The sequence below is a fragment of the Pseudopodoces humilis genome, chromosome 7, assembly GCF_049639895.1.
Source record: "Pseudopodoces humilis isolate 2021_Gansu_Grassland_sample_001 chromosome 7, ASM4963989v1, whole genome shotgun sequence".
Classification (NCBI taxonomy): domain Eukaryota; kingdom Metazoa; phylum Chordata; class Aves; order Passeriformes; family Paridae; genus Pseudopodoces; species Pseudopodoces humilis.
Window position 1 is genome coordinate 48,012,680 of NC_142206.1, and position 272,515 is coordinate 48,285,194.

Genomic DNA, 272,515 nt, shown 5'->3' on the forward strand with positions numbered 1-272,515 from the left:
GGATAAGTTTCCATCCCAGGCTGGGGCAAGGCTCTAAGCCAGTTTGGGATCCTTGGGATTTTGGGTGCCATCAGTACCACACCACCTTTCTCCTTCATCCCTCTCCCCTCTACACACTTTGAAGGTCAGACTAGATGGAGAGAGATTCATTTTATCCTGTTACCTGATTTCCCTTCTCATTTACAGACAATGACATTTTTCCTTGTGACAGAAATTCCTGCTATCAGTTCCTGAGGTGTGTGGCTCAAAGATACTGCAATCCTTTGCATTCACCTTTAAGGTCACCCAGTTCTTGCAGTATGATGCTAAGTAACATCTTCAATTTTTATGCCATCAGTGTATCATTAACATCTTCTCACTTCAGTCTCTGTCAACATACAATCTAAAATCAGGGTCTCCAAGGAAGAGTTTAGTGGTCTTCCTCCATTCCAATACTACTCTTCTCCAGGCCAGTACTTTTGGTTTCACCATGAATCATCACCTCCCCTCAGGCCCTTGGCTCTCCTTTTCAAGTGTGAAGACAAAGCAGAGGCTTAGGATGCAGCAGGTGAGTGAAAACAGATCACACAACTGAATTATCTTTGCTTTTAACTGCCCATAGTGGACTGGACAAAGAAAAGGGACAATTCACATTTGCCCATCTAAGATGTTCCAGTTAACTGTCTAACATTTCAGAATAGTTGGAGCCCTATTTTCTCTTTGCTTCAAAGTCCACATCCATTAGGCTCAGCAAGGAGTAACAGGACTGTCACCCAAATGGGGAAAAATAGTTTAAAAAATTTATAAAACAATGGAAATTTATTTTTCCTTCTCTCCTCCTCTGTATAATCTCTGTACTGCTCAGTTGTTCACTGAGGTGACTTTTGCTTTACCAGCATGATTTAGGTGTTCCTGCTATTTGAAATGCTCATGGCACTTATGGGGGAGGGATCCCTGCCTCAGGTAATGGTGTGCATTTTGGTTAGTGGGTGTGCTCACATGGTCCAGGATAACCTAATGCTGGAATACCTCTGCTGAATGGGCCCCTGAGCCTGGAAATAAACTTTGTGAGATTTTGGTGTAGACGTGACTAAAAGTTGACATGGCTTACAATTAGTGACACTTTCAAAAAAATTGCAGGCATTTTTTTGCAAGAAAATCTTCTTTTCTCTCTTCTTCATTTAGTCTCATAGGAAATACTTCATTTTAGGAGAGGCCCGACTGCAATTTTCAAGTGAATAGATTTATTCTTGTTCTTTACTTAAAAAAAGGAGTTAGAAAACTTTACATACCAAAAATTCCCAAGAAGACAGCTGTCAGGAGGTGACATGTCGGATATGAAGTAGCTCTCCAGCTGGTCCCTGTCTGCATGCTGGGAAGGCATGTGGAGACATTTTTTCAATTGCTGTACTAGTTTGACATGCTCACAGTGGAAAATGATGTATCATTCTTGAGCCTTTGCTTGGTGGACACTTCAAAGTGTATTGGATCCTCATAGAGGAGTGCCCTATTGTTAATTGTTCCTTTCACATGTACATTGGGATGAACATGGTGAGAGCAGCGAGGAACAAAAGGGCTCCGGTGGCCTCTTAGAGAAAACCCTGTGCAGCTCAACCTGAGTCTGACCTTGAGAGGGTGGGTTGCTCTGGTTTTTAAATCCTGCTTGCTGGTTCATTCCCCTCTGGCACCCCACTGTTACCAGCTGCAGGGGAACAGGATGGTGGAGCAGCGAGCATACCAAGGCATGGGGAGCTCCTCCACCTCTGCCATGTGATGCCCAAGGAGCCACATCCTGTATGAGCATCCTTCCGGGAGAAGATGAGCATGGCTGTAGTGCAGGAGCTTGGAAAGGGCTTCTGCAGTGAGTGTGTTGGAGGTGTGCGAGTCTGGTATCCCCCAGTAAGCAGGCAAGTCACATCCACCCTCCTCAATGCAACCAACCCACTAGCCTCAGGCCCAGAGCACAGCCCAGGGCTCTGGAGCCCTATGAATGGATGTAGATCTCATAATATATGGCACAAGTTTTCTGGGCCTCTGAGGACATAGTTCATTAATATACTGAGGTAATATTTGACTCCCAGGCACCTGTCACATATCTATCTCTCCCTTTTTCTGCCTTGGGAAACCAACTACCTCTAGTGGGAGACTGCACCATGAAATGTGGTGTTCCAGGCTGAGTTTGAAAGCTCAAGCACAGGACACAATTTATTCCTGCAAAGAGGGACATGATGCCTTGGAGTGCATCTCGTTGAACAAACTAGACAAAACCTCTCCCTGAAGCCTCAGCTACACAGAAGTGTCTGTGCAGGCCACACAGAAACTAACTAGGAGGAAAGAGGCACACCTGCAAGTGTAACACACCGTGTTACAGCCCACAGTGATGCCAACAGCTCTGCAGCACATTCTCTTGCAGGATGTCCTGACCCCAGGGTCTCCCTAGACCAAAAACACCTCAGCCTGGGCACCGCCATATGTGGCTCAGGCTAGACTGAGAGAAAAGGTGTGAATAGGGATAAGAGCACCAATACAGGGATCCTGAAGAGACATCTGATGGGCCTCTGCCCAGACTTTCATATAATGGCAAAGTCTCAGTCTTGGCTTCCTCTGATGAAAATTGGATAAATAGAAATAAAGTAAAACAACGGTCAGTAAAATAGTTGTAAAATGTGGCTGTTTTCATCCCTCAGTGCTCAGGTCTTTGATGCTTCATGTCAGTAAAGTAGATTTTACTTGCAAAGTGTCTTGGACTTCAGTCCCTGCTTTCCCCAGCACACATCTGTGTTTGGTTCAGAGCTGGCAGTATCTCCCTGTTGATGGTGCACAGCTCCTGTGTCCCTATCCAGTCTTCCCATGCCCAGGGTACTGGGGACTGGAAAGCAGGAGAAAAGCTTCTTCAGCTGTGGGAGGCAGTGGGTGCTGGCTGGCACACAGGCTGCTGCCAGCTCTGTGTCATCAGTGCACAGCAAGGGCAGCTCTTCTGCTCTCCTTTTCCTCCAGCTCTAGGTTTTACTGTGCTTTTAAGTAATTGTCACCCCTTAGGGACAAGCCTTCGAGAAGGCAGAGGGCTCGCATAACTCTGGATCAATAAAGGAAGCAGCTCAATTAGCATTTCACACGCCTTTTCTTCCCTCTCTTCTTACCTTCCCTGCAGCGGGCATGCTTTCCCCTTAAAGGATTGTCCTGTTTCTGCTCCTTGCCAGCGTTGGCAGGGTGACAGTAGTCGAGTGTGCAAACTTGTGCTATTGTCCCCAGGCCAGGGGGAGTCATGGAGACCCACTAATATGACACAGGAAAATGTTTGCTGATGGCAATTCTATGGGCTTTGTCTAACTCTTTCTCCATCATGACGACTCGATTTAAGTCTCTAACTGTTTGACTACAGATGCAAGAGTACTATCCAACTCCATCCTTTTGTTCGGGTAGTTTGAATGGGTAATTCAGCTTTTGTGTAACTCAATTGAGGGGGCAAACATAAAGACAAGATTCTTGAGCGCTCAAGCTCCCTTTCCATGGATATCTGCACATCTCTTTAGAGATTTGTTCCTTTCCTACCTTTTTCTGACATCATCCTCCCCTTAAAAAAAAAAAAAAAAAAAAAAAAGCTGTGATGGGGAACGGTTAAAAGTAGGCTAGTCCAGACCCCATATTATATTGTCCTGTGCCAATGAAGCATGTTTAGTATCAGCCCCCAGACAGCTTTGGAGAATGAAGAGGAAAGGGTGTCTAAACTTTCCTGACTGATCTTCAGCATTTTTGCTTTGGATTGTGTAATTTTTAAATGAAAGGTTTCCATCGGGGTGAAGAGGATAGGGAGAATGGTAGAAATCATGGGGAAATGATTGTATTTATTAGCTGTCTTTCTGCGGCTGTCCCCATGGAGACAATTTGTGATGGCAAAGAATGCAAGGAGGGGAGGCTGATGCCTGATTGGGATGCTTTGTATTTGGCAAAGTGGCTTCTGATTGGCCTGGGAGAGCCCCGAACTCGCTGGAGTCGATATTCATTCAGCTTGCTCAAGTGCTTGCTAAACTACATCCAAACACTGGCGGGCCCTGGCTGCCTCCGCCGAGGTTGGCGGTGTGTAACCTGCCTAACGAGATTAGCGGGGAAGGGGCTCTCTCTCCTCCGCAGCGACGCAGCCGGCAGCACCGGTGAGAAAAGCTGCCGCACGCCGGGTGAGTGTCGGTGCTCGCTCCCAGGGCGGCCACCCCGGCTCCTGTCCACCTGAGCGCTCTCTAACAGGATTAGGAGCTGAGCCGGCCCCCGTGAGCCGCTCCCCGTGCCGGTGTGTGCGGGGGCAGCAGTGCGGGGCGGTAGGCTGCGGGCACAGACAGCAGCTTCCCTGCGAGGAAGCGAGCTGACCAACAACTTGTTTGCGTGGTTGAGAAGTTTGACGTGTCCCCCTACCCTCCCTCCATTTGCTTAGTGCCGTTTGAACCAAAGCTTCTTGCTCAAAAGTCTGCCTGTCGTGTTTCGCAGGTTTGCCAAGGTTTGTCTGAAGAAGGATTAGAAACTTTTCATGGGAAACTCTGCACGGTGCATTCAGTGAGATGGCATCGGACAGCGAGGTAAAAACTCTACTGAACTTCGTTAACCTGGCTTCGAGCGACATCAAAGCGGCTCTGGATAAATCAGCTCCTTGCCGCCGGTCAGTTGACCACAGGAAATATTTGCAGAAGCAGCTCAAGCGGTTTTCTCAGAAGTACTCACGGATCCCACGGTGTCACCACCCCAGCAAACCCGCTGAGTGCGGCTGGCGCAGGGGCGCAGAGGACCGGGCCCGCGGCCCCCTGCCCGAGGCACCCGAGCCCAGCTCCCACGGCGGGGCTACCGCCGAGAAGGTGATGCAGACAGCCGAGGCAGAGGAGAGCCTCACCGGGGACCGGGTTTTGCAGGAACAAAAGCCCGAGGCTGCCCGACCGGACCAGGTGCCCATGAGGAAGCGACAGCTCCCCGCCTCCTTCTGGGAAGAGCCGCGGCCGGCCCAGAGCCTGACAGCCAGAGCCTTTCCTGCCAGCCCTGAGGGGCTCCAAGCCCCCAGAGACCCTCCTCCCTATGAGGGGAAGAAAAGCAAGAGGAGCCCGGACGCTGCGGGCCCGGAGAGCCCCCCTGACACTGCGCCACATGCCGGGGAGAAGGACCCCGCCGGGCCGCTCTCGGGCCGAGTGGGTACTTGGACCTGCTGCCCCTTCCCCTGCCCCGGGCCAGGCGTGTTCCAGCCCCCGGGAGCGCTGCCCCCGTCGCCCTTCCCGGGGCTGGGGCTGTGGCGGAAGAGTGCGGCCCCGCTGCCGGCCGAGGTGCCGCGCTTCTGCAAGGAGGCCGATGGGCCGGGACAGAAACTCTACAGGCCCATGGTTCTGAAACCCATCCCCACCAAGCCCGCCATCCCCCCACCCATCTTCAATGTTTTTGGCTATCTTTAGCGGGGCGGGTGCCGGAGTCATGCCGAACACGACAGCTCCTGAGGGGGATTTGAAACGCCCGGTCAGCCTTCGGGCATGAGCCGCTGGCAGGGGAAGGAGGCCGGCGATCACACCCTCAGCCTCGTGGGCGGGCTGGAGGGAATAAATAACTGCTGGGAAGGTACTTGGGCTGCGCTCTCCCCTCCGTACATGGGGGCAAATCGGCAATAAACCTTGCGAAGCCGGTGGCATGCAGCATGAGGCACACCAGGTCTCTTTCATCGATGGGCATTGTCTGAGCCGCGGCGAGCGGGGCTGCGGGCCATTCATAGCCGCACTTGTAACACCTACGAGACCTCCTCCACGTGGGAACATCTTTCTGGGGCTGCCCTGCGGCAGCAGCAGCGAAATGGAATAAATTAAATGCATTCAAAGAGTTTTTTGTACTTTAAAGTAATTCCAGAGAAGTCAAGATATTCAGGTCATTTCGTTTTGCATGCAAGAGACTGGAAGGATGGTATTTGATATAGAAACCACTTGTGATTGATTTAAACTCTTGTTGTATGTAAATACTGAGAGAATTAAAAGAAAAAAATAAGGGAAGAAAGAAGGTAATTTTATTTTGGTGATTCTGCAAGTACACTCTGTTTAGTTTTGCCCCACTGGTGGGGAGATACGAGGGCTGAAATCTGCCTATTTGGACTGATATAAATCAGAAGTAATTCTTCTGGGGCTAGGATGTTAGCTAGTGCTAAGCTGGTGCAAATGGAAGCAGGATGCATTTCCACATCAGGCACTGACCTGCATCAACATAATAAATGAGGAATTGTATTAGTTTAATTCAAAACCATTAGGTATGATGGAAGAAAAAGGAAAGAATGGACTACCTTGATTTCTGATTGAGAGACATCTTTTATTTTGCCTGATTTTAAGATGATATCACAAGACCTGGCTGTAAATGTCTTGCCTAGTATTTTCCTAATTTTTTTAACAAATTGGCATTGAAAAATTTATTAAGAAGTGTTTTAAAGTTAGGTTTCTCTAAACCCATGGAGAAAGTGGTACTAAGGCACAGAACATGAGATATGAGATGTTTAAGGTTGCAGGTGTTTGTATCTATTTGGTTATACTGCAGTAAATCACTGAGGTCAAGAGCAGTATATTTTGGGAGGAAAGAGGGACAAAGAAAGGACATCCATGACCTCCCAGGGCTTGAACCTGCTGTTGCTGAAGCTAATGGGAACTTCTCCCAGGACTCAGTAGAAAGTGGCCTTGATTGGTTTGGTCTCTGACTGCCATAGCTCTCTATGACTCCTGGTATGTCTACAAGGGGAAAACCAGAAAACACTTCATTTGAGTGCATTGCAGTCATTAAAAAGAATATAATCTGAAGCAGTTGTAGAGTATCATTTTGTATCTTCTGATGGCCTTGGAACTATATAACCTCGTTGCAACTTTTATTTGGATATGAACTACCACTGGCATTAGGTCAGTTGGTTAGAGCCTGGTGCTAATAATGCCAAGGTTGTGGATTTGATCCCTGTATGCCATTCACTTAAGAGTTGGATTTGATGATCCTTGTGAGTCCCTCCCAACTTAAAATATTCTGTGATTCTACTCCCAGGCTAGAAGTTATTTACTCTTTCCCCAAACCTCACATATCCCACCAATGTTCACTTTTATGGAAACAATGTCTGTAATGTGTTTGTAGTCCAGGTGAACTGTAGAAATAGAGATGGATTTCATTGCTTTCTCCCTGCAATGGCACTTGATATGTATCAAGCTAGTATAGACTATACATGTAGGAGAGAGAGCAGGCAATGTCTCTGGTAGCACATACCCGTAGCTACATGCAAGGCATGAGGTGCTTAAGAGCTAATCTAGGGGCTAAAGATATCAGGTTAGCTCTTGATCCAGAACTGAAGATAGGAACATACTTAAATGCCTTTCCCTTTTTTGGAAAAAAATCAATGAGGAAACTCCAGAAGAAGAATAACAGAAACCAGATCCATTGAAGTTAAAGGTAGGAGAACAAGGGCTTTTCATTTACAGACCTGTAGGCAAGGAATTTTTTCACATGGAAATGTTTTTTTTTCCTCACATAAGTAGCTCTGCTGTAATCCAGATGTAGCCAGATGCTGAAATCTGTTTCAGTACTATCAATGCAGAGCCGCCTCCTTGGCATTGGTCTGGATTTGCATCTGGGTGGCCAGACCAGGTCATGGAATGAACTACTGGCATTGCAGTAGTTGCTGTGCTCAAGTGTTGCTCCTTGAGTTCTTTAGGGAAATTTCATAGTGCTGTGGATCACACCAGAATAAGGATTTCTATAAAAATTCAGAATACTTGGCAAAGTGGATAGCCTCTGTATAAATTTTATTTCTGAAGAAATCCAGAGAAAGATGAGAGTTACAACCTATCTTTTGAATATTTAATTCTTAATTTTATTTTTTCCCTTCTTTAAAACTCTTTATTATTTGAATGTATATTGCTGCATATTTTCCATGTAGTAGAATAGTGTTTTAAAGTTATGATGAAGGATTGAAACAGTCCATTCTAAATGACCTCAGACTCAAATACTTATGCTCCTACACTCAGATTTAAACTAATATTACTTTTTCAAAATCCTTTGTGACATGGAAGTTCCCCCCCACCCCAGCCCAAGGCAAGCAGTGGCCCTTGCTGGGGCTTTGAACTGAAGCAGCAGTGAAGTAAAACACAAATGAACAGAAGACAATTGTTAAGTATATTCAAAATCCCTGAATGGGGATGTGTGAGACTTTCCAAAAGGTTTGCAAATAATAGCAACTCTGCCTCCTCTCTAGCAATATTTACTGTTCTCTCATCCCTGAGATTAACAACAGAATGATTAATTGTTCAAGCTTGGATTGATTCAAATTTTCCTGGATATTTTTGTGTTTGGCTGGTCAGTGGTTGATGTTGCTATTCGGGACAGCTGATAGTCCTTAAGAATCTACTTGTTTATTCATACTTTGTTTGAAAGATGGAAACATAACATTTGAGAGCTGCTATTTACTAAAACAGTGCAGATTTAAACTTTAAAAAACACAATAGCTTTTATAAATAATGGGAAGGGAGAGGTAAATGAAAAAAACTTTTATACAAAATGAAATTTAAAAAAAATCAAAAAAGTGCAGAAGAACATCAAGTGAATTGCACATGTTGCAGTAAAAAAAATGTACAGTAACCTGGTCATGAAATATTCCTCGAACATTTCACATAAAGTCATCATCTCTGAAGGAGTCTAACTATCACACTCAGTAAAACAAGCCACTTTACCTTGAATTAGAATTACTGATCTGCTTACAAAGCCTGGCTTGCCTGGGTTCTGGAAGATTTTTCTTTTCACAGTAACTTCTAGGTAGATGCATTAAAGGCACATTGAATTCATGCAGATTCAGTATTGTGCACAAAATAGTATGTCAGTGACTGGAGTGGAGAGGTAGTGAGCTCCATTTCAGTGAAAATAAATGTAAACTGAGTGTGTGAAGGTATGCTTTAAAGATGAAGCAGAAAGGATTTAATAACATTGTAATTACTAGACTCCCCCTCTAACAGACTCTTCTCACCTCAGTTTCTGTGCAGGGCATGCACTTATCCTTCCCACAGCTGTGTTATGTTCCCATCAGACCAGTGCTCTCTGCCTCAGTGACTTCTGCTCAGGACAGATCCTTGACAGCAACCAGGACACGGGTCTCCCAATAGAAGTGAAAGTCTCTTGGTTGAAAGAAGAAATGGGCTTTCCTTATTTATCCCATTCAAACACAGTTCCAGGTTCTCCTAGGATATAAAAAGAAATTGCTACTTGCTAGACTTGCTAGACACAAAAATGTTGGCTCAGGGGAAATTCCCAGTTTGGGACAGTTATGAAATCCCACTTCTGGAGTTATACATGTACTTGGTGATTGTGAACCCTTCTACCCTGTCCACCCTTCTACCTTCTTCAGGGCTGTCACTGCACACCAAACTCTGGAGTGGTCTCCACCAAGCTCCATCTGTATCCATCACCCCCTACAACTCTGCTTTGTTACACTTGCTTGATTTCAAGAACTTTTGATTTCTATCAGTGTGAGACCCAGACCTTTGTTTTTCAGCCCCAGAAAGTGAGAGATGCATGAACTCCACGGTGATTTTCTGTCTCTCCAGAGACTGCTTACCAATACAGGATCTTCACTGGCAGAACTGATAGAGCAATTTCTTGTTCCCCATCCTTTTCTATCCATCCAATATTTTTCTAACCTGAACCAATTCCCTGTCCGCACTGCAGAAGAGTGTGCGGAGAGATCCTAAACTGATAGTAAAGGAAGTTAATGGATGAAACTTCACCAGTGGAGGAATCTCGCCTGACTTTCCAAAGCTTTTCAAGATCACTGTTCAGTGTGAATTGAAACTCTGTTGGTTTTTCAATTTTTGCATTTATAAAGGGAACAGCAATGTAGACATGACAATGACAGAGTAAGCAATCCTGTAAGCAATCCTTTTTCTGCTCACATCCTGTCCCACAAGTGATGAACACATTTCACACAAAGCCATCACAGTCTGTGTGCCCAGACAGATTGTATTACTTGTATTTGTGCAACACACTTTAGTCCTGTGCTTAGGTATAAAACTCCACACAAATAAAACTCAGTGCAGTGTGTTTTCCCTACTTAGATTTCTATCATATTCCATAGATGCTATACAAACAAAACCAGATCTGTAAGGTCCCTGATAGGGACTCTCAGCAGACCCCACCAGACACACTAGGCACAGCTCCTCTGTCACCTAAGGTGAGGAATGTGCTGCTAGCTTAAGATCTGAAAAGATGTAGTTCCAAATTTAGTTTCTTCTATTCTTTCTTAGGTGCCTAGTGAGGAATAAAGCACTCATCAAAGCAGTTCAGCAAGTCACACCTGTCAAGTCATCTGTAGTCACTGCCAATAACTGTTCATGGGCTCCCTGGCCTCCCCAGCTGTGAGGGAATGTGACTTGTTAAAAACTTCAATAAAAGAATTTCACGGACAATTATAGTGGTTCAGCAGATAGATGGTGACTTGTTAAGTTGCCATAAATCAGTTGTGGATCTGAACTGTAAATAGGTGACCTTATTTTCAAAGAAGCTGAGATAATAACTTTCATCAGTGTCAAAGGAAGCTAATAGATATTTCAAACTTCCAAAATCAGAAATTTCAGGGCTAAATTCTGAGATATTTATTCTGCCTCAGTAATATCTGATACTGAATATGATTCCCCTGGTTTAAGTGGAACAACACCTGGTCAAGCAACTTGGCAATGTTTAGGCAGCTGAATAAAGATTTGGAAACCTAATTCTGGGTATTCATTTCCATAAATTTTGCAGTTTGAATTCAATAATTTTGAAATAATTTCTTTTACTTTCAATCATAGTATTGTTACAGCCATAAAGGTCCAAGGAGGTTGGAGAGGCTGGGTTTTGTAGAGATAAGATCTTCTGGGGGAGGAAGAGAATAAGTTGGTTCAGCAGTGTTGCCTCTCTCCTTCACATCACTCTCTGTTCCAGCTCCTCTAGGGCTTTGTTCTGTTCTGACACCAGCTTTATGAAAATATAAACCTACTGTTTACAGTACAGCTACTTCTAATTTACACCAAAAAAAAGAGCTTAGGGTTGCTTTCAAATCCCCAGTCTAGGAAATTCTCTCAAGCAAAATTTCACTTACTTCCTATTGCAAATAAAATACAAAATGAACTGTATTCACTGTGGGCAAATATAATTCTTCCACCTCCTTAAATAAACCTTTCCTTGACTTTTAAAGGATTCAGCATTTCTGGATTTTAGTCTATTAAATCTTCTGAGATTTGAAGGTTCAGAAATCAAGTACTCAAAATGAAAAGTACAAAAAAAGAAGTGCTAGCAAGGTGGTGTCAAAATATCTGAGAATTAGCAACCAACACACTTCACATAAATCCAGATAATAGAATAGAAACTACAATATAAATCTCAGTCAGTGAAGGCAATGTGATTGTTTTCCCAAATACATTGATTCTTGACAAGTTCTGAGTTGTGACCACAGCAAGGGTGCTATGCTCCACCACAGGTTCAGGACACTTTTGAATTCCTCACTGATACTTGCTTCAGCACTACTCATTTGTCAGTGTTGGCTCTCATTTCTTCTTCTTCTCAGACTGAGGTCTGAGCTGAATCGTGTTTTCTCTTGAAAAACCTAACAGCAGTCTCTTGTGTTAACTGTCTCCTCCATTTTCTTCTCACTCATGCTTCAAAAGGACATTTCTCTTGGATTAGTCATGGGAGGGTGCTTGACCAAGCCTGCAGCAATTCCTCCCCGGTGTGCACCTGTGCCACGGTGGTGGTGCCGGGTGCCACGCCAGGACGCTGCTGCATATGCAGTGTGCTTGGGGTCACTGTGAGTAGTCGTGCTGTAAATATCGGATCAGTCTGTCTGGGAGAGGCAGGGTGTTAAGGAGTTTGATGCGGTTTCTTCCAACCAGGCTCCGTACCTTGATGCGGCAAAGATGGGAAAGAGGTCGTGGAGGTTCTGAAAGATAGGTGGGTCAGAAACATGACCAGAATAGATTTTAACTTGAGGGACTTGAGCTCAGCTTGGGCAGGAGGAAAATGGGAGAAGGAAGAATAAAAAAAGGGTTTTTTTTTCAGTAATGAAGGGATAATATGTCTGGGATTGGAATAGAACATCTATTCTGAGGCATGACATGGCGAAGGATGTGGGGCTGGAGGATGGGGTGCTGTACCCATCTCAGCCATAACAATAGGCTTTCTAGGAGGATTTAAACAAGCCACTTCAAAGTGTTCAGCCTTCCCACTGAAAATAATGCAATAGATACCAAATTTATCTTGGTGCCAGAAAACTGATTCTGGTCTATTAAAGACTTTTTCCTGGGGGAATGGATATTAGGAGAGTGGAATATTCATGATGGTTTTAAAGGCCACTGGTGCCTGCTAGGCTGCTGTGGAGATGGCTGTGCTGCCTACCTGTCCTGATCTGACAGAACCCCAGCTACATCCAAATGGGCCTTTCTGCAATGCTATGCTCATTCCCAGTGGGTCAGATAAATGGCTGGTGTGCACTTCACACCACAGGGCCAGTGACACCCCAGAAATTTCTGACCCTCATACCTGGCCAGTCACAGCAGGGAAATCCTTTCAAGTTTATGGGATGAATACTAAGAGGAGATGGTGACTGAGGTTTTGAATCCAACAGTGGGACTATTTGTGCCATATTCTCTTCTGGGAGAGCATACCTGCTTTTTCTTTAATGACAGCCCAGTCCTCATAGCTGTCAATATGCTCCTTGAGCCGGGAACAGAGCTGCACGTTACCCACATAATCCAGAAGAACGTCAATGATCGGCCCAGCCCAGCGACTTATCTCTGGAGTAGACACCATTTCACAAAACTTCAAGGAAAAACAGATTGACTGCAATCAGTGGGACATAAATGCATTTGTGGAAACAGCAATTGCAATAGCCCTGACAGCTCTGATGGTACCCCCCTTCTACCAGCTGTGAGGGCAATTGCCACTTTCCTTTCAGAAAACTTCAACTGAAGCCTGTTCTTTTCCAGCTGAGGGTAGAACCTCTCTTTGCAGTCACTTTGACACAAATCCCTGGTAAAGTCCTAGCTCTGGAGCATGGAATAACGCTGAATTGTTTACAAGTCCTAGGATCCAACTTCCACAGAAATGCAAGGGCAGAGAAACTTTGCCCCAAGCTAGTCAGCGGCTGCTGAAAGATCCCTGCAGTCTAGGGCCTTGTGACCTAGAATGCTGGGTCCTTTCCCTTCTTGGGTGGAGTTTTGAGAGGCAAAAAGGAATCTTAGGGAAAGAGGGAGATTCAGAAGAATGCAGCACCTCCTGCTTCTTGTGAACCTGCTAGTATCTGCAGCTTTGGGGGAGCAAACATCTTACTAGAAATAAGTCTGGAGAAATCTGCTCAGATGAATTCCAGGCCATTTTACTTACTCATGTGAGAACTATCCTGGCCCTAATAGAGGGGCACCTTCCGTCCTCAGTCCTAGATCATGCAAATTTTCTACTGTCTCCAGTGTACGCTGCAGAGTACCCAAATCCATTGCATGGAGGGCTTCTTATGAAGATAGTGAAGAATAAACTTAAGGACCTGGCTTTAAGCTGACTAATTTAAAAAAAAAAAAATCTGCCCACTTTAACATAAATATGTATATTATACCAGTCAGTTTCATTTGTCTCTTTTAGGGTTCTGCATATGATGAAGATATCTGTGGATGTAATCTGCATGCAAGCAGTCAGGAAATTTAACATGAATTAAATCATGCTGAGTGGGTAAGAACTCAGGCACATGGCTGAACCCTATTGAATGATGGTGGCTGAAGCACCATCCATCAGCTTAGTCACTCAGACTGTCTGCAAACACCTTCTAAGCCCACACCAAATAGGAAAGAAAATGTGCCATCTTAAAGCTCTCTCAGTTTAAATTCCTGTAACTAGATAAAATTTGATTATTCATGCATGAGTCCTAACTCAACTCCTAATCATTATACTCTTGTGTGGATACTCTTATTCAGAAGTGAAATTATATTAGTTCACCTAGTAAAATAGAGCAGTGGAAAATAAGGTTATTTTCTTCAAGGTGAGAACATTCACAGAGGTGTTCACTACACTTCTGACTCTTATTTTTCACTGAACATCACCATGTAAAGTTTCCTAGGACAACTGGAGACAGTAATGTCAGAAGGATGGTGGTGGACAGCCACAGTTTCCTACCTGGGCTGCTTATAGAAAGTGCAGTTTTGTATGTCTGGCTGTCACTCCCCAGTGCGTGTGTCACTGCCATGCACTCGCCCGTGGGCAGCACAGACTGGGCACCAGCTCTACCACCTCCTTGCAGCTGAAATGAAGACATGTGTAGGGCCATAAAACACTGGATCTTGCTCTCTTCTCTCTGCCAGAGATCATGCCTGCCTTTTTCTCTCCCTGTTCACAAGCTCAGCTTACAAAAACCTCTTCTGGAATAAACATGTTTCAAAACACATTGCAGGAAAAGAAGGAAAATAAAGAAAAACGATGCAACCTGCAAGACCAGGCAGTGGGATTGACTCAGGGACAAGGTCGCTCTGAGCCTGTGTTCTCGGCAGAAACCCGAATGCCCTCTCGTGGCAGTACGGTACTGCTGTCTGTCCCCACCTTCCTGGGATCAACAGTTCTGGAAACAGGAAGGGAGTCAGCAACCATTTTTCTGTGTTCACTTTCTCCAGGACACACTAATTTAGTAGCATCAGTGATGATTTATATTTGTGCATTTTCCAAATCCAGTTACAGTAGTTTGTAGCCTTTATAGAGACCAATAATTCAGATTTATTATCCTTATGTGATCTTACGGAAGAATATAGAAAAAAACATCCTTCGTGTGGAGAAGGCTGTAGTTTCATAAGGTCCTCTGTATTTCAGAATATAAACCATAACTACATGTCATGAAGCTACCACACAAGCCTCACTTTTATTAGCCAAAATCCTAGCAGTAAAAGCAAATAAAAAACAATATTAGAGGGAAGGGATTACTTTTTTTTTTTTTTCCTGTGCATATCTGTCCTTACTGCTTTCTCTCTGGGCACAGATGAAATTTTATAGAGTTTTTTCTATCTCTGCCTCATGTGATGTGACCTTTGAGGCAATGATTCTTTGTGAGTGACCTGATAACCTGATATCTTCTTAGGCAATAGTTCCAGGTGAGATCCAGAAGGAACTGGTTTTGAATGGCCAGGATACCATAGAGGGCCACAGACAAACCCTCTCTGTTTGCCTTGGAATTCCATCTCTTTACTCACTCAGTGTGCTACCATATCACAGATCGAGAACTAGAGATTATATAGTTTATAAATTTTTCTTTGACAAAAAATACGGTATCCTGGAAGAGTTTTGTTGTGACAAAGACTCTTGAAGATAAAGCCCTGTTTAGGATGAGAGATTATTGTAATGAACACTTAAAATTCTCTCTGTAAGATTTTAATTTTGCTTGGTTTTTTTCCCCAGATATGTTACTGCAGAGTAAAGTCTTTTGGAAGACAGGACTGATAAAAAGGTCAATATTTCCTTGGATTTTTTTATTTTTTCTTTTTTCTTTCCACCACCAAAGAACATATATTGGTAACTATACCTTCGGGATCCCTCAAACCTTCACTTAAACTAGATAGAAGCTGATTGATTTCTTTCCCAATTCTTTGCAAAATAGAAAAACTTCCATGTTGAGATTTCATTTCTGTGTAGTGTATTGAAAGACAGCATAATTTGAGTGGAGCATTAGGTTTTGAGATACATTGGAAGGAGAGAACATACAGAAATCAGAAAAGAAGTATAATCTGAGATTCTACAAAGTCCTTTAAGGGACTGAGAGTCTCATTTTAGCCCAGTGGAAGCTAAGCCCAGCTGCATTTTAGAAAGGACTGCAAAGATACATGTATAAAGTGTAGCTATCTAAAGCCTTGTAAGTGGCTTTGAAAATACGAAATCATGGACCTAAATCTCCTAATCTCTTGTGAAAACTTCAAATATAACTCAGTCACACAGCTAATGTAATAATTTATGTTCTCTCTCCATGACTACTTTTCTAGTAGACGCAGAAGTTGTAGCTGCTCACATTCAATAGTTTGCCCTCACAGAGTGAAGCACTAGACTGTTTTCATGTAACCAGTAGCTAACCTTCTGTATCAGACAAAACAAATCCTACAGGGCAAGTTAAAAAAGGTTTCTACCGCCCATATTCTATCATCCATATGTTTGTCAGGAAAACATGCCTCAGTCCTGGCACCTCAGGTCCAGAAGAAAAGAGTATTGTAGAACTGTTGGTAAGACTGTCAAGATGGCTACAATTCACTGTAAATTCAAGCTATGTCCATAGTGCCTGTTGCCTACCTTCCTGCAGTCATTGAACACCACCTTGGAATGTTTGAAGACTCATATTGAACCTTTTTTTTTTTTTTTTCCTGTAAATAAAGTAGGGATCATGGCATTTTATTTCACAAAAAAGTTGGAAGAAAAAATACATTAATGTTGTCAAAACCCAGTGGTAGGACATATCCTCAGAAGTCCTGTAGGTAGACTAGGCTGTGCTTACCTGTACTACAGTTGGCTCTCTGGTCACCTGAGGATCATTAAGTCTTTCCCGCCTGTAATTTAATGCAGGGTGTGGGCCATTTCCGTACTGACACTCAAAACAGGAACCTGCATCACAGCCCAGATCCAGGAGATACTTCAGCACGGAAAGGTACTTCATTGAAAACATGATGGTAGCTGGAAATGTGGTGGGATGACTTGATATATAGGCATCAATGTTTGCCCCATGGTCAAGAAGCAGTTTCATGGTCTTCAGGCAGCCGTGGCGGATGGAGATGAGTAATGGGTTAATGAGGTCAACATTGGGGTTGGCTCCAGCTTGCAGCAGCAGCTCTGTGGCGTAGATATTATTGTTAAAAACAGCAAAATAGAGTGGGGTGGTGCGTCTGTCCTCATAAAGGCAGGACCGTTCATCAGAGAGGGCAGTGTTGACCTCGTAGCCAGCGTCTATCAGCTCTTCCAAGATATCGTCATTGTTGCGTTCGGCCGCTAAGTGCAGGGGGCTGATGCCACTACGCTTGACACGGGTGCGGCTGGTGACAGGGATCAGCATGGAGACAATCCTGCCGGAGCAGACTCAGTGAGCAGCAGTGAACTCCAGGGGATCTACAGCACTACAGCACATCATAGCTTTATGATTGTACTCGTAAGGCAGAGCCTGCTAACTTGGACACAGGAGCAGCTCATAGGAACCAGAGTGCAAACCTCAAACCTGTCAGCAACTCCCTGTGCACCTACCTTGCCAAAAATGTGAGATGTGTGACCTTCCCCTTTCATGGAGGAACACATTTTTTTGAGATTATCACCCAGTTTCTGTGACATAATGGCAGCTACAGGGGCAGTTACAGTGGAAGAGACGACATGCTGGCACTCACCCACCCTGTTGTTATTTCTCTTAGGTTCCAAAGCCCAAAGGGCAACAACCAGCCAGGAACTACCAGATATTCTGCACCTTCATCATCATGCTGTGGGTAGGACTGGAGGAAGAGGTGCACAACCTCCAGCCTGAGGTGCCAGCAGAGAGAATACATCTCCCCTTCACAGGGTTTGCTTTACTGCTCAGCAGAGAAGGGTGCCAACACAAAGTGCTGGCAGGTCTTGTGGGTCACAGCCACAGTAATGGGCTTGACACCAGTAAGGGGGTGAAACCCCATGTCTACAGGTCTGAGCTAGGATGAACTACAGATTTGGTTCCCAAGCTTTCCTTATTAGATTTTACAATTCACTTATTACCCTGCATGGATCCCTATCCTGTAGGCCTTCACTGTGCGGCTTTTGACTACAGCAAATTCATGGGGCTATCAATGTCCTTCCCAAATCATGGGGAGCCAAAAAGACAATTAGTAAAAGGGAGAAAAAGAAGTAAAATACTTTTCAGGCTGGTTTCCATGTTTCAGCTGAGGGAGAAAAAATGTGCAGCCAAGTCCTAAACCCCAGTAATAAGGGGTTGCTATTGGAAAGCGTGATGTGGCCTTAAACACAACAACATAAATAAAGCTGATCTAATATGTAACATGAATTTCAAATATATGATGCACAGGAGCCCTGCAGTCACAAATCCATGATCATTTTTCATCTGCACAGGTGTCAGTGGAGCTGCATGACCAACCTTAAGGGTTAGACCTTCATTTCCTGCTCATAAAGAGGGGTGATATAGCCAAGGCCCTAGGTTGATTCTGTAGATATGGACAAGTCACCTCAAGCTACTTTCAGAAAGAGCCTGGGGATCATCCAGCCCGAATCTGCCTGCTGTGCCAGGAGCTGCCCAGACTTCCTTTGTAGTATCTGTGTAGAGGGGGGATGTCTTGAATAGGAACTTGTGTAAGCTGGGAGGCCAAGCACACCCTCTCTGCCTCTTTTCCTCCCATGCAGACTGCTCTACCTAGCAGTCAACAGCCCTGGTGGCACACAAACATGCAAAGCTCAGTTTCCTACCATGTAGTGTGTCTCCTTTAAAATGCTGCATATCTTCAGCTTGACTGCAATAGCTGGGCCCAACACTGGGCCCTCAAACATATATTTACATAATGAACTAAGCCAGTAAAACCTTTGTCTGTGATGATCTTGTGATCCTGTGAAAGATCCAACACTCCCAGGAGCTGAAATTAGAGTTGAAGATGCATAGCATTTTACAGGATTATGTTCCTATTTACATGATGGACTGTTGATGTCTCCAAGTTACTTCTACACCTCATTTTTAAACAAAAAGGCTTTTTAAATTATGTAAATATCTTGGGAAATTAAGCACTTTTTTTTTCTCCAAGAGGCCACACTAATTTTCCAGCCCTGTGACACTTGCCAGGGAGCAGGAGGTTTGGGTGCTGGTGAGCTGGCAGCTTCCCACCCTCAGCAAATGTTCTGTAAGAGTCTAATAACAAAAAGGGCACAGAGCACTGTGAGGACACAACGCCAAGTACCAGCATTACTCATCCCATGATCAAATGTTTTGAAGATTTAAGGGTCTGTTTTGTTCTTTCCCTCCAGCATATGTGCTTCAGCCAGCTCGTCACATCTGAGTTAAAGAGGCACTGCATCATTTCTGTCTGCAAGGGGAACCTGAACCTCGCTGCACGGGTGCCGGGCTGAGGCTCTGCATCCCAATGCTGCAGTGTCCTGGAGCACAGTACCTACAGTCCCTGTACCCCACATTTATTTTGGTATGACAAGCAGGAAGCATCAAATTTTCATTGGTTTAATTGTGTAGCTTGAACCTGTGTCTCTTTCTCACCCTGCTAAGTGGGTCAAATCAGTAATATGGTGACTGGAACATTCCCTGTTTCTCTAGAGGGAGAATGCAACTCAAGGCAGCCAAGGCCAGAGAAGTCAGACCACATCCCATGTCTGTCACAGGGATGAGCTTCATGTACAGTTTTTAACTAGTACCAAGATTTCCCTAATCCCTGACACCTGCTTCTGTGTTTTCTATTTGTTAGAGGTTATATGGAGGAAGAGGCAGAGCATCCTTAGTGTGAGCATGCCAGGAGTTTACTGACTTGTGCTCACTTAGTAAATCTGCCCATGCTTCATAGTCTTCCCTTCTCAACATCTCAGTTCTAAGGGGGAAAGAGTTAAATGATTGCTTGTGACTGTACTACAGCTTATGAGATGACCTTTATGAATTTCAGGTCAGTATTGACAAGGTGTCATTTAAAATAAACAAACACCAAGCAACAAGAGTTGACGGCTGAGCCCTGGGACCACATTCTTGGCTTTTTGATGGTAGGGAGCCTTCGTGCTCTGGCAAAAAAGTTGAAATGCGGAATTCCTGCAGAATTACGTATTAAATCTGCAGGAATACAGAGGTCACCATGAAGGGTGTTATTTTACTAAATACCAGAGGAATTAAGAATGATCAGCCAAATAGGCTAAAGTTTTGTCATTTAGATAAATATTTATAAGAGAATATATTTTTCTTTTGTCTTTTTTTTCTACTTTGTTTGCAGCAGTTGTGCACAAAATTTGTGCTCAGTCTTTTACAAGTGAAGGAATGCAGAGTTTTAACTAAATTCTGGTCTCCTTTGTGCTGCTGGTTGTTGGGAATAATAGACACAAGCCCTGAATCAGACCCTTGCTTTCATAACCCATGGGTGAACTCAGGTTGTGGAGTGTCCATGTAAATTTATTCTCAGGTCAGAGTGTGAGACTACTGAGGGGAGGGAAAGATTCAGAGACCTGGCCCATAATCTATAAACAAATTGGATTCAGATCAATTTACTGTACTTTCAAATAAACTTTTTAGAAAGTGAACAGCTCAAGCTAAATTCTGTCTCTCACACAAGAAAATTACTTTATAACTCAAACCCTGGAGAAGATTTTGAATCATACTTATGTTAGTAAATACAGGGTATGGATGCACATGATGTAAGTGTATAAACCCATGTATGTTACATAAGTTGACACTGCCCTCTAGAATACACAGCTTGTACAAGGAACCAGGCCTACTCCAACTACAGAAGATTAATATCCTCAGGTCTATCAAAGTGACTTGAGAAGCTTAACTGACATTCCCAAGCAAATCTAAATGCTAGAATGAAAAACATTATGGGAAGGTGTAGTGAAGTTAAAAGCTTTTGTTCCTCAGATGCTGTGAAATATGCAGGAATCCACTTGAGCAGTTCTATGCAAAGATAGCTGTCCTGTCCAGAAACAGTCACTGCAGTTGGACTCTCATTTCCCTGTTGTAGAAATATTTTTGTAGAAACTGTGATAGTCAGAAGAGTCCTCTACAGTCACCAAGGGGGTCTGTTACTGCAATGAAAAATTAGCTGTGGGTCACTCACTCTTCCAGCAGTGAGGGATTGAAAGCAGGAACTAAAACTTGCTCTAGGATCAGAAGTAAATGCTATGGAGTTCAGGATCAGAAGCATGCTGCAGTGTTCCAGGTTATTACTTACATGACAGTGCAACATCCGATCCCCAGACAGCATCTTCTAAACTGATATTCTTTGTCACAGACTATAGTTTGTCACTTTCCTAGAAAAATCTGTTTCAGAGGACTGGTAATTCTACCTGATTTCTGCTTATTTTTTCCACTACTTTTCTCCCTGTTTAAAAAATATGCTCAGCTCTATCTCAAACACATTTAATTTCAGAAGGAAAGCAGTGGGTCTTTTTATGAATTTGTCTGTTACAATTAAGAGTTATTTAATCACTCACTACTAAAATATATTTTCCAGACCATGAGAAATTCTTGTCCTTCTTTTCTGAAGCCTTTACAATTTCCTGAAAGGTTTCTGAGAGGAAGGATATCAGAACTGAACACCATATTCTAGCGACAATCTCACTAATGCCCTAGAGATTCACTTAACCACTTCTTGCTGTCAGGAACTGAATTATTGTTATGAAAACCTGAGCACACCAGAGACAAATCCACCATCTTCTGCTTTTGCAAAAGAATCACAGCAGGTCTAAACCAGGACATTCATGTAGGAAAATGATTGCAAACCATGCTGGAAAAGCTATTAGGGACTAATACTCCCCACCAATACTTTTTCTGTTATATTTCAAGAATATTTTGAGGACTGCAGTTTAATCCACTTCCAAGATACATTATATTATTTAGCTGTAATAAGTGATGTCTTGTTAAAATAAAAGGAATCTTTCACCCCACATTCCTGCTCACCCCATCCCATCCCAACCTCTAAACACACTCTCCAGTGTACAGTTTCTAGCCTGAGCTCTGCATGCAGAAAGCCCACCTCTCAGCTGGTATCTGCCCTGCTCACATTGCTCAGAATGAGTTCTGGGACATTACATTCTCTTTTTGCAAGGACTCTGGATCCTTTTAAAAAAAAATAACACTATAAAACTAACTAAAACTTACTCGCAAATCCCTTTTTTGGCTGCTATGTGAAGAGGTAACAGGCCATCCTTATTGGCTTTGTTAGCATCTGCTCCTTGGGACAAAAGAAACTCCACAATAGGAATATGTCCATTTTTGCAGGCTTCATAAAGAGCAGAGGCGTTATCACTGGCTTGTGTATTTATATCAGCACCTAGGAAGGAAGAAAACCTTTTAGCACCTAAAGTTTAAAATGAGATGTGAGGAGCATACTTTGAATGAACACTTATATTTCCATGACTGGAGCTATGAAATGTGGTGGATGGAGATGTGAACACTGACATATCAGAGGTGGCACAGTCATATCACCCTTATATCATAGATTTACATTGGTTTATAATATGATGGGAATTTTATGAGGGGCAGTTTATCATGGGTGGCAACTATTAGGTCCCAATCATGAGTCCAGGCTCCATTCAGCTGTAGCTCAAAGGTAAAAAAAAATCCAATGGGCTGTTCTTTATATGGCATGGTCTTTCCTTCAAACACACTAATTTTTATGTGTTTATACTATGTATATATACTATTCCTGAGCAGGAGTTTGGACTAGATTATCCCAATAGGTGCTTTCTAAAATTCTATGGATATCTATGCTATATATTTATTTAAATTTATCATTTATACTCTATATAGTCACACTGTAATTATTATAAATACATATTTATAGTATTTATACTCCAATTTGATTTGAATATGTATCCAGGATAAAAGAGTACTGTTAAAAATGACATTTGGATGATGCTGATCAACAGTTCTAAACAGGTTTTATTTGGGAGTGCCTTAATCAATGAATATTGCATTTCAAAACTTAACACCTGAGGCCATATCTCTTCACTTCATGAGGGTTGGAGTTAGGCTTCAAAAGTTAAGTTCTACTATAAAAATTAGATAAATATTATCAATGAGCTACTGGACTATATGGGAATTTCTTTCTTGAGCTCTAATATATGCTTTGTTTAATAAATAACATGCAAGTATAAACTAAGACAATGCTTTTTTGCCATAAACAATATGGAATCTAGTTTTTTCTGTTGTAGATATTTAAGACCTTTAAGCCTGGGTTTTGGCTGTCATATACTGTACCATGGTGCTCTCAGGAAGGCTGCTCTATGTGTATCCTAAATGGGAATGACAGTTCACTGGAGTTTTGCTTCTAAACTACAATAAAGAAACCAGTCAGTCTTCTGTTTGATCATGAAAACTCTCTGCCAATGAGGACATTTCCCTGGGCTCTCACCCTAAGCTGAAACATCTGTGTTGTATTTGGCCCTTTGAAGATGTTGTAGCTGGAAACATCAGGACAACTACAGTGACAAAAACATAACACAGGACTATGTTCCTAATGAGAAAGAAACCCTTTTCATTATGAAAATTGCTCATCATAAACAAATGAATGATATCATTCCTGGGATGCTCAGAAGAGCTTTCAGGGCTTGAAATAATTGGACAGTTTTCTTGGCGTTTTGTGCATTTTTCTCAAAATTGAACTTTAAGGAAATCTTAATATCTATCTAATTTGAAACACAAATCACATCCTGGCTTTGTTTCTTAAGTCATAGGCAGCATGATGGACTAACTGGTTACGCAAAACTCTCTTGACAAGACTAGCTGGGCAGCAGAACAAAATTTTTTTGTTTCCCAACTCTCATATCTTTCTTAATCTTTCTAATTTTTTCGAAAGTTTTTCTTATCTTCATCACTGGTAAGCTCTTGTTTTGCAAGTGCAGGACCCAAGTCTTATTGAAGATATTAGTCCATTGTGAAAATAAAGTATGCCTCAGTGAAGTGTATTGTGCTTATTGTAAAGCTGTTTTAAATGAGTGGAGCAATAAAAGATAGTTTTAGTGTAAATTAGATTCAAATTCATTATGTTTATATGTTTGAACACTTATAGGGACAGTGAATCTGCTTCTATTTGATATAAACCCATAAACTCTACTTTATCTATTTTCAGAGGATACATTACGAGGACAGCTAACCTTGTTCATCACTGCACATTCTTGAGCAGATGGGGTAGGCTGAAGTTCAACTTCTGCCATCTATTACCACCTACAGCTGTCTTTTATGACTGACTGGATTTTAGGCTACATGTGTGCAGCAGTATGGATTTAGAAAGCTGTAAGGAAATGCAGTCAGACAGCACCACATTACTTCCCAGAGCAGGTGACCTTGAATGAATGCTGAAGAAGCATGTGTTTCTAGGCCATGTATTTCATGCTCTGTGAAAAACCCTGCCCAGTCCCATCATCAGGAGCAACAGTGTTTTAATGTCTCTGCAGGCTAGGCCTTGCCTCCAGAGGCAGAAAAAATGAGCCAGGCAGAATTACTGGGAAACTCTGAATTATTAAATGAATAGATGCATGTAAGCTGTACTCACCACATCTTGCAAGGTATCTCAAAGCTTCCAGCTGCCCACTCTCAGCTGCCACAAATAAAGAAGTGATCCCATAGGCATTTGCAGACTCAATCTTGGCACCTCCTTTCACAAGGATATCAATGATCTCCAGGTCATTTCGGGAGACAGCCTCATGGAGAGCAGTCCAGCCTCGGTTGCAGCGATGGTTGGTATCTGCATTGTACTGCACCAGGAGCCTTGCAGCCTCTGCATTTTTGCGCTCACAAGCTGTTTTAGAAAAAAGGGAAGAGGCTAGGACAGGCTTTTGAAAGTATTCTGGGTGTTTGGTATCCATTTCAGGTAGCCTGAGGCAATATAATACAAATAGGCCACAGTAAGACCAAAGACCCATTTAAGCCTGTATGAGAGCAAAGGTTGCTGCCAAGTGACACTGTCTGAGGCTCAGAAAGGATGTGGCAGTGAAGCCAGTCTTCAGCTGGACCCGGATAAGTGTCCTGTGCAGGGATTGTGCCAAGTCTGCTACTGGGGGTAATCTGGCCCAGCACATTTTTACCAACAAGAAACCAAAGGGACACAGTGAGGTGATAAGGTGCACGAAGTAATTTATGAAGAACAAATATGTTACAGAAATCACGCGACCTGAACACTTTCTTTCCAAATTCTGTGCAAACTGACTCCTTATCTTATTGCCATGGACTGCAGATAAAGATCCATGTAGAGAAGAAAATAAAAAAAGCTCAAATCAACGGTTGCGTAGCTCAGTAGCACTTTCTCAATTTATAGTTCGATTTATAGCTCAGGACCATCCTGAGCTAAAGACAGTTTCTTAATAATTAATAGCATTTTGTTGATTTTTATTCTTCCAATTTGTCCCATAGCTTTTTGAATCCCAAATCATGAGGCTCCCCATGCACCTTAATAGTGGGACTCTAACCTAGAAGTACATAGGATGAGCAGCTACATTGAAAAACCCCAATCAGCATTTGTTGTGCAAGGTACAGAAGAGAAGCACATTTCATAACAATTAGTTTTTTCTTTGAAATAATAGTGTATTTTTTCTCACAGAGGTCCCACTGATTCTTCCTTTGCAATAGCTCCATGGTGCTCTCCCCCATAAACAGGTGTCATTTGTATACTGAAACCAACCGTGTAATTAGACATTTCTGTAATTATCGATCCATAGCTCTGCAGAGTTTAATTTGCTTACATATGAGGGATGACTATTTTGTTATGACAGTTTTTTAAACTCTTGTTTGCTGTTCTTGTTATTGTAGGATAATGTAGAAGATACTGCATCAAGGATAATCCATTCTTACTAACTTCTTCTCTGTCTAAAGGGTGTTTTCATATCATTGTTGTTGTGATTATTATTACTATGACCTCTACTACTACTACTACTACTACTACTACTGCTACTATTACTACTACTGCTACCACTACTGTGTGTTTAATGCACAGCTGAACAGCTTTTCCCTGGTCAACTAAAAGCCAGAATTTTAAAACAATAACATTTTAAATGTAGCTCTAATGCTAGGCATCTAAATTTGGAGGCAAGATTGTTGTTTTAACCTGTAATATGTGTTTTTAATATTTTAGAGTGCTAAAAACTCATGGCAGGAGCAAAGGACGTTGGACATGAAGGTGTGAGAAGTCTTCAGTGAATGTGATATCATGGATATATTGCTAGTCTGCTAAAAGAAAAAAGTGTTCTCTCCAACCAGCAGCAAAGTAATATGTCTGCGTTAAATACTTTATCTGCCTCACTGAACTGTTTTTAATTTGAAGATTGTCCCATAGCACACAGCCTGGCCTGACCCACACAGTATGTGAGTCACTGGCATGTCTAGTTACTGTACTTGCCCGTCCAACAGCTATTTAGGTCCTACCGTTTAGCAAAGCATATGTAGTCCTTCACTACCCAGCTTTCTGTAAGTTTGGGACATTGTGCAGACAGCCTGTGCTTAGGGTCCCAGTGACAATTTCACCCCTCACCCTCAGCACCTCATCACAGCCTGCACCCTGCAGTACAGCTGCTATTCCTATCTCTGTCCATGAGATAAAAGGCCATGGCATGGCAGGTGAGGCATAGGAGATGGAGGACTACCACAGGGAAGGAGAAAACAAGAGCTAATCACTGCCCTTCAGCCCCTCATCACAAGTGGTCCTGCAGTTCTGCCTTGGTGGTGCCAGAAGAGCTCAGCATCCCTGGAAAAGCAGCTACTCACCTTTGTAGAGCGGCGTTTCTCTGGCCTTGTTGGAGATGTCGGGCTCAGCCCCAGCCTGCAGCAGGGTGAGCAGGCAGTCCAGGTTGCCCCGGCTGGTGGCCAGGTAGAGAGCTGTCTCCTCATTGAGGGTGCGCTGGTCGATGGTGCCTGGGTATGCTGTGAAGGAATGGTGAGCCCAAAGTCATTGTGGCATGTAGTGCACAATTATCTGCAGCACCACCACCCTTCTAAATCCTTGGGGGTTTAAGTTTTTATTGTTTATTCATTTCCATAAGCAATGTAAATTAGGAATATACCATAATGTTACTGTAACTCAGGTTGACTATGGAAACCTGTCTTCAGTTTAGATTAAAATGTTCAGCTTTGGCCACTAGTGATGCAGAAGGTTGTTGAGTAACTGTTCTTCAGCCGCAGTTTGAAAACAAACTACAGTAATTTACTTCAAGCACCAGCTAAGAGATGCTGGGTTGGATGTCCCCCCAGGGGAAACTGTGGTTATTCCTGTCAGCTTGCAGCAGCCAAGCAGCTCATAGCAGGAGAGAGCTCAGCTTCAAGGCCTGAGCATGAGAATCCCAGGGCTTGGAAGAATCTATCCTGTATCACTTTCTCCCAAATATCCTAGCTTTTAGAGGCTTCAGTCTGGAAACCTACTTTCCAAGAGAAGGTGGAATTAATATACAGGCAGGGAGGTTGGAAAGAAGCTTCATACACAGCCCCAGGCTAGGACTGAAACACTGCTAATTTGGCCTTTTAGTTTATCCATGTTCTTTTTCCTTTTGTAATTAGTTGTAACTTCACTGACCTTTTTGCAACAGGCTGAGGCAGCCCACTTGGCCATAGTATGCAGCTTCGTGGAGGGGTATCCAGCCATCCTTATTAGGTACAGAAAGGTTTTTTCCTGATTTCATCATGTTGCATACTGCTTTTTCATCTCCATCCCTGATTGCTGCCACTACAGGGTCAATTTCTCTTTAAAACAAGATTAAAACTTGGTTATTGCTTCCTTCATTACTGAGAAGCTTTCTGCAGCAACATCACTGTTATATTTTCCCAAAATAGTGAACCCCTGCAGCCTATATAGCACGTAATTGTACAGTGAGACACCATAGGGCCTGTAAAGATAAAATTTGTCTTCTCTAATCTTGTCACTGCCAGCAGATCAGAGGAATCACTGTCTGGAGCTACTGATCACTCTCCTCAGAATGTAAGGAAACTAGGTAGGTGTAATTAATGTCTGACACAAACACTTGTATTTTAGATGTTGGGAGTTGTGCAAGACTGACTCTGACATTGCTGTTAGCACTGCAGAGTGTCCATGACTCTGATAATTGCATCACCTCACTGTCCCTTGTGGCATGGTGCTTCCACATGAGATCTTTTAAATAAGCACAACTCTGAAGAGAATTACCCCTGTATATCCTTGAAGAAATTTTTAGATTTGATTTGCAGGTGGTTTTAACAGAAATTATCAATAAATCTTACTCTTGTATTTTTAAGATACTTCTTGTTTCCATGCATAATCCTGTTTTCAGAATTTAGCCAGTCCACTGAAGAAGGGAGAGCTCTGGTTAGAGTATGTCAACACTGGGGTGTTGGTCTTGGCTCTCCTTTCTTCATCCAGGCAGGAATGAAAAAATCTACCTACTCAAATCCCTCTGCCAAGTGTGTGTTCAGCACACTCTGGGCAGCAACCCATTTACCTGAGCTCTCTGTGTGTTTGCAGAGCAAACCTGACCTGGGCACACCAATCCTGCTGCAGAGCAACACTGACAGCTCCTGTGAGTCTCCCCACACAGTGGGAGTCCCAGCACTGCCTGGCAGCCACTTTCCCCAGGTCAGCAGCACCTGGTTCCTTCCACTCCTTCCACCCCTTCTGAGGCTGCTGGTAGCATGGCAGAGGTAGGGAGCTGGAGAGCTCATACCTGCAGCCAAGGCAGTGGGACCCTTGCCCGTGGTGGGCAGCAGCTCTGTGCATGCTGGTGGGCTGTGCCTTCCAGTGTTGGCATCTGCTTGTGCTCCAGCTGAGCTGTGCTGGGACAAGGCAGTCACAGCTTTGTTATTGCCATGCACTTAATGACTAAGATTCAGCATGGCCAACACTGTGAAGGAAGAAGCACTTTACCAGTTCAAATGGGGACTTGCAAAAAATGAATGTGGGCTGTAGTTTCAGAGCCAGAAAACAAGAAGTTGCAGAAAGCACTGGAGCATTTGTGGTTTGAACTAGCTCTACAGAGAAAATCTTGCAGTTCTGAAGACAGCGAGATGCGGGAGAGAGGTGTGTGTCTCAGACTATTGGTCTTGCCAGGGCAGGAATACAGCACGTGGTGGAGGTCATGCAGGCTAGTGGTGATGGGAACAACCAGAAACTCCAGTTATGACAAGAAGTCTAAAATACCACAACAGAGTGAGAACAGAGACATAAAAATATGGGCAGGTCAGCACAGGAGTCCTCACAAAGCAGCATACTGGTGCAACCTCTGCAATTTGTGGGAGTTACAGGAGCAGCACTGAACTTCACTGCCTTGTAGGGGCTGGACAGACCAACAGGCTGAAACTCACACAGGCCTCACTAATTTCAGTTTGCCCAAAGGCACACAATCTATGCCATAGACACTGATATTAACATCGAAAGAAGTCACCAAGCTGGTTTTCTGAGGATAAATTCAGGGCCAGGAGTGGACAGGTGATCTCAACCTTTGTGCCTGAGAATGGGAAAAGACACCATTTCCCAGGTGAAATAGTATTTGGTGCCACTTGCTCCTTCTCTATAGCTGGAAGCAGTGTTTTCAAGACAGTAGCGTCACAAAAATAGCAACACTGGAATGAGGAGAGATATGAGACACAAGGCCAGGCATTTTGCCTGAGAAGATAACAGCTAGAACATGCAGCTGCTGTCCTGGCCACAGCCCTCCTGGGAAGAATCGACTGACCTTCTGATAACTGCTGGCTGGATGTCCCAGGGACACTGCTGTATCTCCATACTGATTACAGTACCCTGGGGACTAAACCTAACATTCCAAATTGTGTACATATAATAGATTTTTATACAGGTGTTTGAAATTGAGCATTTTTTTGGAGTCTGCTGACAGCAACTATTGGCATTTTTGGCTGGGAGAGGAGGCGGAGGTGGGGGATCTTCATCTTTCAACACCTCTGGCACAAGGCTGCTGAAACCATCTGTTGTTCTGTACAAAGGCTCATGTTACACTTGTAGGGCTGTGACCTCAGGATTTGGGCACATGATATAATTACTGGTGCTTAATGAATTACTGCATGCCAGGTGGGCCATGGCAGGCGTCTGCGCATGGGCCGGCACACAGCAAATGCAAGGTAAATCACATTATCTGAGACCTCAGGGAAAGCAGGAGGTACCTTGGATCTGGGCTGGGGTTAAAAATGTGTGAAGAATCAGTTATTATTCTGCTTAAGCCCTCAGATGTTGAATGAAGCAAACTTCTGTTGGGTTCCTTGACCTTAAATGATTCCTGAGTAAGATGAGGGGGTTTGCTGGACCAGGCTGCTGATGCTTTAGCCAAGAAAATTCCAGATCAGAACAGGAGGTTTAATGAATCTCCATGTGAAATCCTTGTTTTCTGCCTGACTTATAGTTTGCTGTTATAAAAACCCACCACATTCTGCTGCCTGGATTTCATCAGATATAGAAAATACAAGTATTAAAACATGGAGGTAGCCTGAAGATGAAATCTTAACCTTATAGGCAACTCAAAAGAATTACAGCATTTCAAAGACCAGTAGGCAAGATAATAAATACCCCTTGCAGATGAGATGTCTGGTGAAGTCAATTCTGAATGCTGAAGAAGAGGTTCAGTGGAACATGGAATGGTTCAAGAAGCTCCTTCTTTTCCTGACAGCCTGGAGAGATGCAGGCAGGATGAAGGAACACCACTTCCCCAGGTGAAGCCAAATATTATCCCTGCCTAGCTCTGAGACTAAGACTATAAAAATGCCAGCCATACTATCATCTTCTCCTAGGATTTCCCAGCTATGCTCCCATGCTCTACATGGCAGCAGAGGAGGGATAATTTATCAGCCTTCTTATATATTGAACTCTATGCAGCTACCTGGTGGAGAAGAGCAGCCTGCCCTCAAGTTTTCTATTGCATCAAAGAGGCATGCAAGAAGTGCAGAGCACCTAGTGAGCGGATGTGATTACAGTGTGGCCAAGGGAAGCTGGCAGGTGACAGGGATAAGGCAGCTTTCATGTTGTAGCAGGAAGAGGTTTTCACAATGTCAGGGAGGGCAATGCCAGTGGTGGGCCTGGAACAGTCTGAATCAGCCAGGATGCAGGGGGAGGTGGGGGAGATTGTAGAGCTGGGTGAGAGGTGAAAGAAGAGAGGTAAAAGGGTAATCACTGTGCCTGTGCATCCAGGGAGGGACGTGTAAGATGGATCAAACAAAATTTGAACTAGGTAGATAGAAAAGGTGGGGAGTTTCTTTTCTGCAGAATACAGGGAAGTGCTGGCTGTAACACTTTCCTCTTGTCATCTGATAGCTAAGGGCAGGTGCATGTCTCTATTCTGCACTGCAGAGAGCTGTAATAAACCCATCATGGTTCACACATTTTCACTACACACAGGGACTGGGACAGAGCTTGGGCCACTGTCTGCTTTTCTCATCCATGACTGTGTTCAGCTAAGCTTATTTGCAGCCTCTGCCAACAGCAAAACAGGAGGATCAGTCAGTCAAGGCAGTTTCCTCCTTGGACAAGTAAGCCCTCCTTAGTGTGACTGGACAGCACAGGTATGGCTGGGAGCAGGCATGGCATCTTGGGAGCATTTATAAAATACTTACTTGAAGGATTGGACTTTCTCACGTGGTTTATGTGCTGTGATACATTTCCCCCCCACTTTTCCCTGTTCCTGAACACTGAACTTAATACCAATGCAGTTACTTTCAGCACCTGCCTGCCTCATCTATCCTGCTGATAAGTGAGCCAGCCTATATAAATTAACCACAGTGCAGTCATCCCTGCCCTGTCGTCCTTGTCACCTCAGAGCTTGTGACTGGACCCAGAGTCCCCAGGACATGAGCACTGGGGAGATGGAGAGAGATGAAGAGGGAGAAGAGAAAAAGGGTATTTGAGGTGGGTCACTTGCAAGAACACAGGCTTGGGGCAGTGGGGAGGTTGGAACAAGAACAGGAGTGCAGCGAGGGTGAGGTGCAGGTGTCAGTGAGACCTCCTCCAGATGAACACCGCATTTCCCCCCACCAGGCACCATCACCACCCAGAAGACATGTCTCAGGGAGAGAGTGGGTAGCAAGGCTTGTTTTGGGGAAAGCAGGAGAGGGAGAGGGAGACACTTACACGGACTGGGATGTGCTGAACAGGCTGCTGTCGTACCTTCGCCTGACCCCCCAGGCTGCCCCCGAGCTGGATGGCTGAGCATGGCCTGTCTGCTGGGCCGCCAATCTGGAGTGGCGATGACATGAATGAAATAAGGAGAAATACTCCGAATAGGAGAAACAGGTCATGCTGAGGCAGAAACAGAGACACACATCCACAGAGACGGAGCGAGCGAGCCTGCCGGTCAGGGCTTTGAATAAAAGCAGATGGCCAGGGCTTGCTCTGCACTGGATTCAGCTGCTCACTCGGCTCGAGTTTATTTTTGGCCCTCTGAGGAAGCGTCAGGGGATTCAAATGACCATATAAGACAACAGTGTGGTTAACCCTACCACCACCACACAGGAAACAGGCACAGAGCGAGGTGAGGTGACGTTCATCACCTCCAAAGTGCCATGCAAACAGGTCAGAAGAGGGGGCAGAGGAGGACCCAGAGCTACTGGATGTCAGCTTCCTTTCCATCTCTGCTTTCCCAGCTCAGCAATGCGACAGATTTGGTGCTACAACCTCCAAAGATTTTCTCTCTGGTGAGAGGTCTAACACTGCTGGGCTGAGGTGAGGCAGATTAATGCACAGAACTGCTAATGCTGCTTTTTGCCAAAATAGCAGGTGTTGAAGGACCTTCAACAAGGACAGGACCAAATGGCCAGGGAAGCCCTTATTGTCCTCTGCATTGGGTCACTACAGGAGAGCTGACTGCGTAGGTGCACGGTAACCACACCAAGAAACCAGTCTTTGGTGGGAGCAGGACTGCTGCCTGCACAGCATCCTGATTCCACAGCTATGCACATGCTTGCTGCTCATCAAATTCTCCCCAGTTTCCCAGCCTTGGAAGCCAAACAACCACAGGTGGTAATGAGCAAGGCATCAAAGGGCGGTGGAGTTATGAAAAAGGAGGAGGAACAGAACTTCAGTAATGGTCAGTTTATTAAAAAAGGGAAAACTAAAGTAACTTGAAAGAGTAAAAGGATATTTTTCCTTGCTTTGGAGGTGACTTTGGAATCTATTCCCATCCCCCTTGAGACATCTGCCTTTTTTAAAGTGAAAGGGGAACAATATCTGGGTTTGAAACTGTCAGCAGGCCTCTGTGACCACAGCTCAGAATTTCAGGGGAGGGGGATGTTGCCACGATTTGGTGTCTGGAGTTGCTCTTGGTTAAGAGTGGTGTGCTTGAAGTCAGACTGATCTGAAATAAACACATCCTTTAAAAACTGAAGTGTTTAACAGGTAGTCAGGTACCACTGTTTTATACACCTGTTTTTTCTGCCTCACTTATGTTTTCCCATAACAAATGCTTTGCTCCCACTCTGGCAAAACCTAAGCTTGGCATACAGTGGGCAAAAGGAGCAGCTGGCCTTGGGAGGGTTTCTTTTGCTCAAGAAAGCTTGGCTGTGCCCCTTTTTTCATTATATTTGTTGCTTAAAACAGACAACAGCAGGGAAATCCTCCTCTCGCTATGAGCACGTAAATTGTTGACCTCACTGGATTTATAGCAGACTCCAGCTTTGACACTAATGACAGACTCGCCGAGGAGCTGCCTGGCAGAGCTAATTAGAGAGCAGGGGCACTGACAAGGGAGCCTGTTTTCCCCTCCTGGGCAGGGCTCTCTGGGGGGAACAGCCCAGGCTGGCACTCACTTACCTTTGCCAGGGGTAGATGCGGTAGGGAGGGTTGTGGGGGCTGGCACGGCTCGGAGCGCCCACCTCACCAGCACGGGCCACCAGCGACTTCTGGGGGCTCTGGGCCGCTGGCTGACCCGCCGGGTCCTCTTCCAAGCTCTGCTGGATGGCCATCTTTATAAGCTCATCTTCACTCAGGCTACTGTACAGGCTGTACTCCTCACAGCCTATCGTTTGTCTTTGAGTATTTGCTGCCGTCGTAGCCATTTTTATAATTCTTTGCTTTCCTGTAAAAGGAAATTGTGATCATCAAAATCTGGAAAATGGAAAAAACCTCAACTATCTTGTACTGCTGTTCGGGTCTGCCTCTTAATCAGGCTGACCAGAAAACCCTTCAGAAATCCTTCACCATGGAGAGAACATTATCAGCTAAAATATGCATGTAAACTGAATGAACGAACTCCTTTCAATTACACAGAAATAACTGGTTTAGCAGGTGTTTAAAAAAGGGGGAGTTGTTGCAAGCAAGGCAAGTTTTTATCTGCTTATTCTGGTTACCACTCCTCAAGAGAAAAACAGTTAAAGGAAATCCCCTTAAGATTAAAGAGACAAATTTTTGAATTTTATTTAGGAGAAGACCAATGGATGTCTCTTTTTGTTGGTTTTATTTCTTGCTGTATTTGCAGGAAATTAAGGGAAGAGGTTTGTCTCTTTTCTGGTTTTCTGCAAGGACAGGTTCCTTTGCACCATAAAGTGCAAAGAGGCTTTGTAATTTTTTCCACCTTATCTGGAGATCTCTCAAGCAACATGCAAAGCTATGCTCTGAAGTGACTGTTTCACTCAGCGAGGAAAGCAACACCACACTGTTCTGTTTCACTTCTGATTTTTTGCTTTTTCACAGAACAAAGTTCAAGGTCACGAGTGAGACAGAAATGAGAGAAGGGGGAAACATTTGGCACACTCAGCAATCACTGAATGACTGAACCACCACTGCAGGGCTCTAAAAGGCAAAGACAATTCAAAATACTGCAGAATTTCCAGCATTGATAGGGAAAGTACTGATACCATGAATGGTATAATGCTCTAACAGGATGTCATTCGGATGCCAGAGAGCACTCTGGCCATCAGTGTTCAAGAACCAAGGGTTTATTTTATGGCAAGAGGTGGAAAATATCTTCCTCTTTTAGGAAGATATTAGCCAATGCAGAATAGGTCTGACTTTATAAGCACTGAGCAAGAACTGTGTAAAATAATGGGGAGCACTGGGGTGAGGAGCAATGGGAACAAGCTGCTCAGGAGGACATGGATGTGACAGGAGAAGAACATGGGGACATGTCCAGGTGCAGAGAAGTGAGGGGCTGCTGGACTTACCGAGAAAGCTGCCTGCCCCCACCCTGTGGCTGCCAGTCGCTGTCCCATCAGTGCCACAGCAGGGCTGGTCTCCAGCTCCAGGCAGCCCTGCTCTGCCCAAGATCAGGTCCTACTGATCTGGGCCAGCCAGCAGAGCCATCAGCCTGGGGACAGCAGTGCCACCCAGCTTCCCACTGCTCAGGAGCTGCCTCAGCAGGAGCCTCTGGGGAGCTGTCAGCTCCCTTTCCCTGTACAGCTGCTCTCTCCACCAAGCACCCAGCTCAGCCTGGTTTCCTGGACACTCACACTGACACCAATGGCAGAGGAGTCCAGCAGGCCACAAGCCTGACACCAGGAAAGTGCCCTGCTGCAGCAGCCCTTGCTGCTATGTGCACAGCCAAAAGACAGTCCTGACCCAGAGGAAATGACAGCTCCCCAAATACAGTTTGAAGAAAGACTTGAATCAATCAATGCAAGAGCTTGAATCAATCAAGTAACTTAAAATCTTGGATTTAGGCTTTTCTCTTCAGACATGGTGATATCTCCCACATCAACAGTCATCTTAGGCTCTAAGCCCCCTCCAGAAGAAGTGGGAGGTCTTCAGGGTAAAGGGAAGCTGAGCAGATTTCAGATTGACATCATAACTTTTACCAATAAAAGATACATTTTACAGGCACGAAAAATGCCAGAATAAAACCTTCAATTACTGTAAATAATGTGACCCAATTTTGGTGGTTTTTCTTATCTTTTTTTTTTTCTTCCTTTATTTTCAGCCAGATATCTCATGGCTGCTGTTGTTTCCCTTCTCCAGTCAGTGCCTCAGCTCAGCTATGACCCTTGTTGTCCTGAAGATCCAAGCCCAGGCGTCACACCGCTGATAGCCTCCCTGTGCCCCCGCTGCTCCGGTACCTGCCTTTGGCTGCTCTCCAGCCAGCAGCTGGCTAGGAACCATGACACAGCTTTGTTTGTCCAGCAGCTTCTGCTGCTCTTTGGCTTGCTCAGCCCCTGGCACACTGGGCAGTACTTACATAGTCGCTCAGCCTAGGAACTCACGTAGTGACTGGTGAGCTGCAGATGTGTGGAACCCACCGGCTGGAGTTGGAGGGAACATCCAGCAGTCGTCTGCAGCATCCAGCACTGCAATGCCTGAATGTAGGGACCTGGCCCCAGTGGTGACTCAGAAATCTAAATCAAGCTGTTAGCAGGAAGGGCAGGATCTGATTGTAAGCTCCTAATGAAGGTGATGCACAATGAATCCTTGAAGAAGGCAAGAATGGAGATGAAACTGCTCCTCTCTGAGGGCAACCTGCACCAGTGCAGGCTGGGACACAGATTCCTCCTCTGTATCCTCCCCAGTCCCTTTGCCAGCATCCTCATGGCAGTGAATCCACCACTGTTGTGCTTCTGAGCTGAGTGTTGCAGTGCCTTCTTTGGGAGCCTGGGCTTTAAGGATTGTATGGGAAACTTCTGCCAACATGACTCCACACCCTGGCACAGAGGAGCTGACTGATAAAGCTGCTTCACCACATCCCAAATGGATCCAGGTATAAAGGCCACTTCTGGACCTTCTTCCCCTCCCTCCTTTTCTTTTTTTTTTTCACACATTCTTAAGGCAAAAGGAGCTAAAGAGAAGATTTTAAATTTGTGGGGATCACTCCTATTTCATCCTCTTATCGTTTGTAGGGGTTAACTGCAGAAAAAAGGGAGAACCTCTCCTGCATGTTGGTGAGCCTCACTAATCTAAATATTTTGATAGGAGTTCCACAGAGTTCAGAATTAACAGTGTTGGCTGCAGCTCCCATCACTGATCCATCCTGCAAGGAGAAACTTGATAGGGTTCAAAACAGAGAAAACTTTTCAGTTCTACTCATTGCAGTGCACAAACACGATGAAGGTGTGGGGTCACATCCTGGGCTGCAGGAGCTTTTGGGTCCTTATTGAGAGCCAGGGACAGTCTTGGCTGCCTTGAACCCTGCAGAGAGTGTTCTAGTTGGCCTTGAAGCTGTCCCTGCACCCCCCTGCTGTCTCCACTTGCTCAGACAAGTGTGTGTGTGCAGTTTGCCTGTGTGCTGTGACTGAGTCTGGCAGGAGGCAGGGCACATGCCTTCTTCCCTACAGCTCCCTGCAGAGTGGTGTGCAGCAGAGCCACCGCCCTCCCCTTCCACCTGCCGATGCTTTTGTTTGAAGCTGCAGGACCACAGGCCAGGGGCACTGCTCTGAGTTGTGTCTGTAAGAAGCTGCAGTGAGACAGCTGAGCTGCGATGACAGGCTGAGCACATGCCTTTGACTGGAGGCTAATGCACCACAGCCTGATTCAGTTTACCCTTCTTTCCCTGAGGCCAAACTCCGTGGCATCACCTGGCAGTGCCCTGGCTCAGCTGACAGCAAGGCTAAGCTTACCCCATCTGAGGCCATCAGTGAACTGCCAACCACAGGCTTATAAAAGCTCACTAAGCTAATGCACTACAAGCTAAATATTTTCCACCTTCTGTAATGAAGGTGTGAAAAAAAAAAAAAAATGTTGCTAGAAATATTTGAACAAGTCTGGATTAGTAAGATCTGGCCAAAGTGGTCTTTCTAAATGTAGCTTGAATCTATTTCCTTGCTCTAAGCTGGCTTACTGTAGGTTTAAAGTATTGGAATTAGATTTCAAAGTTAAATGCTGCAGGTTTTGGGGGAATGTTTTAACATTTGACTGTACTGTGCATTCTTCTGGCAGCCCAAGAGCCCATCCTCACATGCAGGCAGCACACAGCCTCTACTGGGACAGCAGAACCTGATTTTTAAAGCTGTGGGTATAGGGCCCATATTATTTCTTAGAGAATGCTTTGCTTTGGGGTCTGAATGCTCCACTAGTGATCTCTCTTGGCAGAGACATGTCTTGGAAGTCTGCTGCCTGTGCTGCCATTTAGTAGGTCAATCTGACAAGATCTTCTGGAATCTAAATTTACCACCATTTCCACATAGAGTCTTGTCCTGATTTTAATTTTACCATCCTGATTTCAGTGAGAGTTTGTTAATTCAGATGTGTAATCAGGCCTGTGTCATACAGAGGCAACTTAGATGCATCCAGTGACCAGAAGGTAAGGCTGGAAATAAAATATTTGTGCAAGTATGCTTGTGACCTTCTAACCTGTGTTGATGAACAGCTGTACCTGCTAGATCTCTGAAACCAAAGGTACTACTCACAAGGGGGACTACTAGTAATCACCTACATGATGGCAAAAGCCAGAGACAAACACAATTAGGTTGCTATTATATTCAGACTACGAGCTCTGTCAACATACTGTGCTTAGGAGAATGGGCCTCTGATCCCTGATGCAACATAAATAAACAAGGATTATGGCTGGCTTTGAACTTGCAGAACCATGCAATTCAATACCATTAGCATCTGAAACAACTGGTCCCTGTTGATAGCACTTTTTTAAAGGAAAGCTTAGCGAGGCTGCCTGTCCCCCCTCAATAGATCCTAGGCAGCAGAATTAGCAGAATTACTTATTTCTGTCAGAGAAAGATGGCAGATGAGTGACAAGGTCATTAAGGGAACAGAGCCAGACTCTGCCTGCCTTTGCACCGAGTTTATTCCAGTCAGCTTGTAACTGAATACAGAACCTTGTTATTTATGGCTCAGAGTGCAATAAACCACATTTGTGACAACATAACCAAGTCTTTGTAGGCTACAAAAGAGAGTAGACGAGCAGCTTCATCATTTTGCCTTTTTTAAGGAATGGTTGAGCTCCTGCTTCTGCAGATCTGTGTTTGCATTTTCACATGTTTGTCTTTACTTCTGAAAGCAGCAGGAGCACACATGAGGGAAGGCAAACACGGCTGGATGTCTTCACAACAAACTGAGCCTCTACATCAGTTCTTACTGTTGCACCTTTCAGGACAGATCCTCCATGGGCAATGGAAACCAGACCAACTTGCAGCGCTTAAAGCACTCACGTTTTTGCTACATTTTAGGTCAGTTTCCTGATAAACTTTGCAGTTTTACAAGGGTATTATATTGGATAACTACTACAAGGAAGCAGGTAATTTTTTAAAAAACAGAAATATTTCAGTGCCTGTTATATCTGCCAGAGCTGAGACATCAGAAGGATGACACCTCATGCTGTCCTGCTGCAGCAACGGGCAAGGATTCTTTGTAGTGACAGCTTATGCAAGCCACTCAAACCACCAGCCCAGTGCTGAAGGAGCAAAGCCAGGCTTCCCAAAGGAATCCTCTGAGCAAACAAATCCCCTTGTTCAGCCTCAGCTGTCAAAACAGGTCACCTATCAGCATGGCATATGCCCTGATGCCACCAAATCATGATTCCGTGCAAATTCTTTGTGGGAAATCATACACCTGCAAGCTTTTATTTCTTCTCAGAACATATTATTCCACACAGAAATCAGTGCAATATTAGCTTCATGTCAAACCAACTAGAAATTAAAAAAATTATTTATTGATGTAATTTTTCTCATTCACACTGTGCCTTGCATACTACATTCTACCTGAGTATGTTGTAGCTACAGCATTGATTTCTGAGTAAGATATTCTAGAGACAAAGATACAGGCACCACCTACGAGTAAAAGAAAAATAAGGAAATGACAGAGCTACTGTTCTGTTTAACACCAGACAGTGTTTTATGGCATATTTGAAAAAAAAAAAAAACAAAGCCCAAAACAAACAAAAGCAAATCACAAAGCTCCCAAGACTGTTAGGGTGTTAGGTTACAAACTGCTGTAGGAATAAATATTTGCATAGACATAATTAATTGAGAGATTGAAAGTACTAAATAAGTTCAAAACATGCATGTTTGCATTACCTTTTTGTTCTGAAATAAAAGGGTAATAATGGCGTTGAAACGGGTTATCTCCTTGGTTAAGTCTTAATTCAGAAAATCCTCTCTGGTATTTGTCTCTCTGCTTTGCCTGGATGTTTCGATCAACTGCAGGACAGCTTTGAAACACGCTCACTTTGAAGCCTGGAGTTTATTTCTGGATCACCCCATGATCAGCGAATACAAGCCAAAATATAAGTTGTTCCCAATCTCAGATTTCCTGTTTGAAGATGCACCGCAGAAACTTGTACCAATCCTAAAGTTCTTCTTTGTTGCATTATCTGAAGAACTTCACTTCATCAACATCCTGCAGCTAAATGACACAAAGCTGACCTTTCTATTACATCATTATTTATCGTCCCTGACAAGTAGACCATATATGGATATGTTTCTGGAACTTAAAGAAGAAAAAAAAAAATTGCCATAAAATTTTGCAGTAAAATATGCTGTCCTGGAGAGTTTTATTTGCTTGGGGAGAAGTGACCTCCATTTACTTTTGTTTTAGCTGATGCTTATTAAACAAAGCAACCAAACATTACATGGGTATTTACTGATGTCTTGGAGTTGTTCATACATTTTTCAGGCTGCAAGTTGGAGACTTCAGGATTCCAAAAAGTGACAACAGCACTTTGTGAACCTGTTCCAAGTAGTATTTGTAAGAGCTTACTAGTGGAAAAGGACTGCTCTCATACCACCTAAATGTGAACAACAGACTCTCCCTCAGACTCCTCAAGGCCATAAATGTGAAGTGGTACCCATTTTCCCTATATCTGGGCGAGGGCAAGCTGGCCAAGGAGGAGATAGCACTGATCCAGGGATAAGTTAGAACAGTCAGGCACACATAGGAGAACTGACACTTGGATCGTCTGGATCGTAGGGATAATAATGCTCCTTTTGGGAAGATTTCCATGTGTTTGTCCAGCTAATACAATGAATGGAGGAAAACTATAATAGAATATTAAACTTATGCCTGTGCTTTTTCCTTCAGCTCCTGTTGCACTCATTCCCATGGCAAAACATTACGTTGCATATACCAAGAATAAAGCCTAGATGGAAGTGGATCTGGAATCCTTTCTGAGTACCTTGTAGAGGCTCAGGTTCGCTTGTAGGCACTCTGTCAATGCATGAACACCCATCATCTCTTAGCAAGAGCATTCTTGGAGGAAAGAAACATAGCAAGACCATATCACCCACTAATATATGATTCCTTTCAACTCATCTGCTTTGTTTTCAGTCTTTAGACCAGCATCATTCTCTCCATGCTTGCTCCTGAATCCATCTTGCTCCAGCATGACATCATGGTGAATACCTGGCACACCTTCCTTCCCTGCTGTCTGCAAAATTATCTGCCAGTCATAACCAGTGCTGGGACTGTTTTGTTCAAAGTTAAAGTCATCCAGCAGTTACTGTGACAGACAAAGGAGCTCTGGATGTCATCACCAAGTGTGAGAAACTCTTATGCCCTTGACAAGATGTCAGCCAACCCTCTGTGACTTTTAAACAGCACCCAGTGTTTTTTTCCCTTGATACTATTTCAAGATTGTAATTAGCCTTGGCTTAGAACCAAGGGTATCTCCCACATTTAACCCTTCTGCTTCCTTTTTGGCAATCTCTCACCCTTAATCACTGAACTCAAGAAAAATTGCTGATACTGTGATGCAGGTTCATGCTTCGCAAAGGCAAAGGTATCTGAGTTTTCCAGGATGGCCTGTGTGATTATGAAAAGACACTGGGGCTCAAGGTCCCATGGGCTATGAAGATTGCAGGTGGCTCCCCATGCCATTCACAGCAAGCACACTGCAGTTCCCTTCCCTCCCACGTTTCTGGGCTTCCTTGCAAAAATCTGTGCACCCTTGAAGTATTTGAAGCTGCTGTGAATGTTGATGCACTATTTTCCAATAAAAGCACGGGACTCTGCTTCAGAAGATCTATTTTCAGATACCATTAACTCTCTCTTTTGTCTTGAGTAAATCATTTAACTCCTCTGTGTATCATTTTCTACATTAGTGGAAGTGGAAATAATCAAATGCATTAACTTCAGAGAACAGTCCAAAATTCCTTGCAGATGGGAAGCCAACAGGATTACTTATATGGATAGAGACTGCTGAATAAGACCTTATTTAATTAGTATCTGTGAAATCCTCAGAGGACAGCCTCATATAAATTTGAATTTTAATTACAGAAATAATACTATACAGAAATGAAATCATACATTAGGGGGTTGATTTTTTTTTCCCACTGCAACGATATTGTGACTTTATTACAACACAACCAAAGCATAATAATAACAATCATGATTTATTAGCATTGCATCAGATTGGCTAATATTTCCCCTGGGGCATGCAAAGTTACAGATCTGCATTTTCAGCTTGACCCTGAGACATTTCAATAGATTACAAATGTCACCTGCAAAAATGATTATGTAAATTTACGCTGTTTTCTGGAACAGATTTCAAACTCAGACACTGCATATTAGATCTGTTCACTTCCTTTAAATAGAAATGATGGAAATGGCCAACTCATGCTGATGGGGGAGAGTCAGCTAGGGTCTCAAAAACAAGACACAGTAGAAGAGATTTGAATCTGGGAGGAGAAAAGAAGTATGACCATGTGGAAACAAATGGCAAAATAATCAAAAAGATGGTTTTCTCCTTCATATTTCTTCAAAATAGCCAGAAGAAGCCAGGTTAGGACAGCACATTTAAAATTTCTTTCCTTTGTCTCTACTTCCATTAGTTGAATTAATTAGCCTGTCATCACTATTAAGCCCTTCAGCTCTACCAAGTTACACAGCTGAATCTGGCAGCTGAGGCTAGAGGGAAAAATAAAGTTTGTGCCTCCCAGGAGACCAGTGAGCTTGTTACTTCCTCATTCTGTGTGCAGAGCTGCTACAGATGTGCCTTCCTGTGATGAAGTGCAGGTGAGAATGGACATCAGCACAAACTGTCTTCCACAGCCTGTATCTACCAGTCACGACTAATTCTACTGCATCCAAACACTTGGCAAATGTGTGGCTGTTCTGAAAGGAAGAAAGTACTGACTAGTTCTGACAGTAACAGTTCTTGGACAGAAAATCTTCATAACACTTTACCTCAGGACAGCATATCTTTTTGTGCACCAATTACCTGTAACTGTTGTCTTGTTACTTAGATTTGGTCTGAATTTTTTACTGTAGAAAGACAGCAAGGTATTTTGAGTGGCACCTTTCCATAGAGAGCATAGATCTAGAGTACACATCCTTTACCATATATCCAGTGAGCAGAGCTTTGCATTCAGTGTTGCCATGCTGTGCTTCCATCAGACAGTCCCAAAGATTAAATGCGAACACCAGAACCACAAGTACCTCTCCTGTGCCTCCTGCTACACAACCCACATTCAAATAACGAGAATATAGGAACTTCCACAAGAAAAGATGGTTTCAATTTCCTTTGCAAGAACTAATGATTTCTTTGGCCACAATACCCTGAGAGAGGCAAGGAGCCAGAGGAACTTGTATAGGAAAAGGTGCAGGATGTCACGCATGCCCAGGGGTAATGAATATGATATACATTATTCCATACTAACTTTGCTGCCTAAATACTGCTTTGCTGGAAAGATGTAGCTGTTTTGAGATCATTCTACCAAGATTATAATTCCCCTTTCAGGAGGAATTTAACCAACTTCAATGGTTGCTGACACACACCCTGAATCAGGGTGGACTTCGGCTCAGTGGATGACTCACACCTCTGTACAGTGGCTCCTCACAGAAAATTTTTCCCTTTGAAACCTAATCAAAATTAAGTCCTCACTCCTCTGGAAATGTGACGTGACCACAAAGGGGAACACCCAGTGTCCAGGTCCTAAGACCACTTTCAGGTGTCTGATGACTCAGCCCTGCCAGAGAGTTTTGTAAGAGTGTACAACTATCACAGTCAATGCCACTCTGCAAATGTCACCATAAGGTCACATCCACTGACTCAACCTGAAAGAAGAATCAGTCAGAGGGAACATGAAAATCTAATAGGAAGTGAACACAACCCAAAGACTGTATAAACAAATACATGTTCCTTGGAGGAAGAGGGAAATCACAAACATTATCATTTAGTTCTCTTTGCTGTGCAAATATCATTTATCTTATGTTATAATGTATGTTAGTAAGAATTCTAATGAAAGACCTGCCTTTACTTTGACCTTTACAAAATCCACAAAATTCAGAGATATTGCTGAAGTCCCAGGGCTCTGAGGCTCCTGCAGGGGAGCAGGAGGATGGAAATGGCAACCTGAGACACAAACTTCTGTGAATAGCAAAGGTCTTGGGAAAAACAGTGTCTCCTAATTGATGGGAAAATGAAAACAATTTTTATGGAAAACAACTTTTTCATAGGTTTTTAAAAGGAATCCTTGGATATATGCCATGGCTGTTTACCTCTCCATTCAGTCTCTTAGGATAGTTTATTAACAAAGTCTCTTTTGAAGCTTCTCTGTGGTACCCTCTAATTCCTTTCAGACTGATTTGTTTCTAGCTACTGTGCCTCCTGTATGCAATAAGACCTATCGCATTGCTCCCCTTCCTGCAAAAACAAGAGAGGCTTTCTGCATATGGATCTGTCCTTGCTTTACTCTTGCCACAGATAAACAGACCTCAAAAACAAACAAAAAAAATGTTCCTGCCTAAATTCAGCAGCTTGCAGTAATGTCCATAACTTTTACCACAATGACGTCCAAGGAGTTACAGCTCCCTATAGGCTTGCAGTGAAGGCAGGTACTAGCAGAGCAAGGCAGAGCAGGACCCTCCTGTGCACAGCCCCACAGGAGAGGTGCCTGGGCTCTAGAAAGGTGAGATCCAGCCTGGCTTGGGATGGATGCTGGAGGTTGCTTCTGACCAAGTCAGCGGGAAGTGACTGCTGCCATGGCACTCAGAGACTGAAACCAAGGGGGCAAGCTGTCTTTCACATTGCTCCTGCTATGCTGGTCCACTCCCCTGATGAGGTGGCAAGGCCTGGTACATGGATGGTTGTGTGCAGACAAGAGCAGCAGAGGCTCCAGAACAGGCTGTGCTAAAGCACACTGCACCATCCCCTCTATTTACCCAGTCCTGGTTTTGTGTGCTGAAAATTTTGTATGTAATAAATACAATCCCTGAAGTCCTGGTCAAATGAGCTGTCCTTTATATTGCTATGGAGAAAGCTTCTTTGTCCTGCACTGACTGAGCATGCAACCAGAGAGGAGCAGGGGTTTATGCTTCCTTTAAGTTCAAATCACAAAGCAACAGATTTGATTTATAAGGCTGACATTTAATTATTTGCCCTACATCTCAGGTTAAATTTAGAGCTAAATTTAGAATAAGTGTCTGGACAGAATGTCAGGACACCAGTGTATATCTGTTGCACAACATGCCATATGAACATGTAATGTTCAACTTGGTTAAAAATAACTGGTACACTTACCTAACTCAGCAGACTTCTGTACTCTGTCTACTGAGCTGGTAAGCAGACAGTGCAATAGTAAGAGTCAAGTAAATTCTGGAAAAAGCTATTACTAAAAGTAAGAAGTCAGAAAAAATATTTTCCTGTTTCTGTTCTTGCTTAGCTTTTTTTTTTTTAATCAAGTACTAAGTGCTGTTTCATTGTAATATGACAGTCCAGATAATCTTAAAAATTCAAGTGAATAAGTAAATTAGAGTGAAATAATGAAGAGTTTTTTTGCCACTGAAGTGAGAGATCACTCATTCCTTCAGAGCAGAGTTAAATGTTAAAACTCCCACCTTAAGCCTAAAAGAGGAATGATTTTTTCACAGTAAAAAAATAGCTTGCTACATACAAACAGGGCTACACAACTCCTATCAATGTGGCTGAGTCAGGTAGACCCAGATCTCCAAACTAAGCATTATCTTCTTGAGCTGTGTTTGGAGATCATAGCTCCAGGAAAAACCACACGTGTTTTACAAGCGTCAAGAGATGGAAAATCTGTTTAACACCTTTATAGATAAGATGAGAACAGCACAAAAGCACAGATGAGATCTGGAGTAAAGAGCTGAGCTTCAGCCAAGCTGCTTTGATGTCACTGAGAGCTGTAACAATAAGCAGAATGTAATTTCTGTACTTGAGCTGGCCACGCTTCTGTTCTTTGGCATTTATCTAGACCCACCCTGCTGATAAGGACAGGTTAGGGTGTTTTCACCAGGCATTGTTTGGTGGGGCTGCAGGTGCTTCAGCCATGTGTGGGTGATGGCCATGATGCTGTCCTCTGGTTACAGGAACTGGCAGCCTCCGTGGCTCCTTGCTGAGGAAAACATCATTACCCGTGGGCCCCAGCTCCACCCTGGAGCTACAGCCTGGCAGAGGGCAGGGCACCAGGGTAAGACAGAATCCTGAATGCTGCTGACCATCAAATGGAGAGGCCAACAGCTGTGCAAGTCAGCTGGGTATCAGGGTGCACTGAGGAGAGCACGTGGGCAGCATGCAGGGCTGCTGAGCAAGCACTGGGGGAGTGCCTGTGGTAGCTGAGAAGGGAGAGAGTTTTGTTCCATGGCACTACAAGTGGGATACAGACAGTTCCCTGGGTCATGAGGCTAAAGCTGGTCCAGCCCAAATGAAGGGGGCCAGTACTTGAGAGTTGCCCAGGAGCTGATGAGAGCTTGTGCAGGCTCAGTCAGGAAACAGGATGATCTATCACATCCTGGGCTGTGGTGGGTACTGTCTGGTCTCCTCAGGTGGGACAATCCTTTGGGACCAGAGCAAGGAACAACACCATGTCAGTGTAGGGAAATGTATCCATCTACTTTGTACTTGCTTCTCTGGATACCAAAGCACAGGCATGCCAACACCGTACCTTTCAAAAGTGCTTAAATCAAGTTCATCATATTTTCCTTTAATGAGTGATTCCCTTTTGACCTGAGATTGTGAGACTAGATAAGGTGTCTTAAGCTATTCACATTGTATATATGAGTGAAATGGGTGCGTGCAGGATGCCAAAGATATTTTCTCTGAAATGCTGCAAAGTCTGAGTCATTTCTTGGTTGACACGTTCTATTTTTCAATAAAATGGTTTTGCTTTCTCTGCTGCAATTGTACATCGTGTCTGTCACATCAGTTGTGGTCACTACTATGTGTCATGGATTAACCTCTGATATAATCTTATTTTCTGTGGTTTGGCACCTGAAAATCAATCAGGCCAGTGGTCAGCTTAAGTGGACCCTGTAGACTGACCCTAACAGTGGTAGTTTGGGAGCATTTGCAAGAAACTTTGGTCAGGATAAACAGTTCCCCTCAGAGACATCCTGCCAGTTCATGATGATTGGCTTAAATCTTAAAAACTTGTCACTTTGCAACCTTTCCAATATTTTTTTGATTGTTTAGTCGTCAATAGTCTTGTGTTCAGATAACACTGAACCCAAATATGAATCTTGCTAAATTATTTATCTCCTTGACATTTTGAAGCAATGAGTCCCAGGGCCTCAAGCAGCACATTCCTGTGCGATTGTAGTCAAGCTTTGACAAGCTCTTGCTGTGTACCAGTGAAGACCTGCACATGGTTGGAACACCAGGAGCAGGGACCTCACTCCCTGGTGTGTGCTGGCCCTGTGGGTCAGGCCTGAGGAGAACGCCAGGCTGCAAACACCAGCCCAGATCTGAGTCACTCGGAAATGACACTGGGGTATGCTGGAAACACAGAGTTCAGTTTGCACAGGAAGCTGTGGTTAGCTTTAAAACATACCCAAGGGGAAAAAACCTCATGCATGCACCTTCACTTTTTCAGGCAGCAGGTCACAATGAATATTCCAGATGATTCACTGGGGCAGCCTGTGGAGTACATGGCAGCAGCAGATCTTGGGACATTTGTATCTGGCAAAAGCCAAAACACTCCTTCCTATCTCAAAAAAAAGGTGATTGATTGTGTAAATTTTCACCAGTTCTATGAAACATCTGTGGTTATTGGTTCACTGCTTAGGATATGAAGAGGAATGAGTGGTTTAATAGTATTTTCATTTTTTACAGAGGAAGAAAAAGGAGGATTTATCAGAAACCACTGGAGTAACTGAAGGGTGTTGTCCTCATTACTGATCTTTGTAATCACAATCCATACCACATGTTTGGCCTGAGGATCAGTTTGTTTCTGCTCTGCATCACATCTGTGTAACAAAGCATGGAAATTAATATTTGTTCAGTGGTATGTTCAGGTGTATTGGTTAAGTACCAAGGAAGCTGATGGAGTCACACTGGAGTAGGTGAGGACAAAACCATCAGCCAAAACCCCTGAAGGTCTCATAATATGCTAGAAATAACACACATAAATATGTAAAGAAATAATAGATCAACCAGGCATCACCAAACTTTCTTTCCCCAGGGTAATTAGGTTTTGTAATTTATGTAAAACTATTATTGTCTCCTGACCCTCTGTCAGGAGGCACATGAATAAGGACTCTCTCTCTTTGTATGTGCATGTGCATATGAACAGATATTTTACTACAAATCTGCTGTACTTGGGTAAAGACTGAAGTCCTTTACCTGAGATATCTATTACAGGTATTTATTGTGTTTTTAATTAATGTGGCAAGAGAATAGCTGGGGAAAATAGTGCAGAAGATATGGGCTTTCTCCAGCTTTCTTCATATAAGAAATTGTTCATATAGTTAAAACTCTACTTCCAGACAATTTCCATCTGTCCTTGCTGGAAAACTGACAAATAAGGACAGAGAGCACAGATTTTTGCATTTATTTATGTAAAGAACAAGCAGACCCCTAGGTACTATAAATCAGTACCTTCCTGATATTTTTAGTGGAACTGTACTTGCTTCCAAGTGGTGCTGAGGCCTAAGAGCATAACAATTACTTCAGGGAGAGGCAGATGTTCCATCATGAGATTTTTAAAACTGTGCTTCAGATCTGTGAAATAACACACAAATGGTGCACACTGCCTTGCAATATGAATTTCTCATGACACATTAACAGTTTTTTCTTTTTGAGCTCCAGATCAATATCCTGTGTTGAATAAGAAACAGGCAAAAAGAATTCCAACTCTTTTGAGGTGAGTAAATAAGTAACTTTGCTGATCCCATATGGTTCAGGGTAATATACTGACATCCACAATTGCAAATACACCTGGAAAGGACCTGATGCACAGAGCCTATCACTTTCTCTGAGCCAGGCACCAATGAAATATAAGAAACAGGTGTGCATTCTGCAGGTGGTTAGGCTAAATTGCAGTAAGCAGGAAAAAGTTTATTGTAGGGAGGATATGTTTCTGCTTCTCTACCACCTTGAGTGCATAGATCAAAATTCTGTACTGGCTAAGCCTCCTAAGGAAAAGATCATCAGGAAGGTTAGCAGCACAATCTGCATATTATCAGAGAACCAAATGAAATTACATTAAAATAAAGCTATTATTCCATATAACTAAAATGGCATAAACCATACATAAGCATGGGGCTCTGCACCTCTGACTTGTTTCATGCAGGAAAAACACATTTTGCTGTGCAAATTAAACAAAATACTGCTGAGACAACTTCCATTGGGAGGAAGATTTTAAAAAGAAATATAATTTTTGTACCTCTGCACATGCTGCAGTAAATATGCACAATTGCACCACAGATGCAAAGAGAGGACTAGGAACAGTGTGAAAAAAAGGACAGCATCAAGAAAGCCAAACACCTTCTGAAAAATCAAAGAAATCTAACCCAAATCCTCCAGTTCTATTTGTGGCATTTTTATTTTGAAGCTGTCCTTGGAACTGATTATATTGCATTTTTTGCTGTTGATTTAGAAGCTTTCAGGCTGAAAATTCCCCGAAGGTCTTGCACTCAGCAAGGAAGGGACATTTTCCCAGATAAGAGTGTTAGCATGACTTGGTAGGTCATGCAGAAGAAATATTTGCCATGGTAGGCCTTGAGGTTTGTGATCACCTGGCCACCATCTCTGCCTGGCCATGGCTGAGGCTGCTGGGGGAACAGGGTCTGTGGCTGTGGCCAGGAATGTGTGTCTCTGCAGCCCCTTTCTGCTCAACAGAGTGACTGAGTAGCAACTTTCCTGTGCACATAAAGACCGCTGTACACGCTGCATGCCTAGTGTTGTACATTTATGAGTGGCATCCCAGAACATTAAAGCAAACTGGAATGATGTCAGTAGGCACTGACTGAAGTTAAGTCTGTTTTGCAATATGGGGAAGGGAGATTGTAGAAGACAGTGAGGTGATCATCATTGAAAAATCAGAATTTATAGAGAATAATACAGATTGAATAAAAATAAAAAGAGAGAACATCATGCATAATAGGACACATATGTGCACAGCTGGTTGACTCAGCCCCAGAGAAGCTTAGGCCAGACCTGGGAAACTGAGTATGTGCAGCTGCTGCTCATGCACTGAGTCCATCTAATCCATCCCTCAGACACAGTGTGCCCACCACTGTGGTATCTATTTACATAGCACTGAGCTGTGACAAATATATGCATTGATCTGCTCTAAGTTGCTTCACAAACCTACCTCCTTACTGCTTACATTGAGCTGACTTGTCCATCAGCCTTCTCAAAATGGTGCAAAAGGTTCAAGAGGCACAGTCCTTCCCACGTGTTTGCAGCAGTACTTTCCAACAGAGTATCTCTCCAAAAGGATCAGCGACATACCAGACATGCCCAATAGTTTTGCACATTTCAAGACCATTGTCTTGCAGTTTGCCTTCAAAGACACTCATCCCCAGTAATAAAACACTCCAGACTTCCAACCTTTATAACTGTGAAAAGTATGAAGTGCATAAGATCACCTAAGACATTTTGTACAGCAGCAATCCTGGTATAGATTCTGTGTCCAGTGGAAAATCTGTAGCTGGGCCCCTGTCTCATTTTCCTTTTCATAAACCCTATGAGACCAGGTACTTTCTCAGATATTCCAACCATCATGCCCAAAGAATAAATCTCTGCAGAGGTGGTAGAACAAACATTTCATTTGAAGAAAATCTTCAGGAGCTGTTCAGCATCCATCCATACTGAAAGATCTATTCCAAAGACCATCACGCACGACTACACTAATAAATACATGTCAGTCTTGCCTATCAGGACCTGGGCTTGCAGATTTATAAAATTTCAAATCTTTGGAGTTCAACAGTGATGTTAAAGCAAAGTTCAATACCAAGGTTTTCATGCTGGTAATTTCTGTGTTGAATCCTCCTGTTGGAAACCTCACTTTTCTTCATTGTGCAATATCATGTCATGTATTGGCTGCCTGGCACCTGTGTGCAATCCTAAAGTATAATCTTTGCACCAGCTTGTCAGGAAGCTGGACAGGTGTGTTTTATATTCTCTCAGTCTGTATTTAGTCCATTTTGTCTTCGTAAGGAGCCCTGCCCGCATGGATAGAAATTCTTATAAAAACACCCATTCATTTTATATGCAGAACATCTCAAAGTAGAGCCATCTTTGTAAACGCTCAGACCAAAACCCCTTTGGCATCGAAACTGCTGATGCCAGAGCAATAGAAGAGACTCCTTTCTTTGCCTCAGCACAATCCTTCCTCACCTTTGCTATCATGCACTATCAGGCAGAGCTGTGTGGTTGTATGCCATGACAATACACCATGTATCATTGCTTTCTATCAGGATCACAGAATCAAGAATCACAAAATATTCTGAGTTAGAAAGGACCCACAAGGGTCATCAAGTCCAACTGTTAAGTCAATGGCCCATACAGAACCCAAAATCTTGCCATTATTTAGCACCATGCTATGACCAACTGAGCTGATCTGTATTAGGGAAAAAAATCTTACCACTGCAAGCTGGTGTTTTTCATGCAAGGTCTGATTCCAAAGCAAATTCTTGAGCTGTTTCCAAACATGCAGTGTAATATTTATTTTAAAAACAAAATCTAATAAAATACATCAGATTTAATGCTACATTTCCATTTAACTTAATATTGAACCTAAAAGATATGTTGAAATAACAAAAAATACTGAAATGACCTTGCCCGGTAAGATTTTCAAATCTGTAGCTGCTTCTGAAACCAATCAATCTATATAAAAATCAGAATATTAAACTTCCCTATTATCAATCCAGAATTGTTTTAAGATCTTTTCAAGCCATCACTGCATTGAGTAGGCTCAGGAAAAATGTCCTAGAGACAAGTAGATGCATCCTGCCCTCTTCTAACTAACCTGATTATAACACCAACAAATACAGCTGATTCCCTTTGAGTTTGCATTGGCATCACTGAACTTATGACTTGTCCAAATAATTAAATCAGGATGTCTCAACAGAAAGTCTGTAACTAGGAATATCATTGAAAGAAAAGATGGGTTCCTCATTCACCTGTTAAATGCAGCATTTAATTTGTCTTGCACCAGAATCAAACTTTTATTTTTTAAGTTTTTTAAGACAGTGGGAAAAGGAAATTAGGCAGCACAAACTACAGAGCAGAAACATAATTTAATGAAATGACAGAGGGAGAGAAAAATAAACTGGTAGCAGAGCTTGAAAATTGAGAATCAGGTAGGGCTAAGCTCATTCTGCCACAATATCAGACTGTAACACAGGGCTGTGTCTGACTGCACACGGTCTCGTCTGACCTCCTGCATGGTCGTTGTTTCATCCATTCTGTTAGTAAAATAAATTACCATGATGTTGCAGTATTGGTAATAGGAGCAAGGTACTAAAAAGGACTCGTTGCATTTTTAGGTTTTGTCCCCTGCTGTAAATAAACATTAGGCACAATCCTCATACAGAATATAATGAGACCCATCAAAAAGGAATGAGGAAATCTGGGTGAAACACAAAAAGAGGCTTCAAGAACAGCTGAGCTGGACAAGAAAAATGCTGATTTCAACCAAAAGAGAGCTTGAAATTTGGGGGCTCAGGTTCCTTTTGCAGTCAGCAGGAATTAAACTGTTATTTATCCTATTTATCAATAAAACAGCTGCCTAAAAAATGTGGGTGGTGGAGCACTTTCTTCCCCTCCTCTAGTCTTGATTTAAGTACAGTAGTGGCTCCTGACCATGATGAGAAGCCCTCCAGGTTTAACCCCCAGGATATCAGCTGGTGATCAACCACCTTTGATGGGGCTCAGGGATGAGCAATGAATGTAGCTGCTCATCCTGAGCAGTGCTGGGCATGTGGTGACACAGGGCCTGCAGCTCCCCAGAGGCTCCTGATGCCTGTGGGGGAGTGCTGAGTGATTTAGGCACACCCAGCATTACAGGGCTTTCAAGAGGCTGTAACTTGCAAGGACGGGATGCAAAGGGATGGTGTCCAACATGACTCTAACCCAAGCTCCTGTTACACCCAGTAACATGTTCAAAACCTCTTTCCACTGATTACAAGTGTTTTTTTAATTGACTCATGGTCCTTTATTTCTTTTGCTGCTAACTCTATCCTTTAGCTCAGCTGGCTCTCCATTCTCCCTGATGTGATGCCCTTGCTTTATTTATAGAAAGCAATGGTATCCACTCTGGGATATTTTCTCAGGAGTGGTGAGCCAGCCAAGTTCCCGTTGTTCCAGGCTCTCTGCTCAGACCTCCCTACTGCACCTGTGTGTTCCGGGGCAGCCTTTTGGGCACACTGCATGTAGTATTTGGGAGGAGGTCTTGTAAATGTCTAGTACCACAGAACATTAATACTTGCTATTATTAAGTATTATGGTTATTGAAATTACTGTTTTTCAGACCATGGGGAGACTGAACTGTCAGAACTGACTGATTTTCCCCCTCAAAGGATAGTTGTTTTATATACTCCTTCAACATCACAGAAATTGTCTTCATGAGGCATAACGTGATTAAAAGCTTCTTTGACACTAAAAGGTCCCTTTAACAACACCTTTCATTCTTACTGTTTGAACTGACTTCTAGAATTGTCTTGTGTGTTTCTCCATTTTCTTTGCAGACTGCAACAGCTAGAGAGCAAAATTGCTAAATACAAAGTATATGAAGGATTTCCTGCTGAAAAACAGTGTCAAATTGCCTGACAGTGTTACTCTAAGGCACCTGCTGTCTCCTTTACTGTAACAACAGCAACTGGCACTGCTCGGTTTGCTCCTGAGCTGGGTCTGGTTACCAGCAATCAGCTGTGCAGTGCTGTGGTGCACCTGGCAGCTGATGGCAGGAACAGCAGGGAGCGAGTCAGACCTGCTTTATGGGCTGAGCCTCTGTGCCTGGTCAGCACAGCCAAGGGGCGGGTAGGGGGTGAGAGAGACATATCCCTTCAATAATAGCAGCAACCCAATTTGACCCTGGGATCTGCATTGCCTCATGGCTGGGAACTAGGAACACAAACGCCTCCAGCTGATACCAGCATAAGGGGCAGAATTCTTCAGCTTACCAATACAACTGTGCTTGGGGAGAAAGTAAGACAGGACTGCATAGAGCAGCTCAGCAGCATTACCACAATTAATTGATGATGTCCACTGAGGAATTGGGTTGGACCCAAGATGACATGAAGTTGCTGAAAGGATTCACAAAGAGTCTGTTTCATTTCTGCCTTGTTGAGCTTGCTTTTGAAAGTGGGCTCTACAGCATACCTCTTGCACAGGAAGCCCTTAGACCTGCAACTCCAACCATTTACAACAGGCAGCAGGTCTGCTGAGCCTGCAGAAGTGGGCAGTGGTGCTTGGACGACTATACCACATTATCCCTGCAAGCACAGACTGGACTCAAAGTGACTATAAGCATCCTGAACCGCCTGACCTCCTTGTTGCCCATTTCCATTGTTAGTTCTGTTTTGTTCCTGGCTCCACACAACCATACACACTCAGGTGGGCCAGCCTGAAGAAAACTGTCTGGACAAATTGCAACCTATATATGGCCTTGCTCAGCACTTTTCTCAGACCACGCAGACACATCCTCAGGCCCCAGGACTTGGGTTTTGACTATGGTTGGACTCCCTTGCTCCGGGTGTCTGTGAATCTTGCCCTGAAATGGCTCTGCAGCACATGCTTGGATGGGAGCAATGAGGATGTGAGACAGCCCTGAAATTCTACTTCTGCCCTTTTGTGAATGACACAGTCTGATTATCTCCACTTCTTTATTAGGAGATTAGAGCTGCAGTAAAAGAGGCTCCAGACTGTTTTATTGTTGAGTGTTTTTCAGCAAATTGGTTGTGACCCCTGTAGCCCCATGCAAGAGGGTTGTCATATGTTGAAACTTTTATTACACTATAAAATGAAAACAGTCCTGCTCCCTGACCCCCTTCCCACCATGTCTAAGGTCAACTATGCTCTGTCAGCTTCTCCAAACAAGCAAACCAGTCCAACAAGCTTTGATATTTTTTTCACTTGCTTTTATAACAAACATACTAGGGTCAGGGGAATATTTATTTTAGAATGAGGGGGCCACCATCCAGTGGAGGCTGTTAAACACAGATCCAGCTTGCAGAAGGCTCCTTGGGTGTAGATAAACCCATTTGTGTTTTAATGCCATATTAAAACACTTAGGTGATTTTCTTTCAAATAAATTCCCTGTTGTGTTGTTTACATACAGGTAAAAGACTTGTTTATCATTATCAAACTCTATAATCCTGCTGAATTACACAACCTTAGAGAAGATACAGTAAATACACCTTTTTAAATGCATCTTAAATCCTACCTGAATCCTTTCTAGCACTCCAGGTCTTTGGGTTTCCAGTCTTAATCTGGAGTGATAATTTTGCACCAAAAGCTCTATCAGCTGGAGCTATTTAGCACCTAGTCAGGTGTTAAGCTTATAAACAGTTTATCTGTTGGCAACATTTAGAACTTGAGCTAAGAAAAGTCACTGGCTTGCTTTCACTGTCAGGTCAAGTCTGTTTGAAGGAGTGGCCTTTTTAAAGGACACAGAAGTACCCATGCAGACATTAAAAAAATTCAAAACAACAAAACCCCCCAACCTACAAATAAAGCCAAATTCCAAATCCAACAGAAAAATCCATTTTACTCATTGGTATGAAGTCTCACAATGGATTGATTTCCTTGTTGGATCCCACTGTATTCGTTATCTATTGACGGAGGAACATTTTACTTGGGGGAGAATTCTCCTTCTTTATGTCCTTATCACCATGCTTAACAGAAACTAAAATTTCTGAGATTAGAAGTTTAAATCCCTCTGTAGGAGAAGTATGAAGTCCCATTCATTTCCCTGACAAAACTTTGACATGAAATCACTTCATCTGCCTTGTTTTCTTACCTTTCACATTCTCTCAGTAGAACAGGGTTGTTTCCTTTTGTCAGACTTTCACCAGCACAAGCACTTTACATAATTTTCTCACCTCTCAATCTAGCTCATGCTTTGGACTCAGCAGGTTAAGCAACATTCCCCCAGTTCAGGTAGGGGTGGGAAAGAGGACAGTGTAGTTTTTTTTTTCCTCGGGAGTCCATTTCAAGCCTCTTCAAAGTAGCAGGGAAACCTGCAGTTGCACCTGAAAATGTGAAACTCCCACATTTAGAAACTCGCAAGCACAAATCACTCCCAATTTCCATTTTTGGAATTCTTCACTGTTGAGATGACCTTCAGATGCGGTAGAGGAGAGCAAACTGAGAGCTGAGATGCAAGTGCTCCTCCTAGTCACCTTGAATCACTTGCCCACTACTAGTTGCACTCCCCAAAAGTGAGATTAGGCTGTTATGCAGAGGTCCTGGTCCTTTGTGGACTTTGTAAAGTGCAGTCAGTTCCTGAGATGAGATGAGAATCCTGCAGGATGAAGTCTGTACATCAGTAGGGTTTGGTGCCTACCGTGCCATGAAAGGACCATAATGTGTATGTGATAGATAGTAGGTGGCACCTTTATCCACTTTGTGTTTCATTTCTCCCTGCCCTTTACTGATTATTTGGAACATTTGGGAACCCAGGGTAAGAGCTACCACCAGGAAACACAAGACTCTCCTACAAACCAGATCTTGACAAAGAATTTAGTCATCCTGTCAGATGACCACAAAAATAAACCTGCATGACCCTGAAGACACGCCATAGGAACATGATACCACGAAATTTGTAATGTTATTAAACAGGTTATTTATGGTTTATAAGGTGGTATTTAGGTCAAGTCACACCACCTAAAAATCAAATGCTTCATGGTGCTGAATTTCATCTTGCAAGAATTCTTTAGACTCGCATAGAACAGCTGAACAGGGGAGCATTTCTTCAGCTATTGCTGACCATAAATATAAACTATATCTCCCTCATTTGAACAGGGAAGAAAAAAATCCCTGTTGTCAAATGAGTGGTGTCAGTGGCCACTGCACAGTCTGGATACCCTCCCTGCTAGAATCTCTCATGGATATCAAGTGGATTCCTGGAAGGAGGCCAAGTGCAATCCAGGCCATGGTGATACACAAACATGGTGACTGAAGCCTATTTTTGACACATGTTTACAAAATGTTGCTGCTGAGGCTTATTTCTATGATTAAAATAATACAATATTTTTTATTTTAATATTTTAATCATCCTTATTTATTATTTTAATTGGGATAAATTGAGAAACTATGTGCTCACTGGGAGAGAAAGCAGCCCCAAAAAGCCTGTCTCATCCTATCATCCTGGATCTGATCAATACCCAAGGCCAGGTCCCCAGGAGGCTCCAGTGGTGCCCAGTGGGCATGGGATGTGTCCAGGTGGCACTAATCTCATCACTGACCTTTCTGCTCAGCAATGGCTGAGTGCCGATGCCAGAGCTGCTCGAGGTTTACCTCAGTACTGACAGTGAGAGAAGGAGCTGGTCCTGCCAGCAAGGACAGAGCTGCACCACCCTGTGCAGAGCCCTGCTGCTTGTGGAACAGCCCAGACTATGCTTGTCCCTGCCCAGGCCCAGAGCAGGATTGGCAAATTTGCAAAGACACTTGGAGTCACTAAGAAAGCCACTTAGTAACTGGAAGCCACCAGACACAGCAGTCACTCTGCAAATGAGAGGCGTAACAGTGGGTCAGCTTGCTGCTCTCTTCATCCAGGTGCTGATGAGTGAGTTCCCACTCCAGAAAAAGGGCAGCATCTTGCAGAAAAAACCCAGAAAGCAGGAGTTACACACCACCCAGGAGAAAAGTCATTTTAGACAGCAGGTGAGCAGGTTGCACGAGGCCAGCCAGAGTCACAGGGAGGAAATGGGGACAGGGACAAAGGCATAAGTGTCATTGGCTAGCTGCCAGAAGAAAGAGAGGATCTCCCAAAGGGATCTCTACTAGGATGAAGCCCTGCTCTGTCAGTATGGTTAGAATGTCCTTTTCTGGGAACTTGGCAATCCTCAACTCTCTGCAGGGTGCAGAAATTCACACAGGGCTTTTGTGTCAGGGCAGAACCGGGAGAAAGTCAGGCTGCTGTCAGGCACCCCATCATAAGCAGCCCTGGCAAGGAGGTGGGATTTTCATCAAGCCTCAACATGAGTCAGGTAAGTAACAAACTTTGAGTATGGCACATCTGTGGTACTCCTTCATGAGGACCACACACACCCCCCAATGTCAGCTAAACCTCTGGGGAATTGCCCTGCTCACCAAAGCACTCTGGCAACTGCAGTACCCCTCAGATTAGCAGCATTGCTGATGACAGCAGGAGTACAAACAGCCAGGAACAAGGAGCTCCAAACTGTCTCTGTGCTCTACCAGCAAAGCTATGAAGAGATTGGGAAAAGGTGACATAATGCCATGCTTCTATTTCCTCACAAAGAGCAAAATTTCTCCAGCTCTCACTTTTTCTCTGAAAATTAACAGATACATTAAACAACAGAAATACTGGGAGAAATGTGCAAAAAAGGGCTACGTATCACCAGCAGCACATACACCTATGTGTGGCATGCCTATTGCACAAAGCACATTGCTACTTTCATCTTGCTGCCAGTGCAACACTTACCGTGGTGGTGGATTCAGATCCTTTTAGGTGATCTGACAACAGACAGGCCATAAAGCCAGGACAGGGAGACTTGCACTTTTTGGCCAAGATATGTCACAAAATGTTCTTCAAAACTGATTTTTCAGGATTCAGCCCCTAGGAATGTAAACCTGGGGAGCAGAGTAGTGTTGGAGAAAGCCATGGACCATGCAATCTGCTAGAATAAATAAATCCACTTGGAGACTGCCTAAATTTAGCTATATATGGACATTTCTAGAAAGTGAGAAGTGCCATGGTTTTTCCATCAGTATTTCAAGAGTTTTCTCCAGCCTTTTCCAAAGCCCGGTAATAAAGGAGTTTAGCAGAATAATCCTGTTTTAACAGAGATAACGGAGACATGGAGACATGTTTGGTCAGAGGAAAGGGCAAAGAATAGTATCCAGACAGTTCCCAAGATGTTACCCCTTTGGGTACTCTGAACCTTGCATTGGGTCTCTCAATCTTCAGTTGAAATCCTGGCCCTATGGAGACAAGACCAATTATTTTACCTAGCAAAAATAAAAAGGAAGGAGGAAATCAGTTCACCTTTATCATAATCTCAGATTAGGGACCTAGTCTGTTGTCTACATGCATTTCATAGCAAGGGCAAGAGATCGTAAGAGTAGGATATGCTAATAACAGTTATTAATCCCGGTACTGGCCAGGAATAGCTAATAGCGTACATAAAGAGACCCCTTCACTTACTGTGATTCACTCTGCCTGCATTCCTGGCTACAGCATGTGCCTGCAAGGGACAGCACAGCCCCATGACAATAGTTTGGTGAAGGCACAGGCTGAGAAGAGCAGATCCATAACTCAAATCCTGTAGATTAGGAGGGTACTTAAAGAAAGTAATGGTTTCCTGCAGAGGAATCCTTTCCATCACTAGAATTTACTTCTGAAAAAAATTCCTATCATACACTTAGTGTGACACAGATGAATCTGGAATGTTACCATTTGGTGTTGGAGACCAGACTCTGTGCAAGATGTTATGAAGAAGACACAAAACAAGTTACCTGTGAGTAGTGATGGAATACTACAACGTGGTAAGAAAAAGTGTAAAGCATCCACATGGCACTATTTTGGATGAATGTACTGCTGCTTTTAAAACTGAGAACCTCAGCATTAGGCTAACTGTTTTCTTAACTAGTTCTTCTTCTAATGGTCTTTTAATTTTTCCCTGCACATCCAACTTGGTAAAAGTAGATTTTACTTCTGCAGAACGGAAACACACTGCTAATAGAAAATATTAACTTTAAACTGATCACAATGGGAATCAGTGGGACTAATACATTTTGGTGCACTCTGATTCAGGGCATCCACTTTGAAATTAGTGCAGGATCCCTCATTTTATTTCCTTCTTCTCTGGGAAAAAGAAGGTGTTACTGGAGTCACTCATAGAGTCAAGACCATATCATGGTACTTCAGAATCTTTTCAGGCTGAGGCCAGTGGGGTTCAGAGGTTTTTGGCCTCTGTTTCTGCACACTAGCTCCTCACTAGCTCACTTTGCCCATTGGATTTACACAAGTCCCTTGGAACTTCCCCTGAACCTGCAGCTGAACAAGCTTGTGCTGACAGTGGCCCTCACACCTCCCCACAGTGCACACAGTGCCCTTCCCAGCCAAAGGCTGAGACAAGACTGGAGCTTCAAGAGCACCAGAAGCCACAAAAGGAGAGTGGGGTGCAATTCTCTTTTGCTCATCCTCCTTCCTACACTCCCTGCTTGATGACACTATCACTCTGGGGGGCTCCTCAGCTCAGGGCAGGGAAAGAGAGAGGAGGGGAGCAGGACTACAGGCTCTCCAGGGCTAGAAGATATGAACAGCAATGGAGGAACAAGAAATGGAAAGACGCAAACCCAGAATCACTGATCTCATAACAGTACTTTGGTACTGGCCAGTAACACACGCTGCATTGTATTATCTATCACAGCATCCATCACTATGTTTGAGAAATTATTCACTATCTATGAAATACAGGGGCTAACTGACTTATGCTTGGTGGATACCTTATCCAGGATTTCCAGTGGCATAACAGCATGTTCCATTCTGTTTTTCTGCAAGCTTCCAAATCTCTACACTAGGGCAAGCTTGCTAGAAAACCCTACGAAATTGGAAAGGAAGCATCTGACCCTGTTTTGCACCAGGCTGCAGGGAACCAAGCCCTTGAATTCTCCCTCACACCATTCTAAACAGAAGAGCTGGTTGGTGAAGTTTTGTTTCCTAAGAGTCATGGAATTAGACACTCCTAAGTGACTCACCAGCAGATGAAGCTGGAGGCACTCATTGCAGGCAGCATAAAGTTCTTTCAGATCTAGCATCAAACCCCTTGTCTTGCATTTCAGTCCAAAGGCAGCATCAGCTTTAATAGCTTTGGCATCAAACCACTTGTCAAGACCAGCCCTCCCTGAGTCACAAAAAATTATCCCTAGCTAGTAAAAGCCCTGTGGGACAGCAGCTGAGAACAGTTCATGCTCCATGCTTGTTGTCAAACTCAAGAGTGGTTCTGGTGCCAAGGATGCCAACTTTTAGGACAGGTAGACAAGTGGTGGTAAGGGCTTGCACTGGTGCCTTGGCTGGCAGGTGTGGAGCTGTGTGCAGAGCAGAGTGCAGATTTACACATGCTCTCAAAATGTTCCTCCAAGTGTGCTGCAGATCCTGCTGCCCTCCTGAATCCTGTGCTGCTCCCTGGGTAGCTGCAGAAGCAAGCTCCACCTTGCTCTTGCCCAGACACTGACATTTGGCCTCTCAGCCTGATTATGGGGACCCGGCTGAGTAGGTACTTGTGGTGAGAGGCTTGTCTCTGGTCCCCCCATGCTCTCCAGCTGGGGCATGGGAAAGATGGCTCTTCATCCAAAGCATGGAATAGTAGGCTGGGCGGACCTGGGCAGCCCACTGGACTGCACTGAATGGTGTGTGGAATAAAATTTCTTCTGATCACACAGAGGATGAAAGTAACACCTTTTCTCCAATTGTACCACAGCCCTGCACCCAGAGACTTCACTGGTAAATTAGTAACAACTGCTTCTTTCAAAAAAGTGTGATGTAGCAGTTTACTCATATAAATAAATGGAGTGACATGGAACTAGTTGGAAGGGACCTTAAATGTCATCTAGTGCTGACGCTGCCCGCCACGGCCCGTCACGCCTGGGCTAGCTCTGCTCACTGGCCGCTGGCAGCACCAGGAGTGGGGAACGGTCTGGGAGCTGTTTTCCCCAGACCGAACCTTCAGAGCCTTTCTGCTACGCAAGGCTCTGCGGATCTCGGTGTCGTGGGCTTCAGCAAAGAGATGGAGGAGACCCAGAGTCCAAGCAGCTTTCCAGTAACAGGATTTATTGAGGGAAAGGAGCGGTGACAGGACGAGGGCCGAACAGCTACACAGGAACCCAGAGGACTCTGAGCACTGAGCACTTCTGTGCAACACAATTTAAAGGAAGAGAGGGTACAAACTCAGGAACCAATGAAAACACAGCTTGGGAGGAGTCAAAGGAGGGGTTTACAACATCTGGGACCAATGGGAGGAATACATGGGAGGGATGGCAGCTGTAACACCAATGGGGCTTCGAGGAAGGGATGAATGGCAGGGAACATGCTGGAACAGAGGGCTGGGTTTACATTGACCGACAGGGACTAGGGGCAGGCTAAAAGTGATGGACAAGGAAGGTTCAGGAAAAAGGGGAGGGGTTTACAAAACTGACAAGTGGGTAAAACCATTACAAAACCATAGGGGGATAACAGGAACAAACCATTAAATTTAACAATGAAATAAACTGGCTGCAACATCGTTTTAACTCCCTGTGCCATAGGCAGGGACACCTTCCACTTCACCTTCAGGTTGCTCAAAGCCCCATCCAATCAGGCCTTGAACCCTTCCTGGGATAGGGCATCCACAGCTTCTTTGGGCAACCTGTGCCAGTGCCTCACCATCCTCACAGGGATGAATTCCCTCTGTACATCTAATCTAATCCTGACCTCTTTCAGTTTAAAGCCATTGTCCTATCCTTACATGCCCTTTTATAAAGCTCCCCTCTAGCTTTCTTGAGCTCCTTTGGGTACTGGAAGGTGCTATAGCATCTCCTTGGATCCTTCTCTTCTCCAGGCTGAACAACCCTCAGCCTGAACTCTCTCGGCCTGTCTTCATAGAAGAGGTGATCCAGCCCTCTTGATCAGCTTTGTGTCTCTCCTCTGGACTTGCTCCAACAGGTCTATGTCCTTCTGATGCTGCAACCCCAGAGGTGGTTGCAGTACTCCAGGTAGAGTCACTTCCCTCAACCCGACTCAGTCGCCCCAGATTCTGTTAAGTTCCACATTTTAGATTTTTGTATGATTTTAAATTAACCAGTGCTCCTATGGTTTGTACAGATATAAATAAACCCCCCCAAAAATCAGTGAAACCATATCACCTGTGCTCATTTGGAGAAGGACATGGATTTTTCTTTGCTGTCAAAGGCTCAGTTCAATAGTATTTGGAGGCTGATATTATTTGATAAGTAGAAATTATCAAAGCTCAGTTCACAGTTTAGAAACCTTTAAAAGACATCCCCTCTATAACAAATGTCTGTACAACCAACCAGGACCAAGTGAGGAGATCAACCAGCTGCAAATTAAGTTGTACAGTAAAATAAAGAAGAAAATAAGAATTCGTTTAAGGACCTGAGGAAGACAAATGTTCCTGTTGCTGATGTGTTAAGACAAGTGATTGAAGAACAGTTTGTGCATATGAAACATGACCCCAGTAACTCTGTCCAGTTCAGTCAGCTGATTTGCTGGGAAGGGACAAGCAGTGCCACAGAGTTCTGCAAGACTTCATTTAGCAGGGAGAGCACATCTTATGTGATCAGCTTAATTAGGACTTAAAAAGTAAGATTTAAAAGTGACTGCATGTTTCCTATGCTTTCTGGCTGCCTCTGTGCTTTTCTTGGCCCCCTCTCTTTACTTGTGGTGTCCTTACCCAAAACTGCTTCATGGGTCTCTCCTCTCATGTTTATCAGTGTGCAGAAAAGAGGACAAAGCATCAGGCACATGGAAAAGGCTGTTGTGCACCAGTCCTGGAGTGCATCTCATTAACTCATTAACTGTTAACAGGCACTGTTAATGCTGAAACTGCTTCTGAATGTAAACAGGACTTTCTGAAACTGTGGAGTTTAATAGAAAATGAAACTGACCCTTGAAATACTACAACAGTTACATAAATACCTGTAAAATGAAAGTCATGGGGTCTACAGACTAGGGCTGTACTTTACTCCTTGTATCCTTCAGCTTTCCTGGAGGCCAGGCTCACCCTCTCTCTGGCAAGTAGCAAGGCCAGCACCTCCCAGGGAAAGGAAGCTGAGCAGTCCCCTCAGGATCTCAGCCCTCAGACAAGAATGACAGCTGCAAATGTAAAATATGACTTTTCAGTGGCATGACAGCTTCTGTTTTGACCGCAGTCTTTCATGTTTTCAGAAATTAAATCAGAATTTTCCACTGAATCAAACATTGTATTTCAGCAACATTTTCCCTGGCTTTCCCTTTTCCACCAAAATGCTTGGAAGGATTTCAATTAAAACTGTATTACAGTTTTAACTATGAAACTATATAAACACATAAACATTTTTGATTTCTTGTTTTTTTCTTTAAGCCGCATTGAGTCATTTTCCTATAAGAAAACCAAATATTTGGAGCTGCTGTGGTCTTCCTTTCTGTCACAGGCCCACAAAGGCAGAATGGTGCCCATGCCCATTCCAACATGACATAGCTCCTCTGGTGGAAATCAGAGACTCTGACAATTAAAAGAACAAAACTCAGAAATGTCTTGCTCCTCCTCCTTGCACCTTTGTTTAACCTGTGCAATGTAAAATGCAATGGAATTGCACTGGCCCCAGGCAGCTCTGGGTGGCCAGTGGCAGCCAGGTGCTCCTATTCCTCACCTACAGTTCCCCATCATCTTCTTCCAGCTCCCATCAAGATTCCTGCCTTCAGTTGCTCACTGATGCCCACTGCAGGGACATGATTTAATCTAGCACAGGTCATTACCCACTTGAGCAAATTGGAATTTAGCTGCTCCAGCCTCTTGGGGGGAAGTCCAGCAGAGGGTAGCAATGTTGCCTCAGGGTCGTGCTGTGGATTGCTACACTGCACCCCATTGCATGCACCCAGACTCCCATGGCCCTGCTGCTGCCCTGCAAAGGTCTACACACACTAACCAGTTCAAATGGAGAGCTGGTCTCACACTGTGAGACTACCACAATTAGGAGTCTACAGAGTGTAAGTACTAATGATTGAAGCATTTGAGTGAGATTTTCAAAAGAGAAACCCATAAGTAGTGTCTGCTGAGACTATTTATGAACAGAAGTGAGGAGTTAAACAGTCCTTTTCTCAGGCAGGAGGCAAATGGGGAAAACAATCCAGAATTTCTGTGTCTTGACAGCTTTGGGACAGTGTTTGTCCATTTGATTACAAAATGGCAGTCTTTGCTGTCTCAGCCCTCATCTGCTTGCTTCACACCGCTGTTTTTCTCAGAAGTTTTCCGGTTTCCCCCAGCCTGCCTCACTGGGGAGGATATAAGGAAGAACTGTGATCAACATCATCATCCTTGAGAGTAAACATACCCAGATCAACACGAGGGCTCAAGAAGAAAATGGCTGAAAGATTCTGAGAACCTACAAGAGATAAAGTCTAGTCTGCTTAATCTTTGTTGCTGAGACAAATGATTTACCAAAAATAGGCAGATTTGGGCCAAGTAAAAGGGGCAGTGAAAATACCCAATGCTCCTCATTTCACTCGTGAACCGAAAGCAGGAAGATTTATAGATACGTAAACTTGGCCAAGAACACCTCTCTCAGAGGCTGACGGAGCAGAGGGAATTATGCTGGTGGCTTGCAATGACTCTGGTCACAGCCCCTCACACTGCTTTGGCTGCAGAGGCCCAGGTTTGGCTGGGAGGATGCAGGAGGTATAGCCCGGCCTGCCTCCTGTATTCCCATCCCGGCCTGTCTCCCGCATTCCCATCCCGGCCTGTCTCCCGCATTCCCATGCCGGCCTGTCTCCCGCATTCCCATCCCGGCCTGTCTCCTGTATTCCCATCCCGGCCTGTCTCCCGCATTCCCATCCCGGCCTGTCTCCCGCATTCCCATGCCGGCCTATCTCCCGCATTCCCATCCCGGCCTGTCTCCCGCTTTCCCGGCGCACCGGGGCCGCCCAGAGCCCGCTCGGCAGCGCTGCCGCGTCCCACAGGGCAGCCCCTGCTGAGGTGAGGACAGGCTGGAGTAAGCTGACTATCTGCTAATGAGTTTAGCTGGGTGAAGATGTATCTGAGACAGAAGCAGCACAAGCTCTATTGCATCCACAGACACACGACCATCGTGGCATTAAACACCAGGGATGAATGCTGGCCAGTTATTCCATAGACTCATGGAACAGTTTGGGTCAGAAGAGACCTTAAAGATCATCTTGTTTCTGCCCACCCACCATGGGCAAGTACTCATCCCATTAGACCAGGTTGCTCAAAGCCATGTCCAGTCTTGCCTTGGACCCTTCCAGGAATTCACCATTCCACATAGGAAAGAATTTCTTCCTAATAGCTAACCTAAAATTTCTTGTAGGGCCATTTAGGTACTGGTCTAGTAGAAGGTGCAGTCCTCCATGGCAGGAGGGCAGGAACTAGATGATCTTTAAGGTCCCTTCCAACCCGAGTAATTTTGTGATCCTACATTTTCACCTAAAGGCAATCGTACTCCACAACACAGAAAATAAAAGAAACAAACCAAAAAAAACTCCCTGAATAATTCATCCCCCCAATCCATCAATTTCATTTAGCCTAAATTATACTTTTAACTGTTTAAACAAGGCATCAGAGTTTTTAATGCTTTTTCCAATCCAATAGAATAGAGCATTTTATCAGACATCACATCTGTATGGCTTCAGAAGACACAAAAAAGCTTAAGGCTTACAGAACAGTCCTTTGAGGCTTGCAGAGGATCAGTACACTGAAATATGGAGCCTGCTGCCTCCTGGAGGAGAAAGAAAGTCTCTGTGACGTGGCCAGAGAAGCCATCAGTGAACACTGCCTGACACAGGCAGAAACAGAGTCACCTTCCAAGTAAAACTGCAAACAGTGCTGATGTTTTGATGTGAACCTAAAGAGCATGCCAAAGCTAATACTTTGAGAAATCAGTAAGACTTCAGGAGACTCTCCTACTTGTGCTACTGCTGGTGGACCCATGTTGTAGATCTGAAACAAACTCAACTGTCCTGTGAAAACCTCTTCTTTCTCTTTATCTGTCAATGCTTTGATCTGTCCCAAGTCCTGCTACATTTTGGTTCTCTTTGCTGTGGGAGGCACAGGTGGGTGCTGGCCTAGGGCAGCAGCCACCAGCACAAACACAGCCATTGCCAGTGGGAGGATGATGAGAACAGCAGTGTTTCAAGGTATGCCAGATGTCCAGGAGATAAAATGTGGGAGGTTCCAGCGATATAGATAGCTATTGCATTAGTGCTGGATTAACAGGAGAAAGGCCAAGCTTAATCCCTCTCTTAGTGTGCTCCTCCACACTTGGTAATAGCTAGGGAAGAGATTCTTTTCAGAGATGGGCTGGCAGACAGCTACAGAGCATTTTGCTTGAAAGGGAGACACTGAAGGAAAATACATCACCTGGAGTAGGAATTCCCTAGCTGCAGTCACTTAAATTTAAACAACACTGTCCTATTACAATTTTTGTTTTAAATCATATTAATAAGAGATAACAGATGTTTTTGCTATGAGTACTTACAATCTTTCAGGACCTCTCCTTGTATTCTCCATCAATATGGAGAATATTACATTGATATTGTTGCACTTGGCAAGATTTGGTTTTAGTGCAATAACTGAACAAATAAATAATTATAAGGAAGGCTAAGAATATAAAAAGAGAAGGATTTCTATAGTGATAATTCCCAGGGAAGCAAGGCAGAAAGGTGTATGGTAACTACAGCAGTGGTGAGGGACTTTGACATGCAAGATGCTGAAGCAAGAACTTAGAGGAGAGTAAGGCTCTTCTCCTCTTATTGGATTTCATTTCCCTCTTGCAAGGAGGAGGCAGGATTCCACAATGAGGATAATCATTGCTTGTTAAGTCTGGTTATCTTATCACTCTGGTTATCTGGTTAAGTTTTGTACATGGGACAAAAAACAGTATGTCCACAGAACACCTCTGTGTGAAACTAGCACAAGAGTTAATCACTGTACCAGCTTTACCTCTCGCTGTATCCACTGCTGCAATGTGCTATGCTCTTTATAATTCAACACCAAAGGGGATTTGTTTACTTTATTCCATGCTGGGTAGGGAAAAATGTACTGTCAGATTTGCCAGGATGGATAAAACCAGTGGATAAAGCAGAGAGACCTGTCCACTACTCGCAGCAGCAGCCTGTTGAATTTGTTGGTTTCTTTCAAAACTTGAGAATTGATTGAAATCAATTGATTGATTGAAAGATTTGAAGAATCATGGAATTTTTCTGCAAAGGGCACATAGACACAATGCCTGATATTCACCAGATATTAACAGAGGAAGATACTCTCTATCTCCTAGACACCATGTAGACAGCTGAACAAATAGGGGTTTAAAGTGACAAATGATTTGGCACCCAAACAGGTTCTGAATTAGGGGGTGTGAACAACCTTTTGATCAATGCTTGTTAAGCACACAGGAACCTGGTCTGCAGCTGGTGGGTCTGCCTGTATTAATAGTACTGGATCGGTAACTAATGAGAGCTGTCAGGAATTAGCAAGCATCACTTATAAAGCTGTCACTCAAATCTAGTTCCCTCCACACACTCTAAGGTATTTAATAAATTTTTCTAAATAAGTCTTTACTTTTCACATTAACTCATCTGAAAAGTTATGCTAATAGCTTAAAAATAAAGCAGAGAAGAACATGAAGTTCTAGTAATTGCAAGGTCACAGGAATTTTTTTCTTGAACTGCTTCCTCCTAAGTCCTCTGCTTTGGCTGTTGTGTAGGGCAAGGCACATTCACCAGCCCTGTCCATTAGTCCTCTGCTAGGGAAATAGTGCCGTGTATACAAGTGCCTGACTTGCTTTTCAGAGCATATGAAATAGTCATAAATATAAGTACACCAAGGAGTAGAAATATTAATTTATTGCATTGATTGCCCAGCAGTGAAATCAATGTCTGGCTGTTTGCTCTTGCACCCTAACTCAGCTCTCGGAGGCCATAATTCATCATGAACTGAATTCTGGTTCCACCATCTGTGTAAGGAACAGTTTAATTAAAATACATGAATAACAAAGACAGCTTCCAGTTATATATGATAGATAAACCTTTCCCAGTCTAGGCTTTTAGTTTGTTATTTGGTTTGGTTGTTTTGTTTTTAGACAACAAGGCATTGCAGTAAAGTGTGAATGTCATATAATGGAAACTGCAAACATTTTCTTTATTCGAAGGAGGAAGTTGTCCCTGGTTATGGGTTTTGTGTACAGAAAAGGGCTTTTGTGTACAGAAATGGTGGTACCTTTTTTTAGCTAAACAGTTCCTATAAATTTACTCTGTTTATTTTTGTGCTCACAATGATAATATTTTAAAAAGAGGAAAACAACATTAAATTTCAACTTCATAGACCTTTCCTAGGGTTTTTATACCCCAAATATCAAGTCTTCATTCATGGTTTTTTGTTGGGGTTTTTTGGGTTTTTTTGTTTTGTTTTGTTTTTTTTTGCCAATAAATCAATGTAATTTTTCTTGTCTTTGTATGGAAAATAGGAAGAAAAAAAGGTAAGACAATATCAGGAATCCTGTTTCAAGGCTTAAAGAAAGCTGCATTTTTTTTGGCTCAGATTTAGTTGAGATAGAACATTGACATTTTCTTGTTACTTTTTAAATCTGTGATGGCAACACTTTTTCCAGTTCAGTTTCATTTACCATTTGGTAAACATATACTTCATTTTTTTTTTAATGAATGAAACAAACAACTCTTGGGGGAATGAAGATAATGATAATACTTTTTCTTATATAAAAATACGTAGTTTAATTAGCTAAAAAGTCACACTGTGTGCATGTATATACACATATATAGTTGAATGATGTACTAGAAAATAGACTTTTGAAAACTTGTATTATGAAAGGGATGTTACTTCCAGTCATGTTCATACATGCATATATGTGCAATAATAAACCTTTTTCCCAGCTGGAACTTAGGAGGTTTTGAGAACCTAGGAAAAGAAAGAAAATTAGCAAGAAATATTTCAGCAAATCAATTCTCACAATATTTTTAACTTGCCAACAAAACCACACTGACATCATCTCAGAACTTAGACAGTGGAAATGGCCTCACTTGGGCCAGCTTAGAAGTTACTTGACAAGAAAGAGCAGTGACTGCACTTTATACCTTATTCATGTGTTACAGAAGACATTTAACTGTTCTTTCTGAATAGATTCATTTAGCATTAATTGCTTAGCACTAGTAACTAAAGCGCGTGTAGCTCTAGGCTGCAAGGGCTGACCAAGAGCAAAGTTTTTGAGAAAACAAGTGCTGCTAACACAGAACTAGCAGAATCCAGCAGGTGTGAGTGAAATGAAGGACAAGGAGGAAGGAGACAATTCCAAGAGAACAATTCCAAGGTCAGAGGAAGGCCAGCCCAGCAAGAGTGAAAAATAATAAGAAATCGAAAGACCACTGACCAGAATTGACTGGATTGAGTGGTGGGTGGTACAGGTATAACTTGAGGGGCTTGATCTGGGTTAGGGGTTCCTCCAGGGACATACTAGGTTTTGTCATTCCTGCAGCAGAAGGCAGCCAGCTTCTGTTTGCATTTATATGGAAAAATCAACAACTAACATGGACCCTCCTGCCCCAAGAGTTCACTGGCTCTCGTACTGTATTCTCCAGTTTGTTTTGAGATGGCTTGAAAGATATTGTTTGACTTTTTAGGCACAGTAGCCTACTGCAGACCCTGGATATTGGGGGAGAAGCTACAAAGGCAGAGAGAGGGCGGCCTATACAAGGGGGCCCAGAGAGAGAAAAGGATTTCCACAGTATATAAGAGGCTTCTGCTCCTGCGCTGGAATCGCTGAATTATTCCGAATCCTTGGAACTGTGTGGGAGCTCCTCCAGAGCGTGGCCACACCGCCGCCCCGTGGCGCAGCGCCGAGCGGAGCTGGGAACGGGGCAGGGAGAAAGGTGCAAACGCAGCCTCGGGAGCGGCGGCTGGCACGGACAGCAGCAGAGCATCACCCCCGACTCACCCCTCAACCCTGAATGTCCCGCATGAAGTAAAGCTGGCGTCGAAGCAACTTGCTACGAAAGCACTGTCCCCGCAAACGGCACAGCACTATGATTTAAAATAATTTAATTCTCTTAAATGAGAATAATATTATTTTCAAGAGATGTAGTTTTGAATCCAGCAACTTTCCTGTCTGCTCCTTATGATGATGAGCCCAGTCATGATTGTGCTAAGGCTGTGTTTCACTCCAGCTGCACACGGGAAGATCTGCTGGATCAGCCTCTAGAGAACTCAAATCTAACCCTTATCACTGACAGATCTTTATGCTACATGAATGAAAAATTATAAGTAGCCTATGCAGTGGTGAAAAAGCCAGAGGTACTTGAAGCAGAACCTCTACAAGCCTTGATGAATTAACTGTGTTGGCAAGAGCAGCCTGGTGGGGAGATCAGCAGTGTTTATGTTTATTCTAAGTAAATTTTTGAAATGTGATATGCAATGGGTATGCTATGGGAAGAGTGAAGGTTCTTTACCTCAGCAAGAAAGTATATTTCAAATGGAACTGAAATCTGAAGGCTGTTCAGCCTCCAAGAGAAATTACTGTAGTGTGCTGTCCAGCCCAAATCAAAGGGTCCAGCAAAAGCAGTACCAATAATGATCTGGCAGATAAAACTAAAACTGCTGTCCAACAACCTATAAGGAGTGTGCCATCAGTAACTTCCTCTGCTGACGGTTGACTAGAGATCAGTAATCCAGCCCAAATATATGCAGAGATTACTCAGGAAGAATGGGGTCAATGGGAAAGTTGGGAGACTGTGAAAGATGAAACTGGAATTTGGACTATCAGGAGATAACCTATTCTACCAAGAAAGTATTTCATGAGCTTGGTTAAGTGGTTTCATGATAAAATACATTATACATAAAATAGCAATTGTTAACCAGATTGAAAATATGTGGGCAGTCCCCAGAATATATATATATAAATATATAAATATATAGCAATTAAAAGTATTGTGATTTCTTGTCCCACATGTTGAAAGTTTTCCAACACAAAACACAAACAAGAGGTTGAAGTATGATCATATTAGTCTTTCCCCATTTTCAAAGTGGTTATGCTGACATGCCTCTTATGAGCACTGGTAATCATGGATCAGCTCTCAGAATGGATAGAAGCTTTTCCCACCAGGAAAATTATTACTGTTGGAGTGATTAAAACATCCTTACCAGATATGGAATACCTGAAAATATAGAACCTGCTAGAAGATTTCACTTTCCAGCAGGAATATTAAACAACATCTGTAAAATTTTAGGAACACTGTGACAACTATACATTATCATTCACAGTCCTCAGAAGAGGGAAAAGAATATTCGAGTAAGACTCTCAAAAATGAATTTGTAGTCCGGTAGCTTTGAAAAGGCCTTTAGGAATCAAATGGCTATTAGAAATACTTCATGACACCAGCAGAAATAGTGTTTGGCAGGCATTTAGCTGTATCTGCCACCTCTGTCCCTGCTATGACCAGCCTCTTAGCTGGAGAAGAATGAATTACCAAATTTATACCAGGGACACAAAAACATCTACAAGAAAAAAAAGGCACAAGACAGAGGGTTTCAACCACTTTTATTATTGGGATATTATTGCATATTGCCCATATGTATTTTGTAGTTCTCCTTTTCCAAGCCAGGTTTTGTGTTTATGTTCTGTAAGTGCAGCTCTCACCTACAGAAATTTGGCAATTTATACCATCTAAAGGTGGTTGCTTTGGAAACTGGCTACAATTTCTTCCAGTTCCACAGCAAGAGCTGCTGAACTCCAAGGCAAAGAAGCACAGCAGCTATTACTCACTTGCTTCCCCAGGCCAATAAACTTGCCACAGGAGTGACAGATAATTTTCCTCTTTCTTACTCACTCTGGGAGGCCAACCCCAGGAGGAGCTTATGACTGAGTTGAGAAAACACTGAAGCCTTGTGATACCTTTCACAAAAAGAAGCTAAAATAGAAAATCTCTTAGAGGCCAGAGCAGTATCAAGACAACATCTTCCTGAGTGTCAGAAGGGGGCTATAGAGGGGATCTATAGAGGGTTACAGAACCAGGAAAATTTTCCTAAAGAGAGCCCTTGTGTCTTGTGCCTCCCTTCTACTTCCCAAACCTATGACCACTGACAACATCCTGCTTTTCTGCAATGACTGCTGGATATTACAGATTGTTGCTTGTTATATTATCAGTCATTCATTTCATGGTCTTTGAGCTCCTTTCTTCACCAAGCCATTCATCAACAAGTCTGGAATATCTCAGGCACCCAAAAAACTCATCCTGCTAGCACAGGACAAAGCAGTAGGCGTTTCAACACACAGGAAAGTACAGTGTTTCTTACCATATTTTCCTTCTTGTATCAGGCTGTGTGAGGTGAGGCTGTCAAAAAGTGTCCGTTTCCTATCTCCTCTGCCCTCAGGAACCTGATGCAGACTAATTGCAGTAAGTGTGTGGTACCCAGCTCTCTCTCAGGAAGGTGTGAATTACCTCCCCTGTGCCACATGGCCAGCCCTGTGCCTGGGCTGCTGGCATATGGCAAGGCACCACTCCAGCTTCTGCTCTGCTAATTTGCTGTTTTATTAACATACAGGGGATGAGAGCAAAGGCATGGGGAATGTCAGGAAACTCTCTTGTCTAATATGTGAGATCCTGTCCAAACTATCTCCTCAGCATATGCCTTAAACTGCAGGGACTCTTCCTTTTCTTTATAGAGATGACAGAGCAGGAACTCTGTGGCAGGGATGAGGTCAACTGGCCTCATGCATTCAGAAAATAAAAATGAAGGTTCAGAAGCTATTGTTTCACTTTTCTGTTAGGTACTGGTTAGTACTGGTTGCTCTGTATCAGCTTGTACCCTACCACCACTCTGCTGAAGTCATGCTTTTATTAAACTACTTGGAAGTTGCTTTGACAGCTTAAATAGACTTAATAAGTCCTTTAATTATGGGTATTTCAGCAGACATAAGCTGCCAGATTACTGGTTTGAGGCCTCAGTATAACTGCTGTGCCAGCAGAGCATTAGAGAAAACATTAGATTTGATACTATGTATTTGATAAACACTAAGATTACACTGCCCATATGGACTTGAAGTAAAATTCTTCGTGTCTAATTTGCACTAGTAATACACATGCAAATCAGAGACAGAGAAAACATTCTGCTTTACTGTCCTCTCCTTCTGCAGTAACTTCATTCACATAGGAGTGAGGCAGCTAAATGCTAATCTTTCTTTGTTATTGGTTTAACCATTTTTTAAATTACCTGAAGAAAATATAAGGTTTTTCCTCTAGCTAGAAAACTCAGGGTATCCTGGTAAGATAATGACGAGGCAAAACAGGCAGTCACAAGAGAGCTTTCAGAGCTCTAGATAAGTATTCTTTTTAAGACATTGAGATATTTTTAGGGTCCAAGCTCTGCTTTAGTTCCTGTGGGGGTGCAGTATCAGTAGATTTAAGCATTGAGAGTTCATGCAGAGCACATGTGACTGCAGAAGAAAACCAGCCCCAGAGCATGTCCCACAGACAAACATGAACAAGCATGAGAACAGGCTCTCCAGGGAAGTGATGGAGTCACCATCCCTGGAGTGTTCAGAAAACAAGAGGATGTGGCTGTTTGCTATATGGGCACAGTGATGTTAGGTTTTATGATTCTGTGAAGACAGCAAGGAGGGCACAAGTGCCATGCTCCATCCTGGGGAGACTTGGCAAGACAGTAGGCTGGGAATGTGTTCTGGGAGTGTAAGAGCTGGGTTCTTAAACACAGGGAAACAAAAGCAGCTGAAAAACTTCATAGCAATGATAGAAATTAAATAACAATACTCTCACTGTCCCCCAATTCAGTTCTCCTCATGATCTCATGGAATTAGAAATTGCCAAAACTCATGCAGATTCAGATAGGGAGATGTTGAATTCTGTTGTCAGGGTCCTGCCTTGATTTTGTTAATGAAATGGAAACAGAAATGCATAATAAAATGCAGAAAAGGCCTACCTGGTCTTCAAACCCTTCAGGATGCAATACCAATATAAGTTTCCTTTTTGTAATGTAAGAGTCTGATTAAATTGGCACAGGACAGAAATGAGGGCATGCTTACCTTTGTTCAGTTCCTTTTTTCAGCTTTCTTTACAAAGAACTGTCATAAAATTGTTTTTATTTTTCTGATGTCACATTAACTCCAAAAATGTGTCTCCTCACATGAGAGGAAGAGAACCTTACCATCTCTTCTCTCCAAAACTTTCCCCTCTGCTCCCAAGGGCATGAGACAGTGCATTGCAAGGAAAGTCTCATACATAATTGACAAGCTCTGTATGCATATGATTACATTGTCACAGCTCTCCTTCAGTAATGCATGAAAACAAGAGAAAAGAGATAGAAGGCTTCAATTATTTACACAGATGAAAGAATGAGGAGTTTGTTATTCTCACATAACTAGCAAGTGGTTAGACACAGACAAATTTCCCTGAGTAGCTGAGTAAATTGGTGCTTCTTGTCATGGCAGTGACACAGTTCATTCCATACTGTTTGAGACACAGAAATGCGACCTCATCCAGAGCCAGCAGGTGAAGGTTACATGTCCTCCCACCAACACAGATTCCCGTCTTATCTTTTGGGTGCTTTTCCCCTCTCCTCGTCTGCTAAGTGTAAACAGCATCAGCTATAAGGGATTAAGAAATCTCAAGTAACTGAAAACAGACACAGGCTTTTGAGTTTATGGCAGATATAATTTAACAAAAATTCAAAATATATTTTTCTGACATATTTTTAAAAACAGTTTTAAAAAATATTTTCCCAGATCAGGTTAAAGTTATTTAAAAGCATAATCACCAAGGAGCAATCTTCAAAAGTGACATTTCAAAACATGACCTCTTCCATTACAGCAAAGATCATAGTTCTAACATGTTTTCAAATACCACCTTAACTTCAAAAATTAATCAAGAAAACACTGAGTAGCAACACTTATTCCTCAGAAATCTACATTTGACTGACATACAAGGTCAGTCCTGGCCCATTGCCACCTTAACTTTTTTTTTGCACATTCAAAAGGTATTAACACAGGACTAAGAGAATTAAACTTGGTGGAGAACAGAGCAGAGAACTATTATCAGAGGAGAATGAAAACTGGGACATTTCCATAACCAGAACTGTGGACTTACTGGTAACATTATCTGTATTTTCTGCCTTTCACACTGAGCTGGAGGCAGTAAAAGCCAAACCTCCCACTACCACCAGCTCAGACTGTACTCGCACTGTATATAGCTGACCTTCCCCTGTCCTTCAAAGACATTAAAATTCAAATCAAGTTTTATCAGTAGAGTATGTCCACAGTGAATTCCACCCAGTAACTCTTACCCATCTCACAAAATGGAGTAATTATCAGAACTATGCGAAAACTAATTAACTTCTATTAATATAGAGATTTAAGAAAAAAAAATAAGACGATAAAAACCAAGATCCAAGACAAGATTCAACTGTAACTAGCCAGATGTTAATTGTGCCCTTTAAATCACCATTTTGTTTTGTGTCTGCACAACCAATATACAGGCAACATCTTTATATAGTCTGTCTTCTAGCTGGGTTCCTCCATAAGCACTGAGAGCCTTGATGAGGATAGTCCTTGCTTTTGTCACACTCAATGATCTGGCTGTTATCTGATTTATTTTATTGATTTCTTCTTCTTGGCTTGCTTTTTGGACATGGCACCTAGAGCTGAAATACCCACTGATGTCTGAGGCAAGAGTAGTTTTCCAGACTGTGTTGGGTACTTGGTTTTCATAAGGACTTTAAACAATGGCTGGGACAACATATGTTTCAGTTGTTTTTTCATCCCCTTTAGCATCTTTTGCTTCTGGCTTTCTTCTTGCTCACTAGCTTTTCTTCCTTGGGGCAGAAATCAAAGAAACAGAATGTTACAACCTGAAAAAAACTTGCACTGCAGGCCTTTCTAGTGATAGGGGCAGATATTGACCCAAGCTTTCTCTCTCCAACAAGGTCACTCAACTAACCGCCAGTCACCTGTGACATTTTCAAATCACCCAGGCTGTTCACAAGGTAATGAGATTGAGAAGAATCCTGACTACTGAGTAACCATAGTTAAGGCCTGAACTGAGGAGAAAAATGAACTGAAGGTTGCTGTAAGGTAAAATTGAAAGCACATTACTAAATCTTTTGTAACTGTGTAAAAGGCACTTCACTTACAGCAGGAATGATTGGGAGTTTAATTTGACTCCAAGAAGCTACACAAGAATTAAATAATAAGTACACTTTAAAGCATAAACCTGGCAAGTTTCTGAGTTGCAATTACAAAATGTTTCACTTGAGAGTCACAACTTACTTGGATTGGATGTGCTGTTTGGAAACTCATTCCAAAGCACAGCATACTCAGATTATGTCAAAACAAGACAGCAGAGTGCTAATTATCTGAAAGCACTCCTGAACAATTTAGACAGAGATGGTTAGTGTTTGCTTGCAAAGTGGTTGAGAACCAGCTAGTCCAGGCATGAATAAAGAAAGACATTAATCTAAACATCTTTGAAAATTAAGGCATTGACATATTTAGCAGCTAACAGGTTAGAGCCAGACTAATCTGAATTGACCTCTGCAGCTATTCAGCCTGCCTTCAAAGAACTTCAGCTCCCAAAATATGAACACAATGGGGCATTTTACAGTGCACCTAAGCTTTGCAAAACTTCATGACATTGAACTAATAGCCACTCGCAGTTGTACAGTCCTAGACATTCTCTCAGCTACAGCTTGCAAAATATTTAATTTTAAAAATGTAATAAATTATTTACTTCTAACAAGCCACCAAAAACCTCATCAACTTCAATATATGTATTGGCCATTTAGCCCACACAGCTCAACCTACTTAAGGCTCACATAATATCTGGTGTTCCCTAGCACTTCCTGGGTGTTCCCACACAGAGCTGTCAGGCTCCTGTCCTGATGCCTGACTACAAGAGAGTGGGAGAGAGAAGCAAAAGTGTGGAAACAGCCTTCTCTGTGACAAGAGGGGACAAGGCTCAATCAGGACATACTGGGCTGCTTAGATTACTCTGAAATGCTTGCCAGAAGCTCAACAGTTCTTGTCCTACATGTAGACTTGTCTGTGACTTGCCAGAACTGTCACACCTCACTCCCTCAGCTCCAGCACTCTCTGCTGCACGATCATGCTGAAAACACCACTAACACCACGCATCAGCAGCACTTCTTTCCTTCCCCTCCACCCCTGCCCTGCAGCTGTTGAAGCTTCTCTGCCATGGTGAAGATTCTTCTGGCCACCAGCACTATGGGCCCTACTGAGCATATCCATGAAAAAAACATTTTCTACTTGCCCATCAACATGTCATCATCAAGATCAATCTCAAGAGCCTCTGCAGCTTGCTGGAGCCAGGAGTTGTGTTGCTTTTCCCGACTGTTGAAAAATTCTGCCTTCTCAATCTGCCTTGCCAAATTCATCCGTTCCTGCAGTGAAAGTACATTCAGACATTATGATCAGGTTTAAATGTGGGGTACTTTAGCAGGGTGTTTGAAAGCATGCACTACAATGCAACTGGGGTGCAGAGACACTTCTGTTCCCTACCCATGTCCCATGAGATGCCCCACCTAATAAACACATCATCATTCACTAGTGGTCTCCTTCCTTAGATCCATGATAGAATCTGGCTATTAAGCATATCTGAACGTTAACATTCTATGAATGAATCACTATAAACACTTGAGAGACATCATACCAATCATTTCCAAGTTACATACTTATATAGTACAGCTTGATCTCAGTTATTAATCTCAGCAGTAAGGAGCAGCCACTACTTTCATTTTACTCTGAAGAAAGTAAACTCTTGCAGGCCATATGGAAGGAACAGATCATATTTTCAGGAATGCACCTGGTTCTTGTTTAGGCACAGGACAGAATGTCCTGTCCTTCTTCCCAGCAGCACACAGGTGGAACAAACATGTCCAGCAAACAACCTGACCTGCAGGCTTCCAGCTGGGACAAACAAATAACTAATTCACTGTGGAAAGGAAATCTGCATTTACAGTAAATGCGAACCAACCAGAAGCAAATTCTGCTCTTTGGAATATGCCTGCAGTTGCATAAAACAAAGCCGTGCAGGAATCTGAATAGTCAGGTGCTACACAGCAGTAACAGCAGCAGCCAGGACTGCCGGGGTAATTACTACAGAGAGATACAAGTAGTAGCACTTGCAGTGGACTACTAAGTCAGTCACTTCTTAGATCATTGCAAGAAATTTAAAGAAAGCTTTTCCATCTCTGTAAAATTTAAGTCCTATTTAAGTCTATCCTGGTTCAACAGTTCTATTCCTCTCAAGTGTTAAAGCCCTTCAGACTTTTCCTGAACTTGAATGAAAGCATGCAAAAGGAGGGAAGAAGTGTGCCAACGGGACAGACATAAAGAACCAGCAGTACTATTAGTTCCAACTACAATGATTTTGTGATTAAACCCAGGCCAAAGCGTAAATAAGACCTGACTGTTGCAAGGGCTTATGAGGCTGGAGTCCTGCAACAACAATTACAAAGATCTCTTCTGGGGAGAGGAGCACTATTACAGATAGGTGAGATCATAGTGACAAGAAAAGTGAAGTGTAGAAACGGTATTTATTTGCCCATTAATTGATGGAGAATGATAAAAGCCAAGAACAACTCCTCATGAAAAGGAACCTCTGAAGCAACACTCTTCAAAACAAGAGTTTTCTTTCAGTTAACTAGAAACATTCAGTGAGTGGAAGGGGGCAGTGGGGGAGATAGGGATGGAAGTCAGATTCTCTTCATTACCAAGAGGAGGAAAAAAATCAATCAGTGAAAGCATTTATTTGATTTTCTTTCCTCTTTCAGAAAGCTTCATCTCCTGAAAGAAATACCCTATTTGCAGCAAGCCTGGGTTTTGAAACTTGCTGTCATTATTCCCAAGGTGAGGATACTGCTGTTGCCACTGGGACAGACCCTGGGCTCAGTCCAATGCAATTAGGTAATCCAGAATCAGAATATCATGAGGAAGATACCTGCTGCATTATCTGACTGCCTGCACTCTTCCTTGTTCTCAGTGACTGTGCAATATTCAGACATTTCTACCCCATCTGGAGTCCTTCAAAATCTAGTATTTAAATATGTCCCATTTGTATATGACTGACCATCCAAACTGTTAAGAGAATGCTGAGACATGAAATAGTCTCTTATTCAAGAAGTAGACAATCTGCAGTGTCTAGACACTTTGTTGTGTCTACAGTGTTTTGTAAATTCTAACCATTGTCTATCTTGTGAGTCAGTGAATGGCTGAATCCTCTTTAAAATGGGTAATAACCTAGAAAAGGGAAACACACTCAGTTTGATAGGGTTCAGTGGCAGCTGTGGCCTCACAGAACAGGAACTTTTAGAAAAGCGGACAACTCACAACTTCAGATGTGAAGAGGCAGGTGAAGACCACTGAATATCCCTGGACCTGCTACTGTTCTCTAGTCTGTAACAGACTTTAGATGGAAGAGGCTTTAAACAATGTACTTAGCAGAGCCATTCCAGCTCCACAGCCACAAAAGATATTCACCTCCCTATACTGTTTCTGGAAAAACATAAGTGATGTTTATGTTTGAACACCTTTCTTGGGTCAGTTATTGAGGAGATATCAAAGATATTGCTTAAAAAAATATAAAGTGTAATTAACTTAATTTTTAAATCCAGATCCTCAAGTGTAAATTTCATCTGAAACCTGGAAAGAACATGACAGGCAGTATCATATCTGTAATATAAACAAACAAGCAACTACCCAGGCTGCAAAAAACCTGTTATTTCTTTACCTTAATAGAAGTCATGCACTTGGCATCAACTGGGAAAAATGGCAGCTCTTCACTCTTCTCCAATGTTTTATAGATTTTCCGAAAATTGATCAAGTCTTCAGGACCAATCAGCAACAGGCTGAGGCCTTCATTGGCAGCTCGGGCTGTTCGGCCACTTCTGTGCACGTAGAGCTCAGAAGTACGAGGGACCTGCAAGAATTCAGAGAAGCATGCAGCTGGCCATGAACAGCTGCCAGCAGCCTGGTATGCTTTGGATAAGATGCTGCAGAAGAACATCAAGTTTTACACAGACAGCACATTGCATGAAAACGGGTGAAAGTATGTAAAAGATGATGTCTTGACACCCTTTGTGTTCTCTGATCCAGAATTTTTCCTTGTATCTTCTTTTGTGAACCTATCCTAACTTCTGACCCTCTGTCATTTCATTTGCAAAGAAGGAAAATATTTTATGTGTCCTCAGAGAAGAGTTATAAGGCTGAGTAACTGGATATCAATGGTAAGCAAAATGCAAGGAGGATCATAACTATATTATATAATTTCTGATACATAATCACACATTCAAAAAGTGTGATTAACTACCTATTGCAGTTAGTCACTGCAGAAATGAGATCTTTAAGTATAAAGCACTAAGGACAGTTAAATGATTTAATCTCAATACTTGGGACCATGCAATATATGGGACCAAGAATTACAGTTTTACAGCGTTCAGGATCAGCAAAAACTTATATCAAACCAAAATAGTAAAAGGAAAGACATTAAAAATGCTTAACCTGGTAGTGGATGACATGCTGGACATTAGGAATATCAAGACCACGAGCTGCAACATCTGTTGTCAGGAGGACACAGCTGAGAAATTGACAAAATTTAACGATCATGAAATTGATGAATAAATAATTTGCCAAGGAACATAAAATACAGCAACCTAGAATTCTACCAAAGCAGTTTAACAAACAAGTTTATACTGTATTATCAGGATATATGCAGTCTGTTTGCCCTTACAGTTATCCAATTTACTACAAGAACAGTCTTGAAATAATAATTCTTAAAGTAAAATTTAAAAATGCAAATGTTGCCTTCAGCAAGTCTATTGTTTTTAATAAATAAATGCACTACCTTGCTGGATCCTGTTTTCCTATGTTTTTCTTCTCTCAGTTCACAAGAATGCTAGAAAAAAATGCTATTCAGTGAGGAAGGGGGGTTATGTGTCCCTGCATTACACTTTTAAGTACACTGTCCAGGTTTTAAATAATTTCTTTACCTTGCTATGACCACACCATTAACAACACAGTTGGTCCTCTGGCAGTACAGACATGTTATTAAAAGCTTTACCAGTTGAGAAAAATCACATTATTAACATTAACATGTTATTTAAGTAACATTTTTTGGGGGTGAAGTATCTTCTACCAACTTGCATTCAAACTCTCAGTAAATAAAGTAAATAAACCCTAGAAATAAAGGGGGAAGTTCTGTTCTAACAATTACTATTTCTCCGTATCCCTAGACAATATCAACTACTCACAAAAGTTGCTCTTTTATACAAGCAGTCTCTACAGAAACAGAAGTCTCCCTAGGATATAGAACAGTTTGTTTTAAAAACATCTTCCAGTAACTGAAATGACTTTGGAATGACAAATGGAAATTTGTTACGATTTTATGGTATCTGACTGCATACTCTATTGCTACAAGGTTCAAAGCAGAAATAACAACAGAAAAATCTGCAGTTTGCAATCAGCAGAAGGCCATGAGAGATGGTCTCATAGATTTCTTTCCTGCCTTGAAAATTTGCAGTCTCTTAAAACACCTCACCTGACCTATGCAAATGCTATCAATACATTTGCCAAGGGATGCTGCAGCTCCTTCACAGCAATTCAACCTCTGTTCTCCATGCCTGAATCTATTAACAAGAGAGTTGATCTATTAACAACTCCCAGACAGTACTCAGCAGCTCACAGCAGGACTAAACTGTGAGGCTTCTGGACTATGGAAGTAATGACACTAAAAATCTCCTCCCAAAGGCCATGCCAAAGACAACCCAAAACAATGTTTCCTAAAATGGCAGGACAGGTCTCCCTGGGTAAGACCTGGATGCCCACTAATGCTGAAAGGCACAACTGCCCTTTCTTTTGCATTGCTCAAAGATATGACCCCTCGGATACTGATTTATGTAACTAAACTTGCAAATGACTAATAAGTGATTAGTTTTCTGATGGTTTAGGGAGATTCAATAACTTACAGAGGATCAAATGAGCTGCAGAGCCAGGACACGGACAGAGCTGTGCAGGACAGTTCTAAAAACATGCCTGAAAACAGGCCAAGTGACAGCTCCTTCAGCAGCAACAAGCTCCAGGACCACAGGCTATTTCAAGCTCCAGTGTACCTCAGGAGGTCCCCAAGCAGGATGAGCTGCAAGACTGGACCAGGTTGCTCAGGGCTTTTATCCAACTGAGCCTCAGAAAACTTGAGGACAAGCAGCCTGCTCCCATGCTTGACTCTCCTCACAGAGAAAAAGCCCTTTCTCATATCCAGCCTGAACCTATTATTTCAACTTGTACCCATTACCCCTCATCCTCCCATCAAGCACCACTCTGAAAAGCCTGGCTCCATCTTCTGAATAACCCTCTTTTATGGTGTCAGAGGGTTGCCTTTAGCTCCCCACAAAATACTTTTCCCAGGTAATACAAACACCCAGCCCCTTCAGACTCTTCTCTTGCAGAGCCAGTGCTTTTTGAATATCTTGATAGCCTTCCACTGAACTTGCTCCAGTTCACCACTTTAACTGTGAAACCTCATCCTGAATCGTTAATATCTTGGGCTTATGAACAGGGGACTCACATGCTCAGCTAACTTCCCTGACCTGCTCCTACTCTAACAGATTTGTTTCCTCTCCCCATGACCCTTTATGGAATTTCTTTTTTTCTCTGCTAGGAAGTTGAAAATGAACTCACCTCTCTCGCTCAGCAAACCTTTCCAGGTTTTTCAGCCTTTGCTTTTGGTGCATATTGGCGTGCAAAGGAAGAGGATCACAATTTAAGATTGTGAGGAGAGAACTGAGGCGTTTTACACAGTCTATGCTGTTTGCAAAGACCATGGTTCTTCCTGGATACTGGAGAAGAAAGTAATAGAGGTAATAGTCCTTCTCATTTGTGTTACAGTGGATTTTGGTTTCTGTCAGAGTCTCAACAGTAGCCTCTTTCCTTGTTAAGTCTATTACTTTGGGTTTGCCCTTTATTCCCACTTTTTCCATTAACAATTCCAGTTTGGTCTTCTTGTCCATCTTTTTAGCATTCTTTTTTTGTAAAACTCTTGTGGGAATCTGATGGACTAAAGTCAAAGTGGCAGAAAAAACAAAAGTCTGTCGTCGAGGGTTATACTGTGAATCATTTAAGATTTCCAGCAACTGAGACAGCTCTAAGAAGTGACCTTTCTCAACCATTCTGTCTGCTTCATCAATCACAAGGCATCTGTCAAGTAGAGAACACAGTGAAAATACACTTGTGCAGCTAAATACCAACCTGATACATTTAAGAACAACTTTTCTTGCTAAACACATAAAGGATGTTATGCATATAAAGCCAAAAGGAACACCAGGTATGCTGGGGCAGCTACAGTAGTCTTCTACATTTCTTTTTGAAAAACCAGGTTTTTACTACTGCCTTTAACTGACATTTCCCTCCATCAAAATAACCAATGTGCATTTAAATGAAACACTGAAACAGAAATAGGTGATCTTGTGTAGTCTAAATTATTTAATCTGATAGTAAACCTAATAAGTATGCAGGACTGCCCAGTTCAGTATCCAGCAGTTATCTGAAAAGGCACCTTTACCTGAGCTGACGAAGATTTGAAAGATGTGGGTGTCTCTCTTTAACTAACTCCCACAGACGGCCTGGGGTTGCAATTACAATTTCTGGCTTTCGATTCAGTACACGTTCTTGCTTCTGTGCAGCCATGCCTCCTACTAGTATTGCAGTCTTAATGCCTAGAACGTAAAAATAACAGATTTTATTTCGCTAATTACCAGTGAATGTTTTTATATATATCTAGATTTTGAAGTGTTTTAAAGAGTCTACATTGCATCTTTCAACAAGCATTTTGGCCAGGAAACTTCAGGGTTTTTATGTAACACTGAGCATACAGAAATGCACTCAATTTTACATAAAAATCCTCATTATAGTTAGATGCTAAGAATTAGTGGACCTGTCTTTCAACAGCATGAAGAATCACATCCATAGCTGTTAGTTTTGTTTACACATATTTCAGAGTCTTGTGTTTTCTCAATTATATTTGCATGAACAAACACATTCCTGTTAAGAATAACCAGAAGATCCTTTCAAGAATAAGACTGAGAAATACTTGTCTTGCTAAATAACTGCTCATTTGCTATAGAATAATCCTACCAAGTATGCTCCCATCCGATTAATGATTCTGGCACAGTAGCACAGACCTTGTTAGCTTTAAGTAGTCTGCAGAGGTACTAAAAGGAGTTTATCTTTGGAAGCAGACTCCACACATGGCTTATTTCACCCTACTTCTTCAAAGAATACACTGGTCCATGATAAACTCAATGCTACTGTGCAAGACCCTGCCAGTATCCAAGCTTCCTCTGATCTCTCTTCTGGACTACTTGGGAAACACCACTGCAGTGTTTTTTCCCAAAGCGAGTTCAAGGCAATAAAGTCCACATCAAATTATCTCCTCTCCTACTGCAGCAACTGTATTATCACTTGGGCAGCAGATTTTTATATATAAATAGCTCTGCTTCTATCAGAACTGTATGACATAAATTGATTATTTCAGCCTAGAAGTTAAAATAAGCCTTGTAATCAGACGCAGACTGATGAGCACAGCAGGACATACAAACACCAAAGAAAGATGGAGTTAAAAGTAGTGTGTTGCACTACATATCCTCTTTAATAAAAAAACATTACTGGTACTGGAGAAGTGGAGAGAATTGGGAAAAACTCGCCATCTTCAACAGCTTCATGTCCTCACTCATTCACCTAACAGATGTACTGATTTCTGGTTTGGAAAGGAGAGGAAGAGGCGGGGTAATTGCTTTTGTCAGGCATGTTACTCAGTAACACTTCTGTGGCTTGACTGCTGCAGGAGGTAAGTCAGACAAAACAGCAATGCCATCTACCCTAAATATTTATGGCCATAACTTCTTTTTTTATTATTAGATAGAACAAAGTTATACATTATATACAAAGTTGATATAATTGTTAAAAATTAAATTATTATACATAATCAAAATGTTGTATATAATGAAATTATTAATTAGATATAACCTGTATTATCCAAAACTAGAACAAAGTTAGCTGTCGCCAGGTATCTAGTACTGACTCTGTGTTGTGAGAACATGAATCAATATCTATTTGAAGGAAGACACATTTTAAAGCAAAACAGCTCACATTAACTACTCACTTCCACATGCATCTCACTGAAGAATTGACGTGCATTTCTTACACATCAGTGGCTATAAACTCTAACCCCTCAAAATCTACACCAATTTCATGATTTTATGGAAGAAAGTGCGGCACACATTCTGACTCAACACGAATGCCAAGATCCAAAACCAGTCTAATCTGGCTGTGGAACATGGCCTGTGGGATTTACATACCTGTAAACTTCGCAACTGCATCAATGTGATGCTTTACTTGTACAGCTAATTCTCTTGTAGGAGTAAGTACCAGTCCTAAAAGAGGTCTGTTTTTATGGGAGTCAACAGAATGTGTCTTGTTATCGGAATCAAATTCAACGTTTTCCAGCACCTTCACACAGCCTGTTGTGAAAGATTCATCATCTTCATCTCTGCTATCTTCAGCCTGCTGATGGGTTACTTTTTCTACTTCATCCTCATTTTCCCATCTTGTTTCATCATGATGCTGATGGGACTCTTTAGAAACACTGTCATTTCTAGTTGTTGAGTTATTTGATTTTTGCCACTGCAGCACAGAGTGAATCATTGGAATTGCAAATGCAAGCGTTTTGCCGCTTCCTAAAAAAACAAACAAGAATAATAACACAGACTGACAACTCATTTATTTGAAAAGATGAGAAAAGCAACAGCCAATCACACACTGTTCTTAAAACACAGCATTGTAACAGATGCAAAGTCATTATCTTTAGGAGACCAGAAACTTGCAGCAGTAGCATCTTTTCTCCTGTTCCCTTTATACATCTCCTGTTCTATGTTCCTGGGGAACAGGTATTTTTCCAATCTCTAGCAGGTCAGACATATTTATTTGTTCTAAAACTGTTTTTTAAAAGCTGCAGTTGCAGTCAAGATATTTTTAAATAACTGTATGCCCATAAGGAGAATACCATGCCCTAATTGAAAGTTCTAATCAACATTCTCCAAATAAAGGAATAGCAAATGAGGCCAAGGACAAACTGGAAAGCACTTGAAGGATTAGCTTCTATCTTCAATTTATAGTCCTGTATTTACAACTTTCTAAGATACTGTATTTTTAAATACTCCACTGTCTAATTTCCTGATCTAGCACTGGGTCACATTTTTATAATCAGAACACATACATCTAATTTAAAAGAGAGAGTCCATTTTGGAGACACAGGGCTTGTCAAAAGCAAGTTCAATTGCAAAGGTTTACTGTACCAACTGCAAGTTGCATCTCTGCCACATATTCCCTTCTGAACTATGTCAGTAATAAAGACATTAGGAAAAGCCTGGTAGCACATCCACCCCAGTCAAGCTTTTCAGATGTAGCAGTTTGCTAATCATGAAAGCAGCATCCAGAGTACAAGACACTATTACACAATTCCTGTAATAGGCCACTGCTGGAAAGCAATCCTCTGGAAATCTCAATTCCTGTCCATATCAAAAAAGCTGTAAAGGTTTGCCAATTCAGCAACACAGAATTTTGGCTATTTAAGGGGAGAACCTTAATATGAGTTAATACAGATAAGCCCAGTGTCATCATCCTGACCAGTGCTGCTGCAAAGTCTCATATCCACTTATCCACCTTCCAGCATGGCTGGGAGGCATTTTATGATTTCAGTCTGCACTTGAAACAGGAAATGTTTATAACCTGTATTTAGAGCACTTATACAATAATGTTCTGGTAATACAGAATATCTGTTTTTAAGGTGAAGAACACTGCTGATTTTGAATTAAATGCAATGCAGTTTGCTGGTGCAAATGTCAGTAATGCACCCAGACAGATTATGGCTCTGATAATCAGGACTATTGGGCAGGCACTAGATTCACCCACAAATTAAACCAATTATCACCTCACAGGACGTTATCTTTATAACATACAAACCATGTACCATAGACAGGCATGCAAAACCAGGAGGAAAGAATGTCTTGGTACTACAGGTCACACCAATTCATGCTCTTTTGAAATGTTTCGTATTGTATAATTTCACATAGATTTAGATCCTTAACCAGAAACTTCACTAGTTCTACAAAGTAATAAACAGGAAGGGTTGTCAAGCAAGCCTTGACATTTCCTTAGTCTGATCTGCACAAGGATCTACTGCCATATCAAAATCTTGCTGGATTTCCCAATGTTACTACCAAAACAGATTAATAGTTCTTTAATTTCACACATTCCTCCTTCAGGCACACTGCTAAGAGGTGCTGCAGGATGCAGAAAAAAGAATTGAGTTTCAGCCTCTCCCAGCTGCAGCACCTCAAGACAGGCAGTTGTTCACATCTCCCAAGTTTCTATAGAAGCATGACGACCGATGGACTCTCTGGAGTGAATCTGGATTTCACTCATGAAAGAATAAATGAGCAAAACACATTCCTACTACCTCAGGCTTATACAAGATTATAAAGCAACAACACAGCCTGCCACCAACCACTCTTTCCATCCTGCAGCTAGAGAGGAATTTGCTTACCAGCACTGCCAAAATGGCACTTTTTTGCAGTACAAAAACACCACCTAAATTTTCAGTTCCATTTTTAAAAACACTCCCTGCGGGGCTTTTTAATCTCACTAAAGCTAATAGCATCAACACAGTTTCTAATTAAAATAAATATGCAAATGACTGCATATCTTATTAGTTACTATACCTTCTTGCTCAAGAGCAGTAAATGACTTTACAGAGAAGCAGTGAGATAAAGCAACTGGAACAGATGAAAACAGTATAAAGAAAGCTTTTCAAGCAAGGCAGCTTCCAACGGTGCTTCCTGTCTCTAGGTGTTCAAGGGAAAAAACGGTTGCTAAAGACAAAACTTCAAAGGTACGAACCACAAAGTTTGAGGGAACATAATGTTCTGAGACTTCGTAGCATTAAGTAAACAAAGAGCTATTACAAATGTCATAAAGGCTAGCAATGCTCAATGAATCTCAATGCTCATGAATCTACCTCTCAAACCATAAACATAATAACTCACTTTAAGCACAAGCAGGAAGAAGGGCTGGTGACAACATACAGGCAAAGCCAGGGGACAGAGCACAGGGTGGGCCTGTTTTACTCCAGGACCTGGGTCATATTCACACTTAACATTGTGCTCAGTGTTCATTCACTGCTCCACACTAGTATGAATTATCTCCACAGGAACCTGGTTCTCTGCTTTGCCTCATTTCTCATGCATTTGCCTCACAGGGTCTGCAAACAGACCCTGCTTGCTTCATTAATTCTGCCTTTTGCAGAGTATGACCTTACCATTCCCAAAACAGGAAGCAGTTTGAGAAACAGGAAAGGAGACATTGACACTTCGAAGCTTTGCATTCTTTTAAAGATGGGTCATTCCCATGTTGTAAGTTAAAAAGTTTTAAAATTTTACTAATATGCTGGATATACAAAAGACAAAAGCTCTTCTAATACATAAAAGCTGCTTCTTCTGCATATAAAAGCTTGAAACCATGGGCTAAATTTTCAGAAGAGAAATGGGATGCTCCAAGCATACACGATCAGATTAACAGATTTGTACCTGTTTCAGCAGCACCAAGAACGTCCATATTATCCCGAATGGCAGAAGGCAAGGCTAAGGCTTGAATAGGAGTTGGAGCACTAAACCCCAGGTAGCTCAAGGCCTGCAACACTGGCTCAGGTACAAACAGGTCTTTCCATGCAGACACATCAGCTTTTTGATCATTTGTGGCAGATAAAACTTCTGTTGTCCAGTTTTTGACTTTTTTAGAAGTAACTACTGATGGAAGGTCTTCCTGTGCTTGAGAAGCCTTGTTTTTAGGTACCTTCTTTTTTTTCTTCTTTGGAGTGTCTTTTCTGCTTGATATGCTCACAGTCACATGTCCATGGTCTTCAGAATTAACATCTTGAATCATTTCATTACACTTTATCACTTTATCAACCAGCACATCATTTTCTGCTGTATTAGAAGAATTGCCTTTATCTGTTTGGCTTCTCAAATCTTTTTTTTTCTTTTTCTTTTTTGGAGGGACAGCAGATTCTTCCACCTCTTCATTGCCTTCTTCAGAAGCACTCTCAGCTTTTCTCTTCTCTTTCACTTTCCCCACACTGGAAGAACTTACTAGCTTGTACTCTGTGAGCTCCTCCAAGCACACTATATCTCGAAACTCCTCCTCAGCAAACAGATTGGGGTCGATCTGCACGCTTTTCCATTCTCCTACTACTTCAATGCCTTTTCGTTTCAATTTAAAGGAAGAGTTAAATCTCCCTCCTTTTTTGGCCTTCATTTTTTACCTAAAAAGGAAACCGAGGAAATAAAAAAGGTCTTCAAATCCAAGTAATGGAGACTACCTTGATATTCAAGCAAACGGGGAATTAATGGAATAATTATTTTACTTCTTTTTTAAATACATCAATAACACAACTTAAATATAACTTCGAGCATACATATATACATATATAGCTAAAAATAACTTCATAAGCTATAATATAACTAAACACAACAGGCAGGCCAGGCCTACTGCGTCCTCCTGGAACACGTGCGGAGATAAAAGCAGAATCGCTGGATAAATCCCCGCAGGCCGCGCAGTGCTTCCTCCCGGGAACCACCCGCCAGAGCCGCGGCAGGGCCCAGCACGGCCTCCGCTGCCACGCGCGGGAGCTCCGGCCACTGCTCTCCCCGCCCTGCCCAGCGCTTACCACACTCGGGAGCCCGGGGCCGGAGAGGGCCGGAGAGAGGCGGAGAGAGGCGGAGAGGACCGGAGGGGACCGGAGGGGACCGGAGGGGACCGGAGGGGAAGCGAGCGGGGCCTGCCCGGGCCCGGCCTGCCGCTACCGCCGCTGCCCCCCGCGTGCGCGCCTGGGCGCCGCCATGCCGCGTGACGTCACCCGCCGCGTGACGTCACTGCGCGGGGACGGGCAGGATGGGAGCTCGCGCGCAGTGTCCCGTGAGGAGTGCGGGAGAGGCCTCTGGAATGGCAGCCCCAAATTAACACCTAGGGCTGCGCATCGCCGGCAGGGCGCATTCAGGAACAAAGATCTGTTAGTCACGCTTGCTTGTGTGTTCGTGTGGGCCTTTTTGTTACGGGTAAAGAGAGAAGATGCAAATAGCTACAGAAAAGGAGCAAACACCACCGAGGTCACAGCAAGGTTCTTTTTGCCTCTTGTGTGATCCATGCTTTTCGCAGCCGTATCCTGCCGTAGGAAGAGGGCGTCATAAATTACAATGGAAGATTTTTTTTTTCTTCTGAAAAAATCGGCTGATGTTCAGAAGAGCGTCTTGCTATGAGACGGGGAGAGTGAGTTAAAAACTTTGTCGGTGATAGAAACTAGGACAGTCGGTTCAAGTCCGGTTGTACAATTAAGTACATTCAAGTACAATTGCAACAACAGTTGCAATTATTTCTTCCTCTTGGTATTTACAGGTTTTTCCTAGTTCTGTGAGAAGATGGGAAAACAGGTTGTTTTCTCTACTTTCTTTTTAATGTTTTAAGGGCAAGTGCATAAATAAGCATATTAAAGGTTTTCAATGACAGTTTAAGTTCCAGGTAATCATCATTTATTACTTATCAATGCACAGTATGAGGAGTTTCTTCCAATGCATATTCCACGAGCAAGGCTAAAGAGCATCTGATGTTCCGTACGAGATGAGTTTAAATCACTGACAGTCAAGAAGTGAGTTCAAGGAGCAAGTTTTACCTTGAACACTACAGCCATCAACCCTTATTTACATAGTACTGAGCTGGAGGCAGCAGTGGCCGGCAGGACTGTCTCACTGATAGGACCTGGGACTGGATCCTAATGCCAGCCTTAATGAAGGGTCTCAGCAGTTTCCTGCGTTCCTTCATTGAAAGTACCTTTCCTTACGGGTTGTTTAGAGTCAAATTTGTAAGCGACAAAAGAGCTTGTTTACAATTTTTCCATTTTCTCTCTTCTTATTTACTGCATGCTAGCAAAAGTAAATTTGCAGAAGCAGAAGATTATTCTGAAATTCTGGTGTGATTGCCTTAACAGTGATGCTGAATAAAAATAATGAAAAAAACTTGGACAGAAGAGTTCTTAGCTGTTACTCCTAGGTGTAATTATATGTCCTTTCATAGTTGTAGAGTTTCCAGCTTTGTCCTGAAAGAAAGATTTAATATGGAAACACCTTGCCAAATTATGTTGAATTACACTTTTTAATGTAATTGTGGACATGTTTTTACAGCAGATAGAGTATTCTGATTTTTTCAGTAAGAATTCATGTGAGGGGTCAGCTGATTTTTCTTCTTGATCAGTATTGAGCTCTATATTCCAGACTGAGGGACTGAATTACAAGCCCTAAATCTCAATTTGAAAGAAGGGACGTGCCTGTTTGTAACAAGCAGTGAGCTTCAGAACAGCCTACAAAGACATGGTAACTTTCTGACTGCCACGCTGTGAACTGGTTGTACAAGAGGCCTTCAGTTATTTGAGTTGCTTTGAAATGGGATAACCAAGGGAACTAAACATTTGCTTAGTATTAAAGCAACAATAATCTTTCTAAGCCTTTGTAATGTTAATCCTTCTGAGCCTTTATGACCTGAAAGTGGTGAAGCTTTGATATGTTGTGACAAGGCTTTGTCAATGAGAAGTTCACCTTCATGTCCTAACAGAGAGTCAGCTGTTAAACTCCTGGTAAATACAATTCCATTATCAACAGTGCCAAGTGAGCTCTTAGTAAAAATATCAATGACAAATGAAACAGGTCTGCTTTACCCCCCTAGGCTTCTTTAGATCAACAGTTATTTAAATACCAGGAAATTGTGAATTGTGTATTAATAAGTTAATGTATTATGTCATTTGCTTGCATAACTCATGTCAGTACATGCATATTTTAGTATTTTATGAATAGTTTTCAAGCTATTTAAGCCAGTATGTCTAAGACCCCAAGAAAACTTGCAGTGTTTGATATCCTCATGACAGAACTTTACCTGGTAACAGATCCTGTTCTTCCCAGCTGTAAATGTACATTCCTGCAGATCAGGTGTTGTGGTGTGGTCCCACTGTGCAGTATTACATAATAGATATTATGTATTTTCTCAATATTTTTATTTTTTTTTTTAAATATGGAAGACTTCTAAGGAAAGTTAAGCCAGAGATTGTTTTGACCAATGCCTTTAATTTTTGGGATTCATGTAGCTGAATTCAGAACCAGTAACAGTTGAATGTGCATGTCAGCAACTGATGTAGGCTTTCACTTAGTAACCAAATTCTTTGGTTTCTCTCTTCTTGATTTTTGGTTTGGTTTCTTTTAATCTCTTGCAGGTATGTGCCTAATTACTGATTTCGATAGCTATTTTTGCTAACAAAAGAATGTCACCATACTGTGATTTATATTAATACTCATAGTGCACTGTGCACCTGAAAAACATGCAGCTGCTGGCCAGTGGGAGACCTGATGCCTCCTGTGCTTTGCAGACTGTAAAATTCTCTCTTCTCTCTTTTCTGGCATGCAGCCAGATGAGGCTTGTTGTCCTGGTCCTGAAGTGGCAAGGTGAAGCCTTGGTTCTCGGGCTTAAGGCCTTTATTGACATTTTCAGAAGTTCTGGAATGCCATTCTAGGGCTGACAAGATCATATCACCAAGATCATAGCACCATGGAAATAATAACTCTCTATTGTTAAACCTCCTTTGGAAATTTATACCCTTTTGCCTGTGCTGCCTTTTTTTTTTTTTTACTTTTTCTCTGTTCGTTCTTCCAGCTTCACAAATGCATTTCTTACCTCTGTGAAGCCTTTTGTCAGACATCATGCTCCTCTTTCAGCAAATGTGTTCAAAATGTGTAAAACCAGGAGAACAAGATAATCTGTAAGCATGAGATTTAAGGGTATTGGCACGTTTAACTAGTTACAGTAGCAAGGACTTCAAGTACAGGTTTATCAAGGTGAAGATTTTTCTGTGTGATTGAAGAATAGCAAAGACAACTCCATTTAGTATGAGAAAAACATTTTAAATGGTTGCAAATACAGTCAGATTCAGTAGATACTTCAGAATGTATTTTCAAGGGAAGAATACAAAAGGAAACTTCCTGAAGATAACAGGAAATTAAATAAAAGTCAATATTGGTGAACCAAGGGGAAATGGGAAATCAAGTCCTGTCCCTTAAGAGGGTAACTGGTTTTCTGGGCAGAAAAATAAAGGTGCATGTAATCTATCTGGACAGCCTCAAAGTATTTTTCATAGGAGAAGAAGGAATAGGACAGAACTTCAAGGGGAAAGAAGTTGGCTAAAGAGGAAGGGAAATGCATGTGTCTTCTGGGGGAACACATTGGTGTGTATATTAATAGATTAACCTTTCAGCTATTTGGGGTTTACTTGAGTTTCTTAAAGTCTTGTGGACTAATCTTATTTAATGAATAATTGCAATACAATATTAAATTTGCTGATGACACAGTTTTTAATACAGAGGGGAATTATGATATCAAGGCCGATTGAAAGGACCTTGAGGACCAGAATAATTGGATGAATTGTAATATACAAAGTACAGCACTATTCAGCTAAAGCTAATACTGAGAATGTATACCATTAAGATTGGACTTAATTAATTTTAGGTCACTGTGGATAACAATAGTAATTGATCACAAGATTAAGTGTAAGCTGCCAGTGTAGTATATTTGGTACGCTAACTCCTGTACAGATATTCATTCTTTGCAAGAGGCATTATTTCCCAGATATTTTTGTTTTCAGTACTATATTCTGATCACCTTAATTCAAGAGAGGTGAAATCAAACTGCAGCAGATGCCAAGGGAAGTGTTGGGGTGGTCAGGAGAATGAACAGCCTGTTTTAGGAGTTAAAATTAACTTCTGAGCATAGCTTGTTTAATCCAGGATTAGAGCAGATATGACTGCAGTCTTTAAATACCAGGAAAGGAAGAATAAAGGACACTAGAGCAAGAAGAAATTTGGTAAACTCGCCAACAGTAATATTAGGTAGGAAATCTTAAGTTTCTATGGCAACTAATGAGTAAAGAATACTTGAAGGCAAAAAGTTGTTAGTTATAATATTTGACATGAGTATGACAGACAATGCTCATGGTTGTCATAGCAAGGAACTGGACTTGCCAGCTTCCTGTTATGAATATAGCAGAGCCAGTTTTTACAACAGAAAATCATTCACTTAAACTTTGTAAAGCATTGTGTATTAGGTCCTGCAGCCAGGTAAGAAAATCATAGAAATAGCTGGAAGATTTAAAGAAAAACAATACTTTCTGTTTTCTCTATTGTTATTCTATCTTTTTGCATGTGTTTTTAACTACTTTTGGACAGAGGGCAGCAGATTAGACACATTAGGAGAACATTTCTAGTTCTTAGAGAAAGGGTGAACATAATGACTGTGATCTTACAGATTTTATACGTTACATAAAAATAAATTTATTTTCTGTGTTCTCGTAAAATAATCAATTTGATTTTTAGATCGTATTGGAGGGAACCAAGTTACAGGAAAGAGGCTGGGAGATCAGGCTACAGATGAAAGCACATTGAATATAATCCAGTGCTTTTCTCTTTGTAACCCATTTATACATTAAATATTTATATTATACAGCTGTTACAATGAGATGACCAAAATGGCAAAAGAACAATCAAAATTTTTCTGCAAATGACAATAGTGAGATGAAGCAACAGTTTCTAAGCAACAAACTGGAAAATATGCTAAATAATATCTTTTTCCTGCTGAGGTTTGTGTGTGCTACATTCCAAGCATTGTTCTGAGGTAGATTCCTATTTTTGAGCATGTTTCTTTTATATTAATCTTGTTACAGGTTTGTCTTGACATGGAGATTTTCTGCAGAACCACTGTTCATGGCTACATTTTTATTTGGAGTACAAATGGAATAAAAACAATCTTGTTTTGTGAGGTTAAGGGATTACATTGAACATCAAAATTGCATTTTTTAAGAGTCTGGTGGACTGTAAAAAGCAATTCCAGTCAGAGGTCGCTCATTTGGAAATGGTGAGCGACAGCTGCTGCAGCTTTGGCTGTCTTTCAGTGGTGGGGAGCAGACAAAATTCTGGATTGAATTTCTGCACAGTTCAGGTGCTGAGTCCTGAGCAGAACAGTAATTACACAGTGCATAACCTACACTGTGTATGTTATGAAATGGTATTTATTTTTCTTTGGACTGTTAAGTTAGGGAAAATGGGAAATGAAGAATGATTTTGGTTTTTTGGTTTGTTGGTTTTTTTTTCCCAACATAATTAAAAAATACTTCACTGAATTTTTCCTTCTTTTTTTTTGGTTTGGCTATTGCATATCAAATTCTGGCTCTTAATCAGGAGCACACACATTTTGCCTGAAAGCATTTCTTGGCATGTCCTTCTGTATTCCCCAAATCCCAAACCAGTTCCTTCCTTCAGCTGATTCAGGCATTGCAATACATTCTGAGACCTCACAAGTTTTCACTTTCTGTGCAAATAGCTTAATTTACAGGTAGATGCTTTTGGCATGTGTAACAGGTACAGTAAGAAACATGACTTTTTCAGAGCAGTTTCCAGAAGGCAGACACCTAACTGCTAGGTGGCAAAGGAGAACTGTGCATCTGTCCAACCTGACAAATCACCCCAGAATGTTTAGGTAGAGTCAGAGTACCTGAAGAATCCTTCAGGTACAAAGTCCTTCCATCTACATTGTGTTTTATTTTCTTCTGTGTTCACCTGCATTGAATTTAGAGCTCTTTGCTTCAGAAGGCATGAATAACACTCTCTTCTTCTGCTAGGTATGGGTGCCACTTTCCCGGGTGCTCTGCAGCTGTCTTCATCAAGGAAGGATTATTTGCAATCAGCCTGGTACTGTCTTTTCAAGGTTACACAGCTCCTGTTTTCAAATGAAGGTTCCAATTCACTCTGGATTTCACTAAAGCAGCATGAAATAGCTCTTGATTCTAATACAATAGCTATAACAAGGTTAGAATGAAGCTGAGTAGAGCTTTATTTGAGAGAAGAGAGGAGTGGAAAAGGGAGGAGCTGAAAGCAGCAGCAGTGGAAGACAAGTCATATGTGACTTTAATCACAGATGAGAATGAGAGACCACTTGTCTGCAGGTTTATTATCAGAGGGGATTCATTTTTTTATATGTGGTTTTAGAACAAAATATGAAAGCTTTATTTTTTCTGTCAAATGTACGGGTCAAAATGAGATATATTTAATCTAATTCCTTCTGTGATCTTTATTCTAGTCCAAAAATATATTTATTGAAAAAAAAATACTTTTTTTATTCTGCTTTTCACATTTCCAGGATATTTGTAGATCTCTTTGACATATCTATGAATTTTAAAGTTAATGAGAATCATGTCTGCTCAGTTTCCTGGACTGAGTTAGAAGGACAGTTTTTTAAAGGCAGTAAGAAAGAGATGTTTTTCTAAATGTTTACAGATTTATAAAAACTCTCTTCCTTAGTGGCTTACAAAATTTATGTAAAATATAACATGAGAAATCAACCTAATTGCATATTTAAACTCCGTATTTTTCAGTCTTTAAAACTGAATTCTGAAATTCCTTGTTTGAAAACAGCATTGAGTTCCTATTCAAGGCATGCAAAAGAAAATACCTGTGATCTCAGAAGATTTCTAAGATTCGTGAGAACTTCTTGCAAGGTGAAATAACCACAGCTTGGCTGCGAAAGAACTTGCGAAAGGATTTTCCTAACTGTGTTTGGGATTGAGTATATTTTCCTTATACTTACCATTAGCAGAAACCTGCACGTCAGGATTCTAAATTTGAGGAGGGAGCATTGTCTAAAACTTTTTTTATTTCTTCTTGTAGAGCTAGTTCCTTACCTACTCTGAGAGAACTTAGGTTCAGTAACAGCTATTTATTATATTTGCTGTCTAATGATGCTCAAAAAGATTTTGCAAAGGAGATGTTCAAAAAAGTGTTTCTCATTTTAATTCATCATCATGCCTTGAAAATTCCAAATGGTTTTAGTTTTCTATTACATAACACTTTCATTATTTATATGTATATTGGATTAGATTTTCCTGCTAATAATTCTGTTTTACATTTGAAATTAATGGAGATGCTCTAATTCTTTAATGTTTTACTGGTTTATCTGAGCACAGGATTTGGTCTAACTGGAAGACAGAGAAGTAACACATAGGGGACCATGTTTATTTTTTGCTAGATGAAAGCTGAGGTACTTGTCAGTCATAGAAAAAAAATTAATAAAATTCTGGGCAATATACTATATAGTATCATGTAATCTTTAGGATTTCTGGAATTACTTTTAATCTTTTATCAACAAAACTTACTCGGTCACATGGGCATCTCACAAGGATAAAAAAACATTGCACCTCCTCAGATAAGCCCTCGTGAAATATTTTCAGGTTTTTTGATTCCTGGTCTGAGTGTGATGTGTTCATATAACCATTGCAAAGGCCACTGTCTAGAAGTCCAGTGAATAACATATATCAGTAAATGCTGCATCTAGCTTTGTGTGATGATTCTTGTCCTGTATGTATTTTGCATCACTAACCCACCCCAAAAGGAGCTCTCTTACTTTTTAAAGATTATCTGCGCTTATTTGTACACGGATCAGGTAATTAGCATACTTTTGTTTTGAAAAAACCACTCTCCCTTCAACCCCCAAGTCAATCCACATTTGTCAGCCTAAATGGTAAAGGCATCGAAGGCCTACCCGCATGTATCAGGACAACTATCCGTATGGAAATCTGTGCTGCTGCTGTATGAGTGATGTGTAACCTGGGTTTACAATGCAAAAGGTGAAGAATAAGAATTTATCAAGAATGTTAAGTGATGACGTGGTCAGAGTTGCACAATTTACTGCCAAAGAACTAATTTATTTTTTTAAAAGCATTAATATAAAAGCGTTCACTGGGGGGAGCAGCCTGCTTTGGACTTTTCATTAAAAACAGCACTTGTTATCAGTTTCTCTGGTGTAATTGTGCTTTGACGCAGCTGTGAGACGGGCGACGCTGGTTTGGGGTCCCAGCGCCGCTGGCACGCGTTGCCCCACCGGGGCGCGGAGGTGCCGCAGCTGCGCGAGGGAAGCTCCCGGAGCGCCGCAGGCCGGGGCAGCCCCCGCGCGGGGCCGGCCGCTGAGGGGGCCGCGCCTCCGCGCCTCCCGCGCCGCCGCTGCCCTGCCCCGCGGAGGCCGCGGCAGCGCCGCGTTGCCGCGGAAACCGGCTCGGCTGTCTGGGGCTGCCCCGGCCGGGGGCTGTGGCGCTCACCCGGGGAGGGAGCCGAGGGGCTGCGCCGCGGGACGGGGGCGGGGAGCGTCACTGCACCGCAGCGACCGTCCCTCCTCCCGGGGCGGGCGGGGAGGCGGCACCCGGGCGCCGAGGCGGGGCTGCTCCGCTCCGCGCCTTGCCCCCCGTCCCCCGCCGGCGAGGAGCGAGCCCGCAGCCCAGGGCTCCGCCTTGCCCCTCTGGCGCCCGGGGACACCCCGGTCCCCGCGCCCTCGCTGCGAACAGGACTGGCCGGCGACGAGGGCAAACTTGGTTAGAAACTCCCGCCCGCCGAGGCACCGGCGGCTGCCGCGGGCTCTCGGGGCTCCGGGCGCCGGCCCCGTCGCCTGCCCGGCCGGGCGGAGCGGAGAAAGTTTGCCGGCAGGAGGCTGGGCGGGGGCGGCGGCCGGCGGGCGCTGCCGCAGTGTGTGCGCCGAGCCGCGGCTGCTGCCGGCCGCGGGAGCGCCCCGGGGCTTCGGTCCTGCCGCCCTCGCTGCGATGTGAGGCTCGGGGACAGCGTCGGCTGCCGAAGGCTTTAGTTGCTACATGCGCCCAATAATCTTCTCCAAAATGGATTTTAGTCATAGCAGTCTTTTTGGATACATAGAAGACCTGCAGGAACTAACTATTATAGAGAGGCCAGTACGCAGGAGCCTGAAGGTATATACCTCGAAAAAGAACGCTGCTTTAAAATCCATTTTAAATTGTATCTGTTTTAATTATGCACAAATAAGTGAATAGATAGTTTTTCTGGTTGTTTTTCTTGGTGGGTTTTTTTTTAGTTCGGTTTTTTTTTTTTACAGCATCAGGATACAAAACGCCAGCTGTTCTATAATAAACAGTCTCGAATTCTATAGAGCAGAGATTTCATGTTTTCAGCATGAGAATATTAAGTTGGGAACAAATAAACTAACTTGGGTGTTCAGATTAATTTATATGCTACTTGTTTAATAGTGATAGTGTCTGACTTGAAACTGTACTTCTCTGACATTCCATCTTTTCCTAGTGAAAGATTTACTTGATTGAATTTGAAATGTTGGCTAGAGGTTTCATGAATAAATTCAAATTACTCGTGAAGCCAGCCCTGTACGTGTAGGGAGAAAGGGATTGTTTTATGATTTAAACAGTGAAATAGTAAGGCATTGTAAACTCATAATCTCTATTTCACACTTGACAGACAGCAGAAGAAATAGAAAGATTGACAGTTGATGAAGAACTCAGTGATATTGAAAGGGCTCTTTTTCTACTCAGGTATTTCCTAAAATGTTGCTGTGAAACATTGCTGACCATTCTGTTTACATACAGCTTTTTTAGTGTTTTACTCTTCACTCCTTTAATTTTCTCTCTATTAGTTCTTTTACCTTCAACTATGTTAAGCATGTAGGCAAGATAGGTACTGTAATTTTTAAAAAAATCACCCTATAATGGGATGTCTGTGTACATGTATAAGAATTTCTGAGCTTTTAATATGCTCCTCACCAGCACAGAGTTGTACTTAATCATCTGTTCCCCTACAGCTGATTTTGCAAGATTCACTGAATGTTAATGTTATTAACACAAATAATTCAGGGAGTTCATACTCACTCTAAGCAAATATTCACTCATGGGCTGTTAACACAGGCTGGTAACAGAGCTGTTCTAGCATCCTGTGTATGCTTGGACTTTCAGAAGAGAAAACTTGAGAGATTAATTCTATAGTCCTTAGAAATTACTGTAGAAGATACTGTGTTAATACTTCCCTCTGTTCTGTTTTTCTTCATTTTACTTCCTTCTTCTTGTTGAAAGAAGATTTATTTGCAGCTACTTGAATAACTTAAATTTGGTAATTTAAAATAATGGATCTTTCAACTACTGTGTAAGTCGTCTTTAAGAGTACAAATGTTCTGGGGGATTTTGAGTTGAATATGCAATTTTAAACAATACCTAGTAATTGGAGAACCAGCTGCAGCTCCCTCTCACTTTGCTTATTCTGCTATTTTAAGTGCTTTTCTAATCAATGCCTGTGCTCAGTATTTAGAATAGATTTTCTTGGTGATATAATTTTCTCTTTTCGGGGTTCATGGCATTATTTTTAAGTTACCATTTTTGTCCACAGATACTGCTTTTGATACTGACTTCTGTTTATGGTTTGGGTATTTTTTTTTGTGCTGAAATTTATTAAATAGAGGATTTTAAAACTTGCTTTGCTCTTAGTTGTTGTAATCAAAGCAGTCTCTTGACTGTAGGGAAATTCAGAGGAAACAGTTTGCATGTGGTACTTATCTCTGAAAGAATGCATATCCATTCTGGGTTTTACTCACAACAACCAGCATAGGTGAATTTTATTTTTTTTTTTTCTTTTCCAGTGTGGTAGCAAATTTCTTCGCTCTATTTCCAGTTAGAGATCACGTTTCCAGCATATATGTTCTTACCAGATGATTGCCTTTTTAAGTGGCAAAAGGTTCCACTTCATATCTTTCATCTTAATTGCTTTTCAACTTGACCTTCTCCTGACATCTTTATCTGATTTTCTCAAGCAGCTGTTCTTGAGACATAACATTCTTTTTCTTTTAATGGCACTTTCATTTTTTCCTCTGCGTTGTTCTCATTGCTGAAAGATATATTCAACTCTGCTTGATAGGCTTTTTGTAAGGTAGTCTCACTGTGCAGGTATGTTAATACAATAATCCAGTGGAAGCTTGTGCTGTTGAATAACATATTGCTGTCCTTGTACTGAGTGAAAAGCAGAGTTGAAAAGCTGCCTGCAACTCAGTAGCACTTTTTATATAATGTACAAGAATATGCACTTTTGGCTTGTCAGGAATATTTAATCTATTTTAATACAATATCCCTGCCTGTGGCTGTTTGATGGTAATGACAGTCCAGTCTTTCCATGCCTCATTTTCTCACAGATGCATTGTTCACTGTCCTTCAGGTTGTTCCTTATTTGGGACTCTTCTTGATCTTACCCAAAAAGCCACTGCCTTTTCTGAAAATCTTCTATAGAGACAGCTTTGCTAAGACTGAAACAAATTGTTAATGACACCTTTGTTGTATCCCATTTGGAAAGGACGGTGTTACCTCCACATACACTGAAAATATACAAAAACAATAATGGAATGCAAATCTCTCCCCTTAAATATCTACAGAAAACATCAAAATACTACTTTTTGTCACAATGTCTTTTGTACCGTAATTTGCTTGTTGCACTCTAATCTGCAAGTTGAAGCTTTTAAATGTACTGAGGTATTTCAGTGTTGCTTGTACAGTGTAATGGAGTTGATTAATACTGACTGAAACCTTTGTGTGCTACAGCAAAGCTAATGTTTACTAATGATCTTCTGGGAAAGTTCAGATCTGGAGTCTTCACATTTTTAAAGACTTTCATTCTGAACAAAAAAGCTCACCCACTTTTTTCTCTTATCACATCCTTTTCTTCTAAAACCTCCCCCAACTTCTTCTCCCCACCCTTGAACTTGGATTTGCTTATATGCAGAGTTGTTGTATGTTTACTTGATACTTGTTTTTAAAAGATTTTTGCTCCTGAAGTCTTTTACTATAGTAGTCTGAAAATGGGTACATTGAGATCCAAGTTGGAGAGGATAGATTTTCTTTTTTTTCCCTTGTGACTGGTTCTTGCTTACTGTATATATGAGAAAGTATTAATTTCCCAATTCTCAGAGTTTCATCAGTTACTCTCTTTTTACTTCTGTTCTTTGCTTCTGATTTGTCACTAGTACTGCAGAGTTTGTGGCATGGTCTTCTACTTCTTGATATTGTACAGTGAATTGTTTTGCTCATCTGGTATGTATTTGTAACCATCTAATGATTATTTTGTATTTCCACAGTGTCTTGTCTGTGTCTAGCCATGATGTATGGTCACAGATTTTGTAAATTTCTGTTCACTGTGTTCTCTTAAGTATGGTGTAATTATATACCTGCAAATGTTTTTAGCACATGGTAAGTACATTGATACATTGAACTTGTGTGAGATCTCAGTTCCATTGGGATAATTTCATTGTAATTGTTTTTTTGTTGCTACCTATCATAATTTGGTTTCACATTCTGAAGTGATAATTGTAATTTTGATAATCCTGAAAAGTTAATCTCTCTCATAATTTCTAGTGAATGTCTTTGCTTTCAGTCCCCCCTTTTCTGCTAGTACTATTTTTCAGATAACTATGTAATGAGGTAGATTGATAAGAAGATCTAGCTAAAGCTGATAATTTCTAATCACACTGATTTTCAGATAAATCAGCTCTTTGATTTGCTACATCATGTGGATATCTAAACAGTTCTGCAAGCAAAGGGAGAGGATACAGCAGCTCTTCTGGTGGCTGGGGTTACTTTAATATGACTTGAGCATAAGTGAGCTTCTGCTTTAAATCACTGATGCCCAGAATACGTGGTTTTAATTAGGTAACACTCTGCAATTAGAATGAGCAAGTTCTTATTTAATAAGAATGTGGTAACAAAGTGGATTGTAATTTATTTTAATCTCATTTAACCTTGATTCTGGTAGAGGAGCGGGGCTTCCTTAGACCAGACTGTCAGAGATGCTTTTGAATTTCTCATTGAAACCAAATGGGTTTAGGGACTTAGGGAGGGAGAGGCATTTGAGTGTCTCAGATCCATGTTTTAGAGCTTCAGCTTGTGTCTTTGGTGGTTTCTGGAGCCTCTAACAGGAGTCACTGAATAGTTGTATTCTGTCTGTGCTTTGCATAATGCTGGCCTAACAGAAGAACAAGGACAGCGAAATAGCTGTGTGTCTCAACCAAGTCATTGTCAAGATTGATGGCTTATCATAAAACTATCAGCAGATCAGAGGAGCTGCCAGAACACATTGAAGCAACTGAATAATTTGCATTCCATTTCAGCACAACCTTACCTCTACTAGGACAGTGGCAATAAGCAACCTCAGGGACGCTAATTTTTATTTTTATTTTTGCTGTGAACTTTTGCCTGTAATCTTAGTTTCTATGTTTTCTGATGCTTGATTCATGTTATTACTTACATTAATTTGTCTTACTGTAGCTCACTCTTATGGTATACAGCCCAAAGTAGGTATTCTTTGCCTGATGAGAATATGGTTCTGGATGCTTACTGACATGTGCACTGCAGGGTAGTTTGTTTCCTGAGGACTTTTCTGATAGATTTCCCTAAGGGCTTTTACATTGTTGTGTGTACTGTATGATTTTGTATTCAGCTACTTTTTTTTTATTTTTTTCATTTGTGCCTGCTTAGTGTTAAAGCTTCCAGACCTTGACATTTGTGTCTTACTCAAAATAACAGGGTAATAATGAGTTATCAAGGTGGAAGATTGAATTATTTACCCTCTTGGGAACAAAACCTTTGTTTTTGGAAAGATCCTATCAGTGTAGAAAACTACACAATCCCTTTCTAAAACATTTAACACAGTTTTTGAAGACAAAATAGATGCTCTGTCTAGATTGGAAAGAATTCAGTGCCTCTAAACTTACAATAACTTGAAAAGACCACAGCAACAAGAAAAGTGGTATTTCATTGTACAAGCTGTCCTTGATGAGCTAGTGCATTCTCAAATTCTAAGCATCTTTTGATACATTATATGTTGTTGATTGTGAATGCCAAGACCTCTACTACGTAAAAGTTTGTGGGTTTTTATTTTTTTTGTCTAGTTTTTAGTGTTGGTGTTAATTTTGGAAAATTTAATTTTTCTGTAGGTGCAGGCAAATCACTTAATTTGATTTTAAATGAAAGCTTTCATTTACATGTAACTTTAGGAGTTGATTTTCTGCATTGTATCAATTTTTTTTTTTGTGTTACATAATCATGAAAACTGGCCACTCTATTCCAATTAAACAGTTTATGGTCCTAATGCATACATGGTATACTGAACAGTCCAGCTGTAATGCTCAGCATATTGGAAAATAGTTCTTCCATCTGTCCTGCCAAGCTGTTAATATCAACGTAAAAGGTATTTCTTCATTTTCCCCATCTTTTAATTTTCAAATTGCAACTTAAGTTTTATAAGTTTCATTCTGATTCACTTAGTTGGACAGATTAACTATTTGTTTGACCTTGAATGTGTTATGCAAATAAACTAATGAGTATAAAATTGATTCTTTCACCTTAAAGTAAAAGGTGTGCCTGTAGACTCCAAAAGTGTTGCTAAGTCACATACTTTTATTTAAATTTAGATTTGTGTAAATACTTCTGTTAATCATATTTGTTGAGTTGAAACTGCAGCTGAGGAACCAGCTGTGAATATACAGAGCAGAGTTAATATAGTGCATTGAGAAACATTAAAAAAAAAAGAGAGAAAAATCTACATTTCAGTTTTCTTTCTCAGCCTACAGTGCAGGAAGATGGCAGTGCCAGTCCTCTCCCTATTCTAGTGTTTGTGCTATGTTTGCCCTTTTGCCTGCATAGTACATTGGGGACTTTACCTGAGGCAAACCCTGAAAATGATGGTTAGTTTTAAAACTGATCGACTATGTGGTCCAGGACTTTGTATACATTAAAAAAGACCTATGCCAGCACAAAGGAATTGAATAGCAGAATGGGAACAATGCTTGGGAGGGGGTGAAATGTCTGAGACTTTGGCTGGTTTATGGTGTTGTTGAAGTTACAGCTTCCTGGTGTCTTGTTTCACAGTCAAGCTAAGCTGAAAGAAGCTTTCCTGATATCAGAGAGGAGCTCTCCTCTCCTTTCATTATGTGACTGCATGTTACTGATAAATTTTGTGTACCTGCACTGATGCTACTGCAGCCACACAGTCTCAGTCAGATTAGCATGCTAATTCAAACAAATTTTTTAGAGGCTTGCTTCCAAAGAAGTGTGAAACAAAATGCAGCTGCTGATAGCTGGTAGATGACTCTTCTGTCAATAGCAAACCAGATTTAGTTCTTGTTTTAGTTCTTTGTCTAATTTTGAATGTATACTTTGAATCTGTAAAGTAAATTACTGGTTGAAATGACCAGAGAATAGAAAGTATCAGCTGTTGTTTATATAACATGGCTTTTGACATAAATGGTCTTAAAGAATCATTAAAGATGGAAAAGACCTCTAAGGTTATTGAGTCCAACCTCTGGATAAATACCACCATGTCAAATAAACTGTAACACTAAGTGCCATGCCCAGTCTTCCAGGGATGGAGAATCCACCACTGCTCTGGGCAGCCTTAACTACCCCTTCAGTGAAGAAATTCTTCCTGATCTTCAACTTGAACCTCCCCTGACACAGCTTGATGTCATTTCCTCTCATCCTGTCACTTATTGCCTGAGAGCAGAGGCTGATCCCCCACCTGGCTCCCAACCCCTTTCAGGGGGCTATGGAGAGTAATAAAGTCACCCCTATGCCTCCTCTTCTCCAGGCTAATCACCCTTAGCTCTCTCAGCTGTTTCTCACAAGGCTTGTGCTCCAGACCCTTCCCCATCTCTGTTGCCCTCAATGCTCCAGCCCCTCGGTGTCTTTTTTGTCATGAGGGGCCCAGAACGGAACACAGGATTTGAGGTGTGACCTCACCAGTGCTGGGTACAGGGGAACAATCCCTGCCCTGCTCCTGCTGGCCACACTACTGCTGGCACAGGCCAGGATGCCATTGGCCTTCCTGGCCACAGCTGGGCACAGCTGGCTCATGTTCAGCTGCTGTCAAATGGCACCCCCAGGTCCTTTTCCATCACACAGCTTCCCAGCCACTCTGCCCTGTGGGTTTGCTATGACTCCAGAGCAGAATCCGACACTTGGACTTGTTGAACCCCTCATACCACTAGCCTCAGCCCATGGATCCAGTCTGTCCAGATCTCCCTGCAGACCCTTCCTACCCTCCGGCACAGTGACATTCCCACCAAGCTTGGTGGCAAACTGACCTTGATTGCCTTGTACAGATCATCGATGAAGATAACAGGGCTGTCTCCAATACTAAACTCTGAACACCAGTAGTGACTGTCTGCCAACTGCATGGAGCACCATTCACCACCTTTCTCTGCATCCAGCCTTCCAGACAGTTTTTAACCCAGCTGAATAGAACCCAGAACCCAGAACAGTACACCCATCCAAGCGGTTAGCTGTCAACTTCTCCAGGAGAAAGATGTGAGAAACGGTGTCAAAGGCTTTGCTGAAGTCCGTATAGCCTATAGCCACACCCTACAACACCCCTACATGGTTCACTTGGTCATAGAAGGGAGATCTGGTCAGCGTGAGATTTGGAAGTCTGCCTGAGCTGTGATGTGTGAGACCAGGTAGCTCTTCCTTATATGTTGTCAGATTCTTCTCTGGAGATGTCAAATATATTTGTGTTTCAGAGCATCTTTGCTCATGGCATAATAAAGAGAAACTAAGTGTTTGTAATTCAAAAAATATATTTTTGAATATCAAGCACAGTTGAAAAATCTGTGGGTTTCTTAACTTCTAAACATTGTTCTGTTGTCCTGGGAAAACCTTTATCATCCTCTCCTAGAAATGTTTGACATGGGAAATATTTAGCTAGATATTCCTATATTCCTTTCTTTCTGCATGATGGATCCCATACGTAAATAGCATGTTGCCCAGTAGGAGAATGAGTTTCTTTTGTTATTGTTTGGATGAGCACTGGCATTTAATAAATAAGTTTAACAGTTGCAGTTCATTTTAGATGTCACATAATTAATATATAAATATAATAATTCTTTATTTCACCTTCCTTAGAAAGTTCCATGTGTTTATAAAAATATTTTCTGCACATAAGGAGCTTTTATTTGTATTGTTCAATATTACTAATTTAAATTTCATCATTTGCCTCATTTGGCAAGAGATGATAGTATTGGAGTAGTTTTTTTCAAGACCTGGAAATGCTTCCAGTGGAAATTCTATGAAGATGTAGATGGGAAAATGTAGTGCTTTGTGTTAGAATACATCAAAAGTACAGACTCTTCAAAGAGTAGATCAAGCTGTCTATTATGGCTAGTCTGAATATGCTTTCACATGATGGTACCCTGTAAAATAATGACTGTTGTATGCCAGTGACCAAAACACAAATCTCTAGCCAGTTTTTATAGAATCATTGAATGGCTGGGGTCAGAAGGGATCAAAGGTCATCTAATTCCAACCCCCTGCCATGGGCAGAGAGACACCTTCAACTTGCCTACTTTGCTCAGGGCCCCATTCAACTTGGCTGTGGATGCTTCCATTGTTGGGAACTCTGGGCAACCTCTTCCAGTGCCTCTCCACAGTAAATAATTTCTTCCTAAAACTCGATTTAAACTTACTCTCAGTTTGAAGCCATTTCTGGTTGTCCTATCACTGCATGCCCTTGTAAAAAGTCTTTTTTCAACTTTCCCGTAGGGTCCCTTTAGGTATTGTTAGGCTTCTGTAAGAGGCTGCTCTCTTCTCCAGGCTGAACAACCCCAGCTCTCTCAACCTTTCCTCACAGGAGAGGCGCTCTATCCCTCTAGTTGTCTTTGTGACCCTCCTCTTGTCTCCTTCAAACACACTGATGTCCATTCTCTGCTGAGGAGCCCTGACCCAGCACTCCCGGTTGGGTCTCATGACAGCAAGGTGAAGGGACAGAGTGGCATTGCCTTCCTGGCCACGCTGCTTTGGATGCACCCAGGATACAGCTGGCTTTCTGGGGTATTGCACAGTGCACATTGCCAGCTCACTCTCCCACAAACACCCCCAAGTCCTTCCTAGCAGGGCTGCTCTGATCTGTTCATCCCCTGGCCTGTGTTGATACCAGGGGTTGCCGCAGCCCAGGTGCAGCACCTTGCACTTGTTAAACCTGATGTTCCAGCAATGATCAGCTTGGTGTTGGTAGCAGATTTGCTAAGGCTGCACTCAATCCTTTTGTCTGTATCATTAATGAAGATACTAAATGACACTAGTCCCAGTACAGACCTCTCAGGGGCACCACTCACTACTGATGTCCATCAAGACTCTGAGCCAATGACAACTGTCCTCTTAATGTGAACATCCAACCAATTCCTTATTTACTGAACATGTTTTTCTTGCAAATTCCTTCTGGTGTTTTGAGGACTACATTGTTGTAGGCATGGGGAGCCCTTTATGTGTCATGATATGATGCTTCCATGGCCTTTCACTCTGACTCTGTATTTTGCTAGCACAAAGAAGAAACAGAAGTTAGTACTGATTCAGCTACTCTTTCCATAAAAGCAGTTTAGTAGCATGCACCACTACCTGTCCCAAAAGTCAGGGTACTCTGAGACTCTTCAGAAGAGTGACTCAGTGCTGATATGCTGATACACCCGGTATTTTTGCATTCAGGGCTGTTTAAAAGCTTTTCTGTATCTCCACAAAGCAAAGTAGACAGAACTCCATTATATATTGGTTCATATTGCTACACTGTAAACTTTATGTGAATGGAAGTTGTTTTACTGAGGTTAAATTCTGACTATAATTTTGGGACTTCAGGAACTAGGACTGCAGTCTTGGGCCTGTGTATGTGCCTTAGAAGATATGCTATGACAGAAGAATTTGGAATGAGACAAGAAATAGCTTTGTTGAGATTTAAAATTAATCCTGCTCTCTAGGGTAAACTTGTATAATAGCTCATTTAGCTATTTTTAGAGTTAACTTTAGTAATATTAATGTTTTTGTACTTGTTCCACCAGCTGGTACTCTAAATGCCAGCACTGAGTTAACCTGGATTTTGTCAAGCTTTGGAGCCCAGAGCTTTATGTCACAGGAAACAAAACCAGGGTCATTTAATCACTTATACAGATTTTTTTTTTCACCGTGAAAATAGAATGGGAATATAGACAGTCCTTGAGACTAAGCATCTCAAAGAGGTCTACATTATTCATTGAGAAGTTCTCCAGTGTTGGTAGGAGCATCTTATTTAGTCTTTTAGGGATGGCTTTTTTTGTAAAAGAGAAGTTCTGTTTAGTTCTTGAGGACAAACAGAAAAGGAAATTGGAGTGATTTCTATAGCAAAGGCTTACATTGACATAGTCTGGAAAAATCCATATTACTGCTAAAGAACCAACTGTTTTAATTATACACAATTATAGGACTCTGTACCTGAATAAGAAGGTCACTTTAGATATGAAAACTGAGGCCAGAAGTAGCATCTCTAGCCAAAGACAGTCATGTCCTCGGGCAAAGATTTTTAAAAAAAGACCAGTAATACAAAAGCACATCGATGGGAATTTTTCATAACTGAGTTGTTCTTGAAATTCACCCTTTGAGTATTAATGTATTACTGGCATTCTTAATATCTTGATTCTCCTCTCCTTCCCTGCAATATATCTTTATCTTCCTAGATCAGGTCATGGATGTGTCTGCAGTCTGAGCAGTAAGAGTATCATTTGCAAACTTTGAAAACCAGGGCTCTCCTAACTCCTAGGCCTAAGTCTGTTAAAACCAGTTTTACATGGCCATCACTTTTACTGCAGTTTGAAGTTGCTCCTCTCTCCATGAATAGCCTTGCTGTCTCATGGAGACTCTTTGACAAGATGGAATCCTTGCCTTTGAATGCTAATTCCCTATGGCCTATCCATCTTTGTAAATGGAAGAAAAATGTCTGTCTGGTTTAAGAGTGATAATTAAACAGAATGAAGAAAGGGACAAAGAACCACTTGAAAACTTCCGCTAGATCTCCTGGATACATCTGTCTGAGGCTTTTTTTGCTGCTGCCTGATACTTTCACATAAGCAGAAGGTAACAGGTGTTTCACATCCATGTTATTATTTGAATGGACTCTTGATGATGCAGGTATTCTTACTTAAATTACTCTATTTAGCTTCTTTTACATTTATAAAAATGTTTCTGCATATTTTTCTTTGTAAGACATCACCCTATAAGGGGTTAATGTTAAGAAATAAAAATATCAGGCTCTGAATATGTCCCTGTATCTTGGTAGCGGTTGTTCCAGCAGCAGTTTTGTTTATTCCATGTTACGTGACTGTGGGTTCTGAGAATGTGTGCAACTGTCATGTACAGAGTAGCTGAGTCATTCCTTGTCAGTTGTATCAATTCAGAGCAGGACCAAGTATAATTGTGTGCTTTACTGAACTCATTAACTGTTGTTGGAAATGTCTTGCCCTTCTATCCCTTATATATTACCTTTCCTAACAGACTACACATAGGCAGTACTTCTTAGTCATTGCAAAATGCCAAAATTGCAGTTGCTTTGTTTGCAGAAACATATTACAGTGTGAATTTAGCCTCAGTGTTTCTATGTAATGCTTACTTTCACATTATTCCACTTGTTCTTGAATTTACTATAAGAAAGTCAGATTTAGGCAGTATATAAGCAGGGATAGATGAACTGGCATGAATGGAATTGCAGCATTTTAAGTGTGTCTGAGTCCAAGTTTATGTAGTAACAGAGGCTTGTTGTAAGACTTCAGATTTTTTTTTTAAACTGACAATGTTTGTAAGATTATATAAATGAAGGTGACACACATTGCTAAATCAATATAATGTATAGTGGTGAAGAAACGCTGCAGTCTTAGAGAGCATAGTCTTACATTGTTTCTAATTGAGAAAAAAGTAATTTATGCATTCTTCTTGTCCTTACTATTTTTAAAGAATCATCCAGTTTAAGAGAATACATCTGACTTTGGAAACAGACCAATACAGTATTTTTTCCTAGGACATTTTTCTTGTAAGTTTTTAGAGTTAAATCTCCTATTTGATTGTGAGGGAAAAAAAAACCACCCAGAATTTTTTTCTTTCCCCAGTCTATCTTAAATCAGAATGATAGAATATGTTTTTAGTTTTTTAAATGGTAAAGCAATGTAACTTTAAATAAAATTACGTAAGTTTCTACAGGGTTTTATGTGACAGTCCAAGAGAAAATGTATAAATGGAAAACCTTGGAGGACTTGGGGTTTCTTTTGTTTATCTAGGTAGCTTTGTGTCCAAATTGTCAATTATACCTCTAGTAAAAATTCCACATTTTTTGAAGTAAAACCAGTAAATTAATTTGGGTAGGTATCAATTAGCTTCTCCCTCTCCCCACCTCTGCTCTTGTTGAACAACAAAGAATAACATTAAGCACTGCAGCCACAAATTTATGCTATGATTAAATAAAGTTTGTTCAAAGCTCCTTGTTTAATTCCAAAGCATTTCTCTTTACCAGTTGGAACAGACCAGGAAAGTTGGATTCAAGGTGCATCAAAGCATTTGATAACACAATTAATATTAACAAGCTGCACAGCAGAAGTGATATTGCACTCAATAATACCATTGCATTTTGCTTGCAGTAGTTTATGCCTACAAAATGGGATGAATTACTGTTTATCTGTGCTGTATGAGAAGTGCAGCTGACCAGCTTGTGGTCAGATTTTCTAAAGTAGTATGTACTGGGATTTTTTTCCCTCCTCCTCAGTGAAATTGCTTGGTAACTTCTGTTACCAAGAATGTATTGAGAAGGCTCAACTAGGGACAGAAAGAAAATGCTTTAAACATGCTAATTTTATTTTTGTTGTAAGCAGGGATTGATTGTATTATTTCTGGCAGAATAAACATTTGTAGAAGAGAAATGTGAAAGGCATCTGCTTTAATACACTTTTTTACATCATAATATTACTTACATTCTTGGGCAGGCTTGGAGATAAAAATCCTGTCTTTAAAGGGAAAAACAGAAAAGATGCCATTTTCACTGCTGAAATTGTAATTGAGCTTTTTGAGGGGGAGGATTTATGTCCATATTAAATAGCAAAACATGAGTCATTGCCTGATTGCCGCTTGCACCAAAATTATTCTGTTACAAACAGTTAATCTCTTTTATGTAATTTTATTTCAAAGCTCAGGATTAGAACATCTATTTCTCTGCCATTTTGGAACTAGAAGTTAGTTAGATTATAGTTATATAGATTATGTTAGATTCAGGGTAAGATTTAATTTTATTTTTGTTCTTTCCAACTGCAGCAATTGATAGCCACTAAATTAATGGAGAAAATAATGATAGCTAAAATAATGATAGCTAAAAATAAAATTAAACTGCTTCTTTACTACAGGTTTTAACCCAAGAGTATGTCTATTTCTTCTTGTTTTTTTCACCATGTAAAGCAAACGTAAGTGTATTTTAAGGGTTACTTGTAAATTCTTTTGAACCCTGCATGCTTATTGTATTGCAAGAAAATACTTGCACCATGAGTTTGTAATAATTCATTAGATGCATACTGGTATGTAAAAATCAACTCTTATTGCAGATAAATACACTTGTGATTTGATCACTTAAACTGTCCCACCTATTTGAGAGTGATGCATTAGAGGGTAGATAGATCAATAAAATTAATATACAGATTTTTGTATCTTATGTATTTATGGAAAATTTGAGGGCATTAAGTAAAAACTTCTTCAGTGTCTCTTCTTACTTCCTCATTAAATGAAGAAGTTGGTTTTCATCTTTTTAAATGAACAGTTAGAACATGGCAGCTTTTGGTTCTATTTGGTATAATGTCCCACACCTGTAAAACCCATGAGCTGAAAATGATTCTAACTAGAGTTTAGTACTTGATAGGTAATTTGAGATTTTCATGATTGAGTTTACTGCTTTTTGGTAAAGGATGTGAGTATTTTTCTCCAAATGTTATTCCTTCCCCTTTCTTACTTATGTTTTCTTTGCCCTCATTGCTGTGACCGAGAGTTTGCCTTAAGCTCATTGTTTTCAGGGGACTGCATGCTGAATACCAACTGAGATGGTTTGTGTGATGTTTGTAAAGATCATGTTGGCCCAATGAACGTTGTATAGAACTTCAGAGTTCTTTATGCACTAGAATAACATTGATAGCTTAAGCATGGTGGGCTGTGTTTATGGTAAATTCTGCCAGTCAATATTCATTTGCATGGATGTCTCTTCAGATAGCTAATAAAAGTATTGTTCATGCAAATAATATATTGTGTTAATATTACACCATAAGCTTAGACTAAAAATTTATTGTCCCAAACCTTTTAGTGATCAGTTAATAAAGTTATTTTTTAGAGGAGGGCAGGGGAATGGCATGCAAATATTATTATATCAGTGGATGTTTTTTAATGTATTTTTTTTTTTCTGTGTTACATTTTCTTCTGTAGAATGATATCAATGTAGTAAATAGATAAGCCAGAAATTCTGGAGGTTAACAGTGGATATAGGCTGAGAAGGATCTATACAGCTGAGCATATTTGAAATACATTCAAAGGAAAGATATTCTTTTCTTCAAAGATGATTCTGGACTAATTTTAGTAAATGTGGGTGGAATTACTGGTAAATGCTTTTGTTTATTTTTTCTATTGCAGAATGTTGAACTCTTTCTGGGATAACTGTACCACTAGAAATAAGTTAGTATGACTATGTGAGGAAAAAAATAGTGTAATAAAATGCTATTTAAGATTATTGTTATGATTTTGAAGATAGGGAGTGCTACTAGGACTACAGTTATCTAAACATAGTGGAGTAGTGTTGTGGATTAACCCCAGGCAGCTGCCAAGCTCCATCCAGCCACTCACTCACTGGAGGAGAATCAGAAGGGTAAAAGCTGGAAAACTTGTGGGCTGAGATAAAAACAACTTAATAGGGAAAAAAAAAGCCATGCACACAAGCAAAGCAAAGCAAATTCACTGCTTCCCACAGGCAGGCAGGTGTTCAGCCATCTCCAGGAGAGCATGGCCCCGTCATGCATAATGTGACTTGGAAAGTGAAACACCACCGCTCCAAATGTTCCCCCCTTCCTCCTTTTCCCCCACACTTTGTAAACTGAGCATGATTCCATGTGCTCTGGAATATCCCTTTGGTCAGTTTGGGTTTCCTGTCCTGTCTGTGTCTTCCCCCAGTCTACCATTCATCCCCAGTCTCCTCCCTAGCATGGAGCAGAAAAGGCTTTGGCTCTGTGTAAGCCCTGTGTAAGTAACACAAATATTTCTTTAATATTAACCCTGTCTTCAGCACAAATCCAAAACACCAGCCCCTGGAAAGAAAATTAACCCAACCCAAACCAGCACAGATAGGCAGGAGGATTCTGATGGTGTGCTGATAATAGTTTTATGAAGAATGCAGATGTAGATTAATTACCTATGTAATGCTCATTTTTATCTAGTATTTGAAATTATTCTGTCAGCTGGAAATTTGAAAGACTTGTGTCATCACTTCAATTTATTTATTGTGTTAATCGTATGACCCGGTTTGGTTGTCCATTCCAACATGGAACAAATCTTATGTTTGTTTGAGAGACATGACTCTAACTCTTGTATTTAATTAAATAGCTGAATTTTATCCTACTTTCCAAAGTGAACATAAAGCAAGTAAAACACTTTTTTGTTTGACAGAACATGAATCAGGAACAGCTTGAAATTGAAGCAGTTTTTAGTTATTTGTGTATTTACCTCAGAAAGCTACCTTTGATCTGTGGTTGCTTTTGTTATGTGAGAAAGCAGCATGAGAGTCAGCTGGCTGACGTTGTATGCTGATGCGTGGAATTGCATCGGTCTGAAGTAGCTGTCCAATATACTTGAAAATATGAATATTACTGTGATGTATACTCCTTGATTAATAAATAGGATGTGAACCAGCAAAGCTTTTCCACTTCTAACTTGTCTAAAACCTAGCTCTTATGAGGAGTAAGTTCACTGTTCTGTGTTAATTTTCTGATTATTTTTTTATTTTGAGTCATCAGGTCCTTTGAGTATAGCAGCAGTAATTTGGAAGAAATTTAATATGAACTGTTGGAAGTCACTCAGAGCCCACAGTTAGAACATAACCTTAGCTTGTATTATTAGATCTGATGCCTATTTACTTAACAATATCTATATAAAATATATCTAAGATATCTAGTTATGATTTTCTTGCATATGAGGAAAATGCTGTGGTCAAAAGCTTCAAACCCTCTCTTTATCCTTTTTTATTTTTACTTTGTTGTGGCTTTTCATTCAGTCACTCTGCTAATACTTCCATTCTGTTCTCAGCATCATTTATAGTGTCTCTATAGGTCTTTTACATTTGCATTTTCTTTTGATCCAGTCTCTGTGATTTTGGTAAAAAGGGCTGGTCAACTCATGTACAAAATATGTTTTGTTTACCATTTATCTGTCTTTTACTGTTAGTATGATTTTGTTATGGGGATTATAAGCCTATTCTAAAAAGTTTGAATTTTTTTGAAGATTCATAAGAAGTTCTACTTGTACTTTACTTCTACTTGTACTTTAATTCTTAAAAGGCTAGGATTATTCAGGCTTTTATTAGTATTCTGGTCTTCAATTCTTACTTACACAGGAAGGTCGTTTTTACAAAGCCAAGCAGATATAGGCAGAAAGACCAGTTAACAGTTGCTTTCCTAACATTTAATGTGCTTTTCTTAATAGCATGCAGAGGAATTGCAAGTGGATTTAGCATAGCATAATTTGTTTTTACATGATTGAAAAGACTCATAGCAAGGGTTGAGGTGAAGTGGCAGTTTCTGTTAGAGCTGTCAATAAATCTTGAAAAAAATAAACAAGTTTTTTAGACCTGTGAGTCAGTTTAGAAAGGAGAGGTTGAAATGTACAGCTACAGCTTTCCTTTTTTTTAGAAATTCTCATCAGCTTCTACAACTATTAGATTAGAGCTGCTATGAAAAAAAAAAAAGTATGGAATTGATACAAGATGGAATATGCTATAGTCAGAAAGGCTGAGAAGATGTGCTAGAAATACATGTAGTAATAAAGTGGGAGTTTTGGTATTTGTTGTTTATAGTGCTCCACATAGGTCAGACCCACAAACTGAAGAAGACTCTTAAGTAGATTTTACTACTTACTGGTCATTTAAAGTTTTTCTCTCTGTGTGTATGAAGTATACCAATAGAAAAAATAAGACTGGAGAATGAAAAGACATCCTGTGTCTAAATTAGACTATAAGAAAAATTTAGGTCAATAGAAGTAATTTACCCTTCTAGAATTCAGTTAGCATCTGTGGTTTTGTTTGTTTTTTCTTTTCACTTTTAGTATAGAAAAATTACAGGTCTTGTACTTTTTCTGAAGACTTCTTATAGCATGTAATGCATGTTGTGAACATGACAAATCTTGCTGAATGTGAAAATTATAAATTCTGGGTCAGTGAATGAAGACTGGCAGAATGAAAGATAGTACCAGCTCCTAGTAAATTTTTGCTATATCACCTAGGAATGGGAAATGGCATTATCTCAATCTTGAAGTAAAAAGACTGGCTTTATTTTCACATTCAGACTCAAAATAAAAAATTCCAAAATGAATTCTACCCAGAAACCATACAAAATGCAATATGTGTTATAAGCCCTCGAAGGAAGAAAAAACATCTGTCTTCTAGGAGATTGTAATGTTGATATTGGGATAATATTTGAGAGGAAAAATGTGTTCCTTTGAGGCACTTCTCACATTCTTGAAACTTTTCTTAAAATTCAAGGGAGAAAAGCTCAATGTTTACTCATAAGAATTAATGTATAAACTCATAGAAACTGATGATATTAGGAAGAAATTATTGTGTCATCATAATGCATTTATTTTGGTTCAGAAACAGAAAGGGCTATCTGTATGAGTTAGACATTCTCCTTTCTCTCTTTGACAGATATTCAACAAGGAAACAGAAATAAGAGACTTCAGTTGACCAAACCTATGGTAAACAAAGTTGCTGTGAATATAGATCTACTATGCAGCTAAATCTCAAGTTTCAGTTCTCACTTTAATTACAGTAGAAGTTTCACTTGTAGTGGTACAAGTTCAGATTATACTAAAATCAGATTAGTTTCTTCTTAATTAATATATAGACCATGTAGATTTTATTCAGATATGCTCTTAAATGATCACATATATCCTAAGTAGAAGATCAAAATGAGAAAGTGGTTTTGAAAACTGGATTTTACTTTGAAAGGACTACAATGTCAATTACAAGATGTTCAGCCTGTGATATTATTAGGACTTCTGATATCTTGAACATTGCTATTATTATGGAGTTAAATTTTCAGATTAATTTTATTCTTTCTTATTTTCAGCAAAGTTATAGAAGCCTACAAAGTTTCTTCACTTAAAGAACTTAAAGAAGTATCTCTAAGTATCTTCTCCTAATTTACTCTGGATTTACTGCAGGTTTACTCCTTTGTAATATATAGATTCAAGACTGTGCTAATAATTATATTGCTCACAACTCTGTGTTCAAATGAGGATCTTAGAGAAAGTTACTTTAAAAAAATGACAAATCTTACCATGGGACAGAGTATATTTATAATGTACTTGCTACAATAAATGTCAAAGAGATGTTCAGACACTCCTGTTACATAATTGCTGTTTAAAGAAGTATAATTGAAATGTAAGCATACCTCACATGAAATAAAAGGAAAGTTACTGATTTACACCAGTGTAAAGAAAGACTTGTACTTTTAAAGAAAATACTAGATTGTATTTTGTCCAAGGAATATTCCCTTCAGAATAAAATGAAAACTAGTCATAAAATGACACATCAATATTTGTGTTTTCAACACATTTTTGTAATTTCTAGATTTCCTCCTTTTTTTTCAAAAAAACTAAAATTATTCAAAGAAAAAATTTAAACCCAAAAACCCCTCAAAAAATCAAAAATCTTATAAAAGTGTTAGTTTTTATTAGCAAGAGCTAGTACCTAGAAAGAGGTGTAAAAGGTTTAAGTCTGTGTCTACCCGTCTGCATAGGAAATATTGCTATGTAAAAGTCTTCACAATAAATTAAAGGTGATTCTCAAAGGAAGTCTTGTGAGCCACACAGTTTTATGTTATTTACAAAAATACTTATCTGAATTTCTAATTTGCCTTGGCAGCAGTAGATTGTACAGGAAAACAGAAATCCTGGAGGGAGAATTGAAATCGGATAATTCTGAAAAGGCTAAATCCTGTCAGATACTGAGCTTTTATACAAATAGGAAATTAATTCTAGGATTTATGAATCCTAGTCACAGAATATTTTAGGTGGTTTGGGACCCCTGGAAGTTATTTAGTACAATGCCCCACTTAAAGCAGAGCCAGCTTCCAAGTCTGATGCCGTTTGATGTTAGATCACATTACTCAAGACATTGTCCAGATGAGTTATGAATGTGTCCAAAGATTCCCACAGCTGTGGACACCCTTTTTCAAGTTTGAGTGTTTGTGAATTTCATTTTCCTAATACTCAGTAACTGAATACTTCAATATTTTTTTTTTTTTAACTGTGCTATTCTAATCCCTCACTCATTGAGGTTGCTAAATTTTTACTTCTGTCTTAAAAAAGTTCAGATTTGGACCAACACAGAACATGATATTTGCACTGAAAATAGTGTCACTTAAGGGGTGTTAACACTGTAATTCCCTGCAGCCATTCATCAGAACTTCTGTTTACACAGAGCACAGTCTTCAGTGGTTAATTCCACAATGGCTATTTAACAAATCAGTTTTGCCAAACTGGTGCAGTTAGCCACAGAAAAGCCTCTACACATATGGAGCTCCAGTTAGAGCTCGGGTAAACATTGTACCTCAGTCTTCCTTTCAATACTGTATTCTGCTCCTGCTGTTGTGTTTTATAGGCTAGTGTGAATGAAGGAGAGAGAAATGTAAATCTGTCTTCTCTTTTTCAAAATCCTTTGTGGTAATATTGTCTTGCAGTACATCCTGTGACTAATGTTCATGCTGCAGAAGTTGTAGTTCTTCCATCCGTTTCCAGATAGAAATGTTTCTAATTGAGTATGCAGGGACTTTTAAAATTTTCTTTGTTCTTATCTTGTAGAATCAGTTGTTAAAAATGCTGTAAAAATTAATGTAAGAAATGAGCTTCATGAAAGTTTTGGAAATTGGCAACACATACCTTGAACATAATCGTAGTATAGTTGTCGGAAGAGACCTCTGGAGATCATCTAGTCCACCTCCCTGCTCAAAGTAGTGTCAGTTAGAGCAATATATTCAGAGTCTTGTCCTGAACTCAGGATTTTGAATCCTTGTGGATGGAGACTGCACCATCTGTGTGGGCAACTCATTCCAATATTTGAATACTCTGATACAGAAGAATTTGTGGGTGTTTTAAGGTTTAAGTTGAATTTCCTGTGTATTGAATTTGTTCCCATTGTTTTGCATCCTATCACTGGGCACCACTGGGAAGAATCTTTCTCTGTCTTCTTTACTGTCTCACATCAGAGTTTATACATGTCAAATAAGGCCCCCAAGCTTTCTCTTCTGAAGATTAAAGATCCCTGTTGTCTAAGCTTCTGCACAAATTCTGTGATGAACTCACTGCTGCCTGTCTGTGAGATTCTTGTATTGAATAGAGAACAATCATGTGTCTTGAGCTGCTGGTGATGCTCTTGAGTGCAGCCCAGGATACTGTCAGCTACCCTTCCCACAAGAATGCATTGTTGGCTCTGGGTCAGTTTTGTGTCCACTGGGACCTCCAGGTCCTTTCCTGCCAAGATGTTTCCCCGTTGGCTTGCCCCCAGCCTCTACTGGTGCATGGGCCTGTTCTGCTGCAGCTACAGAACTTGCATTTCCTGCTGCTGGTCTTCCTAAGATCTCTGTTGGTTTGTTTCTCCAGCCTGTTGAGTGACCATAGTATTCTGGTCTGTCAGCCCCTGCTCCTGGTTTTGTGTCATCTGCATACTGAGACATGGCATTCTGATGGCACTCTGTCCCATCACCCAGGCCATTAAAGAAAACTTTATTGCCCTCTGTAAGGTAAACCACCTGTGGCTGGCTTCCTTGCCACTAATCACAACCTTTTAGGCACAATAGTTCACTCAGTTTTCAGTCCACATCACTTTCTGTTTGTCCAGCTTGTACTTCATCAATTTATTTATGGAGATAAGATGGCAGACAGTGTCAACCGTCTTGCTAAAATAAGCTAAACAACTTTCATCATCTCAACCAGTCATCATGACGTCAAGTTGGCTGGTCAGGATTGATTTCACCTTCGCAAATCCTGGCTGACTACTTGCAGGCATGTTTTTGTCCTTCCTATGTTTGTAAATGGTTGCTAGGAGGATTTGCTTCTGTCTCAAGACATCACAAATATTATGTGGAGTTCATTTTACTATGGCAGAAGAAACAAGTAAAAGCAAATCCAGGGGCTAGAGGGAGAAGGCTTAGTGCTGTGCTTGTGCTTTAGAAGTGTTTGAAAAGTGCTTTGCAATGGGTCCTGCATTTAGACCAGGTCTGGGACCCCCTGGCCAGCAGCAAGCAGCTGCTGTCACGGAGGAAGGAAATATTAGGACTGCTGGGGCCCAAGAACTTCCCTCCCTGCAGAAGGATTCCCAGCATTGCTAAGTCACTGGATCTCCTGTAGGATGAACTCAGAAGATGAGTCCTGAAGTTTTATATTTAAATGGTATGTGGATTTTGCTAGCACAAAAGAGGCTGAGCTAAATTGCTTCTAAGTATAGGGCTCTGTTGTGTTCTTCTATAGTTAGCACTGTTAATAAAGGAATAGTGCCTTCATAACACTGAGCTTACTATGACTCTGAAGAAAAGATTTAGCATTTATTTTAATTTGTTTATTAGTACAAAAATGTGTACATCTGAGCATTTAGCAATAATTCTCTGTAATTCTGAAGTCTTCTGAATTTAAAGAAAATCTATGGTGCAGCTAATTTGGTAGAAATAGAAGAAAAATCTGCAGTTGGAAAATTACAGTGTGTAGGTGTTGAAATGCCTCCTGCTTCACATTCTTAATTGGCAGTAAGCCAGAAACTAAGAATTTCTGGTTTAAAGGGAAATGCTTCCCTTTTCTTTACATTTTGATGGATAAAAGTAGCATTTTGTTTGCATTTTTTTAGCACTTAGGGTTTCTTTCATCTTGATACAAAATGAATAAAATTTTAATTAAATAGCTTCTCCAAGTTACCTTGGCTTTTTGCATTACTACTGGATAACACAAAGATATGTATGCCTTGCCAAAGGAAAAGGATGTGTTGATGTTTAGTTTTAGTTTTAATTTTGGCATCCAGACCCTTTTGCTTTCTGATTCTATTCTGGGAGTTGATCCAGTTGAGTAATTTTTATTTTCACCTCATACTTTTTTTCATTGCTGCCTACCATTTCCTTCCCATCCTGCTTTTGTTTTGTTACCTTTTTCAATTGTGGGATACCATTGAGAGAGACAGAATGAGGAGAAAGGTACAAGATCTGTAATTTAACCAAGTTTTTATATCCATTTTTAATCATGTTTGTGTGCATATGACTATATGTCTGTCTGCTTTCCCTACAAAAGGAAATAATGGTAGATTTCTGTTAAAATGTTGTATATTGTGTGTTGTTTTCATCTTGTACAAGTTTACATCTTGTGTGTATATCTTCTATTTGCCCACTTCCTATGGTTTATCCCTTGTGTTGCTGTAAGGCAAAAGATTCCATGAAACCAATGCCTTGGTCATTTGGTTTGAAAAGATCTTTCAAAAGTTTCATATTTTTATGCAAAGCTACACTAAAAATTAAAGCATTCCATGTAGGAAATGATATATAATAGCTTGACAGGATGATATTTTAAAATGTGGTCTTCTACCGCATATTATATAAAAAAAAATAATGCCTCTCTTTGCTTGCATGAAAAGCCTGAATAGTATATGTTTAATTTTCTTGGTTTTGTTTTTTTAATGAAAGTCGTGAACTTGTAATCATCACAGTGAGTAATGTATTGTATATTTATGTTTTTGTAAGTTCTGGCCAGGATATCCAAGGAACAAGTGTGGTGGCAAATCTTCCAGTCCTTATGAGACAGAATCCTGCAGAAACACTTCGTCGGGTTTTACCAAAAATCAGGGTAAGTTTTGCGTATTGAGGTTTGGATGTATCTATTTCTGACAGTTTAAGTATTTTAACAAAGGAATAAAAAATCCCACTTTTATTGCAAGCTCAGTCTCTAGGAGGTGTATATCCAGTAGGTCTTCCACATTAATCCACTGAATTTAAGAAGTATTACAGGTATGGTTTTTAAAAAATTGTTACAACAGGGGGAAAAAGAAAGTAGAATTAATACTACTTAAGTGTTCTTAAGATTTTACCAGTGTTTTGACAGCTTTTTGAAAATTCTTTCTGAGGACTATCCAGGCATAATGGTTGATTCTGATGTTCTCAATCGCCTTTCATCCAAACATTAAGGTCTTGATGGTGCTGTCCAGAAGAGCATAGTTTCCTTTTAGCTGTCTATGCAATTTCACATTCTGCCCTCCACATTTTTAGTAAGTCGCTGCTAGTTGTGATAAATGCATGCTGACCATGTAATTTTATACAGTAATTTTATATAGAGATATGTTTTTATAAAAGATATTTGAGTTGTTTAACCTGGAGAAGAGAAGGCTCTGGGTACACCTTATTTTGACTTTTCAGTTCTTAAAAGGGGCTTATAAAAAGATAAGGACAAACTTCTCGGCAGTGCTTTTTCAGATATGACAAGGAGCAATGGGGTTAAACTAAAGAGGTAGAGATTCAGACTAGATGTAAGGAGGAAGTTTTTTAACATGAGGATGGTAAAGCACTGGAACAGATTTCCCAGAGAAGTTATGGATGCTCTATCCCTGGAAATGTTCAAAGTCAGACTGGATGGGACTCTGAGCAACCTGGTCTAGTGGAAGGTGTCCCTGCTGTTTGCTGTGGGGGAGGACTAGCTGACTTTTAAGGGTCCCTTCCAACCCAAACCATTCTATGATTCTGTGATTGTGGAGAAGATACCTGTCTCTGTATTTCCACTCTGTCCCAGATAATGAACCCTTGCCCACAAGAAGTGTACAAGTTCATTTAAAGTGTGGTTTAAGGAGCAGCATTGGCCAAATAAGAACAAACTAAATTGCAAATGCAAAACTTAAAATGCTAAAGACCCCTAAGACCCCTGCAGAAGAAGAGGGTTGGAGAGGTCCTTATCAATGTATACAAATACCTAACAAAGCAAAGACAGAGACAGGCTCTCTGCAGTGGTATCCAGTGACAGAACTGCAACTCTTGTTGGAGTGTGCGCAAACAGAAACACAGGAGGTTTCTTCTGAACATCAGGAATAATTTTTTCACTGTGAGGGTGACTGAGAAGTGGCACAAGTTGCTTAGGGATGTTATTGTCTTCCTCCTTGGAGGTATTGAAAAGCAGTCTGGGCATGTCTTAGCTGTAACATGCCCTGCTTGAGCAGGGGGATTGGAGAAAATGCCCTCCAGAAGACCCTTCCAGCCTCAAGCATTCTGTGAATATCAGACATCACCTCTCAACTTCATGTTATCTCCTGAAACATCTGTGATCTCAGGAGACTTCTGTTCCTTAAGAGGAGCTGTTCCTACTTTTGTCTGATTATTTAGATCCAGCAAATATCAAGTCAAGAAATAGCTCTCCTCAGGACTAAGGATTGGTGTAGACTGACAGATTGTTTAGAAAATGGTAAACTGCTTCTGGTTGCATTCTGTGCTGTAAGATACAGGCCAATAGACATTTTGCTTAAATATGTGTAAGTGTAAAAGTGCTTTGAGAAAAACGACTTGAAATTTCAAAGTAATTGGTAACCCTTCAACTTGCACCAAATATCTGCAGTTACAATGACATTATTCTGACATATGTAATGCAGTCTTTCTAAACCAATCTACTGGCTTCAAGAAAAGTTGGTTTGTTTTTTTATGCTTTACCATACATCAATCTATTTTTGCCTCTGGTTTTCTACTTTGAGAGCAGAATTCTTCCTGAAATTAAGGGGGAATAAGAAACAATGTGGATTTTCTACCGTTATTTTTCAAGCTGTAGAGAAGTGCTGGTCTTGGCCTGTCCTCAATAAAAAGTCTAGTATGGGAATACAGTTTTTGATTCTAGTTTTTAGTTGGTTTTTTTTTATATAGGGATGAAGAAAATATTTGAAAGTATGATCATTTGCATGAATAGGGCCTAGAGCCTGGAAAGTATTTGTACAGTGGGATCTGGATCTCAGTGTGATCTTTGATCAGGCTGTACTTAGTTACTTTGTAAAAGTATCTTCCTGTATATTAAAGACATTCAACTGAAAACAGTGTACGGAGAAAGAAGCATTAGGAACTGAAGACAGAAATATTTGAAATGAAGCAGAGAACTTTAATAATAAATAAAATCAATCTTTGAGCAAATTACTGAGAAAAGTAGTGTGGCTTTCATCTTACAGTGTCATTTAAACCCAAACTGGATGACTTCCTAGATGACAAATTAAATGAAACCTAAGTTAATGGGCTCCCGACAGGGGTATAAAAGTAAAATATAATGAGGTCAGTCTAAATCCAAGCATTCCTTTTAAGTTTAAACTTTATAAACTGAAACTTTGTGGAATGTATATGAATTAAGTTCCTTTCTGTGGGAATGCTCTTATAAAGACAGTTCTTCAATGGTGTTCTGTTATCTAGTGTTAATGGTGTTACTAGTTATCTAGTAGTAGAAGTGATGTTTTACCCATGTGCACTGCACTTTTAACTGCAAAACAGCATTTGACATCATAAACTTGACCTATTTTTTTTCTTAACCTTGTTTTTATTGAAGGAATCATCTTGACCATTAATTGGAAACTTTTATAGTCTGTAAAGGCATAATTGAACTCAGCTGTGATTAGAGTCTTGCAGATGTAATCTTCCATTGCAGGGAAATAAACTGATTTAAATTATTGCACTTGGTTCTACTTCTTTAGGTTGGGAATAATAATTTGTGAAATCAAATTGGCACATGAAAAATGAGTTATGTAGTAGTTTCAGAAGGCTGTTCGTTTGAAAGTATTGTCACCATACAATTGCATAAAGAAACCAGTGTACTTATTTAGCATACTTGCGGACACCCAAAGCAAAATTAATGTTTTTATTAGAGCTGAGGGTAAAGCAGATAAAGAAAGAAATAAATGCAAGGAATGTTCAGTCTGAATACCTTGCAAATTTGTATTTCATTTGTGAAAATTTGATAAATCCAGTTACTTCTAGAAGTATAGAAATGGGTGGATGCATATTGCTTATCATTCTGTGAAATCTAATTAAAATAAAATTATATCAAAGACACTATAACATAAGTGTTTTAGGTCTGAGATTAATAAAATCAATACATCAATAAATGTGACATATTGAATTAAGTGTCAGTACTTCGGTTATGCTGTTTAAACAAGCATACAGTATATCATTTAGATGTTAATGTAATGAGATTAGGAAGTTGTATTTTTTTAATTCTGCCATTAAAATGAAATTGCATCCTTGTATGTGTTCTTCTGCATAGAGAACTCCACTCTGGATTTCTGCATGCACCTCCTCATGAACCTTGGAAGTCATTGAAATGCAGATTTAGGGAAAGCTTAGACATTCTTACAAGCATTTCTCTTTGTCCACAAAATAGCTTTTTTCAAATGATGTTAATTGTATTTTTCCTGCTTTCCATCTTTGGGCTCTGCAACTTAAAGTGATGGAGGGAGATTGCAGGTGTCTATCTGAATGACTAATAAGACATTTTTCCAAATGCTGTGATTGCAGCAAACTATGCTTATTCTTGTTGTTGTATATACATCAAGCTTTATTCAGTGTTGTCTGATTAGTTCCAAACTCATTTTCATACTTACTTATTTTCCTAATTTATCAGCCTCCTCTTGAAACCTTTTCTTTTCCATAGCTGATTTTATAGTTTAAGAAAAGCTGGGATGATTTTCATCCTTCCTTATACCTAACATTAATGTTAAGATCCATTCTCATTGTATCCTTGAGCTTCTGTATTCTCCATTATTTCTGTGTCTTTTAATCTTAAATGAAAATTTCTATCATACCAATCCAATTACTTAAATGATTTGACTATGTCAAATGCATGCAGCATTCTTTCAAGAGAATTCTGTTGTTGCAGGACAAAATGTGCATTTAAACTAGAGGTGAATTTTCTTTTTTCCAATTAATAGAATAAACCAGGCTTTCTAATTTTAAGTTTTGATGCCTGAGTTGAACTTGTAGACATTAGAATAGTTAAGTACATGCTAATACCCTTAAATTCCATTAAATACGCTTGTCTGAATAAGACAGGGAGAGGTTTTTTAGTCTGGAGTAAAAATTTGTGGAGTATCCATGTATAGAAAAATACATTACTTTCTAAATAAATAAATTTATATTAAGTAAATTTAAGGTACTCAGCTTGGATTGTATGAAAATGGAAAGAGGAGACCCATACATTTCCAAATGCAGAACTGTACAGTTCTGAGTGTAAACATCAGTTCAGGCAGGTGTGTAAGCAATCTAGAAATTTATATTTCAATGTCTCCCGAGGTCCATGAGGAGGCACATCCAGAGAATGTGTTCTCACACATGACTATCCAGAGTTATGTGGATCAGTGGAGGAGACTATTTGGGAACTTTGTTTGTTGGTAAGTAACCCTGTTTGTATTGCGTACAAAGTGAATATGTACGGAAAACGGAATTCATAGAATCACAGAATTATTTAGGTTGGAAAAGACCTTTAAGTTCATCAAGTTCAACGGTTAACTAGGCATTGCTTCATGATTTTCTGGTCTGTGCTGCTGTGTTAGCATCCAGTGTGTAGATAGTGCTCTTGGTTCTCTTGGTGATGTTTTTTTGAAAAAGTGTAAGCCAGAATTCCTGAAAAGTATGAACAGGTATTCTGATCCAAAAATCTTCAAAATACAAAATTGGTGGGTGTCCTTATTTTTTCTTGGATGTGGCTGTAAGAGCAATAGTGGAACAAGGACAAAGTTTGTGGAAAGAAGGGGGCAGGAGGTTTCATTGGTATTGAAGGCAAATGTTTTGTTGGAAAGCAGCATAGTGCTGTTTCTCTTTTTCATTTCCGGGAGCAAAGACGCAGAGAATCCTTTTAGAAAGAAACATGGTTGTAAAGTGAGACAGGTCTTGAGAGATAAGTTATGGTTCTCCTTGAAGTAAGATAAGCTAATAATTGTACATTTGCGTGTACAAATCGTTTGACATTTGTAGAATGAAAACTTCTTGGTTTTTACTAAGTCAAAAATTTCTCAGATGTTCTCTACAAGCTATTTTCTCAGCAAAATTCCTCTGATATGCAATGCTTAGAGTCATAGAAATGTTAAATTTGGAAAAGCCCTAAGATTATCGAGTCCAATTGTTTACCCAGCACCACCATTTCCATCATGTCTCTGAGTTCCATATCCACATGCCTTTTGAACACTTCCAGGAAAGGTGGTTCTACCACGTCCCTGGCAGCCTGTTCCAATGCCTGACCACCTTTTCAGTGAGGAAAGCAACTCTGCACCCACTCTGTCCCCAGCCTTTAGCACTGCATGGGGTTTGTGTCCCCCAGGTGGAGCACCCAGAACTTGCCTTTGTTGAACCTCAGACCATTGGCCTTGGCCTTGATCTTAATTAAGATATTAAACAGGACTGGCCCCAGCACTGAGCCCTGGGGATCCCCACTAGAGGCTGGCTGCCAGCTGGATGTAATTCCATTCACCAACACTCGGGACCCGGCACTGCAGCCAGTTTGTAACCCAGTGAAGAGTCCAGTCCATAAGCAACCTTGCACTTAGGTGCAAAATTTATTTTTTTTTTTAATCTTATTCAGGCTTATTTTTATTTTCAGTTAAAAGTCCAGCTTATTTTGTGATTTTTGGCGAGTGATCTGAGAAAACATTGTTCATATCACTCAAAAAAAGAAACAGAAACACATACAGAAAGTGCTAAGTAGAAAATATGGGCTTTAGACTCCTATTGAATTTGCCATCATTCTTAAAATGAGTGTAATGCATTAGTAGTAGAAAAATAAACTCATTTTATTTTCTCACAAAATAGAAAGACACACTTAGAAAAGTAAACAAGTGGAATATTCACTTAGTTGATATTTACAATTACTAATACTTACAATGAATGCTGTGTCAAAGATTGCGTCTTGCAAGGTCTGTGCATAAATCTGAAATTTAAAATTTAAATTGCCCATTTCTAAATTAAAAAAATAGTAATATTTAATTTCATTTCAACATATTAACTTTGTTTAAATTTGAATAGATGATTTTAAAGACAACCCAGTTAATTCTCGTGTGTCAGAGCTCAGAAGTACTAAATGTTTAGTTAGCTAAATAAATATTCTAGTGTATTTTGCTTTATTCTTAAGACTATGTATGTACTTTTCATTTGCATTCCATTCTAGTCAAGGGGTGAAATTTAAATTGCCTTCTGCTATTTTAGTATCTCTTACTGAATGAATGAATGAAATACTTCTTTTTAATTTGTGTGCATAAACAGCAGAAGTGCAATTGTTGGCTTGTGTGTTTCTACCTCTCATTTTGCAAAGCAGGAAAATGCACGCATTGCCTTGATGAAACTTAAAGTCACAAAAAATATTATAAGTAACTTTTTTTTTCTTAGAAGATTCATTGTATATTATGATGCATCAAGAAAATATAATGTCTCCAATAAATTGACATAAAAAAAATAAATTGCTAAGAGAAAATAATTTTACAGCAAATTTTGTAGTTTACCCAGGTTGTTGCATATTAATTCTAAGTGAATGCAAAAATTTGGATGTTGTTTCAGAACGTTTCTGCCTCGCTCTCTAAATTGTTATAATTTATAATTATACAGGAGGTTCTGCATGTTGCAGGAGTGGAAATGCAGTTAACAGCTGCTGTTTCTTTTTTGACTGTTCTGCAAGAGGAGTCGGTGTCCATTCATACGTACTCCCACTCCTTCCTACACATCATTCTCCAGAACCTGGAACACAGAGATGCAGGTCAGGGCTGTACAGCTACTCTGATGGCTGATGACCTCTACATGTTTTGTTTCCTTACTGGCCTCACAATACAGTGTCAACAGTGAGTGAAATCACTGTGACTTTGTATCTAGACTTGCATGAATTAAAAGATTTTTGCATGATGACCACTTTCATATTAATATTTAAATGTAATTCTGATTGAAGCAAAAAAAACCTCTCACTTTGCTTGAAGAATTAAATTCCAAAGTTGTTTCTGAGTCTGAGCTTCTCCTGAAGTACCAACATTTTGTGGCTGAGAAAATGGAGGGAGGATGGTTGAGATTTCTTCTGTGTTGATTATTTTTTTTGTAATTTCTTTGACAGTAATTTTAGAATGCAAAGGAAAAAAAAAGGGCTGTTGTGCAACTCAAAAGTTTCAGTGGGCATAAGAAAAGAATATGCTTCTAAGTGAGGGGAATTAGCTTTATAAAGCAATCAGACTAGTTATTAATTTTATATAGAAATTAGAAATGGAAAAGAAATGGGGGCAGACTTTGCTTCTTATCTATCCTGCTTCTTACCTATCCTACTTCTTACTCTGAAGTCTTGAATGTTAATATAGTGGCTTTCAGGTACATAGCTCTTTGAAGACGTGTAAAAAGAGCAAATTCTGTGTATGAATTTTTTTCTGAGCAAAAACTGGTGTATGTTTTGGTTTAGTTGTTGTATGTACAATATGAGACATCACATGTAACTCATTTCTTTTAAATAGGTGTCAGCAATGCATGGTTAGAAACTCTTCTTGCTGTAATAGAAGCTTTACCAAAAGAAACTATCAGACATGAGGTAATTCTAATCTCTCATGCTAACAAAAAAAAAAAAAAATTAAGATTTTAAGATTGTATTTCCCTGCAAGTTTTATTCACCTCAGTCAGATTTGTGGCAATTTCACTGTACCTGTGAAGATGGTAATGGTTGTGGAACACACTCTAAGAGACGAATGGGTGAAAAAGTGAGACAGGAAAGTCACCCTAAAAAAAGAAGTTTTCTTCAGCAAATAAAGCCAGCACTTACTTATATTCCACTGTAACACTTCCACTGCACTTTGTATTCTCAGTAACATCTTTTCCTGCATCCTGTTTTGGTTTACAGCATAGTATCTCACTCTGTGTCTTCATGAAGAAATGACATTTTGTTTACTATTGGACTAAAATTCCAGTATCTGCTAAATGGAACTGAATGCTGGAGATCCATTCCTTAGTGTATTTCAGTAGTTTTTGGTATAGCAAAACTCTAATGCACTGCAAACACTTAATTTTTCGCTGTGTAGCTCAAGAAAGAAAAAGAAAATCTGTCACCAAGTTATAATGCCAATCCCCTTTAGTCAACTAATTTATTTTTAGTGTTGTAGTATATATATTTATATATATTTTTAGTATATAGTATACATATATAATTTTAAGTATTCATATTTTGTTAAGTTTAAAAGCTTTGCAGCAGATATACTGTGTTTATAACAATGTGGAGATTTAAATGACTGTTTGCGTAGTATAAAAATTCTCTTTAAAATAATGACTAGAATCCAGAACCGTTTAAAAAATCAGATTCTAAAGGGTAAAAAGTTAGGTTGGAAGAAGCACAGAGAAATTATTCTAGTCACCTCCAAAATCTAATTGCAGGGTAATTTTAAAGATGTCATTTAAACAAAATCGACTATTAATGTGCATAGGCACCATTATTGTTAGTACTGATTAATTCAGTGTAAAGGTTAATGACATTTGGAATATGTTTTTTCTAGATTTTTTCTTTAAGAAGAGGAATACTTTATTTAATGCTCACAATTTTTCTCTTCTTTTTTCTTCTTTTTTTTCCCATGTAGATCCTGAATCCACTTGTTTCCAAAGCACAGCTTTCTCAAACACTTCAGTCCCGCTTAGTTAGTTGTAAAATCATGGGAAAAGTAGCTAACAAATTTGAAGCTCATATGTAAGTAGAGTGTCAATATATTTACATTCCACAGTGTAAACCAGTATTTCTTTGTTAGTGGACAAAAATGACTACAAGAAAAGTAGACTTTATTGCAAAAATGAAATGCTTTTTTTCATGCTCATTTTCAATCACAGATCCCTTTCATTATTTAACTAGCATGTTCAGACTTTCTGATGTTCATCATTTCATAACTTGAATTTGTATGTTCTTTCACCAATTTGAATGGATAACATTTTCATGCCCTTCTTCCATATTGTTTTTCTTACGAGAAAATAAGCCACACAGTGGATTTCTCTGAAAACTTACAGGCTCAAAATGCAGCTTCATCTCCTTAGAATTTCTTGTCATAGAAAGAGGAATTCCATTCCTAACTTTTTATTATGTGACCAAATTTAGCATGTAGGTCTTGTTTTTTTCCTATCCCTAATGAAAATGTAGATATATCAGGAACTACTGCTGTTCCCTGATATTACCCAGCCCTTAGATTCGGTCTCTGTGAGTCGGGACAGAAGAGGGTGCAATGATGAAAGTAAATTTGACTCACTCATCTGCCCAAAGCTGTTGGTGTGGTACATTCCTTGGTCAGTTTACCCTGGTTTATGGTAGTAGGACCACTCCAACAAATGTGTTTGCTCTCTGGGCAATCCGACAGCATGACTTGGAATTACGATAGAAATCCACTGTGGGCCACTAAATTCCCAGATTGTCTAGCTGAGGAAGTCCACTCTACGAATGATTTTGATCTGCCCCAGAATGTAAGAATGCAGCATAACAGGACAATATGATTAGACATTTAGGAATACATTTCTTTAGATTATGGGTTTTTTTTCTTCAATAAAAAAGAACTAGAAACACCCAAAAGGAAACTAAATCTTCATTTGCTGTTTAGACTGTACTTGTTGACATTCAAAAGTTAATGGAAATTGTAGAATAGTATTTTTTGACAATGTTACCAAACCTTTATATTCCAAATCTCTAGGTCTGTCAGAATAGCAGTTGCATTTATTTATTTGAAGTTACACTCTCATGGACATACGTGACTTTAGGGATTACTTGGAATCTTATGTGAAAATACAGTAGTGTTAATTAGTAATAATTAATAATAATTAATAATTACTAATTATTAGTAATAATCAACACACATCTTTTGTGGTGTTTCTTCAACGATTCCTTGCTGTTCAGAAGCAGGAATCCCCTCATTTCAGTAAACAGGTCTTAGCAGCTTTTCTGCACAGCCACTACGTTTTAAGAAGATAACTCAGAATTTTCTGAGACATCTTGTTCTTCTGGTAGAGACCTCTGAGTGCAGTTCAGAGGCCTGAAAAGAGAGGTTTAGAATGTGGCAGAATGAATAAAATTCAGGATGCACTCTCATTCCCCTTTGAGAAGGGCTTCTGGTACAGGCCCAGAAGACAGATCTATCCTCAGGAGTAGGCAATATATAAGCATATCTTCACATTCTTCTACAGAATGGCACAGTTTTTCCTCATAAAATTTATATTATAATAAAAAATTTTATTTGATGTTACTCCCAGGTTATTTTATATTCTGTCCTTGTCATGGAACATTAGTTTTTCTACCCTCTGTTCCAGTGTTCCAAGTTTAAAAGTTTTTTATTTTTATTTTTTAATTTTTTTTTATGTAGCCCCTAATTTAGTATATTCTAAAATGCCGAACTTCCAACACTGTACAATTTTTTGAAACTTGAAGCTAAATTTTTCTGTAAGAAGTAAATTAATTTTCACTGGAATGAATGCAAGCTGGCTTGCAAATTTGCTTGTCATTGCCTGCATATTATTTATCTGATTTTTGCAGTAACATAAGAATTTTTATAGAGATATTTTATGAATACTTATGACAGAACCTTGGGAAGTGAAAGGAAACACAATGGCTGATTCTGTCAAGTTGTAATATGTGTTTTTACTGAAATAACATATTTCAAAATTTCAAAATTTTTATGTTGTATCTGCCTTTGATTTACATGAATACTTGGTCTACTTGCCTGAAGATATTGCAATATTCAAGCTTTTAATCTGAAATTCTTTTTCTCCTTTCTTCCTAATTATGTCTTGGGTGATACCTGCATATCAAAGGTGAAGTATTACAGACATTTAATTGGGATTTTCATTTCCATTTATATAGTGTTTTTATTCTTTCAGTGGCTGTTCAGAAGTTGTACTGAAGATGTTTATTAAATGAGGACAGCATTCTACTACAGTAGCCTACCTACTATTTTTGTAGTTTATAAGAAATTATAGATGAAATATGAGTGAATTGTAATGACAGTAAATATTCCTTTTCCTGTTTCTTTGGAGCACATATTTGCATCCAATGTACAATATTCTTTTCTAATTGCTGATTATCAGAAAAATAATTTACTGTGTGTGATAAATTAGTAATATATGGGATAAACAAGTAATATGTGAGTAAAGTTCAGTACAGCTCAACAGATTTAATATATTCTTGTTCTATATTTTCTTAAAAAAATGTTCATATTTTTAGTATTAAAAGAGAGGTTCTTCCATTGGTAAAATCACTGTGCCAGGATGTGGAATATGAAGTTAGAACTTGCATGTGTCGGCAACTGGAGCATGTAGCTCGAGGAATAGGGTGAGTGGAATTTGCCTGACTGATCTTAAATGCAAAATATTTCTCTAAAATGTTAACCTAAAAGCTCCCTTTAAAATTGCTGAATTCATGCATATTCAATAATGAATTTGAAATGTACAGATGTGATCTTAGTACTTGGCTATTGGAAGTTGTTTCTTTTTCACTTCAAGATTTTTCTTTCTCTTTTATAGTAAAGGAGAGTTATAATATATAGTAAAAGAGAGTAAAGGTTATTGCTGAACCATAAACCCAGCAGTTTTTTTGTAAATAATCTATATCTGTAACTTCTTGAAATTATCTTGATTATCCATTGATGATGGATTACTATCAATAAATAATTTTATTATTTAAAAATTCTGACAGGTATTAGCAGTTTTAATAACTACTGTGCAGTTTTTTGAGAAAGGATGTTAAATGGCTTTTGTAAGCAAATTTCAGCTCAGTATCAACTTTTATTTGAAGCTTGAAGGCCTTCAATATTCACACATAGGATTGAAAAAGTCTGGAACTTTAATAAAAGAAAATGTTAATTACACTCAGGATTGGTCTCAGAATGAACAAATATTTTAAAATTCAGGGTCTCTCTACCTATCATTTTATCAGGGAGGAAAAACAGCAGTAACTTATTTTACAGAATTGAAAAATTATCAAGTAATATTCCTTACCCAGTGCTAGACAGCAGAGAGAGATTAGATCTTATACTAACAAGTTACCATACTGTAAATGAAGTTTTCTTAATTCTGTTTAGTGTCTTTAAAATGAACTAAATTTCACTTATTCTGCCTTGGATTTGAAAGTTTAAAAAAATCATAGGTATTATGCAGTTGCAAATGACAGCATTATTGGGTATTTAGTCCACCTTAGAATAATGGGTTTGATAGGGCTAAATACTTTGTTATAATTTAGCGGTCTGTCCTGTGTATTTTTCTTTGATTCTTTCCTCACCAACTTTTATTTTTAGCATTAATGTATTCGTATCGACTGTTCTCTCTCTGAAGTTTTTTACTCTAATCCCTTCTCAATGCTTTAGATGATTTAATCTCATGAGAAATGGTGAACATGGAGCACTTTCAGTATGGAAACTATTCCAGTGTTTCATGCTGAGGATGAATAGGTAGTAGGTAAATAAGAAAATAACTAAACAGATATGAGCAAATTTTCAGGTAAATATCGAAGGCATAATGTGACAACAGTCCAAATGCATATTTTTACTAGTTAATGTTATTGTCATTAAATAATCTGTCATTTTCTCATAATTTTATTTGAATGTTTAATCATTTACTTGGAGGAATGCTGTTAACACCTCTTGATTTGCTGGTACATATAATAATCTCTGTAAGGTGCAAACAACTTTAATGCTGATTATAAACATTTGAAAGGATTATTGTTTATATTGACTTACAAAAGGGGCAGCTGTTACTGCTTTAGTCTGATCAGAAGGGATATTTTGAGCATTTTTATTTCAGCATCCTGGAGTTATTTAGCACTATATTAGTAGGTCAGTCTGTACCAAAGCAAAAAAGGACAAGTAGAACCCTTTCTTTACTACTTTAAACCAAGGCCAAAAGCCAGTGCTTAGACTAGTTGGGAAATTGCATTTTCTCTGAGCAGTAGCTGTTCTCTGTAAAGAAGGCTTATCTTTGATGTATAAAATTTCCAGACACTTCAATCCAGCATGGCTTATACTTATTAAATTTTGGCTTTGGATCATCATATTGAGCATATTTTAGCATAAGAATTTTTTTAGTGATACAGTGAAATAGCAGGAGTCGTTTGATTTTTTTCAGACTTCATTTTCTCTAATTTATTTTGAGCTATTTTGAGTGCTTTTTTCAAGCAAATGATGAAGTTTTGCATTTAAAATTTGCATATTTCTCTGACAAAGAAGGAAAGTCCTGAGATTGACTGGAAGTTTTTATTTAACTTTATTTTTCTTAGGGCTTTGTCAGTTTTTTCTTCTTGACTACCCAAAAAATACCTAAATGAGTATTTCAAGGAAGAATTCTGTTTTGCGGTGGCAGAATTGTTTCATTGTAAGTTTTCTTTTGACTGCTTGCTTCATGTTGCAGGACAGATCTAACAAAAACCATGGTGCTTCCTGAGTTAGTGGAACTGGCCAGAGATGAGGGCAGCAGTGTACGCCTGGCAGCTTTTGAGACTTTAGTGAATCTGCTCGATATGTTTGATGCAGGTAGGAATTTAAGTTAGGCATAGTAGCCCAATTCTTAGTACTCTAGTGCATCTTATAATTGTATTTAAATGCTTTTTGTTCTGACAGCATTACTCAGGCATTTCAATTCAAATTTCAGATTTTGTTTTGTTCGTTGTTTTGTCCTTTATATTTCCTTGTATTTCATGTCTTGCAGTGCTTTATATGTAGGAAGTTTTAAGGGAGGTGAGCAAGTTGTCCATGAAATCAATTATCATGTTCCAAGTATCTAGTATAATACGCTTAAACGGAATGAGTAAAACACCTGTATAAATTATGGGAATATTGTGTTTTTAGTATTTAATTAATTAATGTAGTGCTATCAGTGCACAGAATACAAAGTGTTAGCTCAACAAAAATGTACTGTACAGGAACTTGGTGATGAATTACTATAATATATGGTTGTATTTAAGCCATATGGAGGAGTGGATAAGGAAAAATAAAAAATAATACAGTTTTGGGGAGAATACTGTAAATAGACTTTTTAGCAGTTAGTGTTTATATCAATAAGTATGGTAGTAGCTTAATTTTCTAATTCTTGAGCCTCTGTACTGATGCTATCAAGTTTGTGCTTCTCTTTGCACCTCTCAGTCTTCACTCCTCCTCCCCACTCCTTGCTGTAACTACTGCTTTGAGTTACTGTAAGAAGCTTAGAGAAAGCAATCAGGGGTTATTTGCAGGTCTTTAAGGAATGTTTCTAGAAATCAGGTTTGCATGAGTTTTGTTTTCATGGCTGAACTAGAAAATGAACACTTTTGAAGGTAGATGAGCCAAAAAGTCATCCTAGAGTTTCTCTCCCACAATATCAAAATATTTCTTCAGCTGAACCTAACTTTGTTCAGCCACAATTATTTGCTGAATCTTGCTGTTCATCTACCAAAACCAAATCATGATCCCTTTAAAACTCAAACATTTTAATACAATGATTTTATTTAAATTAAGTCCAAAAATATAAATTTCTTCAAACACTTGCTCCTTTAATTTATAAGGACGCAGAGTATTTGGATTTGGCTTTAGTTTCTAAATGCTTTAATTTCTTTCCTGTGTCCTTAACTATTTTGTTTCTCTGTGAATTTATTGTATACCAAAAGATTTTGAAACACATCTCAGTAGGTTTAAAAAATTAGTTGCAGCATATCCTGATTTTACTATTTACTGTTGCAGTCATGTTCAGTCTTGATCTCCCTGTATTCCTACTATTGTAGAAAATCTTGTTGTAGGAGTTCTGCAGTATTCTTTCTCTCTGTATTCTTGGTGAGTGGAGAAGGTAGTGACTGTTTATTTATTCTCTGCCTCATCCTTTACTGGGGGATGCCTTTTCACTTACAACAAATAAACAAATGAACATAACAGGGAAGGTACTAAATTTAGTATCATTCTCTCTACCTCTTGTTTTGTACCTTCAGTGAGTGCCTGCCAGAAGTAATCCTGAGAATGTTAAATGAAATTTTTCTCAATTTATTACAGAAGTTCAGTCTCTGTGCTCTTTTTAAAATGTTGACAAATGGCTAACTCTAAAAATGTCTTTTGTTTTTCAGATGATCGGAGTCAAACTGTTCTCCCATTAGTGAAATCATTCTGTGAAAAATCCTTCAAAGCAGATGAATCTATCATAGTTTCTTTATCTTTCCATTTAGGGAAACTGTGTAATGGATTATATGGTATGATTTAATTTCTTTTTACAAAGCTTAAAAATGAGGGAAGATTGGAGAATTTGAACCCCTTGGAAAATACCCAGATTTGAGTTTATCAAATGAAATGGTAGTTAGATTTTGGAAATTTCCTCTTAGGGTGACTATCTATGTATTACTTACTGTTGTTTTTCTTTTGTTTAGACAGGGTCAAAGACGGAAACATGGTGTTTTATCTTTATTGGTTTGACTGATTTATTTGGGTATTCTGAAGCCTGTGATTTGTATGATTGAATTTTTGAAGCTAGAAACCTTTCAAAACATTATGATGTTAACTTTGCTCATTTCTGTGCTTGATCTCCTTTTTAAGGCACAGGGCAGAGTGTGGTCCATAAGGAACTTCAGGGGAGAGAGGAGATCTAATGCCATGTGGATTCCCCAGCTGCAGCTGAGTCCAAATCGATACTCATAATTTTTATACCCATCATTTTTGCTTGAATTTTCACTTGATCACAGCACAGTATTTCTTGATAATTCTGCCCACCATGTTGCCTGTGGAGGAATGGAACAGAATCATGGCTTTACATTATAATTTTTCCCATGACTTTTAAAACCTTTGATCTTTCCTGCAGCTCTTTAAAATGAGTCTTCATGATTATGTTAAAGACTATCAAAGTGACCATTGCTTCACTACAGATTACTTGAAATGGTTGTTCCACGGTGTTAAAATGTTATTTTCAGAAGCAGAGGGCTAGGACAGTCCATCCTGTGTTTATCATGTTTTTCCAGTCTTCTTTTCTCTGCGTTGAATGACTAATTCCTGATCTTTCCATCTGACAAATTAATATTTTTCTTGAATTTTTACACCTTAGGACAGTTGAATCAAGTGAAAGGGTTACTTCACATGTCTTGCCAGATACATTGCTGTTCACAGTTTTCAGTATGAAAAATTGCCTTTTAAAAAAAATCAAGCAGCTACTTAGTCTTTCTCTATCCTGCCCTTGTGCAGGTGATGCAGATCAGGCTAAGCATGGCACCTTACTGCTGTTTAATGGAATTATAGTCTAAAGTTTTAAGACCATATGTCCAGTTACTGAAGATCATTTCAAACTGTCTTCTGAAGAATAAGCAGTCTCTGTCCTTGTTTGATGCTTTCAGAAATCAGTGAAAATACTGAATAGTACCACTAGGATAGAACTTGCTTTCTACAGTTTCCTGTCTTGTCAGTAGTATATGGGTAATTTTCTCTTAGTTGTTTTTCCAAGCAGTTTTTGGAACATTTTTGTAGTTTTTAATTATCATTTCTATTCCCTTGTTGTGAAAGTCACGACCTTTACATCTTTTGTTTCACAGGTCCTGTTATCCCATACTAGAAGGAAATTGAATCAGTTTGACAAGTTTTCCTTTTGCCATGTTGGCTACTGCTATTATTTTTGGGGGAGTGTATGTGTGTCTGTGTTGGTATTTAATAGTAGATTTTTTTATTTCTTTTTTTGTTTCAATTTTTTCAAACATGTGAAAGCAATCTCCCTTACCTAATTATATGGCTTGTCCTTTCCCTCTCCAGCTATTAAATGTCAGTACCACTTCAGCCTTTTTCTATTCTATTATTTGACTTATTTAAGATTTCAACAGCTAGGACTTAAGCATTTTGAATGCTGGAATGAAGCACATCTGACTGCACATTTTGAAAACCTTTTGTTTAAGATCCACTGACCTGTTGCTTCTCTACTTAAAGCTTGAATCTTTGTCAGAGTTATTAATTTTACTCAGCCTGATGATACTAGTGGAATTTGAAAAAGAAAGTAAAATTATTTAGCATTTCAGCCTTCTTCATACACTGATAGCTTTCCTCCCTCGCTGAAATAGAAATTTGAGCCTTTTCTTGATTATTCTCTTATTACTGATGTACTTGTAGTTTTTGATTCTTCTTAGAATCATTAGTTCATTAGAATCACTAGTTACATTCCAGTTTGTTCTGAGTACTTGTGTGTACTGATTATCTGCTAGATTCAATGGGGGTAGGAGGGGGAGGAAGGATAAAATCAAGATATTTGATAGATTTTAAAATAAGATTTGCTTGGGTATATTATTAATGACATTTGTAATGAGGAAAGCTTGTTGTTTTGTTTGGTTTTTTTGGTTTTTTTTCTTTTTTTGAGGCATTTTTACTCCTGAACAGCACTTGCGGTTTTTGGAATTTTATAAGAAACTTTCCACACTGGGTTTACAGCAGGAAAATGGGCATAATGATAATCAACTACATCTGCAAACTCTGGAACAGGAAAAGAAGTATATTTCAGTGAGGAAGAACTGTGCTTACAATTTTCCAGTAAGTAACAGTAATTGAAAGTTTAATATTAATTTGTGTTGTGCATATAGTTCACTGAATAGGACTGTGCAAGTGATAGAGGACTTATTCCCAAATTGTTCATTGTTAGTTAGATTTTAAGTCTTTTCTGCAAAGTTTCAATTAGTGAGGTTGTCCAAAAGAGTTAGCAGGAAATACTGTTCTTTGCAGACCCTCAGAAAATTATCGGCAAATTTTGACTGAAGAAATGTTGGTCTAAGAATTTACCAGTCTTATTCTCTCCTACACATTTTCTCCAAATGTTTAGCACAAAGGATTTGGGAAAAGGTCTGTGAAACAGAGTCTCCAGTTTAAAACCACTTGAATCTACACTTTCACATTCACTGTGTGTCACTTCATTATAGGGAGTTGGAGATTGAAACTGAATACTCAGGTTGATGTTTTACTCATCTTCCTGCCTGAGTACAGAAAGTCTTTTCAATTTTATGTGAGGTCTTTAAATACACCAGTCATATTTCTGTAGATCTACTTTATATTTTGAAATTTGCATTAGTATTCAATGAAAACATGTTTGCACCAAGAGCCAGTAGACAACTATTTTTCCTTCTGCCTTTTAAAGGCAAGCACACTGTATGTAGATAGACATCTATTGATTTATTTGAGCAAAACCAAGGTATGTACAAAGACAGTCATAGTGAAATTCAGATTCCTGCTTTGCTGCTTGCTGAAGTGTTCATTGTTTTTGAAGTACCTATTTTGCAGTTTTTGCTAGAATACAGAAACGTTAACAATATTTATAAATCTGAAGTTTTTTATCTCATAGTTTCAGTCCTTATCTTCAGAAAAACAGCCTGCAGCATGTCTGGAAGATAAATAAATTTGGTTTAGTTCTCAACTCTGGATTTTGTCTGGTGCCTGTGTTTTAACAAGGCTAGCAAAACCTCCACACTTCCTTCTTAAAATAACAATCTGTTCTCTCTGAAGTTCATCTGATAATCTGTGGTAGTGTCATCCTTTAGCTGTGTTGTTAAAAAAGGACTTTATCCTTCCACAGGCCATGATTGTTTTTGTGGATCCAAAGAACTTCCATTTAGAACTTTATTCTATTTTCTTCTGCCTTTGCCATGACCCCGAAGTTTCTGTCAGATATACCATGGCCGTAAGCTTCTTTGAAGTAAGTCTTCTCAAACTCACCTGGATTTATTTTGTTTTGTTTTCTTCTTTAAGTTTACATTTGTGACTGCTCAACCAAAAAATAAAAGACTTGAGAAAATGTATTGAAATTATTTAGTTCGTCAAGGGTGTTCAGTTCCTTCTAACCTCTGTGTACAGCCCATATACACACATCATGTTATTTAAATTGTGTGACATTTGGCTACAAGAGATTACTGCTAGGTCAAATTGTAAGAAGCAAAAGGTGGAAGAAACTTTTGATGATCTAGTACCACAAACATAAACAAATGTTTATGTAACTATAATATTTGAAGTTTTCCAATAGTATTAGAGAACAGACAAATGGGAGAAAGGAAATTCTCCCTTTTCTGCCTGAAAACTCTTAGAACTGTAGTTTGCTGGTGTAAGTAAGGAATGTTTATGTGGAACAAATCTAAATGAAATGCTCAATTTAATATGAAACTTCTTGGAAATTTATGCAGATGTAAGAGCATATGTATTCTTATATTTCCATTCAGCTTATATAAATTCTACTCTGTTATTTTCAAAAATTTAAAAAATGTAGAAATGCATAGGTAATATTAACTATATGGAGTGAATACCAGAAATTAAAATACACTCTCCTGAATATAGAAACCAATATAGGGAAATCTTCAATGTTTTCATATTCTTTCACTGAGAATCTTTGTGTTTCAGTCTTTGAGTTCAGCTTTGATCCATTTTGTTGCTGGGGAAATTGATAAATTAAGCATTTTTTTGAAAATATTTAAATGAATAGTAGAGGGGAAAATGGCTTTATTTCCACCACTGTAAGAAAGATATATGGATTTCCATACGTCTTGTTACGTATTAATGCCTTGTTTTAATGAATGATAGTCCAACCTAATTGTTGAAATTGTAAAATTAGCATCTAATTCTGCATAATATTTTGTTTTAGCTGTATAACACTATTAAGGTACTACCTGAATATAAGGAAAGTATTTTAGCTCATTTAAAGAAACTGTAAAATTACACCTTGGCCTAAATGTACATTTAGTTCTCATTGGTTTAATTTTAACAGATTAACTAGGCAGCCATGTGACAGACAAAAATGAGTAATTTATGTCATTCCCTGCTTGCTGGATTATTTTCCAAAAAATAAAAGTCCTTGAAGCCATTTCCTTAAAGCTTCATCTTGATTGGAAGTAAGCTCTTATTTTCGATTGGCTTAAAAAAACATGAAAAAACATCATCTAGATATTTATTGTGGCAAAAAAATCCCATTCCTCAAGTTTTTGTTATGTTTGCTATAAAACCTTTTTAATAGCATGGAGATGGACTGCTAGTGTTTTTTAAAAATTTACATGAGACTTATGAATCACATAAAGAAAAGAAGTAAGGAACCTTCAGGTGGAAGGTTGGGGAAACTTAAAATCCAGCACAGGCTAAGAAAATTTTGCGTTTTATGTTCTGTAAATTATACAGCATGCTGACTCTTAACTCTCCTAATTTACAACATTTGAATATTCCACAGTGAAATATCTGCCCTTGCAGTGCAGCCTAAAACATTTTTGGTAAATGTGAAATAGAGTTAATTCTAAAAGCATGTTTCATAGGTAGATAATTGACTCATGTTATTTGTATAAGCATATTTTTAATGTGATCAGTGGGAAAGTACACAACTTTAGGAAGCTGGTATTAAACATTTTTTTCTTCATGCTTGCTGAAAAGTAAGTGGTGTTGTGCCATAGAACTAAAGAATATTTCACCTTGCTATCTTACTGTTATTTTTTAGGTTGCTAAGCTTTTAAATTCTGATGTGTATACAATACATAAAGAACTGGTTACGCTATTACAGGACGAGTCACTGGAGGTAATTCGCTTTTATTGGAACTTTTCTGGCTTGTTACATCGAGGCAGATTACTTCATGTTTAATAACTCTTCACTGACAATTAGTAGTAGAGTAACAATTTGAAATGATTAACAGCTTTTACTTCTATTGCACAGACTGTGCATAAAGATGCCAGCCTTCTGTGAATAAAAAGGAGGAAAGTAGGAAGGTGTTTGAATTTAGTAATACCACACTAAATTCACTAGCTTTTAAAAATACTAATTCTAAATAGTTTTAATTGCTGTATTATTTTTTACCATACAAACTCTAAAAAGCTTTCGGTTTGGTACTATGTTAAAATAATAGTTGATAGGATTCAAGGTCTTTTGCTTTGTTTTATTTTTATTGTCCAATTGAAGAGGAGATAAAGAAGTTGTCTTTGGTTTGAAGATCAAGATTTATGGAAAGAGTTTTAGTCCCAGGTAACTTGCATAGAACATGAATCATTGAAAATAACGTGAAAAGTTATATTGGAGTTAACATAGTTATACTTTATTGGATGGAAAAAAGAGACATATTTATATTAGAGAAAAAAATCACCATTTCCTCTGATACTGGTTACTCCAGTAATAGGTTAGACTATTCCAGTTAGAAAACTTGTCTGATCACATATATAAAAACAGAGACTGTAATACTTATATTACTTACTGCATTAAAATATCAGTCATCTATGCAACTAATCAAAGCAACTAATCTCCATTCTTTTTCAACATGAGAGAGCAGTAACTTGAAAGGTGTCAGCAGGGATATGTTGGTGGGAGTTGAAAATGGAGTTCATTTACAGACCTCTTTCATGCAGCCTTTCTTTAAATAGGTATTAGATGCCCTAGTAGGTCACCTTCCTGAAATCCTTGAACTAATGACTAATGGAGGAGAAAACAATGGATCAGAAAGCAAGGTGGGTATTCTCATGGGGTTTTTAAAATTTTATTTCTAAATGAAGGTAGTAAGAAATTTCAGACAAAATTTGTAGGAAAAGGCTTTCATGATTAGTTTCTGCTTTGGAGAAATAGGAAGTTTCTGTTTGTTTTTTTTAATTTTGTTGATTTTATAAACTTTCATATTAAAAAAAACCTGGAAATGTTAAAGTTAATATGAAAATGAACACTTTTGCATTCTTTTTCTAATTAACCACAGTTATGTGAAAACAAAATTTGGTTTCATGGTAAGGGAACAATAGCTAATACATGTTTTAAATCTTTTTTCATACTGATGTGTGAATGGCTCATGGGTGTCATTTTCAGGCTTCTGCTAGAAGGAAATCTATTTCCAGGAGTAAAGACACTGAATTAAGAGATCTGTACTCAGCTCCCATCTTTTCTAATTTAATTGTATATTGCTCTGGATGATGGTCTATTCCATGACTCCTCACCTCTAAGATGGAACAGAAAGGATGCTGGTTTTGAGCATATTTCCTAAATGTATGGATAAATTGAGATTTTGCAGCAATATAAGAATTGAAATTTATTTTCTTTTACAGACAGAACTAGACAATGTAATTTAAAAATTTGAATTTGTCAGATGTTTACAGCTGTAAATATATATAACATATAGCAAATGCAATGTCAGGTGTGGCAGTCTATTTCATTTTTCTTAGTGCTAAAGGGAATTTAGCTTGGCTACTATGAATTCTTTGCCTTCTACTGAGAAAAGGTGCATAATTCCTACTAAAATTAATTCCTACTAAAACTAATTAGGGGATTGAGAACAATAACTGCTCAGATAAGGAGGATAAAAGAGAAATGGGATTCATTTGGTTTGAAAAAGAGAATGCTGAGGAGAGCTGGCATAATGGTCTTAATATCTATAAAAGGATGTTACAAAGAGAACGGTGTTTGGTTTTCCTTTGTCAGGAGAAGGGATTGGAGATGAAAGTGTATTTAGGTAGTGAAATAGCTTTTGGATTAGTCTTCCCTTCTTATATTGTTGTGATTAGCTTTTTAAACATAGTGACAAGACACACAGCTTGAAAATATAAAATTATTGTTTATCCTTCTGCTTCTAGTTACTTTCTATTCCTGACTTGATTCCTGCATTAACAACAGCAGAACAGAGAGCAGCAACTTCTTTAAAATGGAGAACGCATGAGAAGTTACTACAAAAATATGCATGTCTCCCTCATATCATACCAAGTGATCAGATCTATTACCGTTTTCTTCAAAGGATGTTGACAATCATTTTGACAAATGTGAGCTCACCTGTTGCTTTCTCATTTGTTTTTATTTGTTAATGCATGTTAGACCACTAGATATTTGCTATGTGTAGTACTTCCTGTGTTATAGAAATCTTAAAATACTATCCCTTTCATATGGTATATCAAGCTGTGGCATTTTTTCTATGAGAATTTTCACTGAATACTTGCCCCCGTTTGAGGAGCAAAATTTGGATTGACAGTTTTCCTCCTACCCAAGACTTCTTCCTTTCATTGTGCTCATCATCAGTTTGTTTCTAGTTAAATCAAAACTTTTTCCTCTGAAATATACCTTTTTTTTCCTGATTCCATACATTACATTGTGTTCGTTCTTTATGGAAAACTCTGCATTTCTAAAATAAATTATCATTTAGAGCTATTAGTCTGAAATTTTACTGGGTTAATTCAAGAATAAAACTGTTGTGAGAGAAGATGATGTAAGTTTTATTTCTAACACTTGCAATACAGAAGTTGCCTTGCAAACATGAAATATTTTACAGTGCTTATAAAATAGTTGAATCTAAAAGTTGGGCAGAAGGAATAAAGCAGGTATCTCATGAACTGGCCAAACTTCCTAATTCTCCCTTACAGTATGACATTTATTTCAAAATTTATAAAGTTAGTCTACTTTTTTAGCTATTTTTTTTCTAATTCTATATATGTTTTTAGTCATACTCCTTCAGATATGTTCAATTGTGTTCCCTGCATTTCTTTCAAGAATGTCCTGCCAGTCCAAAAAGCAGCTGCTCGGACTCTCTGCGTTTATTTGCGCTACAATCGCAAACAAGAACAGAGACATGAGGTTATCCAGAAACTGATCGAACGTAAGATGATCTTTCCTCCATCACTGAGAAATTAAAGTTAGTTTTGACTGAGGATCTATTTACAGTTACATTTATTCAGTGTAATTTCCTTTCATCATTGGAGGGACTATGCTTGGAAGACATTCAGTTGCTCATATTATCACCAGCAAAATGTACTGCGCATACGTGAGGAATATATCTGGAGCTTATATAAAGGGATTGGGGAAGAGGCAATGCAGAAACTGATAATATGCCAAGACCTCTCCAACCCTACTTCTTATAGCCAAAATTACTAAGTTCTGGGTACTGCAATATAGAAAGCAGAGTTCCTTTGTAAGAAGTAGAATTCTTTAGAGGCTTCAGCATAAGTGCTGAATAAATCTCAGAAATTTATTTATTTATCAGTCACCTAAAGTTGATGTTTTGGTGTATGCTATGTGTTTTAAAGATAGCTTGGAAGTTTTAACAATTCCCATTAACATTCCTTAATGTTTACACAATAATTTTGATACTCCTGTGACATGATTTGAAAGGCATACAGGGCTTTGTTTAACACAGTAGCTAGTTCACTTTTTCTAGTGATCACTGACAGAATTAATTGAATTCAGAATCTTAGTTGTTTACTAAAAGAAAGAACTGAGGCTGAGAATTTTTTTGATGACTGTGATTGTCATCTTCAAGTTAAAGGTCAACCTGTGAAATGTTTTCTCTTTGACATTGAAAACTTGACAGATAACATCTGCAAATTTTTATTTTCCAGAATTGGGTCAAGGAAAAAGTTACTGGAACAGACTTCGGTTTTTAGATACTTGTGAATTCATTATGGAACTGTTTTCAAAATCATTCTTCTGTAAATACTTCTTTTTACCTGTGCTTGAACTTACACATGACCCGGTGGCAAATGTCAGGTATGAAGAATATGTAACAGTGTACAGAAAAAAAAAGCTTTAAGTATTTTAAATATTTATACATATAAATACTTTATATATAAATATATATAAATAAAATGTATAAATACTTTAAATATTATATTAAGAAATACTGTTAGAAGTTTTACATTTTGCTTAAATAGTGGGACTTGAATAAAAACATAAAGAGCCTTCAGGATGACCAGTATTAAAGATGCAGGGGAGTATGGGAATGGTGCTATAAAATCCCAGAAGCAGGTCAGTTCTGAGTGTTTGAGAGACTGATCAAAAGCACCAGGGTTTGGGAGTGAAAGGAACAATGAGGCAGAGGAGAGCCAGCAATAGATGGGAAGAAAGTAATATAGTGTTTCATGGGTATAAAGAGAGAATGCAACTTCAATCTCCATTAATTCCCATCCATTTCATTGTCACTGTATGTAAAGTGAAACACTCAAGCAATTATTTCAGTGGTCTGAACTAAACAATGTAAAACAGGTTTTATGTTATGGAAAAGGGTATCTACTTCATTGTTAAGGAAAATTAAAAAATAATACAGTAATATTATGGAATTTGATCTCTTAGTCATTTTTATATGGTGTTTTTCCTGTTATTTTTGTAGTAACTGTTTTTTCTTTGTTTTCTAAACAGATAGGGACCAGGTAGTTATTACCAATAGGAAAGTCGATTTTTTTTTTGTCACATATTTTGTGTGATTTTATGCTTTTAATCTTGTTTCTGATGTGTGCGATTCATGTTGTCATCATTAACATATCTGAACTTCTAATATTAATGCTGCACAGGGATTTATGTAAGCATAATTTGCACATACATGTGTGCACTCAGTAAGCTTTGCCACATACTGTTTATTACTAAGTGAAACTGTTTAAATAGACATTGTGTTTAGTATATAACTGCCACATTTCAACTCAGCAGGATCCTAAAAATTAAATCAGTTTGTATGATGACGAACATTCATGTCTCATGTCATTAAATTAAGAGGATTATATTAAAACAATAAACTAAATTTGTATATAATCTGAAAGAGCTTATTCCTTTTAGTGAATATTTTAATTAAAAGCTCTATTGATACAATATTAAAATTTAATGGAAACTTGAACTAACTTGCAAGCTGACATTAAAATTCATTTTGTCTTAATTCTTTTCTGGATTGTTTTTGTACAAAAGAAATGCACTGTCTCCAATGGAGTGAAGTTTACAGGCTAGACACTGTTAGCTGATGGTTTTAAAACAGACTTAGGGACGTACTATTCTGGATTTCTACAGTGTGGTGTAACTCATGGTAATGGGAAATTGTGACTAATTTGTGATTAAAATATTTTAAAGATATAAAGATGGTGAGATTAATTAATATGAGAAAATTTTGACTGTTATTATTAGAGTTACCATGTCTGGCAAAGGATTGTCTCTGATCCAAAGCCAGTTGACTCTGAGAGAATATAACCGTATATTGTTCTTGGTGTTTCTTTTAAATCTATTTCTGCAGATTAAAACTGGTCACTATTACATGCTATTACAGTCTGATCAAATGAAGGAATTTTGATTTCCTCAGTTGCATGAAATATTTTTAATTTAATCTTCAGATTATTTTGTTGATAATGAAATAAAAAACAATGAACACATTTTTTATAAAAACAGTTTAGAAACAATATCTCAGAATCAAGGGAATGAACCACAAAATTGTTTAGGTTTGACAAGACTTTTAAGATCATCAAGTCCAACCATTAGCCTAAGACTGCTGAGTCAACCACTAAACCATTTCCCTGAGCACCACATCTATTAAATACCTCTAGGGATGGTGACTCCACCACTGCCCTGGGCAGGCGGTTCCAGTTTGTCCAGACAAACATTTTGGTAAAGAACTTGCTCCTGATATCCAATCTAAGCCCCCTTGGAGCAACTTGAGACTATTTCCTCTTGTTCTATTTCTTGTTATTCAGGGGAAGAGACCAAACCCAGCAATACACCCTTTCAGGTGGTTGTAGAGAACAATAGATTCCCCCTGAACCTCCTTTTGTCCAGGCTGAACAGCCCCAGTTCCCTCAGCTGCTCCTCATCAGAGCTGTGCTCCAGACCCTTCCCCAGCTCTGTTGCCCTTCTCTGGACACACTCCAGCCCCTCAGTGTCTTTCTTGTCTTGAGGGGCCCAGAAGTGAACACAGGATTTGAGGTGTGGCCTCACCAGTGCTGGGTACAGGGGAACAATCCCTGCCCTGCTCCTGCTGGCCACACTACTGCTGGCACAGGCCAGGATGCCATTGGCCTTCCTGGCCACAGCTGGGCACAGCTGGCTCATGTTCAGCTGCTGTCAAATGGCACCCCCAGGTCCTTTTCCACCAGGCAGCTTTCCAGCCACTCTGTGCACTCTGTCCCCAGCGCTGTGGGGCTGTCGTGAGTGACCCAAGGGCAGAACTGGCACTTGGCCTTGTGGAACAGCACAAGCAGGGTCAGCCTCCAGACATAAACAGGAGGATAAGGAAGGGGAAAGAAGGGCTTTCTTTTCTGTCTATCTGATAGACTTTCATCTTTGCAGTTGTATGGAATTGCAGTAACATGATTTTTGGTGAGACTTTGTACCAGATTTCCAGGGTATTTAGGTAACTGATAAACTTAGGTGTGCAGATCACTTGGAAAATCTGGACGTCTCCTTATTTTTCTAGATTAAATAAACCAGCCCAGACAACCAAAGATGTTTATGGACTGTATTCATGATCTGTAGAGATTTTTTTGAAAACAGTATGTCTGGAAACAACACAGAAGCAACAAACACATATGAAAAATAAGACCACCTTAATTAATTATTTTGTGTCAAATGCTAGCATGCAATACATTGAGAATTAATATCATATATTAAGCATCTGCATCAAAAGATGAATATTTGGGTTGTTTGTTTGGGGTTTTTTTTTGTAGAATGAAGCTATGCTGTTTGTTGCCAAAAGTAAAATCTACTCTGAAGATTCCCACTGATAAACATTTACTTCAGCAGCTGGAATTATGTATAAGGAAACTTCTCTGTCAAGAGAAAGACAAAGATGTCCTGACTATTGTGAAAAGAGTAAGCATTTTTCTTTTTAAGCAGCATTTAATCTTGGGTTTATCACTGAAAGTTGAAATTACTAAATTTATGCTTTCTCTTGATTTTCTCAATGTAAGAACAGGAGATAAAAAAATTCCATTGTCTAATATGTAATTTTGAACAATTAAAAGATGATGTAGTACAGTACATTCTGTGAAATTTAGGAGAGTTGATGTTTCCTTGGTTGCTTATATTGCATTATTTTGTAGTGATTCGAATTCAGGATTTTGTCTCAATGACCATTTATGAAAACATAGCAAATGACTAGAGAAAGATTGAGTGTTGATTCTAGTAAAACTCCTCAGGTCTGTGAGACAGAGGTATGTTGTTAGTCTATGTATTTTACAATATACAGACAAAGCATTTTCAGGATTTTAAAATGTTATAAATGTGTTTTTAAAATGTGAATATTCAAAAAAGTACATTTTTAAGGAATGCCTGTGCTTAGTTTCAAATTTAGAAACCATGAAGTGAAATAGCTCAAGTGGGTGGCTTTCTTACAGGGCCAGTCTGCAGGAGAGACTGGGTGAACACCTGTGTGGAACTTTCAGAGTTATACACAGATTCCTGGGTTGCTTTTTTCACTCCTGGTTCCTAAGACTGTGCTAAAGCTATTCTTGCTGTGGTGCTTCTTTGAATGTATTTTGATTTCCATATAGATATTCTGTGAACCTTTCATTGTGAGTCTCAGCAGGGGTCTGAGAATTCTCTCTGACACTTTTAAACTGCATTTGTACCACAAAAATAAAAGCACAGGATTAAAATATTTAGTAAAAAAAGACAATTTTTTACTTCAAAGTGTGTCATGCTATTGAGTAATAATAAATAACATTTTAATCTTCTTTATAGACGGTGTTAGAATTGGACAGAATGGAGATCTCTGTAGATGCTGTAAGTGCTTACTAACTTTAATGCTTATCAACTACTCTTAGTTTCCATTTTCATGTAGCGATTTTTTATTTTTATTTATATTTTATTTTGAAGTTTCAGAAAAAGTTTTATGAAAATGATTTGTTGGATCAAGAAAAAGAGAGACAAGAACATCTCCTTTTGGAAATGGTATATTTTATCAGTGCACTGTCATTTTTAAATAGTTTGTACCTACATATTAATGAGACAATAATTTTAAGTTAGGGGAAATGCATATTTTGGAGAGATGTGATGGGTTCATAATCTATGGGTGGTTTCATTTTACACTTTATAATAGGGTTAAGTCCTTCAAAGTAACATGTAATATTTTTTGTTTGCTACCTAAATTTTGGTGTATCAATTAGAAAAGCAAACTTGAGTTTCTTGAGAAACACCATGTATAACATGATAAACTGATTAATGAAACACCTCAGAATTCACAAACAGCTTCCCTAGGCAAAGAAATTAATCTCATAACTTCTTTTGTCCCAAGGAACCTGAAGAATACTCTATGTTACAGGCTTTCCTATTAGCCAGGAAAAAAGAGAAAAGCAAAAGGTGCAGTAGGCACTTCAGCACACAGCTTATATCTTCACCACATACTGCATCTCCACGAAGCCTAGATTGGACTGCTGCAGTCCCCCCATCATCTGCTGCCTCCCCTCCAGCCTGAGGTGGGAGAAGCTGAGCAGCTGATAGGATTCAGAAGATCCTAAAATTGTTAGCATGGTTCCTCTGACTTGTAGTAAATGAATTTCTTCGTAGTAAAGCCAGAAGAGGTTAAAGAGTGTTTCAGAAATGTCATTGTTTCCTTTGTTTGTGGTCCACTTTGATGTCAACAGATATTGCAGGTCAGTATGAGCAAATATAGCTGACCCACAGACTTCCTGCCACTTCCCACTGTCTCAAGGCAGAGGTACAGCTTTGTTCTCAGGACCTGCATACACTCACTCCAAGTCTTGAACTTAGCTCTAGCAATCTTCAGGTAGATACAGTTAATGCTTTTGTGCTGAAAGGATTTGTGTGGGGCAAAATAGCCTCCAATATGCTCTGTGTTACCCTGTATTATGTGATGACATCAAATTTTACCTGTTTCTACAGCTGTACTTTAGAAAAGCACCTGAATTTTTATGGTATAGGCCACTGATATGTGCAACCCTTCTGTATCACAAAGGCCTCTTTAAGCATTGTCTGTGAGAGACATGCCTTTGGGGAATGTGAGATGGATAAAGTGAATTGTGATATGTTGCAGTCCCAAACAGATGAAGATGAATTCAACCCACTTAAATGTATCTGACTGCTAAAGATTTTAATACTCAATATGTTAGTAAGTTTCCTTAAGTAGCTGAAGCTATTTTCCAGCAACCCTGACCTGAATTATTACCTCTTTCTTTTCTTGAGTAGTAATTAGAAATACATGAAAAAAAATATTAGAAATTAGAAAAAAATAGAGCAATTATGGTTCACTTAACAATCTTTATTATGAAAATGGTATAGAAAACAAGCTAATATTGTATAGTTTTTTTAAGTTGGAGTGATATCTATTCACAAGTAGAATATACTTTTAGGCTAGGTAGTATTACAGAATGGCAAATAAATTCCATGAACCTGAACAATTTTACATAGTTGATTTTGTTTTTCATAAAGATTTATCAACTGTAGATGTTAATTTTAGATCTTCATAAGGTTTGAATATATGTGACACACCTTAAAATTTAAGAAAAAAATTTTCATTGAATTGGATGAAATAAAAGTGCTGTCTGTTCTATTTTCAGTGTGTCTGTGTTACAGAAAATTTTTACACTGCCAGCTGCCAATGTCTGTATCTTTTTTGAGTATAAAAGAACCCAAAAGCCAGGCATAATTTTAATTATAAGCTACAGATGTGAACTTCAACTCTGCTTTATTCAGACTGTGGTTTTTAAATGAGATACTGCTTTCTTTCTGTGCTACTTAATTGGTTGTCTGGATATTCATCAGGGATTTTACTGCTAGCCTGAGAGAGTAGAAATGAACTGTTATTTGCAAACACAATTTATTTACTTTAACTTGAGTAATGTCTAAGAAAATTATTTATTCTTTTAGGAACAATTAGAAAAAGAGAAACAGAAAAATGGAGGAAGGTCTGCAAATATTAATGATAAAATGTTTGAAAAGAAGCGTAAGTTTGCTTATTTGTTTACATACATGTTTATGCATGCTTCAGTCTTTTTCAAAGGTAGTAGAGGAAGGAGCAAGAAAGAGACACTTTATAAAATAATTAGAGATGTAGAAATTGGAAATATTTTTTTTTTTCTATATGTTTCTGAAGTTATTTATGAAAAGATGCCTCATATTATATATAATATATAATAATATATATGTTTTATTTTGGCTTTATTAATAAAATACATTACAGTTTTATTTCCCTGTTATTTTTCATTTTGGGATATAGTGTAAGTACTGTGCTATTTCTGAAGTGCTGGTACTACTGATTTAGATATTATTACTCTTTGGTCCAGGATTGTGATATGTTATGTCCTCTCTTTTATATAAATTTAAGTTTTAAGAGGGAAGGGATTATACTGGACTTTTTTCTTTTTTTCTTTTCTATAGGTAGAGACAGTAAAACATCATCAGTGTTGGCAAAAAGTATCAATCTCTCTATTTCTGGAAGCTCTTCTGGTACATCAGCAGGTAAGAACTGTTCAAAAACTCACCTGGAATACTGATCTCACATCATCAGCTTAAACCCCAGGAAAGCTGCTCTTGACATCTGTGGACCCAAGTTTCACCTACTGCACAGAGGAAAAGATTCTTCTCCTAGAACTGAATGTATTTTCTATGGTTTTTAGTTTAGTTTTACTCTTTGGTATATAAATAATGACCTAAGGTTTATTTTTTTTTTCAGTTGAATTATTTAAATCAGCTCATTCCTTCAATTACCGTAGGTTGACAGAAAAATGTATTTAAAGGTGTTCTTAATTATTGAGGAAATGCAATATTCGTATTAGAAAAATGTTCTTTATAATTTTAGGCAAAGAAGAAAAAAAATCCAAGCTGGTTCGAAGCCAATCTTTCAGTACTCAAGTACTGCATCCAAAATACAGCAACATAGACAAGTGTCCTAAGTATGTTTACAATCTTCATTGCTTACCTCATAGGCAAATGTGTGCTAATAGCTTTTATGAAATTAATGCTCATGAATCTCTGAAAGTAGTGATGTGCTCACTGAATTGTGACTTATATTTTCAGCTTTCTGTCTAATTGATTAACTGAGGGAAGAAAAATCATACATGGCATGCTGAAGCCTAGAAATGGTTATGAATTCCTTTTAAGTTAATATATGCCACCTTTTATCATATATTAAAAATAATTTTCAATGTGAATAGCTAAATCTAATTTTCTACATTTCTTAAAGAAATTTCAGCATAACTTTCTCATTTAATTCTTTCATATAAACTCAGAAATAGCCTCCAATACTATTAAACAGGATGATACAATTGAGAGGAACACTTTTGGAAATAACCAACTTAGATTTGTTTTGTTTGGGTTTTTTTTAAAGTAAAAGTTCTGCTACAGGATATACATCTTCAATACCAGGAATGGGAAAGAGTTGTATGTTATCCTTTAGTGGTAAGTAGGTTATTTTAATGTATTTTACTTCAGGTTTTTTTGTGTGCATGTTGAATACATGGACCCAATTAGACAGGCATGTTCTAAGATGTCATTCTCCTAAAGAAAGTAAAATTAAAGATATCCAATAGGTTTGGGCATTAAGTGCTAGTCTAGTAAGTGTATTTTTCAGATTTGTTTTCCCCTACATGTTTGTTTTAAGTCATATTTAAGAATACTAAAAATAGACTGAGTTTCCCATGTCCTGGTTGGAATTTCAGATACCATAAAAGGTTGGGTTTGCAGTTTTTCCCCACCTATTTTACATGAGGAAAATAAATATTACATAAAACTTCTACTGAATTAACTGTTTGCAGTTGTGTTCGCTAAATTTTAAAGAGTTTGGATGATTAAAGATAAGATTGAGATGAATGGCTTCCAAGAGAAACCTGTCTTTCTATTCACCAATAGGCACTAGGCAATTAAATTACATTAAATAGCTAAATTTTAATCAGCTAAAGACTGGCCCAAGAAATCACACGCTTTACATCCATTAAATGTATTAATATTTTCTTTGAAAATGTGCATTCCAGTTATTTAGTGGGACTTTTTCATAAAAATACTTGAAGAAATGTTAAGTAGAAGCCATTCCATTAAAATTTTGGTTTACTCCTGTAGGAAATATGCCTCTATTGCCACTGGAAAACCAGCTCATTCTATTTACTTTCTGTGCACTGTTTTCAAGCAAAAATCTTTGTCTAAGCTGCCCCTCTGTGTTTCAGATGATTCATTCCGGACTCATTCTGCTGGTAATAGTGGGAATGCTGCCTTCCCTTCTAGTTGTTCTCGCAGCTTATTTAACTCAGCCAACCAAAAGAACAATGGCAATAAGGAGGGTCAGTCCCGAAAGATGAGCGTGTAAGTTGTTGACAAGGTGTTAAACTGAGCCCAGGGGTAACGTTTTCAAGGGGAACTCAAAAGAGCCATGTAAAATTAGGCCTGTATTTATCATACTTTTGCACATAGATTTTGAAATACTAAATTAGCAGGGTAGAAATGAGATGTATGCAATTATAAGTGTTTCTAAGATGGTGTTACCTTCTAATTAGTCTTTCACATTGTTTCTCCTGCACATATTTGCATTCAGCTGGTACATAATTGAGAGGGTGGAACGGGACAAAGTGAAGGTTTAGTGCCTTGCATATGTAATAACTACAGTCACGGTGATTTAGCTGCCTGTAGTTGGAGAAATAGAATGGAAGTATTTTTAGACTACTTAATTTTTAATTTTCCTTTTTTTGTGAACTTATATATGTTTATCTATTATTATTTAACAATTCTGTGATGAATCTTGAGACTTAGGATGAACTGGTACTGGTACTGGTACTTGTTATTAATGCTGCCTTCTTTGCCTTGCCATAGCCATTAAAAAAAACCACAAAAATTCAGTGCTAGGCATCACCCTCAGGCTGCTTTCCTTTAAAAATTAGCCTATGCTGTTCAGCATTTTGCAAGAACAAAATCAAAGATGCATTTTTTGCTCCTGTGCTAAAACTGTAAGTCATAGAAAATCACTGTGACATATACTTACCCAAATCTCTGTAGACTCTAGCAGCAAATTCCCTGCAGATTCCTTTTACACTATAACTAAATTACTGTCATTGGACTAGTTGTAATTTTGTGGGCTCACACTGAGACTTTTCTTTGCTAGCAGAGATTTGCATTTTTAGCCAAGGCAGAATGGCGAAAGGGAAGGAGCCAGCTACAGCAAGAAAGGGAATCTGGGAAAGTAGACTTCAATGTAACAGAAACTACAATGGGAAGCTAAGATAGGAAAGAGGAAACATACTGGTTTGCCAGCTATAAAGAGGAAACAATAGTGATGGTCTGTTTTGGTGAATTAAATGTCTGTATGAACATATTTTTCCACTTCTGTATCTACAGTTTCCTTTAAAAAACAAACCAAAACATCTCCCCAGCTTTTCTCAAGATTTTAAGTTAATAAAATTACTAAATTGTAAAATAAAGCACTCAAAAGTTTAACAAACAAAAGAAGAAATTCTCAGGACAGTATTTATTTAGCTCCTTGTGTACTTGATTTTTTTTTCTGCTGGAATTCTACCATCTTTACTGTACAAGATAAATTATTTTCCAGAATGAACTCAAGCTTGCACAGTGGCCTATAGTTTTTAAAACTGCTTTTATAACGTAGAGAAGGTTGGAAGGAAAGTTGTGAACGCAGATGAAGTGTTTGTATTGAGTAAGTGGTTTCACAGGAATAGTACTTTAAGGTGCCAAATCACTTTGCCCTCTGTCCCTGTCTTTGACAGTGTCTAATGGCTTTTCTTAATACTACCCACAGTACTTCAGACTTTTTATAGGTGATCATTAGGGGGTCACTTATTTCAAAGTGCACCATTTCAAAGTCAGCAGTTAGATTAGTAGACATGCTGACATTTTCAGCTATCTATAAGGTAAATGGGGCATTTATCTTGAGAACATAAAATGTCGTGGGGTGCTACATAGTTTCAAAAATTAGGTGTGCTCAAAACCTCATTTTCTTTCATCGTAATCACTCTATGCCTCTTTTCCTCACTTTAAAACCAGAAAATTAGTTCAAATGTTGTAAATATTTTTAGCAATCTGTAGAAATTCCAATTATTTGCCATGCCACGAGGATTTGGGGAAAATGAATGGATTAATATTCCCAAAGCAGTAAGGTACAAAGATTAGCTAGATATATTTTTTAAATGACGTAAAACATTTCTAAATTTCAAAAGTTTTTCTGTCTTTCTTTTAAACTAAAACTGATATATTTTGTTTAAACACAGGAGGGATAGTAAAAGGCTCACACAGAGCAGTTTGCACTTTTGTCTTCAGGCAGGAGAATGGAATGTAAGAAACACAGCTTCAAGTCTCTATGAACCATTCCCAAATTAATACCTTAAGAGCAGAGTATTTGAAAGTAGGTATCTGATCAAACACAGTGATCTGGGTGCTTTGTCTGGTTCAGGAAGTCCCTGAACTGCATAGGGTCAGAAGCTAAAGACAGTATACCAGGGGAAGAAAAACATTTTTGGGGAAAGAAGAGGAAGCTTAAGATGTCCTACATTTAGTTCTGAATAAGAGTTGTAGTGTTCTGTGTTCCTTTGGGAAAAGATATCTCTCAAATAGGTCCAATGGCTGCTGTACTGTGGATTCAATTTCTCTTCTGTAAACTGACCCAATACTTAACTGTTTTCATGAGAAAATGAAGCAGTTCTATAAGGAGATATTAAAAGATACAGATACAGGAAGGTTTGATGGTAAATGCATTCAATCACAGATATGCATTGTTTAGTACAGTTTAGTTGTACTTTTTATCTTTTACTCAGGAAGTCAGGCCTGGTGCTAAATATATGCACACTTAAATTTAAAGACACCAAACAAAACAACAAAAATGTCAGTTTCAAGGAAGCATTATTTTCTAAGTTGAATGATGGAAAAACTGATATCCAAATACATAAGCAGCTGACAGAAATCACCCTGAGAGAAAAATTTGACAATTGTACAGTGAGAGGTACAATTGAATAGATGCTCATCAATGAGCATAATCTTTGGTGGATTGACTAAAGGAGAAAACTCGCTAAGGTGAGAAAATAATAATTGGCTATTTTTTTAGACTGTATCATCATGCAGGTTTATGTATTTGCTGATTAAAATTTGCACTGACCATCTCAATTCTGGAAAGTCCTAGCCTTTAGTTTGCTGACTCTGCAACTTGAGTAAGGTAACTTCTAATATGTTTCTTTTTTTAAGTAAATGTGTGAGCAATAACACAATAATGAAAATATAATGGTTCTTAGATTGAAGTGATATATGTTTGGTCAAAATACTGTTTAATTGCTGAAGCCTAGTATTTTCCATAAAATTGTTCTCCAGAATACTGGCAAATATTCACTTTTGACAATATAGTGCAGCTTGCAGGCATGAAGAATTTCTGATTTCATACATGGTAGTGCTCCAGGGTTTTTCAAAACTCAGAGTTACTTTGGTGGAGAACTGAGGTATTTTCTTAACTATGAACTAATTCATACGTGTGTGCCAATTAAAGTTTTATCTCTTTTTGAAAATACCATAGATGCAAGAAAAGAAAAGTTAGTAAATCATGACCTAGTGCTCACACTAGTGCTAGGTCTTAGGTAATATTTAGGCCATAGAAAATGCCAGAATTATGCTTAAGCAGCACCCATATAACTTAATGAGGGAATCACAGAAGAGATGACTACCTGCTTTAAGTACCTGATGGAATAGGAAAGAATCAGAAAGAGCACTGGTTGAGCGCTTTGTCCCACAAGAGATCTTAGTATGCAGAGAAGTTTTTCTGACTTCCTGTTGAAGAGTTGCCAGTTAGATCATGAATCATCCTGGAGCAGACATGGACATAAATCATGAACACCACGTTCTATCAAGCAGTCTGATCTTGTATCATTATGCTATGTAGCTTTATTATATTCTTTTGAATGTTTTCAGCTTTATGAGATTAATTTATATATAAGATGTTTTGCTTGAGTTTATGTTGCTGTAATATGACTGCAAATGTTCAGCATGCAATTTTTTAAAACTATTTAGAAACTTTATAGATTCATCAATGAATATATTCACTTTATAGATAGCAGTTAAGTGTTTTGCATCTTGCCTATAGACATACAGTTATTGGCTGATTTTATTTCACTTTGAATCAAAACTTTCTTCAAGGATGTGTGGTACAGGTTTTCCATCTTGTAAAAAGAGGGAGTAGATTTATTGTTGCATAAAAAATGATTTTCTAATTTATTATTAGAAATTTGTAATTTATTATTAGAAAGTTAATTTTATGCAACAATAAATCTAAAAAAATACCATTATTTTATAAGATGTCCACAACTGACCTATAAGACATCCAGTTTGATGCATGAGCATGATGTACCAGTTATATTTATAAACAAGTATTTTAAAGTAATGTTGTTCATCCAGTCATGTAATTGCTTAGAAAGTTAAGCACAAGATGAAATAGTTCTGCCACTACTACACTTTGAGTTTGCTACTTACAGCTTTTGATTATGTTTTCATCATGACATTTAAGATGCTGGAAGTTCCGAGTTCCAGTGGGACTTGGCATGTGTTCTGCATCCCATTTCTATGGTGAAGCTATCCTGACACTGATATATGATCATATAATATATGCAGTTTTTAAATATTTGGCAGTTTTGAAACAGTGAAACAGAGCAATATATTGTGTTATTTGTAAATGATACTGTAAATATTTATGCAAGTTAGTATTTCCAATATTTCTAAAAGTTATGCCCCATTCTTTGAAGTATTTCTGACTGATACAAATAGTTGTTAATTGACACAGCTACAACTCTTTGAAACTAAAGCACAGTATATCTAAAGGTTAAAAAATTAAGGCATGAAAAATCCAGAAATTACCCAAATGACCTTGTGGTCAACAGAAATCTAGAGATCACAGTGTAATGGGCCAGACTTTTGGTGCTTTTTGTAGCCATGAGTAGACTGCTTGTACCACCTTAACCATCTTGCTTAGATGGATCTCTACAAGAGCTTCTGTAGACAACTCAGTGGAGAACTTCACCCTTCTTGAGAAGAATGCCCTCAGAATACGTGTATTTGGCTTTTCCAGTGGGTGTAATAGAGCAGCTCGTCATTTTTAAAGTACAGCAGCTAAGAGTTATGTTAAAATGTTGTGCACAATAGCAGTTTAATATGTTATGTAATTTAATAATATAGTAATAACATATTATGTGTGTTTCTTCTTTTGTATGAAGCAAAAACAGAAAATCAAACTCCTAGATCATCTGACAGAAAAATGAGGGAACCGGAGAGTGGAGGAAACAACATTCTGATGGGATAAGGTGGGAGCAGCAGATGGGACTCTCTAGTGCCTGCACTGAATAAAATGCATCCTGCAATGATAAAGTATAAAATAAATCTTTTAAATAAAATTCCAAGCTGTAAAATATGTTCTGATAAACAATGTAAAGGTTGCAGAATTTTAACATTGTAGTGAAATGATATGAAATATGAAATATAACTTCAGCTATGTGCTCTTAACTGCTGCAGCTAAGGAGAAGATTTTGTTTTCTTCAGTTATGCCTTTGTAGTTTGAAGTCTTGGATTTAGAATGCACATACCCATTATTGAATTGGCTTATTTACAACCTTAGCAACTCTTAGCTTCCATATTTTAAGCAAGAAACGGAAATAATTGTTATATGAAAAAGTAATCTCACGTTTTAAAGAATCTGCAAACCTAATTTAAGACCAAAGTCCAGAACCTTTGATCAGTCTATAAAAAACCAGACTTTTGAAGCATTGTGCTGTGAATTTGGAATTAATGTTTTTACAAGTAGTAAGTTCATAAAAATTCTGTGTAAGTTTCAAAGAAATCTAAAAGCAAATATCTCCAGATGTTGTAAAAAGAAGTTTTGTTTCATAAGTTTTGTTGTATAAATACTTGTTTTAATTTTGGTATTTCAAATTGTATTTTCACTTTAATAATTTCTAATAATGAATCTAGGTTTTAATCAGCTGCTATTGCAAGCTGTCATGGTTCAGTGATGTCATCTGCATTTGTTTGTATCAATGCTAGTATTTCTATCAAAATTTATGTGGAAAAACATGCAATCATATTTTGAAAAGTTCTATTTATGCCAATACTTGAGAGAGAGATTATGAAGCTATTGTCAGCTTCTCTTTCAAAATGGAGGCAGCATAAATGTATTGATATCAGAAACATATGGTTTTTAAAATTTATTGGTGTATGATAAAGATGATCTGGTCTGTGTATGCATCTGTGTGTGTGGTTACCTTTTATAATGTAAAAACATGAATGATGATTTACTCAAAATAAAACCTAGGACAATGCTGTACATGCATGTTCTTGAAAAAAAATTTCTCAGGGCATCTTTTTAATTAAAATAAATAAAAGCACTTACCTATGAAGGGTATTTATTTAAAACAGAAATAATGCTGGATTGCTTGAAGTACAAATGTTTCTTCGGATTAAGCACTGTCTGAATTCCTAAGCTTCCTACACCACAGTTGGGTTTAGCTGTATTCTCTGTCTTAAGTCGTAGGCATTGTTGAGGTTCTGTGGAAATACTTAATTTTTCAGTTTGTTCTGCAGCCTGGCAGAGGATCTTTTAAACCACGAATTTCTTTAAAAGCTTATTCAAGTTTCATGGTGTTTAACATTCAGTATTGATACAGGTGCACAGATGACCTGGGCTGGCTCCTCCTGGGTTGTGCTCTTGGTTCATTAATGCAAGCAGATAGTCCCAGTTCCCCAGGCACAGCTGACTCAAGTGCCAGCTCCAGCTGCTCCCCTGGGGGCCACAGGAGACTCGTCAGTCTGTCCTGACCTTTGGCAGGGACCAAACTCAGATCATGAGCAGCTGGCTGTAGAACAGGACTCAAAACTGTGTTTGCCCTTTCAATGCTTTTACGAGAGTGTTGGGGGTTAGAGCAATGCAGAACAATCAGTAAGTTCAGAGATTTGAAGCTCTTTCTCCCCTTAATAAGCATGTAATGAGTTCTGTAAACAGTCTGTCTTTTGTTCCTTCTTGGTTGTCCCTGTCTGTCATTCTAAACTGATTAATTTATTTAATGCTGATAATGCGTGCTCTACCCAATAACCCAAAATTCCTTCAATGTAATCCTTAAATGCTCTAGATAAGTTTTTGGACTGGACACTTTCCTTGTAAAATACCTCTGGTGTCTTGTGCATGATTTCATCAGTCCTTTGCCCTACAGACCTCCATCCAAGCAATCTTTTTAGGGGTCACTTACTTCTGGGTTAGTTCTGTTAAACAGCACCAATGCATTTGGACCATTCAGAGCACTGCTTATACCTGCTGGTCAGCTGTAGCTCTGGAAAAACAGCTGAAGGTCAACTGTGCAGTGGAATTTCTTGGTTTTCATACAGACCAGTGGCAGGAAGGAGTGATTCTCTTTCTGGGTACATTTGTAATGCAGTCCAGAGTAAGGTTAGATGCACCTTCATAGATAGCAGAGCCTGCCTCCTAAGTCCTTTTGTGAGTGGTTTACATCAGTGTCTGGGCTGCTGTGGGCAGACAACAAATGGTAACTGAGGTGATTTTTAGAGATTTACTAGCTTTGTCCTATAATGTATCTTTTGTATCTTCTCTAGCAGATGTATCTATGTGTGTTAACTGATAGACACACCTGTGAAGTTCCTTGCCAAATGATTTTGAAAAGTCTTCTGCTCCTTTCTGGGCAATTATTTTATGAAGGTTGTATGAGCAAGCAGAAGAACGCTAGGATCTGTTAGTTGCATAAACCTGGAAGTAGCTTTTTCATTGTTTCGTACTTTATACATAGGACTCTGCTAATTAAAATCTATTAAATGTTAAGAACTTGTCATTCTCTTGGAAGCACTGCTCTACTTGAATAAAGGAAATTGTGTTTAGATCTTGGAAATGTTTTTCTGAAGCATGTTGGTAATGCCTTTTGGACTTTATAATCAGCTCTGTGAGTAGATTTATTCCACTTTAATGGAGGTATGTTTTTCCTCCCAAAATCTGCCTTAGTTCAGTTATAGAGTCCTGTTACATCATTCACCCTGGTGTCTAGATGGTATTACAGGTAGAAATCCTGGGTTTAGGAGAGGGCTAGCTTTGTGCTATGAAATAGTACAGGCCAGATTTTCCAAAATCAGAATACCTAAATTATTTTTCAGAATTATTTTGTTTTTAATTCAAAGAATATTTTTAAGGCACATGATGTATTCTGAGAAAATGAGGTGATTTGATAGTCTGCATAAATGTTTTGAAAGAGGTCACGCTCACAATGTAGACTTCATGATAGACATTTTCTACAGTAATAAAATAAAGCTCTCCAGATAAAAATTATAAATTCTCTTTTAGGGATTGATACTGCTTCTAGTTTTATAAATGGCAAAGTTCTGCTAACATTGAGGTCACTGGGCTCTTCAGTCTCTGCAACAGAAGATAACATTGATAGGAATATGCAGTGTTTGGGAATGAGCTTCCTGAATATTTTGGCATGTGAATGCCTGGGGCTTTTTATTCAGATTTATCACTAAAATACTGATTTTTGAAATTTCACTTCTGTGGTTTTTGGGTTTTCTTTTACCAAAGGTAGATATTACAAATCACATTTTTGTTGCTTTGAGCCTCATGAAGTTAGCTTGTTATGTGACATTAATAAAATATTGTTAGGATGACCTAGTGCTAGGTGGGGAGACAAAACAGGTTTTCATATTTCATGTTTCAGTGGGTTTTTTATTCTAAAATAAATTAATAAAAATAAAGCTTCTTATGTACCAAAGAATAGAAACTATCACCTTTATTCACATTTCTGTTGGATCAACCACCCTGCCCATGAACAGTAATGTTTTAAAAGTTTCTTCAAAAATCATGAAAAGGAAAGGTCGGTCCACTTTGATTACAGGAGGCACCGTGAATGCAGTTATTTCTGACCCACTTGCTGCTGCCGCCTCAGTTCCTTCTTCATCCACTTCAATAAATGCCTTTTGGACAACCTGAAGTGCAAGGTAGAAATAAATACGTGACAGAAGTAAATACTAACATGAGGAATATTTTTGCAGGTGAAGGCATTTGGTTGAAGAAGGCTTCTGTTAAGAATTAAAATGAGCAGTTCAGGGCAATCTACCTCTGTTAGACTGGGTTAGACAGACTGTGCTGTCTGCTTCAGCAGCAGAGGAGTCAGCACAGCCACTGTGCCCACAATGCTCATGGTGTGGATGCTAGTTCAGGAGTCATTGCACTTTTCCACATTTCTGAGCACTTAGAGATTGGGGGTTTTGCATGAAGCAACCATTGCATTTGTGTAGAGTGCTCCTCTTTGCCACCTAACTGTTCAAAGGAGTTTCTCAATTGTAGGAAATGTGTTTTCACCAGTCACAAACACCGACTGGCTGGATATGTCATTCACAGCTGATTTTGTGAAAGCTTAAGGAAATGCACCAATCTTTGCCGTTTCCCCTGTATATTTCTAATTTCTACATTTGGTAGCACAGACTAAATATGTAGAGCAATGAAGTACAGTCCTGGATTGGTTTGAATATTTTCCTTTCCCACTGAAATTGCAGCCTGGAAGAATCTGATTTTTAATTTTTTCATCTTTTCAATTTGGTTCTTTCAGCCTGCTTGTACCTCTGAGTGCTTCTGCTGTGTTAGTTTCTGTATTGGTGAACTGCCTGGTCATCTAGTGGATTTCCAGCTCCTAAACTCCTAATTGTAGGAATTACTTATGTGAAAACTGTTAAAAGACTTCAGCAGTATTGAGCTTTCTGCTGCATAGTCTTAAATAATATATTTGTCTTTCACAATTCACAGGGACAGGATGCTCCTCTGGCACTTCGTAGCTGATGCACATATTGCTTCTAATATCAGTTAGCAGCTCCTGTTAAAGTGTGATTTTTTCATAACACAATAGAGTTAACTGCTGAGAATCAGCATGAAAGTTACATGATCGAGAGGAAGGGAGGAAAGTGCTGCAGATTGCTATTATATTTCCGCACAGTGAAATAGTTCATACCAAACTGAAAATCACTGCAATTTTATCCATTAAATATTTCTTCTTAGGATGTTACATCTTTCAAGAAAGGTTGTTTTGTTAAGCCACTGCAATTTTGAAAACCTGTAGGTCAAGTATGAGAGTTTTTGAAATTTATATAGAATTGTTGATTATACCACCTTCTTAACTGGCTTATCACAAAGGCTTCTGTAAGGATTTGGTGTAGGGAGACTTGTAAGGGCAGCACCAGAAGGTTTCTTTCTCATAGGGTACAAATACCCATTGGGAGGGTGCAAAGAAGGTGGAGCCAGGCTTGTCAGTGGTGCCCAGTGACAGGACCAGAGGCAGTGGACACTGGCTGAAACACGGAAGGAAAACGCTTTTCCATGTTAGGGTGACTGAGCATTGGCACATGTTGCCCAGAGATACTGTGGATTCTTCCTCTTTGGAGATACTCAAAAGCTGTCTGGACATGGACCTCAGCAACTTGCTGAGGTGACCCTGCTTGAGCAGAGGAGTTGGGCCAGGTGATCTCCAGAGGACCCTTCCAACCTTAACCATTCTGTGGTTCTGGGAAGCCTCTCCTGGAGTTACAGTCCTGGATTGTCAGTGCCATACAACCCTCCACAGCCACAAGCAGTTGCATGCTACAATTTCCTTACATAAGTTTATAAAGCTATGTTTTTAAATCCTGTGCCAGATTAATTTTATTTGGATGTTGTTTATAAATTCATCTTGTTTCATAAATTTTTTACTTTTACTGTAATGGATGAACTTGTATTTAGAATTAATTGCTTTTCATCTTTTTCCATACACTCTATTCTTATGGGCACATATATCTCTGTGTGTTATGTCTTTCATCTTCTTTCTTTGACCATACCTTTTAATTTTCTATTATCAGCAAATTGGTTTTTTTATAGACTAGCTGTTTCTTTCTCATAAGACATCTCTGGTCACATAGATCTATTCCTTCTTGATATCGATGTGATTGACAAGTCCTTTGTCTTCCATTCTCTTCTGCTTCTCATTCTGCCTCTGTTTTCTATCAGTCTTCTGAAATTCATCTATGCTCTCCCTTAAACAGTGGTACAAGATATCTCTTCCTCTTTTTCATGGGGCTGTGTTCCTGTCTTCTTGGCTGTTTGCTGCCCTTGCCTTTACCTGTTTAAAGGCTCTTTAAAAGTTTCAGCATACAAAGTCAACATCATGTGTGGGTTGGAGTACAATTATACTGTGTCAATCCTTTGCTGTGAGATTGTTTTTTCTCCTCCATGGTATGCAGAAGGAAAAGGAGGGATGCTTTGACTTCCCTTCCTCACTGTTACCTTTTTGGGATTTTATTTAAACTTTCTAAGGTTCTTTATTATTTGAGAAGTACACAAGTCTTTGGACTGTATGAGGAGTTCTTTCCTTGAATTTCCTTCCTTGCCCTGGCTTTTACCATTTGACTGTCATTTACAGTGTTTTTATTGTTCACAGTTTTTGTGAAATTGTGCTCATTCCCTGACAACCATATTCCTGTTGAGGCAGAGCTTTTCTCCTGTGATGGGTTAGCTTTGGAGGTGTTGAGCACCTGTGGGATGTCACCGCCCCTTACCTCTACACACCTCATACTTGAAGTGGGATCCACCCTGGTTAAGATGTGTAGGTTGCATATACCTGGCAGATGAGGTACTTTGCTATTAGTGTCTCTATAAATTTATCTGATCATCTTGGCTGGGCCAATTATATACTATTATAAACCAAAAAACAAATAATTTTAGTGGGCTTACCTGTGAAACTGCTACATATTCATGATCTGTCAGATGACTAAGATCTGCTGAACGTGTAAAGAGCTTTTTAATTCCAAGACCTTGAAGCAGTTTCTTCATTTTGTATTTTTGCTCTAGTTTAAACTTTGGAAATGAAATATCCACTTTTCTGATAAAAAGAAATAATAAATCAATGCATACTACTCAGAAATTAAACTTTACACAGAGAAAGAAGGGAAAAAAACTGAAGAGTCTCTGCTTGCATTTAGGTTGGCAGAAAATAATTCCTAACCTGTTGACTGCCAGTGATGCTAGAAATAATTTTCTTCTCTGTATTGATACTTCCACCAGTAGTACAGGGTCCTGACACCAGGGCAACACACTAATTTACTGACTGGTGGAAAGAATTGTCACTTCAGGAACTACATTTCACAGGAATCATTTGGGTTTACATTTTTATATTCAAATTTATCAATTTCTCCGGGTTTCCCCTGGTAAGAAATGTTTAATAAATGTCTAGATTTATTGTGGATTTTGCTCAGCTGTACTAAATTTCAGGAGAGAGGAGACCTAAGGAAGAATATGGAAAGATTCATGCCTTCATAGAGACATTTTTAACTGAGAGGAGCTGAAGTTTTGTCCCCTTGGAGTCAAAACTATCACATGCCACTTGGGCTGTGGATAGGCCATTAAAGGACCTCTACTCTGTAGATACCTCTTGTCACAGAGATGCTACAATGGGAAAAGGCTTAGGAAGAGCAGCTAATCTTTGCTGGGCTTTGTTGCTTTGCCGCAGTAGACATCGAAGACGGCAGGGCCCCACTGACATTAGGGTGTCAAAGCAATACCTGGTTTTCATGTTTCCAAGCCAGGATTCCACAAGCTCTGTAGTCAAATGGTCTTCAACTGAAATGTAGTCTCCCTCTTTTTCTGGGATAACAATCAGCATGTAGGCATTCCCTTTATAAGGTATCTTTATCACAGTGCATCTTAAGTTCTCATCAAAAGTTGAATAAATTTTATCTGACTTGAACATCATGGGTACCTGTACACTTCTGTATTTGTTTATGTGGAAAGTCTCCATTTCAGTGAATTTGGAATTAAATGGGTAGACCCACTTGCCTGAGGAAAGAAGGAAAGAAATTGAATAATTATGTGTGTTTAGATTTGCTCAGAAAAATGTTCTAAATTTTTTTTAGAAACTATAGGTATTTTCTGTATCTGGTTGAAGTGGGTGTCAGTTGTATCTGAGATAAGTGGATGACAATTTCAGTATATTTTATGTTTATTGTATATAATTTTTTTTTAGAGAAAAAACCCAAAGTAATTCACAAAATAAAGTGCTTCATTTGCACAGAAAGAAGGGAAATATTTTTCTAAGGTTGGTTAGTTGCCACTCAAGTTCAAAATTTATATTCTCCTTATTCTATAAATGCCTGGTGAACATCTGACCTTTCCTAACATGTAGCCTCCGCTGAAATTCTCTACCAGCTGTTCAGTATCCTGTATTTAATTTAATTATCCAATATTTTGGATGGGGATTCACTGACTTCTCCATGGAATGGTTTCTGCCCATCACTGGTATTTCTTGCCCTCTCCCTGTAAGGTAATATAATTGGGTACTTGGGTTTCTCTGGGGCAGATGATTCTTGATGGAAATAGAGAAATTATTTTTGTTTCAGTGATTTTGTGTACTCTTAAATCAGTCTATGATTTTATGCCCAGTATCCAGCATTTAAGACTATTGTGATTAAAACTTTTTCATTTTAATGGTTGAATGAAAATAAAATATTGTTTCCTGTCATAAAGAGGGAAAATTTGGAGATGGATTGAGATCATTTGATACAGGGCTTTTTGTTCTCTTTGACACTCTATTGTATGGAAGACAGCATAGAAGAATTGTGGTTCCCTATCATGAAAAGTACTTTCCTATTAAATAAGCTTAATAGAAAAAAGTAAACTTAGACATATAGAGAAAGCAGGGCATCTAAATTTAAACTCCCCCTAATGTAGCTTAAGTTAGAGTCTTGATTCTAATAAAGAATTATTCTGCAAAATAAATACAGTAATTACCTTTAAAGACAATGTAGTCCACAAGCACTAGTTTATTATGGTGGTCCAGCTCTTCAAAAAGCCCTGGGATTTTGCCTTTGGTCATTTTGTTAATGTTTTGATTGATGAAAAGTTTTGCCTGTGTCAAGTTTTCAAAGTCCACTTTCAGGAATTCCATACCAAAGTACTGCTTGGACAAATTCAGGAAAGACTGCTTGAGTCCAAAGTCCTTTTGAATAAAAGAAAGAATACCTTGTACAAGGAGAAATTCTTCATTCATTGTAATGTTACCTATCAGTTGTTTAAACAAAGCTGGTAAATGTTGGTGATCCACTCTGTCCTTCATAGCATGGAGGTTTAGACCTTTTACAATTTGTCTGTGTGTTTCTCCTTTGGCTGCCATCATGCAGACACTCATGAGAGCTGACACAGAAAGGGGAGAGATGATTACATTGTTATCATGTGTCATTGCAATTCTTCTGTAGAGGTTAAATCCAAAATTTGCAGTCTTTTCAGTGAAGTTGCGAAGAGTGAAGTCTTCAAAACCTTGGTCTTCAAAACCTTGGTCTTCAAAAGGCTTAGAGATATTTTTGTGATGATAATGCTCTTTGGAAATACTGATGTTATTTCTTTCCAAGAAATTACTCTCTTTTTCCTTCTTAGGAAACTTAGGTTTGATATCAGCCTTGATGAATTCAAAACATATTTCACTTAAAAGAAGTATGTAGATTCCTGTTTTCATGTTGACATCAAATAATGAGCTCTTTAGAGTTATTTTGTCCCCTAGAAAAAAAGAAAGGCAACAAAATGACTTTTTATATTTCCTTCCATTCACAATGCAAAAGATGTAGTGAAGTGGTCTTTCTGCATCTTCAGGGTATATACTGTAAATCTGGCCACAAAGTGTTCAGAGAAGACTAGGCAGATCTTAAGGGCACCTCAGGCAAACCTTAGCATCAGACATTGTGTAGATTTGCAAATGAAATGCACTTTGCAAGGATAAAGTGCAAATATGATTATCATCCATCTTTCCATTAAAGCAATGTATGAATTCTCTCCCATACAGCAGTGCTGAATTACATCTTATAGAAAAACTTTGAAAGGCTAGAATCGTTGGAGATGCATTTTCCCATGTAAATTAAACAGGATGTTCAAGACCACCAAACTTTCACAGATTCCTTTTGCATAGCAGTGGGCAAAGGGATAAATGAGATTAAAAAATGGATTATATGGCATGTCATTAAAGTAGTAAGTGATTCAATAGTCTAGAATCACATGGCAGTTGTTAACTACTCCATTTAAATTAAGGATCTGTAACAGCAAATTACGGTCATTGTGTAATTTGTGATTTGGCATATGGAAAAGCTGGTTTTATCCGATTTATTCAGAGTTCAGCTGAATTTCACAGTTGGCTGATTCAGGCTGTGGGAGTTAGTCCTGAAAAGGTATGTTGATGTGAGTACTGAGACATTTGGGTGCCAAGTCACGAGGTGCTTTTGGCAGTCAGGTGGTGTGCTATTTTCTTTTGAAATAATAGGTCACGTTCTGTACTTTCTGCAACACAGATGGGCTGTCATGACTTAATCGGGAGGCAGTGAATTTGATGAATGTTATGCCTGCTCTTGAGTGCATGGTAGACAGAGAACAGAGAAAAATATGCAGCAAATATGTTGTGAATATTTTTTTCTTTACTTCTCTATCCCATTAACCCTTGATTTATTTTTAATTAGATTCCCAGTGTCTGGATTTTCAGGACTGGAGTAGGGAAGGGGATGACTTGACTTCAGCTCCTGCCTTACGGGTCAAGCGGTGCATGTGACTTCTGGAGTGCTGGGATGCTCACTGTCCCCTGGCAGGCTGAAGCAGTGCAGTTCAGAGCTATTGCAGTAACTGCTGAGCATTCCTGCTGCTTAAGTAGTGACCCACTTCTGTGGGAAGTACAAAGGCGCAGAGGTCCTGTTCCTGCCGCAATGCTGCACCTGCCCTGGCGGCAAAGAACGAGGTTTTTTTCCTCTGGGAGTCATCCCTACTTTGAAAAAGCATCCTTGGACACTGCAGAGTCAGCTCTAGCGAAGAGGCAGGGATTGGAAATTTTGCTTTTGATCATATTGAATTACAGGGAAAGGATTTTCTGCAGCAGCAGCAGTCCCTCTCTCTAAAAGAGCATCAGGCCTAACTGCTTGCCGGGCATTGCAGAGTGCAAGCTCTTCCTCATCTTTTCTAGGCAGGGTGCAATTCCTGCACAACATCTGGCAGTGTTGCATTTGACAACATTTGCATTTGTTGTGTCTCTCCCTGGGAGGTCTGGGACAGTACTTGGCTCAAGTGGCCACCATCTTCCCCCAGGAGATGTGAAAGGTCTGACTGGGCAAAGTGCTGAGCTGCCTTCCAGAGGGCTCTGCCTTCCCAGCACAGACAGGTTTTGGACAGAAAGGGCAGGACAAACACAGAAGTCCTTGTTTACAGGTTTATCCCAAACTATTCCACACTCAAGAAAAAAATCCTGAATCCTCAGGCAAACACATACGCAAATGCTACTGGTTTGGGTGTAATGAACATGGGAATAAGAACCTTGCAGTTGCACTAAATAATCACTGCAAATCTGATATTGCAAACGTTTAAACTTAACAATACAGCAGCTGTATCATTCACCTTTACTAGTTAGAAATAGAACATGTCCTCTAGAACTAGGAAAAACCGTTCTGGGAACAATAAAGTAGAATTTATGTACATTATAGACTTGTATTTTAAGGCCTGAGTCAAGCTTATTGCTAATTTTAGACAACTCCCTTTATTTGCAGAGCAGACAGTTCATTAATAAATGTGTGTTAGAGCAAAGTGAACATTATTTCCATTTTTAGAAATAGTTATTTCTAGTAATATCAATATGTCAAAGAAAGAAGCTTCTTTGTGCAAATGCCTCTTTCTTTTGAAGGCATTAGAGCAAGAGAAAAATCCATTAGAAGCTGATTAAGGTCTACAACCATTTAAAACATCACATCTAGAGAATCATTGATAAATATAAAAAATTGCATTATATATATATCAAATATATTTCCTTTACAATCTAAATGCTTCATGTAAATCTTATCTTACCTATTAGATAGCTCTTCTGTTACTTTTCTCAATCAGTTACGTTTAAAAATGAGATGAAGATGTCTGTCTCATTTAGAAGTTTTTGAACAAATATTTGCTCTTCCAAAGACTGATAATCTGGTTTTGTCTGTTATAAATTAACTGCTTTATAAACACTGACTATGTATTTCCTATAAATGGCATAATAAGGGAGGGTTATATTCCAGTAAATGCGTTCTGTCTTTCATGAGAAACAAGTGAACAATAAATTCTCTGCATTTAGCCCTTCAGCACCCTATCAGGATGTGGCCCCTCATATCCAATAGGCCATGAGAATTATTTTTCAGGCAGGCTCTGAGCTACTCTGTGGTGGACAATGTATCCAATCCTGTTTAAATTATCCCCTCACATAAAAGGATATGTCAGTATTCACAAAGGCAGGGGAAGCATGAATTAAGGGAGGGAGGGAGAAGGTACAGGACATTTGTAGGGGTGTTACCAGCTCCCTTGCACTACAATTTGGCCGTGCTTTGAGAGGAGAGGCCAGGGCTCCACTCCCTCTTTGAAGACCATGCCAGGTATTCAGTGATGGATCAGTCTGCCAACAACTGCCTGATAACCACTGAGGGGTGTTTCTCCCATAAAATACAAAGTAGGCTAAGCTGATATTCCTGCAAAAATTATACTGAGCTGTTGGAGGCATTAATAAATTTTTTGAATTTTCAGTTGGTCTTGCTTGAACAGATTCAAAGGGCGGCTTTGGGTCTTGAGCCTTATTAGTTGGGTAAGGCACATTCTTTAAGACAGATAGTTCATTCAACAATTTGTATCACATGGAATGGTCTAAACTCCCCACTACTTTGATTGTTGGCCTAATTCCAGATAAGACATAAACATGGAATTCCCTGTCTTCCCCTCATGCTCCTAAATAATTTCAAAAATACTCCCAAATGAGATAGAACACTTAATTTCAATTTGTATTGTAAAAGAAAAAGAATTTTGCTTTGAAATATGAGATATGGGTGCTAATCTCTAATTTTCCACTGAACTGAAAAAAAAAAAAATGCAGTCTAAATGGGTGCATTGGACATTTTAGAAAGACTAAAACCATTAGGGCATCCAGGACTCAATTTAAAAAAAGGCTTTTGTTTGTTGCTGATGAGTATTGCTTCTATAAGAGAGTCTGCTTACAGAATGCAAGAGTTGATTAAGAAGGGATTAAGAACGGAATGTAGCCCCTCCATTGCCTAGCCAGATTTGTATCCTTGTTGCAAGGACATCATACTTGAGGGCAGTTGAGGGGTTTATGCTCTCAAGAAGTCCAATAGAGGGGTTACAGGCTCTAGTTTCTTAAATTCTTGTTGGTTTAAATGAATTTAAAATATTCTTCCTTTTAGAAGCAATCCCAGTCATAATAGGCCCCCAGTGCAGGCGCTTTATTAAAGAATATGGGAAAATAAGATGGACTGCAGGCCCTGCTCTAACATGAGGCAGTCTAGTCCCTAAACATGAAAAGCTCCACTGTGGATGCACCAGTGACTTCAGAACTTCTGTTCTCTGTCCATGTGACCGGACTTTTTTTTTCTTCCTAGTCTATATGTATTTGTGGTTAATTCAGTTGGATTTGAAATTCAAATGTCTTCTCATCACATGGAAGAAATTTGCATCTGATATGGTTCAACAAAGCTGCATTACTGTGGTGTGCCTCTGAATCTCTGTGTCTTCTGGAGAATGTGGTACTGTGGTTGTGGCCCAAAAGAAACTACAAGGAAAACCTGATGCACCAGAGCCTGGCTTTTGTGCTCGGCAAAATCAGCAGTCCTTTGCAGTGACAGCAGCAAAAAAAGCCTCTTCCTCCTTGCACCAGGATGCCGACACTTGTGCTCACTGCTGGAAGCTAAGACACTCAATATTGATGTTTAATAATCAAAAGATTAAGATTGTTTATGGATGATACTGAAAATAAGGATTTGAAGAAATCTTAAAGTCTTGGAATCTCTAGCTAAATCTTTGCTGGACCACAAAGGCCATATCAATCCTGTTTTACCCAGAGGAAAAAGGAGGCTGTTATGAGATGTATTGGCTGTGCACAGCGATTTGAGAGTTGTCTTCCTCTCTAGTTACTCACAAAGCCCTTGCTAGTTTTTCGTGCCAGGTAACACCTTGCTGAGCGTATCCACCTTACACTATCAGGAGTAACGTATTCCTCCCACCAGCTCCTATTTATATTGTCAGCTGCCCTTTGGATTCAACAGAGCTTTCTGAGCAGCTAAACTCCACACAACATATGGGTAACACTCTGCCAAGCTATACATGTTCACAGAGTGATTCACTGGGAGAGGATTGCCAGTGTGTGACTCTGGCAGAAATGCACTCTTCCTCAGTTTAGGACAAAACCACCTCTGAAACCAGAACAAGCAAGGACAATACAAGTGCAGTGCTGCCCAGTCCCATCTCTGCTGGGAGCTTGTGCCAGTGCTGAGGCTGGGCAGCAGTTGAGCTAAAGACCGTCTGTTCTCTAACAGACAACTGTTTTTGGATACATATGCAACTCTGAAAAACTTGGCAGTGATGATGTAGTTCAGGTTCTCACCAATCTGTTTGACAAAGCCCTGTGACTCTTGAGCACCTGGGGGTAGATACTGCAGAGGCAGATTCATCTGCTACCACTGGTTTCTTGAGGGCAGACACAAGTATTTACAACTGTCTTGAGGGATCTAGGTGAAATCAGAAATACTGACCATACTTGAGACCCATGAGAAAGTGAAAAGTGTCAATTCAGGAAAATATTCAGGCTGAATGTGATCCTTTTCCACATTTCTTAGACTAAACAAAATGGGAGTAGTGCAGGTGATGATTTGCAGGGATCTGTAGCTCTTCTGAAGTCTCGCTGTGAAATTACTCGTAACACATAAACTAAAATGCTCCAAGAGTTATAAAAGAAGCTCTTTGTACAGTCTCCTGAACATACCTAGTTTGTCAACAAGCTGATTCATCAAGGTGACTGCTGCTTCTCCCACTCCAAGAGCTCACAATATAATTGAAAACATCAGGATGCAACTGTGGCTCCAGGACTCCACTGTTTATAAGCTTGACACATTTTGTACAACTGTGCCACTGTTCATGTGACAGGATTCCTGCAGGGAAAGCCTCTTTGGAAGGTACCTATTCCTGCATGTCTCTTGGGGTGGGGTGGGTGTACAAGGTGGACAAAGCAGTAAACCTGTAGCAGTTCATAAATAGGTCTGAAGTATTTCCATTGTGCTTTCAGCTTCACAGCCAAGTGCTATCTAACTGTCCTTGAACACACAAATTGAAGTATAATTCTCTGTTAATAATACATCTTGCTGTGGAATCTTTTATAGGAAATGCAAAAATAGTGAAACACTGTAACACTGTGTCCAGAGAAGTACTATCAATTTGCAGTAAGAGGTAAAACAGTCATCCATGCTGGATGATGGAAGTAGCACAAACCCTGGTTTTTTTCCAGAGGATGGAGTAAATGACCTTTTAATGTTCCTAACCTTGTTTCCTGTGATTTTCTGACTTGCAGCAATGAAAAATTTTAATTCACAATTATTCATTTATCCTCCATTTTTACCTGCAAGCATTGAGGAGCTCTAGAAGGGGCTGGCTGGTGTTTGCTGAGTCCCCATGGAGCCAGCAGGTGTCATCACAACTTTTAGTTCTCAGATGGGAAGAAGGATAATTTTGTGTGTTTGGACAGCTGCCCTTCTCTGTGCCTTACTTGTGTCATGAGACAGGACTTGAGCAGGCAGGAGACACAAACTCAAAAAAATGGCACTGGTAGATATTTCTGTTCTCCAGGGAGGGCATCTCCAGTTTCTCCAGTAGATGTGAAATGCAAGTGCATTTCTATTTTAAATTCTTGGAAAAAACTCAACTCAAAAGGCAGGAATTGCAAAGTGTGTAAGAGATTGGTATGTCTGAGGGGAAAAAACCCTTTTCGTTGCGTATTCAGAATGGCAGAAATTTTTTCAATCAATAACTTCTGATGACCTGAACTTGAAATATGATTTATTTGCCCACTATTTCTTATCCAAATTCTGTATTTATATGCACTGCACATGCATCTCCTTACTGCTGTGATAATCAATCAAGTTTCTGGGACTTGCAGCGTTTGACTGTCTGGCCTGAAGCAATTACCTGATGTAATGAAGAAATCTCTGCACTTTGGCCTCTGTAGCAGACATGCAAAAGGTGCCCTCTGGCACTTGTGAAATGTGCTGAGGGTTACAAAGTGCCAAATGAGTGCAAGTTAGTGCTACCTACACTGTCCAGAGTGACTGGCAAAGAGCTCTGCATTGTGGGGTTGGGTATTTGTGTTTTTTAGGGGTTTTTTCCATTTGAACCAAAATATCAATGCAGTAACCTGCTGCAGGCCTGGCACTGAGCGTGCTCTTCCTGTTGGAGGATGCATGGTTGGATATTCAAAACCAGCACTTCTTCCTCAAGAAATCTGGCTGTGGTCTCATGGAGTATTTAAGCAGGAATTAGTTTTCATACAGGACTTGGTGTGTTTGTTTCAGCTGCTCCAGCACTTTATAGTACCTGTTGTTCCATGAGACATGCCTGTGCCTCTCTGGTTCTACTAATTTTTGAGGTTTTTAAAGCCAGTGTCTGTGTTGTGATCTATGCATCCATGTTTTGAAGACAGTATCTACAGTATCTGCATTTCCATTGTTTCTTTCTCTTAAGGAAAATTATTAAGACAGTGAAACAATTAAGTGGACAACAACCTCTGTCTATGAGCTGTTTAGGTACTCAAATATGGCTTTCTTTGTGTTTCATAAGAATATTGGATTTAATATGTGGGCAGTGCCAGATGTGAGGCGTTAATTTTTCACTTCCTTGATTTAGGTGCTAATGTCACTTAGCAACCTTACTCATCTTTGAAATGGAACTTCTTAAGGATGCACATACATTGCTAGTGAGAATATAATTTGTACTGGAAAAAAATTTGGCAAATGGAGCAAATGCATGAACTGCTTTCAGTCCTGATGGAAATCAGGTGCTAAGTTTAAAGCTCTTTTGAGAGGTTTCTATTAGACCACTACAGAGCTGTTCATCCCAGTTCCTGATATCTTCTGGTTAAAATGCCATCCAACCCTGAACTTTGAGTCAGTAAATTTTCAGCTTGGGTTTTTTGAGATTTAGGTTATACTTTCTTTATCTCATTCTCTCTCTCTTTCTCTCTAGCCTTCTCTCAATTGCATTTTATATATTTTGAAAGCATTCTTTTTTTGCATCCACCGTGACAAAATGGTAAAGGTCTGAAACATGCCAAATCCATGAAGCTGAATGACCTGAACCAGGCCAGACACTTTTACAGCCTGTACTGTGGGAGTAAATGGGGAGCTCATCTTTGCCAGACATCAGATAATCCACACCAGAGAAGTTATGGAAACCAGGTTTCACTGAATCTGCAGGCCAGGTAACTTTTTGTATGTACCAAAACAGTACAAATAAGTTTGCTTTCAGATTCAGATGTAAATTAATCCCATCAACATCAGAGGTAGATAAAATCTTAATATTCACTTCTGGGATAACAAAGAGTAGTGAGATATGTTCATGATTAACAGTTTTTATGTAAATGTCCATTCCTATAGGGTGATAGGAGAGCTGGAAGAAGGAGAGAAGAAAAGGACAACAATCAAGGCTGCAGAAAGCTGAGACTTAATTGAATGGAGTTCAGAAAAAATAACCTTGTAGGCACTCAAAACCTGGCCCAAGATTCCATCAATCCATGAAACATATCTGGCCATTCGAGGTCTGTTCCTTGGCTAGTAACAGCATGTTCCCACGTGGTTGGCATGGACAATGCAGTCTCTCAGTGAACTCTCTGGGTCACCTGGAGTAGAAAGTTGTGTTCCCACAGGATGTGGACCACGGGTCAGCTCAAAGCACCTTCACTGTCAGGACGGTGGTGGTGATTCAGCTGTAGGTTAATCTTGCTCTTCTGTGCTGCAGTCATAACTACAATATCAGCACTGTTCTCTGTGCCTTTTCTTGGAAAGATTCCTAGCCTCCTACAGTCAGGATTTTGTGCCAAACTGAAGCATTTAAAAGCCTATAATACACTGTATTATATATTCCTTTAAAGAGAGTGGTATCTCCAGTGTGGGAGAAGTCTTACTTCAGACACTTCCTGGGGCTGTGGCCAGATCAGAATAAGTGACTGAACACATCCAAGATATCCTTCTTACCTCCCAGAAGGCCTCATCTAGCATCTTTACTTGTTCCTTCTTAGGCATTTTTGATTGAAAGCACCTATTTTGCTTCCTATATAATGAAACAATTTTTGGATCCCACTGAAGTCGCTCTTATAGTAAATGATAGTAACCTTGGTCAGCATGTGATTATAGAATGAATGCAAGATTTCTGCATCATATAATTTGCTTTTGATGGAGGTATTCATTTTTCTTTTTGGCATTGTAATGAGCATGGGAGCATTTGCATTGACAGGAGGTTTAAATTACACACCACCACCCATTCCTCTTCAGTGAGCAGTGGTGTCTTCAAGTTCCAGTCACTGTCCTTCTAAAGGACAGCCAGTCCTGTGGTCAGACTTCTTGTCAGCCAACATCTCTGTTCAGCAGAAGATAAGCGTAGGGTGAATATGATATTTCAGCTACATTTTATTGAGCAAGTGGCTATATTTAACAAGACTTTGCTCTCTCTGACCAAAAAGCAAACAAGTGCTCTTGTGAACACAGTGCAGTAATAGCAAAGAATTGAGGACTCTGTCAAGAAACTGTAAGAGAACAGACTTTTTAACATCATGGTTCATACACTTGCCACCCAAACCTGGATCTTTGGCTTGGCTGTAGTCATCTTACAGCTTAGGCACAACGTAGCCATTGTAGGCCCTGGAAGATCTAAGCTTGGACACAAAGGTGCTCCCATTCTAAAGAAGAATACAGTCGTTGCACCTGCTTTGATGCTTGTGGTTGGTCAGACACAATGATAATCCACCCTGCCTGTACTCCATATAGGTTGGTGTGACAAACATCTTTGCTTTTAACCTGCTGCAGACATCCTGTCTCAACTCCTTCTTAGACTTGAGTAGGAGTAATGTGGCTCATGTGTGACAATGTGCTCAGAGGCTCAGCCTCCTGCTGTTGTGTACCAGATCAAATTGCCCCTCCCAGGTAATGTGTAACATGATGGGCTGCAGCACATCAGGAGCACAAATGAGAACATCAGAAAGAGAGAACTGATGTTCTTCATGGTAAAAAGAAACATATAAGATACAGGCAGTTCCAGTAGAAAGGGGAGGAAAACTACCAGTGCTTTCTGTGTGGACGTTTTTTTGTTATATCAGTAAATTTTAACTGACATAGGGCTGAAGAAATAATGCAGTGGAACTGTGATGGGAAATTGTTACTATCCTAAATCCTTGTATGAACTTTTGTTCTAGTATGAGTGACTTCTTGGGTGAGCTTAAACTCTTAAACTCTTCAGCAGATGAGAAATAAAAAAGATTTGTTATGTCAGAACAAAAGTTTCTGTAAAGAAAATTTTTAATCTAGAACTATATTACTTTAAACCAATCCTCTAGATCATAGCAGAACCTTGGTTTTGTGTGCATCTAGTGCATTTTGTGTGCATCTAGAAGATGGAATGATTCAGCACATCACTGAATATAATTCTGGGAAATTGATTTCACTCTTTCTGCCTTTTTGACAAAAATTCAACATGAGAAGCCTTGCAATACTCACAGCTTGCACTGCTAGCTAGCAGCCCAGGATCAGGTCTCTTGCCCCTCTGTGGCTGTGTGACTCCCATACTTGTCTGACTTACACAGCAGCTCTCACTCTTGGCGTGCCCAGACCTGCCGTGGTGTTTTGAGCTCTCTCTGAGAGCTGAGCCAGGGGGAGGCTCCCTGTAGGAGCAATTACACTAATACAGCTGTGCCTGTAGCAGAACAGCTCATGCTGCTCAGGGGAAGTGGCATAAACAGTCTCTGTTTGAGACAGTGGTATCATGACATAACTCCTTTACTCCACTGAGCAGGCTGTGGGTTTAACTGCTCTTGCTCAGGCAAGGACCATTGTAGTAATTAATTCTGTACATGCTGCAGTTTCTGCTGGTAACAGCGTGTCTGGTTCAAGCAGATGTGATAGATTCAGCTGCTGAGGCCAGTCCACAGCATGACACTGAAAGCCTGCAAGCAAACAAGCTCTAACAGATGAGGTTGCAAAAGCAAAAGGCTGAAATTTTGTCCTAAGCACACATGAAATGCAAATGCCTCATTTTTTTTTTCAGTTCTGCTGAAAAGAAAAATGAGCTGTGCAATGGAGTCTTCATCCAGAGTTTTATCTCCTAGTTTAAAATCAAGCAATAGAGAGACAGGGTGGAAGAACAATGCAAAGTCAGCATGCTCACTGCAAATCAAACATGAGCGTTATCTTAAATTTGCCCCGAGAGAGCAGAAAACAAAGGTATAAGCTACCAAAGCATTTTCTCATAGAATCTCCTCTGTGCACTGAGAGTGCCTTAGCCACCATCTCCTTTAGACTAATTTGGTTTAATTATACTAACAGTGGTTAACACTTTAATGTCCCCAAACCATACAATAAAGATCAGTGAGCAAGTCTGTCTGTGTGTGGGTGCATCTGTAGGAAAGAAACAGGACACTGAGCCTGGGTGCCAGGACTTAAGCAAACAGATGCAGAGCTGGGAGCACCTGGGTTGTGCCTCTGTCCATTAGCCAGGGTTTGCTTAGGAATGGTGGCAAATTGCACCACCAAATTGCACCATCTGCTCACCCTCAGAGCAGACCTTGGGAAGGGATCTGAGAAGACAGCATGCCTTGCTGGAGCACAACCCACCTAGGGAGCCCTGCTGGCATGCCAAGCAGCCCCAGCACTGCTCAGTAGTGTGGGGAAACAGCCAGGAGGCAGCAGAGTCCTCAGCCCCGTGGTTGCTTTTGTCATCTCAACAGTGGTGCATTTGAGCTGGGGAGAAACCTGCATTTACAAAGTGCTGTCATCACAATCTCCCAGTAATCTCAAAAATATCCAGATTTTGTGCTATCTTGATGTGTGGTTTTGTTCACTTCCCCAGCTGCATGAGGTGTGAGACTCATCTCAATGCATTTCAGGAGCCATGGAGATGTGCCCTATGTTGATAAACGTGACCTGCACTAGTTACAATATGATATATATGGCAGGCAGAGCTAAGCTGCAACAAAATGTACTGTCTGCTTTCAAGTGTCTCTTGATTCTACAGTGATAAGGTGATCTCAGCTGTCATATCCTAAAAATTGTGGGGTTTGCTTGTATCATGTTAAAGGGGACATTTGGAAATTGGTGTTTGTTCTGCTGGGGAGATCATGTCTACAAATACGGCAGCAAAATTCACTCCTGGCTTCAGACTTCCAGCTGTATGGAAATCTTTCCTTTCCCCTCATGCCCTTGCCTGTGCTACCCAAGGAAGGACCCAGGGACACCCGACACATGACCCTGGGATTCTGTACCATGGTCAGTGGCTCTCTGCCTGGCAGTGAGGCTGAGCTACAACCCCAAGGATCCTCTCACCCTAACTCCTGTTTATCATTAGCATCCCGCTCTAGGGACACCCCCATTTTCTCTGCCCAAGAGGCCTCAGCTAGAGCCCCAGCACTGCCAGTTCTGGTGCCATGGGCAGAAGCAGAACCAGATGATCTCCTGTGCTAACCAAAGAGGCTGAGCTTTTCTGCAGCCACCAGCTCAAACACACACTTGAACTTCGCATTTATATTTTACTAAAGCCTGGAATCATTAGGAAGTTTTTTTTCTGTGACCAAAGGACACAAACTTGACCAAGAAACATGCACATACAATCTGCCTGTTTGGGGAGACTGCTGAGTTAGACAGGTTTTCTTGGCTGATGCTGCTGGGCTCCGTGGGATGGCATCACCCTCACTGGCCAGCATGACAGGCTGAGCTCATTTCCACTGCAGAGCCACTCCAGTAGTGTGTCTTTTCCCCATGACTGCATAAGGGACTCAGGGTATATTTTTAAGATATTGAAAACTAAATCCCCCAAGAAATAAAAATAAAATAAAATAAATGGAAATAAAATAAAATAAAATAAAATAAAATAAAATAAAATAAAATAAAATAAAATAAAATAAAATAAAATAAAATAAAATAAAATAAAATAAAATAAAATAAAATAATAAAATAAATCCCCCAAGAAGCTTTTGTTAAAGTTTTAAATGTTATACAATTATTAAGTCATGCTAGACTTTTACCTGTGGTCAAACATGTTAAATTGATTAAACAGTGAATTCCTGTTCTTTGAAGCCAGCTATTTCAACACGGTAGGTAGTCTGATGATCTCTCAGCTGCTCCATTTACCAGGGAAATAGCTTCTCTGTGTAAATTAACATAGCCAACCCAGGGATATAAAATAATGGATACAACTAGATCAAGCTGTAATATAAGTGCTTCAAATTATACCCAGATAGCCTAGGGAGCGATGACAAACAAAACTAGATTCTCATGCTTGTCTGCCACAATCAATAACCAGCACAACCACATTCACATGTGGCCTGCAGCACAGTGTCCTTAAAAATGCTGGCTGTTTTCGGTGCCCCAACACCACTGGATTTTTCAGCATCAGTTCTGGTCAGAGGCTGGGAACTCTGATACATGTGAATGAGCACGCAGGGGTTTTGCCACATCAACTTCTGTGTTGCTGTCATAGGACTGATAGTCATTTAGAGCTGTGAAGATTTGTTTTAAAATAGGTTTATTCCATGTAACCATGAAGAAAGCAACCTACTAGAGTTTCAGCTGTGGTTGCATCTCTTCTCAGTGAGCTGCTCTCCTTTGTCAATGAGTAGAGGCATACTGATGCCTTCCACTAATCTGTAGCTGACTGGCTCAGCTCCTGAAGGTAAAACAGAATAAATAACGATGATATCTTATTTCTTGCAGCTATCCAATGGGGGGGAAAAAAAAAAAAAAGAAAAAGAGAAAAAAAAGGTGCTTTTGGCCAAGTTGCTAAACATCTAGTGACTGAATAACAGAGTACCAGTACAAGAGATAAGATAACAAGGCACAGAAAAAGGACTCCTACTGATGCCTGTTGTACTGCTTCTTTTGGTTTCTGGGCTAATAAAGAAAGCAGTGAAATGCTGTCTGTGGGACAGATGTCAACAGAACTCTGTGCCTGCTAGCCCCAGAGCAGTCAGCCTGAAGGTCCTTGGGCTGTGGATCACAGCCTCCTGCCTGGGGTGTCCCCTTGCCCCTCCATGACGTGGCCCTTGGCCAGCCTTCCTCATGGTCTTGCTGCCTGGCTGTGGGGAAGAATTGAACATCCAGTGGCCCAACATGCAGCCCCAGGCTTGGTGGGAGGGCAGGCCAAGGGAGGGTCTTTGGGGGAGAACTGGGACTGCCCCCCAGGGCTGGCTCCTTGCCTTCAATTCCTCTTCCCCTGTTGCACCAACTTTCACCTTTCGTCCAGCATTGATCCACAAGGTTTGAGGCACTTGGCAGAGCTCACTGACTGACTACAAAGGGATGTTTTGGGGGGGATGCTTTCTTTCCAAAACATCAGTTCTTCTTCTATGATCAACCTAAGGAAAGGGACGGCCACCTCTTTTCCAGGAGCAGTACAAGGGCTGATGTAACCTCTGTGCTCTGGGGTCTGTTTGGGATCACTGCTACACATTTGCTCACCTGTTCTTCCCCTTGATTTTCTTCAATGTTTCACAGGTCCACAGTACCCTTGGCCACAGTACATACACTGGATACATACACCATGTACTCAGTCTCTGTTCTCATAATTATTAGGTATGACCCAAACTGTTTTCACCCAGCTCCTGGGTCTGTAAAGCTTTGATTACCAGTGACACCCGGAAAGGTGATTTTTGCTCTGAGGTGTCCAGTATCATCATCTCCCTGTACTCTCCAGCCCCATACCACCATGTCTATGCCTTCATTTTTCATTCTAGGGCCACAGACACTTCATTCTAAGCTGAGGAACTCCTTGTTCTTAATGTCTCGTGGTTACATAACAATCTGTATACAATCACACGAAGCTAAGGAAAAATTGAAACAAATTAGGTAACAGCACTCAATTGCTGGATAGTTACTGTTACAAACAAAGTAGCTAAAAACGAAACCGCAGGCAGGCCTGGGCAGGTCCAAGCAAAGCCCGGCGAGGGCGGAGAACCAAGGCTTGGGCTGTCCAACAAAAGGAATGTAATGCAGACCACGGCATTACAAGCAACAACACTGCTGTATTTGCGAAGTTAGAGGTTGTACTGACATGTGTGTTTCCTCCTGCTGAGCAAGAGCTATCAGATCACACCTGCCTGAAGAATAAATCGGGAATTCTTCCCTTGACTCCTCTTTGTAAGGAAGGCTGAAGGCTGTGGGATGGGAAGTGAGGGCACTTTTGGTTCCCTTCCTCCAGGTACAGCCTTAGTGATGGTGAGAAAAGAGCAAACCCCTAAACGCCTGCTACAGCCAAGTGTGTGAGTCCAGGGGCTGTTGCAGTTTGGGATGGGACATCGGGAGCACATGGAGGCTGCTGCCGATGGCATCACCGAGGTGCAGTCAGTGAAGCAGGACTGGCACCTGGCCAAAGGACAAGCAGGACACCAAAACCTGGGATCGCCACAAGCACAGCTGTGAGTTCCATCCTTACACTCCAGAGCTGTCTCAGCTCTTTCAATGGCTAATTAACCTGGCCGCTAATTGTCCCTGAGATATGTCTCTGGCTCATTTATATTCCCACGTTGCCCGTCAGAGCAAATGGCAATAGCTAAGCGACCCGAAGCCCTGCCTTCCTCACTGTGCAGTAAGTGATTTGTGGAAGTAATGTTTTGTGGAAGGCAGGGACCCCTGTTTATTCCTGCCCTCCATTTTTTGGGAAGGAGAGAGGAGGACCTGCTGGCGGAGCAGGCGCCACAGCTGAGCCGGCAGCATCCCGCTCCCGCATGAACAAACGGTGCCGAAGAGTGGGAGGGACAAAATGTTAGTCTGCAGGAGGGAGAGTGGGAGGCTGTGAAAAAGAGCTGGTCCGGAGAGGAAATGAGAAGAATAAGTGTAATCAGGAAAACCTGTTTCGTTGCTCGCAGCGACGAGAGCAGGATTAAGGGAGTAGGACTTGGTGGATGGGGGGGAGAGATGAGAAGGGGCCACATAGCAAACAGCGCAGCGCAGAATGGATGTAGGCAGGGAGCAAACTGTCTGCTGCTCTTTTGTGCTAAGTGTGGTGCCTGCCTCTTCTTAACACTGTCTCTGGCAAATCCTGCAGTGGAAAATCACAGCATGATGTCAGTACAGCAGGAGCTGTTGCCTGATGAAGCAAGTCTAGCAATCGGCTCCTGGACGCCGATCTCGATTGAGAGAAAATCCCCTGTGGGAACGGCAGACACCCCTGCTCACCTCCACTCTGTCCTCCCGTGGCTGGCACCACTCACTGGCCCTGTACCCTCCCCAACACATTTCACAAACACGGAGAGATCGTATGAGGAGAGATGCGGTGAGAAGCACGAACTGGGAAGAGCTAGCTCCTCACAGCAGCATTGCTGCTCCTCTGCCTCCCTCCTGCTGCCCTGTGGGCTCTTCTCCCTGGAATACATGAGGAAAACAGAATTCCAGCATCCTGCTTGTGAAGGGGGCACATCTGTCAGGGCACCAAGGCACTAAGGGTAGGAAAGGAAGGAATCTCCTTCCAAAAATAAGGATTAACAGCCTGCAAAAGCTGATTTAGCTTACGTGAGAAATTCTCTTCATTTTCAAATCTCCCCCAGAACCACATGGGGACAACTTTCCTCCTACTGTGCTGTATTTCTATGTTTATGTCTTCATCCACTGCAAACTAGTTTACAAGGGAGAAAGCAATATTTAATTCAGCTGTGGCCCCTTTTTCTTCCACACTTCTTGATGTAAACTGAGAATCACCCTATTAAAATCAATTCTTTCCAACTGCAACTCTAGGGAACTCAATACATAACTAAGGATCTCACCTCTTTGAGCTCTCTACCCCCTAAAGGTTTTGTTGTTGCTTTGCTGGATGCCCATTGCTTAGCAGTAGTTAACAGTAGGAGTGATAACATCTGAGACTAACCCCACTGAGGTTGCTCTCTGCAACTCTGTTTAAGGGAGATGAAAAACCTGCAGTCAGGTAGGGGGCCTTGTTAATTACCCTGTGTGGTTATAGGGCCACAAAGCCACCCAGACAGATGGAGGAGAATGCAGGAATGTGCCAGAATGCATGCATTTCTGTCACTGTGCATCCTGCCTTCGATGCTAGGAGTTGTTGATATTTTCATCTATACTGAGGCTGTATTTAGTCAAAAAGCACCGTCAAGCATCCTGTTAATAGAGGGTATTTACTAGGAACTCAGAACAGAGAGAGGGCTTTCCTTTAGACTGCAATACGGAGACAATGCTTTGCACCACACTGACTTTGCAGAGGGCACACAAGACCTTGCTGACGTGTTTGCTTCCCAAGCCATTTGACTGCTCCCAGCATCATTGCCAATGACATGACACCATTTAATCTCTTCCCAAATCCCACAACTTTAGAGAAAACAGGTCCAATTGTGCTCCTTCTGATACCAGTTGCCAAGGCAAGTCCACTGAAAGTGGTTCCCAGCCAGCCTTCAAACTGCCCTATGTTCTACCTGGGTGCCTCTCACCCCTACCTGGATCAGATGATTTGCTTATTGCATGTTTCTTATATTTTTTGCTGTAAAAGGACAAAAGCATTTGAAAGATCTCTAATTTTCCAGAGTCTCTTTATAGGTTTTCCACAAATCTCAGCTGACAGTATGCTAGTGTAATTGCCATCCAAATACCTCACCTTCCCATTTAGCTACCTCCTCCCTCTCACCACTGACGGAAACATGTGTGAGAAGTCAGTAACTCCATCTGAATCTGACAAATTGGTAACACGTGATGAAAATCTTCAGATTCAAGACAGATTTGATCCTCCTGCTCTCTTTTAAGCTGCAAGAAACTCAGGAAGATTTGCTGCTAGATTGATACTAAGAATGATAAAAGGTTTTGGTACAGACAGTTGTTGAAGGCAGCTTTTCACATTCGCAGTGCTGTCTCCATTAAAAGCTTCATAGCTTCACAGGTTTCTGTGACCCTGCAATATTGATCCAACTGTTCCCATCTCAGATAAATTTATGGTAAATTGCAACCACTTCTGCTTTCTTTGCAAGAATGTTCACAATTTTACCTGCTGACTACCTCGTATTATGCAGGAGTCTTCCATTGTAATATAAATGTTTCCTTCCAAATGCTGGCAAAGATTAGGTCTTTCCTTGTTTTTCAGTCAGGTAAAAAAGGTATTCTTTTCTAGCAGAATTTAAAACAATTTCTTCCTTCCTCTCAGCAAGTGTAATGGTCAATACCAATAGTTTTTGATGATGACATAAAATAAAAACTGTTACTAACAAAGAACCATATATGAGCTGGTACAAATGGAAATAAATCATGTAATGAATTTTCACATCTTTAATTAGTAGTAGCAAACAAAATTCATATGTCACTTCAGCTAGTGAGAGTTGGGTTAACTATTTTTCCTATGAAGAGTGTACTGTTTGTATCTCTATCAAAAATCAGCATGAGGAAGGGGTGGCTGAATTCAATGGTTGGAGGAAGAGACATTGGCATTATTTCAACAGCAGTTGCTGCTGCTGCCTCAGTACCTTTCTCATCAACATCCAGAGAAGCCTTGTGGACAACCTAGGAGAAAAGAAAATAGAGTCACTCTGGGCAGTAAACAGCCCCTTGAGAAATGAATCAGAGTCCCTTTAAAGCAGTCCTGCTTTGAGGGATCCCCTGAGAAGTGAGTAGAGGCAGAAGAGCTGTATTGTAGTCATGGCTGCTTAAATGAGGGTTAGGATGGAGCTATGGAAAACTCCTATAACAAATCCAAAATATTGGATGAAGGATGGAGGCTCCACCTGTAGTTGTTTGTCTGCACCTCCAAAACTGAGTCTCCAGGGTGAGAGGGACAGGTTGTGCTGTGCCTGGGAACATTAGTGGTTTTCCTTGAGGAGTCAGGGGTTGTTGCTCCTCTCATGTTTCAGATACTGCAGAAAAAAATCTTGGCCAGTACCAGTCTTGGAAAAAACAGACATGCAGCAATCTAATCTGATCTCCAGTGTCACCAAGGACCAATCTCCTTTTGTAAGCTTTGCAGGCTGCAGGCAAGCTGGGAAGCTGGGAGCTGTACATACCTGATGTTTCTGGATGCTACCACTGGTGGATTTTCCTGCAAGTTTGTGAAAGAAAGGAAAGGGACAACAGCCACAGACTTACTTTGGAAACCTTCAGCTCTGGAGTGCCAGTGATGCCAGAGAGATCTGCCTCGTTGGTGAACACATCCACAATTCCCATCTTGCTAAGGGTGTTACTTATTTCATAGCTCCCAGAAATAGAAAATCTGGGAAAGTAGAGGTTCATAAACCTGTTAGGGAGAAGAGAAACACAGGGAGTGGTGTGAAGGATTTTTTCACCAATATAAATGATGGTGAGAAATTGGTTTAATTCTCATGAGTGTCAAATCCCAGGGGTTTGGATCCTGAATGTACAATGAGCACTAATTTGATTGCTGATGCTTCTCATGGTGATACAAGAACGATCATTCTTAATCATAATAATAGCAGTCATAATGGTATTTATCTGGTGTTTTGTTTCAGGAAATCTGAGAGCACTCTGCTAAGTAGAACAGTAACAAGACCCCCTATTTACAGGCAGAGATGAGGGATAACCCATGTTGCTCAGGAAAGTGGAGAGCTGAAGAGAAGTCCTGACAAAGTCTGCTTGGGGAGAATTGTGGTAAATCCCATCATTTCAAATCAAATAAGTATCTTTGGCATGACTGGGGCATTTGACATGGCTCCAGGAGAGGTCTGTTCCCTGCTGCCTGCACATTTGGATTCCATGTGCTCTAATTGTCTTCCTCGTGTGGGCTGGCCATGATCAAGTTCCCCTTTGACTGTGAGCAGTCTGTAGGCAGCTCCTGCTTGGTGTGCTTTCTGTTGGATTTCTTTTTGTGTCCTGTCCAGGGATCCTCAGGGAGTCCAAGTCACCCACAGCAATGATAACCCTTCAGGTAGCTCAGGTCTTTTGCTGCCTTCCCAGAGACAGCTTGGGTTGAATATTGAATAGCAAAACAGATGGGACCCAAACTGTGGTGCTGTAGCCCTCATGTGATACTGCCCAGTCACTAGAAGACGATGGGACCAAGTGTATCAGCACTGGCAACAACAAAGCAGTAGAACAGAAATTGCCACTTGGTTCTCACAGTTTCTCCCATGAAGACCGTATTTCTATGTTGATCCTCAGTGACTTTGCACCACAAATTCATTTAGATAAGGGTTTTCCTGATATTGCAGCTGAGAATGATACCTTTTTATTTTGATATTTGAGGAATCACATTATTAGCTCATATTCAGTTTGCTATCCATTATGTTTTTACTAACTGTTCTGGTATTTCTGTGATGATGCACTGAGATATATGGGTGTGAACTGCACAGCCTTATTAGTTGTGAATTAGGGCAGAGCTTGGTAAATTAAGCATGTATTAACTTGATATTACTCATCTACTGTTGCTAAGATCTCTTCTCTCCCAGACAAACAAGGTTGTAAAATGCATTAGCTGATGTTGGTGTCAGTAGTTGAAGGTAACAGAAACTCATTAGATATTTATAGTTTCAAAACAAAATGCCAGAAAATCAGGACATCCACAATTAATCACTTGCCTGTTCTAACAACAACCGAATGCTGCAAGAAAATTTTGTAGGACATACCATGTCTGTAAGCACCACTACAAACTGTGTAAGTTATACTTTATTTAAGATTCCAACTTATGCCTGAGTCACAGTGCATCACTGACATAAAAAGAAAAACACACTTGCTGAAATCAGTATAGAAGATCTGGCTTAAAATTGAAACCATTCCTCTCAGTCCATGGAGTATTTTAGAAACAGCAATCTAGGCTTGCTGTTCCTCAGAGAGGAGTAGGAATGTCTCTGCTCTGGTCGGGAGAGCAGCAAGTCACACAGCCATCAACAAAAGAATAGTTAAATACCAACCAGCTGCATGATTTTTACAACTAGGGCACACAAGCCAAAAATAACCCACTCAGTTCCCAGAATCACCATGTTCATAGTGTATGCATTCTCTGAAAAGAAAAAATACTATAAATTAGGTGCTGCTGCAGCTGACTGACAGAAGATTACCTCTGGAAGAGATGGTCTGACCATTTCTGGATGGTTTCCTTGTCCAGAGTTTGCTCTAACTGCTTCATTTTCCCTTTTGCTGGCAGAACCAGAAATGCAGTAGCACTCCCATTATAGTGCAGCCGTACCACAGTGCATGACAGCTCCTCATCAAAATAGAAGTCAAAGCTGCCCATCTGGTGCATCATAGGGACTTTCACAGTCGTTTCAGCATCCACAAAGAACTCCCTTTCTTCAGTATGCTCTGGTTTAAAAGGCTTTTCCCAGCTGCCTGATACAGAGAAGGAGAATTTAACTGAATATCCCACGTTCTATCCCATCATAGACTAAATTTTTTATAGCTAGTAATAATATTCACCTAGTTTTCCATGTGTTAAATACAGAATTTTCAAACATAACACTTTAGAATGTGTATCACAGTAATGTAAGGATCTTTTACCTGTTCAAAAGAGTGCATTTTATTTCACTTTCAATTTATGTTTGCCAGTAATGAAATAATTAGGTGTTTTTTTTTTACCTACCACTGCTTTTCTGTTCAGGAGAACTAAGTGGCCTTTCTGTAAACATCATCTGTGTACTTATATTCTGCATGCAATTTATTTATATTGACTTTAATCATGAAGCTTCAATTTGTAGATAAAATAATGTAGGATCTCATATCTGAGTAGTGTTATGTCAGGCTTAAAGGCACATCTAACCCACATCAGAAATGCAGTGTTTCCGTTCTGTTCCTTAAAATGTTCTCCCCAGTTTGTCACTCTCCCATATATAAATGTTAGTGTGCATGTATAAAGGACTGATAAGGGAAAAAAAAGATGTAGTAAATTAGGCTATTGAATCATGCTTAATTTAAAAGGAGGCATTAGGTCATATATAAGTCTCAGTGCTTTCACTGAAAGTTAGAAGCATATGGGACAATCGTAGTTATGGTTAAACCCAGGAACCCAGCTCAGGCTGCATGGAAGGCTGTGGCTTGGAACAGAGCTCCTGGAGCTGTCACAAAGAGAAACAAGTCTGTGTTGCCTCCAGCTGCCTCTCTGTGCCGAGAGAGGTCCTGTTACCTCACCACCTCCTCCACTATGCCATTAGGAGACCTTCTGGCCCAGCAAAGAGTATTTGAAATTTTCCCCACACCAGTTTTCAGTTGAGGTGGGCAACATTAGATTTGTTGATAAGAATGGTGAGAATGTGAACCCTAGAGGAGACCTACCTTTAAAGAAAACAAAGCTAGCCAGAAGCATTACAGTTTCTGGGTCCATGTCCTTGACTAAATTAGTAATTTTCCCCTGTGTTTTCCTTTCTATATAATCATTGATCTTCTTTTCAGCTTCTGTGCATTTGTTAAAGTCAGTTGTAAAAGCCTCCAGCTGATACAGAGCTTTGGCGTCATCTAAGAACTTTTTTAGGAGTTTCAGCTTCTCTGTTATAAAGATGGCATTCCCCATGTTGAGCTGGACTCCACCCTCAGGATGGTTCAGCATGTGGATTAGGTTGTGGAAGCCGTCATGTATCTCTTTCTCCTGAATCTCTGTGAGGTTGAAGGCGAGTCCTTCCAGGATCTGAGACCGTGTGGATGATCTAGCCCCAAGGGCCAGCATTGCAAAGGCAGCGGAGATGCTCACAGGAGAGAAGAAAATGTTCTTATGAGGTGCCTCCTGTGTAACCTCCCTAAAAAACTGGAATGCAAAGTCAGCATTGTTTGGCACAAGTTTGAGGCAAGCAATCGCTTCACCTCCGTGATGTATGTGGTGTTTAGGGTCATCTGGATCGTTGTGGTCGCTGGGTGGGAGCTGACTGTGGGCAGCAGTGTGAAACCCAGCCAGTAGCAAACTTAGGTAGAATGTGGCCTTCATGTTCTCGTATTAAAATCCTATTAAAAAAAACCAAACAAACGCGATTATATTTCTGAGGTAAGTAAATTAATGAAGTGGAAAGAGTTACTCTGTCATTACCACTGAATTAAAAAGTCTTATCTTTCTTTTGTCCTCAGTTTCTATGTTCTCCAATTCTTGCCAGAATTTTTTTTTATTTTCCCAGGCCTCCTGGCAAGTCTCCGCCAACTCTTTCTGCCACCCCCACCCTAAATACCTGCAAAGACAAAATTTAGCATGGATTAGTTAAATACATAGCACCCTCAGCAGGCTGCAGAATGGAGCATATCTCATCAGAAAACACTGCTTGGCTAATAGCTGAAAGGCTGCCATACCTCTGCTTTTGACACTAATGGTCTGAATAATTCCTTAAAAGTTCATCATAGAAGTCTGGGTGTTTTGTTGAGTTCGGGGAGAAAGAGGAAATTCATGCAAGTGAGCAGAAATCAGTATCTACATAGAAACAATTTGAGCAAACAGGCAGGCAGGAGATCTTTAAATAAACTTTTGGTCAGATTGATAAGGAGTCCTGTTTAAAGAAAGGACAAATAATGGGGGCTGTTCTTCAGCAGCAAACCAGATATAAACACCTACCTCTCTAAGGAATAGGTGGGTTTTTTCTGAATAGAAAGAATGTAATGTTTTAAATAAGACCCTGAAACAAGGCGCTGTCTCTTCAACAAAACCATTGGAGTGGGTTCATTTTCAGCACAGCAGAAGCAGTCAAAGCCATTAACAAAGAACAAGGCCTTATTTTTATCAGCTGCTCCACTGGTCAAAGGGCGAAGCGTTCATCAATGTGTTACACTTGGCTGTGGTAGCCACATTTCATTGCAGAGCTGACACTCTGCACTGTATAAGCTCTTGAAAAGAGACCTTGGAAATGGGGATATCAATGTCCCAAGAGGCCTCATTTCTGAGGAGGAATCTAGGGCAAAGAAATGGTGCAAGAGTTGCACAGGGGTTGAGGAGATAATGAGCCAGATTTGCTAAAATTGTGCACAGTGAGACATATTACATCAATTGCACCTTTTATCCCTGGCTTGACTCAACTTGAGACTCGTCAGAAGGTGCTGTGCTTATGGTCGTGCTTGCTCTATAGCATCAGAGGGAGCGATTTGTATTAGTATATCCACTTACAGTTAGACTCTTGAAAACAACAAAACATTTTCAAGCTATAATCAAACATTCAAACATTTACATGTTTATTATAAGTAATTTTAAAAAGCAGGCCTATTTGCAATAACAGCATTACTGACAAATGTAAGAACTATAAGGGTTGGGTTCTTGGTAGCTACACTTTTAATTACTGTACACAGTAGCTCTAAATTATAGTTTGGTCTCTTCTGATTTTGACATTGAAATAATTCTAGATGTATCTAGATACTTGTAACTCAATACAAAAGCTCCAGTTCTGAGTTTTTAGAACTGCTATCAGTGAGCCAATGTATTAGTCAGACTTTGAAAAGAAATCAACTCCCAAACAAAAGCATCAGAGCTAAGCCTAATCTATTTCCACATATCCAGCAGGCTGATTCAGAAGCTGCGTGTGGATAAATTATTTACTATGAACTATTTACTCAGCTGCAGTCATAATTTATTAAGAATAACATGAATTCCAAAAAAGAGAAACATTTCATTTTAAGCATAAGTTGCCACCTGTTCTCTATCTCATCACATTTAATATTTATTACAAAATATAGCACCTGATAGATAGGCTTTTCTTTTTACTCCTCAAACTGCAAATTCTATTTATTTGGAATGCAAAGCAGAAAGGGATTTTAACTAACTTGACCTCAAAATTATGGTGAAAGGATATGGAATGGTTTTGCTGTAAGGGTTTTGTAAAATACTAGTTATAGTTTTCTGAAGGCAATTTTCTCTATCCTGATATTTTTTTCTCTATGTAGTTACAACATGTTCACATTTTGTGGTTAATTTATGTACTTTCATGGAATTAATTTCATTTTATTACAGCACTGAATTCACAGATAATTAAATACAATCTGAATCTGAATCATCCATCTGTTACTTAGTACTGGCCAATCACAAACAGTCAAGAGTCATGACTCAGACCTCACAAAAATCTTGGTAATGGTTAGTTTTAAAGGCATAAGATTATAAAAGACTTAGCATCTGTGATTTTTAGAGGTCTTTTTTTGTTGTTTAAGCCTTCAAGATACAAGTGGCCCTGTTTATTAGTCCTGGTTTTGAAACCTAAAGGTACTTTTATAATAAGATTTGCACCCTCCAACCTTCAGAATGTGATTGGGGATTGTTATTTCATATTTGATACTTATTTTTTCATTTTATTTTACTGTGTCTTCTGGGTTAGCAAGTGGTCAACCATTGACAAATTGACAACAGACACTCTTAGCAGGAAACAGAAGATGCAAATTCTCATACGGTCTTAAAGACTGACGGATTTTCCTATGGAGCATTGTTGCTAATGAGCTATTAAAAAGCAAAGGGCTGAGAACCTGTGCTCTAAAGCCTTTAGGAAATTCCCAGACTGAAGGAGTTAAGTTTGCAGAAATTTCTTTAAGACCTTGACTTCTATAATTTCCAGAAAAAATAGTTTATCAATCAACATGGCAGTAGAATTGAAAAGCACTTCAAGTCCAGTTCCAAATCTAGTCTGACTTGTTGAATAACCTGGAAGGAAACACGTTAACCTCTGCCTCTTATTCTTTGTGTGTTTTACACAATGCAGTTTATTTGTAGTGTTCAAGAATAGTTTGCTTTAAAGAAGAGCTTTCAATCAAACCAGACAATGATACAAGAGCATGCCAGCACTTGGAAGACAGTGTTTCCAGCAATTTATTTTTAATAGACTTGGTGATAACATTTGCTGAATATATTTCCTCTTCCCTGGCACACAGTATTCCCTACCATGCAACTCAAAAAGAAAATGGAGAGCACTGGGATCAGCTGTAGTTACCTTAGATAATTCCACCAGAAAACCTGGGAGTGGGCTGGACTGAGTTTTCTGACTGACAGACCTTGCTTCTTTGTGGATATAGCTATTTTGTCCACTTTAGGGCTGATTTCTGTCTCTATGATTTGAAGAGATTCTGGAGACAACTTTCTGCCTCTAGAGTCCCATGTAATATTCCAGGAGATGAAAATGCATCCTGTACTACTCCCTTATATAAGGGGTCCTCACTGATAATCTCATTCAGACAACATGAAAGTTGGCACTACTCAAAAACATATGAAGGCATAAATAGAAAAGCTGTTTGCTCACCAGATGGTGCTGCTTCCCTCCTGATTGTTTCTGAAGAAGGAAATCTGAGATATTTGTTTCCTGGAAGCAGCACTGTGAGGGCACGGGGCACATGAAGTTACAGCACCACAACCACCAGTGGTGTCTGCTGAATTAAATATCAGCTACTCAGAGTCTTGTAAAGAGAATCACCCAAGCACACAAAAAATCACATAAGAAAGACTTGACTAGCCATATCTGTGTGTGAGGACACGATCTCAGAAGCCCTTTCCAGGACCACCTATCCAAAGGAGCACCACAGACTCATGTGTGCTTTCCTGGCTGCCCAGAAAGCTCTGCACATTTAATCATATGCACCTGAACAGGTCCAGAGCCTATTCCAGGCTGATCATTTAGACATTCACTTCTCTTGTCATTCAGAGTTTTGATACCTCTATGCCTGAGCCCCTGAGGAGATTGCAAACACATGCCAAGGGCATTGGACTGTTCAGAGAATCCAACCACTGTGAATATTTCATTGAAAGTAATTCCTTTTGCAGCAGAAATGTGGAAGCCCAGTTCACATTATCCTTTAGCAGGGCAGTTCACATTATCCTTTAGCAGGGCTGTTTTGTGTTTTTTCTATCTTCTGTGAGCCAGCTTAGCATCAGAGAACTCACCCAGAAAGTGGCATCACCCACCTCAAAGCCTCCTTTTACCTGGAAATAGGTGAACATGAGCTCTCACTCTTCTACCAGGCCACCATGAGTATTTGCTGTTGAACTTGAGTTACTGCACACACTCAGGGATGAAGCATCACTGAGGCCAAGAGAATAAAAAGTAGACAAAAAAGAGTGAGTACAGTAGTTAGGATAGAGGGGATTTTCTTCTCTCTGCAAGAGCAGACCTGATCAGGTTCTCAGTTTCTACATTCCATTGTACACCTGACCACAGCCTAGTTTCTGACTCATTAAAAATGTTGACCTCACTGTGATCTTCTGAACATGTGAAAATCACCAATTTCTCCACTTTCCTCTCAATGGGCCTGTAATCTGATGATTACCTCAATAATGTCTCATCTCAAATGGAAGTAGACATTAGATACACCATTCCCTAAGCAACAGTATTTCTTGTAGACCTTCAGTTAAAAAAATCACCAGAATTACTTAAAAGGAAGCACCAATACATTAAAAAAATGTTCTAAGCACCCATCCTCAGGCTTTTAATGAATCAGGGCTTATTTCTTGCAGGAGGTGTATCAGGGAAAGTCCCCCTTTTAGGATTTCTTGACTCCAGAGACCACCTTGCTTTCTGGCACAACACCTTGCTCTGCTTTTAGATTCTTTCTACCTCTTCCAGTGACCTGACAATGTGTAGGCAGCTCATTGCCTCAATTGTGATGCCTATGTCCTTTATATCCAGTTGACACAATAAAAACCTCATTATATGCACAGATTTCAGTATAAAATACAACCCTAGAACAGATTTAAGACCGATTGCTTTCAACAAGAGGAGACACTTTTAAAGTCTCTATAGGAAGCAAAAAATCAATACTTACAGCAGCTTCCAAGGATCCTGCTGTCTTCACCAGGACTGCCCTGCAGCTCCCTCTCTTATTTATACAGTTGAACAGCATTATGAAAGCAAAACGTCCTCTAGAAAACATTAACCAGGGCAGACAAGCATTATTACTTTAGGAACAGTGCAGAGTAAACAGTGAAGACAATTTTTCTGGGCAGGCACCTGATTTTTGCTGTATATGCATGGCCAGACCTGGCCTTTTCTTAGAACAGTCCCGAGTCCCCTGCATTTCTTCACATCCTCCTGATGGGAATCTAGCTACTCACTCTGGGAAATACTTCACGTGCATCATTAACTTCTGTAAACTGCATGAGTTCGTACAGTAGCACTAACTGAAGTGAGTAAAATGAAACATATACATAATACTAGACAGGAGCCTAAGGAAAAGACAGCTGTGGATGCATGCTGCAGCCAGATCTTAATCAAGTATTTTTCAATGAGGTATTTTGCTTCCTCTATGCCAGACTTTTAATAGTTTTTATTTGGCATATTTGTTTTAAATGATACACTATTTCTTAATTGCCTGCATTGCCATTAATAATGGCCAATTTCTGGGGACATTCCCTTTAAAATGAAAGCTGCAGTACTGATGTTGTAGTGGCTGGGGGCTGCTATAAGGATGATGGCAGAGATGTGTATCCCATGGGATCAGCACACCTCAGCCAGAGTGCTGTCAGCACACAGCAATGGACTGAAGGACAAGCCCTTGCCTTGCACTCCCAGTGTGGGCTGGCACAAAAAGGCAGACAGGGAAGGGCAGGCCAGGACACCAGAGCCTGCTTTCACACAGACCTGGAGCCACCTGTTTTTCACATGTGAGGGTGCTCCTGCGGCACTCACAGAGGGACAGCCACAGGGACTGTGCTCATGTGGGTATGACTGAGGGATTGGAAAAGCTGCAGGGCAGTGCCCCAGTGAACACCTTCCATCCAGGAGGAACAACCCCTTGGGAGGTAGGGGATTCAAGGAGAAAAGGTGCTATATGTCATAGAATCATTTAGGTTGGTAAATACATCCAAGATCATCAAGTCCAAACATTGAACAGCACTGAGAACTCCATCACTAAACCTTGATGATTAGGGCCAGATCTACACGTCTGTTAAATACCTCCAATGATGGTAATGCCACCGCTTCCCTGGGAAGCCTGTTCCACTGTTCATAATCCTTTCGGTGAAGAAATTTTTCCTAATATCCAACCTGAACATCTCCTGGCCCAGCTTGAGGTCATTGCCTGTTTTTATCTCACTTGTTACTTGGGAGGAGAGACCAACACCTACCTTGATGCAACTTCCTTTCAGGTAGTTGGGGAGAGTGATCAGGTCTTCCCTGAGCCTCCTTTTCCCAGCATAAACAACCCCAGCTCCTCCAGCTGCTCCTCATAAAACTCATGCTCCAGACCCTTCAACGTCTTCATTGCCTTTCTCTGGACGCACTGAAGCACCTCAATGTTCTTCTTGTAAAGAAAATGCCTTTTCTTGTAATGCATGTTAAAGAAGGGGTCTTTCAGAAGGAAAAGCTTTATAATAATAGGATAAATGTTTTGGAAGGATTTTCCTCTGGGCCATTCCTCAGGGGTTAGCAACGAATGGAGGCATTTCTTCTCCTCTCTTTTCCACCCTGTATGCCTGCCCGTGTGTACAACATGGAGGGTTCTATGCATTTAGAGCTGTTGGAGCTTCTGCAAATCCTTTCCCTCCTGGCTTCTACCTCTTTCTCTTCTGCGGTTTCCTTTTACCTGGGCAAAGGTAAGCAGAGTATTTCAGTAGAAATTTTGATCCAGACTGCTAGCAAATGTGTTTGAATTGTTTACAGGCTGAAAAAAAAAGCTGGGCACATGCAGCCTGTTTTCCTGTAAACCAAAAAATGAAAATCGCCTTTGAGGTTACAGAAGTTAACTAAAACATATTCAGACTGAAGATGAATAACACATGCACTGAGAGCAAAATGAGAGCACAGAAGCTCAGGCAAGAGTAAAGTTACCGAAAAAGGTGAAGGAAAAACCAATCAACTTAATATGATTTTATTTAAGAGCAATTTATTCTTGCAATTGAAATGCCATTCACCTGCTGACATTTGTATCGGACTGCAAGAAGGAAAATGAAGTAAATAAAACTAATCTATATCAATCTCCAATGTTATACCCACTGTGATACCTATTTCTTTTTCCTCATCTATATAACAGTTTCATCCAACCATGTAAGCCAGCCTGAAATTTGCTGAGACTGTTTCAATATTCGATGTCAGAATATGTTGCATAGGAACTTGTAGCTCTCTTTTTATGCAGGCAGTAAACTTATATAGGTAGTGCTCTGGTATTCTGAAAGACAGCAGTCCTTGCATTTGTTCCTCTTGGTCTGCAATATTAGGCATCATTATTTTGAAACCCAAGTTACTCTGGAATTTTAAAAGTATTATTATTATTAATATTATTATTATTATATTTTAATAATACTGCTTCATTTTTAGTATATTGACAACATAAGCAAGAGTTATCCAGCATGAATTCCCTTGAAATCAGGCTGGCTGTGGTCCAAAAATAATTAATTATTTAAATTAGAAGAACAGTACGCTTGCTTCTCTAGTAGAGAAACACTTTCATCTTTTTAAAATATGTAACTAATTTCCCTAAAAGCCATTTTAAAACACAATGGGTTGTTGCTGTTCTGATGATGCCCTCTGGAGTACAGAGAGCACAGAGTCCCTCCTATGATAGTGCTGAGAATAAATGTCAGTGAATTTGGTGAAAGCTGGCGAAAGCTGCATCCCTCTCTGCCCTGCCAGGCTATATTTAATTTGTGGAGCTCTGTGTTTCAAGAGGAAAGGCACTCCTGTTTACATGGAACTGTTCAGTAGTGACCTGCTGGAACAAGTGCCAGTACAGAACAAGTACAATTGTGTCAAGTGCCTTCTCTAGTGCTTCCAAGTGAGAATACAGCAGACCTTCACCTTCAAGTTCCTTTGTTTTCATGCTGTGCATTGGTCTTGCCCTCTGCCAGCCCCACACATTAGGTCTGGACTCATCCCAAGGGGAAATGTCTTGCTCAGACACAAATTCCAGCTCCAGTGAGGGAATGCTCACTCAGTACTGTCCCCTGAGCCCCTGCAGTGAGTCCCTGCCCTTACTGCCAGTCTAGCATCAGTTTCTTTCTGTAATGCAGTCTAGAACTTCTTGGTCCCAAGGAGAATTATGTTCCATCACTTCCAAAATCTGGCTTGGACTCTGCTTCCTTCTCTTAGGCCGTGGTTGCATGGTTGCTTTGACCTGACCAAAGGTCAGGATGCTGCTGCCAGAGATGCCTCATCTCCCTGCATCCATGCCATCTCTCCAGGATGGCTGATGGCCTCTGGGCTCTGGAGCCCAGGACAAGTGTGGAGAAACTGGGGGAACAGGTATTTTTCAGCCTGGAGAAGAGAAGGCCAAGGGAGAGACTGCACTTGCTGTCCTGTCCCACATAATGGGCTATGTTAGAGAGCAGATGGAGCCGGAGGAGCTCAGTGGTAGTGAGCAAGGCATGGGATGCAAGCTGCAGCAAGGGAAATGCCAATGAGATCTATGGAAAGGAGTGTTCACAGGGAGGTGAAATACAAGGGCACATCTCTGTGTGAGGCTGTGAAACTACTGTCCTTGAAGACATCCAAAACCTGGCTGGACATGGCCCTGAGCAACCTGAGCTAGATTCCAGGCAGGTGCTGCTGTGAGCAGGTGGTGGGATTGGATGACCTTCCAACATAAACTATTCCATTTTTCTAACAAAAAATGACTGTGAAACCATGCTCTCAGGAGTCCCTGTCTCCATTTTTGCTGCAGGTTTGCATTTCATCCTTCAGGGAAACTCCCCATTGCTTCTCACCACGTGAGTCCAGAGGCTTTTCCCTGAAACACTCTGTTCCTGGGAAGGTGTCATCTTCCTGGTCCTCAGGCACAGCCTAGCAGAGCCAGCACAAGGGAAGCAGGCAGGCTCCCTCCTGGCTGCCCAGACACAGCTCTGTCAGACCACAGCACACAAAAAACACCCTGAGAACAAACAAATCTGGTGGGCCACCTGCCCTGCTCCCAGCACGCCACAGCCATGGCAGGTGGCTCACACCTCTCCATGGTGCTGCCTGTGCTCAGGCTTGCAGCACTGCACAGGATTGTGCTTTTCTCCTCAGAGACTTTGACAGTTCCCAGTACTGACTGAATCCCAGTAGGAATCCATGTAGCTGCCTTGATTTCTCTATACCTGCCTGCTAATGGTACACTTTCTGATAGGTTATGTGGAGGAGAGATGGAAACTGGTGAACCTTGGAACAGGTGAACTTGAATGGGCTATTTAAAAAGCTGCTATGAAAGAAGTATTTGATATGGCCATTTTCTTTCACATATGTCCATTAAGATGGCAAGTTTTCAGACGTATCCTTAGTTGGGGTCAAGAAGTTTGGATTTAATTCAATTTACTTTCTAAGTGTGCAAGAAGCATGTGTGCAAAAAGCATAACTGCAAGTGTCTCAACAAATCTGACTGTCTGCTGTCTTCTCTCAGGACAAGCTAAGGCATCTCCCAAGATGAAGTGTGATTGCATGGGGAAAGCTAGTCTGCTTAGTGATAAAATCATCATAGGAGAACACAGTTTGTAAAATGTTCAAGTACGCACTCATTTGTCTTGCACACAGACATTTATTATTGACTACATTCATGTTCTTCTTTCTTGAGCCATGAATACACAATATATGTAAGTGTATCTGGAAACAAATGTTGACAGTTCTTTACCTTTTATGTGGACAAATCTCCTTCCTCTTTGTGTCTGTTTGCAATTGCTTCCTATGGAGAGCCATAGGAAAGAGGAAGATTCAGTGAACCTGTTGCTTCTATGCTCTAAAACTATGTGGTCTGAACATACTCAGTGTTAGATATTTATTTTGGTAATGCTTGCTTCTTTCACCAAAAGAAGGTCTGCAGGTTTAAAATGACTGCACACCTCCTGCCCTGAGCTGTGAGACATGGTCCATAAGGAATTTAAGCTCTGGAAGCTGCTCAGGGTACATGTACATGCTGTACATGTCCTGTGGAAACACTTTCTGCTTTGAAATCTCTCCTTAAAAAGCACAACACCTCTGCTCAGACCCCTTCAGATTTCTCTGAAATGGCTAGGAAATTGGAGATTTACAGAAATTGGAAATACACAAATACCCAGCAGACTGAAAACTAGCTTATTATTTAGCTTGATTTTAAACCCCATAAGTCTACCATCTCCCGTGTGTTGGGCTGATCGCTCCAGCATTTGCACTGTCTTCTCTTGCCCCAGAATCTCATTTTTTGGTCTCATCCACCACATGTAGTGAATATTATGTACTTAGACACATCAGAAATGGGATACTGCAGGTGATAAAACCTGGAGCTCTTGGAAGGGCTGTCATATGCCAGGCTCCTCAGCGGGACACATTAACTGCAAACTCCTGCAGTTAGGAAATGCCAGGATGAAGTGGCTGTGCTGTACTTCTTGGTGAAGGGTGGGACTGGTGCAAGTCCTGCTCCACTGACACTGATCTGACATTACATTTCTCCAGAGGTAAAACTCTGAGGCCTCAGTCTTACTTCCAAGCACAGATATTCATATACTTGAAAGAAGCAATATCCAGCTTTTTTTCTTTCAACATGGTGCCTTTCCTGAAGGATACCAGCACAGAGGCTCCTGAGATGTATTTGTCAGTGCCACATGAATTTCTGTATTTCCTAATACTTAAACAGCCAGTTGTGCAAATTCAGCATTGATTTAGCTCAGTTTTTAGATGACATTGAGTATACTTTGCAACTATTTACATGATGGTGATCATGGACGTAGCAAACAGATCCAGCTAGTCTTGACCATCACCACAAGTAACCTGGACATATACAGATACATCCAACACAATCTGGCCAAATAGTGCACTGATATTAGCAGGCAGAAGTTACCCTATGTCTTTTGGTGAAGAAAAATGGTTTGAAATATCTCTTACACCGTAAAAATGCATTTTCATGCCAAGTTTAACCGCTAGTCTTGTTTTGCTTATAATGAGACTTGTATGGTTTTATTTTTATTTTCTACCTTCTTTATTACTCCTCAGAAACACACACAGCTTTTGGGAGATTGTGGCCATGGAGGTGACTGGAGATGGCAAGCTAGAAGGAAAAGGCAGGTTTTTGAGGCTCTGAAGGTTTCAGTTTGTGAAAGATCTGATGCTCAGTAGCTGTGTCTAAACGTAGACTTTTTTCAGAGATATTCATTCCTTGTCTAGTCAATTATCTCCAATGCACAGAGTCTGTCCTGTTTTTCATATCCTTTCAGCTGTTGAACAATCTTACGAACCCAGACTCTATCATAAACATTAACCAGATCAGGGACAGATAATCATTCCTGAGGAACAGCAAATAATGTAGATATTGCTTGTGTTTCCTTTTTCACAAAAGCAGAGAGACTTTCTAGTTAGGGGAAGGTCAGCTGCATGGTGAAGAGGGAAGAGCCTCTGACAGGTGAAATACTCCTGTCAAATCTCATCTTCATCCAGACATGTTGTGTCAGGTTGCCCAGAGCAACTTCTGAAGCTTTTGCTGAATCTGCTGAATAGTTTCTTCCCAAATACTTTTTAGATGAAAAACGAAAGCATTTAATTTTGATAGTTTCTGAACTGGATCAGTATTTTAGAAGCTTCTTTAAAATATTGTCTGACTCTTACAATACCTGCCTCAGCTCAGTAATTTGCTGCTTTTCAGCTGGGGTCAGACAAAACCTGCTGATCTCTTGGAGAAACTTTCAGCTCATTTACTCAGAAAATGAAAAGTGGTTTGCTGACAATGTTTTTCATCCAAAGGCAAATCTGAAACTAGTTGTTAGAATTGCTCTGGCATGGTGTTTCATTCACTCAGGAGCAGATCTGGGGATGAGACCAGTGGGAATTAAGGAAGGGTGTGGAGGACTATGTACAGGCACAAACCTGCCTCCAAGGGGAAAGGCTCTCATCCCACGCACACTCACTTCAGCAGAGCTGAGTCCTGCTTCTGGTGACTGAAACTCCTGAATGCCATGAAAGTGCAAGGAATGGTTGAGACAATTGATGCATGTAATATTATAGTAATCGATTACTATGAAATATTTCTATTAGTATTCTTACAAAACCTGTTTGCGTTTTGGGTTTTTTTTCTGTTATCTTCAGGTGTGTTTAAGGAGAACAATATTGATGGGTGTGAGAGAGCAGCTGGTCCCAGCTAAGAGATGGAAACCAGTCACCTTAGTCAGAGGAAGCCCTGTGTCTTTTGGACTCATGCAACATAAGCAGAGGCAGGTGATCTGGTAATGTGAAATGTGCAGTTGTTTGCTCAATAAATTAAATTCACATTTGGAAAAAACAGTGCAGGAAGAAGGCTGTATTTCTGGTTAGGATCAAGAATGGAAATTTCCAGTAAAACTGAAATGGAAGAAAACCAGCAAGAAACCAGAGATAGCCTGTAAGATGATGGACTGCAATCTGTAGGTGTCTAAAGCACGTAATTGATATCCTTTGTTGCCCTTAGACATGAAACAACACTTTTTTACAGTTCCTGCAGTTGGTGAGTTGTGAGCAAAGGGAAAGGGAAGGACCAGTGGAACTGTAATTCATGCAGTGCTGCCTTGCCCTTGTAGAAAAAGCATGTTGGACCCCCTGAGCTTTCTTACCTGGCAACCTTCTAACCTGTCTGCTACAAACCCCTCCTTCTCCTGGAGGTGCTGTTTGCTCACTTGGACTCTGTTCCCTACCACAAGCACAAGATGTAAGGAATAATTGCAGAGTGCAACATTCTAGTACTACTTGCAAGTACTGAGGGTACCACAAAGTCAAGCTTTTCACCTTGAGCTCCATCAGGAATTTCCATGTATTTGTTCCAGCATGTTGTGACGCCAGTGAAGACTCCCCCTGTTCTTCCCTATTTTCTGTCTGTTCTTTAATATTTGCAGATCAGCTATCCAGATATTCCATGTTTTGACCAGTCAGCACACTACTGCACAGGTATTGGGAATAGGAGCTTTAGGCAAAGGTGATTGTGAAGGACTCTGGGTGCAAACGCAGATAATTATTCCTGCAGTAGAAGGGTTATGTGGAGTTGCACAAAATGGGAAGCTACCTACAGGGGATCAGATAACAACTGTAAAGGAAGCAGCTACCAGTAGTGTCCCATGCAACAATCATAGAATCTGTCATCAAGACTTTTGTCTTGGTAGTGCCCTGTATCACAAATTTATATACAGCCAGGAATGCCATATGTTCTCAAGTCTTCTCAGATTGTAATCCAAGATTCACATGATACATGATGAAAGAAATTGAGAGTGGAAAGTGGATATTTATATGCATCATTCTTTCAAAAAAATGCAGTTATTGCTAAGCAGTTTTTCTTTTCCATCCTGAAGAGGATGGGGCTTTAGGATGGATACTTCTGAGCTAGGCATAAGAAGGTAGCTGGGAGGTGTGGTCAGAAGGAAAATCGATTTTGCTGGTGGGTCTGAACCCAATGAGGAAGTATTAAGAGGAGCAGTGTGTGCATCTGTGTGTGACTTTAGGCAGATAGGCACTAGGTGAAAGCTGCTCTGTGGCAGGAGTCTTGAGCTGCAGCAGAAACCTTAGGAAGGTGTCCCAGGGCAGGAAACTCCTCTCTTATCTGAGCTGCCCCTGCAGTGTCAGAGGGTCTTCCTGGGAAGGGTTAAATGATCTCAGAGGTGGCAAAGAATCTTTATCCCTTAAACATTTCCATATTCCCCCTCCCCTCCTTCCCCTCCCCATCTCTCCGTCACCTTCACAGAAAAGGCCCTGATCATAAATTCCCACATTGGTATGAATCCTTTCATGCCCCTCAGACCTCTGCACTCTGACTCCAAAACAGCCAGAGGAAGGATGTCCATTCATTGGAAGCTGCAGATTTGCTTTTGAGTTTCCTGATTCTCTCTTTAGGTTTTCTGCTGTGAGACTTCCTGGATCTATTTCATGCTCTGTGAATGCCTCTGTTCTGACCAGCTGAAGTCTGTGGAAGCCATCTAGGTACCAAAGAACTAGATACCCTAGTTATCTACAAGTGATGGGAATTAGACTTTACCAAAAATCCTACATCTTTTTTACAATTTGTGCTCAGTGGTCCATGTTTGCCTTATTGCTTTCTCTAAAAGTTTAAAAGTTTAATTAAAAATCATCTTCAAGGTAGCGAAAATGTAATTTGCCTTTTTAGCCAGCTAAAGAAGAGGTTCTTTGTACAGAGTAGACTGTCATTGCCCTGATGAGCTTCATCAACTGGGCATAAATTAATTAATTGAGTGAGTTAATCTATGACACAGATAGCTAATGTGAGTTTAATATCCTTAGCTACTAAAATCCAATGGTATCCATGGCACTTTCAGAAGGACCCCATCACATTCATTTGACCTTTCTTGCTTTTTGTACTGTCTTTATATTGTTTGAACAGGCTTACACAGTGAACACACTGTTATACATTAAACAGCAAATGAAGTTTATACAGTAGCTGTAGAGCAAGCAGTGACAACATTGCTCTTGTGGGCACAGCTGCATGCCAGCACAAGAGAGCAAAAAAAGCTCTGAGTGCTCCTAGGTCCCAATGGCTCTGCTGTTTCGTGCTGTCTCCTAAGGTTCATGCCAGAAATGAAGGGCAGAGACTTCCACAGAACTTCTCTAGCAAAAGGCTGGTAGGATGCAGCAAGTACTCTCCTTCCCCTGCTTTTCTAATTCAAAGTTCTTTAGAGGAAAGCCAACAGCAGCATGGCTCCAAATTCAGACCTATCAAATTAAGTTGTTTTCTTCATAAATCCTGACAAGTTATGGTGCTAGTTGTATGTGACAGATGCAATGTTTCTTCTGGAGAGACCTTTCCCAAATTGCATTTCATGCTTGAAAATTTAACCTCTCCTGTGAAGCTGTGTCACTTTTATTCCCTTCCCCATGTCTGATTACTAGAAAGAGAATATTTCAGTCACATTTCCAAATATAGGGAAACATTAGGCTTGATTAAGATAGTAATTACAAAGCTGAAGCCATACTTTATGTGCTATTTTGAATTAACTGAATGACAGACACTAAGCTGATCACAAATAGCAAATCATGCCTAGTATATTTTCTATCTGAGTGTTGAACAACTTCCTAGTTTGTGGTTTTAAGATTAATTAAGCCTTTAGACGAAAGGTTTCATGATGAGATCCTCTTCAGTTAAGGCTAAATAGGAAGCCTCTAAGTGATACATTGAGAAATGTAAATGTTTAGTATGCTGAATATTGATAGACTTACTTAGTCTGACTAGCCCACTCTAAAACATCCCTAAGAATTTTGCTTCCTATATTCCACAGGGCTCAGCATGATGAAGACTTTGAGGAAACAGCCCAGAGTTCACAGAGAGCAAAACTAAGGTGTGCAAGGTGTGGTAAAAGCTCTTGGAGACCAGCCGAGGAAGACCAGCCCAGAGGAGCAGGCATGGTAGCTGCTGGCCAAGGATGGTACTTACTGCTTAAGAACACACTGCAGTGTAAAGAGCTTTATATCAGATACTCTGTTAGGAGAGCACAGAGTTAATTAGGGTGATCCAGTATGAGACTGGGAAACCTGGGTGTCCGTGTGCAGGAGTAATAGTGAGTTCAGCTGTCTTAGTAATGATGTGGCACGCACAGCTGTTCATTTCCAGTCCTGACCACCCCGTCACAGTGCTCACTGCTTTGGGGACCTTTGTGTGCCTGTGGCAGCCCCTCTGGAGCCCAGGCTGGCATTGCCCCTGGGACCCAGCAGCCAGGCTCTTGTGAAAATGAGTAAATCAACAGAACGTGAGGGTCACATGTTTCTTGCCTGGGCTTCAGAAATACATTTTTACCCCTTCAGACCCATGGGGTTTTTTTACCCTTTGAAGATTTGACTGGTTTTACTTTGTGATTACTGCACTAGCGATTGCTTCTTTTTGTTTCCAAACTCTTTGCTAACTCTGACCTTTTCTAGTGTCTCCTATTTGTTGTGAATAGGTCAACTCCCACTTTTTATTCACCTGTTATGATCATTTCAATTTGTACTGCCAGAAAATTACTTTATGTTTCACCCCTTATTCACTGATTTACAAACTTATTTTAAGATAATCTCTCTAATTATTCCTTCAAAATCTCTCTTGAACACAAACCCCCAAACACTACTATTTCACAATTAAACTACTCCTTAGAAGGAGCTAAGTAGGGGGTTTTATAGTTTTCCATTATAGTTTCCATAGTGGAGAAGGAATTATCAGGCTCTGTTATGGTAAGAAGAGAGGGAAATTGTCTTATTTCAGTTGAGGTATAATGGCTCCTTAAACATGACCACTCTGGGGAAAATGCTGAAAGAATGATTCACCCTGCTCCTTCCCACCAATTATGCAAGATGCTGAAGTTACCACCTTTGAGGGAATTGTAAATCTTGATGTCACAGCACAAGGGGAGAAATACCCTGGAAGAAAAAGCTTCCATTCTGTATATGCTGTTCAGTAATTATATGCCATTTACTTGAAGCAAAACTAGGGGAGAAGAACTTCTCCCCTTCAGAGTAGACCTTTAGAGGCTAAAGGGCTTTTTCCAAGAAGAGTGAGTGATGTGTTGCCCTTGTAGTATTGTATGAAAAACAAGGGACCAGACTACATCTGTATTGTTAAGGCATTTGTCCTCTTCTGGCCTCCAGTGTATGTAAACATAGCAACCAATAAAAATTTGTATGCCAATGAATTTTTCCTGGGTTTTTATAGCATGTAATTCCAAAGGGCCTTCTATTCCTCCTACATTTTCATTTCTGTAAGATAAACAAGAGATTTACTATGTCTATGGGATTTCACCACCCAGGCAGGCAGCCACTCAGTGCTTATGAGGCTAACTATAATATTTACTTAGTTTGGTCTTCATTTGGGCTTTAACTGATATTTTGCCATGATCCTGGATCATTTTATAATGAAATTCTTTGTTCATGAGACCTTTGGGAAACAGTGTAAAATGAAGCTAAATGAAGAAAAAGAGGAATCATTAGGAAATATTCAATGAACCTCTGTTTAGCCAGGTTTGTTTTAGGGTTTTCTTGACCACAGAAATCCTATTTCTGCAATGGCATATTTATCCTGTAACCAGATGGCTGGATTCACCAAGCAGTACTAATAATTACTTGTGCTCTGAAAGTTTTACTATCTAATAATATTTCTGGTGAAAGGCATGGAAAATTATTTTCTTTAAGTCTCCAGTTTTAGGAAAGCAAGTTTTCTGAATTATTTTTCTAGTTGTTTCTGTAATTTTGCTGAGGCCCTTTCATGAGTTTCAGATCTGTTCCAGATCAAACTGTCTCATTTTTGGAAACCAGTAGAAACTAATAAATTCTCTCTTTTCTTGGTACAACTGAGAATTCTTCCCCTGAACCCTTACAATATGTGGTTCAATGTCTGAGTCAGAGAGCTGGCTCATGTTTAGCTTTTATCTAATTCACTTTCCTTTTGTAATAGCACAGGGAATGCAAGAGATAGGGACGTAGATGGGAAAGTGGCAGGCACTCAGAATTTTATTTAAGAGAGTTGGTTGGGGTTTTTTTTAGTTTGGAATTGTTGATATCATCCAATTTAAAAGTTATGAGAGGACTTTCACACAACCTACTCCCCACCTACAACCCTTACAGGCTACCAAAAATTCTCACACCAAACAGCCTGCAAGACGGGAAATTGTTCAGAATTGATGCTCTCAGAGAGAAGGAATCCTGATACTGCTTTATCACTTTCACATCCATATGCACACTTGAGTCTCTAGCAAGGAAATCTGCAGCTCAATCTTGACCTAAAGACATCTGCCCTTTTGGGGACCTGGTTCTTCCATATGAACTGCTCTATTAGGGTCAGCTTGACCACTTTCTCAACCTCCACAGCACTTTTAAAGCACTTCAAGTATTGATTTCTTAGGTGTTAAGGTGAATTTCCAGGGTTGCAGAGTATTCCTCACAGAACAGAATAGATAGTGCTTAGCTTTGGGCACTTCATTCTTGAATAAGAATTGAAAAAGGGCTGTGTAAATTCACTGTACATGAGTGAGCACCACAGACCCTGCAGAGATTTGGAAGGAATGGCTCTATTCCTAAATTATACAGAAGTTGTGATTTTCTGTTTCCTTTTTCAGTGCCATATTTAGATGCTAAAATCAATGCTACCTGCAGTACATACAATCAGTTCAGCTCCCATTGACATCCACACAGCATGTAGGCATGCAAAATTTTGATGTAAATGTGATATACTTGCCTAACGACTCACAGATTTACAAATGAGGACTGACAATTTTCATGGAAAACATGAACAGAGCTAGCAAGAGTTAACAGTCTTAAAAAACTAAAAACCTGATGTGCCCCTTTAATACTGCCTGTACTGGCACATCCTCAAAGAAATATAGCTGGCAAGAATATCCATGTAATTGTGCATGTAATAGATATTGGCTAAGCCAGCAGTTCTCCCAAGGGCTTATGAGAAATTTTTTGCTTGACTTCTTAGTCATCAAGGATCTCCAGATTTACTAGAAATAATGCATGCCAAGTGGGGTAGCTGTACCTGGTTCTCTAACAAAGTCAAGGGCATTGGCCTTCTCCACAGTCTTGTGGAATTCCTTTAATGCATAGGCCTGACCCCAGATGCATTTATTGCCTTGCAAGGCAGTTGCAAAAGTGATAATTTAGTAAACTGGAAGGCACTTCAACCCTACAAACAAACAAAAAAACAAAAAAACAAAAAAACAAAAAAACCAAAAAACCAAAAAAAAAAGGAGGGCTTGAAGAAACCTAGAGCAGAAAAAGAATCCAACATAAGAAGCTGTTGCAGTGCATTTTTAATACATGATTTTATGTGAGACAACAGTGGTTTTCTTTCAGACTTTTTTCTGATTTGATGGCTATTTATGGTTCTTATTTCAATAGGTGCATTTCAGACAAATAAGAGAGTTCACAGGAACTTTGATGTGCAATAAATTACTTTTCAAATACGACAGTTTGCTGCCTACAACATTCACTATTGCTTCTCAAAAACCTTAATTTTGCTGAATGTCAGGTCAGACTTTTTGGAAATACGAAACAAAAGCACTGCTCAGATAATCTCCATCCCCACTTATGGCTGACTGTGGGAAGTTTTAGGTCAGGACTCCTGTGATTTCAGCTACAGTACTGCTGTCTCTAAACACTTCAGAATTGTATTTTTTTCTCAGGTAGGTCCTTGACACCAAAAGCATCAGAGACAGATGACTAATGAATGCACAGAGAGACCTGTCTGTTAAAATCTATGCAAAATGGAGGTCAAACATTGCAAAGTTAATGCAGTCTAGTTTTACCCCTCATTTTGCATCCTGTATGCCAAATATTCGAGTGTGGTAGGGGTAGATGGTACTTTTTTAGTTAACAAAGGAAGTCATCAAGGACCAAAATGCATATCCTTGACATTTTAACTAATTACCTGTAGGTGCTGTGCTGGTGGAGGACGAGGTGAGGCGAGTTATCCCTGATAACACCAGGCCACAAGGCATGGGCAGTCCACTCCATGTGCTGGCTCCACCTTTTCTCTCCCTTGGGTCAGTATGTCTGAAGTATGAGGGGCTTTGGTATACTGAAGTGTGGCCAAGGGTTCTTTGAACTCTTCAGAGAGATGATACTCTCCCACTTCTCATCTTTCCATGTTGCTCCTGAAAATGTGAAGTTTCTCAGTTGGCTGGAGTTGGCTCAGGGTGATATGTTTTCCTCTTGGTAGAATTTCAGTTTCAGCCTGAGCTGATTCAGGATATCTACAGCTGGCCCATTGTATTTATTGCCTTTGATTTTAAGGCAGACTTTCTGAACATCTGTAAAGCTTTCACTTTTTCTGTTAAATCATCATGTTCTTTCTGTACTCCCTCTAGCTCCACTGTGGAGCTAAAATAACTGAGCAAATCAGCTCAACACTCCTGTTCTCTTCCAACTCTTTAAGCTCCTTTCCAAAATCCATCTAATTTTCCAACAAGGTCTTTGAACTTAAGTGCTTATTTGAGAAATCATGTCTGCCTTTTAAAGTTTTTTTTTAAATTTTTTTTTAATTGTTCTTATTTGTAGTTGCAGGGAATTTACAAAAGCATAGCTGGGAACTATTATCTCAGCTGAAATAAATTTTCTACCCTCAAAAAAGTGTATTTAACCCATTATGCACCAAGTGTGTCTAATGTCACGAAGTGAACTTGCGCTCTTTTCCATAAGAAAATCTCACACTTCTGATGATAATTAAGAATTTTTACAAAGGTTTATATTTCAGTTATCTAGTATTTGCTAGTAAACAATAAAACTGGGGTTGTTCCTGAGTTTAATTTTGTAGAATTGGGCAGAGGGGAAGGGGACAAATGAGGCAATATGCACAATTTCCCATTAATTTTCATCCTTGTCTTCCCTTTAACATGTCTCAAGTAGCAGACAGTTAACTGCTCCCCTAAACCTCACCACTCCCAAAGCAGGGGAGCAGTGATGGAGCAAGCTGTATTAGTAGCTGTGGATGAAGAGACTTGTAGCTTGGCAGCCCTGTGCAAAGCTAAAATCCTTGGCTTGTCTCCAACAACAGACGTTTGCCCCTTCAAGCAATGCTGAAGGGGCAATTCTATTCTCCTGAGAGAGAAAATGCGTTAGACAGGTAGAGCTGACTCAGATTTTCCATGGAGCATTGCTAGCTTGCTTTCTTTAAAATCTGGAGATGGGGGATATAAGGGGATGAGTATAGAGAAAATATGTTGCATTAAGCAAGTCTAGGTCTGTGTGAATAGGTTGGCTAGAGGTTGGGTTATTTTTCCCATAGGACTGTGGAAAGATCTGTGTTTGCTCACATGAAAAGCTGTATTATCTCTCACTGCAAAAATGCACACTATGGTTTTCTCTCTACCACATGACCTGCCAGGGCTCTCCCAAACCAAACCACATTGCAGAAGCATTTAACAGCTCTGACCCAGCCTAGCCAGCAGCTAAAGCCCTCCGGCAGTGTCAGGGAGCCCCAGGTCCCCTCAGTGGATGCTTTGATTCCAGCTCCTCCTGAGGAGGAGGGCAGAGCTGAGGCTGGAAACCCAGGGAGGAAGCAGTGTCCTGAGATGTCCTGAGGCTTAGCTCAGGCTGTGTTGGAAAGGTGCCCTCCACTGTTGGTGCTGAGAGGACACTCTGAAGGAGCTCCTGACGGTTCATTAGCACCATCAAAGCGTTCTACCCAACCCTGAAGTGGCGCTACCCATTGTGAGCCCCAGCTGGGTTCTGTGTATCTGGTGTTTGTGCAGAGGTGCTGGCAGGCAGCCTCTGTGAGGAGAGGTCAGGGCTGTCCTGTGCTGGACATGACCAGTTCCAGCCCATTCCAGAGGGCTCCAACAGAGCCAGCACACCACACAGCTGAGCCCCGCAGCCAGGATGGTGACACCTCTGGGCAAAGCATTCAACAAAAAGGAAAACACATTGTGTAGTAGCTGTGGCAGGGAGGACTGAAATAAAAAGAGAGAGAAGCAGCCCCATGGACATTCAGATTGGTGCAGAAGAGGGGGCAGGAGGTGCTCCAGACTCCAGAGCAGAGATTGCCCTTCAGCCCCTGGAGAAGCCCCAGGTGAGGCAGCTGTGCCCCTAGGGGCAGCCCGTGGAGGACTGTGGTGGAGCAGAAACCCACACTGCTTGAGAACCCCACGCCAGAGCAAGTGGGTGAGGCCGAGAAGGGAGTTACAGCTTGTGGAGAGGTTGCCCTGGAACAGGGTCCTGGCAGGATCTGCAACCCCATGGAGAGAAGACCACTCTGGAGCAGTCTATTCCTCATAGATCGGATCCTGCAGGAAAGACCCATGCCACAGCAGTTCCTGAAGGACTGTCAACTGTCCTCATGCTGGAGCAGAGGAAGATCAGGAATAGGAAGGAGTGGCAGAGATGAAGCATTATAAACTAACCTCAACGGCCCCTGTGTCTGCTTTCCTGCACCACTCAGAGAGAGGAGTAGAGGAGTTGGGAGGGAAATTAAGCCTGGAACAAGGAAGAGGTTGGGGGAAAGGTGGTTTCAACTATGTCTTTACTACTATCCTACTCTATTTTTAATTGCCAGTTAATTTAATTAACTTGTTGCAGCACAACTTTCCCTTCACATGGTGCAGTTGGTAATGTTGGCTTCTGCCTACTTGGCCCTCAGGAAGGTGCCCAAGTCATTTTTCTGCACTCTGAATGTCAGCTTAGTGGAGAGAATCCTCTTGAAGGCACTGAACAGAATGGAGGTCAATATGATCAGCTGGCATGTGGACTCGAGCTGCTGTCACCAGTTTCTGGGAGCAGAGGATGAGTTTTGCCACATCTGGTTCTCCTAGGAACCCATGCTTTACTGTGCATGTACAAGACCATTAAAGATGACAATTTGTGCAATGATGTGCAGCTTTCACTGACACAAAAACTAAATTCTTGCCTTGCCAGAAATGTTGGGCCCCTTGCTCTGCAGCAAATAATGAGAAGTGCAGAAGGGAGCAAGGTTTGAAGCTGGTAGAATGCAGTGGTCAAGCTAGAAGGAAAAGGATTATTCTTTACCAAGTAGCATCCACCATCTAGGAGAGGAAAGGTATCAGCTCTATGTCTCTGTTTCCCTTCCCCTGGAAGCACTTCAAAGATGAAGGAGACTTCTGGGATTCACGGTGGAATGAGAGGGAGGGAAAGAAGAGTTTCCCAGCTGAAAAGGATAGACTTGTGGTTTGTGAGGTGAGGACAGGAAATGGGAGACACAGGAAGTTTTTCAGCCAACAGCAGGAAATTGTATCTGCATACAAAAAAACCCTGACACCATGATAACTACACAGAATATATATATATATATATATATATATATATATATATATATATATATGTATATATGTGCATATAATATATGTACATATGTATATGAAGACCCCATGGCTGCCTACTTGGGCTGAGTAATTTTGTAAAAATGATAATATTTGTACTCAAATGTATGTTTTGATGTAAAGAAGAACTTATCAGCAGATTCATTTATTTGTTAATTATGCATCAGATCAGTTCTAGTCCTAATTTGCAAAGAAATTTCTGGGATGTGCACAAGCTCTCCTCTCTGCCCTGGAGAGTTTAAGTGCTCTGGGCTAGTCTTTCCTAGCAGCTGGGTTCACAATTTTCCCCAGGAAGAGCACAGCATCAGTGGTTTTATCAATAATCATCATCAGGAAGGGCTTGTTGAAGCTGATGTGAGGAGGAGGAGGAAAAGGTAGACTCATTGGTACTATTTCTATCACAGTCACTGCAGCAGCCTCTGTGCCATTCTCTCTAACATCCACCGTGGCCTTGTGAATCGCCTGCAAGGAAAGCAGAGATTATAATCAAGGAGCTGAAGAGAGGGAAGCAGCTGGAGAAAGATTTGCTTGCTTTAACACTGAGACAATAATTCTTAAAAGAAAACACTGGATGAATGCAGAGCTGGTGTGAAAAAAAAAATACTAGTGTCCAAGACACTATCTTTCCAAGACAAGCAAAGTTTGCTCTGAGTTCAAAAACAGTTTTCTTCAACAGAGTCAAACATGCCTGCTTGCAGAGACTGAGCAACACAGAAGATATTTTTTTCTTAGAGTAATATTTTGTCCTTAATACTGAACACAAAAGAAGAAATTTTTCATTTTGCATCAGTTTCTGTGTAGGCAAAATAATTCTCTCTGCAAAAACAATAGTGACAGGCTTTATAGAGTGCCCTTCTGTAACACAGGCCATGGATAAGATTTTTCAAGGCTTTCTGTGGTAGGTATAGAAAATTTGTGTTTAGGAATTCATGAGCTATTTCGTTGGTTTTGGACAGCCCTCTGTTTTCTTCCTTCATTGTCTGCAACATATCTAAAATTTCCTTTCTTGAGTCTCTGCTTACCCTTCACCAATTTACTTGGTTTTCCAGGCATCAGTCCCATATCTACAACCCAGGTGTTTCCACATAACACAGGGAAGAATGTGAGGAATCACAAATAATATATGATGGAAGGACCTCTAGAGGCCATTGAATGCCACCAACCCCCCTGCACTGTGTCACCTCTGACACCAGATGAGGTTAGTCAGAATATAATCCAGTCAGGATGCGAGTATTTACAGGGACAAAAATTTCCTAAGTAACTCATATGAGTTTTTGATCACCTTCATGGTGAAATTTTTTACATAATACCCAATCTGAATATCCCATTTTCTATATTTTTTGTGTTTTCTCTTGATGTATCACAGTTCATCTGCAAGAAGAGTCTGTGTTCCATCTTGTCTGCACCTTTCTAATAAATATCTGTAGCCAGGGCTGAGAACCCCGCCTTCACCCTCACTTCTAACTGGCTACTCTGGCTCTCCCAGCCCCTCCTCAAACATCCAGTGCTCAGCCATCCTGCCCACCTCCACTGCACTCACTGCTCCGGGGTGCCCACATGTCCCTTGTACTCAGGAGCCCCAAACTGGATGTGTTGAACTCCAGAGGCAGTCTCACAAGTGAAGAATAGAGGGAAGGCTCACCTCCCTCATGACACAAGGCATACACTCCTCGGGACTCTAGAGAAATCATTTTGTTTATCTGCATACTCATTTCTTGTTTGTGAAATGGGGCTATCCCTGTCCCATAACTGTTGTCCATATAAATTCTGAAGTGCTCAGACAATGTAAAAATGAAAGGTGCATACATAGTATAAGAATGATTATTCCCAAACTTACATCATAACTATGATTCTTGTCATGCATTACTTCTTTAATACCAGCTTTTTGTGAAATTATTCCTGCTATGCTTTCTGGTTGTTTTCTTCTTCAGAGACTTTCAGCTAAGTTTGTAGGATCACTGTGTTGTTGATATTAAGACAATTTAGTATTAAACATAGGAACAACAGCTATTTAATGCCTAACCTTTTCCTTCCTTTATTACCATCATTAAGCAATGACTACACTCTAAGGGTAGCATCAACCTATTTGTAGGATTAAAACTGCATAAGAACAAGGCAGAAAAATCTCTTGATTATCATCCTTGCTTGTATACTTACTTTGGAAACCTTCAGAAGAAGATTTTTTGCCACTCCAGAGAGATCAGCCTGATCACTGAACACCTCTGTCACACCCATTTTCTTAAATAGGCTTTTAACATCATAGGAGCCCGAGACAGAGAACTGTGGGAGATCCAAGTAGATGTTCCTTTTCAAAAATAAATAAAAATGTGAGTTTGTTATTGCAAGATCCCTTGAAGTAATATCTCTTGCAGTTATATATCCATCCCAAATACCCAAGGAGCTAAGGCTTGTCTTCCTAAGGCAGTGATAAATCTCATGTTAAAGAATCAGAAACTGAGGTATCTGTCCCACCAGCCACAGTCTGATCTGCGGTGCAGGGGTAGAGTGATGGTTTATGAAAATGACTGACTGGAAAATATTATACAGACCGGAGAAAAAGAAATTGTATTTTCTCTTTAACTGGCTTCCTCCTACTGAAGGCAGGTTCTGGAGGGCAATCTACCCATCTGCAGGATCCTCTCAACTGGGAGCTGTGACTGGGGGAGCTGAGAGGGTTCCCCTTTGGTATGAAGTCACATGATACCTTGTCTGGGTTAAAGAAGCTCAGTAGTGCTTGTTCCTCAGAGCTGTACTTAGCAATTCATCATGGTATCCTAAGTTTTACCTTTCCTGGATGAGTAGTTTTGGCCTGTTCAATATTTAAACAAAGCCCCAATTAAAATATTACCTTTTTTCAAATGATCTCAACCAATTAGCCACTGTTTCTTTTAGCAGAGCATCTTCCACCTGTTTCATTGTCCCTTCATCAGGCAGAACAAAAAATGAAGTAACATTTCCTTTGTATGGGATTTCTACTACCCAACAAGACAACTTCTCATCCCTGTGGACATTAAAGTCTTTGTTTTGATGCATCATTTTGACCTTAACAGAATTCTCAGCATCCAAAAAGAAGTCATCATCTCTCGTGTTGAAACTGTTGAAAGGTCTTTCCCAGGAGCCTTTGAAAAAAAGAATGAGTATAGAATTTTAAAAAAGGAATAATAAAGTCGTGCCACATTAATTGATGCTTAAAATAATATACTTGAACTGTAGAGAAAGCAACAAGCCTATGCCAATTTAAGGATTCTTGATCCCTGGCCATGGAAAGAAACCTCTTTTCAATGGTTTTAATAAAAATCACACAAGAAAAGCATAGTTTAAGGCTTGCAGTGGAAAAGAGATGAGCCTTTATTCAGATAATAGTAAATCTTTCATAGACCCCAACTATACAAGGTTCAGGTTTGTTTCTTTCATGAAGGTGTCATCTGTGTTTGACCATGTCCTGCACAGCCAAACACCCGTGCCTTCCAACAAATGGTCATAAATTCTGAATGTCTTCAGCTCTGAACCTGGCTGAAAATTTATATTACTTCTGCTGATTCTTATATTTTTTCATTCTTTTTTAAATTTCTCATATAGAAAATTATTCTATCTTTCAAATATTTTCCTGTGTAATTTAAAAATAGAAAGATGTGTTTTAAATTAGATTATAGGATGAAAAAAAGTGAAAAAGTTTTGTTTCTTAGAACTTCCAGATCTTATTTGTATATCTGCTACTCATGTCTGTCACTCACCTCTAAAGAAAATGTAGTTAATGAGAACCATCACGTTTTCTGGATCAAGACTCTTCAATAAGTCAACAAATTTGCCATGTGTTTTTGTTTCCACGTAGTTATTGATTTTCCTTAGAGCCTCTGGAGGATTCTTGAAGTTGGTAGAAATAGCTTCAGCATAATAAAAATTTGAGACATGATCCAAAAAGTTTTGAAGCAATTCCACGTGGTTATCTATGAACAGGGCATTGCCCATGTTCAACTGGACTTCTCGATGAGGGTCATTCAGCAGCTGGAGGATTCTCTGAAACCCTTCATGAATCTCCTGCTCCTCCAGCTGAGTCAGGTTGAAGGCAAGGCCTTTGTGCAGCTCTCTGAGCGTGTTTGATCTGGCGCCCAGGGTGAGCATTGAAAAGGCAGTGGAGATACTCAAAGGAGAGAAGAAAATGTTCCCATCGCCAAAATCATCTCTGATCTGCCTGTAAAGCTTAAATGCAAAGTCAGCATTGCTGGGGGCTAGCTTGACATGAGGCAAGTTTTCAACATCAGCCTGGGACTGGTCTTCTGGGGAATGGTGTGCTTGTTGTTCCTGTTGTTGACCCTGGACTTGAAGTCCAAAAAGCAGCAAACACAAATACAGTGCAGACTTCATTGTCCTGAATAGTCCTGTTAAGAAAGAACAGAGCAACTTTTAGGTCTAGAGAAGTTTTTCTTTACTGAATAAAAAGATTTTTTATTTTAGATACTGATTTTCAGATGTCAGTCATTAGAACTATTATTCTTTTTGGAAATACTCTTCTACTTGTCCTCTGGACAGCCTATTTCTAGTCAGTTGACCAAGGAGCAAAGGAAATAAGACAATAATGTGGTATTTCCAGGGAAGAATCAGCTTTCCTGAGGTATTATGTGTGAAATAATCCTTGCTTCTGACCAGCATGGCCTCAGTGCATTCCTAAGTACCTTGGGGTACCTGGCTGACTTCATGTATTGGCACCCATCTATATGGTAAGTACTTTGGCAGAGTGACCAACTTTTGCTGATATGTTTCTGTGGTACCCATGGTCTTGTTATTACTTTGGTTTTCAGGCACTGCAGGGTTAGTCAGTTATAGCAGTGTATAAAATCCGCCTAAATCCTCAGCCTTTAAACTGTTTATATATTTCTGACTCTTATATAACAGCTCTGACTCAAGACCTATATTATTTCACGATTTTACCTTAAGTGTTCAAGCAAATTGAGGCTAAATCAAGAAAGTTTATTTACACAATGTGCTCTATATTGCACATAAGCTATACATAATATTGCAAAGCTCAAGACTCAAGAGCTTAGGAAAAGGTACAGTGGCATCTGCCTTGCTGTGTATATGAAACTTGATGACCCTTTCCTTTGCTTCAACTGACAGAAGCTAAATCATCATAATCCCACAGTCTTTCTTCCATCCTTTTGGTGGAATAATCCTGTGACATACTGGAGAAGAATGCTCTCCATGTAGGGCCTCACCTAAATTATCTCAAATGACAGAAACTCAAACCCATGGAGCAAGCATTGGCCCTCAGGGAAATAGGGATGGTCTGAATACTGTTCATAGCAGCTGTATACTTATTCTGAAGAATGAGATTCTGCCCAGAATCTGCCTCAGGCTGTGTGTCTAAAGAGAGGTCCAGGTCTTGCACCAGACTTACTATGGGGAGTGGTTATTTCCAAATGGACTTTTCTAAATGTCCATTATGAAAAACTGGAGATAAAAGCTGTTGAAGTGCTGAGTGGGAGCTATGCTCAGCATGTCTAAAATGCTGGGTATAAACACTGAGGAAAAAAAGGCATTCAAACTCTTGATAATTCATTTTTGTTCTGGTAATAACTCGTTTCATAATTCCCCAAATCTGCCTTTGGGAGAGACTGATTTCTCTTCCTGGCTACTTGCAAGTAGCCTGGTCTTTAGTCATACTAGACAGAAATGAAGCTGCTCTCATTGATCCTTCATCAGCCTGGAATAGTTGGGACATTGAGATTTCAACTACATTTATTCCTCTGGGAGCAGAGACAAGGGTTTTTTTCCTTATCTTGGTATTGACTGTTGGGTATTCATTTTGGACCTCATAACCCTGTCATCCTGTCACTGTAGCTAGGAGCTGGATTACTGAATGAATTCTCCTTCAAACATTCAGAACATGCTTCCAGAAGCTAAAATAATTTCCAATTACTGTACAAAACAAGTTAATCTTACCAGTAAATAGCAGGGATTACACACAGCACACAATCAAAGACTTCTAAGAAAGTATAATGTGGTACTTACTGTGCCGGACTTTTCTTTCACAATGCTTCTCCCCTCTTATTCATTTGCTTCCTAGTATTATTAGCGTCCATGGGTAAAGATTAAACAGGGCAAATAAGAGTTATTTGCAAAGCAAAGATTGAATAAACTCTTTCTTTCCTGGATATCAAATATTTAAAGTCTTTTTCCCATCACACAGCCGGAACAATGCCAGCACCTAGCCAGCTCTAAAGGGAAAGAAAGACCAGGGACTTGGCTGCTCTTGGCTCAAACTAAACTGTAAGTAAAAGAGTTTTACCAATAACTGTGGTAAATGAGCTCCTGAAAACACAACATGAGAAGAACATGCAAAAGCAAAGAAAAGGCCAAAACCACAGATGTCCTGTCCCATTGAACTTTCTGCACAGGATACCTTGATGCACCAATGCCATCTAATTGAGTACCCAAGGCAGCAGCAAGTTTGTTCAGGTACAGCTCCACCCTGCCCTAAATGCCATTATTTGATGGGCTCTGAACACTGGTTAGCTTTTTGAGGGACCTTAGATGAGTATTTTAGAAACTACTAAAGTGAAAAGCAAGGCATAGCATGGCTTGAAAAATAACTAAAATAAGAAATAGAAGAATGAAATAGGCAAGCTTTTCCACAGCAAAATGTTAACTGGGGAAAAAAGAGATCTTAACCCCTTGTGTTATCTATTCATAGGATAAGCATGAGTTGCATACATATCATACATATCTTATACTGGGATCCCTCTCAGATGAAGCTGAAACAGGCACAATTTAGTTATTCAGAAGGTTATTTAAGGATGAAGTGCATGGCACTTATCCTAATTAGCAATGACTAATTATTTCCATTGAATGTACATGATTTTGCCCCAGGTAAACTTTCAATTTATCTACATATAGGAATCAACCGTCATTGTTATTGCTATGTAACTGCTCTCTCTTACAAGACAGAGGCAGGGTTTGTCAGAATACAGAACACAGAGAGGAGTTTTTTTCATGATATGTTCAAGTACCCAGAAAGTTTATTGCAGTATTATGTAAAATGACCAAGTTTCAGGAATAGCAAGTGTGCTGTTGCTTAACTCTTGCAAAGACAAGATATTTTTCTCAAGCCTAGGCCTGCCTACATAGATAGCATTAATCTTTCAGCCCAGTCCTAATGCTTGGCTAACCATCTGAAGGATGCCACTGTTTCTTGAGAAGAATTTCTGGGAACATCAAAGCTGCTGCAGTGATTCCTCTCTCCCAGGAGATGCAGCAGAACTCAGCATGTCAGGGAGAGCATGGAAAGTTGTTTCTGTCCCTGCTCACAGTTCCCAGGCCCCAGATCCTCTGACCCTGGCCCAAGTGTCTTCCTAGACAAGGTTAAGACCAGCAGTTGCAGCAAACCCACAAATGATCATTTTCAAAGAATCAGCTTCCCAGCAATTCCAGACTGATCAGCATGGTTAATGAATCTGTCAGTCACACACAGTCCTTTGAAGAATTTCTTTAGGTCATAGGTGCCAGAACTAGAGACTCTTGGATAATATATGTTGCTTCTGTTGAAGGCAAAGGAAAATGAGGGTGAATCACCACACATAGGCATCACTTGCATGTCAGCCAGGCAGCAGGTCTGTGAAAACACAGGGAGAGGAAAGCAGTTCACTGCACATTCCTGTTAGAAATGGCTGTGTCCCCAGAACACAGGGAAATGCAAGGCCAAACCAGAAATTTTGTGTGGTTTTGCAGAAGGAGAGCCATCCAGGGGAATTGCACAGAAGACAGTGTGGAGTTCCTGGATGCTTTGGGATAAGTGGTGGCTGGGACAGGGAGATTCTTGCTCCAGGAACCAGGGGAGTCAGAGGACTGACAAACATGCTCTTCCCATTTACCTGATAATGGGCTATATGGAAGGAATTACCAAATAATTTCATAATCTTTCTCCCTACTCTCTGCCAGTTATGCAATGCGCCTTGGTTCCTCCTTACAGGAGCATCATCCCACATCATTAACTTATTTCTGTTGCTGCTTGGTCATGAGATTATCATATTTCAGTTGCTGCTTGGTCATCTGATTATTATATGCTGGCTTTGCAAGTTATATTTCAGGGATTTCCATGACAAATGATTTCTGACTGCAAAAACAAAAGATCAGCAAGATAAATGTGTACACTGTCTGATAAATCCTCATGCAGCCATTTCTTGTTTCCCTATAAAGATGTATCATTCAAAGTATGTCTACAAAAGTTCATCTAAATTGACTTCTTGACATATGTAACTTAATTAAAATCAGGAAATTGGTATCATTGCAAAACTGGTGTAAGTAGAATAAAAATCAAATCCTTTCAGTAATTTTAGCTTTTTCTGTAGAGGGCTTTCCAAATATACTCTCAAAGTCTTACAAATATTTCATCCTTTTCCCCTTGAATAATGAAAGTGCTTTGGGCTGCAATTTCAAAAACCAGAATGACTAAAAGAAAGAAAAAAAAAGCTGAAGCCTAAAGCAAAAGTTTTTGACAGAACTGGGAAGAGAAACTTGACCTTTCCTACTTTGTTTTCAACTTCTTTCTCCAATGCAATAGGAATCTTTGAACTGAATTTTCGTACAAACTCACAGTCTGCTAGAAAAAAGCTGTATAAGCAGAATCAAATCTGCTTTTTTCCTTCTGTGTTATATCTCAGAAAAAAAAATAAAGTCCTTTTATTATCAGGAGTGATTCCTTTTCTCACAGCAAACATTTTACCTTGGATGATTATTTCATCAGTATTCAGAAAACAGTATTTTACATTTTCTACTTTTTCTGTACTTAATCTCCTAACATTGAATGAAAAAGTGTTTCCATCAGCATACAAGCATTTAAGGCCTGATGTGAATTCCATTTGAGTCAATCAGACAGCATTGTAACGTTCAATATGAATAATCTGTTACTGACAGCTCAGATTTTCCTGATATATTTTCCATTAAGTTCCCAGCTGAAGACATACCTGACACTACCAAAGATTTCAAAACTAGTTGTTAGAAGTTTTATAAAAAAAAAAATCAAATAAAACACTGGTGAAAATAAGTAACAGTAGGTAGAATTCAAGATCAAAATTTTGCTCTCAAAATCTATCTTAGCTTGAATTTCTTTTTTCAAAAGATACATCAAACTCAAGTGGTTAAGACTACAGACCAAAACCCTGAATTAATAACAATGGTACAAGAACTTAGAGATGGCATATGTAACTCCCAGAATTAAAAAAAGTGACAGAAAATGAAAATTGTTGTGCCCTCTTAAGTGCCAGTGAGGTTAAAGGACATCCCTTCCAGCATCTGAGCCTGACTGGTGGCACCAAAGACCAGGGAGAGCAGAGGAAAAGCAGCCGAGAAGCTGACCAGGGAGAGGAAAACACTCTTGTCAGGTTCTTGGGCAGTCAGTTGCCTGTAAAACTGTAAGGAAGAGTGCATGTTTCTGAGGACTATCCATTGGCTGAAAGGATCTCCCTTGTGGGCCTTCTGTTCCTGTGGAGCTTAGTTTTCTTGCCGTGCTTGTGGCCACTGAGCCGTTGACACTTAAGGACAACAGACTCACATGCAGCAAAACGAGCATTTCATGCAGTCGTGGATAAAGAAAAATTGTAAGCAGATTTCATATCTGGGTACCATGCCAAAAACAACTCCTAAACTCATCCATTCTCCCTTTGAGAACTTTTATAATTATTACTTTATCAGGTTATATTCATCATTCTGATTTGTCAGTAAAATAACTTCTTAAAATTTTTAACAATCAAAAAATATGAGTTTCCCTTTTGTCTGGCACTGTCTTTGAGAATGAATTGATCACCTAAGATTTGGTTATATCTCTCTGGTTCGGCACTAATTTGGCAGTGGTGTTACTGCAGTCATGCTCTGCTTTAGCATCACTGCCAGGTCTGAGGAGTGGGGAGTTATGTTCTTTATCACCTCCATCTCTGCCTGCTCTCTCTGCTTGCCTCTGCACAGTTCTTGGAAGGATAGCTGCATGATGTTGGCCTTGGGTGCCGAGCCTTTCTCAGCAAGGGGTCCACCTGCCAAAGGAGGCTCTCCAATGGCCTTTTTCTGCCAGCTCATTCCAGCTAGCAGTGTCAGGCCACACTTAGCAAGCAGCTGGATCCTTGAACTAGTGACAGATTTTCTGAATCATAATAAAAATCTTGGTTTCAATATTTTTAAGGAGGAAAGGGGAAATAGATGATGGACAATGCCTATGCTTCCACAGTAAGTTGTATCACATTTTAAATTGCATTTGAGTTAATTCATGTACAACATAATAGAACTAAACTTTTATATTTTATGCTTCATGGTGGTTTCTATGTGCTCATCTTTGAAGTGTGTCTGGTATCATCTACGGAATTGCACAATTCCTTAATGAAGAGCAGCCTTTTGAACATAAGCACTCACATTTACTGTGAAAATGAGCATACACAATTTCAGCAAATGCACAGGATTGCTCAGGAGAGACCACCCAAACACATCTGTGCCAAGTACACAGGGGTCTTGCAGTCTGTGACTTGAAGTAGTTTTGAAGGGTGTTTATTGAACTGCCTTGTCTTATTCCACATCAGGGTCTCCAGTTCCCTCATTTCTGAGAAGTAGTTGTGAAGGCCTATCAGCATCACCTGGAATTGAGTGTTATTCAAAAAAAATGCAGATTTCCAGCAGACTGGGAGCTCATAGGGCTGTGTGATGACTTTCCCATGCCTCTGCTGCTCACTCTGGCTCCATTTGTCCCAGTACACAGAGCAGTTCTGGGGAACAGACCTGACCATCACTTACATTCTTATACTTTTAGTACAGTTTCAGACACATGCCACCGTATGATTCTTCCAAACAAGTGCTAGGCCTGAGTTTGGAGTTAGCACAGGCCAAGAGGCATTTCTAGTAAGTTGATGGGATGACTTGTGTGGTTGGAGTTAAGCAATGTGGGTATGACCTGTGATGAGCCAGTTGACCTCATGGTTAGAGAACAGATCTTAGAGCACTTTATTTACATGCATAGATCTATACTCAGGAGATAGGATTAATCTCAATATTTGTTTTTCCACTTCCAGGTGTTCATATCCTGTCCCTTTTGAACATCCACTTATGAGGGACTTCCATTTCCAAGAAATACAAGGTTAAATCTATAATGCAATGCCAGTAGAAACCTTTGGATATCCAGCAAACTAAAACATTCCTCAGCACTGCTTCCACATTTTTGTGCAGTTTGTTACATTGATGGCCTGCTCAAAGAAGCCAACACAATGTGGGTGGATGCCATCAGCTGTCAATGTCCTCAAGGAGTATGGAATAAGACTTGGCCTTCAAAGGAAGTGCCTAGGCCTGGTCTAAAGTGATTGACTCTCCCAGTGTGTAATTTGCAGCTACGCCTTCCCTCTACTGGAAACCCTACCAATGTCAGAAGCCAACCTGTAGTTTGCAAAGAATTAATTTGGATTTATCCACTCAAATTTTATTTACTTACAGTGTTTTAACTGAGTCTCTCAGCTGGATATTACCTTGCTTTTCAAAGATGGCACTGATCACTAAAAGGGTGATTTATCAAATTCTTCACAATTCACTAATAGGTGTATCTCAGTGGTTACTTTCTAGGGAAGGACAAAGCAAAGAGCGTGTTTCTAAGAATGACTACTCTCTTTCCTGATTTCTTTGGAAAAAGACAATAATTAGTAACTGTTGGGATACAAATTTAATCACAATGAACAATAATTCCATAAAATGCAATTCCAATCAATAAGACCAGCCACTGACCAGTCATTTCTCAGCTGGGTTTACAATTTTTCCCACAAAGAGGATGCTTTGAGTATACTGATCAATAATCAACAGCAAGAATGGATGATTGAATCTAACAATGGGAGGAGCAGAATGAGGAAGAAAGTCTATGCTGCTGCCTGCTGCAGCCTCTGTGCCATTCTCATGAATCTTCAGCAGGGCCTTGTGAGTGGCCTACAATAAAATACAGCAAGAATTAATGTAGGTGGAAGATGTGGTGTGAAATTATTCAAATTAACACAAAGATAATTCAATGTTAACACAAAGTTAATTCAATCACTGCCTTTCACAAAGATTGCTGGTAAGCCAGGAACCAGGAGAAAGGACACAGCAGCCCATTGTGGGTTTTTTAGTAATGTTGTCTCAATAAGCAAATATTTACACACAGTGTTCCTCACCACAAGTGTATCAATGCAGACCTTAGTAACTGCACATCTTGTGGAATTAATTGAAAGTAAAATAGCCAAGCAAATTCACAGGGAATGTCAGTTTCAAAGGGAAAGGAAATAAGGCTCCAGAATTGCTCTGTATATGTTCCCAACAGCACATGCATTACAGTTTAACCAGGTAGAAATTCAACCTTGATGCCAAATTTTTTTTTTAGACATTTTTAATCTTTTTCTTTTACTAGCCTCAAGATGTTATAGAATTTTAAGTGCCGTTTTCAGAATGGCTGTACAAATGCTAGTTTTCTTCTTCACAGTATTTTCAGTAAATGGGATGTTTTCCTCAAGTCTGGTCCATTTTATATTTTTAACACTCAACAGAGCCTTCAATGGTAACAGCAGTTTCTAAATCCTTTGAAATTATAGAATGCATGTTAGAAAAGGGTCACTTTTTTGGTGGATATGCTGATGCAAGACATGCACAGCATGGTTACCCATATGCACTTCTTTTACATGTAGAAAATATTCTGTGTTTAGTTTCCTGGTTAAATGTTAAAGCCACTCCTCCATATACCTTCCACCTCTGCTTGTCAGACAAAAGAAAATATCCTTATCTCCAGATCTTGGAGAAGTCTGAGGGAATTTAAATGGCCTTTAACAGCTAAATGTTCTATTTCAGAGTATCAGCCAGTCCTAGCAATAAGTAAAATTTCACAGGTGAGCTTAGGATAAGGCAATTGGCTGTTAAAGAATCCATAGATGGTTGTTTCTGTTGATAAACTTACTTTTGAAACCTTCACATCAGGGTTTCCTGTGATTCCAGACAGATCAGCCCGATTAGAAAACACATCAGTTACACCCAGATTCATTAAGATCCTCTTTAAGTCGTAGGTGCCTGAAATTGATAGCTTGGGAATATGCAATTCCATCCTCCTGTCAATTCAAAAGTAAATTATGGTAGTTACTGCAATCAGAGCATGCCTTGGACTGAAGATTTCTAACTTGATGGTGTTTTTTCTGTGCTAAACGCCTAGTCTTTTCATCTAAAAAATATGGCAAGAGAAAGAATATAGGAAGATGCTGGTCTGGAGGATAGGAAAATATGGAAGGAGAAAGACATCAGTTCATATTCCTTGTATGATTCTGCAACACAGTCGCTGTATGAGACAGTAAACAATAGTGCTGCCAACATTTCTGGGACAAAGTTTGTATTCTTTTTCTAACCTTGAAGGTTCTGCTTTTGGAATTCACACCCCATTCCTTCTGAGGTATCTGACTGCTATGTCACAGTATTACCACTCTTAAAATATTTTGCTTGAGACAGCAGAAAAGGAGACACTTAGTATCAACTAAAAAAATGTATGGAGGAAAAGACCCAAGTTTCCCACCTCAGAGATCTCTCATTACAAGGCAATGCTGATTCTAATTTTTGCTGAAAGTATCAAATCATTTGGTATGATCTTTTATACTTATTCTGTTGTTTAAACCCTCCATCAAAAATACAACATAGTAACTGTACAACCTGACCTTAGCATTTAGACTTTGGATCCTGACTACCTAGATTCATCAAATCAAAATTCTATATTTACCATCTTTGAAGAGATCTTTCCCATTTAGAAACAGTGTTTTTTGTCAGGGCACGTTCCAACTGTTTCATTTTTCCTTTATTGGGCAGGATAAACAATGCTGCAACATCTCCCTTGTAAGGAATCTGCACCACCTCGCAAGACAGCTTCCTGTCATAGTATGCTTTATAAAATCCATCTCGAATCATCATCTCCACTTCAACTGAGGTCTTTGCATTCACATGGAAATAGTCCTTGTGAGTCCCCTTAATATTGAAAGGATTTTCCCAGTAGGCTTAAAACCAAATGAGAAAGAATGGAATTGAATACTTATTTCAGTGAGGATATATTAATAAAGTCCAGACAAATGTAGAATAAATAAAACCATGTCTGAAGATTTACAGTTATACTTGAAGATAAAAAGTATTCCACGTTTATTAAATATCTTATTCTCTGTAACAATTAAATTTTGTATGGACTTGTACACCATCTTTCTAAGTCAGATAAATTAAATGAAGTAACTTCATCATATTACCTTATGTTTTATTTGAAGCAAATAAAAACTGTCCAGAATTCAGGGATTTGGTATCTCTTTTCAGAATACTGATGGTAAAGCAAGTTTCAGAGCAGATGTCTGGCCTTTAAAAGGTAGCATGTTATGTTCCTCACATGGATTTTATACGTTTTTCATCTTTTCTCACCAAGGAAAAGCTTACATGCTAGAGAAACACAAACTTTTGGACCTGAGCATAACTGCAAGTATGGTAAATGGAACAGGGCCTCAAGGTCTTTAGTGTTCAAAATGATTTGCTCTTGATGTTTATTCAATTGAATTTTCTATGGTATTTTATTTTGTAATAAAGCAGGCCCTTCACTAAACAAATAGGGATTATAGCTTGCCATTCTGTAAGTATTTTTTTGGCTTTTTATTTATTTTTTTTTTTAATGTTGAATAGAAATAGTCTAATTTGAAAAATAAATAATGGAATGTAAACTCCACAGTATTCTGGTTACTTTTTAAGTTTAAGCCTTCTCCCTTGCCCTCCAGAAAAGAAATATACTCTGGCATGGTACTTAGACTAGGGAACCTGAGATTAGGGCACCCAAATTTATAAAGTTTTTGAAATAAAATATTTTCTATTTTGCTGAAAGTTCATAATTTCAAAATATTCCTTTCTGGGTGGGAAATTCTATGTATGTCCTTCATGCTGCTACAAATGAACATCCAAGAAGTTAATAATTTCCAAAGCAATACATTCAAATACTTCTTGGGATATGTGTAATATGATGACAAGGTGTAGACCACTTGGACTGCAAATCCAGAGGTACCTACCCATTAATAGTCATGGACTATAAGTAAAGTTTTTGGCAATTTTTCTTAATCATCATCTTCAGAATTCAGTTTTCTACTTCACACATACAATGTGAAAACATCTTAATTTTTTAAAAAATAAGTGTATGAAGTCTGATAGGATATTTTAACAATACATGAATCTGTTGTGCTCTGGCAATTCCCTGGACCTGAACATTGCAAGTAAATGAACTTTTATACTCCCAGCTCCAAATATATGCTAGAAAAATTTAGATGTGGAAGAGGTTTCAGATTTGAAAACTTACAATTTTTTCATAGCAATCTAAACATATTCATTTAAAAATTATTCAGAAATAACTTGGTGTACTTGTTTTACTTTAGGTGAAGCAGCACTAAACAGATGCAGTAAGTAGCATCTATGCAACTTACCTTTGAAATAAATGTAGTTAACAATTACCATCAGAGTGTTTGGCTCAAGATCCTCAACTATTTGGTTTATATTCCCATGGGTTTTATTCTTTACATAATCATTGATCTCTTTTTTAGCTTCAGTGGAATTCTGGAAGCTACTAGAGACAGCTTTTCCTCTGTACAGTTTTTTGATGTCCTTCAGAAACGTTTTCATTGGCTTCAGGTGTTTGTCCATGAACAGGGCGTTCCCCATGCTCAGCTGCACCTGGCTACCAGGTCGGTTCAGCAAGAGGAGGAGCTGATGAAAGCCATGGTGTATCTCCTCCTTCTGGATGCTGGTGAGGTTAAAGGCCAGTCCTTCCAGCACCTGCACCTGGCTCCTGCCTCGGGAGCCCAGGGCCAGAAGGGCAAGGGCAGTGGAGATGCTGACTGGGGAAAAGAAAATGTTCTTGGTGGGTTCTTGAGTGGTTGCTTGCCTGTAAAACTGAAAGGCAAAGTCTGTATTACTTGTGACTATCCTTTGGCAGGACTCAAGAGGATCTCTCTCGTGGGAATGCTGCTCCTGGTGGTCAGTTGCTTCAGGCTGGGCAGTGTGTTGATCAGCCTGAGTCAGGCTGAGGACACTGAGGTGGAGCACGGCCACCAGCAAGCTCAGTGGGAGCATGGCCTTCATCACTCTTCACAGATACTGTGTGGACAAAGAACAAAGAGTCTTGGGTGGTGGAGGTTGGCTGTATTGACATCTCATCTTTAACTTCTGCCTTTGAGTGGGAATCACTGTTATCTCCTGACCGCCTCCTTTGCCAAGGAAGTGTTTTTTAAATCCTTCTGCCTCCTGTAATTCCTATCCATGGGTGCCTACTTCAGTTCTACTTTACTCCAGCTACGAAAGTTCCTTGTTAGTGGGGAAAGAAACAAACATGTGAGTGTTAAACAAAAATAAGAATCCAAGGGAGAGAAGATGTGTAAAAATGTTTTGTTTTTTTTTTTAATGGCAAAGCAACACACTAGAAGCATTCTGATTCTTTTGTGCTTATCTCTTAAGACCTCTGAGGACTATTATGCTATTAGGGTTTGAATGAGGTTTATGTTAAATGATAGTGCTACGCTGCTATATCAAAGGAAAACAATACAAGACTGCAGAATTCTTCAAAAATGTTATTTTCCCTTATCCCTGACTCATTTTACTATGCAAAGTGACTAATCATAGGAGCTGGTAAATATTTTCTGCTTCAAGACCTGATTAAATTAGAATATGTTTGTCTATATTAAATGACCACTCATGTGTCACTTGTCTTCCAGATGGGTTCCTTCTTGTGTGTATCCCACATCTGGCTATGGAAAGGTGAGACCATTAGTGTGGACTTGGCCTCTCCTGTCTTTCCAAGCTTTATATCAGCAGGAAAGTATCCTTTTGTAAGGTAAATATGCCTAAGGCCAGATTAGTACTCAGCAGCAAGACTGGATCAGGGCATCTTGGACATTTGTAGTGACTGTGATCACTTTTCGTATTTGTTTACTGCTTCTCTTTTACCAGTTAGACCAAGAACACACTGGGATGATTTGTGGTGTTTAAGATGCTTAACCTGTCAGAAAACAAGAGCTATTCTCATTAAAAATATGATGCCAGTGACTAGAAAAGCTCAAATAGCCTTCATCTAATGTCCTACTTGAAACAGAACAGTTTCAGGTAGAAACCTTAACCTGCTTACCCTGCAGTCAATGGTAAAGGCACTCAAAGACATGGGTTCAGCAGAGCAGATGACATATTTACTGGGATTTTCTCCACCCTGGGACAGCACTCATACCACTATGGTTTGGGTGAAAAGGAGCCAGCTTGTTATTCTGCAACTTTGCTCTGTGTGATTTGGGTAAATTGGAATTTACAGAGGACCTTGGTATTGCAAAATTATTTTGTGAATTCTGTCTGGGCCATCTTAGTGTAAGCAAGACATTTACTCATTTACTTCAGTTTTGGTTATCCGATTGTAAGCTTTAGGGAAAATTTGTAATGGTAAATAAAATTGACAGTTGAGAAGTCAGACTGCTTCTGTTATTGAAGCATAATTGTTCTAGAAGTTTCTGAGCTATGTGGGATAAATATTCACAGCAGAGTTATACTCTGTGGAGCTGCTATAATGAATCCCTAGAATTTGCTATTCAGTATTTCTTGAAATTAAGTTCAGCTGTCATTTGAGTACTTAGAAACTAGGCTTCACCCTTGAAAGCAGATGTGCTTTATGACTCACTTAGCTAAATACCATAAATCTGGGTCAAAATCATTAAGGTAAAGATAACTGGGTACTTACTTTATTTTCAGAAGGCTCTTGCTCTCAATGGGCTGTGCTGTTTCTTGCTGCTTTACTCGTACTGCTGTTTTCCTCTGTTAAACATTACATGGCTTCAGATACATATTACCTAGAAGCACAAAGCTTAATTGTGATGAAGCCAGTGTTTTTGGACCTTGTATGCATATGTCCACATCTCTTCACTCCAAACAGAACAAAGACCACAGGACCCAGGCTTGTCAGTAGAGTGTTACATCCCAAAGGGTATGCAAATATTTATTGGAAATGATATTTTGGTGTCAAGAGGAGCTCTGCCCTGTGTGCTACCTGAGATGAATATTACTGTTCATGTGAAGATACAATTTTGCCCAGCACTAAGCTCTGAAGGCCAGGGTGAGGGAGCAACATCTCACCTTTTATTTCTACATAGCAAAAACCCCACTGGTTGCTTCTCAGAAGCCAATGAGTCTTGGCCTCATAAATAAAGAGGGTTGCTCATTCAGTCTTGTAGAAATGGTGAATTTTACGTCTGTGGCAATTTATTGAATGGTCTCCTCACAATCAAATGATTCTGTGTCTCTGTTAAGGACCACCTAGCCTATCAAGATCTGAAAAGTACTTAATTCAGAGCTTGAAAAAGCTGTATAAAATATGTGCTATCACTGCAAGTGCCCAAAGACGGCACTGAATAAATTCAACTGTTGTCATGTATACGGACAGCAACCTAGTCTCAAATGCATCAAACAATAGCAAATGATTGAAAAGAGTAACCCATAAATATTAACCAGTAATAAATCAAGGCAGTCTCAAACTGTGAGTCTCACCCTTCTTATAAAGATATATTTCCCAGGGATCTTCCAGAGGAAGATGAAGAGAAGTGCTGTGAAGCAGGTTCAGATGCATGGTTTGACCAGCCAGCCAGGAGAATGCCTGCTTTGTCTCTCTACACTCTGCTACACTTTGCAGGATTTGTTACTGGCTGCTCAGCAAGGGACAGAACAATCCCCTTGCTACTGTAGAGACAAGGAGATGTAAATGTAAAACTGTAAACACAGCAGTTCCCAGTCCCCAGCTGTGTTGCTTTCAGAGGTCATTCTTCACCTGCTGGGATCCATGGCCCTGGTCATGCAGATGATTCTCTGAACGGTATTTACAGACTCAACTTCTTAAAAAAATTAAAAAAATTTCCTTTTTTTTTTTTTTTTTTTTAGTTTCAGATTACAGCTTAACTCTGCATGTTCACCTTAGATATAGCCAAAGTTTGCTGTTAATTATTTTGATTTAGAATTTGTACTTTTTCTTATTAGAGTACAAGTTGCTGCTGTCCCTTGGAGCGCTTGTGAAGGTCAGGTGAGTCTTGATGCAATAGCCTGTTTTCCTTTTTTGCCAGCCACAAAAACTCTTCATTTAAATTGAATGAATGTATAAACCAGAATGCCCAAGGGCACAAGTTCAGTCTTTCAGGGAAAACGAGAGAGATGCTTGTGATGCTCCAAGACAGTCAGGCTGTTGGTGGTTCTGGGTACTTCTTTATTCGTAGAGGTGAGCAGTATTAAATATTTACACTTCTGTTTAAACATTACATGGATTAAAAAAATACCTGTCTGAGGACACAGATAAGTGCTGATGTAGCCAAGCAGAGAAGATAGAAGTCAGTGCTCGCTGGGCCAGCTGGCTTTAATGTTTGTTGTCCCCAAACATGCATAATAGCCATCTGCAAACACAGACTGAAGAGGAGAGGTCCATGGCCGTCAGCAGCTGTACTACCTGGCACACCTGCCTAGGTTATTGCCAGCTAGTGACACAAGTGCTGGGGCATCTCCTGAAGTTATGTGTTATGGCCTGCACTGGGACTTTAGATTTTTTTATCATGCAGCTTGGGCACCTGCTTCAACATGGTACTATGGAAAGCAGATCAGAACAGGTAAACAGTATAAACTTGTGGGGTTTTTTTCCCCACAAATGAACTTGACAGCAGTTCAGAAACTGTCCTACATTCAGAGGCTTTCTTTGAGCCTTGGTTTGGTCACAACAGAAGAGGATCCCTGGGCAGTGGACTCCACTGTGCAGCTGCAGCAACAGGTAGCAGGAGAGAGAAAATGCTGTGAGGCATGGTTCACATAAGAACCTTTCCTACCTTTGTTTTTTCTAAGCTCTGTTATCCCATTGGCAGAACCCATGTGCTCATTTGTACTATAGATTGAGACTAATGTCAGGAACCCTTTGCTTTAATGAGTCTTTACTAATTTGCATAATTTGAGAGGTAAACATATCCATTTCAAACAATGATAATAGAAGCTACAGATGACGAATGGTATTGTCAAATTATCCAGGAGGAACATAGATCTATGATTCACATGTCAGTGAAATATAATATAGCAGAAGTTCAGTTTCTGACTGCCATTAAAATCATTACTTCAGGATAATGAATTTTGTATTTAATGATTTTAAAATGTGTTCAAGATTTTCTCTAGTTTTCTTTTAACATTTATCTATGTAAAAAGCCATCTCAATTGGGGAACCACAGTGAGAGGCACAACTCATTTATAAAAAGATGTGCAAAATTGTGTTACCATTTTCATATTTCAAAGCCTAGAAAATAATATTTCAGAATTAAAGACTCAGGAAAGAAAGGAGATGATCTCATTTTGTTTCACTCATTAAACTCTAAGAAGTTTCCTTTCTATATATTGTATTTATTGATTCTGAGAAGAACCAGAATTTATGTGTCAAATACACTGTTTTCTGTGTTGTGTGAAAAGTGAACTGCTTAAATCCAAAAATGAATTTCTTAAATCCATGTTTATGGGCCAAAGAAAAATATCCTAATAATCAGTCTGTGCTTCTTGAGTACATTTGGCAGATGTTTGAAATAAATGCTAAGGTGTTTGATATTTGCTGGCCAAGTCATGTTTTTATCCAGAAGCACTATTATTCCTAAGAGTGTAATTTTAAAACTACAACTTTGAAAACTCTAGTTTTGCTAGTGAAATTTTTTTCCATGAAAATGCTACTGGTCCTAAGTAGTTTAGTTTTGTTGGTTTTTTTTTTTAGTATTAGTAATCATTGGCTTACAAGAGACTAAGAACAGTATAAGACATGCAAACACAGGCTCTGAATGCACTGAAATGTCTCAGTGATTTGCTTTGTTTTTCTTGTTAGCACACTTCTGAAAGAAACATAACTTTGCTCTTAGTTCTAGTACAAACACAGGTTGTGTGCAAAGTCGTTCTAATCTGATGCATTGTGTTTATCCTTTCAAGAGAGACAACCATATTGATTTTTGTCATTGATACTAAAGAAAACTCTCCCTTCATGTTTTCCCTTGGCTTGGACTGTTATCATTGCTGAATTTCTGTAAGCAGTTACACAGTGGCTGTTCAATGAGCCATACCTAACAAAGTAATGAGGTTTAATTAGCCCAACTTAATCTGACACTGTGCTGCTGGCACACTATCTTTTTGTACAGCTGGCTAGTGATGCATGTATGCATATGAAATAAAGATCACTCCTTAAAATTTTTCTTTGCTTCTTATATTGTGTAATTGAATTTCAAGTTGTCTTCTCCTATGGGCTCTGCTTCCCTCTGTACAGTATAAAAACGGGTCTCAGTTAAGCAGATTGACCTGTTCATCAGTTTGAGTTCGATAGAGGCTATTTTCAAGTTACAAATTTCATATTCTTCTTGTTTAATCACAGCAAAAGTTTGGATCACACAAGAAACCAAAATCTGTGCAGCCAAGCCCCCAATCCTTAATATCTCCAACGTGTAAAATTGTTTCAGGGTGCAAAAGCTCTGAGTATAGCATGCAGGCTGCTAAGACAGCATAAGGTCTGCACATAGGTAGTAATGGATTAAAGTTTACAACATCTTCCTTTATACTTAAAAGATATGATTTATACTTTTTTAAAAAAATTATGTTGATGTTCATCATGCCTTACATGGATTTACAAACTCAAAACTCTGAGCCAAGGTTTCATCAGTGTTTTTTGCTAGAGAGAGTTTAAACTACAGCTGTAATCGATGATAACTGCTGAGTAGTGAGAAGACAAGATTCAGCAGCCCTGGCTAGTGCAGCCTCAGTGTGCTTCCCAGCAAAATTCAGGAGGTCTTGGTGGGCAGATTTCATAGAAACAGAGGTTGGACAGTAAAAGTGTAAAGGGAGGTTGCTGATGCAGTGGTTCCTTGGAGCGATTTCATCCGAGGAAGCCCAGGGACTGGAAAAAGACCTACCTAGTGGAGAGCAAGGAACTGGAAATGCCAGGAAGAGGCTGAAATGAAAAAGCGAAGGAGATGTTCTGTGCTGCTGTAACAGAACACATGTATGCACTTGCTAATAAAATCTTGTTCAACTTCTGTCCAGCTACATTGTCTAATGGTTTCTTGCAGGAAACTTATAATCAATATATCAGAAACATGAAAAGTCAGAGATTATAGTCAGACATTAAAAAATATTTCTAAAACTCTTCCTCTATGTGAAGTATTTTACTATTCAGGAAAAAAATCATCAGCAAGTGTGTTTTCCCCATAGGTTTTATGCTTGTGCAGAAAAGTCTTAGGATCAAAATCTAGGATGGAAGAAACCTCCAGAGGCCACCTAGTCCAGCCCTTTGCACAAAACATCAGCTTTCTCAGGTACATGTCTCCAAGCACAGGTATTTCAAAACCTCTCTGGACTATGTCTTCTAGCGCTTAACCACTGCATGGTAGAAGCATGTTTCTTATTAGAATTTTCTACATTCAAACACTTCTGTTCTCTGCACTACTCTTCAGTGTCTTCTAGCTCCAGCATCATACATCTTTGTCATGATCCAGGAACTTCTGAACTGTCATTTGCAGAAAAACCATTGCATTTTCTCAGCTGGACCTTGCTTAGCATTAAGTGAGAGAAAACTTAAATGAGTATTCTGCTCTTCCATTTATCTCAGGGGAGGTCTTTGTAAAGCCAAATCCACGTGGATGCTTTATCCCCCTCCCCACCCCTATTCCAGGAGTACCTCACAAAAATACTTGAAGGGAGAAAATTAAATGTTCTTCTCACTTGTTATTGCCTAGATCTGCTTGTAAAGCCAAAATGTAAAATAAGCATTGCTCATGCCTACCTTCAGTAGAATCAGGTTTTGACTGCACTGCTGCTTTCCAGGAGATGTAGGTAATTTACAGCTCTTGAGAGGTACTATACAGAGCAGTAATCGGTTAGTTTGTGGAATTGAAACCCAATCACACAGTGGATTTTTTTATTTGCTGGCTGTCATTTACAAGATAAGGAATGGAATTAATATCTGAGTGAGAAAGCACAGAAAGCCATCAATGCTTGTTACAGAGGTTAATTTTATGCTAGTTTGGCTCTACGAACTCAAAGACCAGAGTAAAAATAATGAGGAAAAAAAAGGGTTTTAATTAATGTCTTTGAAGTAGTTTCCAAAAAAATATTGCCACCCAAAAAATCCACAGAGAGCCAAAAATCATTCCTTGTTTTTCCCAAAGAAATGAGTTACAAGACTTAGATCTCAGTGCTCAGTTCAGTGTTGCCAGGCTCTGTCAATACTGAAGTGTTTAGAGAGGCTGTTTTCCCCTTAAACTTCTCTTGACCTTTCATCATCATCCCCCACCCAAATTCCACCTCCATCCAAAGCAGACATGTCACATCCAACTGGTGTGCCTTGGAAAGAAAATGGAGCTGGGCTTCTTGGGGGATCAGGGGAGAACATTTTGAAAATGTCACTAAGAAAAAAACTAGATAAACATAGATTTTGTTTTTAAATATAGAAATAGAAGATATATCTGACTGTTCTTATTGCTTCTGAACTAACTTGCTCTTTTAATTTTGCTGTGTTGAATTAAATAGTATATCTTTGATGCCTTCATCTGCACAGCAATACAAGTACCGAAAAAATACACCTTTTAAAGAAATAAGAATTAAAACTATGTGTTTATCCCAGCTGTGTTTTCTGACTCCTCTTTTGCTTTATTTTTTTTTAGTAAAGAAACTGAATTATTTCTTTAAGGGACCCCCGTGTTATACTATCCAAAAACTAGCCAAAAGGTGAGTCATCTTGGATTGGAATAGGTCTGAATTTTATTTATGATTCATAGCAGTGTATTGAATGAGTTGGAGCCTAAACTGGAGACTGGGTTTAACCCTACCATACCATATGTACAAATCAAAAAGAGAGAGGAAGCCACCACCTCACTAAGCCTGGCAAGGAGCAGTCCTTGAGCAGATAATGGTGTGGAAATTGCTGGTGGTTAAAACAGATATAAATATGTCAGGAAACTGCTGCAGTGCTCTGAAAATGTTACATGGCTTGGTGCAGGGAGAGCCCCTTTTACTCCCAAAATAAGGAAGAAGGAAGTGTTTGTGTCACATCAGCAGTCCTACACATAACCTTGCCTTGGGGAAAAAAGTTCAGAAAGCCAGAACCGAAGACTCAAGGACATCAAAATCTTAAGGAGTCAAAAGCTTAAAGCCTTATATATGCTCTGAAGTACATAAAAGGCTGTGCAAATGAAAGTGTGACAAAATGACACTGGAGTGCAAAGTTTCACAAGAGCAGCTATTTTCCCAATCCCAGTTCCCTTTGCAGAGAGGTGATGTCCTTTAGCACCAATATCAAACCCACCCTCAAAAAGCTGTACCATGAGCTCTAATATAAGTCTTATCTCATGCTCACACCACTTGCAAGATGCCCCCTTCACCAAAATGTCCTCTCTGCCCTTTTTTTTATTGCTTGCACTTCACACAGCATAAGGCAACTGAATGAGAAAGTAAAAACAATCCTGGAGGCTGTAAATAATCTTCTGAGGAAGATTACTTCTTTTTCATCTTTTTTTTTCAATGCAGGAAGCTAGTGGTTTAGATTCTTTTAAGGGTATTGTGATAAAAGTCCAAGATATGTTTTTCAGTTAAAACAAACTTGTAGGTCCATTTAAACTGGAGAAATCTCATAAGCAATGTCAAAGTCAGCTACTCCAAGGGAATGAGAGATCTGAAGAATGGGTTGGAAAACCAACAGCCTCAGCTAGAGCATGCTTTGCTTATAGAGCTATCCACTTCTGATTGATTTGTAAACCTACTTCTTTTCCAGCCCTTTTTTCCAGATGAAATAACAAAAATGGAAAACCCATGTTGTATTTGAAGAAGAGAAATATTACTTTTTTCCAGGCCTTTGCAGGAGTCAGGTAACTACAGATATCTTTGTCTCCTGGCCAAATGACAGAGCACAAGCCAGGAATATAATATATAGAAGAACTACTGAGTCAATATTATGGCTTTCCATTAAGAAGACCTGGAACCATTTGAGTGAAATGCATTTGTTTGTTTTGTTCTTACTTTCACCTTTTGCAGTCTCCTAGGAGCCAGTGCCACAATTAAATACACCCCATTCCGGAAGCCAGGTTATCTAGCTCTGTTTTAGCCCCTCTAATACTTCAGACCTCTTAACTCTCTCTTGGCATTCATCTACATGCCACAAAGGTGATCAACCTGTGCACACTTTGTGCAGGTACCAGCCTTTTCTCCAGAGGAAGCATCTGGGCATCCATTGCAAGCTACCACCTGTACTGACATCTCCTTCCTTACCAGTCCTGCCTGGGTGGAGGCTCCTCAGAGCTGTCTCAGTAGACACACTGGTTTGGGCTCTGAGGCAAGAGCCCACCTTTACAGCAGAGACCTAGAGCACTTAGCACTTACCTGAGCTGTGGACCTCCTTGCAGACTGTGGTGCCCTGCCTGCACGCCCTGCCCACACCAAGAGCTGCACCACGCCCGATGTGACACGCACTGGCCATGCACTCCCAGAGCCATTTACATCTCCTGTGGATGCCCTGGCAGCATCCCCTCCTCACCAGGTTGGCTCACAGGAGCTCATGGATCCTGACAGGCCCTGGGCTGCTGCTCAGGTGCCCCTGAGCATAGGTGATTCTGCTGCTGGTAACTCATTCTGATATGCCAGGAGTATGCAGGGGGCATTTGAGGTTACCAATGCCCTTTGAAGGTGGTGGGAGAGCACTACTTTGAGGCATATATCTATCACACAGATTTCCTGAGCCTAGAGGTTATTGTGATCAGCAGGTGATGGCTGCTGGCTAAGAGGATATTTGCCATGGCATGTTCATAGCTGCTGAGTTCCTGATGGCAACTGAGGCCACATTTTCAGTCTTGATTAATCACCAAGCTCCTTAAAAACTGAGAAATTAATAAAGTATTTCCCAGGAATATCTGTTAATTACCAATTGTGTGACAATTACTAGACTATCAGAAAGCAAAATTAAATGCATGGCATAATAGAATCATAGAATGGTTTAGGCTAGAAGGGACTGTGAAAATCATCTAGTTCCCAAGCCATGCCATGGGCAAGGACACTTTCCGCTACACCAGGTTTTCTCAAGGCCCCATCCAGCCAGACCACTGACACTATTAGGGATGGGGCATCCATAACTTCTCTGGGTAACCTGTTTCAGTGCCTTATCATCCTCACAGTAAAAAATTCAATCTTAATAACTAATCTAACCTACTCCCTTTCCATTTGAAGTAATTCCCCCTTGTTATGTCACTCCAGGCCCTTTTAAAAAGTCCCTCTCCATCTTTCCTGTAGGGTCTCTTAAGGTACTACAAAGCTGCAATTAGGTAACCCCAAAGCCTTCTTTTCCCCAGGCTGAACAATTCCAATTCTCTTAGAATTTCTTCATAGGAGAGGTGTTCCATCCTTATTTTGTGCATAAAACAGAATATTAGTTAGTCTTTCCAGCAGAATATGTAATTTGTTTCCAGCCCATGACATTTAAGGCTGTTGCTTCTGTCATGTGCTTTTTGTTTCTCCCTAGTGGATGCTCTACAACACTGGGAACCCAACGACAGACCTGTGCACTGGCACTAACCACTGGCTGTTGGAAATATGTCATTTTCTTTTATACCTCAAGCATACTATTTCTTTCTCTGGCCCCACAACAATATACAGTTTCCTGCATTACCTTGTTTCTTCTTTTATGGTCTTTAACACTACTTAAAATTGCCTCTGGTTTTCTTTCAGTGTCTGTTGAACTTCACATAATTTGTAGATAACCGTTAAATCTATCTCCACCATGGGTTAGCCTGGGTTTCTTAGCTTCTCATTTATATCTTTAGTCTTTGTTTCACTTCTAGCTCCTAAATATGACAACAAATACAGTTTACTGCTTGTTCTCCTTTTCTCCTTTTCTCCACACTGCTTGTTCTCCTTTTCTCCTTATTTCAGAGAGTGTCTCGGTGTGTGCTGTCCCAAAGTTTCTACCATGTTGCCAATTCTTTTTCTATGCCCATCAACCTACAAGAGAAGACTTCTTTTAGCCTTTACAGAGGCTGCTTTGATCCATACCATCCCAGATTTCCCTCAGGGTCTGCACAGGCAGCACTGAGGCTGCAGCTCGTGCGCGCATGGTTGCATGTGCTCCCACGTCACATCTGTGTGTAGACAGACACCAGTGCAGGCTGCATTAGAAGATTTCCTTTGCACTTTGTCCCTCATGTGGCTCATCATGCCAGCTCCAGCCTCCAGCAATGCCCCTGCACTGAGGTGGCCCATCACAGTTTTTGCACTCAACAGCAGCAGCAGCTCTCAACCAGCTAGGATGAAAGTCCTTCCCTGGTTACTCTGAGGTTTCTTGGTCACAATACTCACAGCCAGAGAGCCAACCAAGAAACAAAAACCCATGAAAGAAGATGCAGAAAAGAAGCAGACTGAAAAAAGAAACAGTGTCCTGAGCAAACCGTGACTGCAGTGGGTTTGTGACAACCTTAATGCTGACATTTTTGGTGGGGGCTTGTGCAATCCTTTTGTGCTCCTTATTTACTGCACAAATTTGCTACAAATTTGCTGCACATTTTCAGTGAGGGGCATGCCCTGTTTTTTTGCCAAAATAGAATGAAAACCAAGGCAAGATGTGTATGGTTCCTACACCCATCTGAAAATGATTCCTTATCAAGTCATTTTCTGGTCATCCAGTTCTTAAATCAGCTTCATTTTTGTATATCCACTTTCAAATGAATTAAGAGGAAAGGCTACTTCTCAGATTGAGATGTGGTGGGCAAGATAGGATTTAGATATTTTTTTTCTTACCAACAAACAGAGACTATTGATCTGAGGTCCATGAGGAACAATAAACACAGTCTCTTGATATTTGCCTACACAAGTATTTGTCATTGCAAAGCTGGACTTTGGCAATTCATCCTGAGTTAGCCCTGAGATTTGGCAAGAAGTTTTAAATGGTCTTCTGTAGAATAAATTTATCTGTATTACACTGAGACCAAGTCCTTATATGTTTAGAGGCATGAAGCCAGCTACTTGTTACAAAATACAGAACTTACTAAATACAGTTATGAGTAAGGAACTTTTGTCATTGATTTATGTGATTTTGAGGATGAATTTGAAAGTGAATATTGAGTGTTACCTGTCTGCAGATAGACATAGAATGTTTTTTCTATTCCTCATTGGTATTGCGTTACAATTTACTCATATTGATGACACTGATTTAATGTGAAAGAAAATAAAGATCCCCAAACCAAAAAAAGAATTGTGTTTTAGAAGTATTCACCACAATTTTTATGTTATATTTTTCACAGACATTTTAAGAAACTAAGATCTAAAACCTTGTCATTTATATTTTTCTATCAGTTTAAGATATTCTGTAACAAAAGATTGAATCAGCCTATAATTTACATGTTTTCTTTGGCTTTCTATATTTTAATAAGATGCACTAAAGGTGTTGATTTAAAAACTAAAGCAAAAGATAATAAAATAATTTAAATATTTACTTCTTTGTAAGTAAAGTTATGTTTCTTTCATAACCATGCAACTATATAGTGTAGCTGGATTCAAGGAACCTTAAGTTAAGAAAAGGTACAAATATCAATTCCCAGTCTGTTTTTACTCTATAACAGTAATCCACTGCTAACATTTAGAAAAGTGACTTCTGAAATATTTTCTGCATTTTTTTCTTTGTGTTTATGATAGCTTAAACCAAGTTAACAGTCCCTAGGAAGCTCTGCTGTTCCTACAGAGGAAATGCAAACTTTCTGGAGTTATAATTTTCATTCCTCCTTTTTTCTACCACAATCTGTCAAGTTGAGCTGTAAAATGAGTACTGAAGGTGGCATCAGGAGAAACAAGAAATGACAGTGACAACAAATCTATAGAAAGGAAGATGGTGCTATGTCATGGACTACTCCATCAGGCTTTTATCTCAAGGCATTAGCAGCAATCGTTATGTTAGTAGAGTAAAGCGGAAGGTTTTTTTCTGCTATGGATTCCTTTCTTAGTAGAATTAAAATTATCTATACAGTAAAAGCAGCCTTCTTGTCTCCTTGCAGAGGGCTTCTGCTGAGGAGGAAACAGAGAAAGTCAAGCTAAAACAGCTGCATTCATCAGCCCTTTACATTGGTGTGTCCTCCAAAGTCTCGGTCACTGATCCTGCAGTTTCATGTCACATTTGGTTACAAAACCTATAGAAATTAATGAAAATTCACTCCAATTTTAAAGAGATCTGCATCCAAGAGTAGTCATCAAGGGTTAGTGGATTAAACAGAAAGAACTTACAACTTTCCTGTTCCTCCTTTCACATGCACACCCTATGACTGTACAGCAATGCCTACATCAATTGGAGACTTTGAACCAATTGAATACCCCACAGGAGCATGTCAGAAAGGGCTTCTTGCAAAGCTGGTGAAAAGTGGCTTGTATTTCATTAACACTACATGCTATATTCAGCTGTAGGCTGTGGAAAATCCTAGTGACTTTTGGACAAGGAAAAACAGTTTTTTGTATTTTAAGGGATTAATAAGTTTTCTAAGGATAATGGTTGAAAGGTGAGCACTAGCACAGAGTGGTACACATACATAGGTGTTTCACTAGATCACAGGAATATAGCCAGTGATGTGGATAAGTTTTGTCAATCAGTCATTTTGCTTAGGGTTTACAATTTTCCCAATGAAGAGGACAGTGTGGGTGAATTTATCCAGAATCACCAGGAGAAATGGTCTGTTGAATCTGACTCGAGGCGGGCGAGGAAAATCCCCAGATCTCCAGGTCACCTCCTTCACTGTGGCCCCGGCTGCCTCAGTGCCATTCTCATGAACATTCAGCATGGCTCTGTGGATCACCTGCAAGGAACAAAGCAAACTCTGACAAGCCAGCAAGAAGAGAGCAGCCTGCCACCCTCTTCACTTTGGCCAGCCCAAGGGAGCCCTGCCTGGAGCAAGACTGAGCAGCAGCAGCTTCTGGGAAGGTCATCACCAGTTGCTCCCATTCCCACCACAGCACCAGCTGCCATCGCACCACTCAAGCCATCCTCCTTCACTGCTTTTACAGAGAGTCATCCTCAAACTGCAGGCAGCCAAAGAGCACTCAAGATGACTGATGACAAGAAACTCTGGAAGCAAAGAAACCTGGTAATTTAGCCGAGACTCAATTTTGTCTTTGGCAGCTCCATGTATTATTGTGAATTTACCCTGTCATCTAGCTGAAAAAAATAACTTTTTGAGAACACTAGAAGGGCAGGAATAACAGTCCTTTTCCCTCTGTAGGAAGAATTAGAGGAAATTTTACCAAAGCTAATGCACTACATTTAGATAATTTTCTTTAGTAGCCAAAAGAACATTTAATTATATGCCTGTCTTCATCCTCCCACCATGCCTTTCTAACCCCTTGTAAGCGTGTTTGGCTTCAGGTTTATGAAAGACATGGCTTTCTTTGCCTCCAGACTGGCAGCTAGTGATAATTGAGTGATGCTTCAGAGAGACTGGGATAAGCTTTTCATGGGATATTAATGTCAGGTTCCTGGGAGCAGGCAAATCCTGTGGTTGCTTTCACATGCTGACTTACTTTTGAAACCTTCAGTCCAGGCTCCTCAGTAATCCCAGAGAGATCAGCTTGTTCAGTAAACAGATTGACCATACCCATTTGTTTGACTATATTTTTCACATCATAGGTACCAGAAATAGAAAATTTTGGAATGTGCAGATGTATCTTTCTGTAATAAACAACACAAACAGGGACAAATCATGACAAATCAACACTCCTTAATGGCTTCAGTATTCATTAATGACTAGTATTCACTGGACACTTCACATTTGTTTTCCTAAATGTTTACAGCCTTCTCTCAGGGTTTAGATAGCACTTCGGGTCAGGTTAGCTGCCTGAGTGGAGGGTTGGAGCAGAATAAGTCTGTGCTAGTCTGTGCCTCTGCAGTGGGGTTCAGGGAGTGGGGCGGAAGACACAGCTACACCAACTCAGTGGCAAAAAGAGCTACTACTGAGGGTAGGAGGGCTCTTTCAAGAGACTGTAGCCAGCTGACCTAAGGCTGTTCAAATACACAACAGGGCCTTGGCCACCACAGAAATAGCTGCAGTAATGGTGAGTTAATCCACTTTTACACAGAATGCCCTCAACACCCTAACACCCAAAAGCTACTCCATTGTAGTTTCCCAGTGCTTGTATGAAACAAGGGTCTGTTGACCTCATCATGGTGCTAAGCAATTTTTGGCTGAGCCAGGAACTTAAGATGAATCCCAAGTTCAATGACCTATTTGTTCACTAGCTACAGCTCTATTTCATTTTCCTTTTCCAACTAAGAAAAGGGAAGTCCATCACAGAGGAAGCAGTAAGTGTATAGAGCTCAGTCAAATAACTGTCCTTTACAGTTTTGTTTTGGTGAGATAAACACTACTAATCTGTAACAGGGTCACCTCTCGCCTCAGTAAAAAAATCTTACCTGTCCTGGAGGGACTTTTCCCATTTAGTTACAGTTCTTTTCAAGAGGGCATCTTCTACCAGCTTCATCTTCCCTTCATCAGGCAAAACAAATAATGCTGCAACACCTCCACTGTAAGGTATCTGAACCAGCCAACAGGACAGCTCTTCATCAAAATAATTTCTGTAGTAACCCTTTCGATACATCATGTCAACTTTTACAGAAGTTTTCTGATCCACAAAAAAATCTTCCTGTTTTGTCTGTGCTGTACTGAAGGGTTTCTCCCAATGGGCTTATGACAAAAAGAAAATTTGTTCAGTGGAATACAAAGAGGAATTGTCAAAGTAAGTAAAACAGGACCTAGTCCCACAGCCTTCCTTTCATTAGAGTAAATATCCTTTTTTATCCTATTTTACTGCATCCTCAGGTGCTACAGCATTGTAATTTTTTTTTTAGGTGCTCAAAGACGATTACAGACACATAATACTGAAAACACTATCTTTCATTACAGTATGAGTCTATGATCACATGACAAAATTAACCAAACTCAATAAAGATACTTGTTTTAAAATTTCACTAAAGCAGATATTTTTACTGGCAACAAATATATATGGATTTATAGTGATACTTTCCAGATACTGAACATGATTTCCTCTATTTGAAATATTTTAATTTTTTCTCTTTTCATTCTCTGTAAAAAGCATTATCTTTGCACCCTTTGGTATATCTTACCTTTAAAGAAGACATAGTTAACAAGAACCATTGCAGTCAGAGGATCAAGATTTTCCACTAGTTTTAAAATTTTCCCATTTGTCTTTTCCTCAATATAACTGTTGATCTGATTCTCAGCACCAACAGAGTTGTTAAAGTCAGTAGAAAATACTTCAGACTCATAAATGCTTTTGACATCATCCAAGAACTTCTGTAGTGGTTTTAGTGTCTCTTCTATAAAAAGGGCATTGCCCAGGCTCAGCTGGAACTCACTGTCTGAACGGTTCAGCATGTGGAGGAGTTGGCCAAAACCTTCATGTATTTCCTGCTCCTGAGTCTTTTTCAGGTTAAAGGCAAGCCCTTCCAAAATCTGTGTCAGTGTTGCAGCCCTGGCACCAAGTGCCAGCATTGCAAAGGAGACAGAGATGCTTATGGGTGAAAAGAAAATATTTTTGTGTGCTGCTTCAGATGCGACCAGCTTGTAAAAGGAAAATGCAAAGTCAGCATTGCTGAAAACTAGTTTGACAAAGGTTTTGTTCTTAAGTGGAGAAGCTTCTTCCCACTGAGAACTACGTCCTGGATAATATGTCCCTTTAGCATCATTCTGCTTATTACGGTAGCGAGGATGCTGATGACACAGGCCAACAGTATGCAAACCAACCAGCAATAAACACAAGGAAAAGGTCAGCTTCATTTTGCTTTCAGCTCTTTCTGGAAAAGAAATAGACATGCAAGACATGGAAACTAATTTGGATACATTTCAAACTGTATCCTCCAGTAAAGTAAAATGATGTTCTCAGATCACACCTGTTCCTCAAAGCCCCCACACTTACAATTCACATTTCTGATGTATGCCAGTGATCCCTGGAAAGAATACACCTCCTGATTCCCTATTTATATATATATATATAGACTAGTTCTCTTTCAAAAGAGGTAATTAGAAAGTTAAAAAAAAATTTTAACTTTAATATTAGCATATTTTCTTAAAATTTGTAAATAACTGGAAGCTTATGACCTTTTCCCCAGAGTAACTGGCATTGTAACTGTCAGAGTAACATGCCAAAACTGGTATGAGTTCGTTTTGTACTCAGTACTGTGGGAAAGTTACTGCAGATCTGTTAACCTTCCTCAATTCATCAAATAATTAGAGAATTTAATCTGTATTAAACAAAACTCTGATATAGGCATAGATCATACTATCTAGAACCAAAATTACAAAACACTCTTACAGTTTCTTCAAAGATGAAAGACTAGATCACTGGTCTTTGTGGTATAAAAGTCTATAGGCATTTCTATTGTTTCCAAACCAAATTTTTACTTTTTTATGTGAAGTGTCTTCTTTAGTATCAGTTCCTTCTGGCTTTTGAAATGTATTGATTCTTTTCATAAGAGGTATATTCCCTATTTACGTGTACAAAGGCACCACTTCCAGGCAACAACCTCCCCAAAAAGGGAAAACTAAAAGGGTACTTACATTGCTAGAGTCTGGTCTTGCCTGCTTGTTCTTCTCTTCAGTACCATTAAACAGAGTTAATCAGAGCACTCTATTAATCATTAATTAGTTCAAAGAAAAGTTGGCAGTGGGGATGCACAAGAAGCAGTAATGATATTGGATATTTTGGACAATTTTTCCAACCCAGACAAGCGGAATGTTTTGACAAAACCTTCTTTCTGCAGACAAGAGGGAATGGAGCAGACACAGTGTGCCTGTTGCATCCATGCTTGTGGATTAACAGGAGGAGCCTGCTGCTGTGGGTGCTTGGCAGGAGAGCCACAGCCGTACATACCTTTCATGGCTGGAGCTGGAAGCTGTGGCTTGGTGTGAGGGCCACCCCTTGCTTGGGTCTGTGTGAGCCAGCACCACTCACAGCAGATCACAGCGTTCCTGCCACAATGTCCTCCGATTTGTCCTGGGGACACTGCCAGAGCCATAACCTCTCTGGCAGGATTTCAAAACAGGGTTTGGATTTATAAAGTCCTTCTGCCTTACTGTATACCTCAGTCACAACCTTCCACAGCATGTTTAATTGTTTTGGGGATTTTTCTTATGGAGAGCAGACTGTGTGTAAGCTTCTTAGGAGAATAACACGTGACCTTATCACTCTAGTGAGGCATTTAGAATCAATAAAATTGTTTACTAGGTGCTGTTGGCCATCACCTGTGACAGAGTATTTGGGGAACTGGGGAAGAGTTTTCACCTGGCTTTGTAGAAAATATACAACAAAACCATCACTGCTAAGAGGCAGCACTGACCGCAAAGTGAAACATGTGGTCAGAAACAAACATTTTGTTTCCTCAGGTTAATCTTTTGTATCATATGCAACTGAAATGGACACCAAGAGGACACAGAACAGGCTGCCAATTCACCTTCACAATCCAGTACTAAAGAAGACATGCAGGCATCACTGGATGATATTCAGGGTTGAATATAATATATGAACAAATCACTGAAGGAGAAACAAAGGCAGAAAATGAACTTTTTAAAACAGATTTGGTTGCCAACATGTGCCTCTCTGCAAGCTCCCAAGCATTTGGTTTCTGAGCAGAAGCCCCAGACTATATCAGGTATTGAAATGCCCCACATGAGGTGTTCAGCATCTCTGAATGAGAGCACACTGGTGGGGAGCTGCACATTGGAAACTGAAGGCAATGCTGGAAAGGGAACTGGACTTTCTTCCCCCTAATCTCAAATCAAGGCTCTTGTCCTGTGGTTGTTTCATATGGCTGCATAATCAAGCAGCAAAACAGGAGAGGGCATACCCTTTTTATTTTGAATTTAGCAGTGTTAATCTTTTTTCATACTAACCTAGGGGCTGGAACACCTGATCACCTGATCTGGTTACATGACCCTCAAAACCTTCTACTTGAGACTATCAGACCCAAGTCATCCACTTGGCTCATATGTGGGCTGCAAGAGGTGGAGGAGAAAGTGAGGGGAAAGGCAATTCACAGCTTTCCTTCCGAGGCCCTTCTGCTTAAAGATCAAATGAAATATAAAACTACATATGTGACGTGTACAGGTAATTGTGAATAACTGTACGTGTTTTCACCTATCTGTGAAAGACATGTATGTGAATACACACACCTCTAAATATTCACAGTAGTGGAAAAAATCGTCTAATAAGTGTGATGTGTTAATGTAATAACAAATACACAAGTCTGGCAAACAGGAGCCTTGGGTTGCCCTCTGAGAACAATTCAAATAGAAGAAGAAACAAAGGCCCTAGGAATTGTTTCTGAATGTGATAACTGATTCATGAAGATGTGGAATTGTTATTAATTCTAGTCATAGCAGTGTGTGAGTAGTTCTGTTAAAGAGAATCATTACCTTTGTTATGTCTGATCAGAACCTGTGGCAATAAGGATTAATATATTATGATTTGAACTGAAAAAAAAGGAGAAATGCTGCCTCAAAATACATGTTATATTTCGATAATGTATAAATAATACCATATTATATGTGATAACATAGAAATAATAACCTCAACATTTTTTAAGAACTTTGTAGAATTGCACATTTGGTAGATTTTATATGCAATTTTTTTAAACCTTTTTTTTCCCTAAAAGCTAGGAGAAATGAGGGTGTTCTTTCCATCCTGGTATGAAGTAATGTAAAGGGGCATTTTCTTTTCTGATGACAGGTTGTCTGAGAGAGTTAATGTCTCTCAGCCTAATTATTTACAGCATAATCAACTTATTTAATTGTCTTACTTTTATTAATTTTATCATTTCATTTATATCTGAAAGTGAGTCTCAGGTTTAAAATATTTTTACATCACTTAAATTAATATGAGTAATAATAATACTTAATAATAAAAAATTCAAATTGCACTTGTTCCTCAAGCATGGAGAGCACTTTCCGGGGAGAGTGCTAATGTAGTGGAAGGACACAACACATTGCTTTCTGGAGCCCTTCATGGGGAGTCTGTCCATCTGATCTGGATAAACACAGGTATTTTCCAACCTTTCCTATTAGCTCAAATTTCCCTCAATATGAAAAGCCTGGGGGTGGCAGTGCAAGAGGTGGTTGAGAGGTCAAGGACTATTTTTATTCTGTCTCTTTGGGTTGGGCCTAAACATTCTCCACAAAAAGTGCCAGGTCTGTTATTCAGGGCAGCACCAGGAGGAGATGCATGAGGAACAAATACAAGTTGCTTCACCCTTCATCATCCTCACAGCATTTTAAATGCAAAACTTAATCCCCTCTTCCTTGTGTCAAAAAACCCATTTACAATGGAAGGTAACATATTGTGGGGGAACCTCCATACTCTCTCCTGTGAGTTCCCATGCCCAACTCTTTCCAATTTCCCATCTGCCTCCAGCCAAGTGCTCTACATTTGCACCTTGGTCCACCAGCAATCTGGGCTCCCTGAAAAAGGGGGTGCTTAGCAGGGGTTACTCCTGTGAAATATGTAACAGGCATAACATGAAATGGAAAAGCAGTGTATGCAGTATCTACTCAGGAAGTTTATGGTTTGTAGGCTGCATTTTGGATAAAGAAAGGAGAAAAACAACACAAACAAGCAAATAAACCAAAAACCCCATGCTGATCATCAGGAATTTGTGTCAGGAACACATGAGGAGCAGAATTCTGCTGGGATACCTTTGGAATTGCAGCATCACCCTGCAATGTGCCGCTCCACATACATTGCCTGTGTGTGCAGGACCATCTCTTTTTACTGGCACAGAATTTGGCTCCTTTGTGCTTCTACGTGTGATGGTCTGTAGCTTTGGCATCAGACAAGGTAATGGAACACAGTCTCCCTTTGCCCAGTCTCTGCCACAAACAAGTTTTGCCTTCTTTATGCCTGCTAAGTTGACTATTTTCAAGGCTGAAAATCTTTCACCTCCAACGGGAGCTGTTCCAGACCTTTGATTAACCTTACAATTTTTTCTGAAGATTTAATAGTTCTCATTTATCCCTCATTATCATAAGACCATGTGTGGATGGCTCAGAGATTAAGATGATTTGCTATGAGATTTGCTCTTTTCTTCTTTGCCAATAATTTCTAATATTTAATTTGCCTCCTCTTCCACTACTGAGATGCTCTGTATATATATTATTTACCAGAACACAAGACCATCAATTCTTTGTGACAGAAGTCTGTTCAAGTGCAGCATTTTGCCAAACTTGCAGCTAAAACTTAGCAAGAAAATTAAAATACCCATCAACACAATAACAAGCCAAAAAGATACTGCTCTTTCTGGTTTGAAAATTAGTCAGAACTTGTCATGTCCATTCCTTTGTTTTACCAGGAGATGGTGGCACAGGCTCCTTTTCCTATAATCCCCAGAACTCAAGGCTTCATGCATAACAGTTCTACTTGTACATAACAGCATAGAAGAGTCACACTGAAAGGCTGACGTCTTGCAAGGACTTCACTCATAGCTGGTATGCTGTAAAAATTACATTTTACTAGTAGAATTTGCCCTGTGCACCTTTTACTCTTGGTGTAAAAGAGCTCTTCTTATGCAAACAACTTTTAGAATAACAAGTTCACCAGAGAATAAAAGTTCTTATTTTGAAATGAAGTTGTCTACCCAGAGACATCTCTTGGTATTAAATTAAGTTTAAATCAATGTCTTAACTTTCTAGATTTTTGTGATTCAAACACGGCCTTAATCAAGCACTAAGAAAGTCCCTTATGTAGATATTTTGGAATTACATTTAAAGTTTATTGCTTCCAAAGCCAGATAGAAAATATTAGGGCTAAACCTTGAAAAGCGTTATCATTTGTTATTGTACAACAGATTAATATTGTTGACCTCAGAGAAGAAGCAGAGGGATCAGCTAGCTGAATGAATATATGCAATGAAATGAAATTTATTGTATGATTCTATTGCTCATATCCCTTTTTTTAATCAAGTCTTTGAGACTCTAAGGTTTTGGGATTTTGAAGATTCTGACAGATCAGAGACGGTTTAATTCAGAAACTCTCTTCCCACTTTCAGTGGAGGCAAAATACGAGACTAGGTGGTTGCCCTCTGCAGATCATAGCCTGGCTTATATTATCCTGCCTCCACAGGACACTTTGGGACCTAGGATGTACCTACACAGGCTTTCTGTCATGGTTGCTGCACAATCTTTCCCGCCCTGCCCAACTAAGAATGTACAGAAATGCTGGACAGTATCTGCTTCTGTTGGAGGCCTCAGTCACTTTTGCTGCCTCTGTGAATATGTCAGGGCTGTGACACACAGCACAATCACAGGCATGAGGTGCTAATCCTTGGCTGGGACACTGACACACAAAATTTCTTCAAATTTTACCTATAAGATTTACCAAGAGACACAGGTCTCACTTGAAAAAATAGAGGAACAGAAATTATATGTAAGTTATAGTATGGCTTTTTTGATGGCTAGACAATCTGCATCTGCAAGAGCAGCAAACCTGACAGCATTCACACACGTTTTAGGGTCTATTACATCTTTCCTCCATGCACAGATGTTTTTTCCTGCTATGGAGTTCTCTCCTGGCTGCAACCATCTTACGGTGACTATAATACATCAGCTGGACTTGATAATCTTGGAGGTCTTTTCCAGCCTTAATACTTCTATGAGTCTGTGGTCTTGTTTTATGCTGATTTTTCATCAGTATAAACTTCTTCCTTCATCACAGCATCTTCCATGAGGTCTGCTTTTCCTACATGAAACATAGTAGACAATATAGTAACTTCTCCTTAATGAGATATTTGCTCAAGTCAGACAAAGTCTTCTTCAGACCTTCCATATGAGAATCACATTGCTGTTAACAGTTTCCCAATGATAAGGAATACATTCTTGTTTAGTGAATTAATAAATCATAAGATTTTTTTCTCCAGATGGCTTATGGAAAAGAAACTGAATGCAACAAAAAATAAGAGAAATGAAGACTGTATAAATAGAGTTAATTCACTTGTAATAAATTAATATCCAGCACTAGAACTGAGCTGAAAAGGTACTTTCATCACTGAAATTCTCTTTTGCAAGAAACCACCAAAGTAATTTGCGGCAACATCAGCTGAGTTTGTGTAACCAGGGTGTTATTCATATCAAGGACATTTGCATGAAATGGATGAATTATAGTTTTATTTAAAACTTAGTCTGAGGAAAGTACAATTACAAAATTATTTAAAATGGATTCACTGTTATACCTGGGAGCGGGAACTTAATGAAGGATATTTCCAGATCCGTCTTTGGTGGCTAATAGTTTAAAAGGAATGATATACTGTGTTTACATCTAATGGAAGCAGTCCCACGTGGTTAAGGGCAGGTGTGCAGTACCCAACCAGGAATGTAGTATGGATGGGTAAGGTTTGAAGGATGTGTTACAGGGAGATACATAGCCCATAGTGGCCTCCATGCTTTTCTGTTCTTGATAATTTGCAGTTGTTCTAACTTCCAGTGCAGTGAATGTTTAGAGTTTTCAAGTGAAACTCACTTCAGAAGAATGTTCGTGTTTCTCTTGAACTTCTTCTGTGATTGGAAAGCCTAGTGCCTTGAGACATCATTTGGAGACATGATTTGAATGCTGGATTATGGATTAACACTCTTAGAGGTTTTTTCCTACCTCCAAAACTACCAAGACTCCTGTCAAAAATTAGTAGCTGGGTTCTCAGAATCCCCATTCGAAACCTACCCTGCCTGGGAACCATCACAATCATCTGGATTTGAAGAGCTTAGTGATTCTTTGCCTGAAATTAGTGTGAGTACAAGGAAAATGCCTGCAGATTTTGTTGCACTGAATCTACTGAAACATTTAGAGTAGCTGTGGCTTACAACCTGTTCAAATTCCCATTTCCTTGCAATACTAGCAGTGATCACAGGCTGTGCAGGTGACATGGCTGTGGGGAGAGGGTGGATGAACCCATTCAAGGCATTCCAGATACCAGTGCTGAGGCTCAAATTGCATAGCTGAGAACAAGAAAGTCCAGAGTGCTGGTAGCATCTGGACAGCAGAGTTTATGTGAGCAGCTGGTGCTTCTGTAACATTCTGTGCCTTTTGGCATTGTCAGCACCTCTCCTTACTGCTGGAAGGAACACGCACTGCAGTAGCCCTGCAATTCCACTGCTCCATGGTCTGTAACATTCTACATGGACTCTGCCATGTGGCAAAGCAAATAGAGAGTTACTGACAGAAGATATCCTGATATAGCAGATACAGCAGAGTCCCACTGGACCATAAACAAGGTCAGACTGAACAAACTTACAGTACCCCACATGGCTCATATGCTGCCAGGAGAAGTTTGGCACTCAGGTCTGCTGGGGCACAGCTAGGCTGCCTTCCAGGGACCCAGCCCTGTGGGTCTATCTTCCCTCACAGGGGTCCTCACCTGAGTTAAACTCTCTTGATAAGTTCTTTTCCTCAAACTTCCCATAAGTGTGTCAGATCATGGCTCACAGACCTACAGCAGGCCATTTATGTTGGATGCTTATGATAGGTGGTCACATGCTTTATTGTAAACTGTATTATCCCCTTCTGCTGACTGTCACTACAGGAAGTCAGGTGAATTAGGTTATAAAGGTTACAACCTTTAGTTTATAAAGGAGGTCTAGTTTTCTTTCAGGGCTTAGTTTGGATCCAGCTGCCCCATAGGCTGAGGGAATAGCTGAATGGGAATTGTAGAGGAATAAAAACATCTCCAGATGAATGAGGTACCATAGAACATATATGTTTACCACAGATTAAATACAGCCTCTAGATGAAAATTTTAGTTATTTATGTCTATCAGAATCTTTCTTTTTTTGTCTACCTTTAATTACACTAATAGAATGAAGTGGGTTCCCTATCACATATTAAGACAAAAGAAAACCGCAAGGACAAATGATGCAAAGTAGACTGAGACAGATTTTCTTGGAATTAGGAAAAAACACTCCATCTCCCTACAGATGCTTTGCAGAGTTGTCCAGTTCCTAAAGAATATTATCAGAACTGTGCTGGGAGTAATATCAGTGAGGTATGTTCAGTGCCCAGGCTCTATAATTCTTTATACTGTGAATTGTAGGCATTTTTCTGCTTTTGGTGTTATGTTTGGCACAAGATTTATTAGTTTCCTGTCTCCTACACGTCCCCTTATTCCAGAGGGATTTAGGATGGTCCCTCTTCCTACCCCCAGTCCCTGCCACAATTCAGGTCAACCTGCTGGTCTGGAGCATGAAGTTGCTCAGCTGGAGAAAAAGTGTAGAGATGCCCCACAGCTTGGTAGATAACTCCCAAAGCAGCATTTAGAGGTATCTATCCCGTTTGCTAGTTTTGCTAGTAGCAGCCATGCTTCACAATCCAGGAGGGAAACTATTAATGCAGCTGTTGTCCTGCCATCTCAAGCACAAAGGCCTGGGAGGTAGATGGGAAAGGAAGTTGCTCTGCATCTGATTTCCCTAAGCTTTTGCTCTGTCCTAGCAACTATGGGATTTTTCCTAACCCCTTTCCCTTTAGCAACAGGCCAAGAACCTGTTTCTCTGCCACCACACTCTGATAAAAATCTCACCACTTACCTTCTAATCAGTCCTGGTGCACAGATTTATCAGGATGGGATCTCACGGGAGCTGCTCCCAGCTCCTGTTGAGGTTGTGTAGGCAGCACAGAGCAGGCTGCCTCACACCACAGCAGGTTATCATTGATCTTAACTTTGTAAAAGCCGCTGCTTTGCAGAGGCATGGTCTCTCCCCATCCCCTGAGTGATGCCATCTTGCCTCATGAGGAGCAGTAACTTGGGGCTTCCACCAAATTCTTGCCACTTGGAGCAAGGGGACTCATACAAGGCAGCAATCTCCAAGTCCCCCTGAGTCAGAAGCACAGCTCCCCATACACCAACCCAATCCTACAAACATCTGCAAACCTGTAAAGCACCTCTGTGTTAAGTGGGCCAAGTCTGGATCAACAGGTCAGAAAGCCAGAGAGATGTCAGGGGTGGGGAGCTCGTTTATTGATTTGGAGCTTGCATTACCTTTGCAGTGTGCAAAAGAAACTTCCAGGATCACTGTAGAAATGAGCAATGTACATTCAGAAGCCTCATCTTCCTAGGGATGGGAACTCAGCTCTGCCTGCAAAAAATATATCCAGGATCACTATGCAATGGCATGAAAGCAGTGCAGTGAGATAGAAGCTGTCAAAGTTAGTGCCTCCTCGAGGCAACAAATGATTTGCTACAGAGTTTGGCCCCTGTGCTCCACTGTAATTAGAGTAGGTGATCTACAGACTCACAACAGTAAAAAATTGTTTAGGTATCTCTTGAAAACAGGTTTTACCCAAATAAGCACATAAAAAGAGAATTGTGATTTCCATATAAGAAAAGTTGCGCTCATTTAACAGCTCTAAGACATATTTTTTACCTGATATCTGCTATGTTAGTAAAAGTGACTGAAGGTGTTTGTTGTTTTTAAGAGATTTATAGAATGATACAAAAGACTGGAGTAATTCATGAAGTGATATTCTTAAATTACATTGTATATTTTATTGATCATCCACAGCTGATCAATATTAATGAATGACATTTTTTCACAGACAATTCTTTGACAATTCATGCTATGCCTAATGTCACTGTCTCTTAATGTTTTTTGCTGACCTTGTGGAGTGCAAAGAGGCACTTACAGTAAGAGCTACATCAGAATAAGTCTATTGTTTCAGGGATTATTCTCTTCTCTTTTGTCAATGATTTCTTAGGATGTCCTAGGCAAAGAGTTGAAACATGTGAGAAAGAACAGGTTGATTGAGGATAAACAACAGCCTTGGCAGCAAAGAGTGATGTAAGGAGGAAAGGACTCTGTAAGGACCAGCTGAGGTGAGTAGTGGAGAAGACAGAGTAGAATGACAAGAGTTGTTGCCTACTGTGTTAAAGGTTTCAGTGAGTAATCCAGAACTGAAAGCAGAACAAAACTCCTTAGCAGAGAGGATTCACTTTTAACAATAACAACATACTTAAGAAAAAGTTATCTGCTGTGGAAAATTTGGAAAATATTTTAATAAGTTGAATTGTTGTGGTGGTTTGACCTTGGTTGGATGACAAGTGACCATTAAAGTCATTCCATCACTCCTTTTCTCAACTGAAAAATGCAGAGAAAATAAAATGAAAGGTTCATGGGTCGAGATAAGTATAGGCAGAGATCACAAACTGATTATTGTCACAGGCAAAATAGACTCGACTTGGAGAAATTAGTTGAATTTATTACCAATCAAAAGCAGAGCAGGATAATGAGAAGTAAAACAAATCTTAAAAACACCTTTTCCCCAGCTCAGGGAGAAGGGCAATAAGGCTCATGGTCAGTTCATCACATGGTTCTACTGTTTATTCTTCTTCAGGGAGAGTAGTCTTCCCCCTGCTCCAGTCTGGGGTCCCCCACAAAGAAGACAGTCCTCCATGAACTTCTCCAGTGTGAGTCCTTCCCATGGACTACAGTTTTTTATAAACTGCTCCATTGTGGGTCCCCTCCATAGGATTCATTCCTTCAGGCACAGGCTGCTCCATTGTGGGTCCCTTCCACAGGATTCAGTCCTTCAGGCACAGGCTGCTCCAGCACGGGTCCCCCACGGGGTCACAAGTCCAGGCATCAAACCTGCTCTAGCATGGGCTCCTCACTTCATGGGTCTACAGGTCCTGCCAGGAGTGTGCTCCAGTCTGGGCTTCCCATGGGGTCACAGCCTCCTTCTGGACACCCACCTGCCCCTGAGTGGGCCTCCTCTATGGGCTGTAGGTGGATCTCGGCTCTCCCCTGGACCTCCATGGGCTGCACAGTGACAGCCTGCTCACCATGGTCTGCACCACAGCCTGCAGGTGGATCTTTGCTTTGGCACCTCCTCCCCTCATTCTTCACTGACCTTGGTGTCTGGACTGTGGTTTCTCACTCTGCACCCCTCTGGACTCAATTACTGCTGCGAAATAACTTTATTCCCTTCTCAAATATGTTACCACAGAGGTGTTACTATCATTCCTGACTGGCTCAGCCTTCAGCAGCCACAGATCCATCTTGGAGCTGGCTGGCAGTGGCTCTGTCAGATATGGGGGAAACTTCTGGCAGCTTGAAGTCACCCCCATAGGCCCGCACAGGCCCCCACTACCAAAACCTTGCTGTGCAAACCCAATACAATTATTCAGCTGGGGAACATGTTGCATTTAAAAAGTGGCAGTTAAGGGTGATGTTTTACAATTCTTTTTCTTATTAATTCAATAAGGAAATTTCTCATTTACTTCTGAATATCCCTCAATCAGAGACTAGTTAGCAGCACTACCTAGCCCAAAACTGCAAACACTCTAGCCATTATAACCCATACCCAATATCAGTATGCCAAATAACCCAGTGATTACTTCTTCGTAGGATCAACAATTTTCCCCATGAAAAATGTGGTGCTGGTTTGTTTGTCAGAGATCAAAATAAGGAAGGGCCTGTTGAATTTGATGGTTTCAGAAGAATAGGAAAATCTGGTAGAGATTATGGCAGTGCCTCCTACAGCTTCAGTGCCAGCCTCATCAACTTCCAGCAAGGCTTTGTGAACTGCCTGCACAGAATAGGAAAAAAAACACTGAGGTTCATACATGGGACAGGAGGAAGGAGTGAAATAAATTCTCTTCTCATGGAACATTTAGGAGAAGAAAGGAATAATAAATCCAGTGGATGAAACTTTACTGTATTATAAATCTCCAACAGTTTGAAACAGGAGTGTTTTCTATGCCAGGACTGAGCAAGGAGGGCCAAAGATTACCATGGACACACTGAAATGCATTTTCACCAGTGCTGAGTAGAGTGGGATAAAAATACCCCATGTACAAGCCAGTTTATTTTCTTAGATGGTTTGGGCTTAGGCTAGCAACACTTTCTCTTATTTCAAAGTTAACTGAAAACTTCTATTTATAAGCTAATATGGGGCATATTTGGCATCTTTAGCATTAAATCATAGCTCAAACTGACATTATCAAATTCTGCTACTGCAAACTGGAGATTTCCTGAAAACTTGGGGAATATTAAAAATTGAGATATTAATCAACACAAATATCATAATGAGCTCCTCATTTGTAGTTTACTTGACACAACTTCATGTAAGCTATTATATTCCACTGCCAAGAAGTTATTTAAAATGTTGCCCAATTTTTCTATGTATTTAATATCCAGCTTTTTAATAGCAGCATTAAAGTAATACAAATGTGAGCTGGGAGATTCTTTCTGTAAAAAAACACAATTACTGAGCTATCCCCTACTTGTCTTTGTGAGTTTTACTTAGAACTTCAGTAATATAAAGAGGGAAATAATGTCTTTGAAAATCCCAGACACAGCTGATCAAAACAACCAACCACCATCCCATCACCAGCTCTGTCTACTTACCTGTGAAACCTGGAGATCATGATTGCTGCTAATTCCAGACAGATCAGCATTACCTGAGAACAATTCAGTAATTCCCATCTGCTCAAACACGGTTTTAACATCATAAGATCCACTAATAGAAAACTTTGGTAACTGCAGATTTAATCTCCTGTTGATCAAAGAAAACAAAAGAGCAGTGAGCCCTTGCAGCCTCGTCTCAGCCAGCAGGGTGGATAGTACGCAACTCAGCAACACTTGAAAGCATTCTTTTGATTGCGAATTTGTTTGATGGTAGTCTTTGTATTCCTTGAGCAATTTTGGCATCCTGAGAGATGCAACATCTTCTTGTATCTACATTCTCTGTTGAATTTTGGGAAAAGAAATGTGTTCATTGTCGCTCTTTCATTCCAGTGCCACATGCGCAGCTAGTAGAGATTTTTGGCTAAAGGGTTACGGAGAGTAAGCAGACCACTAGTGAGAAGTAAGGGAACTCATGTAAGGGAAAAGGAGGATAAAATCTAAGACATGGTGAACAAAATGAATCATGTTAACACCATGAAAGAAGAGGTAAGGAGTCAAAAAGTAGCCAAGCAAGTTTTGAAGCAGCTGTTACAATGCTGTGACCCCTTCTGTCAGGTCACAGAGCCTGCAGTTTGTTGGTGATTACGCTCTGCTCTGACTCATTTGGGGAATTGCTTAAAACTTCCCTTTATGAAATCAGGACATTATGTCCAGTAGGAGGTGATCTGAAATTGCCATTTTCTCTTAAAAAGAGTGATGTGTTCCCAAATATAGAAGTCCATACACTTAGAGTTACCTGGTCACAAGTTTGCTCTGCCATTTACAAACAGTTTCCTTGGAGAGAGCATCTTCCACTTGCTTCATCTTTCCGTCACCAGGCAGAATAAGCAATGCTCGTACAAATCCCTGGTAAGGCAGCTCTACCACCATACAGGAGAGATCCTGGTCATAGTAAGTGTTTGAGGTACCATCACGCTGCATCATATTGACTCTAACAGATGCATTTGTGTTCACAAAAAAATCATCCTCATATGTATGCAAAGGATCAAAAGACTTTTCCCAGGCAGCTAATGGGGAAAAAGAGATGTTGTTGCACTCAAACATGAAGATCATAAAGAATGGTTTATCTAAATTAGACCAGCTTTAATGTAGGACACTGGAGGCATATTGATGGGAGAAGAAGCTAATTAAATCACTTCAACCTCCTCCATAACACACAATCAAACATTCTAACTGTGCAGTAAACTCATCATATCTCATGTGAGCACATCATGTCTTGCTGAAGAACAGCCAAAGGCTGATGACCAGTTGAGTCCTTCTTCTACTGTGAGCCTGTGTAATGCCTTTTACGCCATTTAAAAGCAATCACTTAAGCATTCAGTCACCTTCAGGACCTTCTTATGCCTTTTCTGTTAGGCTGTAACCCACACAAGCTCGCTGCACTCAGCCTGGTGTGAAATTCATCAGCAATTAAAGAGTCCTAATGTTTGAGCAAGGCTCCAGGAGCACAGGCCCTCAAGATGCTATGTCCCAGGTTTTCATGCAGGGCACCTAGTAGATCTACCATAAAACTGGGTTCCCTCTGCAAGGATGTCAGTCCACCAAGTCTGACCGGCTTGTACAGTCAGCATAGAGATCTTGGACACATCTTTAGTCATTATGGCCTCAACCAGTGAGACTATGTGGATCCTTGTCTATGAGGCATCCACTAGAGTGGAACTTTTCTGTCCACAGCTTTCAAGCAAATTGAGTCAAAACCAAGAAATCAGTATTTCTCAGCAATCAGATGCTCTGCTTTTGGCCAGATCTAATCTTTACTTGAAAGTAAACTGCACAGTTTATCTCTTTCCTAAATTGTCACTCTGGTAATAAGTCATCAGAAGTTCCCTAAAATTTTTATTTTGTATCAAAGCTGTCTATTGAAATATTATGTTAAGTATCTTACCTTTAAAATAAATATAGTTAACAAGAACCAGTACAGTACTTGGATCAAGATGACCAACTAATTCAGGAATTTTCCCCTTGGTTTTCTCCTCTACATATTTATTGATTTGCTTTGTAGCTTCTTCTGGTTTATGAAAATCACTAGAGTAAAAATCTACATCATAAAATTCTGTGGCATTTTGTAAAAATGAGTCATGTGGTTCATACCCATTAGCTGTAAAAAGGGCATTCCCTATATTCAATGTGAAATTAACACCAGTACAGTTCAGTACTGACAAAACTTTGTGAAAACTTTCATGTACATCACGTACGCTAGTCTCAGTCAGGTCATCAAAGCCCAGGCCTTCAAGAATCTCAGACAGAGTGGTTGATTTAGCACCAACAGCCAGCATGGCAAAGGCAGTGGAGATGCTTATGGGAGAAAAGAAAACATTTTTATCAACTTCTTTTGATGCAGCCTCCTTGTAAAATCTAAATACAAAATCTGCATAGTTAGAGCCTTTCTTGTAACAGCTGAATGTTAATAAATTTTCTCTTCCATCCTGCAGATTAGTATTGTTGGCTTCATGGCAAATGTCTTCAGGGCAGCAATGGATTACAGCACAAAGAACAGCAAGGAGTAAACACAGGCACAGGAGACACTTCATCTTCTTTTCAAATTATTCTGCCACAAAATAAACAGTCATTAAATGAGCAGATGATAATGATGTGCTTGGTAGTAATAAATAATGAATAGTTTGTTAGCATAAATGTAGCATAGTTCAACTGTAAATATCTAATGTACATAACATGCTTAAAGTTCTCATGGACACAATGTCAAATTTATTTAACAAATTCAAATAGGTTATAGATTAAAATGTCAGGCATAATAAATTCATAATATTCTATGGTAACTGCTCTGAAAAAGTAATACTTTTTTTCACTGGCAATGAAAATATAGAGCTACAGCCCATAATAATCTTTGTTAACAATGACATTTTCTTCCCAAAACACTGTCTCCTGCAGGGTACCTCTAAACAAACAAGTTATTACAAGGTAAGACAGGGTGTAGGTTACAAAGACATCAAATACTCCACAGCATCTGCCCAAAAGCAACTTGATAAATATAAGGAAATGTGAGGCAGCTCAGTACTCACTGGCACTGAGTAAATTCCCTCACATTCCTCAGGGCAGCCCCACATGGACAGGGAGCTGCCGTAGACTATCCTGTGCTTGTTAAATTCACACCCCTGTTTTCTCACATGGCCAGTCACTGGCCACAGCTGATAACTGATGGAAGAAGGTAATCTATCTACATGAACTTCAAGGCAAAAGCCTTGTGCCATGACAGCAGTGCACAGACAGGTGGGCACAAGGGCATGTGGCAAGCAGCAGGTTTGCATCAGATAATGAGGTGCATGTTTGGAATGAAGGAATCTTCCTTTTGAGAGAGCTGCAACGAGTGTTTGTAACTTCTTAAGTGGTGGTTTGCCCCTCACCATGGGTTAACCTGCATGGCATGTGGGAAGGACCTGGCTCAAAGAGGAAGAGAGCACTCATCCCATTTGGACATCAAAGGACACAGATTAATTCCCTTGGAGATTACAAGTTTCTTCATTATGCTTGCTCTCCTAAAGCTGACATGATATACTTCACAAGAGCCGCCAGCTCTCCACACGAGCTGGAACAAGTCTCTGCTTTACTGAATTCAGCTCCCTGCAGCTCTGTGGAGGCATCTCATATAAACCCTCTTCAGAACTGTAATGAGCTATCAATGAAAATACTCAGATTTTCAAAATTTCAAATTCAAATATTCCATGTGAAAACATTTCTAGGATTTTTCTACTGTCATGGGTCCTCTTCTGGTTTCCAGCCAATACAGCCTATTTGTAACCTTTTCTATCAGGAATGTACATTCCCATGTCCCTGGTAAAGTTCTCTTGGTCCTACCTTCATTCCTAGATGTGACAGATGACTGTATATAGCACCTAAAGATTTAGAATTTCTGATGGGAGCCCAAGTTCAAGGCTTCTTGGTGATTAACCAGTTGTTTTATTTTTGTATTGATGGTCTTTCTTGTTTTCATAGCAAACAGAGAGATAGCTGTGTGTTCTCGTATTTGCTAGGATCTGAGTGTACTGAGCCCAGCCAAGATCAGCCAGGGCCCACTGCACTGGCCACAGTAACGAGTAGTAACACTAAATTTGAATTTCCTTAAAACAAAAGATGGAGTATGGCCCTAGACAGGAATGCAGTTTAACTATTTTCATCTATTTTAAGCAGAACTCTGCCTTTTTTTCACAACAACAACAATAATAACAACAACAACAACAACAACAACAGAGGCAAAATTGAAACAACCCTTATGTACTTATGTGGAATAAAGAAGAAGTAATACAGTGTGAAAGGTGTTTCCTACGATATTGTTTGATGTTTAACATGTCATAGTCTGTTTTTCTCTAGTTAATTGAGATATTGGACACTTTAGTGAGAAAGAAAAAAAATAGTTTTACTTCCTATGTCCATACAGGGCTCAGCCTAAATTTTAAAGAATACTGAAGCAAAGAGTACGGTTTGGGGTTTTTTCTGCAGCAAACTTATATTAGGCATGTTTTTAACTTCTGCTGTAACAAATTAGTTAAAAAAAACTTCTCCTGGTATCATAATTCTCTACAGAAATCTAAAATAAGTACTTCTATCAAAAGCTGGAAAACATTGAATATTATCATCTAGTTTTCCTCACCTACTTTTCCTTTTAAAGATGAAAATCATGTTAATTTCAACATTTTGAGATTAAAAAGTTTTTGACACCAATATTTTAGTTAACATTTCAAAGCTGAAAAAATTGTAAAAGCTTTGTTAAGTCTGGAAGTACTTTTTATGCAAACTGGAAATTCAGAAAATAATTCTCTTCCAGACCACGTATTAGTTTGTCTATAGGACTAAAAGGAGCAATTAAATTTAAATTGTGGCCTTACACCCACCCCCTACACTTACCCCAGTCCTAATTAGAGAGCCTGGCCTTAGCAGTTCAATTGTTGCTTTATAAATTAAGTCACCAGAAGAGTTTTTAAATTGGACCTGGTTGTTCAGTCACTAGTGGGATTATACTAATTTTGAGTCACTGTGAAGGCTGTTTCCAACCTGAAAGGTGATTACATCAGTATTCTCTTTTAACAAGTACTTAATAAGTCCCCATGACTTCAAAGGGTTTTTTAGTTTGATTTCAGTCTAAGCATATTCCCCCAGAACAGCAGGTCCCACTGGTCCCTTGCACATCTGCTTGGTTAATATTTCATTGCAACATCCACACAGAACCAAATCACAAACAGACAAAAGAAATTAACCTAGTACTAAAATTCCATTGACTGCAGAAAGCATCATTTCCAACTCTCTAAAAGAAATGCATGTGCAGTACTTACAAAATCAGAAGCCCCGTTGCATTCAGCTGACCATGCTGTTCCCCACACTGTTACTTATACTGCTTCATCATCTTCTGCTTAATTAGAGATGTTAAACATTATACAGACCCGATAAAAATTAGAGCCAACCAAAAGAAAGGAGGAAACAAAGCAAATATTGATGAAACAGAGTTCGCAAGGATCATCTCTGTTATTCAGCCAAAGAAGCTGACAATCTTCAGCCATTTCAACAGTAGCTGTAACATCCTCTCTGTTGCCTCTGACCATGCGGAGGAGCTTGAGTGCAAATGTTGTGTGATTAGGACCCTACTGGAAACCAGGAGGTTGTGCCTCAATCACTAGAAACAGGAGCTAACTCTTGGTGCCAGAAGTCAGACTTTCTGTGTTGTGATGAAGCACACATGGAGCTGACAGACACGTATCACAGCCGCTCTTCCAAAATCTATCCAGAGACAAATCTTCTGCATGATCCTCAGCCTGTATATGGATAACAAAGTAATTGCCTGTACCTTCTCATTCTGTAGATTAGTACCACTGTGGGGGTATGTGATAAACACATTTCCATGGGCGGTTTCCCACCCTGGCTGATGCGGTCCCTTCATCTGTCTCAGTTCTGTGTGCATCTCAGTTACTGCCTTGGGCAGGTGGTGGGAATGCAAGTACAGGCTGTTTACTCCCACATGTTGGCATACTGCATGTGCGCACCCATTCTCATTCTCCTTGCCCTCTCACACACTTTTAAATTGTTCAAATGAAAACAAGTGCTGTTTGTTCCTATTAACTTTTCCCAATAGGAATGAAATGCTGATGGATCAAGACGACTGAATTTTTCCAGTTAACAAAGACCATGATTGAGTGGTGACATAAATTATATTTCCCCATTTGTGATGACTCTTTTCTTTGTACTTGTTTACTCACATGTGTAATTTTGTTGTTACAAACATAGATAAACATGGAGACAGAACACAGATATATATTGTCTGGACACTCCCCTTCTTTGTTTTCCTCTGTATTTCTTCCCTTCTCCCCCCTCCCCTCTTCCCTTTTTACTTCCTCCTTCTAACTCTGGCTGTAAAGGTCACAAACACAGAGATTATTTTACTCATCAAAGCCCAGGTGAATAACAGGTCATGGTGGTCAAGGACAAACTGTGTTACAAAATGGTTATAAGCCTCTTGTTTTCTCTTTCATTTGTGATGCCTTGTAATTACTGTTTTGTTTTTAATAATGTTAAGCTAAACTTTAACAAGGCATTTCCTTACCATTTCATTATGGCAGCAGAAATAAGGTAGTACAGCAGCTTGAAACCAAAACGATGAGCAGACGCACTCGTGCCAGGTGTACCACGCACTGCCACGAGCTATTGCAGTCCCACCTCCCTGCTGACCACAGTTTCAACTCTAACTCACGAAACCATGTTAACCAGCTTCATACAGATCATTTATCTATTGAACTAGATCTTTTGCTCTACTGTTTTGTTTTTTTTTTAATAGGAATAAAAGTACAGGACAAGGAAATACCAAAACAGATGTGTTTTATTCCTTCTGATAATTAAAATCATGACAAAGTTTGCATTGCCTGAGTCCATGTTACTGCTGTATAGTTCATGTAGGTCAGTTTCTATACCACACCCCAGCTCACATTTTGACATCTTTAGATGAAATAGAGCCATATATTCATTTCATGCATTTGCTAATACCTTGCAAACATCTTCCTGACAGTTTTTTTTGTGTTGAATAGAACATTTCAAAGCAGGTTTAAAGAGTTCTTAATTAACCATTGACTGGTATATTCAATGGCAAGAGAGCCACTCAACTTGTCCAGTGTTCTTGTTATGCTTCTGCACCTTAGGTAGGGAAATTAGAGTTCTTGTGTCAATTTGACAATAATAAAACTCTTCTGGGATAATGGCTGACAAATACACAAGTTATAAACCTATTATGTCATAATTTACACAAAGACGTTTTAGTGTAAAGAATATAGACCACAAACATATTGACAGAGCAGCAATATGAAGGAAATGGAGTATGGAATTAGGAAGGAAATGGACATTGCCCTCCCCTCCATTTCCTTGCTGATAGCCTTGAGTTATGTAATAGTCTTTGGGAAGGATCAGGCTCTCAGAGTGCAGGAAAATTGCTAGGATTGGAGATGTAAGCATGCCTGGTGAACTATGTTTTTTCTAGTTTGGATGAGGTATATAATGAACAATAAAGGCACAACCTGCTCATAGTGGTCATGCCATGCTTTCAATACGTCTTGGAGAATCTCCTCTATTGTACTGTCAGAAAGACAAAATTCAGTAGTTTAGGAAGGGACAGTGAAATTAGGATGAAATATAGTCTATATTTAGTGAAGAAAACTTGCACAAGGAAGGGTAAGTTCAGCTCACAGAACTTTTTTTCATTTGAATTAGCATCATTCATATGAATGAAACAGAGAACAGGAACGAGAGTTTAAAAAAAATTACCAATGGTAATGACTGATAGTGAACACTTATAATAATTTTTCAGTTGGAAAACCAATTTTGGTTGCAAATATACACTTAATGTAGCAGGTGTCTTACTGAACAACTGAACCCCTATTGCTGCTTCAGTGCAGCCTGCTGTGCAGGCTGGCAAGTATCACATAGGAACCACAGCCTCGGGTAAAAGGGGAAAGAAAGTAGGCAGTTTGCTCTAATGTTAGAAACCTTTATTTAGGCCCCAGAATCTTTCAAAAGAAGATTTTTCATTAATTCTACATATAACAGCTTCACCATAGATTTTCTACTCAGACCTGAATATTTCTGTAAAATTATATTCTGTAATATTAGTAATGAAAGAACTACTAAGATTTTAATATCTGGGTGATTTCCACCTAGGATGTTGTGAAAGAATAGTACGTATTCTGTTTTCTTTTCTTCCTAACGACCAAAATAAATGGCAAAATAATCTTATTGACCATAAAGATCTCAAATAATATCTTTCATTGGCCAAGTACTGTTCAGGATACTGGGATGATTTCAGATTGGGATGGAACAGCTGATGAGAGAACCACTGCACTGAAAATTCAGGATAGATGTCTATCTCTGTTGAGCAGATTAGTTTTGGCCTTGGGAACATCACTAATACTAATAGGCTTCGGTTTTCTCATCTGTAAGATAAAAATGATACAACTAACTTCCTCACTGAAATTAGATGATGTGAAAAACAAAAATATTTTTAAAGGTTTTGAGCACTCTCTTAGTTCTTTATTGAGTTTAATGAAGCCAGGATAATTTTTCAGTTTTATTCCATGACATCTGCCTTGGTAACAGTGATACACAATTTGAAAATCTGTGATCAGCAGTTTTATCCAGCTTCAAAGTGTGATTTGAAACTTTCCTCAATTGCAAGCTTCCATAAAACGTCCTCTGGACTTTGCAGAAATTGTCTTCCTTCCTGCCCGGTATGCTTAGCACTTGTATTCAAGGGCTGGTACATTACAGCCTGGGGACAAGTGATTCAGCACACCCAAGTATTGCAAGTATTAATAACCTGTGTGCATCACATGACACTGCACAAGCCATGTTTTTACCAGACATTTTTCTTTCATTTCTAGAAAATGCAAATATCTGTTGCCAGCACCTACAGAATAAGAATCTTATACAGGAAAATAGAGAAGGGTAAGATTATTGTGCTCACTGAATTGTCTTTTTCTTCTTTCAGTTTCACTCAAGCATCATGCCAGCAGGGATTGTTTCACCTGAACATCTATTGCCCATCCAGTATTGTGCTTTTAAAATCATATTATTTACCTATGGTAAGGCATCTAACTCCTGATTAATTAAGTAAGGCTCTGACTATGTAAGCTAAGAGAGGAAGGATGGTCAGTCTCAGTGGGTAGCTGTAAGCAGCCAAGAAGCTAAGTTTCTGCAATGTGAACCTGTGACTGAGCTGGGAAGGAAAGCAGAAACTCCCAAGTCCCAACCCAATGCTTTGTAACTACTGATCTTTCCTTCTTTCCTAATAATGTTCTTGCGTTAAAGAAAGAAAGGAATTAATCAATTAATTATGGGTTTCTAACAGCAATATAGTACTTAAAATTTTAATAAATGTGTGTCTATACAACATGAAAATATAGTTAACAAGAACCATCCCAATGAGTAACTCAAGACTTAAGCAACTAACATTATTCTGCAAGCCTTCATTAAAAAGTTCTTCACCTTCCCATTTGGTCCACTGATCCTGCTATCTGGGACCATCTCATCTGAATTGCTTTCTTTACCTCTTGTGTACTCCTGAGTGATACTGAATTAGTGTCTACCTTTAATCATGCAGCTGATCAAGTAAAGTTGGTCAAAGTGGATTGAAGTAAACAGTAATGACATTACTCTGTGACTCAGAAACTCAGCTGTCCAAGCACACCATATAGATATTGGCTAATGCTCAAAGAAAGGGCACTGAAAGTGGTCTTGCAAGCCACAGAGTCAATTTACCTTGTTTATTACACCTTGTCAGTCTCCCTCAGACTCATACAGAACTGTTGAAAATGAGGGTACAAACACAAGAATGCACCAAGGAACAAGTGCATAAGGGAGACAAGTTTCAATTTTATTTTTAATGGATATGGAGTAGATTAAATTTTACTGTGGCCACTGCTTTTAACCATGCTGGGAGAAGATTTAGACCAACACTTCATAGCTTTTAAAAATCCTACTCTAGATCCATATGCAGACAAATTTAAAAAAGCCATTTTTCTATGTAATCAACCATTACACAAGCATTTCAAATCTGTTACTTTTAACAGCAAAACTATTGGAACTGTGACAAAACTTCCCTAATCCAAACTTGATGATACCCTGCCTAGTGTTGTCTCCTGCATACTGGTATCTCCTCTGACATTCTTTTCTTGTCTTTCCTCACCCCACACACAGTCACTTGCAGACCACTCTCATCTTGGCACACCATTCTCCTACCCCTGCTTCCTCCATTAACTTGGAGGCTGATAGCAAATAGAGGCTGTTGAAGAATTATAGAGGAAGGCATTCCCAAAGGAGTCACATCAAGGCCCTTCCTTGAAACTTAATCTCTGGGGATGAGGGGAAGCCCGGACTGATTTTCACAGAATACCTGGGTGTCCTCTTGCATAGAGCAGCACAGAATTATAGCACTTCTAGGGCTGGGTTCAGCAAGAATGGGGCTCAGCTGTAGAGAGCAAAAAGGTTAATCAGGTCACAAGAGCTTCTAGGTGATGATGTCCTGCTCTTAGGTTCATTGATCAGCCAGTGAGAGTATTTTATTTTTCTTGATGATGCAATGCTTTTAAATTAATGCCTTTGGTAGAACTTAGGTGGGTGGGGATTATGAAAACCAGTTTGAACCAGTCCCTGGCCTTTGTGAATGCTCCGACTCTCATACTAATGATGATTGAATTAATCTCTTAACAAACACGTTTGTTTTTCTAATTCGCCTCCACACACTTAATTACTATAGCTCCAAACCCAACACCCAAATATTACAGCAGAGATGGCACTTAGTCTTCCCTGATCTCCGGAAATCTCTGAATTATTGGGATCCTTCCTGAAGTAATTGCTGGAGCACTGTGAATAGGGTCTTCTCACCAAAAACAGAATCCTAGAAGCCAAGGCTATATCTAAGAGGATTCACAGTCTACAAAGGGGGGCATTTTCTACCAGCATGTTCTAAACATATTTCTGTTCACAGTTTAGTGTAAAAGTAATTATTTTACTTCTGCCCTATAGGCATTCAGTGGCCAGCCAAAGATAAGAAGTCCCTAAATCCTTTGAGCTGGAGGTCCTTGCTTATCTTTGATGAAGCTTCATCAAACTTTGATGAAGTTTGATAATTTCAGTGTTCTATTACTTACAACCTCCTTTACAAATGCTCAACATTTTTCTCACGCCTGAGAAACTTTCCTAGATTGCACAAGTATCCAGATTCTACCTGTAGCCCTTAATGTTCCACTCAAAAATCCTTTCTCAGAAACACTTCTTGGAAGTTGTCTGAGAGAGAAATTTCCATGTAAGAAACCAGAGTCTGAGACACATTAAGATTTCCATGAATATTTGATTTTGTCAATGTTTTGAAAGAGAAATTATGAAAATGTTCCATGCTAATTTTTATTTTATAACATAATATGAAGTGATCTATTTTACTACTATTTAAAAATAAAATGGAAAACAAAATTCAAAACAATTTTTCGGCAATTTGCTGACAATTTAAATTTTTGTCACAACTGGTGAAAAATTCGATGTATTGAAATTTCTCTTGGGAGAGAAAGGTAATTTATTTTATGTGAAGATCATACAAATAAGAGACTATGAACATTATTTAAAGGCAATTGTAGAAAATTGTAGACTGGAAAGAAACCAATTGTTTAGAAGAAAATTTTGATTGTACATTCAATTCTTCAAGTCAGGATAGAGAGTCCTCTGCATCAGTTGTAGAGGATCTGAGGAATGACGATGTCATTATTTTCCCACTCCTAGTTTTATTCTCATTTGCCTTTTTTGTGAACTAAAACCAGCTTTGTCATATACTCTAAGGTAATAGATATCAAGGAAAAAGGGTTTAGAACTGTTATACTGATAGCTATTCACATTAAAAAATAAATTTTATTCAAGTTTGCTATGAATCTGATGGGAAAAACTGATTACTAATGAAATATTCCCATTTTTAAAAATACATTTGATAGAGAAATGAAAGAAAAAAACCCCAAAACATTAAGAGAGATAACAGATCTGGTTAGAATCTTTGTGAAGATTCACTGGTAAATAGCAAGGCATACATGTGATTGTAAGAACTATAATGCTTGAAAAAAGAACAAAAGTGCAAATATGAAGG

At 39.9% G+C, this 272,515-nt stretch overlaps 11 protein-coding genes across 31 annotated transcripts; 3 read left to right on the forward strand and 8 right to left on the reverse strand.

Annotated features, from left to right (window-relative positions):
* Positions 1 to 4,529: 4,529 nt before the first annotated feature.
* Positions 4,530 to 5,402, forward strand: FAM181A (family with sequence similarity 181 member A). The gene has a single exon (XM_005520170.1). It carries the CDS (start codon positions 4,530 to 4,532, stop codon positions 5,400 to 5,402), a length of 873 nt encoding a protein of 290 aa, XP_005520227.1.
* Positions 5,403 to 7,740: 2,338 nt separating this feature from the next.
* ASB2 (ankyrin repeat and SOCS box containing 2) lies at positions 7,741 to 56,287 on the reverse strand. 3 transcript variants are annotated; one of them, XM_014249914.2, is made up of 10 exons: positions 55,670 to 56,287; positions 33,408 to 33,672; positions 31,731 to 31,835; positions 27,207 to 27,373; positions 26,405 to 26,560; positions 24,201 to 24,446; positions 21,806 to 21,977; positions 16,484 to 17,045; positions 12,639 to 12,792; positions 7,741 to 11,914 (listed from the first exon to the last, which is right to left on the reverse strand). In XM_014249914.2, the coding sequence occupies exons 2-10, from the start codon at positions 33,650 to 33,652 to the stop codon at positions 11,778 to 11,780; spliced, it is 1,944 nt and encodes a 647-aa protein (XP_014105389.2). In that variant the 5' UTR covers positions 33,653 to 33,672; positions 55,670 to 56,287; the 3' UTR covers positions 7,741 to 11,777. The 3 variants fall into 3 exon arrangements, with proteins under 3 accessions (XP_014105389.2, XP_005520226.2, XP_014105390.1); XM_005520169.3 differs by lacking the exon at positions 55,670 to 56,287 and adding an exon at positions 39,545 to 39,812; XM_014249915.2 differs by lacking the exons at positions 31,731 to 31,835; positions 55,670 to 56,287 and adding an exon at positions 39,545 to 39,810.
* Positions 56,288 to 75,262: 18,975 nt separating this feature from the next.
* On the reverse strand, positions 75,263 to 90,580 carry DDX24 (DEAD-box helicase 24). 4 transcript variants are annotated; one of them, XM_088058173.1, is made up of 9 exons: positions 90,416 to 90,580; positions 89,277 to 90,010; positions 85,992 to 86,369; positions 84,197 to 84,350; positions 83,317 to 83,832; positions 81,142 to 81,217; positions 80,372 to 80,560; positions 77,890 to 78,023; positions 75,263 to 76,435 (listed from the first exon to the last, which is right to left on the reverse strand). In XM_088058173.1, the coding sequence occupies exons 2-9, from the start codon at positions 90,001 to 90,003 to the stop codon at positions 76,216 to 76,218; spliced, it is 2,394 nt and encodes a 797-aa protein (XP_087914299.1). In that variant the 5' UTR covers positions 90,004 to 90,010; positions 90,416 to 90,580; the 3' UTR covers positions 75,263 to 76,215. The 4 variants fall into 4 exon arrangements, with proteins under 4 accessions (XP_087914299.1, XP_014105526.2, XP_014105528.2 ...); XM_014250051.2 differs by having other exon boundaries at positions 75,263 to 76,439; positions 77,894 to 78,023; positions 90,416 to 90,578; XM_014250053.2 differs by lacking the exon at positions 90,416 to 90,580 and adding an exon at positions 90,238 to 90,254 and having other exon boundaries at positions 75,263 to 76,439; positions 77,894 to 78,023.
* An 8,780-nt stretch (positions 90,581 to 99,360) lies between these two features.
* Positions 99,361 to 161,617, forward strand: PPP4R4 (protein phosphatase 4 regulatory subunit 4). Of its 6 annotated transcripts, XM_005520167.3 has the most exons (25): positions 99,361 to 99,577; positions 100,095 to 100,168; positions 122,452 to 122,554; positions 129,307 to 129,454; positions 130,188 to 130,261; positions 131,295 to 131,401; positions 133,907 to 134,014; positions 136,084 to 136,205; positions 137,762 to 137,884; positions 140,017 to 140,186; positions 141,220 to 141,339; positions 143,113 to 143,190; positions 144,024 to 144,107; positions 145,215 to 145,397; positions 146,119 to 146,224; positions 146,964 to 147,111; positions 150,039 to 150,183; positions 151,054 to 151,095; positions 151,189 to 151,263; positions 153,199 to 153,274; positions 153,709 to 153,789; positions 154,130 to 154,223; positions 154,658 to 154,728; positions 155,490 to 155,625; positions 160,515 to 161,617. In XM_005520167.3, the coding sequence occupies exons 1-25, from the start codon at positions 99,464 to 99,466 to the stop codon at positions 160,537 to 160,539; spliced, it is 2,607 nt and encodes an 868-aa protein (XP_005520224.2). In that variant the 5' UTR covers positions 99,361 to 99,463; the 3' UTR covers positions 160,540 to 161,617. The 6 variants fall into 6 exon arrangements, with proteins under 6 accessions (XP_005520224.2, XP_087913958.1, XP_087913959.1 ...); XM_088057832.1 differs by lacking the exon at positions 151,189 to 151,263; XM_088057834.1 differs by lacking the exon at positions 100,095 to 100,168 and having other exon boundaries at positions 99,476 to 99,577.
* A 2,440-nt stretch (positions 161,618 to 164,057) lies between these two features.
* Positions 164,058 to 172,253, reverse strand: SERPINA10 (serpin family A member 10). Its single transcript, XM_014249763.2, has 5 exons — positions 172,169 to 172,253; positions 169,094 to 169,855; positions 167,869 to 168,142; positions 167,042 to 167,189; positions 164,058 to 164,271 (listed from the first exon to the last, which is right to left on the reverse strand). The coding sequence occupies exons 2-5, from the start codon at positions 169,812 to 169,814 to the stop codon at positions 164,080 to 164,082; spliced, it is 1,335 nt and encodes a 444-aa protein (XP_014105238.1). The 5' UTR covers positions 169,815 to 169,855; positions 172,169 to 172,253; the 3' UTR covers positions 164,058 to 164,079.
* Positions 172,254 to 187,626: 15,373 nt separating this feature from the next.
* LOC102103850 (alpha-1-antiproteinase 2-like) lies at positions 187,627 to 197,106 on the reverse strand. The gene is made up of 6 exons (XM_005520165.3): positions 197,011 to 197,106; positions 196,172 to 196,271; positions 191,587 to 192,246; positions 190,377 to 190,647; positions 188,452 to 188,599; positions 187,627 to 187,872 (listed from the first exon to the last, which is right to left on the reverse strand). Exons 3-6 carry the CDS (start codon positions 192,227 to 192,229, stop codon positions 187,678 to 187,680), a joined length of 1,257 nt encoding a protein of 418 aa, XP_005520222.3. The 5' UTR covers positions 192,230 to 192,246; positions 196,172 to 196,271; positions 197,011 to 197,106; the 3' UTR covers positions 187,627 to 187,677.
* Positions 197,107 to 214,994: 17,888 nt separating this feature from the next.
* LOC102104025 (alpha-1-antitrypsin) lies at positions 214,995 to 221,004 on the reverse strand. 2 transcript variants are annotated; one of them, XM_005520166.3, is made up of 5 exons: positions 220,898 to 221,004; positions 218,623 to 219,267; positions 217,737 to 218,007; positions 217,046 to 217,193; positions 214,995 to 215,350 (listed from the first exon to the last, which is right to left on the reverse strand). In XM_005520166.3, the coding sequence occupies exons 2-5, from the start codon at positions 219,251 to 219,253 to the stop codon at positions 215,141 to 215,143; spliced, it is 1,260 nt and encodes a 419-aa protein (XP_005520223.2). In that variant the 5' UTR covers positions 219,254 to 219,267; positions 220,898 to 221,004; the 3' UTR covers positions 214,995 to 215,140. The 2 variants fall into 2 exon arrangements, with proteins under 2 accessions (XP_005520223.2, XP_014105240.2); XM_014249765.2 differs by having other exon boundaries at positions 220,829 to 220,912.
* On the forward strand, positions 219,282 to 243,072 carry LOC106628068 (uncharacterized). 8 transcript variants are annotated; one of them, XR_001331290.2, is made up of 7 exons: positions 219,282 to 219,606; positions 221,076 to 221,155; positions 231,631 to 231,749; positions 233,924 to 233,966; positions 237,149 to 237,252; positions 238,600 to 238,663; positions 239,706 to 243,072. XR_001331290.2 is itself a non-coding variant. In XM_088058311.1 (6 exons), the coding sequence occupies exons 1-5, from the start codon at positions 219,604 to 219,606 to the stop codon at positions 238,622 to 238,624; spliced, it is 255 nt and encodes an 84-aa protein (XP_087914437.1). In that variant the 5' UTR covers positions 219,282 to 219,603; the 3' UTR covers positions 238,625 to 238,663; positions 239,706 to 243,072. The 8 variants fall into 8 exon arrangements, 4 of the variants coding, with proteins under 4 accessions (XP_087914437.1, XP_087914436.1, XP_087914434.1 ...); XR_001331291.2 differs by having other exon boundaries at positions 231,631 to 231,673; XR_015773009.1 differs by lacking the exons at positions 219,282 to 219,606; positions 221,076 to 221,155 and adding an exon at positions 231,124 to 231,250 and having other exon boundaries at positions 239,706 to 239,799; positions 240,123 to 243,072.
* LOC106628067 (alpha-1-antitrypsin-like) lies at positions 226,553 to 232,877 on the reverse strand. Of its 2 annotated transcripts, XM_014249764.2 has the most exons (5): positions 232,638 to 232,877; positions 230,347 to 231,016; positions 228,630 to 228,900; positions 227,826 to 227,973; positions 226,553 to 226,828 (listed from the first exon to the last, which is right to left on the reverse strand). In XM_014249764.2, exons 2-5 carry the CDS (start codon positions 230,999 to 231,001, stop codon positions 226,637 to 226,639), a joined length of 1,266 nt encoding a protein of 421 aa, XP_014105239.2. In that variant the 5' UTR covers positions 231,002 to 231,016; positions 232,638 to 232,877; the 3' UTR covers positions 226,553 to 226,636. The 2 variants fall into 2 exon arrangements, with proteins under 2 accessions (XP_014105239.2, XP_087914432.1); XM_088058306.1 differs by lacking the exon at positions 232,638 to 232,877 and having other exon boundaries at positions 230,347 to 231,017.
* A 95-nt stretch (positions 243,073 to 243,167) lies between the features above and the next one.
* Positions 243,168 to 248,738, reverse strand: LOC102112172 (alpha-1-antitrypsin-like). 2 transcript variants are annotated; one of them, XM_014249761.2, is made up of 5 exons: positions 248,527 to 248,738; positions 247,074 to 247,759; positions 246,363 to 246,633; positions 245,474 to 245,621; positions 243,168 to 244,752 (listed from the first exon to the last, which is right to left on the reverse strand). In XM_014249761.2, the coding sequence occupies exons 1-5, from the start codon at positions 248,571 to 248,573 to the stop codon at positions 244,546 to 244,548; spliced, it is 1,359 nt and encodes a 452-aa protein (XP_014105236.2). In that variant the 5' UTR covers positions 248,574 to 248,738; the 3' UTR covers positions 243,168 to 244,545. The 2 variants fall into 2 exon arrangements, with proteins under 2 accessions (XP_014105236.2, XP_014105237.2); XM_014249762.2 differs by having other exon boundaries at positions 247,074 to 247,763; positions 248,527 to 248,737.
* Positions 248,739 to 258,172: 9,434 nt separating this feature from the next.
* LOC102103481 (serine protease inhibitor A3M-like) lies at positions 258,173 to 265,822 on the reverse strand. Its single transcript, XM_088057985.1, has 5 exons — positions 265,689 to 265,822; positions 262,289 to 262,951; positions 261,140 to 261,410; positions 260,344 to 260,491; positions 258,173 to 259,522 (listed from the first exon to the last, which is right to left on the reverse strand). The coding sequence occupies exons 2-5, from the start codon at positions 262,932 to 262,934 to the stop codon at positions 259,328 to 259,330; spliced, it is 1,260 nt and encodes a 419-aa protein (XP_087914111.1). The 5' UTR covers positions 262,935 to 262,951; positions 265,689 to 265,822; the 3' UTR covers positions 258,173 to 259,327.
* Between the last annotated feature and the right edge of the window lie 6,693 nt (positions 265,823 to 272,515).

Bases quoted from the DNA above. Each gene is read 5' to 3' on its own strand.
- LOC102104025 (XM_005520166.3), bottom strand. From the start codon at position 219,253: ATGAAGTCTGCACTGTATTTGTGTTTGCTGCTTTTTGGACTTCAAGTC. The intron at 218,008-218,622 runs GTGAGTGACAGA...TTTTTTTCAAAG, and splicing joins TAACTACATTTTCTTTAGAG to GCTCCTGGGAAAGACCTTTC. The intron at 217,194-217,736 runs GTAATATTTTAA...ATTTTTGAAAAG, and splicing joins TTGAGATCATTTGAAAAAAG to GAACATCTACTTGGATCTCC.
- PPP4R4 (XM_005520167.3), top strand. From the start codon at position 99,464: ATGCGCCCAATAATCTTCTCCAAAATGGATTTTAGTCATAGCAGTCTT. The intron at 136,206-137,761 runs GTAGGAATTTAA...TTTGTTTTTCAG, and splicing joins GCTCGATATGTTTGATGCAG to ATGATCGGAGTCAAACTGTT. The intron at 154,729-155,489 runs GTAAGTAGGTTA...TCTGTGTTTCAG, and splicing joins TTGTATGTTATCCTTTAGTG to ATGATTCATTCCGGACTCAT.
- LOC106628068 (XM_088058308.1), top strand. From the start codon at position 231,179: ATGGGTGCCTACTTCAGTTCTACTTTACTCCAGCTACGAAAGTTCCTT. The intron at 231,750-233,923 runs GTAAATATGCCT...TTTTCTTATTAG, and splicing joins GGAAAGTATCCTTTTGTAAG to AGTACAAGTTGCTGCTGTCC. The intron at 237,253-238,599 runs GTACATGTCTCC...ATTTTTTTTTAG, and splicing joins CAAAACATCAGCTTTCTCAG to TAAAGAAACTGAATTATTTC.
- DDX24 (XM_088058173.1), bottom strand. From the start codon at position 90,003: ATGAAGGCCAAAAAAGGAGGGAGATTTAACTCTTCCTTTAAATTGAAA. The intron at 81,218-83,316 runs GTGAGTTCATTT...TCAATTTCTCAG, and splicing joins AGGTTTGCTGAGCGAGAGAG to CTGTGTCCTCCTGACAACAG. The intron at 76,436-77,889 runs GTAGAAAATGTT...GCCCCAAGGAAG, and splicing joins GATGACATGTTGATGGGCAA to AAAAGCTAGTGAGCAAGAAG.
- ASB2 (XM_014249914.2), bottom strand. From the start codon at position 33,652: ATGGCTACGACGGCAGCAAATACTCAAAGACAAACGATAGGCTGTGAG. The intron at 24,447-26,404 runs GTGAGTAGCTGC...TTTCTAAAACAG, and splicing joins AGAAACGCCGCTCTACAAAG to CTTGTGAGCGCAAAAATGCA. The intron at 11,915-12,638 runs GTATGCTCTCCC...CCTATCTTTCAG, and splicing joins TGTCATTAAAGAAAAAGCAG to AACCTCCACGACCTCTTTCC.
- LOC106628067 (XM_014249764.2), bottom strand. From the start codon at position 231,001: ATGAAGGCCATGCTCCCACTGAGCTTGCTGGTGGCCGTGCTCCACCTC. The intron at 228,901-230,346 runs GTAAGTTGCATA...TTTGGTTTTAAG, and splicing joins TAACTACATTTATTTCAAAG to CCTACTGGGAAAATCCTTTC. The intron at 226,829-227,825 runs GTAAGTTTATCA...ATTTTATTGTAG, and splicing joins CTGATGTGAAGGTTTCAAAA to GCCACTCACAAGGCCCTGCT.
- LOC102103481 (XM_088057985.1), bottom strand. From the start codon at position 262,934: ATGAAGTGTCTCCTGTGCCTGTGTTTACTCCTTGCTGTTCTTTGTGCT. The intron at 261,411-262,288 runs GTAAGATACTTA...TTTCCCCATTAG, and splicing joins TAACTATATTTATTTTAAAG to CTGCCTGGGAAAAGTCTTTT. The intron at 260,492-261,139 runs GTAACTCTAAGT...TTTGATCAACAG, and splicing joins CAGAGCAAACTTGTGACCAG to GAGATTAAATCTGCAGTTAC.
- LOC102112172 (XM_014249761.2), bottom strand. From the start codon at position 248,573: ATGGTACTGAAGAGAAGAACAAGCAGGCAAGACCAGACTCTAGCAAT. The intron at 247,760-248,526 runs GTAAGTACCCTT...TTTTCCAGAAAG, and splicing joins CAAGACCAGACTCTAGCAAT to AGCTGAAAGCAAAATGAAGC. The intron at 246,634-247,073 runs GTAAGATATACC...TTTTGTCATAAG, and splicing joins TAACTATGTCTTCTTTAAAG to CCCATTGGGAGAAACCCTTC.
- FAM181A (XM_005520170.1), top strand. From the start codon at position 4,530: ATGGCATCGGACAGCGAGGTAAAAACTCTACTGAACTTCGTTAACCTG.
- LOC102103850 (XM_005520165.3), bottom strand. From the start codon at position 192,229: ATGAAGGCCACATTCTACCTAAGTTTGCTACTGGCTGGGTTTCACACT. The intron at 190,648-191,586 runs GTAGGTCTCCTC...TCTCTGTATCAG, and splicing joins TAGCTTTGTTTTCTTTAAAG to GCAGCTGGGAAAAGCCTTTT. The intron at 187,873-188,451 runs GTAAGTCTGTGG...CTTTTCTCCTAG, and splicing joins CAGAGCTGAAGGTTTCCAAA to GTTGTCCACAAGGCTTCTCT.
- SERPINA10 (XM_014249763.2), bottom strand. From the start codon at position 169,814: ATGAAAACAGGAATCTACATACTTCTTTTAAGTGAAATATGTTTTGAA. The intron at 167,190-167,868 runs GTATTGCTTTGA...TCTTTTTATCAG, and splicing joins CTTGGAAACATGAAAACCAG to AAAAGTGGATATTTCATTTC. The intron at 164,272-167,041 runs GTAAGCCCACTA...CTTGCACTTCAG, and splicing joins AATATGTAGCAGTTTCACAG to GTTGTCCAAAAGGCATTTAT.